Below are 272,874 nucleotides of genomic sequence, written 5' to 3' on the forward strand. Positions count from 1 at the left end.
ACCTCAGGCCAGACACATCAGCCAACTGAACCCTGATAAAAGTGATAATTAACTTCTTTCCTTGTCCCACCCTCTTGCTTTAGCTAATGGTCCTCCGTCATCTTCTGCCAATCACATTCCTCAGTGCACCAGAGGTCATTAGGAAGATATGCAGCAGCAGTGCATGTCTAACCACTTCCCATTAGCCAGAAGCACATGACACTAGTGCCAGCAGAACAGGGCGGTAGATTGGTCCTGCCAATACTTGCTGGATCAGACTGGTTTTGTGCAACCTGCCTGTCTATCCCTCTTCTCCTCAGCTGAACAGCAAGGCTACAGTCTATGAAGAGTCCCCTTTAAGAAGCAGGATGTCAGCCAGATGTTTTCCTTCTCCTACTCCATCAATCTCAGTCAATAACATGTGTATGTTGTTTATACTTGTGTATGTCATTTGCTGTACTCTACTTTGGATAAGAGGCAGACTATAAATATAGTTTAAAAAAAAACCAACAAAAACCCTAAGTGAACTTAGATCAGATATACTACCAGATCGACAAACTTAAAAGTGACAAATCCCCTGGACCGGATGAAATTCACCCGAGAGTCTTGAAGGAATTGAAGGTTGAAATCGGAGAGTTATTGCAAAAACTTGCAAACCTGTCAATCAGAACTGGTCAGATACCAGACGACTGGAGGAAAGCGAACGTCACGCCAATTTTCAAAACAGGATCGAGAGGAGAACCGGGCAACTATAGACCTGTGAGTCTTACGTCTGTTCCCGGCAAGATGATTGAATCACTGATCAAGGATAGCATAGTTCAGCACTTGGACACACACGACTTGATGAAACCCAGTCAACATGGATTCAGGAAAGGGAAATCGTGTTTGACGAATTTACTCCAATTCTTTGAGACCATGAACGAGCAAATTGATAGTGGAAAGCCGGTGGACATAATATACTTGGACTTCCAGAAAGCGTTTGACAAAGTTCCACACGAAAGACTTCTCAGGAAACTACAAAGCCATGGCATAGAGGGAGATATACAAAGATGGATAGGCAAATGGCTGGATAACAGGAAGCAGAGAGTGGGCATTAATGGGAAGTTCTCCGACTGGGAGAAAGTGACTAGTGGTGTATCCCAGGGCTCGGTACTTGGGCCGATCCTTTTTAATATTTATATCAATGACCTGGAAAACGGAACATCCAGTGAGATCATCAAGTTTGCAGACGACACAAAACTCTGCCGGGCAATCAGATCGCAGGAGGATAGTGAGGAACTCCAGAGAGATTTGTGTCGGTTAGAAAAATGGGCGGAGAAATGGCAGATGAAGTTCAACGTGGAGAAATGCAAGGTAATGCATTTAGGCAGTAAGAATAAGGAATATGAGTACAGAATGTCAGGTGCAACTCTGGGAAAAAGTGAACAAGAAAGGGACCTGGGTGTACTGATAGATAGGACCCTGAAGCCGTCGGCACAATGCGCGGCAGCGGCAAAGAAGGCAAATAGAATGTTGGGCACGATAAAGAAAGGAATCTCGAGTAGATCGGAGAAAGTTATAATGCCGCTTTATAGGGCAATGGTCAGACCCCACTTGGAATACTGCGTCCAACATTGGTCTCCCTACCTAAAGAAGGATATAAAACTGCTGGAGAGGGTGCAGAGACGAGCAACTAAACTAGTGAAGGGTATGGAGAAACTGGAATATGAGGATCGACTTAAAACACTGGGATTGTTCTCCCTTGAGAAAAGGAGACTGCGTGGGGATATGATCGAGACCTTCAAAATACTGAAAGGAATCGACAAAATAGAGCAGAGAAGATTATTTACATTGTCCAATTTGACACGGACAAGAGGACATGAAATGAAGCTAAGGGGGGACAAGTTCAGGACTAATATCAGGAAGTTCTGCTTCACACAGAGAGTGGTTGACATCTGGAATACTCTCCCAGGGGAGATTATTGCGGAATCGACAGTCCTAGGCTTCAAAAGCAAACTAGATGCATATCTCCTTGAGAGAGGCATATAAAGATATGGTTAGCTATAAAATAATAAGCCACACAAAATGATATTCAAAGTTTCAAATACCAGGAACTAAGTACTAATACTCTTCAATACAGGACAGTAGAAGAGACCTCAGTGTTTCTCAGGAATACCCTGTGAAACTGTCTATGGCAATAAATATATTGTCATAGAAAAATACATCCCTGGTCTCAACTATTTCCACTGCCTGATAAAACTTCCTTCTCACTTCTTATCACTCTTTTGTTATTCAAAATATTATCGAGGATAATCAAAATATAGAGAAGAGAAAGCACTTATCTTAATTGTTTCTTCTGGTATTCCTGAGAAACACTGAGGTCTCTTCTACTGTCCTGTATTGAAGAGTATTAGTACTTAATTCCTGGTATTTGAAACTTTGAATATCATTTTGTGTGGCTTATGACTTTTTGAAGATATTCAGCTTGTACTGAGATAGTAGTTTTGGCTATAAAATAAGCCAGGTGTATACCTGGCAGGGCCTCCGCATGTGCGGATCGCCGGACTTGATGGACCGAAGGTCTGATCCGGAGATGGCGCTTCTTATGTTCTTATGTTCTTAACCCCCAACAAAAACATTAACAGAGCCCTCTAATGATAAAGCCACTGCCTTCAATAAGATACTCATGTTTTCTGTGTGTTTCTCTTTTGATAATACCAGGTACCAAGGGAACACATTCTGATCTTTGTGCTCCATATTCTGTTTGTAGAAAGCATATCTGTAAACATATTATTGAAATAGTGAAATGATTGGGTAAAGGCTTTGCAGTCAGAGAAGGTACAAATCAGTCTTCTATTGTATCATCAGCTTTTAAGAGGTAGATGTGGAGAAGAAAAGGATTTAGTTGATTTGTGAATCCCCTTCTCAGAAATAAAAGATAAATGCACTTTTGGAGTTGGATGAAGAATGGCTAGAAACGTGGAGGTCTTCATTGTCTGAATTACAGAAGACAACGTGATCGTGTTTGATATGGAAGCCCTACCTCTATAACCTTCAGCTCTGTCACACAAGCCTACATTCAGCCACCAAAACCATCTGCTCAGCAAGATGGTCAATGCTATAATCAGCAACCCCAGCATCACCAATACTGGCAGCAACAAGATCACTGCCATTATCACCATTGCTACCAGCAACATGCTACCACCATCATCACCACACTGTTAGCAACAAGAGAACATAAGAACATAAGCAGTGCCTCTGCTGGGTCAGACCAAGGGTCCATCATGCCCAGCAGTTCACTCACGTGGTGGCCCTTCAGGTCCAGGACCTGTTAGTGACCCTCTATCTATACCCTTCTATCCCCTTTTCCTTCAGGAAATTGTCCAATCCCTTCTTGAACTCCAATACCGTTCCCTGTCCTATCAAGCCATCTGGAAGCACATTCCAGGTGTCCACCACCCATTGGGGGAAGAAGAACTTCCTAGCATTGGTTCTGAATCTGTCCCCTTTTAATTTTTCTGAATGCCGTCTCATTCTTGTAGTTTTCGAAAGCTTGAACAATCTGTCCCTGTCCACTTTCTGTATGCCCTTCATGATTTTGTAAGTCTCTATCATATCTCCTCTAAGTCTCTGCTTCTCCAGGGAAAAGAGCCCCAGTTTCTCCAATCTTCCAGCATATGAAAGGTTTTCCATACCTTTTATCTTTTATCTGAACCCTCTCGAGTATCGCCATATCCTTCTTTAGGTACGGCGACCAATATTGGATGCAGTACTCTAGATGCGGGCGTACCATCGCCCGATACAGCGGGAGGATAACTTCTTTCATTCTGGTTGTAATACCCTTCTTGATTATACCTAGCATTCTATTTGCTTTCTTGGCGGCCGCTGCGCTCTGTGCCGACGGCCTCATGGTCTTGTCCCTTTCTTGGGTACTCTCACTCAGTAACAGCCCTCCCATCATGTAGCTGTACCTCGGGTTTCTGTTCCCTACGTGTTTCTCTACATTAAACTTCATCTGCCATCTCGTTGCCCACTCCCCTAGCTTGTTCAGGTCCCTTTGTAAATCTTTGCAGTCCTCTTTAGTCCTAGCCCCATTAAATAGTTTGGTATCGTCTGCAAATTTTATTACTTCACACTTCATCCCTGTTTCCAAATCATCTCGTAACCCTCCTCCAGTCCAAGTAGTTGCCCTTCACTCCTACCTTCTGCACTGGGGTCCAGTCCTTCCGTCAAGTGTAGGTAGGTGCTGGGGATTCGCGCATGCGCACTCCTGCGGCCACAGACCTACTGATCACGGAACACGCAGATAGGACTGCGCATGCGCGGCTAGCGTTTTATTATATAGGATTATATATATATATAATTAGCTTGATAAAAACACCACTAAATAACACTATTCTTATTATAAGATCAAAAATCAAAAAAATAGTCAACAAAAGATAAACAGAAAAATGCTAAAAACCTTTAAGATGAAATAAATAAAGTACCTACAAAATTCATGAAAAGTGAATAAATAAGTGAATAAGCACAACCACAGTTCATAAGATGTAGGGTTACCATATGGCTCCAGAAAAAGAAGGACGGTTTGAGACATCCGGATTTTACTTCCATTGAAAGCAATGGAAGTAAAACCCGGATGTCTCAAATCTGTCCTCCTTTTTTTCTGGAGCCATATGGTAACCCTAGTGTGATCATTCATGAATTTGGTAGACTGGAACCAAGACTGGGAAAAGTACTGAATATGCTCTCCCATAAAGCAAGCTGGGCTACTATAGCAGTCACCAAGCCAGAGATGTAGGCCCTAAGCATAGCCAAAACATAACCACAACCAAGAAAGGTCTCCTGTGAAACAGAAGTTGATATATTTTTAAAACCTGGTTGCAGCAGGGATCTGAATCTTGTCTGCTCAGGGATGCTGGTTTCCCATAAAAGCACAGAAGGCAGGAGATGATACTTGTATAGGGGTCACATGTTGAATTTCCAATATGATATATGGGCCACTGTAGGCAAGGGAATTCCATACCTGTTTGTATATTAAGATCAGATAAGACAAGCACTAGCACAGTTGCCACAAGACAATATCAAAAAGTCTCTAGTTGGTGCTGATCATCTCTTGTGTCTGTTGAACCAGTTTGGGAGTGCAATAAACCCATACCTGGCGTATTTGTAAAGGTAGTGTAGATCCAAAAGGTGGATGGGACCCTACACAATCTGTGTTTCAGTATATATAGGTGCCTGACCCCTGAGGAAGACACCCACATATGCCAAAACACGGACCGTGTATAAACATAGAAACATGACGGTAGATAAAGGCCAAATGGCCCATCTAGTCTGCCCATCCACAGTAACCTTTCTCACTCAGAGATCCCAGGCCCTCATGAATTCAGACACAGTCTCTGTCTCCACCACCTCTTCTGGGAGACTGTTCCACGAATCTACCACCTTTTCCATATAAAAGTATTTCCTCAGATTACTTCATCCTATGCCCTCTCATTGCAGAGCTTCCTTTCAAATGAAAGAGACTCGACTCATGCAAATTTATATTACGTAGGTATTTAAATGTGTCTATCATATCTCCCCTCCCGCCTTTCCTCCAAAGTATACAGATTGAGATCTTTAAGTCTGTCCCCATACGCTTTATCACAAAGACCACACCATTTTAGTAGCCTTCCTCCGGACCGACTCCATCCTTTTTATATCTTTTTGAAGGTGCAGCCTCCAGAATTGTACACAATGTTCTAAATGTAGGGTCCCATCCATCTTTTGGATCTATGCTACCATTACAAATACACCAGGTTTGGGTTTATTGCACTTCCAAACTGGTTCGACAGACACAAAAGACACTGTTGTAAAGATCACACCAACTAGAGACTTTTTGATATTGTCTTGTGGCAATTGTGTTAGTGCTTGTCTTATCTTATTTTGATTTATATTATGTCATCTTTTATTTTAACAATATTTGTTCAAAATAAAACCTGCTATATATCCAGTTCATCTACTTCGCTCAATCCTGGACTGTTTGTGTACTGTTTGGGGGTTTCCCTTACTAAGTGAAGTACTGAGGTCTTTTATCGCTAGTTGTATATTAAGATCTCCAGATGGTTCCAGGCCAAAAGGATAGGCCTGTTTAGGGCTGTACTGAATATTTGTACTTGATTCGATTTGGCCCCAAATAATGTTCCCAATACATTATTCGTATTCGGCCGAATAGTGATTTAAATTTGAATATGAATATTCCGGGGTTCTACTGTGCTAAATCCTAATGAAATAAACATTTGATCTCTGAGTTCACGTTGCTTCATTTATTTTTGTGTTATGTTACAGCTAATGCCTATATTTGGTATTTGTATTCAGCCGAATAATATTTTTCATTATTCATATTAAGTCAAATAGTAAAATATGCTAGTTTTTACCTTCATCTATGGATACACACACATTTTTCACTGAAAAATTGAAATACCAAATGCATAAGTGAATGGAGCATAAAGCAGAATCACTTCCTGTGTTCATTCTGAGGTGAAGTTAACAAGAGGCTGGTTAACACAGTTCCTGTGTAGCTAGTAGGGAGGGAGTCTCACTCTTCCAAGCAGAGAAACACGTGTCATCTTCACCTGGGGACCAAGGTGAAGAGGGGAAAAGGGAGATGGGAGTCAAGTCATCCTATTCAAAATGTTCTGAAAAATGAAATGAGACATTTCAGTATACATTTAATATATTGTAATTAGAAACTGTGAAGTGTAGGTGATGTAAGCTGGAGGGCGGGGAGGGGGAGGCTTCTGAGATAGTGTCAAAACTGGAACAATGAGAGGGCTGATGTACCCTCTTGAGAACTGGGTACAAGATCTGGGCAATTAGGGGCTAATAGTCAGACCCTAGGAGTTAGCTGGGCCCACATATTCAATGCCGAGCCATTTCCAGTGACTGGCGTTGAATATCTGGTTTATTTTGGGCCTCTATAAACTTAGCTGGCTAAGCTGATATTCAGGCTGGCCGGCTAAGTTTATAGCGGCCAAAGATAAATTAGCTATTTATGCAGCACTTTAAATTGTGTGGATAGCCAGCTATGTCAAGCAATATAGCTGGCTAGCTATTTTCAGTGGCCATCTCATGCTGAATATTAGCACTTAGCCAGTTAAGGGCTCCTTTTACAAAGCTGCGGTAGAGAGATTTCTAATGTGGGTCGGCGAGGTAAATTCTCAGATACTCATAGGAAGTCTATAAGTGTCGGAGCATTTACCTCATCAACCTGTGATACAATCCTCTACCGCTGTTTTGTAAAAGCCAGCAGGAGTATTACTTAACTGGCCATGAGCTGATCCTAGCCGGTTAAATAATGCTGAATATTGGCTGTTCAATATATAGGTATAGCCAAATTCCTCTTAAACATTATGTGAACCTGAAATTGTGCATCCTATAGGGAAGGAGGATCATTGCTTGGGCACTGGGAAAGGTTTCTTTCTTACCTTTTATCTACTTAAGAACTGTTGTTCCCATGGCATTTTCTGTGTGGTTTCTCACTGTGCCAGTTTCCTACCCTCTTTCTTTCTCAGTGTCTGTGTGTTGTCTCTTCTCTTGAATACGCTGTCTTTCTCTACATTGAAACATGAAGACAGATCAGTGGCATAGCCAGATGGCCAATTTTAGGTGGGCCTGCATTCAAAGTGAGTGGACAAAAAAATTTCTCTCCGTCTTCTAATCTAATCTAGTATTTCTGAGTTGTACTATGCCTAAACAGGTTCAAGGTGACTTACAATATAAGGAATTACAGAATGTATATACTACATTATAGCAGTTTGAGGAGGGCATAGTTAAGAACGGAATAATGGTTCTATGACTGTACTGGTATTACACTTGAGTCAAGTATGGGATTTACTGACATTAGGTATTTCAAGTTAGTTGTTTATAGTGTGTATGCTTTCAAAGAAGAGAATTTTTAATTTTTTTCAGAATCTGTTGTAGAATGTTTCCATCCTGATGTCAATTGGGAGGTTGTTCCAGATCTTGGTGCCAAGGTAAGTAAAAAGCAAATTGAATGTGTGTTTTTATTTAACCCCTTTGAGATATGTAAGGAGTAGTTGAAGTGATTCTAGTTTTCTGGTTGATGTTGACCAGGAATTGATGAATACGTTTATAAGTAGTTCAGCGTTTTTTTGTATATAGAACTTAGAACATTATTCATGTTAGTTTGAAAGTGATACAAGTTTTGACAGGTAGCCAGTGTAAATTCTTATAGTAAGGTGAGACTGGGCCTCTTCTCCCTTGAAAAGAGGAGACTGCGAGGGGCATGATCGAAACATTCAGAATACTGAAGAGAATAGACTTAATAGAGAAAGCCAGACTGTTCACCCTCTCCAAGGTAGGGAGAACAAGAGGACACTCTCTAAAGTTGAAAGGGGATAGATTCCGTACAAACGTAAGGAAATTCTTCTTCACCCAGAGAGTGGTAGAAAACTGGAACGGTCTTCTGAAGTCTGTTATAGGGGAAAACACCCTCCAAGGTTTCAAGACAAAGTTGGACAAGTTCATGCTAAACTGGTGAGACTGGACTCATTTGGAGCACTGGTCTTGACCTTGGGGCCGCTGCGTGAGCAGACTGCTGGGCAGGATGGACCATTGGTCTGACCCAGCAGCGGCAATTCTTATGTTCTTATCTGTAATTTGTTCAGGAAAGTAGAGTTTAGACCCGCATAGAGAGAGTTGCAGTTGGGATATCATAAGCATTTGCATTAGTATGGCAAAGTGGCAGTCTTGAAAAAGGTTCTGATAAGTCTTAGTCTTCTCATATTGCAGAAGGTTTCTTCCTTAAGTTGGATACTTGAGATTCGTATGATAGGGATGAGTTGAATATGACTCTGAGAATCTTGGATGTTTTGTTGATATCTCGTTGGATCCTGAGTTTAGAGTTACAGTAGGAGGAACTGTGTGTACAGTGTTATGAAATCATAGAACTTTGGTTTTGTCTGCATTTAGTTTGTTTGTTGGATGCAGCCCAAGTCTGTATTTTGTCTGTTCCATTTAATATTATCAGTGTTGTATCATTTGAGTCACGATTAATTGGGATGAGTAGAAAAATGTCATCTGCTTATGAGAATATGCTTATGAAGAAGTTATAGAGGATTGGTGATAACAGTGATCCTTGTCTGTTTTGTAGGAAGTCTTTGAACCAGTTCAAGATGGTTCCTACAATGCCTATTTCATTGAGTTTGGCTAGTAATAGACGGTGGTCGACTGAGTCAAAGGCAGCGGATATGTCAAATTGAAAGAGGATTGCCTAGCAGCAGCGCTCAAGTGCTATGATTTGAACAGAATCCAAACTGAGTGGGATGGAGGCAAGAGTGTTCTTCAATGTAGGCGGAGAGGTTTTTTTCAGACGTGCATTTCAAGAAGTTTGGTTAGTATTGGGATTCTGGCTTTGGGTCTGTAATTCGAGAGATCTGCATTCTGGGCTTTGGGTGCTTTGGCTATCCCCACTCTCCACTCCTCTCCCAGCACCTTCCAACTTAAAATATATATACTTCTTATAACAAAGATCCCCAAAGTCTGTCAGCTGAAGATTTCTCCCAAAGGAAGCCAGAACTCCCATTTACTAAGCTTAGCAGATAGTAGTAATGTCCATGAGTCACCGATGCCGGCACCGCATGCATGCTTAGTTGTTGGTCTGTCATCTCTCTTTATCTCCCATGGAGCCAAGGTCCAACATATCTCTCTTTCTGCCCCATGCAGCATTTCTCTCTCTCTCTCATCTTTCTTCCAGTGTACATATTGAGATCTACAAGTCTTTCCCCATACGTTTTATGGTGGAGATTACTGATATGATTTAGTTCCCTGTGTCTTTCAATGTGTATGCTTTCTTGTGTCTCTCAGTATGTGTTATGGATTTGGGTTATGAATTTGATTTGATATACTGCCTTTCTGTGGTACAACCAAAGCAGTTTACATTTTTTTTAATATTCAGGTTAACATAAGAATAGCCTTACTGGGTCAGATCAATGGTCCATCAAGCCCAGAAGCCTGTTCTCACGGTGGCCAATCCAGGTCACTAGTACCTGGCCAAAACCCAATATTCCATGTTACCAATACAGGGCATGCAGTGGCTTCCCCCATGTCTTTCTCAATAACAGACTATGGGCTTTTCCTCCAGGAACTTGTCCAAACCTTTCTTAAAACCAGCTATGCTATCTGCTCTTACCACATCCTCTGGCAACGCGTTCCAGAGCTTAACTATTCTGTCTCTCAATGTGCGTGCATTCTCTGCAGAATTTTCTGTGCTGTCTCTCTTGTTACATTGGTAGTGATATGGCATTTTTCTTGTCGATGTCTGTGTGTTGGGGGAAGGGGCAAGGTGGAGAAGGTTCAGACAAAAGAATTAAAAAATGCAGACAGACATGGAGGTCTGACCCTGCAAGTTTTGTAGCCTACAGCTTATTAGCTGGGTGAATTTTTTTCAGCTAATGATAAATCCTGACCTGTTTAGGCTTCTCTAATCCTTTGTGACTCGCATTCCATCCAGAGGGATGATCTGCCGGCATGTTCTCAGTGTCCGTCTAATGAAGGGCTGCAGAGGAGATGTTCAGAGGCCAGGAATGGGGCTGGGTGGGAAAGGGAGGAGGGTAGTGAAGGAGACCTAACTGGAGTTTAAGTGTTGCATAGGAAGGAATGTGTGAATAAATGGATCAAACCAGTATGAAGCTCTCTGGTGTTTCTCCTGCTTAAGTCCCAATCAGATTAAAGTGTCATGGGAAAGAGCATCTGACAATTGATACATACTGTCTGTCGGCTCACTCATGCTTATCATCAGGTTTCCTTCTAGTGTATGAAGGAGCAAGAGGGATGAAATGAGAGGGCAGACATGAGACTTATGTTTATGGAACCCATTTCTACTTCAAGAAGAAAAGCTTTAGGTTATTAAAGGTCCCTTCTTCAGAGTTGCCTGGAGCAGTTCAGTTCCAAGAGAGAGACTTTTTGGTCAACTCTGCTTTTGAACATACATCCCCAAACAGGGCTGAATTTGTAACCTCTGATTCTACCTATTGAAATCAGTTCTTCAGATCCCATAACACATCGGGATAGATTTATCCTAAAACTGTGGCTGGCTCAAAATCTTCCTTCTAGATCTGGGTAATTTGGCAGTTTTACTTTCTGCCTTCCAGATCACATATTGCTTAGGATAAGCTGATACCACCACCATTTTCTGTCCCACTGCTTCTTGGACAATTACCTTTATCTTGTGAGGAGAACAGAAGACCAGTTCAGCTTCCAGAAGCTCTGGCTCAATCTCACCAAAGGTCAGGAAGGATCCATAGTCTAGACCAGGAGTAGGCAATTCCAGTCCTCCAGAGCCACAGGCAGGTCAGGTTTTCAAGATATCCACAATAAATATGCTTGAGCTAGATTTGCATCTCAAGGAGGCAGTGCATGCAAATCCATCTCATACATATTCATTGTGGATATCCTGAAAACATGACCTGCCTGTGGCTCTTGAGGACCAGAATTGCCTACCCCTGGTCTAGAACATCAAAGACCCAGGTAACAGACACCAAGCTGAACAGAACAACTCCTAAAAAATTAAAAGCTAATTATTTTCTAGCAAAGGGAGAGCCTATCCTTAGAACTTATCTCGGTTCTCTTCTTAAGTCATTTCTATAAATTGTGCCTAGCGGCTAGGCGCCACTTGGCACTGTTGTCAATCAGCCACTATGTACCACTTGTGGAATCGCATTTAACAGCGCCTAACTTGGCTTATATGCTGGTGGGTACTGGTACATTAGGCCAGGGTTTTCTCAACCTAATTCATGTTTCATGTTTATTAAATTTTGATATACAGCCTTATCATAAATCAAAGTGGTTTTTACATAGTTAATAAAAAAAATAAATAAAAGAAGGTAACAACAAAACAATACCAAAAGCAAAAGACATCATACCAACAGACAGACGTTGACAAACTGGAACAAAAGGAAATGTGGAGGAACTACACTATTTGGAAAGAAAAAAACAAAGAAAGGTAAAAAACGAAAGAAGGTTAAAATATAGTGCTCAACCAAATAGGCTGGCCTACCGTAGCCTTAAAACATCCTTAAAAGGACGATTATGATTCAAACGCATCTTTAAAGAGAAATGTTTTTAGACTGGATTTAAACTTATCAAGGACCATGATTTATCTTAAATGGCTTGGGGCAGCATTCCAAAGCAAGGGGGCTGTGACAGAAAAAATGCTGGTTCTCACGTGCCTAAGTGAGGGGATAGCAAGTAGATTATCCCAGGACAAGCAGGCAGCATATTCTCAACATGTGGGTGACGTCACCAACGGAGCCCCGCAGCGAACAGCCTCGCAAGCAGACTTGCTTGAAGATCTTTTAAGAGCTTTCGAGTGCTGCACCGCGCATGCGCGAGTGCCTTCCCGCCTGAGTTACGGCGCGCATCTCCTGTGAGGTACCTCGGTTCAACATTTTCCACGGAGCCGAGAAGTCTTCTTCACTTCAACCCTGCAGCTCTTCGTTGCCTTCTCGCACTGCGGCTTTGTTATTTTCTCTCAGTCGCTGTGCCCGCGTGTCTTCTATCTTTTTCATTTTTTAAAAAAAAGTTTTTATTTTGCCTTTTTTCGGCCGGCGGCCTTTGGGCCTAGGCCAGGCCACTGAACCTCGTTCCTTTGCCGGTCTCTCTCTTTTCTATGACCCGGCCTCATACCGGGTTCAAAAAGTGCAGCCAATGTGGCAGGGTCATTTCAGTCACCGACCCTCATCGTTGGTGTATTGTTTGCCTGGGTCCTGAACATTATCCCGACACTTGTTCGCACTGTGCTACCCTTCAACCTCGAGCCCTTCGCAGACGCTAAAATTCTTCAGCTATTTGGCACTATGGAGCAGTCTGCTGAGAGGGTCTCTATCTCAGTATCAGGGATGGCCTCGACTTCAAAGACCTCGATACCCGTGGTTGCCTCGCCCAAGGCCTTGACCTCAGCCTCGACAACTTTGGCCTCGAAGGCCTCGACTGCAGTCCCTCCTAAGTCTTCATCTGTGGGTAAGTCTCCTGTTTCTCCTTCAGGTACCCTTCCTAAGGAGCTTCTAGAGTCTCAGGCATCCCAGGCCGTGCCTACGGTCCTGCCAGCCTCTACGAGACCTCCAGCTAAGAGTGCCTCCAAACATAGGGAATACTCATCCTCGAGGTTGCCCTCTTTGGAGCGCACTGCAGCACCTTTGAGACCTGATCCTTTCGTCTCAGTGCCTATGTTCGAGGACATGTTGAAAGCCATTTTGACCACTCAGATTTCCTCGGTCATGGCTCAACTTCTCCCGGCCTTGACCCTGTTTCCTATGAGCCAGCCTGAGAATCTTGTTGAAGCACCTTGAGGCAAGCCTCGAAAGTCTCGTCGTTTATCATCCAGTGACTCTTCACCTCCTCCTGGGACAGTCTCCTGAACCTCGATCGAGGCATTACTCGAGGCATCTTACTTCCAAGCGGAGTCAGGAGTCTTCTCTCAAGCAAAAGGGCTCTCCTCTACTGAGTCTGCTATGCCTCGTTTATCAAAGGCTATTGAGACTCCTTCAAAAACTAAACATAAGTCTCGATCTCGCAAAGCTTCTACACTTGCTGCTTCACCTCGAAGCCAGCCAGATCGAAGACTCCTCCATCAAGACCGCCTCCAAGGGAGCTGCCTCGACCCACTCTGTTCCTCGGACCACGGGGACTACACCATCGAGACTTCTCAAGCGCAAACACACTCTGACTCCTCTTATCACAGGTAGTGGAGCTTCCTCGGTGACCATGGTGCTGGACTCTGAGCCTCCTTCTAAAATGTTTTTCATACAGATGGGGGGGGGGGATCAAAAAAATGATGAGCCCCGGGTGTCACATATGCTAGGTACGCCACTGGATTGATGTTTGGTTTATGGAAACTATTATAGTAACATAACATAGTAACATAGTAGATGACGGCAGATAAAGACCCGAATGGTCCATCCAGTCTGCCCAACCTGATTCAATTTAAATTTTTAAATTTTTTTTCTTCTTAGCTATTTCTGGGCAAGAATCCAAAGCTCTACCCGGTACTGTGTTTGGGTTCCTACTGCCGAAATCTCCGTTAAAACCTACTCCAGCCCATCTACACCCTCTCAGCCATTGAAGCCCTCCCCAGCCCATCCTCCACCAAATGGCCATATACAGTCACAGACTGTGCAAGTCTGCCCAGTACTGGCCTTAGTTCAATTTTTAATATTATTTTCTGATTCTAGATCCTCTGTGTTCATCCCACTCTTCTTTGAACTCAGTCACAGTTTCACTCTCCACCACCTCTCTCGGGAGCGCATTCCAGGCATCCACCACCCTCTCTGTAAAGTAGGATTTCCTAACATTGCCTTTGAATCTACCACCCTTCAACTTCAAATTATGTCCTCTGGTTTTACCATTTTCCTTTCTCTGGAAAAGATTATGTTCTACGTTAATACCCTTCAAGTATTTGAACGTCTGAATCATATCTCCCCTGTCTCTCCTTTCCTCTAGGGTATACATATTCAGGGCTTCCAGTCTCTCATACGTCTTCTGGCGCAAGCCTCCTATCATTTTCGTCGCCCTCCTCTGGACCGCTTCAAGTCTTCTTACGTCCTTCGCCAGATACGGTCTCCAAAACTGAACACAATACTCCAAGTGGGGCCTTACCAATGACCTGTACAGGGGCATCAACACCTTCTTCCTTCTACTGGCTACGCCTCTCTTTATACAGCCCAGCATCCTTCTGCAGCAGCCACTGCCTTGTCACACTCTTTTTTTACCTTTAGATCTTCGGACACTTTCACCCCAAGGTCCCTCTCCCCGTCCGTACATATCAGCTTCTCTCCTCCTAGCGTATATGGTTCCTTCCGATTATTAATCCCCAAATGCATTACTCTGCATTTCTTTGCATTGAATTTTAGTTGCCAGGCATTAGACCATTCCTCTAACTTTTGCAGATCCTTTTTCATATTTTCCACTCTCTCTGTGATGTCTACTCTGTTACAAATCTTGGTATCATCTGCAAAAAGGCACACTTTTCCTTCTAACCCTTCAGCAATGTCACTCACAAACATATTGAACAGGATTGGCCCTAGCACCGAACCCTGAGGCACGCTGGATCACTTGCTTAACTCTACATTAGAAATGTTTGGGAACGGATGTAGCGGTATATAAGAAATAAATTACATTGCATTATTATGGTATATTTTATTATCTATGCATGATTGTTTCCACTCTGGATAAGGGCGGGCTACAAATAATAAACTACAAAGTTTCAAATTTTATTAAAATTTGATTAAATGCTTATCAATAGTTCTAAACGATTTACAAGTTTAAAAAATAGGGGATACAATATTATCAATGAATAAAATTACATGTACAAAACAGAATAAAAAAAATAACTAACCAATAACAAAAAGAGAGGGAAGAGAGGAACTACAATTCGTAATAGGATAGAAAACTTGTAAGGTAATAACATCTGGAAGGGGGGAAAAAATAATAAAAAAGAAAGAGGGCTGATCCTGATTACGATTGCTGAGCAACTGACTTATTAGTCTCCAAAAGTATCTCTGAAGAGAAAGCTCTTCAGTGAACATTTAATTCTTTCTAATGAGGATTCCTCTTGTAAGTAAGTTCCAGATTTGAAGGGCTGTAACTGAAAAAGATGTCAGTGCATCTAGTTTCAAAGAGGGGATGGATAATAGGTGTTTTTAATTTATTTGGATTTATATAGTGAAATGAACATTAAATAAAACTTGTAAGACTCAAGTCATCCATATTTGCCTCTGCTCACTGGATTTCAAATCTGCTTCTTAATGATCCCCTCCAGCCTTTCAAAAGGTCAGGTTTGGGGGGTAACAAGGTCTTGCCAATCAACCCCCTTCTTATACTGCTTATTATATCACATCAATGCAGATATATTGCATGAATATTCATGAGTATTCCCTGATAGCCTGGGGTGGAGGCAGGTTCTGGAAGATGAAGTTTCATATTCTAGACTTTTCTGGCTACTTCTAGAGCAGAGGTGCCCAAAAGGTCGCTCGCAAAGGCAACGCGAGTCGATCGCGGAGCCCATCTCGGGTTGCCTTTACGTTCTCTTTTTCCCCGATGCCACAACATGCCAGCAGCGACTACAGAAGGGCAGGGCACACTAGCCTCCCCCCCCAATGTTAATTCTGACATCAGAGAAGAAGTTCCAGGCCAGCCAATCACTACCTGGCTGGCCCGGAACTTCCTCTCCTACATCAGAATAGACGTTGGGGGGTATAGCTGCTGGCCTGTTGTGGCATCAGGAAACAGGAAGAACTCTGCGGCAACAACGGCATAGGCCGTGGCTTGGGGGCCTGTTCCGAGATGTTGGCGGTGGCTTGGGGGCCTGTTCTGAGACATCGGTGGTGGCTTGGGGGCCTGTTTCCAGACGACAGCCCCGGCGGTGGCTTGGGGAAACAGAAAGACAGGAAGGCAGAACAGGGAGACAGAAAGACAGGGAGACAGAACAGGGAGACAGAAAGAAAAAAAGGAGGCAGGGAGACAGAAAGAAAGACAGACAGAGAAAGAAAAGGGGCAGGGAGACAGAAAGAAAGGGGAGGGGGCAGGGAGAGAGGAAGAAAAAGTTGAGTGAGGGAATGGAGTGTGTCGGGTGGCAGGGAGAGAAGAAGAAAAAAAGTTGGACTCATGGAAGGACAGAGATGTTGGTTGGGGAATGGAATGAGGTCTGGAGGAGACAAAGCATACAGGAGGCAGAAAGAAGGGAAGAAATATTGGATGCACACTCAGAAGAAGAAAGTGCAACCAGAGACTCATGAAATCACCAGACAACAAAGGTAGGAAAAATAATTTTATTTTCAATTTAGTGATCAAAATGTGTCTGTTTTGAGAATTTATATTTGCTGTCTATATTTTACACTATGGCCCCCTTTTACTAAACTGTAATAGCGGATTTTAGCGTAGGAAGCCTATGAGCGTCGAGAGCAGCGTGGAGCATTCAGCACAGCTCCCTGTGCTAAAAATCACTATTGCTGTTTAGTAAAAAGGGAGGGGGTATATTTATCTATTTTTGTATAGTTGTTACTGAGGTGACATTGCATATTTTAAAGTCATCTGCATTGACCTCTTTGACCCCCCCCCCCGAATATACATGATAATTAACATTTTCTCTGTGTACAGTGCACTTTGTGTGTTTTAAAATTTTATTGTTGGTAGATCATTTTGACTTAGTCGTTTTAAAAGTAGCTCGCAAGCCAAAAAAGTGTGGGCACCCCTGTGAAAATGGGAGTCAGGATGGACAGTGGGGAAAGCCGAGGAGGAGGAATTGGAGATTGGCATGGAATATAACTGATAAAATAAGACCACGGGAAAGCAGAAATGCAAATGTCTGAGTATTTATTGATACAAATGACCTTCAGAGGTTAAGCAACTACAACCACTAAGTTCTATACATTTTGTACAGCCTTCAAAATATAAATAAATATATTGAATTATTCAGAAATACTATTCTGTACATATTAATATTACATGTAAAAAGGAAAGTCATAAAAAAGGCTTATTAATATTCCAGCTGGATATATAAAAGCTATAAATAAAATAACATAAATAGATTTATATATTTATTTTGCCCTAAGAGCTGTACATATGAGGTAGAAAAATATTCTCTTGGGTTCATTTGCCCTTAAAGCATAAACATCTTGTATATAATGATACGGTTTTCAATCATATACTTACAGAATTTTTTTAAAAAAATCAGTTCCATTTTAATAAGAATTGTTGAAAGCATGTCACAAGACCTGACCCAAGCGCACAGGCTTGTACACAAGTTCTAGTGACTTTTGTCCCATCCAGAGCAATCCACCATGACATATGACCTAGCACTAACCAATCAGGTTCAAGGAAAGCCCTCTGGGAAATCTGGGAACATTTTTAAACTGCTTATTACTACAATAGCCAAATCAAATAGTAACAAGGTCACACCTCTTTTCCTATTTCACAAACCACTATAACTTTATTGGCCTGATTTATGGAAGATGTTTTGAGCACGCAGAGAAAGAAATGGGTGAGCCTACTTAAATTAGCTGGATACTCCAGCCATTCCCAACCCAGTCTCCAAGGCATACCTAGTCTCATCGGGTTTTCAGGATATCCACAATGAACATTCATGAGTTAGACTTGCATGCAATTGAGGCAGTGCATTGAAATCTATCTCATGTATATTCATTGTGGATATCCTGAAAACCTGACATGACTTGAGAATGGCTACTCCTTAAATCTATAGTTTTAACATCTAAATGTAAGAGACATTTGCGCACCATGGCCAAATTCTATATATGAAACACTTCAATAATCCCAGTTAAAATTGAGGTAAAAATTTTGTAGTGAATCTTCAGATGGCTAAAGAATAACGTGTTATCTATTAACTCCCAGTGAAGCCAAATTCTTCGTCAAGCTACATTTTATCTTCAGCCAAATAACTGCAATGTGCATTCACTGTGTAATATGCTGATCCATTTTAATTCATCAATCTTCCTTTTAACTTGTTTATGTTTTGTTTTGTTTTTTACTTATCTGAAATGCATCATTCATGGCCATCTCACCTGACAGGAATGCATGTTTCACAACTTTCATCAGGGGCAAGGCACCAATATTTTTACCCAAAGTAATTTCCCATTTCCACAATATTAAATGCATGGGCTACAGTGGAAATGGGAATTTATTGTGGTAAAATAATATTGATGCCTTGACTGATGAAAGTGGTGAAACGTGAATTCATGTCGGAAAAAAATTAAATATGAATAAACAAGCGAAACGGAAGATTGATGAATTAAAATAGATCAACATATTACACAGTGAATGCACATTGCATAGTTATCTGACTGAAGATAAAATTTGGATCGATAAATTTGGCTTTATTGGGAGTTAATGGAGAATGCATTACTCTTTAGCCATTTGAAGATCCATTACAAAATTTTACTTCAAACTTAACTGGGATTATTCACCGTATATACTTGAATATAAGGCGATCCGAATATAAGTCGAGACCCCCTTCCACCCCCCCAAAGGAGGAAAAATGGTTGACTCAAATATAAGTCGGGCAGCTTAATAATCAAGGGTCCTGCCCCGTCAGGCTCTGCACCCAGCCCCCTTCCTTCCTCCCCTCCCCTCCCCTGTCAGGCTCTGCACCCAGCACCCTTCCATCCTCCCCTCCCCTGTCAGGCTCTGCACTCTCCCTCCCAGGCTCTGCCCTCTGTCCTCTGTCCCCGCTCTCTGCCCTATCTTCCTACCTCTGCTGATCTGGTGGAGGTGCAGCGGGTCCTCTGCCGATCGTTGGTGGAGGTGCAGCGGACAGGAGCAAACTTTCTGAACTCCTGCCTCGTTGCTAACTGGCTGCATGGATCCACTTAGTCCATTTCAGCGACACGAGCAGCAGCATGATTTGGCGCTGCTTCTCAGCGCTGAGCAGCTTCCTTACTGGCTCCTTACTTGCTCCTACCCACTGTACCTCCACCAACGATCGGCAGAGGACCCGCTGCACCTCCACCAGATCGGCAGAGGTAGGGAGATAGGGCAGGGAGGAGGAGGGGTAGAGCATGGCTGCGGCAGCCTTAAAAAATTCTGGGAGGAGGCATTGACCCGAATAGAAATCAGGACCCCCATTTTTGGGCTAATTTTTTGGCCCCAAAATCCCAGTTTATATTCAAGTATATACGGAAAGTGTTTCATATTGTATTATTCCAGTTAAGTAGAACCAGTTAAGTACACACAATTTAATTGTTTAACAAGCCAATCGGTGCCAATAATTGACACCTAATAATTGATGCTAACAGGGACTAATTAGAAATCACATGCACAACTTTGTAGGCGCATTATATAAAATGGTGCACATCACTTCTAGTGTGTGAATCTCAAAAGGGGGCATGGCTAGGGGAGGAGCATGTGCGGATTGTGGACATTCTTAAAACTTAGGTGCACTGTTATAGAATGCGCCTGATCCACGCACAACTTAGGCACATGTATTTAGATCAGGTTTTCCTTGGCCTAAATGGTAAGCCATTTATGGCCACTAAGTGTGATTCTATATTTATTGGGAGCCTTTTATAGAATTGCACTAAGTGCCATTTTCATCATCACCAATTTTTTGCTGCCATATATAGAATTTGGCCCTAGCACTCGTGCATGAATATATTACTCAATGGTGTAGTAAGGGGGGGTGCAGACTGCCCCGGGCGCCAAGTCGGTGGGGGCACTGGCACCTCTCCACCCCGCCCTGCCACACCATGCCACCCTCGTGCCATCCCTCTCTCCCCACCCTGTACCTCCGTATTATCTTTGCTAGCATGAGCAACATCTCCCTATTGCTCACGCCAGCCTAGTTCCCCTCTGAATCACTTCCAGGTCACAAGGCTAGGAAGTAACATCAGAAGGAAATCCAATGATGGCATGAGGAGCATGCATGCAGAAGCCACTCGCGGTGGCAATGATTAAGAGGTATAGGGGGGAGGGAGAGCGCAAGTGTGGAATGGGGCAGGAAGGAGTGGGGGCATGGGGGAGCCTCCTACCCTTACTACACTACTGGTAATACACACATAAATGCTAATGTGTTCAGCAGAATTTTATGAGTGTGCAAGTTACATAGTACATAAATGCAAGAGGGTGTGCACAGGGGGAGGAGCATGGGTGGGGCTTAGATGTGTCAAACATTTACACACATAGGTTACAGAATACTCTCATTTACAAGCTAAAGTGCTACGTTTAGTCACATGTACATTTTTGTCTGCTCTTGACATGGCGTAAGGGGGCATATCTAAAGGTTAACAGGTAAATAATGCTAACTTACCCTACTGTTCTATAATGGAGTATGGGCACCCAGAGGTCATTATAGATTTCACACTTGTGTTGCATTGTGGTGCCTAAAGTTGGATGCATTTTATAGAATTGACTCTATAAAGTGTAAGGTGATTTGTTCAACAAGTGGTAGGATCTGAACCAGTGATGTAGTAAGGGTGAGCGGCGCCCAGGGCAATGGTGTCCTCCCCCCTGCCACGCGCATGCCCCCTTCCTTTTTCCCATACCTTTTTAACTTCTCTGGCATGAACAGCATGCCCACATCAGTGTCTGCTCGCCCTTTGATGTCACTTCCTAGGCACAGGTCCCGGAAGTGATGTCAGAGAGAATGCCGCTGCCGACAAGGGCAGTAACCTCATACCAAGGAAGCAAAAAAAGGTACGGGAGAAAGTAAGGGGTGCATGGCATGGAGAGGAGTGGGGAAACAGAGAGGAGGAGGGGTGCTGAGGAAGACCACCCCTGGGGCAGACTTTGATCCTTGTGTTTTAACCACATCTTCCACTGCCCCTGGCTAGGCCAGGCAGGAGAAAGCTCCAGTTGTTTCACCTTTGCTGGCGCTATTGTGTATATAATGGTAACAGTCATCCGCTTAATCTTCCAATATCACCTCAGCTCCTAGTAACAGTAAATGATGGTAAGCAAGAATCAGTTGGCCCAAACAATTGCCCTTGCCCACACTGCTCTAGTTAAATATATCTCCCAGACTGCTGCTGTATAAACTTGACCTGCAGCTGTGGTTGTGCCCTTTCTCTGCCCTTGCTAAACATACCTCCCACATGTCATCTAGACAGGTAGAGTATGACCCTCCTGCAGAACACCACAGCCTTCTCTTCTAGGTGCTTAGCCGGCAAAGTCAGCCTGCTGCTCACAAAGACAACCTGCCACTTCTCTCCCCACTGCATTCTGGGTGAAATCATTTCTTTTGGGGAGCCTGACAGAGCTGTACCACTCATCTGTGCTTTAAGGCTTTCTTGTCCCTCTCTTAAAGCCCTTAACATTTCCTCATTTGGACCAAAACTCCCTCATTTTTTTTCACCTTACCATGAAACCCCCCCTCTCCCCCAACACACACACGATCTATGTGATTTTTCTCAGTGCAGAAAGGTGAGCTGAACAGAAACAACGCTTTTTGTACCAGTTGAAAAAAACATTCTCAAAAAGGAAAGAAATTTAAACCAAACCTATTCCCAGATTCAGATTTGGAGAGTCAGATGGGCCATACTGGGATGGACTGGAGGTCTATCAACCCCAGTCTCCTGCTTCCAGCATTGGCCATCCCAGGTACCTAGCTAGATCCCAACTAGTAAAACAGATCTGAAGAATCACTTAGCTATGCAGCCTTCAGACACTTTGCTGCTGCTAACTGCGGCAAATGAGAAATTTGCATTTGATAATAACAGGCCTATTGAGAAATGCCCAGCATGAAAACCCACAAAAAAAAAAACCCACCAGTGCTTGAGAACTGCTTTTATTCCCAAGGCCTGTAGAAGCTTCATAGGTAACTGATGTGTTTATCCTTGATAAGAAGTTTCCAAGTAGGATATGATCCCAGAGCCACATCCTCCTCACAGGAGCCATTTGGCATCTTACAAACACTCTGTTGATTTCGGACCTTATTGCCCCCTCCTTAAAGCACCAATGGGTATTAAACCAACAAAATTACCTACCCCCCAATGTGCCCATTTCCTCTTCACTGAGCTTGCCTCTCTTTCACTCCTCATGTTGGCTCCAGGGTGTCCCAAAATGATTTAGATTTGTCTAGTCCTGGGCTCTGTGAGGTAGTCATGGTGGCAATGTGCTTGGTCAAGCTGAATCACTAACCCAGGCAGATCAACGGGAAAGAGCTGGCCAGAGTCAGCTCAACCATTAGGCAGGCTAGGTGGTTGCCTGAAATGGCAGCTTCTGAGGAGTGGCACAAAGCAACAGCAGGCAAAGCAAAAACAATCCCATGGAGTAAAACAGATTTTATGCTGCTTATTCTAGGAATAGGCAGTGGATTTTTCCATCTTATTAATGGCTTATGGATTTTTGTTTTAGTCTACAAAATCCTGAGTTGAGTAGAACGGGTACAAATGGATCAATTTTTTACTCCGTCAAAAATTACAAAGACTAGAGGACACTCGATGAAGTTACAGGGAAATACTTTTAAAACCGATAGGAGGAAATTTTTTTTCACTCAGAGAATCGTTAAGCTCTGTAACGCGTTGCCAGATGATGTGATAAGAGTGGATAGCTTAGCTGGTTTTAAGAAAGGTTTGGACAAGTTTCTGGAGGAAAAGTCCATCGCCTTTTATTGAGAAAGACATGGGGGAAGCCACTGCTTACCCTGGAATATTCCTATTCCTTGGGTTTTGGCCAGGTACTAGTGACCTGGATTGGCCACCGTGAGAATGGGCTACTGGGCTTGATCGACCATTGGTCCTATGTTCTTAAATTATCCAAGCCTGTACTTTTATCCAAAGGGCGGGTGACTGATTTTCAAAGAGCTTAATGCCGCCGTTTGGAAATTACCCCCATCATGTATGTGTGACATATATACACAAAACCAAATATTATACTAATCACAGCTATAAAATAAAAATAAAATATATTTAGTATGAAGTGCTCAGACCAATACTCTTTGATTCAGTGATCTTACCAAACTGGGGTATGTTAGAGACCATCATATCACTTCATTGTCCCTATGCCACCCTGCTCCAATCTTCTGATACACCAAACAGTATTAAACAAGTAAGTAAAAGTCACTTATCTTTGAGATGGATTCAATGGGATGGGCGTCAAGATCATAAACCTCCAGCTGCGTTGAGATTAAAGTGCTGTGTGCTACGAGTGCTCGCCTTTACCAACGTGAAAACTAAAATATGCCGTTACTGTGCCTGGCCCCCCGACTCGAGTTTCGGGTCCCTGTTAAAAACACAAATTTAATTAAAACCTAGCTAAAACCTAATTACTTGTATATGCGTACCTGAATCGATTCTTTTATCTACTATTATATATCTCTCATTTCCTTTATAACAAATCAAAATTCTAATCATAAATACCTGTTAGGCTTTCTATATCTGGGTTAACACCGAAAAAAGAGCACGCTGAGAGTATACCCAACTAAGGGCTTTATATATAGCGCTGTATGTTTGTATTAACACCCCCCCAACCACACTATCCAATGACCCGGAAATGATGTCAAAATGCTACCGACTAGAGGAATTCATTAGAAGTTTTGATACATATCGGACAATATGAAGGTGACATTACTAAACTTTTGCTGCAAAAGGAACAACGACTCGTTTATAATTGGAACACTTTATATCCTTATGGTTTAAACCAGGGGTGTCAAAGTCCCTCCTCGAGGGCCGCAATCCAGTCGGGTTTTCAGGATTTCCCCAATGAATATGCATGAGATCTATTAGCATACCATGAAAGCAGTGCATGCAGATAGATGCCATGCATATTCATTGGGGAAATCCTGAAAACCCGACTGGATTACGGCCCTCGAGGAGGGACTTTGACACCCCTGGACTGGAGGAATTCATTAGAAGTTTTGATACATATTGGACAATATGAAGGTGACATTACTAAACTTTTGCTGCAAAAGGAACAACGACTCGTTTATAATTGGAATACTTTATATCCTTATGGTTTAAATTCTGAAATTGAATGGTTAAACTTCTAATGAATTCCTCTAGTCGGTAGCATTTTGACATCATTTCCGGGTCATTGGATAGTGTGGTTGGGGGGGTGTTAATACAAACATACAGCGCTATATATAAAGCCCTTAGTTGGGTATACTCTCAGCGTGCTCTTTTTTCGGTGTTAACCCAGATATAGAAAGCCTAACAGGTATTTATGATTAGAATTTTGATTTGTTATAAAGGAAATGAGAGATATATAATAGTAGATAAAAGAATTGATTCAGGTACGCATATACAAGTAATTAGGTTTTAGCTAGGTTTTAATTAAATTTGTGTTTTTAACAGGGACCCGAAACTCGAGTCGGGGGGGCCAGGCACAGTAACGGCATATTTTAGTTTTCACGTTGGTAAAGGCGAGCACTCGTAGCACACAGCACTTTAATCTCAACGCAGCTGGAGGTTTATGATCTTGACGCCCATCCCATTGAATCCATCTCAAAGATAAGTGACTTTTACTCACTTGTTTAATACTGTTTGGTGTATCAGAAGATTGGAGCAGGGTGGCATAGGGACAATGAAGTGATATGATGGTCCCTAACATACCCCAGTTTGGTAAGATCACTGAATCAAAGGGTATTGGTCTGAGCACTTCATACTAAATATATTTTATTTTTATTTTATAGCTGTGATTAGTATAATATTTGATTAAATTTTCATCACAGAACAATATTGAATATCTCCCCAGTAGTTTGTGTAATATATACACAAAACAACATTTAATATTTAAAAGTATGGGAGATAATTCAATAACTTGGCAGCACAAAGGGGCGTGATAAGCAACAATTCAATAACAGTATTTAGGCACACTCAAGAGATCAGAGCATACTAGTGTGAACCCATAAGTGCCAAAAGTTAGGTGCGATCACTTATGCCAGATCAATGGCTGATGTACGCGGGCATGCCTGTTGTATCATGTAACGTGACAACTGATAGGATTCTAACAATTGGGCGTGTCGCTTGGTGCTACACCCATGGCTCACTCATGCTGTGCTTGTGTGTATGTCCCCTTGCAGTTATGCATTGTAGTATTTACATGCTACTTCATAAAATAGTGTATTTTTGCCAAACCGGGCAGTATTTACGCATGTGAGGCATCCATTTACAGAATTGCCTCTATGATGTCCAATTATACATGTTTACAGGATTGTTCTGGAAGGAATGGTGTTGCCATGATCATGATTGATTGATTTCAATATCAAAATGTTGAGGTGGAGGGGTGGGGGTGGATCACAGAGGCCTGTAAACTAATCAAGGGAGACACAAGACTGAGGTTTACCTAAAGCACTTACTATTCTTTCACCAGTCCTGGAAGTGGTGTCAGCAGTCTATATGGACCAAGGGAGACGGAGACAGCACCAGTAGCCAGTGTTCTCTCTAAGCCAGGGGTAGGGAACTTTGGTCCTCGAGAGCCGTATTCCAGTCGGGTTTTCAGGATTTCCCCAATGAATATGCATGAGATCTATTTGCATGCACTGCTTTCAATGCAGTTGCTATTCATTGGGGAAATCCTGAAAACCCGACTGGAATACAGTTCTCGAGGACCGGGATTCCCTACCCCTGATCTAAGCTGAGTGGGAGTCCTCCAACTGCATTGCTGCCGATGGAGGGCGGTGTTACCATATTGTGTTTTCAATCGCTAGGGACAGGCAGGTTCTCTGAAGTTCTGCTGAACTTGCTTGTCTCTTGCTATTGCAATTGTGATAGTGAAACAGCTACCCCCACTGGCAGGACTGCCGATGGAGGACTCCTGCTCAGCTTAGGTCCAAGAACAGTCAGTAGCCCCTGCAGGCTAAGGGAGGTGAAAGTGCCACTGATGATTTGTGTGGGACAATGAAAGTCACAGCAGTGGTAATGCCAGTGGCCTATGTGTTCCAAAGAAAAAGAGGAGGTCCCTGTTCCTCGTGGGCTATGCTCTACAGGAGAGTAGTTACTACCTGCTCCTGAAGGGCTTGGACACACTAAGAGAGGGTCTGCTAGGGAAAGAGAGGGGGGCGGTTACAAACTTTTCCCTTTTCCCCTCTCCCCGCTGATCTAGTACTTTGTGTTTCAGGAATTTATAGCTAGTCTTTGTATTGACCCCATGATTTGGCTGACACATTGTGAGTTGACTAACACAGGCAGAAAACCCACATTTGGGAGTTGACCAAAATAGCAGAAGGGAAGGTATGAGGTGATGGGGTATTCTTTGCAGCAGAGAGCACTTAACCACAGAAGCACGCTCTCCTAGTTCACCTTCAGGAGTTCAAGTTGTCAGGGAGAAATAGATAATGGTGGAGCAGAGAATGGAATGAGCCTCTGAATTCAGTTTTCAGCTGTGTGCATTTTGGATATATTGGGGTGATGAGAATAGTGACAGAGCACTCCAGCATCCAACCTCCCCCAGCACAAATAGCTGCTGAGGTCTTCTACTTAGGTGATTTCTTTTCTTAGCAATCAGCTTGGAAAATTAAAAAGAAGCTGAAGAGTCACTAGAAAATACCATTCTGTCATCGGAATCTCCAGTGAGCTGTTTAGAGAAAGGGCTGTGTAAAATCAAGACCAGAAGACAGAGGAATGGGTAAGGAGGAAAAAAGTTGAGGTTGTCCCTTTTCATACTTTGAAGGCGGAAAGTACTGATGCCTGTATGGAGAGTACTCCCACCACCTCTCTGACCTTCCCCCGGTACCACCTACTCCTCCCACACACACAAGACAGGAAGGCTTTTGCACCTGCAGCTCCCGTTCAATGTCTGCGCTTGTCCTGTAATAAGAACTCAGGGGACTAAGACTTTGGGCTTCCTCATCTTGCATCCACTGATGTCCAAGCAAGCACAAGTTTCAGTTGGAGAAGGGGGGAGAAAGGAATCAGTCTCAACAAAATAAAAGGAAACAGTTCCACAGTTGTCAAAACCCCAAAGTATAGAGATAATCCATCTCTTCCTCTGGAGAGGAGCTCACGCCAACATGGTTTGAGAAAAAGTGCATTTTCCATTAGCAATTTTGCCACCATCATCCTTGAAAACATTTGCTAAACTCTTCCAAAATGTTACTTTCACCAACAGAAAGACAGATCCCTCAGTTTCAAAATCCATGGAGGTGCTGACTGGTGGGGGGGGGAGGGGTAAAATTCTCCAGTTCTTTACTTCCTCCTATTCTTTCTTCTTTAGTCTTTGGGGGTGTTTTTGTTCACTGTACATCACTTCCTTTGACATTGGGTGTTGGCATTTACCGTTTGCAAGTATAGACTTCCTCTTCCTGCATGCACTGCTGACATTCCACGTGGCAGCACCATTGCACGTGACAATGACAAGAAAAAGTCACCATCCGGCTGCGAGTGTTGTGACCCCGCCCACAGCATATGCTGTCACAGTTGGTCTCCTTTGAGCATGACCTACCCACAGTGCCCAGTGAAAAATTGTTCTTCCGGCAGAAATCAGGCGAGTCTTCCATGTAAACCAGGTCAGTGCTGCGAGGCAAGCGGAGTAAGTGCCCATGAGCTGGGGGACCCATAAGTTCTGAATGCCCTGTAGCATCATTTGTGGCACTGAAGACTTTGACGGCATTGTCAAACTTATTTTTAAGCAATCTGCCTATCTCATGGAAGGGGGAGAGCTGCTTCCAGCATGTCCGCACGGCACAGGAACCTGAGACACCATGACACTTACATGTGGTCTTTAAGCCACTCTTCACTGCCTGAGGAAGAGAAAGGAGAAAACCACTGATTATTTTCCATAATAGTGAACTCACACTTCAGCTTAACAAGCTGACAGAACAAAGTCAGTTTCAAGGCACTAGAAGGATTCACGATTGTTCAGAAAGTTCTAATTAATGAATTTATCATGTCCATCCAAATAAACTCGGGGAGGTGCTGCCTTGATTTTCTCTCTAGAGCAATGGTTCTCAAACCTGTCCTAGAGGACTATCAGCCAGCTGAGTTTTCAGGATATCCCTAATGAATATTCAGTAGAGCGATTTGCATATAATGAAGGTGACAGGCATGCAAATCTGTCGCATTTTATTTTATTTATTTTCATTAAAAAAATTTCTTACTCGCTAACATCCTACAATTCTGAGAGTTAAGAACATAAGAAAAGCCCTCACCGGATCAGACCGAGGTCCATCCAGTCCGGTGATCCGCACACGCGGCGGCCCATTTAGGTACTCCTGATTGGAGACCCAGATATACCATAGCCCTCAATACAATTTGCAAGAAGGTGTGCATCCAACTTGCGCTTGAATCCCAGAACAGTAATCTCTGTCACAACATCCTCCGGGAGAGCATTCCAAATTCCCAGCACGCGCTGCGTAAAAAAGAACTTCCTGACATTCGTCCTGAACCTGCTGCCGCTCAGTTTCAGACTGTGACCTCTTGTCCGTGTCACATCCGAAAAAGTTAGCAATGCTTCTTCTTGGTCGATTTTATCAAATCCCTTTATTATTTTAAAAGTCTCTATTAAATCCCCTCTCAGTCTTCTCTGCTCGAAGAAGCACTCATAATTAAAATGGCAGACTATTATCAAACATACAAAAAATTGCCAAAGGGCTGTTGGATAAGATTTGCCTCTTTGCGGATGATACAAAAATCTGCAATAGAGTAGACACGGCGGAGGGTGTGAATAACATGAAGAAAGACCTGGCAAAGCTTGAAGAATGATCTGAAAATTGGCAGCTAAAATTTAATGCTAAGAAATGCAAGGTCATGCATTTGGGCTGCAAAAACCAGAGGGAACGGTACAATTTAGTGGATGAAGAACTTATGTGCACAACGGAAGAGGGGGGCTTGGGTGTAATTGTATGTGATGATCTTAAGGTGGCCAAACAGGTTGAAAAGGTGACGGCGAAAGCTAGAAGGATGCTAGGTTGCATAGGGAGAAGTATGGCCAGTAGGAAAAAGGAGGTATTGATGCCCCTGTATAAGACTCTGGTGAGACCTCATTTAGAATATTGTGTATAATTCTGGAGGCCGCACATTCAAAAAGATATAAAAAGGTTGGAGTTGGTCCAGAGGAAGGCTACTAAAATGGTGCATGGTCTTTGTCATAAGGTGTATACTTTGGAGGAAAGGTGGGAGAGGGGAGATATTTTTTTTATAATCAGGGCCGGATTAAAGGCTAGGCCCAGTAGGCACGTGCCTAGGGCCCGAAAATAACACTGCACGTGCCGCCTTCCCTTCACCTCTGAAACAGGACGTAACTTTCTGTTTCGAAGAAGGGAAGCTGCCACGCGCAGTTAGAGCCCCGCGACATGAGTTAAGTTTCTTTGCGTTGCGGGAGAGGGAGTAAAAAGGAGAAGCTGACCTTCAGGCAGTCGGGGGCCCCCCTGCCCTGTTTGCTTCTCCCCTAACGCCGGCCCTGGGCCCCCCTGAACCCAGGTAGACTCTTAACACTGCGCGCCGGCTTCCTTTCTCCTCCGAAACAGGAAGTTACATCATTCCTGTTTCGGAGGAGAAGGCAAGCCTGCACGTGCAGTTTAGATCCCCGCAGCCTGGGTTCAGTTTCTTACCAGTGAGAGGGCAGTAAGGGAAGCTGACCTTACCAGGCAGGCAGTCATGGGAGGGGAGAATGCTAATGCACCAAATGGTGGGGGGATGGGGAGAAAAATGCTGATGCAATCGGGGGGGATGCTGAGGCACCCAATGGGGGGGAAGGGGGAGAAAAAAATGCTTATGTATCCAATGGAGGTGGGGGGTTGAAATGCTGATGCACCCAATTGGGGAGAGCGAAGGAAGGAGGGAGAAGGAAGACCTGGAAAAGGAGAGGACAAGAAAGAGAGATGCCAAGACCATGGGCAGGAGGGGAAGGAAAGGAGATACCAGACCATGGAGGGAGAAGGAAGGGAAGGAGACAGATGCCAGACCAGAGGCAAAGAAAGAGGGAGGGAAAGAAAGGAAAGAGTGAAAATGCCAGATAATGGAGGAAGAGGGAGAGATAGAAGGGAAGGAGAGCAGAAAGATGTGAGGGCATGGGGGTAGGGAAGGGAGACTAAGGAGACAGATGCCAGACCAGAGGGAAAGGAAGGAGAGGAGATGTCAGAGCATGAAGGGGGAGGGAGAGATAGAAGAGAAGAAAAGGAGAGTGATGTCAGGCCATGGGGTTGAGTGAGAAGGAAGGAAAAGAGAAGAGAGAGATCCCAGAGCATAGGGGAAGGAGGTGGAGACAGAAAAATGGAGAGGGGGTGAAGCTGAAATTAATCATGTACAAAGGAGAGAAGGGGCACAGGACAGACAGTTTATTGAAGGGACATAGAAAGAGGGAAGATGCCATATGGAAAAGAGAGTGTGGGTGGACACTGGATGGAAAGGGCAGAGAGGGCAGTGGATGGAAGAGGCAAGACAGGGTGAACAGTATCTGGAAGAGGTAGAGAGAGTGGGACAGATATTGAATGTAAGTGTGGGGGAGGGGGGCAGACATTGAATGGAAGGCGGGTGAGGGGAACCGATACTGGAAGAAAGTGGGGAGGAGAAAGAAAAAAGGGCACATGCTGAATTGGGAGAAGAGGACAGAATTAGATACTGGAAGGGGTGAGGGAAAAGTGGCAAGGTAGACACAATGAAAGAGGGAAATTTAGGATTGAATAGTAAGAAAGAATTTAGACAGAGGCAGAAAATAAATTGAGAAAGAAGACCAGGAATGAACAGGAGGAAGGGAGTGGAGAGAGAGATGCCAGAGCAGTGGTGAGGGGGAGGAGACAGATACCAGACCTGCGAGAAGGAGGAAAGGAGGAAGGAGACAGATACCAAATCTGAGAGGAGAAGAGAGAGAGATGCTATAATCTGCTGGGAGGGAAAGAGAGAGAGATGGAAGGGAAGAAGACAGATGCCACCATGGGGAGAACGGAGAGAAGTAGATGGAAGGGAGAGGCAGACAGTTTCTGGAAGAGGCATAGAAAGAAAGCAAATGCCATATGGAACAGGTAGAGAGAGGGCAGACAGTGGATGGAAGGAAGAGAATGATGAGAAGATGAGGAAAGCAGAAACCAGACAACAAAGGTAAAAAAAAAATTATATTTTATTTATTTTTGCTGTAGGATAAAGTATTATTGTAGTTGCGTTGATAATTGTTTATTAGTAGAAAATGGAAATAAGGTGAATCTGTTTATTGGACTAATTTTAATACATTTTTTTACTAATTCAGAGATCATAATTCCTTTCCTCAGGTCAGGACGGGATACTGTAACAGCAGTATAGTTTACTGATCTGAAGAAAGAGGTTTTAACCTCTGAAAGCTAAGTAAGAAATGTATTAGTCCAATAAAATGATAAGCACTAAATTTTCTTCCCGTTATGCCCCATGTCTCCTACCCAAATGCAAAATATAAATTGGTGGGCTTCCCAAAGCTCTGCCAGCTGAAGATCTCTTCCTCTAGGATGTTTAGAGATGTTTGGAGATTGCATAGAAGAAAAACTGTACACTGGCACTGGCACTGGTATCTAATATAATAAAACCCTAAGCATGCATGCGCACTCTTACCTGCATGTCCCACCGGCAAGAGTGCACATGCGCGCTTCTACTCCCTCCCTCCAAGTTCGCTGCCATCATCGCCCCCCCCCCCCCCCCCCCCGTGCACCCTTTCCCGGCGCACACGAACCCCCATTGACCCTCCCAACACGAGATGCACAAACCTTCCGGCTCCACCAGCGGCCGCATAACACTAAAGATGCTGTTTCGCGGCCTTCCCATGCTCTGATTTCCTCTGCCGTGTCTCTGATGACATCATCAGAGACGCAGCAGAGGAAATCAGGTAGAAAAACTAATTTTATTTTCTGTTTTGTGATTACAATATGTCAGATTTGAAACGTATCCTGCCAGAGATGGTATTAGACTGCAAACGTGAGCTAGGATTTAACAGAGAGAGGAAAAGTTTTTTTTGTGTAACCCAAAACAGCGCCAGTGTGGTTAGGAGAAGGCAAAGGGGGTGAAGAGGCTATAAAATAAACCAACCAGGATGTTTGAAAAAAACAAAACAAAACCCAAAAAACCCACCCAATTGGGCAGGAAAATCAAATTGAATCGAAAAACCAATTCAATAGGATGAATCAAATCGAATTGAAATTTTTTTTACTGAATCGAGCAGCACTACTGCAGACCAAGTCTAGATCAGTGTGCCACCAATACTCTAAAGCAGTGATCCCCAACTCTGTCCTGGAGAACCACCAGTCAGTTAGGTTTTCAGGATAGCCCTAATGAATATGCATGAGTCAGATTTGCATGCCTTTCACCTCCATTATATGCAAATCTCTCTCATGCATATTCATTAGTATCATCTCAAAAACCCGACTGGCTGGTGGTCCTCTAGGACAGGGTTGGGGGACGACTGCTCTAAAGCAGTGTTTCTCAGCTCAGTCCTGGAGTACCCCCTTGCCAGTCAGGTTTTCAAGATATCCACAATGAATATGCAGAAACTTGATTTGCATACACTGCCTCTATTATATGCAAATTTATTTCATGGATATGCATTGTGGATATTCTTAAAACCTGACTGGCAAGGGGGGGGGGGAAGGGTACTCCAGGACCAAGTTGAGAAACATTGCTCTAAAGTACCATTGCCCCCTTTCTGACCCTGCTATCCAAGCCTCACCTTGATGCCCATTTTGGTGTTGTGGATGTCCACCTTGGCACGCAGGTCCTTGCCAATCTTCTTTTGCCCCAGGAAGTTCTTCAGGAATCTGGTACTGTACTTAAGGTTGTCTCCACACACACCCCACTGCCAGGCTTTCTGGTTTTCCAAGTCAGGAGAGTCATCACAGGTGCAGCGCTCCATGCGTCCACTGCTGCAGGCTTTAGCCAACGAGTGGGATAGTGCTGCTGATGATACAGCATACAGAAAGCCTGTCTCCTTAAAACCTGTGCAAGACATGAAGAAAATGGAAGTTAGGTCAGGTTCAAGAATTAAAAAGAAAAAACAACCTTTAATTTCAAAGCCATCTGGGATTTACAGGGTTTAAAAAAAGGTTAATGGCTACCCAACGTCAGTCCTTGAGGGCCACAATCCAGTCGGGTTTCCAGGATTTATCCAATGAATTTGCTTGAGATTATTTGCATGCACTGCTTCCACTGTATGCAAACAGATCTCATGCATATTCATTTGGGAAATCCTGAAAACCCAACCTGGCGAGGGCCGAAGTTGGGCACTCCTGGTTTAGATAATTTCCTAAAACTAAAGTCCATAAGCCATTATTAAGATGGATTTGGGGAAATCCACTGCTTATTCCTAGGATAAGCAGCATAAAATCTGTTTTACTCCTTGGGATTTTGCCAGGTATTTGTGACCTGAGTTGGGGCCAGATGCACTAAAGCCAGTGTTCGTCACTAAACCTGTTTTGACAGCTTTAGCGACCATTGCATTTGCTGACCTGATGCAGAAAACGGCTCACCGCCTGGTTTTCTGTATGATCGCTCATTACCCAATCCGACCATTCAAATAAGCTCATTAATATTAAAATGCCATGTAAACTAGTAGAGCGATTGATGCTCTAACATGTCTTCCTGATGCACAAAAAAAAAAAAGGTCGTTTTTAGCAATCCAAAAAAACAACTGGTCAAGACCAGTTGCTTACCTATCTTAACACAATCTCTGCCCCATTAGAAACCCCCCCCCCCTCACCGATGATGGCCCTCCTCGAAGAACCAGCACCGGGAACTGAACCTCCCTCTCCCATGCTAGTGAAAATGGCAGGAAGAATGCCCACTTCCTCTTGCCATGCTGACCCCAGCTCCCCTGTGCGAGAAAAAATGGCAGAAGGGATGCCCACTCCCTCCTGCCACAGAAGGCCCACTGTCGCACCATGTGCCCCCCCCCCCCCCGAAAAAACATCTCCTACCCTCTCCCTTTCCCCTTTGAAAAAAAGGCATGAGGGATGCCACTGGAGGTTCCCCGAACCTTTTCAGAGACGTTGGAGCAGGAGGGAATCTCAGTCTCTTTCCCTCCTCGGTACATCATGTGAAGGGCATATATAACACACACAGCATCTGTACCCATAAAAAGAAAGAAAGAAAAAAGGTTTCCTGTCCCAAACAGTGGCAGGAAGCTTTCCCTTGCATCTCAGCTGTTCAGGTTTCCCCTGCCGGTTCTGCGCATGTGTGAGAGTCACTCTCACAGTAATCAATCAGACGGCAGAGTGGGGGATTACGACGAACATCCGCCTAAATCATTTGCATGCAAACTTTTTAGTGCATCAATAGCTCTTTCTGAATCAGCCCAAAAATCGGATTGGAGCAGATGCACACGGTCTTACCGCTCCTCTTAGCGCATCTTTTTAATTTTCATGGAGCCTGTATAAATCTGGCAACACAGGAAACATTGCACCGGCAAACTAACATGGGGAATTCCTTGAAACAGCTTGAGGCGAAACATAGTCCTATGTCGGAAAATGTACCCCTCAGTCACGTTTTTGCACACAATTTAAGATAAGTAATTTATCTTTTAAAGTTCTCAAAATTAAATATCTCTAAATGAAAGAGCATTATGGAGCACTTTAATTAGAGACCAGTGATGATTTTGGGTGTGTATAGTCCGCATGTGCTGAAACCCCTATTACATGCAGCAACACCGCTGAGGTCTCAGAGAAGATACTTTAAGAGTACATTTAGGTATTGGTGAATGAAAGTGGTAAATACTGGAGCCAGCTGGCTATGTGTGTACCACTACACCGAAAACGATAAAAATTATATAAGAATTCAATTATTTATCAACTTAATTGAGAATCAATAAGAGATAAACTATATTTAAATTATAAATGAGTATTCAGTTTGTAACATCATTCAAACACAGCAGTGTTGTAAAGCAATGATGTCGTATCATTCCATCATTGCACCCTCCTGCCTACCTGCCTTGTATGTAATGAATTAAATAACTTAATATTAGTCCATTTAATCAACAGTTAAAGCGTATAATAAAGATGGTACTTAGCTTCAAGCATTGATCGTCAACGTCAGGATTCAGGTGTAAGGGAATACAAAATTTCCTTTTAAATCATTGTCGCTGGTTTGAAATCAGGTTCAAATAGTTCAGGTGTTCCTGTGATAATGTGTCCCCCCAAAAAAGAAAAAAAACCCACAATATCCAACGTGTGGTATCAAAAACCAAATCCACAATATAAAGTGTTGTCCAAAAAATGATGAAATTCCATTCCAAATAACTTGGTCTTCACCGTTACTTCCTCAGCACCGATCGTGTTTCACCTGGGTTGCTTCATCAGAAGGAAGGCAAAAAATGTGAAATAAAAATAATAATGAGAATATATATACCTACCACTAGTTTATATATTCTCATTATTATTTTTATTTCACATTGTTTGAATGATGTTACAAACTGAATACTCATTTATAATTTAAATATAGTTTATCTCTTATTGATTCTCAATTAAGTTGATAAATAATTGAATTCTTATATAATTTTTATCGTTCTCAGTGAATTCATAATAGATTTAGTTTTTCTCCCAACCTTTATATTTGTACCACTACACCACCGTGAGCTATCTGCCTCCTCTTCCCCAAGCCCACTGGAGAAACCTGCCAGCTTCTCTTGCACAGACCTCGTTTCAGCAGTTCAGTCCTGCCATCTAGGCTACAGTTCCACCGTTCATTCCGAAACTGATACTGGCATTCTAAGACACCCAAGTGAATGGCATCGCACAAGACCTCAGCGAGACCCGGCTCTTTCCTGCACAGCCTCTTCTGCTTGCGTGAAAGCGTCAGCCAATCGCACTGCTTCAGGTGGAGCTTGGCCGAGGTCATGCCCTGCCGTGGCACGGAGAGGTGTGTGAGAACTTCTCGACCAGTCAGGCTAAAGGCAAGAAGAAGAGAGGAAGACAGAACAAATTAGAGAGCTGAAAGTGAGGAGGAAAGGAATTTGGCTCCTCAGCATTTAAATCAGCAGGTCAGTAGAAAATTGCAGAGAAGATCCCAGACATCTAACTTGAGTAATGGAACTTGGAAACCCGTAAGCCATAAGACTGACTGGAATTGAGGTTTCGGCCTTTACTAATATCTACTTTCTATGGGCTAGGACAGAAACAAGAGTTCATATTACTCCTCATCAACTTCACATTTGTGAAAATTAGCCAGATGAAGCAGTTTGAGCTAAAGTAGAAGAGAGTAACTGGGGAATTTGTTAAACCATGCTTACAAGGAATACTAAAAAGCCTCATGTTGCTCTCCCTCATGCCCTTTCCTGACTTTGGAGGGTCTTAAGTGTTGGAAGCTAGGATTTTTAAGAGGGGGGTAGAAGTAGCCAGCAGTTTCTTGCTTTTCCTTTGGAATTCCTGTTCTCTATTGAGATTTTCATTCACAACCACCCAGGGATGTTTAGATAGTTCTCAGCTGAGGTCCACCCAAATGAGCTTCTTCTGGAACCCAACATAGCATATGCTGAGATTAAAGCTTTTCAGAGCAGAGAATGACACGGGGACAAATTTTTCCCCATTCCGTTCCCACAAGTTTTGTCCCTGCCCCATTCCTGTAAGCTCTGCCTTAACCACAGAAGCCTAGGACACTTATGATTTTAAAGGGTTTGAGGCTTGTACAGATGAGGACGGAGCTTGCAGGAATGGGGCAGGGACAGGAAAAGAACTTGCCAGGACGGGAAAATGAGTTCCTGCGGGGACGAAGAAAATTTTGTCCCTGTGTCATTCTCTATTTCAAAGGTACCTAGTTGTGGAATGCTTACCTTGAGAGGGGGGTCCTTGAGAGTTGGAGGTAGGAGGCCACTTGATGAATATATTGCTAAGTCTGGTGGAGGGCAACAGGAAACCACTGCACCAGATCTGTTTTCTTTCTCATATGTTTCTGTGTTGTGTTGGATGGGGATGGGAGAAGAGTTCAGGGGCTGTATCAGCTTGAGGAGTTCAATGTATAGAAAATACTTCAATGTACTGCGTACTCTTTCAAATAACTTGACCACCTAGGTTTTAGGTAATTTAAAATTTTATACAGTGTTGTTGATGTCATTTAATAAAAAAGCAGTTTCAATTACAAACTTTCAGAGGCAGAAATAGATAAAGAGAGAGAAAGAGATCTTGCCAGCCCTGTACAGTTCTTTCTGCAGTGTACACATTATGTATTCTACAGTTAACCTCTAATCACCATTCATCAGTTGATTATATCATTCTCATGCACATGAGTCTCCTCTCCCAGTGGCGGTACCCATCAAAGCAACATTCCAGTTAATCATTAAGGGAGGAGGCAGTTAGCTGGTAACTTTCCAACCTGTCCATTCCACTCCTAATGCAATTTCACCAGATCTGTACCTAGTTAAGAAATGTATAAGCAGTCCTCAGGTGACAGAAGTTCCTTTTTTCTAAAACTAAAGCTACTAGTTTGACTGGTGGGCTCAAATGTGGGCCTGGTTCTTAAGACAACATGCTACCTGCAAATAGCCTGATCAGGGGCAGAGCAGAAGAATTAATACAAACACATGGTTCTTACATCTCATCATCACCAAGAAAATTCTAGACAGTTCACGGTCTTATAAATTAATATGTTGAAGTTTGCATGTTTATTTTATAAGATGTTAATTGGACTTATTCCTATCTACCTCTCTAATCATTTTGTGTTCCCTACATACTATATTCTCATCCCAGACGGGGAATATCTTTATTCTCATTTCCAACATTAAAGGGATGTATTTCAAAGAGATTTCTGGGCAAAACTTTGTCTTATCAGGCTGGTGTTTGGAGTAAAACTATAAGTGGTTTATTTTTTAATTCAATCTCTTAACAAATGCTTAGAAGATCTGTGAAGACTTTTTTATATGATAAATTTGTATAACAAACTGTAGTTATTTGGTGGATACATTTCTGTACGTAATTTAGTTGCATCTGGCAGATCTTCTTGATGTAAACCGCTTTGAACTCTCAAGGTATAGCGAGTTATAAATAAATTTTTTTAATTGTTATTATTAAAAATCTCACAATACAATTAAAAAGACAATAAATATTTTTTAAATAGCCAGGCTTTCGATTGCTTACATAAACAAATATAACAGTACTCTAATGGAAAGCAGCTGCAAGAGAAACAAACCCTTTTCTCTGGGTCGATAGCAAAGGAATTGTTGAATACTCATAGAATGATAAATCAAGCTTGTTTGCATGAAGCAACCTGCCTAGTCTAACAGTAAATTGTAAACCCTGCAATTAACCCCAAAATTAATATCTACAGCAATATCATCTAATTCAGGCTGCAATGCAGTGCTGCTGTAGAGGGAGCTATTAAGAACTTAAGAATAGCTTTACTAGGCCAGACCAAAGGTCCATCAAGCCAAGTAGCCCGTTCTCACGGTGGCCAATCCAGGCCACTAGTACCTGGCCATAAGGGGACTTAGACGTTGGTTTTGATTATGCCCCTCCATGGCTCTAATATAAAAAAAATACTGACCCCTGACCCTGCACATACTGGGCTGTGATGGTACTAATTATATATGTATATTCTCTATCCACAGAAATCTCCCTTACCCAGCAACGGGTGCAGAGCAGAACTAAAACCCTTAGAACTCATCGTACTGAAAAAGTGTCTGACTCTGGCTTCGTTAACAGCAACATAAACTGTCTCTAGTACTAGGCATATTATGAAGTAATTAAAAAAAAAAAACTACATACAAAATCACTCAAACCAGAATTCACAAAATACCCAGAAAAAAAGCAGCTCCTTAAGTACAGACTAAATTACCACAAACTAAAAATAGAAATATAGGCCCCCTTTTATCGCCAGCCATGGAGGTATTAGCTTCAGTGTTCATATGAAATCTAAGAGCCTCGGAGCTTTTACTGAATCAGCTGTCAGAGGCGCACGTGGAAGATCATTCAGTCAGGGTAAATATTACTGCTTTCGTGGACCTCCCACTTTGAGCTTAGGCTCCCTCAAAACGAACATCTCCCCTGCTGTAGCTAATAGGGATCCACAAGCCTCTCCAACTGACGACCACCTCTTCTCCCTCCAACTTCCCAAGTTCTGCAGCTGGCAGTAATATTGCAGAGCTGCTGCCTTCCCTCATCCCTGTTTCCCCCCCCCCCCTGGCATTCATGCATGCATGAAAGCAGTGGCAGCTTGAGGATATTGCCATTGGCTGCAAAGCTTGGAGATTTTGGGTTGCCAGACTGGAGGAAGATGTCTTCAGTTGGCAGGTCTTGGGAATCCCCACTAGCTCAAGTATTTATAAATTGCACTCAGGCAGGGAGAAACTTTGATGCCCATCCACTAATTTTGGGCTCCAGTTCCTCTCCCAAATCAGCTGTATATGACTACGCCACTGAATTCAAAAATAATTGTGATGCACCTATCCCAAAGCTAACATATTCCAGTTAATAAATTCAAAATGAAACAATTTTTTCTACCTTGTTGTCTGGATATTTCTTTTTCCATCATCTTGGTCCCAGTTTCTCTTTTTGCTTTTTGTCTGTCTTCAACTAATTCTCTTTCCAGTGTCTGCTGTTCATTTTTTTTCTCCTCTTCTCTCTTGTTCCATTTCCTCCTTATGCCTGTCTCCAATGTATTGATTTTTCCCTTTCAGGTTTCTTAACTTTTTCTTTTCTTTTTTTGCCTCTGTCCACTCAAATCTTGCCTTTTTTCTCACCCTTCTTCTTTTTAAATGTTTAGCTACCTCTCAATTCTCCATCTTCTCTCATTTGCCACTTTTTTTGCCCACTCTTCCAGTCTCATTAGGTCCCTTTGTAGGTCTTCACAGTTTTCCGTGGTTCTAACCCTACCGCAGAGTTTGGTGTCATCAGCAAATTTAATAACCTCACATTTCGTCCCCATCTCCAGGTCGTTAATAAATATATTGAACAGGAGCGACCCCTGCGGAACTCCGCTCGTGACCCATTGCCAGTCTGAGTGATGGCCCTTTACTCCAACCCTCTGTTTCCTGCCTGCCAGCCAGTGTTTGATCCATCGGTGGACATCTTCTTGCACCCTGTGGCTCCACAGCTTCTTAAGTAGCCGTTCGTGAGGTACCTTGTCGAAGGTTTTTTGGAAATCAAGGTAAATGATGTCTATGGATTCCCCTTTATCCATCTGGCTATTTATTCCCTCAAAGAAGTACAGTAGGTTCGTGAGGCACGACCTTCCCTTGCAGAAGCCGTGCTGGCTTGCCTTCAGTTGACCATTGTTTTCTATGTGTTCGCAGATTGTGTCCTTAACCAGTGCTTCCATCATCTTTCCCGGGACCGAGGTCAAGCTCACCGGCCTGTAGTTTCCCGGGTCACCCCTTGATCTCTTCTTAAAGATGGGCGTGACGTTTGCTATTTTCCAGTCCTCTGGGATCTCCCCAGTTTTTAAGGATAGGTTACATATTTGTCGAAGTGTTTCCACTATTTCGTTTCTCAGTTCTTTTAGTACCCTTGGTTGGATGCCATCTGGACCAGGTGATTTGTCGCTCTTCAGTCTGTCTACCTGTTGGAGGACATCCTCTCGGCTTACCTCTAGTTGGACCAGCTTTTCATCATGGTCTCCGTTTATGATCTCCTCGGGTTCTGGGATATTGGATGTGTCCTCTCTCGTGAAGACTGACGAGAAGAACTTGTTTAGCTATCTCTTTTTCCTCCTTTACCACTCCATTCCTGTCTCCATCGTCCATCATCCAATGGTCCCACTTCCTCCTTGGCTGAAGAATGTTTTAAAGTTTCTTGCTTCCCCCGCCAGTTTTAGAGCACTGCAGGGTTTCTTCCAGCATGATAGGACTCTCCCTGTCACAATGTGCATCGAGCACACTCCCTTCACATTTGTCACAGGTTTGCCACACATAAAATTTGCATGCAGTTTGATTCTTGCATGTCCCAGTATTATACTCACAGAAAGTTTATGGTGATTATAAACCACCTTTTGCTTTAACATCAAAGCAGTTTACAAAAGTTAGACAAGGAAAAAAAATTGCCAGTTGTAAAAGGAGTAACACCTCAATCATCAAACACATTGACATTAACTGATCACATATAACATTCAAACCATCCATCCACTGCAACACTGATGGATCCCCCCTAGTTTTACATATCTGTGGGAAACACTTGGCCAAAAAGAAGCCACATGCTCAGACATCCACACCCAGTTCTACCATGAGCCTTTCTTCATCAGCCCACCCTGGAATCTTAAAAGTGGCAGAACTATGTTCCAACCTGTTTCCCCAGAAATTAACCCCCTGAAAATACCACAGTGCGCAAATAAACTGCAACATGACAGCCTCCTCTCAGAGGCGGTGTGCCAGACTGTTGGTGTCTGCACACAAGGCCAGCCCAACCACTGAGCAAATTAGGCACTTACCTAGGGAAGCAGCTTCTGGAGGCAGCAAAGAGCATGTGCCATAAAAACATAACAGTAATCTTGAGAGTCACACAAGCTCAAAGAACCATCAGTTCCAGGACAGTCCATAGCACCCCCACCCTGCCCACTATGTCACGGCCAAGAAGAGGAGACCATGGATGGGGACCAGTTTTGGTACCCACATCTCTTGGTGCCACATCACTCACACAGCCCTCGATATGGCCCTGCTCAGTGCCCACCTTTACCCGCAGGAAATTTTCAAATACTCATTTGCCTTTGAAAATGGCTATTGGAAATTTCCCCTCATTCCTCCAGATTCTATAAATGGTGCTCAAAGTTGCATGGGCAAATTTGGGCACATGTCCCATTTGTGCGTACAGTTCGAGTAACTAGTCAATAAGCACCAATACTAACTAATTGGCAACAATTTTGGTTTGTGTGGCACAGAGGTTAGAGCTACAGCCTCAGCATCCTGAAGTTGCGGATTCAAATCCCACGCTGCTCCTTGTGACCCTGGGCAAGTCACTTAATTCCCCCCCATTGCTCCTGGTACATTAGGTAGAGCGTGACCCTGCCAGGAACGATAGGGAAAAATATTTGAGTACCTGAATGTAAACCACTTAGGCTATAAGTGGTATATAAATACTAATTACATACAGTATGTATCTTGCCAGATACTATTCTTTAAAATGCACGCAACTGAAAAAGTGACATGTCTACAGATGTATGAGGATTTACACCAGCATGCAGTTGGTATAAACCCTTGTACTTTAAAATTGGGTGCAGATCCTGGCGCTATGCACTGTTCTATAAATGGCGCCCAATTCGGAGCGCCATTCATAGAATAGTGTGTAGCGTTCATTTTTTCAGTGCCCAAATTTAGTTTCATTTCCTGAATCTGGTCCATTATGTACAAAACAAAGTTTAATATTTAAAAGTATGATGTCCAAATATATGTTTCCATAGAATATGTTGTGATGATGATGATAATGATGATGATTCTTGAGTTAAATCATCAAAGTTGGAGGTGGGGGGGGAGAAGGGGAATGCTGCTAGGAATACAAAAGTTAATTGACAACAGTGGTGTAGTAAGGGTGACAAGTGCCCAGGGTGGTGGCGCCCCACTCCTGCCCCTTCCCCATACCTTTTTAACTTCGGCGCAAGCAGCGAAGTACCTGTTGCCTGCGTCAGCTTTGGAGCACCCTCTGACATCACTTTCTCCTGGAAGTGACATCAGAGAACGCACCAAAGCCGATGTGGGCAGCACGTTTGTTGCTGCTCATGCCAAAGTTAAAAAGGTACAGGGAAGGGGCACGGGTGCACACACGTGGCAGGGGGAGGAGTGGGAAGGGGAAGAGAGGAGGAGGGATGCCAGCGCCCAGAGCAGACTGCCCCCCCTCGCACCCCCCCTCTTACTACGCTACTGATTGACAAGGGGTGGAGAACTGAATGTTCACCTGAGCTGGGTCACTTAACCCTTCATTGCCCCAGGTACGAAATAAATATCTGTCTAAAACATGTAAACTATTTTGATTAGAACCACACATAAAAAGCAGTACTGTATATGTTTTTTTGCTATATTTTGTTTACTTTTCTTCCCCCTTCTCTTTCTTTCTATATCTTTGTTATGTAAGTAAATTATTTCATTGGTCTTTTCCACCAGGGTTTATTTAATTTTGCTCTTTCTTCCTTTCCTCTTGTGAGCTGACCTTTGCTACTGTGTATTTAAATATTTTGGTATGTTAATATGTTAATGAATGTTTAATATGGTGCTTTAGTTAGATTGTGAGCCTTTTTGGACAGATCAGGAAGATTTAAGCACCTAGTGTTAACCACCTTGATCCGACAATAATTGTTAGGAAAAGCAGTATATCAAATAAACTGAACATACATACATACTGTATATCAGATCCCAAGCTCTTTACCCTTGCTATTTGCACCATATCTCTCTGTATAGAAAGAACATCTGCACCTTATACAACTTCAACTTATTTCACCACTATCTAAGTACAGAAGAGATGGGCAGAGTACAGTCAACACATCCTGTTCTTATCTGTCTTTAATCACTTGATTGGAAATGAACAGAATGCCTGTTGGAGTCCTAGCTTTACATGTACTCAGATCAGGCTTATGTAGATAACTGTGGCTGGCACAAGTGTGCACTTCTGGAGGCACCTTGCAATCTGCACCTATTCCTGAGAGAGGTGAAGATTTAGTCATTCAAGTTTCAAGTTTCAAGTTTATTAGGATTTTATATACCGCCTATCAAGGTTATCTAAGCGGTTTTTACAATCAGGTACTCAAGCATTTTCCCTCTCTGTCCCGGTGGGCTCACAATCTATCTAACGTACCTGGGGCTATGGAGGATTAAGTGACTTGCCCAGGGTCACAAGGAGCAGCGCGGGGTTTGAACCCACAACCCCAGGGTGCTGAGGCTGTAGATCCAACCACTGCGCCACACACTCCTCATTTGTATCCTTGCAGGCTGGCTGGTACTGTATTCTTCCCTACACTGGTTCAAGGAGCTTGGGTAACCTTCCACACGAAGGATAAGAGGAGAAAGAGAATTAGAAAAGAAAAAAAGAATATAAAAAGAAAAAAGAGAATTAAAAAAAGAGATAAGACAACAGGAGCAAGAGAATTAAAAAAATAAAAGAGAGAGAGAGAAACTGAGGATGCAGAGGAAAAAGGATAGAGAAAAAGGGGTGAGGTAAGACACCCAGAAAAGCTAAAGAGAAAGAGATAAACACAAAGACACAAAAAAATGGTGAGATGTTTTAAAAACTAGAAGCAGAAAGATCAAGAAAGAAAAAAATGCAGGAGACAGAAAAATAGGAGGAGAAGGAAAGAGAATGCCTTTATTTCAAACTCAATTTCATGTCAAACATTAGAACTTTCTCTTGAGAGACTGCCTGCCTCTCTCACTTCTTTCCCGTCACCAATCAAGTTTGACGCTCTGCACCTCCTACACTTCCCAACTCACCATCTGCAAACTCCAGAGAACACCTGACCGCGTCAGCGTCTTTTGTTTTCATTCCACTATCATTTGAGATAGACTTCCTGACCAGAGACCATATTTATCTGAAGCACCAACCCCCAATTGCAACAGAGAGAGAGAGAAAGAGAAAAAAAAAAAGAGTTGTTCAAAGTAGGGCATGGATCTATAAGCAGTGGAACGGGAAGAGCGGGAAGACAGGCCCTACACAACATCATCAGCTGGGGAGATGGAGAACAGGGGCACAGATTGGTTTATTTGACCCTGCCAAGTAAAGACCTTTGACTGCTCCTGCATGGACCAGTAGGGCTGTAAATAGGAGCAGGGCAGAAGGCAATAGCAAAAAAATCTATATAAATGTATATAATCGGATGTATCTGTGTGTGTGTGTATATGTATGTTCCAGCATAACTCTGAAACGCATGGAGAGATTTCAACCAAACTTGGTAAACATATCGATTACTATCTGGGAAAAAATACTGTGGGGTGGGAAGGGAGTGATATGTAAAAATTATTGAAAACCACAGATGATTGGGATAAATATTCGGGAAACGTCGGGTAATCAGCTAGTAGGAGGATAAAATGAAAATGAACCACTGGGTTCCTGATTTCATGCTAGATTGGACCTGAGATATCTGGTCTCATTTCTATTACAAGTTCAATGCAAGTTCCAGGGCAATATTTCACTTCAGAGCCTGCCTGCTAAGCTATTAAAGTTCAAAGGAAGCCCCAGGGGCTAAGAAAAAGCAAAAACTGATTACTGTATTGACTGATGACATCACTAGCAACCCAAATGCCTCCCTTCTTGTAGCCGGCCAGATAATCAACTAACTGTAAACGCTTGAGAAAACAGCCACAGTAAAAGATATGTTTTATGCTAATCTGTGGTAACGTCGCTACTGTTTACTAATGTTCACTTAATCGGAGCCTAGCTCCATTTAAGTTCACCTGTAAGGGTAAAGCAAATAACTAATAATATTTTAAAAAAATGTAGTGAAACTTCCACAAATACTTTTCTTGCCTTTTCCCACGAGGAAAAATAACTAAACAAAACATAGGCTAAATATTGATTTTAGTTAAGAAAGCTATGGTCAATATCATGTGTAATAAAGAATGTGAACATATTTAATATCATGTTGTAATCGGCAATGTACACTTCCCAAATCAAATAATTATATGCAAACATTGCAGTGTGCTTTGCAGGTTTCTGGCATTTGACTACAGCTCAGCCCGAGTCTGATTTTACAACTCCAGAATGTCATAAACTTAGCAACACTATCAAAAAAATTCCATGCAGAGATTTATTTCCGAATGCAGATTTTGTAAACTCATTGTTTGCCTCTATGCCTCCCTCCCCCCCAAGAAAAAAATTATACAACCAGATTTTAAAATTCCAATCAGAAATTCTTTATCCCCCGTCTAGGGAAAATAAGAAAAAATATTTTTAAATAAGATTTTTTTTAATGTTTATATATATATATATATATATATATAAAGATTCCAGAACAATCTGTTCATTTAACAAGCAGTAGGAAGGATCCCATCGCACTATACAGAGGTCATTTTAAAAACATGAGCAAAGAAATGGAAGAGTTGGGGGGGGGGTAGGGAGCCCCCCTTTATAAAATACGTTTCTGAGTTTCAATACTGGTGAAAAAGGAAAGTCATCCAGTTTCTATTTTTAATTGCTGAATGCTACAAATTGAATTTTGTAAGAAAACCTTTGGAAGATAAGATAAGGTCTATCAATGCCAGGCCTTATATTAAATTCAAAAGGAATGCACATGTTTAATAAAATATAGCAGGTTCTTGTTGGTACAGTAATTCGAATTAGGTTTGCAAGGAGTAAAAATAGTATAGGACAAAGAACTAACAACTTATTATTTTACTGTGTTTTTTTTTGTTTTGTTTTGTTTTTTTGAAGGTGAGGGAATTCCGTTCCACTCACATGCTTTTAACAATGTCATTATTTCCTGTCAGGGCAATTTTATTGTACTATTTAAAGTGATAATACCGCACCTTTGCTATTTTTTAAACTGCGCAAAATCACAAAATTGATTTAATGTGGACTTAAAATCAACATAATACCCGAGAACGCGGTGGGAAATAACTTCACCACTAGCGCGTGACTAGCAATTCGGCTTCTGTTTTCTAGCCTTAGACTCAAAATGATGTTTTCTTCCTGTCCTTGTTTTTAAAATCATGAGTTTTTTCTTGGCTGGCAAAAGTTTTCTGGCCAACCTAGCACAGCCTGGAAAAGATACAAACTATCAAATCTTCACCTCTCCCAGGAACAGGTGCAGATTGCAAGGTGTTTCCAGAAGTTGTACCTCTGTCCAGCTGTGCCAGCCTCAGTTATCTACATCAGTCTGGGACTACAATAACATTCGTGGAAATTGCTCCTTGATCCACTGAGCTTTCTTTCCTGCAGGGGTGAAAGGGAAAGCTGCCTAGGCTTGCATACAGTTTTTCAGAGGTTTTCATCTTCCTCTCAAGTTATTGTCAATCCCCCCCCCCACCCCCCCGGGGCATTAAGAGAAAAAATTATTTTAGATTTTAAAACAAACAAAAAAAATTAAGGTGTAGATGAGAAGAAAAGTGAAAAAGCTCACATAGAAAATATTATATGGTTGCAATGAAAGCCGAGAGGACCTGGAAGGAATATAGATAGAAAACTGAATGAGAAAAAATGGAAAGAAAGAAAACGAGAAAGGTATAAAAAGAAGCACAGAGATTAAAGGGAAAAAAATAGAGACAAAAGGCATAAAAGAGAAGAAAAAGGAAAGGAGAAAAGAGACTGACCCGAAGTAAGCGGAGACCTGAAGGAGCAGGAGCGGTTGAAGCAGGCAGAGAACGACCGGGGCAGGGAGCTGCAGCCCAGAGCGCATGGTGCCGACCCGGCGCTGCTCCACATCTCGCTTCACCCTCCTCTGCCCTGAGAGCCGGCAGTCCCAGAACTCCGCCCCATCGGAGCAGGGTGGGGCAGGGGCGGGGCTTACAGCTCACCTGAGGTGCCCCCGGGGAGAGGGGAGGGGAGGGGCGCAGGTGAGGCTTTGCTCGGCAAGTTCAAGAGGTGCCCGGGGTGAAGAGCCCCCGTTCTAGCGCTCTGGGTCGGACTGTACAGTCCGGTGGAGATTAAAGCTGTAGATCGGGGGCGGGAGTTCATCATCAGCCGTTTTTGGTCTTTTAGCATCCAAAGTCTCTGAGACTTTCCGATCCAAACCGATTCAGATCTCCAGGCTTGAGTAGATGAAGGCAAGTGTTTTGCAGTGGGCTCCCTTTACTTGCAAGAGCACTGAGCAATTCCGACCTTCACTTGTACTAAGAGATCTAAAGATCACTGGTTCATGACCCCCGTGTGACCTGAGCCTCTCACTAGATCTATACTTGTAGAGCAAGGGGTTTCTCTCTTTCTTACCCGGTGCCCAAATCCTGTTTCCAGCCAGCTGCCTAAGAGGAGTTACTGAGCAGCTGCTACTTATCTAGACTGGTTTAGAAAAAAACAGGGGGCTGCTCTGACCCTGAGAAAATGCTGGCCATGGCCAGAAGCCACAAGATTGGCATGGAACAGCAAGGAAAGCAGAAGAGCAGAAAACCCAGCTAGATGTGTTCTTCCAAAACATCTGACCGACCAGCTTAAACCAAGGAAAGGAAAGCAGGGGTTAGTGGAAGTCTCGGTTCCACCTTTCACCATCAAATGTAGGGAAAATCTGTCCCCGACGCTGCAAAAATACCTCAGAGTGCTGACAAATCAAAGGCTTTCTGAGGGTGCTTGTTTTTGGGACTGGGTAAAACGCGGACCTTGCGGATCTTAACCGCACGCCCTTAAAAAATCTGCTCCTCTCAGGGGTGAGCAGGATCCTTGAGGTCCGCAGGAGTTAAAACAAGGAACCCACATCACGGCTGCTTTAGCTTCGCAGGTTTCGTGGGGCCTCCAGGTAGAAGGCATTTGGGACACAGGTGCAGAAAAGCTGGGCGCAACAAAAGGGAGAGCTAATCCAAACCACCAACAGAAAAGAAGCCAGCAGAAGTTAAAAAGCAGATCTCGCAGACCCCCCACAGAACTAAAAGCACATGGCCTTAAAATGAAAAGTGGCCTTGGCGAGGAGGTCCACAGGGATCCTCATTTTTTTTAAACTTCTGCAGACCTCAAAGATCCCGTTCACGTCACGGACCCTAGTGTTAACTCACGCGGACTTCATCGATCCTGCTTGGAGATTAAGATGAGGCTATGTGGAGTGAGCAGGATCGGTGAGGTCCGCAGGAGTTAAAACTAAGGTCTGTGGAGTGAATGGGATCCGTGAGGTCCACAGAAGTATAAAAAACAAAAAAGAGGATCTCATTCAGCGGACCCCATGGCTCGGCCGCTTCCTTTCCAAGGCCATGTGCTTTTACTTCTGTGGTGTCCGTGACATCCGCTTTTTAACTTCTGCCTTTGCTGGTTTCTTTTCTGTTGGTGGTTGGGCTTGCTGGTACTGAATGCTGGAGTCTCACCCTAGTTCTCCCTTGTGTTGTGCCCAAATGGGGTCTGGGTAAAACCAGGATTTGCAGGATCTCCAGGATCCTGGTCCACCTCCTCTTTTTTTTGATTGCCACAGCTGCTGCTATGCATTTACTGGAGTCCCCTCCAAGTCTTCTCCTTCTCTGCCGGTCCCGCCCCTTATGACATGCTCTTCTCTTCCCGTGTGGGCGGGACCGGCAGAGAAGACGTCAACGCGGGGACTCTCTTTACCTCCCGCCCTTTATGACCTGTTCTTCTCTTCCTGTGTGGGCGGACCAACAGAGAAGGAGAAGACATCAGTGCGGGGACTCCCTGCAGAATGACAACCAGAGGGGCAGTAAAAAATAGGCTATAACTTATCACACAAAAGAAGGGGGAAAAAAACACAATAACAGCAATACTTTGGATTTAGAATTTCAGTAACCTGGTCATTCTTATTGAAACGAATTATTGATTTATATATTCAATTTTTTTATACTGTTCACCCAGGGGAGCTCTGAATGGTTTACATGAATTTATTCAGGTAATGTAATGTAATGTAATGTAATTTATTTCTTATATACCGCTACATCCGTTAGGTTCTAAGCGGTTTACAGAGGTACTCAAGCATTTTTTCCTGCATGTCCTGGTGGGGCTCACAATCAATCTAATGTACCTGGGGCAAGGGGGGGGGAAGGTTTAAGAGACTAGCCAAGGGTCACAAGGAGCATGCTGAGGCTGTAGCTTTAACCACAGTGCCACACTCTCCCCTAGGCAAGTTAATGTTACTGTCTTTTAAACAGTGCAGCAGGATGTAGCTCCTCCTCCTTCCGTTAATATTTCTAAACCTGCAGCAGGAGAAGATCAACACCTTCTGGATGGACTAATGTGTGAGACTGTTGAAAAGGTGGAATCTGTCTTCTACCAAAAAATGCTTGTGTTCAAATTTAACATGACTCCAAGGTGCACTATAGATTATTGTCTTCTCTCCATGTTTCTTAGGCATGAGTTTTTCAACTTTAACCCAGAATGTAAATTAACTTCAGACATCCTGTAAAAGAAGTGCAAAACGCTTCTGCCTGCAGTTACACCAGCTGCAACATGGTTTTGCTTTTTGTGTGGTTTTGAGGGATACCTGAGTGTAAGGTTACCAGATGTCCAGATTCCCCCAGAAATGTTCTCTTTTTAAGGACGTCTGGAGATCCGGATGGCTTTTGAAAACACGGCAGGCAGCGGGGGGCAGGGTTAGGGTGGGATTGGTGGTGGGACTGAAACACGATGGGGCAGGGATGGGTGGAACTGGGCGGGTCTAGGGGGGTCCAGATTTCCAAATGCGTAATCTGATAACCCTACCTGAGTACACCCCAGCCCCCTCATTCTGGCTCTAGCAGTGCCACCTAGTCTCCTTTATATAGCATCAAGAATTGGTTGACAGAACTCCCTGGGAGTAAGAGCAGACTGGCCTCCTAAACATAGAGGGCAATGTGCACAGTACTCCATACCAGGATTCTGCAATTCTGACCCTAGGAAGGGCTATATCCAGTGGCGTACCTAGGGGGGGGCAGTCCGCCCCGGGTGCACGGGCACAGCTGGCCTGCCACAGGGGAAAGGCTGCCATTGCCGTGAAAGAAGCCGGTGCCAGTTCTCCCTCCCTCCGAATTCGCCCTGCTTCTTTCTCCATGGGCCGACCAACTTTAGCCATCCGACATCAATTCTGACGTCGGAGAGGACGTTCTGGGCCAGCCAATCGCTGCCTGGCTGGCCCGGAATGTCCTCCCCGACGTTAGAATTGACGTCGGACAGCCAGAGTTGGTTGACCTGCGGAAAACAAGCAGGGCGAATTCGGCGCCAGCCTGTTTCTGATGGCCAGTGGCAGCCTTTCCCCGGCAGTGGTGGCAGCATGGTGGTGATGGCGGTGGTGGCATGGGGAGGGCAGGGAGAAAGAAAGAAAGGGGGGAGACAGGGGGCCAGAAAGAAAGAAAGGGGGCAGGGTGAAAGAAAGAAAAAAAAATGGGGCATGGGGAGAGAGAGAGAAAGACAGACATACAGAAAGAAAGGGGGCATGGAGAGAGAAAGAAAGAAGGGGACAGGATGAAACGAAGAAAAAGTTGAGGGAGGGAATGAGGTCTGGAGGAGAGGAAACATACAGAAGGCTGAAAGAACGGAAGAAATATTGGATGCACAGTCAGAAGAATAAAGTGCAACCAGAGACTGATGAAATTACCAAACAAAGGTAGGAAAAATGATTTTATTTTAAATTTAGTGATCAAAATGTGTCCGTTTTGAGAATTTATATCTGCTGTCTATATTTTGCACTATGGCCCCCTTTTACTAAACCACAATAGCGGTTTTTAGCGCAGGGAGCCTATGAGCGTCGAGAGCAGCATGGAGCATTCAGCGCAGCTCCCTGCACTAAAAAAACGCTATCACGGTTTAGTAAAAAGGGAGGGAGTATATTTGTCTATTTTTGTATAGTTGTTACTGAGGTGACATTGCATAAAATCATCTGCCTTGACCTCTTTGAAAACCCGCGGAATATAAATGATAATTAACATTTTCTCTGCGTACAGTGTGCTTTGTGTGGGGAAAAGACGCTGATTTATAAATTGACAATTGTACAGAATATTGTTTCTTTTTATACTTGAATATAATAAGTTCAATATAAAACAATTCAAGGCTTGTGTGGATGGAATCAGGTGGTTTGTGGGGATGAGGACCGAGCTTACGGGGATTAGTCCAATAAAATGGTATTTTCTTATTTCTCATTATTTGTTTTATTTTTATTTGTTAATTTGTAAAGTGGTGATTGTTATGTATCAGTTTTTTCAAATTTACATCTACTGTCTTTATATTTTGCACAGTATTAGAGGACAGTATTGTTTTTGTGGTGTTGCATTGTATGCAGAGTCTGGTTTTTTGGCAGTTCAGTTTAACTTTTGTCTACATATTTCTATTTTTAGTTTGTGATTATTCCATATTGGGCAAGGATGTATCTGTCTGTGTGTATGAAAGGAACATGGCTTTCTGATAGCATCGACTGTACAGGATCAATTGACTGTGCAGGATCTGGTTTGTTTAGTTTTACAATGTATGTGTTGGTGTTCTAGTGCTCACTGCAGTGTTTAAGATGCTGCCTTTTCCTAGGTACACTCTTGTTGTGCGATATGTAGATTGTTACTAAAAATCATATTTTTCATATAGATGAGGGGGTGTCAAAAAATGATGGGCCCCGGATGTCACATATGCTAGGTACGCCATTGGCTACAGGGCCGCCATCAGGGCAGTACTACCAGTCCTGCATTCAGGGGCCCGGAGCTGACAGGGAGCCCGGGCTCCCCCAGGGTCGCAAGCATGGTCTCCTCTCCTTCTCCTTACCTGCCCTGCCGCAGCACACAGCCGAACGGAAGTCTTCCTGATGTCAGCGCTGACATCGGAGGGAGGGCTTAAGCAAAGCCCTCCCTTCCTCCGACGTCAGCGCTGACATCGGGAAGACTTCCGGTCGGGTGCTTGCGGCAGGGCAGGTAGGGAAAAGGCAGTCGTGTACCGAAGGGGGGGGACAGTCCGCCCCGGGTGCAGCCATGGGGCCCGGGGGGGAGTGTGCACAGCCGGTGAGGTCCCCTTAGCCTTGTGGCACATTTCCCGACCAACCAACAACAGGCCCGGCCAACAAACCTCCCTGCCCTGCAGCCGCGAATCTAAATTACCTTCTTACAGCAGCTTCAATACTCCAGCTGCTGTAAGAAGGTAATTTAGATTGCAGCTACAGGGCAGGGAGGTTTGTCCAACCGGGCCTGTTCTGTTGTTGGTCGGGTGGGGAAGCGCCACAAAGGTAAGGGGCAGGGAGGGAGAAAGGGAGGAAAGGTGGAGTGGAGAAGAAAAGACGCTTAAGGGAAATGGGTAAAACTGAGGGGGGAGAAGGCCGCTAAAAGCACTGGGGAAGACAAAGGGGTGGAGAAGGACCCTGAAAGGACATGGGGAAGACAAAGGGGTTGGGAAGGACGCTGAAAGCACATGGGGAAGACAGAGGGGAGAGAATGATGCTGAAAGGACATGGGGAAGACAGAGGAGGAGAAGGACGCTCAAAGAACATGGGGAAGACAGGGGGGAGAAGGACACTGAAAGCAAATGTGGAAGACAGAGGGGGGAGAAGGATGCTGACAGGACATGGGGAAGATGGGGGGGAGAAGGACGCTGAAAGGAAATGGGGAAGGGAGAGTGGGGAGAAGACACTGGCAGGGAAGAAGACAGAGATGCCAGACTATGGGGGGAGCAGAGGGAAGAAGATGGGTGCCAGACCAATTTGGGAGGGGGGAGAAAGGGAGAGGCACAGTAACAGAGCAAATGGAAGACGCAGAAAGAAGAGAGACAGTGGATGGAAGGAATTAAATGAGAACATGAGGAAAGCAAAAACCAGGCAACAAAGGTAGGAAAAAAATTCTATTTTTTTTTTTTTGCTTCAGGATAAAGTAGTATATTAGTTGTGTTGATAAAAATTTATAAACATTAGAGGCTCTGGTAGAAACCCGTTTACAAAGTATGTATTCTTCCCAATTAATATTTCCAAATTAATAGTCTTTTTGCTTATTTTTAAATGGGTTTCTACCAGAGCCTTTAATTCAGTAGCATAATTAAATGAAATAACTATTTCTGTAGTTTATAGGGACGGGCGGGGACGGAGGGGATTCCTCGCGGGGACGGGCGGGGACGGAGGGGATTCCTCGCGGGGATGGGTGGGAGTCCTCGTGGGGACGGGTGGGACTATGGCGGGGACGGGTGGGATTTCTGTCCCCGTGCAATTTAAACATGCACCTTTCTTCCTCCATCCCATGCACCTTTTTTTTTTTTTTTTATAAGATTTTCCATTTTAATACAAGCATTACATTATACAATGCAAAAGATCCAGAAAAAATATTTCAACAAAACTTATTTAGGAAAAACATTTATGTCTTATTTAGTCCACAATTTAAACCACGATTTAAAGATCAAGAAAGGAAATAAACTTCCAAAATATTAGTAACAAATCAACTAAACAAGGTCACGGCATTAGATTCCCAAGTTACAACCAGCTGGCAAGTCATACATTACTAGTCATGGTTACCATTTTCTCCTTTGATCCAATAAATTCCAAAAGTTGTTTGGGCTCGAAAAAAGAAAATTCTTATTTTGAAAAGATACATAACATTTTGCAGGAAATTTAACAAGAAAAGTAGCCCCCAGAGCCAGGGTCCTTGACCTCAAGGACAAGAACTCCTTCCTACGTCTCTGGGTTATCTGAGCTAAATCAGGAAAAACTCGAACATTAGAACCCAAAAACTTATCATTTATATGTCAAAAATACATACGAAGAATAAATTCCCTGTCACTCTCCAAGGCTAAAGTCAACAACATGGTAGTTCTTTGAGTGACAACCTCAAGGGAATTTTCCAGAAATGAAGACAGATTCAAGTCCACTACTTTATCCACTAGGGTTTCTATAGGTGTGGATTCCCCTTGTGTTGTTTTTAAATTCAAGTAGTAAGCTCTAACAATTGGAGGCAAATTTTCTGGTGGAATGGCTAAAGTCTCTCGAAAATATTTCCTAGCCATCTCAACTGGTGAAATAATAGGACACTTAGGAAAATTCAAAAATCTTAAATTATTTTTCCTCAGTTGGTTTTCGAAATTTTCCATCTTACGGGAAACATAAGATCTCTCTTTAACCAGTTCCACCTGAACCTTCTTTACTTCATTCAGATTATTTTCCTGTTTCTCCAACCTTTCATTAACCTTAGTAAGAAGCACCCCTTGTTGCTCCACTTTGGAGAAAACAGTTCCATAATCTGTTTTAATTGTAGATAAAGTCAATTTGAGATTGGAATCCATGACTGATATGGCCTGCCATAGCGCCTCCATATCTATCTTATCTGGTTTCTTCATCTCCCCAAAACTGATAGCATTCCCTCCCGAGGCACCTCTCACCTCTTCTTCCAAAGTGCAGGAAATTTCTTGATGGCTCCCATCTCCTCCTTCCATTGAAAGGCTTGATAGGGATGTCCCTCCAATGCTGGAGTCACTTTCTCCCTCTCGGGGCTGTCGTGCTCCAAGCAGTCCCTGCACTTGTGCACTTCCGGGCTGGGGAGGAACCAGCCTCTGGTCCGGACTCAAAGTAGTCCGACTCTCTGCGCTGAGGTTCGCCGAGAGATCCGGGTTCCCTCCCGAAGTAACTGGGGTCGCCTCACCCATGCGAGCAAAAGCGCTCGTTATGGTAGATTGAATCAGCCGTTGAAGGGGTTCAGCCGCCGGAGGAACTGCGCGGGCGACTCCCTTCCTCTTCCCCATAACACCACCGGGTAAGAGGCACCGACACAGATTCAAGTACAAACGAGCGGAGAGCTCGCTCAGGCGTCCGCTCCCGACGCCATCTTGATCGGAATCATATCTGAAGAATCTGTCCCTGTCTACCTTCTCTATGCCCTTCAGGATTTTGAAGGTTTCTATCATGTCTCCTCTAAGTCTCCGCTTTTCCAGGGAGAATAGCCCCAGCATTTCCAACCTGTCAGCGTATGAAAAGTTTTCCATACCTTTTATCAGTTTAGTTGCTCTTCTCTGGACTCCCTCAAGTACTGCCATGTCCTTCTTCTTAAGCTTGTGCGGATGGGATCAGATGGTTTGCGGGGACCAAGCTCGCAGAGACGGGGCGGAAATGGTTTTTAAAAAAATTTCAGTCTTAGTAGTTTGCCGGTCCACAAAATAATTATTTTATTTATGCCGGTCCACGGGTGTAAAAAGGTTGAAGAACACTGGTCTAATGCTTCAGGGCTACAGTCCATTTCATTCCCCTCAGAGATATCTCCCTCTACTTCCATAAGAGATTCCTCACTCTCTGAAGCTGGGTACAAGCTATCCTCTGGAGCAGCATTGGGCCAGCCCTGCTCATGGAGCTTTTCCCTCCCAATTAGCCTCTGCTTAAGAAGCAGAGTTTTGTCATTATGGGAGCACTGGGGAACAGGGAGTTTCTTAGCAGAAGGCAGTAAGATCAAGCTCCTAGCCTTCAGTTCCCTGTTCTGTGAGGAACCTCCTTTCCTCCAGGTTCCTGATTGTCTCTCTCTATTCTCAGCTGGCCTTGATTTATTCTTTTTTTTTTTTTTTTTTTTGTTCAAACATTTTTATTGAGTTTTTGAGGGTTACAGAAGTGAAGAACGAGAAAATAAGCAAAATTCAGGGTGTACATCACATCAAAATACTGACATGCAGTGCTATAGAAGAGGGTAATATAATAATGAACACATATATTTGTAACAATGCATATTCATAGCTAGGAGTCATGTCAAAGATAGGCAATATACAGATAGCCAGTAAAACAGGTCAATAAAGCTACAGAAATACAAAAGGTTATTCATCACAGTAATTAATAAAAGGCTTCCAGATAGTAAAAAATCTAGACAATGTGTTTGATCTTTCTGCAAATATACGTTCATATTTGTATAGAGCATTCCACCACATGTGAAAGTCAGCTCTAGAGAGATCCTTCCAGCAATATTGAAGCGCTAACGATATCATTATCGTAAGTAAGCGAGACACATCTTTATGTACAGGATCCGAGAGAGCTTGTGCCATTACAATAATAATAGGGAATGACAAAATATCAGTGAACCCCAATATATCACAAATAGTTGACCATACTTTGCTCCAAAAATCCTGCACAAGTGGGCAAGAGAAAAGCAGTTGCCTGATTGCATGACCAACAAAGAGAGGACATGTTAGGGTCTATTTTGTTAGACAGAACAGGAGTCCACACTGCTCTATGAAGAACGAAGAAAATAGATTGCAGTAGTGAGGCAGAGCGAATGGATTGGAAAAAAGTCATCCACAGACTTGTCCAATCTATAGCATCTGAAGGGAGATTGAGGTCATTTTGCCATTTCACTTCTAATTCCAGTGGCTCAGTAAATGTAGCCTTCTGCATCATTTTGTACCACATAGAAGCTTTGGTGTTCTCTATAAGTAAGGAACTTAGCAGTAAATGTAAACCAGGTTCAGCAGACCGACTGAGGACATTAGGCAATATATGTGTTATACAATGAGATAGTTGAGGCCATCTAAAATATTGGGAACTAGCCAAGCCCCAAGTATCCGATAAATCCAAAAAGGAGATCCAATCCTCTTTGTGTAAAAGATCCCACACTAGCCAGATACTGCTGTTTTGCCATTCACGCTATGTCACTCGAGCATCTGCAATTTTGAGCCTGTCATTATTCCAAAGAGGGATCAAGGAGTTGAGAAGGTAGAGTCTATGGCGTCAACAGCTGATTTATAAGCTAGGAGTATTTTATCCATCCTTTCTGATTTAGAGAGTGTAATACCAGCCAGGAACTGAAGTCGCTGTTTCCCATATAATTCACGCTCAAGGAAGAGCCAGGCAGGGGTGTCACGATTTTCCCCATCATAGTATCCTGCAGACCATTGTCTCAGGAGGAAGGCATGATGATGTTGCAGAAAACAAGAGAAATTCACCCCTCCCAAACTACGAGGTGCCTTCAATTTGGTCAGTGCGATACAGGCTTGCTTGTTTTTCCATAAGAATTTTGTAAGAAGAGAATCAACTTGTTTGTAGAAGGAAGGAGGCAAGTGAAAGGGTAACATGGATAATATGTAATTTATCTTGGGGGTTAGCATCATCTTAATAGTTTCAAGTCTTCCCCACCACATTAAAGATAAAGGGGACCATTTGGAGATCGATGTCTTTAAGATGTTTAACAGATGTTCTACATTAAGATAATAGTATCTTCAATGGTAGGTCCAAATAGAACCCCCAGATATTTCATGGAGGTAGTTACCCATTTCACTCCGTGTGTAGTTATTTCTGTTTCAGCCGCATCACCTCCGTTTTACACGTATTCAATTTGTACCCAAACACCTCCGCATAAGAATCAATGACAGAAAGGAGGTAAGGGAATGATGCTGGTGTGATGTACATCAAAATGACATCAGCATACGCCGACAGTTTAATTTCTTGGTTGTTGAGGTTAAAGCCAGAGATATTAGAAGTCAGACCCCACTTGGAATACTGCGTCCAACATTGGTCTCCCTACCTAAAGAAGGATATAAAACTGCTGGAGAGGGTGCAGAGACGAGCAACCAAACTAGTGAAGGGTATGGAGAAACTGGAATATGAGGATCGACTTAAAACACTGGGATTGTTCTCCCTTGAGAAAAGGAGACTGCGTGGGGATATGATCGAGACCTTCAAAATACTGAAAGGAATTGACAAAATAGAGCAGAGAAGATTATTTACAATGTCCAATTTGACACGGACAAGAGGACATGAAATGAAGCTAAGGGGGGGCAAGTTCAGGACTAATGTCAGGAAGTTCTGCTTCACACAGAGAGTGGTTGACATCTGGAATACTCTCCCAGGGGAGATTATTGCGGAATCGACAGTCCTAGGCTTCAAAAGCAAACTAGATGCATATCTCCTTGAGAGAGGCATATAAAGATATGGTTGGCTATAAAATGAGCCAGGTGAATACCTAGCAGGGCCTCCGCGTGTGCGGATCGCCGGACTTGATGGACCGAAGGTCTGATCCGGAGATGGCGCTTCTTATGTTCTTATGTTCTTATGCAGGATTAGGGGTTCCAGCGCAAGATTAAAAAGTAAAGGCGTAATGGGCAACCCTGCCTAGTTCCCCTAGTAGGCCGAAAAAATGAAGCGTGCCATTTATATATGTTCTGGTAGTAGGCATAGAATAGAGAACCTTAATTTTAGTGATGAAAGCATCTGAAAAACCATACCATTGCAATGCATAGAATAGAAAGGACCATTCTATTCGGTCGAAGGCTTTCTCAGCATCAAGCCCAACCGCTAGCAATTCTTGATCAAGTCTATGTGCCTGTGCAATGACATGGGAAAACGTTCGGGTGTTGTCACTGGAAAAGCGACCGTTTATAAAGCCACATTGATCCGGGGAAATAAGCTTGGTAATGACAGACTGCAACCGGTTGGATAATAGTTTAGCAAAAATTTTTGCGTCCACCTTTATTAAAGATATCGGTCTGTAGTTAGCAATATAGCGTGTATCTTTATCTGGTTTTGGTAAAACAATAATAGTAGCTTCGGTGAAAGAGCCAGATACCTCCCCAGATTCAATGAGATATTCAAGAAATGGCAAGTAAAATGGAATTAGGACATCTTGGAACTCCTTGTAAAACTTCACTGTCAGCCTGTCTAGTCCCGGTGATTTTTTAAGAGCCATAGAATATATAACCAAGGATATCTCGGCAGGTGTGATCGGTTCATCCAAGATGGCATTATCTGCCTCCTCCAAGGGAGGATGTGGGATATCATCTAGAAAAGCCGATATCAGATGCGGAGAGCAAAGTTCAGAAGTGTATAGTTGTCTGTAGAATTCCATAAATGCTTTGGGAAACGGCAGATGTCTTTGTGAGTTCTTCATCAGTGTCTAATTTTATGGAAGTAATGTGGGATTTTTCCTCACGTCTCTTAAGGAAGTTGGCCAGGAGATGACCACATTTATTATTCTCCGCAAAGTAGGATGCAGATTGTTGGAATATTGCATGTGAAGCTTTGTTGCTCAAAATAGAATTGTAGCGAAAGCGGGCTCTATTCAGGCGGAATAATAAGTTGATATCAGAAGGTGTTTGTTGATGTTGAGTCTCAAGCCATCTGATTTCTTCCTCTATGCACTGTTGATCTTCTTTCAATTTCTTATGTTTATTAGCTGTATAAGTGATGATGATTCCTCTGATAAATGCCTTAAATGCGTCCCAGCACATATCCAAGATGTTTGTTCAGGCGAATTAAATAGAAAATACTCTTGAATCTGAGATCTAAGGAAATCACAAAAGAACTTATTGTTAACACGCCATTGTCTTGGTATCATGGTAGGAGTGATGGCTGCATGATCCGAAACAGTTATCAGTAAGTTGTTCGTTTCCATATCGGAGGTACACAGGGAATCACTGGTAAGAAAAAAATCGATACGAGAATATGATGAATGTGGAGGAGAGTAGAAAGTAAATGCCTCCTCATCATTATGAGTGTGTCTCCAGATGTCAAGTAACTTGGCATTAATAATGAGATCCTGTAAGGCGTACCAAGATTTAGATTTTTTTGTATACGCAATTTGATTTTCTGTCTTTGACAGGGTTTAAGACCATGTTAAAGTCACCAGCCACAATGAGTTTCGATTTGGCATCTTCCATCAGTGACTCCGTTATGGTGTGGAAGAAATCGCCCAGATCTATATTCGGGCCATACAGATTAAACAAACAATACCTCTCACCTGCATGACAGTTGTAACTTTGACCCAACGGCCATTGAGGTCAGTGGAGGAAGATAGAATTGATATAGTGCTAGTATTCCTTATTAAAGTAATTACTCTACCCTTCCGGTCTACGGCAGGAGAAAAATTTGATGGCAAGGCCCAAGGCAGGTGAACCTTACCTGAAGCGGCATTATCTAAATAAGACTCATAGAAACATAGAACATAGAAACATAGAAAGATGATGGCAGAAAAGGGCTACAGCCCACCAAGTCTGCCCACTCTTCTGTCCCACCCCATCGAGTCCGAGTACTTGTATCATGCTGATGTCAGGCTTTTGATTATCCAGATAGTCCAAAATTTTCTTTAATTTGATTTCATTATTAAGACCTTTTGTATTCAATGAAATAATTATAAGAGACATAACAATGGTAAAGGATTCTCATGTGTGAATATGCAATTGTACGTGTTACCATACATAGAAAAATATTATAACAAAACATCTCACATGCTGACAGGTTGAAAAAGCTGGGGCTATTCTCCCTGGAAAAGCGGAGACTTAGAGGAGACATGATAGAAACCTTCAAAATCCTGAAGGGCATAGAAAAGGTAGACAGGGACAGATTCTTCACACTGTGGGGAACCACAGGTACAAGGGGGCACTCAGAGAAATTGAAAGGGGGCAGGTTTAGAACAAACGCTAGGAAGTTCTTTTTCACCCAGAGGGTGGTGGACACATGGAACGCGCTTCCGGAGGCCGTGATAGGCCAGAGCACGTTACAGGGCTTCAAAGAAGGTTTGGATAGGTTTCTAGAGGATAAGGGGATTGAGGGGTACAGATAGGAGTTGAGGTAGGTTATAGAAATAGTCAGGGACCATTACACAGGTGATGGACCTGGAGGGCACTGCGGGAGCGGACCGCTGGGCGGGATGGACCTCTGGTCTGACCCAGCAGAGACAAATTCTTATGTTCTTATGTTCTAGATCAGAAAACATATCAGATCATGAACAGAGAAAATACATTCCTCAGAAACAAGTAATATACCCCATGAATTAAGAAAAGTGACAATAAGGTCACAACATATCAACTGTGTGGGTGCGGCTAAGGAAGGCAGGACAGCAGTGAAGATCCCTAAACTCCCTCCTCAATAATCATAATACAACAGGCAAATAAATTAGATGGTATTACAGAACGCTGTAGCTGGACAAAGCAGAAATATGTCAAAAAGACAACAGAGACACATCACTATGACTTTAACATAGGCAGACCTAGCAGAACATATACTGATAAACCAGATAGCTTCAGATAAGATGCAGCTGCCATATAGACAGCAGGGCAAGCAATCAAACCTGATTGATTGGAGTTTGAGATTGCTGTTCAATAAAAGTAGCCAGCTCATCCGGATTGATGAAATCTTTGGTTATATTATTCAAAGTCACTCTCATACAGGCCGGGTATAGGATACCAAACCTTGCATTCAAGGATTTAAGCTGCGGCCTATATGAGAGGAGCTGTTTGCGGCAATGGGCCGTAGATTTACTTAAATCTGAGACAAACAATATGGTAGAACCCTCGTGCTTGATCGGGGCTCGAATCTTCGCACGCTGCATGATGTCTAAAACATGTTGGTATCGTAGAAGCTTGAGCACGACGGGTCTAGGATGTCGATCGCTAGCAGCACGAGAAGAAGGCACTCTATGTGCCCGCTCTATTTCGAATTCTTTGTGGAAAGTGATATCTAGCAGTTGTGGAATCAAAGCCTCAAGTTGTTTGATAAGGTCACGATCTCTCCCATTCTCTGGTAAACCCAGTATGCGGATGTTACATCGCCAAGATCTGTCGTTGCTGTCTTCAAGTTCCCTTTCCAACAGGGTAATACGATTTGTCTGCCTCCTTAATTCAGTCACCTGAGTCGTGGTCGCATCCATTTTGTTTTCCAGCGTGCCAACACGTGCCTGTAGCTGAGCAAAGTCCGCCGACATACTGGTTATTTTATCATTAATTTCATCGGTGCAGGCTTTCATGTCGGTGGCTAATTCCTTCAGCTCTCGAAGCTCCGCCAAAATCTCATGACTATTATCGCCAGCAGAAGTAGGAAGCGGCGCCTTTGATGGGGAGAGCAGTTCAGGCTTATGCCGTTTGCCCACTTTTTTATCTGACATCACTGCAGGTAAGCAAGGAAATCAACCTATGTACCTTCAGATAAGTACCGTATTTTCACATAGATAACGTGCACCCGTGTAAAACGCGCACACGGGTATAGCGCGCAAAAAACACATATTTATGTACATAAATTTTTATATACCGCACACACCCGTATACCGCGCATGCTGCCCGACTCTCCTTTCGCCCGCCCCGACTCTCCTCTGGAGACCCTGACTCTGTTTTCGCCCGCCCCGACTCTCCTTTCCTCCTTGAAGTCCTGTCCCTACCCTGAAAGCCTGATGCCCCCCCGACGTTCGATTCACCCCCCCCCGCAGGACCGCTCGCACCCCCACCCCGAAGGACCGCTCGCACGCACCCGCACCCCCACCCTGAAGGACCGCTCGCACCCCCACCCCGAAGGAGCGCTCGCACTCTCACCCCGAAGGACCGCTCGCACCCCCACCCGAAGAACCGCTCGCACCCCCACAGCCTCACCCCCCTCCCCCATGGAGAAGCTGTCTACCTTGTTTCCGGATGCCAGCGAGCCCAGCTGTTTCCTCTGCCGGCGGTCCCGCCCCTTCTCTGAGCCCTGCTGTGCTGCTTTTTCTTCCGGCGGTCCCGCCCTTTCTCTGACATCAGAGAAAGGGCAGGACCGCCTGAAGAGGAAGCAGCGCAGCACAGGGCTCTGAGAAGGGGCAGGACCGCCGGCAGAGGAAGCAGCTGGGCTGGCATCCGGAAACAAGGTAGACAGCTTCTCCATGGGGGAGGGGGGGAGGCTGTGGGGGTGCGAGCGGTCCTTCGGGTGGGGGTGCGAGCGGTCCTTCGGGGTGGGAGTGCGAGCGCTCCTTCCGGGTGATGAATCGGGCGTCGGGGGGGGGAAACTATGTAAAAAAAATTTTGTACAACGCGCAAGGGTATGCACGGTTTGTAAAAACCACGTATAACGCGCACGTTATATGCGAGAAAATACGGTATATTTACGTTGCGCCCCCGGCCTTGATTTATTCTGCTGGGGAACTTTCACTGGTCCTCTAGCTAGTTCTGCTTGTCAGCTCCACCCCTTTCCTTAACCCTTACTGTGTCAGATTGCCTGATCAGAGGTTTTATAAAAGGGATTATAGTGACTTGGAACAGGTATTCTGTTCTTCTCTGCCCTCCCTTCTCTATTCTGCCTTGCCTGTCTGATCTTAGCACTGGGAACTAGTGGCGTACCTAGCATCATTTTTTGGCACCCCCCTCCCCCCATCTGTACGAATAACATGCAGTGCCGTCCTATATTTAAGCTAAGTGCGCCTTTAAATTCCTTGCACTTCTGTTGCATTATTGGATGCTTTGTAAAAATATACACGAATATAACTTAAAGCTGAAACATGAACATAATTTAAGGCTTAAAAGTTACAAGCTATAAAAAGCTAAAAAAATTTCATGCCATAGGCCAATGATTGAGATCTTGACCGAATTATTATTCAGCAAGATTGGCTTGAATAATCAGTCTCTGAGGCTTGGCATTTACCTGTTCAGATACTAACTAACAGTATTTTTTCAGAAGTGATTGTGTTGTCTCCACAAATGCTAGGTACGCCACTGTATGGAACTATTGTTGGATACCTGGCAGACATTGCCCCTTTCTTTAATGGGTGGCATCTGCTTGGTCAAGCTGCTTATCTTTCCTAAATGGTTGTATTTGTTGCAAACTTTGCCGTTATGTTTACTCAAGAAAGATTTAAAGATCTTTTATAAAAAAATTACTCGTTTCTGTTGGGCTGCTAAGAAACCTAAATTAAAGTTGATATATTTGCTGGGTAATTGGAAAAGAGGGGGGCTGGGTTTACCGGATATGTGGATTTATAATTTTGCGTGTTTACTTCGTCATTTGGGTGATTGGGTAAATGTGACAAGCACTTCACTCCAGATGGAACAGGAGATTTTAGCTCCTTATGATATATTTGCGTTATTACATAGTACGCGGAATGCGTCACCATCTCTTATTTGTTCAAGTGTTGTATTTAATACTTTACAGACGGTATGGCGTTGGCTTGTGCAATTATTGGGAGGGAATCCAATGGTTACTGATCTCTTGCCTTTGCAGGGTAATCCGGCTTTTCTTCCGGGTAGAGACTCTAGGGAATATAGATTATGGGGTGCAAGAGGAATTTTAAGATTGGAACATATACTGGGAATTGAGGGGGAGCTATTGACTTGTACTGAATTGTTGGCTAAGGTGGGGGGAGACTTGAGGAGCGCAATTTGCATGTATACAAGTGGAACATTATGTGAGATCCCTTGACAGAGTACAGTTGAGTTTGCATTTAGGTGCTAGATTGAGAGAGTTGCTTGCTCAGGAGGAGGGGATGTCTCTTTCGGTGTCTTGTATTCATTCTATTTTGCAAAAATTGCAACCAGACAAGGACTATCAGAAAATTCGGGAGAAATGGGAGAAAGATTTACAGCTTAATTTAAGACATTGGGATGTTGCCCGTACTCTAAGAGCGACACCTGGGTTCATGGTTAAGAGAAACGTATTATAGGGTTACATTACGTGCCTATTACACACGAACACAATTGTTTTATAGTGGAGGTCTTCCTACACCTTTATGTCATAAATGTGGGAGGGAGGGTCATACATTAGGTCATGCATTTTGGTTTTGCCCCATAATTCAGCACTTTTGGAAGCGAATAATAAATTATATGTCAAAGATAATTGGAAGATCTTTGCGCTGTTCTTCTCTCTTTATTTTGGATTTGCCAGAAGCTTTTGGCCATTTGCCTAAAGGACATAAGGCGTTGTGTGGGAAAATGAGTCTCTTGGCTAGAAAATGTATGCTTCAATACTGGATGATCCCTGATCCTCCGAGGTTTTGGCATTGGCGGAACCAATTACATCAGTTGGCCATTTGGGAAACTAGAGATGCTGGAATTATAAGAAAGCGAAAGATGTTGTTTATACAAACCTGGGATTCATATTTGCAAGATTTGCATCCTAAGGGCCGTAGTGCGATTTTAAGTTGGGTCTCTTAGTGGGCTTTTATTTAGTTGAATGAAGAGAATATCATTGGGAAGAGTACTATTGGGTGGGGAGGGGTGGGTGTGGAGAGGGATGGTAGGTTCAAACACATAGTTACATATAGATAAAGTGGGAGTTTATTGACAGTGGAATTTGTCTTTTATTATGTATATTATATTATTATTATTGATGTGCTTTGATGTTGTATTTGTTGTATTTGATGATGTTTGCATCAATAAAAACTGTTTGAATCTAAAATGACCAAGTCAAAATGATCTACCAATATTAAAATAAAAAACACCCACAAAGCACACCGGACGCTGAGAAAATTCTGTGGTTTTTTCAAAGAGGTCAAGGCAGATGACTCTATGCACTGTCACCTCAGTAACAACCATACAAAAATAGACAAATATACCCCCCTCCCTTTTTACTAAACCACAATAGCAGTTTTTAGTGCAGGGAGCTGTGCTGAATGCCCAGGGCTGCTCTCGACGCTCATAGGCACCCTGCGCTAAAAAACGCTATTGTGGTTTAGTAAAAGGGGGGCTATAGTGCATAATATAGATACCAGATATAAATTCAGACACATTTTGATCACTAAATTGAAAATAAAATCATTTTTCCTACCTTTGTTGTCTGGTGATTTCATGAGTCTCTGGTTGCACTTTCTTCTTCTGACTGTGCATTGTCACAACCCCAGCCTTAAGGCTAAGCTGGTGCCAGGGAAATCTCCTCATAATCCAACCCTTACCCTGAAAAGGGCTAACCAGTGTGACAGCTTAAACTCAGACAGACAGATAGGGTCTGAGTTCCAATTGAACCACCAGGTTACAGAACTCTGGGGAGGGGAAGATGAGTGGGAGAACAGCCTGGAGCAGCAGGAGGTGCCTTACAGGAAAGGACAGCCTAAGAGGCAGGCTCAAAGCTCTGGTAATGCACAACTGCTGGGTCCAATTAAGGCCCAAAGGAAAACTCAGCAGAAGCAGCAGGTTGCTCTTCCCCCTCACAGGTTAGGGCTTGTCCAGCTCAGGGCTTTAGAAGCTGAGCTGAGAAAGAACAATTCAGTCTACCCTGAGTCAGCCCAGGAAGGAGGCTCGAGGGACTGGGCTCTTGAATCCCCACAGAATCAGGATATTGAAATCCTCGGGTAGGGATTGTGGGGCCAATTTTTGGCAAGTTTAAATATAGTGGATTCAGCTACTCCCCTCCCCCACCAGCTTGTTAAGTTGGCTGGGGAAGGCCTGTTAAAAACCGGGCCTATGCAACATGTTCTAAATTGTTTAAAACATAGTGAATAACCAATATAAAGACTGGGTAGTTTTTGTAGCCTTATTTTGCCCTTTTGACTGTGGGGCTGATAGGGCAATGCTACAATAGAACCATTTAGACACTTACCTGCAAGAAAGGTGAGGGCTGTGTTTTTGTAAGCCTGAATTTTTTTGTTCATATTTTGAGTGCAAAGCCTAAACTGTGGCAGTTTGCTATTTAGGAAATAAAGTTGGACTCAAGTTCTTTTGAAAAGCTTTATTGTTCCTGACATTTTTTTTTTATTATACTCATAAGAACCAGCAGGACCTTCAACTTCCTTTGAAGGCACGTCAAGTTCGGTCTTTGCTGAGCCCTGGTCGGTGGCCAGTTGTAAAACCCGGCACCGGCAGGCTCACAGCATCCAATCTTTCTTCCCTTCTTTCAGCCTGTATGCTTCCTCTCCTCCAGACCTCATTCCCTCCCCCAACTTTTTCTTCCTCTCTCCCTGCCTCCCTTTCTTTTTTTCTCTCTTCATGCCCCGTTTCTTTTTTTCTGTTTCCCTTCTGTCTCCCTGCCTGCCCTCCACCAAGCCACTGCTGCCACCATTGGGGAACAGGCCCCCAAGCCGCCGCTGCCACAGCCCCAAGCTCTCCCTGCTTCGGGCCGACTAGCATTCCTCTCCCCGACGTCAATTCTGCTGTCGGAGAGGAAGTTCTGCTGGTCCATAGGTGTCAAAAGGTTGAAGAACACTGGTGTAGACAGTATGTAGAGCGCTTCCTAAAACATATTGACCTGTGGGCAATTGCTTCATAAGTTTGACTGTGATAAAAATCAAAGTGGCCACTGTTGGAAACAGGATACTGGGTTTGATGACCTTCAGTCTGTCCCAGTATGGCAACTCATGTTTTTATTCACAACTCTGATGATTTTTTAGGGAAGAGGGTTCTTTTATGGCCCAAATAAAATGGCATGAAACTCTGGACATTTCCAGTTAATCCTCAATTTCCTGGTGTCTGTAAAACAATAAAGTCTAGAACTGAAAACCCTTTTCATGCTTAATAAACAGCTGTGTGATCTAAAAATTGAGGTGGTTCCTGTAGGTTCATGTAGTTCTCACTAATTACCACCAGAGGCTGATCTAGAGCAACATTAATATCTGTACTGGTAAAATCAAACATTTGCAGGTCTGAAAAGATGGATTCTTCTGCCGGTGGTCTTTTTCTTGCATTGCTTTAAAATGACACAAGGAAAGGTGCAGGAACAACTGTTGTAAACCTATAATGAAGCACAATCAGGAGCATTGGATGTGAAAGGGAACTATGCCGATAACATAGAGACAGGTATATCAACTTACAGCTGATTCAGGGCAGGGACATTAGGATTTCCTGTGTGAAAATATGTGAGGACATTCTTGGGGCTGAAGACATTCAAAATGAACAGCCATTTTTCCAAAATGAAACATTGCAGAGCAGAGAACAGCCTAGTGGTTAGTGCAATGGACTTTAAACCCAATGGGACTCAGGTACAAATCCCACTTTAATTCCCTTAGATGTGATTCTGAGCCCTCCAGGAACAAATAAAAGCCTACTGTACTTAAAGTTCACTTCCTCAATAGCTGTCATGCTTGCAGGTGTCTTATAAATTCAGGTACAATAGGTACTTCTATGTTACAGAAGGGCGCACATATTTGCACAGAAATAAGAGTTAAAGTGGGAGTTACACCTAGATCCTGTTGTTCAATGTCCACTATACTGACCACTAGGCTGCTCTTTACGAGGGGCCACTGAAAAGTTCTCAGCCCAACCAAGAAGAGAATGATGTGGAGCCATGGAACCTACAAGTTATTCCACACTTTTCATTTCAATGATATGAAATGAAACGAAAAAAGTGTCAAGAAAAGTGTGAAATAACAAGAGTATGAGGGCTGCTGAAAAGTTCTCAGCCTAACCAAGAAAAACAATGATGTGGAGTCATGAAACTTACAAGTTATTTCACCCTTTTCTTGACATTTTTCATTTCAGTGCATCTAGCAAATGGACATTGTGACATCACTAGTGAGGCTGACTCTTAGGCATTGGTGGAATGAGGCATTATGACATCACAATACGAGGGGCCCGCTGAAAACTTCTCAGCCTAACCAAGAAGAAAATGATGTGGAGCCATGAAACTTACAAGTTATTCCACACTTTTCTTGACACTTTTTTCGTTTCATTTCATATCATTGAAATGAAAAAGTGTGGAATAACTTGTAAGTTTCATGGCTCCACATCATTTTCTTCTTGGTTAGGCTGAGAAGTTTTCAGCGGGCCCCTCGTATTGTGATGTCATAATGCCTCATTCCACCAATGCCTAAGAGTCAGCCTCACTAGTGATGTCACAATGTCCATTTGCTAGATGCACTGAAATGAAAAATGTCAAGAAAAGGGTGAAATAACTTGTAAGTTTCATGACTCCACATCATTGTTTTTCTTGGTTAGGCTGAGAACTTTTCAGCAGCCCCTCATACTCTTGTTTGCTGCTTAGGAATGTCCATAATACCTTAGGGAAGGGGGGGGGGGGTGAGAAGGTATCAGTAACAAATGGGAGATGAAGGAGGGGTTCATGCTTTCATCCCTCCAGTGGTCAGGTGCTCAATTAGGGCACCTTTTTGTATGCTAGATGACATTGAAACAGGTCTAGATTAAAATGCCCTTCTACAGAAGAATTGCCGGATCTTTTCCAGATAAGCCCCGCCACTAATGGAAAAAGTGCACGCGCGGAAACTTAAGCCCCGCCACCTATTGCCAGTGTACGCAACCTTCACCTATTTACCATAAATGAACTTTCTGACGCTCGCGCACCCAATCTTGACCTATTTACCACAAATGAACTTTCTGACGCTCGCGCACCCAATCTTGACCTATTTACCACAAATGAACTTTCTGACGCTTTCGACTCAAACTTTTGTAACGTTTTTTGTCACGTAAAACCAGACATGAACTTTCTGACGCTTTCGACTCAAACTTTTGTAACGTTTTTTGTCACGTAAAACCAGACATGAACTTTCTGACGCTTTCGACTCAAACTTTTGTAACGTTTTTTGTCACGTAAAACCAGACATGAACTTTCTGACGCTTTCGACTCTCGTTCATGACTGATTGGTATAGATAGACCAGTGGTCTCAAATTCGCAGCCCGGGGGCCACATGCCAGGTACTATTTTGAGGCCCTCGGTATGTTTATCATAATCACAAAAGTAAAATAAAAACAGTTTCTTGATCATATGTCTCTTTAGCTATAAATGACAAATTATTATTATTTTTTAATTCTTTATTGATTTTCTAAACTTCAAAAGTGCAATACACTGCTCAGGCAATAGGCCGCCGCGGGAGCAGACCGCTGGGCGAGATGGACCTCTGCTCTGCCTCAGCAGAGGCAACTTCTTATGTTCTTATGATTTCCCTAAGTCATCTCAATAATGGTCTATGGACTTTTCTTTTAGGAAATTATCCAAACCTTTTTTAAACCCTACCAAGCTAACTTATTTCACCATATTCTCCGGCAACGAATTCCAGAGTTTAATTCTTTTTAGACGTGGACGTTTCTTCCCAGTTCATTTTCACTAATAGATGTCTTAATTTTAGTCCACTTTAGTCCTGCCCAAAATATACCTCCAATATGTCTCCATGCTATTTGGGCAAACTGCAGTGTAAAATGTTCAAATTCTGCCTTTTGAACATTACTTTTCTTCAGCATTTTGAGACATCCCTCTGCTTCAAAAATGAGCACCGAGGTATAAGAGAGTTGGCAAGAGAAGCAAAAATCAAAATTAAGATTCTAGGAATTTCAATAATGTGTGAGATTTTTCTCTCAATGTACACCTTTGACCCTCCTAAGAGTTGCATAATGTCTCCCTTCCACTGTAACAGAGCTGGACAGGCAGAGAAAGGGCAGGAAGAAGAGGAGACACAGCTCTGGAGATGCATTCAGCTGGATTTTCTATTGTTCCAGTACTGGGAATCAGTTTGATCTAGCTGAACTCATAAACCAATACCTTTCGAGGGAAGATGATGTTTGCTGTGAGTGTGTCAAACACAGAGAAAGGCTTTGTACAGGGTACTAGTTTTCCAAAGAGAGAGAGGAAAGAACTGGGTTTAAAAGTGAAATGAGAAATAAAGAGGCATTGGCTTCTCTGTTATTTTAGGCTCTGTCAAAACATTATGGTCCAAGGTACTGCTCCATCCCCCAAACTGCCAAGTTTCAGAAGGGATGCTTGAGAAGAGCTGAGCATAGCCTTCCATCCAGGCTTAAAGGCGGCTGTGAAGAGAGCAAAGCTGCCTGAAAACTTCTTTTGGTTTCCCTGGGAACAGGCCCTGCTGGAGTCCTTTTGCAAGCTGTTTTCTGAAAAAAAAATTTTTTTTTTTTTTAAAAATCATCATTTCTTATTAAAAGCTTTCCACTATTGTTTCTGCCTCTCACATCCGGAGCCACAAGAGCCAGCTCTGGGGGTGCCGAGCATCCCCAATATTGAACATGCTCCTTCATTGTGTCCAGGGAGGGGTGTGCTTGGCACCCACAATGGTTCCGAAAAGTTGACGCCTATGTCCAGAGTTCGTTCACAAGGCCTAATTATGAGACTTACACGTTCACACATGCAGCATTATCTACACTTCCACATGCTCAGAGTAACCAATTAGTCTGTCTTGGCTTTGAAGTCATAGAAGGTATCAGTCTAGCCCAGTGGTCTCAAACTCAAACCCTTTGCAGGGCCACATTTTGGATTTGTAGGTACTTGGAGGGCCTCAGAAAAAATGATTTATGTGTTATTAAAGAAATGACAATTTTGCAAGAGGTAAAACTCTTTATAGTTTATAAATCTTTCCTTTTGGCTAAGTCTTAATAATAATATTGTATAAGCTATAGAAATGAAAAAATGAATGCTGATAGTTTGGGGCACAGTAATTTATTTAAGCTGGTTTGGTGGCCGTTGACATCATATATTACCTCATTATAGTAGGTCTTTGATTATGAGTCAGTTTTGGGGGTTTTTGTACACATCCAGGAAAGGGGGGGCTATTTCTGTCCTAATTTGACTTTTGAGTATGTCCAACTGGGGTGGGAGGATATTTGTAATCTGAATAGGGTAAGGTTATTGGGATAGTCTATGTTTTTGTGTTTTATTGAATAATCATTGGGTGGGGGTGGGGAGAGAAAATGGTTGGTTATGCATATTTGTAAGTTGAATGTGCTTTTATTAACTTATTATATAATATAAATTTGTGTATTGCACTTTTGAAGTTTAGAAAATCAATAAAGAATTAAAAAATAATAATAATTTGTCATTTATAGCTAAAGAGACATATGATCAAGAAACTGTTTTTATTTTACTTTTGTGATTATGATAAACATACCGAGGGCCTCAAAATAGTACCTGGCATGTGGCCCCCGGGCTGCGAATTTGAGACCACTGGTCTATCTATACCAATCAGATTTCATGCTCTGGGATTCTATTTGGGACAAGATTTTAGATTTGAGTATAAATCCAGGTTCCTCTCAAACAACCTACTCCTCTATTCGCAAGGGTATTTTGTTAATTATTTCCTTCAGGCTTCATTGTTTATCTAATATAATAAAACCCTAAGTCGCGCATGCGCACTCCCACTGCATGCGCCAGTTTTCCGTGAGCTGTAGGGACCCGCAGGTAGGAGTGTGCATGCGCGCTTATGGTTCTGTTTTTCGTCCTGTTTTCGGGCTGGCCTGCTCCCTGCTCGGAAGTCCGACGCAGGCGGGGATCGTGAGAGGAGCAACCGCTGCGTCTTTCAACTAAAAAATACAATACAGCAAGGCGAGCAGGGAGCAGGCCAGACCGAAGCTCCGACTTGAACTGCCAGTTGGCCGGCTCCCTTGCCGGAGTTATTTTTCAGTTTAAAGGTGCCGCGGCGGCTCCTGTCACGAGCCGCACCTGCTTCCGAGAAGACTTCTAATGCAGGCAGGGATCGTTAGAGGAGCCGCCGCCGCGGCACCTTTAAACTGAAAAATAACTCCGGCAAGGGAGTCGGCCAGATCACCACGGCAGCCACTCCCCCCCTCCCGCCCTCTCTCTGTCTGCCAAAAAAAACCAAACCCAACAATCACTGGCATGTAGGGGGAAAAGGGAGGTTGCAACAACAAAAACTCCCGATGCCCGTGACTGTGACCCCCCCAAAGTAAACTCCCCTGGAGCAAGGGGGGAGAGGGAGATCATTCCCATCTGTCCGAAGAAGGAACCGGCAGGTTAGACGGTCAGCTGGGGGCAGGAGCAAGAGTGATGAGATGAGGGTGGAGGACAAGGAGGAGAATGATAGTTGGGTGGGGGCGGAAAGAGATGCCTGATTGGGAGTTGGGGCCTGGGTTGTTGAGGAGAAGAGAGACATGGGATAGCCACTAGAGAGAGAGGCTTTGTGCTGGTGAGAGAAGCAGGCATTTGGAGTGCAGGTAGGAGAGAGAGAGTGCATGGATGTAGTGGCCCACCACCACCTCAGCAAACAAGAGCTAAAGGAACCCCTCCCCTCCCCCGCCAGGAGTGTGCGGGCAACTGACCACAGCTGGATTGAGGAAAGGGCAAGGGATCCCTTAGCTGGCACCGCTGGAAGGCGGCTTCAGTGAGGGTCTGGGCAAGGAGAGCGACAGAAAAAAAAAAAGATAGAAGGAAAGAACTAAAGATAGACAGCGGGAGGGAGAAAGAAATAAAGAAAGATAGATAGACAGGGCAGGGAGAGAGACAGAAAGAAAAAAGATAGACGGGGCAGGGAGAGAGACAAAAAGAAAAGAAGAAAGAGACAGAGGAGCAGGAGAAAGACAGACAGACTTCTATTCTAGCACCCGTTAATGTAACGGGCTTAAACACTAGTTAGTAATAAAATGATTTTTCTGCGTTAAAACTGTAAACGCATCTTTATGATCAGGACATTTGTGTAACTGGTAGTGGGTAGGTATTAACATTTTTCTCTTACATGGGCAAGAGGTTACAGATTTCTTTTAATTACTACTCATTTAGAAAAGTAATGTGGTCTCTTGTCTCTGTTGTGTGGGACAGCACTGCCACCTTGTGGACAAATACGATTCTTAATCTGAAAGATTCCCCAATAAAGCTTGTTTTACATTATGATTTTATTTCTTTCCTCCCTACCCCTGGAAGAAGTAATGTATCTTGTATTTAGGAAGAATTTGGGAGAAAGGAGAAAATAGGGGGTGAATTTTTGAATCATTCCTGCGTCACGCAGTGAGGAAGGGGCAGGGAATACAATGGAACCAGAGACTTCCAGTTTGATGGTTTTATGTTTGGAGCCTGTTGAAGTAAGGTGGCTTTATAACAGGGTAACTGAAATGCGCATCTTGGCCTGGTATAAGGCAGCATTGATGCAAATACATATCATGCAGTTTTCATCATGGATATTCTGAAAGTCATACCTGGGGAGGGGAGGGAGGACAAACATTAGAGTTGTAACAGTTTACATTTATAAACTGAGGCCGATGAACTTTAGTTTGGCAAAGGAGATCGCATAAGTGAGCTTGAGACATTATCAAATCCAATAGCTGGATGATATCCTGAGCAGAGCAACAGTAGCTTCATTCAATTTAGTTCTAATGGTTCTGAAATGTTGACGCCTATGTCCAGAGTTCGTTCACAGACCTAATTATGGGACTTACGTGGTATATATATAGTACAGTATAGTATAGTACAGTGCATGGCACAGTAGTTACAGCTACAGCCTCAGCACCCTGAGGTTGTGGGTTCAAATCCTATGACCCTTGTGACCTTGGGCAAGTCACTCAATCCCCCCATTGCCCCAGATACATTAGATAGAGTGTGAGCCCACCAGGACAGAGTACCTGAATGTAAACCACTTAGACTATAAGTATATAAATGCTATAAGTATATATATGCTATAAATGTATATAAATGCTATAAGTATATAAATGCTTAAATAAATAAATAAAAAATGGGAAGACTAGACATTTGACTGGGGCCTCACAGACATTCCGATATTTACCATATCCAAAGATAATATTGCTAGTATCAATTTGCCCAGTTTATCTCCTGCATATTTACTATGTTTCCCAAAGACAGGAATAGCTATAGAGTCCTCAGGTCAAGTTTGGGAAGTCCTGCCTGTAACATCTAAAAATTGAGTGGGACCCTAGTAAGGAAGCTGTCCAATGCTGGTGTTCTGATAGCTAGCTAAGCCTAATAACAGAAGGCAAACCTATCCCTGCCCAGAAAACCATGGACTCAGAGACGGGTTTAGTGGCGCCCAGTACCCCTCAACAGAACCCACCAGAGATGTAAATAATTCTATTAAATTACAAAACTTTCTACCCAAAACAATTGAAGCTTATTTCTCAGGCCATGAATATGTTGCAGTCTGCAGACGTGAGTGAATCTGAAGAGGAAAGAAAAAGAAGAAAACCCCCACCCCTGTCAGAATCTTCAATGGCAGGACTAGTAATAATTTAAAAATGGTTTGAAGGTATGCTAGCTTTTTCTTTTTTTTTTTAAGCTTTCAGATACACACCAACAAAACACATAGTTGGGAGGGTTGGCAAGAAACTGGAGTAACTGACAGCTCAGAACTCTAAAATCATCCCCTACCTTAGGCCATGAGCTATGATTGGTCGCTGTTGACATCCCAAGGTTGACACTTTTAATATGAGCTTCCAGAAAATCTGTGAAGAGAGAGAAGACAACCTCCTACCCCCAACCACTACCCTCAGCACAAGAGCCCCCTCAGCCTTCCTACAATGTAGAAGGAAGAACTCTCAGCCCTTTAGGAAGCCAGAAAGTTACTCCTACCCCTACCAGCATTTTTTTCAGGTGTATGGGGGGAGGGGGGTTTCCCTTGCCTTTGTGTGTATATGCCCCTGAAGGGTTTTCAGCAGACACCTTGGAGCTCCCCGGACTAATGGATTTTTACTTTCTGCTGGGATTCCTCTTCTCCTGTGTAGTGAGCGGTAGGAAGGTTTTCGCCGGCTACCCGATCTGGTGGTAAGATTTATACTTATGTATTATAATTCCGTGTCTTTATGTTCCCAGCCCCCCCTCCCCTCCCCCCTTATTTTTCTCATTTGATCTGAAGGTATTAATTTTTTAATTTTTTTTTTTTTCTTCCTTCTCCCCTCCCCCCCCCTCCTTGTTTTGCCTTGCCCGGAGATTTCTGGGGTTTCCCGATTTCTGCCGTTTCTCTCAGTAGGTTTATAACGCCTGTAACAGTAAAAAAAAATCTCCCCTGTTATAGTGCAGCAGCCAGATTGGTTGTCGGGGGACTCTGTGGTTTTTTTGCCCCTCTGCAGTTTTATTACAGAAGTAGAACCAAAGAACCGAATCGAATTCAAGTGGGATATAGAGCAGGGAAATGGTTCTGTGGAGGCCACGTCTTTTGAGCTACCCTGGCAGGAATGAACCTCACTCCTAAGCGGGGTGTGTGGGATATGATCTGATACTTGCATGGTGCCGACCAGAGCTTCTTTCTGGAGTTCAGTGGATGTAATATAGTTAGGCAACCTACCCAGGTGTGCTTGAACACTCATTTTCATGAAATCTGTGGCCCCAACACCAGGGAAAATACTTCTGTGTCTTGCTGCAAAAGTTTCTTGGTCCCTGCCTGCATTTCTTTGCATTCCTTGTGAAATGCTTGTCATGTTGGGGGGGGGGGGGGTGCAACTTGCATTTTTAATATTCTGAAAGTCAGTAAAAATGGTCAATAATAATAATAATTTGGTTTATCTAGATGCTTGAATATATTATGATAATCCAAATCTGCATACATTTCAACCGATTAATCTGGCCCCTGTTTGAAAATGTGGGTCCTTCTACAAAGGCGTTCTAATGAATTTAGCATGTGCTAATACAATACAGTACAATACAATTTTATATACCGCAAATACCTCAATAAAGTTCATTGTGGTTAAAATAAAAGAATTGGAGATAATGTCCAGAATTACATTCTAAAAACAACACAAATTAAACAGATGAAATTACCCCTTTAACACATATTCATTAAGCAAATAAGTTTTCACAGACTTCTTAAAAATCTTATAATTACTCATTAGCATTATATGGTCCACAGTTTGGCAGCTTGGTAAGCATTAATGCAATCTGGCCTATCAGGTTCATATTGGCTGTGTATGGCATGTAGCATATTCTAATCATTAGTATCCGCTAAATCCATTAGAGCATTTTAGTAAAAGAACCCCTATGTGTTATGCAAGTTCACCTATATTTTATATCAATCCCTTTCCTTATTCCTAATTCCTCTTGCAGAAAAGTGATCCCACTTCCTCACTAGAAATTGGCTCCCCAAGGTCTTTGATTTTTCCAGAAGTGAAATAAATTGCATCCAGTATGTTTCAGTGTTTCCTCGAGGTTTGAACTGGTTGCAGTGGAAGTAGGAGAACCTTCAGTGTTAGATAATCCCAAGAAGAAAATCAACCGAAGAGCTCAATGTGCTTCCTAAATAATCCGGTTCTTAGTTGCAGCCCTGTCTTCCCCGTTTTTCCCTTTATCAACTGATGCCAAACTGACATTTTAGTCCCTGTCTTTTGGGGTTCAGTCCCTTTCACTTCTCTCAGTATTGTGGAGGTTTCTAGCCCATTGTTCATCATGGAAAATTTGATGAAAAGCTCTTGACAAAATATATTTCCGAGCAGTTTGAGCTGGAAGTGTTGATTTCTCTATACTCTTTTTTTTTTTTTTCAGATTCTCTGAGATTTTTTTTGACCCTTGAGTTTGTTGGATATCACAACTGCTGAATCCTCATCTTTCTCTTTCTAGGTTCCTATTTTCTCTGAAATAAGATGTTTCCTCCTGACTTGGGAAATGCAGTACAGCTCAGTATCTTTTTTGGTTTTTAAAATTTTTTTTTTTTTTTTGCAAAGTCCTTTAAGCCTTTAATTCAGGAGCAGAACTGGTCTTTCACTATGTTCACAGACTGGATGGGTTAGATGGCATTTTTCTGCCTCCACTTACTAAGTTACTACCAAAAGTTGTATGCCAAGACTGAAAGGGGGTTTGGGGGTACATGTTGGAGCTAAAGATGCTGACGGGTATATAATATTATAGGTTTATTTGTAGTCTATTTCCCAGTCTGATAACACAGCTATAGCAAGTGAGAGGGCTTGAATCTAATGATTATGGATGCATAGTAAATGATCTTACTCTGAGCAATACTATGAGTCGGATGACTAGCGCGTACTCGGGAGACCCTTGATACAGCGCCATTTGGCGCGAAACATGTCGGGTTAGACTCCCAGACGTTGGCTGATAAGAGCTACGTATTTACATCACCCTTATATAGAGCAAATCATTTTAAGAATGTATGAAGGATTTTTCACGGTTCTATAACACAAAAAATATGAGCAGCCGATGATGAAGTGCCACATAAATCTCCACGCAGTCATAAGATAGCACAGCGGTGGAGTGGTGGGGCTGAGGCATACTCATGAAAAACTAAAAACATTATCATGTGAAACGGTTTCATACTAGTCCAGCTTTGTGACATTTTCATTCATTTCTACATTTTGGGACTGGTATAAGCATTCACCATATTTGGGGAAGCTTATAGTAAATGACAGCAAATAGAGACCCGTATTTTATTTATGTTTTTATTTTCTACATGTCTATTCTGCACTATCCAAAGTTCTAGGTGGATTACAACAGACATACAGGGCATTAAATGAAACAAAAGACAATGAACAGTTAGAGAGAATTAACAAAAAACACTGAACCAAGACAGTGGGTCCGCTCATGAAGACCCCATAGTCTCGAAGGAAAAGAATAGTCTTGAGCTTCTTGAAAGATCCAATGCTGGACAATGTACGGAGAGTTGAAGGCATATGCATGCATCCAGAGTTGTATCTGTCACTCTATGCAGGTTATGCCTTTCTTTAGGTTTATCAATCAAAATGAAAAATCCAGAGGAAGACCACCTCAAAATCAAATTCTATAATAGTTCTTCACTAAGGGAGATACAAAATCCACTCACACAATTATTTCACTATAAATAATAATTTAGTGATTTGGAAGTCCTCAGTGTGAGTTGCAGAAGTCAGAAAAACACAAAGCATTCAATACTTATCTCATGCAAGAGCACAAGGCTCAAGGCAGCACACCATCACAGGATCTTCCTGAGTGCGTAATAATAATAGTGTCGAGTGTATACCCCCCTCAGATAATAACATAAACAAGTAAATAATCATGGAATGAGTGGAGACAGATTTCAAAAGTGCTACAACACTGCACAACCCCGCTAAGAGTACAAAAATAAAAAACTTGTCTTGCGCTGGAAAATCTAATCTAATCTAATCTAATCCTTAGGTTTGTATACCGCATCATCTCCATGTTCGTAGAGCTCGACGCAGTTTACAGTAGGAGAAATAGGAAGGAACTTCCGATAATCGCCAGGGTCCACTATAAATGCGCCTGTTTAACTTTCAAAATCCTATATGGTATCCTCCCTCCCTTTATCCCTCTTTCTTGGAATTCCTCAAACCCTAATACCACCAGATCCTCCCAGAAATTAAAACTATCCTTCCCCTCGCTAAAAGGCATTTCCCACACAGGAAAGCTAGGGACCTCCCTCCACTTCAAAATCACTGAGCTCTGGAACAACCTTACCTCCCCTCTTCGGAACGTGAGCTCCCTCCAAGTTTTCCGCAAACATCTGAAAACCTGGCTTTTCTCAAAAAATGTAAGTCTCCCTCCAACTTAGGAATCAAGGAAAATGTTACCATAAGTAAATTTGCAGCTCCCGGTTCTACTTGAAGAACTATTATAGAATGTCTTTAGGTTTAGTCAATCTCTGCACCAATGTCTTATATGTTCACGTGTTCAATCATACATTTTCAATAACACTTAGGATTTTTTTTAGATCTTCAGATCTCTATTGCTTTTCGGGCTTCAGCGGTGGCATTCAGAGCTCAATTGCTTTCATCGCTTGGAGATTTTACACACCCACCTCATCATCAGCCCTACAAACAATATACTTAATATACTTCATCTATTTCAAATACTGAATATTGTTTTAAATTGTACTTATCTTTAGACTGTATTTTTTTTTTTTAATTGTTTAGTCCAAAATTGCCAGAACATGTACATTATGTTTCGCCATCCAACGGCTTTTTAAGTCTTGGTTATCTGTAACTGGATTTATGACTGGTTTAGAGCAATGCACTCATATGAATATAACAGAAACTGATCCTCCCCTCCACACCCCACTCCTGTAAAACAAAAGTTCATGTGATGGTGTTCTTATAGTCAGAGGAGAGTTTCATTTGACCATGTAAATGTTTTGTCAATGTCGGAGAGGTGAAGTGACTTCTAGCAACCTTTCTTTGCCAGTGTCCCTTCGGGGTGGTTAGGGTGAGGGACTGGGAGAGAGATTTCTCCACAGCTGGTCTCATCAGTTCATATAGCAGTGGCTTCCAAACCTGTCCTGGGGGAACCCTAGTCAGGTTTTCTGGATATCTGCAATGAATAGTCATGCAATTGATTAGCATGAACTAATTCCAATGCATGCAAATTTCTCTCATGCATAGACATTCAGAAAACTTGCCTGGCTAGGCTTCCCCAGGACAGGTTTGAGAACCACTGATATACAGTATAATTATGTACCTTCTACATACAGTTAAGAACTAGGAAGTAACAACAGACAAACTTCACAATAAAAATGGTTTGTTTGTCTTGATTCGGGGGGGGGGGGGTAGGATGAGGGTTATTGTATTTTATAATGCTTAATAGAATTGCATTGTGCTCAATATTTTTCATTATGGATTGGAGTCACAAGAGTCAGGACTCTGCTCGTTGTGTTTGAACTTCTGTATTTTGGCATTGTTTCTCTTTTATTGTATCTGCTTCTGTTCCATCAATGCCACGTTCCCCACATCCAGGTTTCAGAGAGAGAGGGGAAGAGACCTAGCAGTTAGAGCAGGAGTTCTCAACCGAATGACATGGGGACAAATCTGTCCCCATTCCCGCAGGATCTGTCTCCATCCCTCTCCCATCTCCGTGAGTTCTATCCCTATTCCTTCCCCATCCCTGCAAGCTCTGACCTCATCTGCAACAAGCCTCAAACACTTTAAAATCATAAGTGTATTGAGGCTTGTGCAGATGAGGGCAGAGTTTGCAGGGATGGGACAGAGACAGGGGAAGAACTTGTCCCCATGTCATAGACTCACCCAGCCAGTCAGGTTTTCAGGATATCCACAATGAATGTGCATGAGACTGATATGAGTGCTCTACTTCCATGCAAATCTACAGAAAACCTCAACCAGACAATCTCCACACCAACTTGAGAAAAACATGGGACCAATTGTAATTCAATTGTCTGAACCATGGCTTGGTCCCAGATTTTTCTCAAGTTGGCATTGAGATTGATTGAGTGTTCTGTATCGTTTCACATGGGTTTATGAAGAACATAGTTGTATGCAGTATATAAATTTTTTAATAAAATAAATAACATATACTAAGATCATAATGAACCCTTGACGCAGGCAGTTTTGCCGAAACACGGCTCTGTCATGTTCTGTTTCCATCTGATGTATATGTTGGACTTCGATTAAAGTTTCATTACCAGCTTGACAATCCAGGTCATCTCTGCTCTTCTTTTTCTCCACTGGGATTTGGTGCAGAGTTGAGGGGATTTGCCCTTTTTTTTTTATAACCATGTATGTGAAGATATCCAGCCAAGGTGTTACACAGTTTGACATTTTGTTAACATAACAGTAGTGAAGTGATCAAACAGTATAAAAATAATCAATGAGGTAAACCTGAAGATGGTAAATTGAATCCTAGACATAGAAGTAACATGATGATATATATTTCAGATACAGTGTACCACCAAAAAGTATTCACTATAACTATCCAATTATCTGAGACTACTTAGAGCAAATTCCAAATACGGAGAAAAGACCTCAGTGTTCCCTGAGGATAAACTCGAGAAACTACTATGACAAATACTAAATTGTCATAGGAAGCACATCCTTGGTCATAGAAAAACTCTGTTAAAGTGTATATATTTCAGATATACACAATTATATCAAATACAATAAACCATAAACAGCATATAATAAAAATATGATAAATGGCAGCAGAATACAAACAATACATCAAAACAGGCAGCATGGAAAGCACATTCATATAATATATTTATTTATATACCACTTGTAGCCTAAGTGGTCTACAATCAGGTACTCAAGCATGGTGGGCTCATAATGTATCTAATGTACCTGGGGTGATGGAGGATTGAGTGATTTGCCCAGGGTCACAAGGAGCAGTGTGGGATTTGAATCCACAACCTCAGGGTGCTGAGGCTGTGGCTCTAACCTCTAGGCCACTCCTTCCCCCCATATGATGAACACCATGGCTGCACAGCACAAATGACACATCTGAGTAGACAATATCAGAGTAAGAAGACAAGAGAAAATGTTGCAAAAGTCTGTGTATAATTAAACTGGTAAGTTGGAGAGGAGATGACAAGCTTTGGATAGCAGCAGTTGGAGTTGTATGAAACAGTCCTGGCAATCACACTTTAAAAAGGAATTCTTTATGATTAATGTTATTCTGGCATTACCCTACCCTTAAGTAGGGTAATTTACAATTGATGACATATAGGTGGAATTCAGATTCTGCAGAAAGTAAAATTTACTTTGCTTCAGATGTAAAATTACTGTTCTTATTACTTCCCTCCACCAATAGTCATGCTCCCTCACCGGCCACTGGGATTAACTGGATTAATGGCTGCGGTCTTTGGCTGATACTGGTTGACTTGAGATGTTTCTTGCACTTGTGCCCTTTTCCTTTACTGCTCTTGTTGCTTGAAATGTCTTCCTTGCTGCCAAAGGCAGCAGGTTGGAACATTCTTTTCTGGAGTGCTGTCATGCATTATCAGATCTGCCTTGGGCCACAGGACAAGAACTTGAGAGGAAGGGAGTTGGAGGGATGAGTCTCTCTTTAGTAGAGAAACAACAACATTCCAGAGCCTGAAGTAATAACTGAGTTGAAAGCCTGCAAACAGGAGACAAATTGCATGGGAGGAAATGAGCTGCAGCAGACTACTCTGGAAGGCTCCTTGCATTCAGGCTTCCACAGGCCTCTAGTGCTCCTTCCACAGGCCTCTAGTGCTCATTCCACAGTGTTCCTTTTTAAAGCAGCTTATATGAGAAGCCAGAGGAAACTACTATATATCCTTCCCTCAGGAGCCAACAGCAAGATACATGAACTTCCAATCTTTGGTATGCCCTGAAGACATCCCAGTTTGTACAGAGACTGTTGCTCATTACTTTGCTAGTACAACCCATAAAAAGGTACGGAATATCTGGAGATGAAACCGGGAACGCTAGCAGGCCTAAGTACTAACACTTAAGATACTGAAATATTTTAAATGTGCAGGTGACTCCTCAGTGTGAGATTATGAGCCTTACAGAGCACCCAAAGTTAAACTCCATTGCTGTGGAACAGCTCCTTAACTCAATAAAGCTAGAATCCAGGGAAATGGAACTATATCCGTTTCCTAATCGCACGCCATCATTGATTACATTACATTACATTAGAGATTTCTATTCCGCCATTACCTTGCGGTTCAAGGCGGATTACAAAAGAGTTATATAAAGAGGGTTACAAAGTAAGATCACAGGTCATTTCTTGTGAAGGTAAAGAGTAGATCAGGTAGTATCGGAGAGTTAGGGAGAAGGTGCAGTAGACTGTATATATTCCAATAAAAGAAAGAAAGAAAAAAAAATAGATACCCCTCCTTATGTTTTTTTCCCTTTATTGTTCCCTTCTTTTCAAAATTATTAATTTTGTAACTTTACCCCTTCACTCCCTTCGTATTCAGTTTTGTCTGTTGGTCGGTTCGTCCAACCCTTTTTTTTTATTAGTTGCATTTTTAAATTGTATGTTGTATGCATATTTTGGATTTTAATGTAATTCGCTTAGTAAATTATGTATAAGCAATTCATCAAATTTCTAATAAACTTGAAACTTGATTCCATACAAACGTAAGGAAGTTCTTCTTCACCCAGAGAGTGGTAGAAAACTGGAACGCTCTCCCGGAGTCTGTTATAGGGGAAAACACCCTCCAGGGATTCAAGACAAAGTTGGACAAGTTCCTGCTACACTGGAACGTATGCAGGTGAGGCTGGACTCATTTAGAGCACTGGTCTTTGACCTGGGGGCCGCCGCGTGAGCGGACTGCCGGGCACGATGGACCACTTGTCTGACCCAGCAGTGGCAATTCTTATGTTCTTAAAACAATATCAGAATCTATGTTCCTTTATAAAATAGGCTAGTAAAATGAACTCGAACAGTGAGCAAATTCTCCTGCACGAATTTATACCCGCTTCAGTATGTAAATATGTACATACAGGCCCAGACTCTATAAACAATGCCTGGAATTAGGTGCCTAGCTGATCTAGGTGTTCAACTTATGTGAATTCTGTGCAGGAGCATTTAGCTGGGGCTAGTGCTCTTCTTAAGTACCAGACCTTAGCACATCTTTAGAGTCTCAGGTCTATTAATCACTGATACTTTATCAGGGGTGTCCACCCTGCGGCCCCATGAAGTATTTTATGCGGCCCCTGTCAAGGGTGATGCAGCGTTTTCCTCTGCTGCCCCCAGGTGTTTATCGTCTTGCCGGCTCCCTCCTCTGTCTTGCTGCAGCGTTTGCGCGTTTGTGTGACCCCCAGAAACATTTTTTCAGACAATGCAGCCCAGGGAAGCCAAAAGATTGGACACCCCTGCTTTAGATGTAATTTTCTGAGGCTGTCTGCATTGACATGCCCCAAAGTCAGATATAACTGATATGATTTCCCATAGGCCTTTGCAAGTTAAGGCTGCGCTGACATCTATAAATGGTGTCTAGCGGATGATTGACAATTGCATTCCTCAGCGCCTAGAACATAACATAACAATCCACTTATATACCACAACTACCTCACAGTTCGGTGCGGTTTACAGCGTGTAAAGGAGAAACTGCGCATTTGCAGAGAAATTACAATTCAACTATTTAGATAAGGTTTTAACAATGTCCTGAAATTTAAATAGGAATTTGATCTTGAGATCAAATTACTAAACTTCTTATCCCAAAGGGCTGCTTGATAAGCAAGAATTCTGTAGAAAAATTGCTTATAAAGACAGCCCTTTACTGAGGGGAAAACAAAAAACCTGTAATTGAATGCAAAGCGTCTTTTGTTAACAAATTTGAAATGATCAACAATATAGGTAAGTATTAAGCCGTACAGTGTCTTATAGCAAATACAACCAAATGTAAATAAGATTCTTCCTTCAATTTGCAACCAGTGTAACTTCTGGTAATAATCCGAAAACGTGATCAAATTTCTTCAGATTGAATATCAGTCTGACAGTGGTATTTTGGATAATTTGCAGCCCTTTTTTTGTGTTTTTTTTTTCAGTTCAAAATTTTTATTGAAGATTTAGGGATAATACAAACATTAACCAGAAATATCTGGGAAAGTACAGTCAGCGAAAAAAGTGAATGATAAAACCAATACACATTGCACTGTACAATTAGCCCATAACAATCAAACAATCTCAAGCGAAGTTACAGAGAGGAGGCTAAAATAGAATATGAGAGGAGAAGGAAAGGAAAATAAATGAAAGAAAAGGGATAGTTAGAGAAAGGGAAAGAGAGGCATCTGGCATCAGGAGTGATCAATTACTTAGAATGCATAAAACGATCCAAGAATTTCCACGGTGATGGTGGATAAAAGGATCTAAGAGACAATCTAGAAATGCAGCGTTTTTCAGAAGCATAAGATTCGTACTTATTATAAAGTCACAATGAATTCCACCAGAAAGTATAGTCCAATAGAGAGGCTGATTTCCAATTTTTAAGAATATGCATAATAGCTGTTAAAATCATTGCATCAATCAGTTTAGAAGGGCAATCTGAATGAGCAAAACAAGGGTGTTGAGAGCGGTTAATGAGCACATCAAAAGTTAAGTCGCAGGTGCAAGATGTGATATTTTGAATGGTGGCCCAGATGCGAGACCAGAATGGATGAATATCTTTACAATGAAATAGCATATGATCTAATGTACCATCCATTTCAAGACAATGCCAACATTTAGGATCTGAGTTTGGCCTTCCACATATGAAACAGAGTCCAGACAGCATGCCACATAACATAATACATGGATTGTGAGACTCTGGAAGACATCAAAGGTCTATTCGTCGCTGTCCATAGTAATTCTCAGTCAATATCTTGAACAGGTGTAGTAAGCATATGTTCCCAATGTTTCATGGACTGAGAGGTGAAAGTGTAATGATGATCTCTCAGGATATGATAAAAGGTAGATATCGCTTTGCCACCGGAAAGAGTTAGTGTACACCAACGTTGGACTGTGTTTACCGAGGCTTTGTCGTCAAAGTGTAAGGAAACTCCAGATAGTGCAGAAATCAGAAGAAGCCATTGAGGATGGCAATGCCCAGGTAGTGGATAAAGAGTACATAATGAGGAGAAGGGGATGATCGAGTCCGATGTTATCAACTGATCCACTGTCCAAATGCCGGCCTTTTGCCACTTTTTCCATGAGAAAGCTTTACCATTGTATTTAAACTTTGGATTATTCCATATCGACATACAGATTTATTTTATATAGAAATATCAGCCGCAGCATCCAGACGTCGTATAGCATGTTGAGTTGCACTCAGTAATGTGTATTCCCTCAATTGTCTAGGAATATTTAGCGTATTTAAAACATATAGAGGATATGGAGAACATATAAAATGTTCCATCTCAAGCCACGAGGGGGAGTCACATGAAAGTGTCTTCTTGAACCAATGAGCATCATATTTAGCCAAAGAGGCAATTTGATATAAGTGAAAATCAGGGAGGTTCATACACATACCCCATGGGTTTTAGAAGCAGTCAGTTTTGTGAGAGCTATGCGAGGTCTTTTGTTGTTCCAAATAAATCCTGAAAGTTTGCTATTAATCCATTGAAATAATGATTTGTTACATTGTGATGGAAGCATAGATAATATATATGCAATTTGAGAGGTCAAGGTCATTTTGATGGATACAATTCTTCCCCACCATGATAGAAAAAGGGGAGACCATTTAGAACTCTTTACCTTAGACACATTAAGATCCATGATAAGAGAAGGGTCTTTATGAATTAAGATACCCAAGTATTTGATGGCTTTAGTGGACCATTTAAACGGAAAGTGAGACAATTCTGAAGAAGTGATGTAATCATTTAATGGAAAGATTTCAGATTTTTCCCAATTGACTAAATAGCCCGAGAGCAAGGAGTATTCATTAACTATGTTAATATGAGCAGGAAGAGAGTTCAGAGGGTTTCAAATAAAAAGGAGTACGTTGTCGGCATAAGCAGTGAGTTTGATTTGTCTAGAAGTGGTAGTAAAACCTTGGACAAGGGAGCATTGACAGATTGCAGCTAGAAGAGGTTCGAGGGCAAGATTAAATAATAAAGGCAAAAGAGGACAGCCTTGACGTGTGCCTATATGTAGGGAAAATTTGTTAGAGAGGGAGTTATTGATCAGAATATGGGAAGAAGGTTGCCAGTATATTGTTTTGATTCACTTGGTAAAGTAGGATCCAAAGTTATACCAGTGAAGAACCCGTTGCAGGAATGGCCACTCTACTCGATCAAAGGCTTTTTCAGCATCAATGGCCAAACCCACAACAGGTGTGGCAGATGGAGTTAGGGGATGAAATAGTCACCTGAAAGAGCCGCAATACTCTGTAAATAGTGGTCAATGTGAAGGAACGATTACCCCATGCGTCTGTTCACCGTGCCTGTCAAGCTCCGCCACCAATTTGCAGCCCTTTTAATGTTGTTGTTACACAAGGCTAAGTAAATCAAGTTACAATAATCCAAGATACTTAGGACCAAAGATTGAACCAAAAGCCTGAATGCATTAAAAGTGAAATAGTTAGTCACCATTTATAGAATCAGGATCAAACTCTCTGTCTGTGCATGCATATTATACAGGGGGGGAGGAGGGGGGGCACGAAAACAACAATGAAGGAGACCAGATGGTGCTCAATCCTTTTATTTATAAAACAGACTCGACATGATCTTGTTTCGGCCTCAAAAGGCCTGCCTCAAGAGTTTAAAAATGAATAGTGTATTAAAATATACAATTACATCAGAAAACCTCCACATAGAACAAATAACACATATAAAATGAATCCATAACATGCAAATTTAAGTATATTAAATACATTCATAAATATCATAAAAACATCCTTATGTATTATAATGCTACAAATATAAATAAACTTCTTTAATTAAATAAATAAAACCACATCAAATAACTTTATTAAAAATAACACACTAAAAATAGAAAATAATAATAATGGTAATAAAAACACACAAATTATGCTATAATTCAAAAAAACAAAAAAAGAAGAGAAAGAAAGAAAAAAAGAGGAATTTACCTTGATATTGAATGATAAACCATCTATTATAATAAAACCCTAAGCGCGCATGCGCAGTCTTACCTGTGTGTTCCATTTTCCATGATCAGTAAGTCCCCGGCAGGTAGGAGTGCGCATGCATGCTTAGCTTTGCCAGTGGCCACCAGACAAATTGGAAAGCGCTGGCCTCCCTGCTCTCCACCTCACGCAGACCTCCATTCAGAAAAATGGCATTACCGGCCGAAGTTTATTTTTAAGTTTAAAGGTGCTGCGGCGGCTCCTCTCATGAGCCACATCTGCATCAGAGAAGGCTTCCAACGCAGGCGGCAATCGCGGCACCTTTAAACTTAAAAATAAACTTCGACCGGTAGTGCCATTTTTCCTGCTGTGCCCTCTCTTTCATGTGGAAATTTCTCCGGTTGAGGGCTCACTGGAGCTCGATATTGACATCAGTGTGTCTATTCTGGAGGAGGGGGATCTCCTTGACCACATGTCGCCGCACCTTTTCAAACCCTCCTCCCCCAGCACCACCGCCATCGTTGGTACCTTTTTTTTAACAGCCTGGTGGTCCAGCGGTATCCCTCCATCGCTAGACGGCTCTCGCTCAGGTCAGGAGCGAGGATGTAAGGAGCAAGCTTATGTGCTCCCGCTTGGGCCCGCTGCTTGTTCCTCACATCCGCACTCCTAATCTGAGTATGAGAGCCATCTAGCGATGACGGAAGAGATTTAAAAAGGTACGGGGTATTTTTTTATTTTTATTTTTTGGAACCAACTGCACTACCTCAGGAAATGTCGTCATATGGGAGGGGTATTTAATTCTCAGAATCAGTACGCCGCGGCTTGCTTTTCTAAGTCGGTTGGCGGTACGCTGTGCATGTCCACAAAATAAGTAAGTAATGTATTTGAATAGAGGGAGGGTTGGGTTTTCCAAAAAAATTTTTAGTTGGATTCCTCAGCCCTAATGGTTTTGTTTCTTGGTATTTCAGCTTCCCCATGTCGCCTTGACAAAGACACTCGAAACGCGTTGGCGTTCAGGGGAATGACTTCAAAGCTTAAAAGCTGAAAGCTAAGTAACTTTAATTAATAAGTTCAACATACATGAAATGATAAGATAATTATCACGGCAAGAATAAAGAATTTAGAAAAAACAGTAAAAAATAAGAAGTATGGAGGAGGAGGTACCGCGGGGCAAATGAAGAATCTCTCCCTTCAAACTAAGTTGTTTGTCGAGTTGTCTGATACCCCATACGGTCCTCAATAATATTATGCTTCAAGAGTATATGAACTAGATTGCTGTGACTCTGTGAATTATACGGTGTGTAAGATACTTGACATCATTACTATAAGGCTTTTTGATTGATTGATAGATCCATAAGAACATAAGAATTGCCGCTGCTGGGTCAGACCAGTGGTCCATCATGCCCAGCAGTCCGCTCACACGGCGGCCCTCTGGTCTAAGACCAGCGCCCTAACCGAGACTAGCCCTATCAGCGTATGTCCTTGTTCAGCAGGAACTTGTCTAACTTTGCCTTGAATCCCTGGAGGGTGTTTTCCCCTATAACAGCCTCTGGAAGAGCGTTCCAGTTTTCCACCACTCTCTGGGTGAAGAAGAACTTCCTTACGTTTGTACGAAATCTATCCCCTTTCAAATTTAGAGAGTGCCCTCTCGTTCTCTCTGCCTTGGAAAAGGTGAACAACCTGTCTTTATCTACTAAGTCTATTCCCTTCAAGATAATCATTTACATGCCAGTTTATGCATGTAGTAAATTTGGATTAGGGGCACTCTGTAGAGCTAAAGTGTCTCAATCATGCTTTGCAAGGCATCAAGTCTACAGTTGTGTGGGTCATTTATTTTCTGTAGCCTTTCAGTCAGGATCCTCCTGCTGAAAGTGCAAACTGCGAAAGTAGAACTTGTAAAATAAGGGCCAGAACAAATAATTAATACATCATTGACAACTCGGTTCAATATATGATCAATTTTCTGATACAGCTCACTCAAAAAAGCACCTTTCCTAGATATTACAAACTATTCAGGACATTATGAATAAAATCTAGGATACACAGCAAAAGGTGAAAATATTTTACATTTTTTGACATGTAACATTTTATTGATGTATTTCAAAGTCAATGACTAATCCCTCTCATGTTTGGGATCAAATAAAACAGTAAATTAGGAGTTTCCACAACTAATTCTCTCAGTGGGACTACCTCAGACTCTTTTAGCTTCTCCTAGACGTCAAAGACTAGAAGTCAAAGAGTCTAAGATTACATTAGGGAGTTTGGGAGGTAAGCGGTCATCTGGATGAGTAAGTTTCTCAAAAGATGAGGAACATGTGGCCTTAAGATCCAACCTAGATGCAGCCCTATACTCACTCAAAAATCTGGTAACTTAGGAAAGTAGATAACCATTCAACACTCTTTATAAATGTAGTTACCTCCCAGTGTTTTCCTGTTATTCAGGGCTGTGCGTGTGTTGTAAAAAGAGGTACCTAGACATCATGATTTTCCATCCCTGGCTGAATATCTGGATTAGGGGCACTTTAAAAAAAAATCCAAAATACCAACGCACAGTGGCTGTAACGTGTCTCTGACATGCCAAAGCATCTCAATCATGCTTTGTTAGGCATCAAGTCTACGGTTGTGTGGGTCATTTACTTTCTGTGGCCATTCAGTCAGGAGCCTCCTCCTGAAAGTGTAAAATGTGAAGGTTTACATTTATTAGGTCACCTATTTGTAAGAGCTTATTTCATAGCACCATAAAATGGCCCTCTACTTGGGATATTATTGGTAGGACAAAAATTTAGAACTAAGATTCAATGCCCCTGTGCCAATCCCCTGAGCCCTCCAGTTCTAGAGGTTCTAGAGCCCTTTGTTTCCCTGTGCCAATCTCCTGAATCATTCAGTCCTGTAAATTATATCCTTTATCTTCTCATAGAGGTGGTGGAGAGTAAAACTGTGACTGAGTTCAAAGAAGCGTGGGATGAACACAGAAGATTTAGAATCAGAAAATAATATTAAATATTGAACTAGGCCAGTTACTGGGCAGACTTGCACGGTCTGTGTTTGGTGGAGGATGGGCAGGGGAGGGCTTCAATGGCTGGGAGGGTGTAGATGGGCTGGAGTAAGTCTTAACAGAGATTTCGGCAGTTGGAACCCAAGCACAGTACCGGGTAAAGCTTTGGATTCTCGCCCAGAAATAGCTAAGAAGAAAAAAAAAAAAAAAAAATTTAAATTGAATCAGGTTGGGCAGACTGGATGGACCATTCGGGTCTTTATCTGCCGTCATCTACTATGTTACTATGTTACTATCCATTCCCTAAGCCCTCAAGTTTTAGAGGTGATAACATCCATCGCTCTGTGCCCACTTCCTGAGCCCTCCACATTTAGAGGTGATAGACTCAGTTTCCCCATTTCTATTTCTGCACAAGTGAAAGGCTTTGCATTTTCCAAATCTGAAGTAAAATGGGCATGTTATGTATTATCACTTTGTATCTTCCCATCTAGGTCCTTGGCACTAGGGCAGCAGTACAACTCACTGGCCTCTCGGCCTATCCTCTGTGGCTCCATTCCTGGGTTGGTCCCTAAGCAGCTCCGCTTTTGCCGGAACTACATTGAGATTATGCCCAGTGTGGCTGAAGGAGTGAAACTGGGTGTCCAAGAATGCAAGCACCAGTTCCGGGGTCGGAGATGGAACTGCACCACCATAGATGACAGCCTGGCAATCTTTGGGCCAGTTCTGGATAAAGGTAAGGGTAACCATCAGACCTGGATCTGGACTTTACGTACTTTTAAAATTCATTTAGGCATTCTTGGGGGTGTTTTTTAAAGTTTTGGGCAGGGCTAGATTCTGTTTTCAAGTAGTATTTTCCTTGCAAAAGCTACTCACAAACAAATCAGGCAAGTGTCAAAGTGGCAGTATGCACACACTTTCTGCAAGATCTGTAAGTAAAAAGTACCCATGGACTTTGCTACAGTAAAGACAGTTTGAAAGTTAACCCTCTACTCTAGGGAATAATTGTCAAATGGATTTTTGCAGTTAGATAGGTGTTAAATCTTTGTAAATTACCCTGGGTTCCCTGCAGGATTGGGATAAGAATATGACTGTTCTGGAAATGCAAGAATTAGAAGTTCATTTCCCAGCTCTTACACCTGCTTTATACCTTACAGTGTGGATTTTCAAGGACAAACTCGGCTTTAGGTTACTGGCTACTCTTGGCCCCTCAGATTTGTCTTCTTGTTGAGGTCAGATCTTCCAGAATTTTCTGCGTACAACGTTTCTGCTTCTTTTGCCATACAAAAAGATATAATTTGCTTCAAATTCAGTGGTGTAGCGGGGGTGAGCAATGTCCGGGGCAGTGACGCCCTTCTCCCGCCCCCCTCTCTGCCATGCGCACATGTCCCTTCCCCATACCTTTTTATCTTCGGCACGAGCAGCCGTGAACTCACTGCTCACGTCGGCTTCAGCGCTTTCTCTGATGTCATTTCCTAGGTGCGAGTCCCGGAAGTGACATCAGAAAGAGCGCCAAAGCTGACACAAGCAGCAAGTTCATGGCTGCTCATGCCAAAGTTAAAAAGGTACAGGGGTAAGGGAAGGGGCATGTGTGTGGCAAGGGGAGGCATGGGGAAGGGGGGGCCAGTACCCTGAGGAAGACTGTGCCCGGGACGGACTGCCCCTCCCGCCCCCCTCCTTACTACACCACTGTTCAGACTACTGTTTCTTTTTTTAAATCATCTTTATTAAAGAGTCAATGGAGAACAAGAACAATAACATAACAGAATACCCAGAGGGAGCAAATACAGCCAGGCAAACATCATAAAACAGAATATAAGCATTAATGAATCAAGGCACTCCTGGACAGACACCACCTGTCTGGTAAGAGCTACCTGCATAAGTAGAAACACAGAGTGCTAGGGAATGGATGTTTCATATACTCCCTCTTCCTGTTCAGTGGTTCATCCTGCTCCTATGAGCTTTCGGTTCAAATGGATCAAGTTCAGACTACTAGTGCCATGAATTTTCTTTAACAGCTATTTCTAAGACTCCACTCCTTTCTCTTTCCCACCCCCACTTCCACCCCATTCTCGAATTAGTACCTCTCAGCCATTGAACTCTCTCTACAATTAGAGAGAGTTCAATGGCTGAGAGGTACTAATTAGAGAATGACATGGGGATGGGTACCCATGGTTAACCATGGGGTGGGGATGGGGACAGAGTCTGCGGTGCAGAGATAGAAAATACGGGGATAGGGACAAAATTTGTCACTGTGTCATTCTCTAAAACAGTGTTCTTCAACCTCCGGTCCGTGGACTGGTGCCAGTCCGCAGAAATTTTCTGCCAGTCCACAGGGCCGGCACGTCCATCGGGCCCAAGACAGCGTTCTTCAGCCACCGGTCCACGGTGCGATAAACGCGGCAACTTCGGGCTGGCTACCTAAATGCTGCAGTGCACAAAGCCATGGGAAAAGGCTCCTACCTACATCCTGCGCCTGAACCAGAAGCCTTCTCTCTGACATCGCAACGTCAGAGGGAAGGCTTCCAGATGAAGCTTGGGATGTGCACGAGGAGCCGCTGCCCACAGCTTTGTGCAATGCAGAACTCAGGGAGCTGGCCTGAAGACGCCGTGCTGATTGCACTGTGGACCAGCCCAAAGATAACACTAGGGGGCAGGCCAGAAGGCAAGGCACATTGAGGGAGAGAGACAACAACGGTAGGGGAAATGTTTGTTTGTTTTTTATTTAGTGATTGATTTGTCTGTTCATGAAGAAATGCATTTGTTTCTTATCCTCTGGGGTTGTACTGCTTGCAGAGTCTTGCATCTTAGGGTTTGTTTGTAAATATTAGTACTTTCAGTTTTTGGTCCTGCATTTGCATGGGGGTTAGCTGTTTTCTGGTAGGAATGAATGTTGAAAAGCATACAGTATGCTTTGTGTATTTTAATTTTGTGGTTAACCATTATGTGTTGTTAATACAATTATATTGTGTGTGTGTATATATGAAAAATTAATGGAAAAAATTGTGTTACAATTAGTACTATTATGGGGGCGGGGTCTGGAACGGAGATTGAGTAGAGATGGGCACGACTTAGCCCAGTGATTTTTAACTGCCGGTCCGTGGACCGGTGCCAGTCCACAAAATAATTATTTTATTTCCACCGGTCCATAGGTGTCAAAAGGTTGAAGAACACTGCTCTAAAACTACTCATATCAATATGTGAAAACTTAACACATCTTAGACAATTGCCAACTGAATTTAATGATTAAACAAAAACTGCAGAAGCTGCTTTTGGATTTAAATGAACTACTGTTAAATTACATCATCTGATGTGGCAACAAGAGTTGTCTACCAATCAGACTCCAGTCTTCAACATCCTTCCATCATGTGCCCAGCTGCTTAAGCATCTTACTGTTACTGCAACAGATTCATCCATCATTGCTGGCATTAAGGATAATTTCCAACATTTTATAGACACATTTTCCTGTTCATCCCTACACAGTAGAGGTTCTCTTCTACACCAATGTCTAAAGGACAATCCAATTATCTTCCTAGATGATGTAGAAACATAGGCAACTGAATCTTTGGCTTGCACCAAAACCAGATTAAAATGGAAGGCTCTATTTGTTATTTTAGAAACAGTTGTACAGAATATTTTCCCTTTTTATTCTTTAATAAAAAGATTTAAATATAAAATTATAAGTGTTCAAGGCATAAGCAAATAAGTCCATGGGCAGTGGTGTAGTATGGGTGAGCAGCACCCGGGGTGGTGGTGCCCCTCCTCTGCCCTATTCCCCACACATACCCCTCTCCCTTTTCATGTACCTTTTAAACTTCTCTGATGTGATGGTGTTGGCTCTCTTTGACGTCACTTCATAGGTGTGGGTCTGGGAAGTGATGTCAGAGAGAGCACCAAAAAGGTACAGGGGAAGGCCTGGGACGCATGCGGCAAGGAGAGGAGCAGGAAACAAGCAGGCAGGCGAGAGAGTGAGTGAATGGAGGGGCAGAGAGAAGGAAGGGTGCCACTGTGCCCTTAAGAAGACTGTGCCCGGGACTACATTACTGTGGGTCGGGAATGGGAACAGAGCTCGCGGAGATAAGGTGGGGACAGAGCCTGTGGAGATGAGGCAGGGACGAGGACAAACTTTGTCCCTGTGTCATTCTCTAGTACTAATCTCAGGTTTCCTGCAGCACCTGCCAAATATGCACACTAAATTTGGCACAACTGGACTATTGTAACTCCATTTGAGCAAAGGAAATGAAAAAAGACTCCAGTTAATTCAAAATACCACCGCAAGATTGATCTTTGGTTTTAAAAAAAGTATGACCATGTGTTACTTCTGTTAAGGAGTTTACATTAGCTTCCTTTTTGATTGAGAGTTCAGTTTGAATGTACCTGCATAGTTTTTAAAATATTATGTGGTATTTTTGATTCATTGGTCCCTCCTGCTTTAAATTCTTCAAGATCCTCAAGTTGCAGAATTATCCATGTATTTAAACTTTCTTTTGCCACTGTAAAAGGTTCCAAATCTATCAGTAAAATTGTTCATTCCTTCCCCTATTTATCAACAGCAATTTGGAACGACCTACCTTCTCAAATTAGATCCTGTCTATTCTTTCAAGTTTTTTGAAAATCCTGAAAATGACTCTGCTTCAGCATTTTCTATCAGATGCGTTTCCATGAGGTCATTTCTTTGTATTACACTCCCCATTTGCGGTTTCATATAATCGCGATTTTTTTCTGGGGAGGGGGAAAATAAAAAAAGCAGTCTTAATTTTAAAATAACCCATATTTTTTTCCTCCCTGCCACCTTCCCGGCCTTACCTGGTGGTCTAGAGGGCTTTCGGGGCAGGAGCGATCTTCCTACGCTCCTGCCCCGTGCAGATCGCCATGAGGAAATGGCTGCTGTGAGTTCCCGTAGTCTCTCGAGACTACATCAGGAACTCCCTACAGCCATTTCCTCATGGCGATCTGCACGGGGCAGGAGCGTAGGAAGATCGCTCCTGCCTCGAAAGCCCTCTAGACCACCAGGTAAGGCCGGGAAGGCGGCAGGGAGGTGGGGGTGGGTCAGAGCCAGATAATCGCGGTTTTTCACCATTCGCGGTCTGGCTCTGCCCGTATCCCCCGTGAATGATGAGGGAGAAGTATAACTACAACTACTGTTAACCAAGTCGAGACTTATTTCTCAGGGATGACTCAGTATATAAGTCCAAGATTTAGTTTAGTTTAGTTTAAAGGTCTGGAGGGACTAAAAGGATAAAAATTAGCAAGTAGGACCTAATTTCTCCTTATATTAGTTTTGCTGTAACTCATATCAACTAATTATTATGTATGTTACCTTGTAACCAGTTCTGATCTCTCTGATATAAAAAGTTTTTTGATATAAAATGAATTAAATAAAATAAAGTCAACCAGATGGTGTTGCTGATGAGCAGTGGCCAAGACTGTCAACATTGCCTCTATAGTGTTTCTAGGCCCCTGCCAAAATCAAGCCCAAGTCTCTTACATGGGCAGTGTCCTCAGCCTTTATTCTACTTTTTAGGAGTAATTGTAACAGCATATGATATAATCCCTTCCCTTGTTTAAAAGCAAACTGAAAACCCACCTTTAGATATAGCCTTCAGTCCATAACCCTATTCCCCACTGCCCTTCAATCAAGCTTGCAGATTAACTGTTCCCCTTAACTGTATCTGTTTAGATTGTAAGCTCCGTTGAGCAGGAACTGTCTTCTTTGTGACTCTGTATGTCTGATAGTGCTATAGAAATAGTTAATAGTAGTAGTACCCTGTTTAACGGAAAATAAGACCTACCCCGCAAATAAGCCCTAGCATGATTTTCGGGGTAGGTCTTAATATTAGCGATGTCATCAGTGACACAGCACAGGGAAGATCCTGGCGGGAGAAGGCCACAAAGCAGCCTGTTTAGAGTGCTGCCAACGTTGCTGTTTGGAGGGAGGTATGTCGGTCTCACGGTGGGAGGGTCAGCGGTGTTCAGCTGCGCGAGGGGATGGGAGGGAGGGATTGAAGCTGTGCAAAGGTTCTGGTGCATGGGAAATGGGAGGGAGGGATAGAAAGATGCTGTGCAAGGGTTCTGCTGCACGGGGGGGAGTGTGGATGGGAGGAAGGGATAGAAAGATGCTTCAGAGGGAAGGCATAAGATGAGAAGGGAGGAAAGATGCTGCACATGTGGGGGAGAGAAATGAAAGAGGAAGAATTGGGGTGAAGGAGAGGAAGGGAGAGGATCATTTATTACCCTCCAGGTACTTTAGTTAGATTGTGAGCCTTCGGGACAGTAAGGGAATTTTTCAAGTACCTTTCTTATTTCTAATCTTAATGTATATTTTCTGTAAACCGCTTAGAACCTAACGGATGTAGCGGTATATAAGAAATAAATTACATTACATTACATCATTGTACATGAAAAAAATAAGATATTCACTGAAAATAAGCCCTAGTGCATTGTGTGGGCCCAAAATTAATATAAGACAGTGTCTTATTTCTGGGAAACACGGGAGTAGTAATAAGTTTGGTACTTGAATTCTAATGATTTAGTTTTTATGTAAATTCCTTATATTAGGGCAGAAGCAGAACTGCCAAATGACCCTGTTCCTAGAGGAAGGCTCTGGGGTATCCCTGTCACCAATATGATGGTCCCTGTAGTGCTGATTTCAAATTGAGAACCAATACATTAAAAAATATTTCAAGAAACAGTAGAAGTGGTGAAAGACCTCAGTCAGAAATCAGGTCCCAATGTTAACTGGGATGGAAGTGTATAAACTTGCTTGGCCATGTCAAAGCATCCTGTGCCTTGATGCTCACACAGGCTGCAGTGAGTGCCTGGAAAAGGCTGACATAGACCCTGGCAACTACAGTAGAGCTGATAAGGGGATGCCTCCCTAGTAGCCGAAGAGATTTAAAGAGAGAGAGTGAGAGATGGCAGACAAAATAAGCTTATTCTGATGAAAAGGAACTAAGCTTGTTCCCTGCTGTGAGGTAGGGCAAGCATAATCATCTCAGTGCCATAGGCATTTCAATCCAGTGCACCATTCACACGCCCTTTACCCATTCTCCTCCCAGAAAGAAAAAAACCTCCATCAATAGGGATTTCCCAGACTGGCCGGGCAGCCTGCAGGGTGAAAGCAGGACAGGGAAAAGGCTGCTCATTGCTATGATTAGTTTGGAATATCAGGTCTCTAGAGTGGCCCCAGGACACTTCCTGTATTATGTCAGTGATAAAGTGTGACACTAGGGAGACAAAGGCAGATTGAGAGGCCCAGCAGGTAACGGGGCCCGGCTGGGGACAGGGAAGGGCTCTAGCCTCCAACATTCTCAGGCCAACTAATCCCAAAGCCTACCCCTTACTCCTTCATTACACCACAGGCCAGAAGCCAGATCATCACTTCTCCTTCCACACTGGTGTCCAGAATAATGCATTCCTTCCATCCCCATGTGGGTGTATAGCTTTTTTTTTTCTCTCTCTCTCTTTTTTTTTACAAGTCATTACTCAAATACTGCTGTCAGTGGTTCTTAAAAGGATAGCTACAGGGTTTATATCTATTACCGTATTTGCCGGCGTATAAGACGACTTTTCAGTACCTTAAAATCCTCCCCAAAGTCGGGGGTCGTCTTATACGCCGGGTACTGTTTAGAGAGCTGCACGGGGATGCCCCTAGGGTCGCGGGGATCCCGTGGGGACGCCCCCTAGGGTCGCGGGGATCCCATGGGGACGCCTCCGAGGGTCGCGGGGCTCCTGCGGGGCTGGATGCTCAGTCTTCTGGATGTACGCGGCTCTTCTTCTCCCTACCTTCTCTGCTTGCAGCACAGAGCCGAACGGAAGTCTTCCCGACGTCAGCGCTGACGTCGGAGGGGAGGGAGGGCTTAAACAAAGCCCTCCCTCCCTCCGACGTCAGCGCTGACGTCGGGAAGACTTCCGTTCGGCTCTGTGCTGCAAGCAGAGAAGGTAGGGAGAAGGAGAGTAGCCTCGCGGTTCGAGTGGCTACCAAGAGAGAGGGGCGGCCGCCCCGCCCCGGTTGCAGCACAGCCGGCCAGGTTCCCTTACTTTTGTGGCACTTCCCCGACCGACCGATAACAGCCCGGGTCCGACAATCCTCCCTGCCCTGTAGCCGCGAATCTAAATTACTTTCTTACAGCAGCTGTAAGAAGGTAATTTAGATTCGCAGTTAAGGGCAGGGAGGTTTGTCGGACCCGGGCTGTTATCGGTCGGTCGGGGAAGTGCCACAAAAGTAAGGGGACCTGGCCGGCTGTGCTGCACCCGGGGCGGTAGAGAAGGTGTGCGGAAGAAGGGGTAGTCTTATACGGCGAGTATATAACAAAACTCTATATTTTAACTAAAAGTTGGGGGGGTCGTCTTATACGCCCAGTCGTCTTATACGCCGGCAAATACGGTACTTATATTCAGAACTGCCATCCACGGAAGAAGTGACACTGAATAAATACACTCAGTACTGGCTGCCACTGGCTCTTTGGATGTTAAGCTGCTATCCAAAAAGCAGTTAGGGCAGTTTTTTGCTGTCTGAAATGTATCAGTATAGCTATCCAGATAGTGGCTGGATATCACCAACTATAGCCATAAGGTTAGGTGATACACCCATACTCTGCCTAACTATTCAGTTTTAGGTGGTATGCCTAACTATCTATAGAGTTAGGTGGTATGCCCATGCTCCATCCTATCAGTGGTCTCAAACTCAAACCCTTTGCAGGGCCACATTTTGGATTTGTAGGTACTTAGAGGGCCTCAGAAAATAATAGTTAATGTCTTATTAAAGAAATGACAATTTTGCATGAGGTAAAACTCTTTATAGTTTATAAATCTTTCTTTTTGGCTAAGTCTTAATAATAATAATAATATTGTAATTTATAGCTAAAGAGACATATGATCAAGAAACTGTTTTATTTTATTTTTGTGATTATGATAAACATACAGAGGGCCTCAAAATAGTACCTGACGGGCTCTGCTCTAACTATCCTTAGGGTTAGGTGGTATGCCCACATTCTGTCTTCATTCTCTCAAATACTGCTGAAAATTCACAGATAGGAGCAATACTCTACAGATAAGTTCTTTTGAATATTCAGTCCTTTTTTTTTTTTTACAGAATTTGATTTCTATCGCATTTATGAATGAATATACAGAATGTTAGTCCAGAAGAAAATGTGTATGGTGTAGTGGTTAGAGCTACAGCTTTGGCACCCTGAGGTTGTGGGTTCAAATCCCACACTGCTTCTTGTGACCCTGGGCAAGTCACTTAATCCCCATTGCCCAAAGCACATTAGATAGAGTGGGAGCCCACTGGGACAGTTAGGGAAAATTGCTTGAGTACCTGAATAATTTGTAATCCGCATAGTGAAGCACACAAGGATATGTGGAATATAAATTATAGAAAATAATAAAAAATTTATAAAAATGGTGGGTTAGCAGAACCCATGCTGCATAATCCACAAATGTTGGCGAGCCAAGCATTAAGTGTGGTAATTCTATAAAGAGGTGCATACTTTAAGTTGTAAAGTGCATGCCCATTTTGGGGTATTTTAATCACTTAGACATGGATGAGGCAACATATGCACAAAAATAAGCCCTTACAGAATATGAGTAGCTGAAAAGTATGCATCCTGATCTGATGGGGTGAAGTCTGAGTGAAGCACACAAGTTTACTTATAGATCATAAAATACGTAATATAAATGTACATGAGTTGAGTCTCTTTCATTTGAAAGAAAACTCTGCAATGAGAGGGCATAGGATGAAGTTAAGAGGTGATAGGCTCCTGAGGAATCTGAGAAAATACTTTTTTATGGAAAGGGTGGTAGACGTGTGGAACAGTCTCCTGGAGGAAGAGGAAGACTGGGTCTGAGTTCATGAAGGCCTGGGATAGGCATGTGGGATCTCTCAGAGAGAGAAAGAGATAATGGTTACTGTGTATGGGCAGACTAGATGGGCCATTTGGCATTTATGTGCCATCATGTTTCTATGTTTCTATAATTTGTACATGTATTTGACAAATATTGGTGCCAAACTTTACACCTGTCCTTGGGCTGGTATAAATGTCTGTGCCTGTCCATGCCTGTCACTTTATAAAGAAAAGTAGACACCTTCTTACTAGTGGTATAGCTAGGACTCAGTGAGCCCTAGGTGGGAGGACCAAGATGCCCCACCCCAGGTCCAGCACCACCACCCCCGCGCTCAGCTACTTACCTGCCCTTTAGGTCCTCTATAGCTACAGCATCAAAGACAGTGCTAAAGGCTGCCTCTTTGGCTGGTGCCACATTTCCTCTGCCATGTCCCACCCACAGGAAGTTGCAGCAACGCAATAGGACATGGCAGAGAATAGGTCCAGCTGACCAGAGAGGTAGACTTTAGCACTGTCTTTGAGGGCCGCAATCCAGTCGGGTTTTCAAGATTTCCTCAATGAATATGCATTGAAAGCAGTGCATGCACATAGATCTCATGCAGATTCATTGGGGAAATCCTGAAAACCCAACTGGATTGCGACCCTCAAGGAGGGACTTTGAGACCCCTGGCATACAGTAACACTATTGTATCATCATCACATATCATTTATTAAAGCTTTCAGCCCCCAGGGAGTTAATGTTAAAACCCCATCTTTGTATGACGGAGCTTCTTTTCCAGCCACAAGGGAGTCAGCCTTCGTTCACGCCATTGCCTCAGCTGGAGTGGCTTTCGCAGTCATCAGATCCTGCACAGAAGGCACATCCACCATTTGCGGCTGCGACTCGCACCATAAAGGGCCCCCGGGGGAAGGCTGGAAATGGGGAGGCTGCAGTGAAGACGCTGAGTTTGGCATCCTCGTCTCCCGGGAGTTTGCTGATGCCCGTGAAAATCGGCCAGATGCCCGGTCTGCAATGAATCGCCACAACAATGAAGCAGGCAGAACAGTAAGTAGAGTGTTCTAACTCCACCCCTGCCCTGGTGTCCCTGTTTTACTCTGACCAGAAGGGACACAGAAGAAAGGGAAACATTAAAAGCTATCAAAATGTTGGGGTTTTTTAAACAAGTATCCCATACTTAAGCCAGAACATTTGTGTAGGTGCACAACATAGAAGCAAAAATAGAAAACAGGATGACCCAGGAGTTTGATATAGTCTCACAAGACATTATACAGAATGAGGATGGAGGTATTTAATGCTATACATTGTCCTCAACAATAGAATATATATATATATATATATATATATATATACAGTATATATATTTAATTTCTTTTATGAAAGTGGTGTAAATTCAAGTACAGTAGGTCCCAGAGGGTTCACAATCTTGAGTTTATATCTAAGGCAATAGAGGATTAAGTGACTTTCCCCAAATTACAAGGAGCTACATTGGGATTTGAACTCAACATGTCACTTTTGGAAAGCAAACCTCAAACCATTTACCACTACATGCAAGCTCTCTCAGCTGACAGTGAAGCTAGCCCATGTTGTGACATCCTGATGTATTATTAAAGCAAACTTCTAACTGGTTAGTCCCAGTGTACTCAATTTCAATATAGCAATTGACCAGTCATTCAATCTTCAAAATCAAAACAATCCATAATGATATAAATAAAGGTATAACATAGCACCTTCTTCTGCTATTGAGGTCTTCTCAACCGCGCAGAGTTTTGCCACGAGCTTCTTTACCAGGAGCTTTAGGGACCCCTGAGGAAGACAGTTTTGTCAAAACACAGACCATGTTAGGTCCATAGTCCCCAACTGTTTGGGTCCTAGATATTTCTTTCCATGGATTGAACTTTTAATAAAGCCTGTATCTTGATCATATTCTCCACAGTGTCTTTGGGTTTATCACGAAAAAGCCTTCAGAAGCGGCACTCTATTGTGTATCAAACACAAGATATTATAGAGTTTTACTCGCTGCTGCACTTCCTCATTGGCTATTCATTCAATTTCAATTAAACTTTTATTATATCCAAAATCTTCTCATATTTTCTATCACTTATTTAAATATCTTTCGTTTAATAGTGAATTACATGTCAAGTTATCCGTAACTCTGGTGAGGCGTATTGCCAGCTGTTATAGAAGGTGCTGTTACAGCTGGTGTGAGTCAGGCTATACGCCTCACCAGTTACGGATAAGTTGATATTTAATTCACTATTAAATGAAAGATATTTAAATAAGTGATAGAAAAGTTTAATTGAAATTGAATGAATAGTCAATGAGGAAGTACAGCGGCGAGTAAAACTCTATAATATCTTGTGTTTGATACACAATAGAGTGCCGCTTCTGAAGGCTTTTTCGTGATAAACCCAAAGACACTGTGGAGAATATGATCAAGATTCAGGCTTTATTAAAAGTTCAATCCATGGAAAGAAATATCTAGGACCCAAACAGTTGGGGACTATGGACCTAACACGGTCTGTGTTTTGACAAAACTGTCTTCCTCAGGGGTCCCTAAAGCTCCTGGTAAAGAAACTCGTGGCAAAACTCTGCACGGTTGAGAAGACCTCAATAACAGAAGAAGGTGCTATGTTATACCTTTATTTATATCATTATGGATTGTTTTGATTTTGAAGATTGAATGACTGGTCTATTGCTATATCGAAATTGAGTTATATGAACAAGACCTGTCTAAATTAAGTACGTCAGTTTAACAGATATTCCCAGTGTACAACATTCACAGAAGGATTTAGATGTACAGACCTACCTTTCTGTTGGACAAAGCACCGAATAAGATTTTTTTCACTCGTTTTCCAATATCCACTGCCCATTATTTCTAGCATTATTAACAATGCTGAACTGATTTTTATTTTTTTTTTTGGCAATCCTACTTTCTCACTCTAGTTACTGATTACTGTTAGATCACATCAACATAACCAGACACATGGTAAGAATAACACTCCTCATTCATTATCTTGTATGCCTGGAGTAGAGAAGAAATCAAAAGACAAGGTCATTGATATGCAAAGATTTGTAAAAGATATTTCAAGGTAACATAAAATTGGTTCAAGATTACTATTTGTGTCAGTAGTTAACCCTACATCAGTTTTCTCTTAATACAGAGTTACAGGTAGAGTCTCTAATGGCAATGCAGAGGTGATATTCCTACTTTTGTACATGTCTTCTTTGCTACATATATATGTTTTAACAATCATTCTGAACTTTATTAATGTATCCTCTTTTTTTAACTAGGGATCTGTGTGTTTTACAAATCTGGCAATGAAATGGATTGTCAGTTGTATTTGGATCATAAAATAAAAACCTAGAAAATGGTGAAGGGTAAAGCCTCTGGGCCCATCCAGTCTGCTCATTTTCATCTCAGGTTTTAGCTCTCACTTTCCCATCATTAAGAAACTTCTTTTTTTTTTTTTTTTCCAGTTCAATAATTTTTATTGAGTATTTTTAGAAAATACAGGAAGCAGTTCAAATACATAAAATCATAATAAAGCTTTCTGTATAAAGAACCTGCAAATCTATATTCAACTACCATCATTAGTCCACTGCCTGCACTAGGAAGCCGATGCACCCATTAAACTGTAGGGGTAATTTTATAAAGGATTTAAGACAGTGTTTATGTTCCCAAGACACTTATAAAATAGTCTGGAGTATATGCATGTAAAAAAGCAGGTACGCCAAAACATAGCACCTGCGTTTATGTAATACTAAATGTGTAGGCATTCCTAGGGGCAGAGAATAGGCATCTATGCACAGCTACCTTGCAGGTATAAATGTATGTACCATTTCCCCTAGTAGCTGAAGGGAGTTGCAGTAGGTATGCCCCTGGCCCTGGAAGATTTGTAATCTAAATTTGTACCTGAAGAAATGGAGGATCAAGTGATTTGGGATTGTAAGGCGCAAGACTGGGATTTGAACTGGATTTCCCTGGTTCTCATCTTAGCTTGCTACTCTAACCCTTAGGATACTCCTCCATGGGGGTAATGTTATAAAACATGTACAACATATTTATTTATACACACCTATGAGGGTGTTCAGTAATTTATCTGAGTATGAAAGAAAGTAACAAACATGTTGAAACAAGTCTGTGCATTACTGATACAGTTACAGCTCAGTGTGAGTCTAACATTCCAAGACACAGGATGTCAGGAGAGTCCTCATGCAAATCAAGAAAGAAACTGCTAGATTTGGATCACCATTCATGATAAAATTTCTTACAAAAGGGAAAAAAAACAAAGGAGATCCATGAATGCATGACTGCAGTTTATGGTGAGTCTGCCCCCATCCTCCTACAAAGTAAAATTTAGGAGCAAACAGTTTACATGGGGTAAAGTCCATTGAAGATGACCCTCACAATGGACAGCCTATGGAAGCAACTTACACAGATATGAGCAAGAAAGTTGAGGATTTCATTTTGTCAGACAGATGAATTAAGGTTTCCCGAATAGCTGGAGAAATGGGCATCTCAGCAGGTACAGTTTGGAAAATAATTCATGAAAAGGTGGGCATGTCCAAAGTTAGTGCAAGATGGGTTCCAAGAATGTTGACACCCTGTCAGAAGACCATGAGGCTCCAGTGCTGTCAGGAGAACTTGGAGATGCTTCGTAAAGACCAAGTAAATTTTTTTCATTATTTGATGACTGGATATGAGACTTGGGTCAATCACAAAGATCCCGAGTCCACAACAGAGTCAATGTAGTGGAAGCACAAGTCATCCCCCACCCCAAAATGTTCAAGACAGAAAAATCAGTAGGCAAAGCCATGGCAACTGTCTTCTGGGATGATGGACTTTGGCTTCTGGAGTTCATGCCATACAAGAAAATGATAACCGGGGAGAGTTATGCCAACATAATGATCACTTTGTGGGAGCCATCAAGAAGAGGAGGAAAACTCACAGCAGGTGTGCTGCTTCTTCATGAAGCACCACACCTGCACCAATGCATTTGTCACAACAATCACAGGATGCCATCCAAGAAAGTGGGTTTCAGCAGCTGAACCATCCACCCACAGTCCTGATCTGGCTCCCTTGGATTATTTCCTGTTTTGAGTTTTGAAGAAATCTCTGTGGGCAGCAGTTTTCAAGTGAGAATTCTTTTCAAATGGGTTAAAGTCAATGCAGGAAAAATGAATGAAGTGTATGGAGATATCTGGAGACCATACCAAAAAATAAAATAATTTTTTTTTTAAACTCTTTTCTTTCCTACTGGAGTAGGTAAATTATTGAACACCCCTCATATGATCAAATGTTGCTTATTGACAATAATAGCTTCAAGGCCAAATTTATGACTGACCTTTTCAATAGTAGCTCTAGCATGAACTTGCAAATAAAAAAAAGTATTATTTTTGATACACAGTACACTATAGAACAGAAACAAAATGCAAAGTAGAGGCTTTTTTTTTTTTTTTTTAAATTAGAGCCGATGCTTTCAGACAGCAAACCTGTAAAAACTGCACAATCAAGGAGCAGTGACAGCTCAATGATTGCTTTGTAAAAATTAGACATTTATCACACAAGCGTCACTTAATCGTCAGTATCTCTTGCAATTGTGATGTTTAATTGCCTGAACCATGTATTGCTTCCATTTTTATGCACACAGACTATCCTTGATCACATGCATCTGAAGTGCAAGTGCCACGGGCTCTCAGGAAGCTGTGAAGTGAAAACATGCTGGTGGACTCAGCCTGACTTTCGAGCCATCGGTGACTATCTAAAGGACAAATATGACAGTGCCTCAGAAATGGTGGTAGAGAAACATCGGGAGTCGCGAGGGTGGGTGGAAACCCTGCGCGCCAAGTATGCCCTCTTTAAGCCTCCAACAGAGCGAGACCTAGTCTATTATGAGAACTCTCCTAACTTCTGTGAGCCTAACCCAGAAACTGGCTCGTTTGGAACCAAGGACAGGACCTGTAACGTCACCTCCCATGGAATAGATGGGTGCGACTTGCTCTGCTGTGGGAGGGGCCATAACACTAGGACAGAGAAGCGGAAAGAGAAATGCCACTGCATCTTTCACTGGTGCTGCTATGTAAGCTGTCAGGAGTGTGTCCGGGTCTATGATGTTCACACCTGCAAATGAAAAGTGGTAGGTCATAGCCGAATCCGTCTTTTCTGCTTTACATATAAAAACATTCACCAAAGGCAAATTTCAAAATCAGTAAGCTATTTCAGTAAAATATAATTCCCCAATGAAAAAAGTGGCTTCATTCACTGTTTCATTCATTGATTCTACTGTGAATACTTTTCACGTCCTTAATATTTCACTAGAATCCCCATTATAAATAACTGGACTTCACAATGTTTTACTTGTTAAATGATATAGTTTCTAGGGAAACTATCAGCAACTCAGAGGTGTTTGCCACCTTTATTTCCCCAACGTTCCAATGGCCGATATTTTGCAAATTATAGATCACATACTATACGTCATCCAAAGGTGTTCAATAGCCACAGACACAAGGAAGCAATGCCCAAATTCTCAAGCTGAATGTGTAAAACACCTGTGATCCAGTGTGGATTTTCTCTTAACATTTTTATTTTATTATTATGTTAATTTAATTTGTTGTTCAAACTGTTCCTATATTGAGAAAGTTATGTTACTATTGATCACTCTCAGTGGCTGACTTGTATTTTTCCCTCCTCCCAGAAGCCAAACGTACGTGAAAATAAAGTCTTCAAACAAGTCACCACATTCCCACCAGAAGCTGAACCCTCACAGCTGAGCTCTTGATACCATAAAGAAAACAGCAAGTGTGAATTCAACAACCATAGTGAATTACCTGGCTCTTGCCTGCTGAAATCCTTTTCAACATGGCCACCCTCTTCTTGCATTCTGTTTATCTTTTTAACTAAATGAGCAGTTTTAAAATGGACTGAGAGAGAAGCAATGCTCATATGAGGCATCACTCGCACATGCCCAGAGAGCTTTCTAGACATTTCTGAGCTCTGTGGGAATAAATCAGACCAGGTACCATGAGAGATGCCACCTATGCATGGCTGTTTTATATCTTGGATGTCCATGAGGAACTTGAGGGTGTATGTGGTAGGAATAGGAATATGACTAGGACACATTTATAGATATCTGAAAAATGTTCTATACCTAGATTCTTTTTGGTAAAAGTCATTTCAGCCATTTGACCTTAATTCTACCACTAGGGCTTCGTGCATGGTTTCTGGTCAAGCCAAAAACATTAGCATATACAACATTACATGCTGCCAGGACAGAAAAGCCTGGGATAGGAAAAATACAGAGCCATCTTGTCCAGTTTTGGCTTCTTATTTTAGTTCAGGCAGCTGTGAAGATTTACTCTTCACTCTTTGTCAACACACAGCTTTATCCACCAGAAGGTACAAGTAAGGAATTAGAAAGCTGGAAGAACCACCAGAACTGGTTCCTCAGTCATGGACCATTACAAGACCACTTGCAAATTGTTCTGGATAGAAGACAGAGGTGACTGTGAGAACAATGAGGCAACTCTGTATTTATATGAGTGATCTTATGGTGCTGAAGAATGGCATACATGAATGACATATATTTAGCAGAAGGGAAAAATACCAAGATAGATTTATTATTCTCTATGTTTTGCCAAGATTAGTTGTTCATTTACATGGGGTAATAACAAGAATACATTCCCATCCTTGTCATAAGATTAAAATGAAATTATATAGGGCTTGTGAGCTAGTCAATGCTAGTTTAAACATGCTTCTGCTATCTGTTGCATATGCTTGAGGCAGATATTTTCAAAGGTAGAAGTGAATAAGGCTTAAGTCAGCAGACCACTTTCCCATCTAAGCGGACAGACATGTCACCAAAGTTTTGCTGTGTAAGTAACATCCTACTGCAACCTGAAGTATATTCACAGAGAAGAGAGTGCAAGTCCTTGAGGAACAAGAGAGTCCAAAATCCACTGATTTCTTTTTGGGGTCTTACTGTATATTTGTGGCCCAGACTGGCCACTGTTGAAGACAGGATGCTGGGCTCAATGGACCTTGGCCTGACTCCACATGATTTTTCTTATGTTTATATGTTTTTCTTGATGCAAAGCTGTTAACTTCAACTTAGGGAGTATTTAAGGCACTAACTTTCTGATATCCTTTGCTTCCCTTGAAACACTGATAAGTAGTATTACAAGTTTACTAAATTGTTTTTAACTGTAACCACAAAAACCCTCCAACCGGCCTACTGTATCCAAAGCTTTGTGCACATATGGTAGACACTTCAAGCTTTCTGGAGTTTGTTTTTTTAAATGTTATATTCAGAAAATGGTCTTTTATAAATATTATTTATTATATAATGTATATACCTTTATGAGGTAACTAAGATTATATATTTTATGAATATATATTATATATTTGGAGAAAATATATTTTATCTAGTATTGTATCTGCCATTAAAAAGAATGTATGCCTAATTTTGTGTTAAAATAAACAAAACTGAAATGTAGATACATGATTTTAATTTTTGTTTGGCAGTTTCCTCCTCTTGCTTCCAGAGCTTTCATAAGTTTCCCCCTTTATTTTTAGAATTACTACTCCTGTACCTTCTCTTCCTCCAATCTCAGTCATAGCAGTCCTTGGTTAAGACCCATAGAATAGGTTCACCATACACCCTGAGCCTAGTTATTGCATGCTGTCACTATATAAATGCCTCAGCCCCATCACTCCACCGCTGTAAATGATTTCATACTGCGGGAAGCATAGTGTGATGCTTCATCATTGGCTGTCTATTTCAACCCTTATTTTATAATTTTTAGTTTTTTATTTAATTTTTTAATTTCTAAATTATTAAATACTTTTTTTTAAAACTCTTGCATGTATTATCATTTCAAACTTTTAGTTTGTAGTAATACTTATCTCAGCCAAACCTGGAGAGTCAGACCCGACATGTTTCGCACAAAATCAGTGCTTTATCAAGGGTCTCCCTAAAAAATACAGAAACGAAGCTATAAACATACAGTTGTGCCTAGCCCCCTCCCTGAACAAGTTTGTACAATTGTAATATCGTATAAGAAATCCAGCTTACCAAGGTCGCCGCCGTCATCCGACTTAATGTGAGCAAAAGATGGCGCCGGCGTCCTTCTTACCCGATTTAAATCCTCCCTCTCGAATCAAAAAGTCCCCGCCCCCTTGCAGCTCATTGGTCAAAATTCGTTCATTCATTACATCACAGATCCCCATTCAATCCTGCTGTTCAACCCGTGGGGTTCGATAGTGTCCACCTTAAAAATGTGCCTCTACTCACTCTCATTTAACTGACTATGATCAACCTCACCGTCTGTACCCATAATCTTACTAATAACATGCCATCTCAGATCATCTATAGTGTGCTTGTGCTTAAGCCAATGTTCTACTAAGGGAGCCTGAGCCACCTTATTCAATATGCGGGACTTGTGTTCTGTAAGCCGTGTCTTTATTTTCTGATTAGTGCGACCTATGTAGATAAGGTTGCAGGGACAGGTTATCGCATAAACGACTCCCTGTGAGTTACAGTCTGTGTTGCCTCTAGATCTCAAGACCAATTCCCTGCCTGGAACCTGCTAGCTATCACCTTGAATGGCGGATGGACACCACTGGCATCTACCACAAATCCCGTGGTGTCCCCCCACCACTCTGTGTCTTGTCCCATACCTTTGGAAATTACATCGTTGTCTTAGTGACCTCCCCCGAGAGTATGCTACCAAAGGGAAACTTTCCAAAGGTTTGTGTGTTTGGACAATGTGCCAGTGTCTCCTTAGCATGCCTACCATAGCTGTCATTGCCTTAGAAAAAGGCAAGACACATGTCAATTGGTTGCTATCTCTCTGAGGGGAATCTTTTGGTTCCTGCAAAAGAAGATCTCTTTGGGCGTATTTTCCCCTTATATATGCTTGTTTAATTCTACACAGGTCGCACTAATCAGAAAATAAAGACACGGCTTACAGAACACAAGTCCCGCATATTGAATAAGGTGGCTCAGGCTCCCTTAGTAGAACATTGGCTTAAGCACAAGCACACTATAAATGATCTGAGATGGCATGTTATTAGTAAGATTATGGGTACAGATGGTGAGGTTGATCATAGACAGTTAAATGAGAGTGAGCAGAGGCACATTTTTAAGGTGGACACTATCGAACCCCGCGGGTTGAACAGCGGGATTGAATGGGGATCTGTGATGTAATGAATGAACAAATTTTGACCAATGAGCTGCAAGGGGGTGGGGACTTTTTGATTCGAGAGGGAGGATTTAAATCGGGTACGAGGATGCTGGCGCCATCTTTTGCTCACATTAAGATTGGAGTCGGATGACGGCGGCGACCTTGGTAAGCTGGATTTCTTATACGATATTACAATTGTACAAACTTGTTTATAGCTTTGTTTCTGTATTTTTTAGGGAGACCCTTGATAAAGCACTGATTTTGTGCGAAACATGTCAGGTCTGACTCCCCAGGTTTGGTTGAGATAAGTATTACTACAAACTAAAAGTTTGAAATGGTAATACATGCAAGAGTTTTAAAAAAAAGTATTTAATAATTTAGAAATTAAAAAATTAAATAAAAAACTAAAAATTATAAAATAAGGGTTGAAATAGACAGCCAATGATGAAGCACCACACTATGCTTCCCGCAGTATGAAATCATTTACAGCGGTGGAGTGGTGGGGCTGAGACGTCTGTTTAATGGTTATAAGACACAATAAATGTAAATAGAATCCAGACCACCTATATATTCGAAATTATATTGATGATTTGAAGGCTGGATTAGAGATTACACTAATACAACTGGCCACTTGGTTACTAGTCACTATATAAATGGCAGATTCCTTCCAAGTAAAAATAAATAAATAACAAAATAAAAGGAAAGAAGAGAGACAAGGTCTCCCAACTGTGAAGAAATGCTCCATGGAAAACAGTGGATGGATAAAAATAGAAATGAGCCCCAAAATATCCTTATATACATATACACAACATCAGACAAGAGAGGTGTTCCTGGTTAATGTCTCAGAAGGTATTCTCATAAAACCTGGATATAAGCAAGAAAGGGGAAAATGAAAACTTATTCAAAACAAAACTTGATAATCAAATTTATTTTAAATTGAAAACCCTAATCTAACATGAAACATGAAAACAAACCAGAAAAAAGTTCCAAAAAAAAAGAATGGAGCTGACTTTCTACAAACACAAGGGTTCAGGATTCTGAAAAACACACCTTAGCCTTGCATAGCAGCCAAAAACATATTCACAGCCTAATTCATATGCGTATTTACCTAAAGAGGACAATCTCAGCTGGAAAAGACTGGATGGTCCAATTCCATCTTTATTTACATCATTACCATTTGCTGTGTTAATGTACTTAGTAAGAAAGCCTCAGATTGTGATGCAATAGAAGCATACAATTAATTCAGAGGAGGAGGAGGACGGCAGCTAAATACAGCCTCTGGTGAAGAAACCTCCAGGGTATTATTGATATTAGGTATTTCCCAAACTGAAATACCCTATATGAGGCTGGATTAGTCTGTTATAACAGTTTTCTTTTCATTTATACAATATTTCTGTAATTATTTTTTAAATAACTCCCCTTCACAAAATCAAACGTTTTGCCAAAAGATGACCATGTTTAATTTTTGTTTCTGATAAAATCTTTCTCCCTCTTAAGGTCTGTAAAACTACAGCATGGATGTGGTCCACCTGAATTAAACCATGCATTTCATAAGGAACTCTTTCAAACCAGGACCTATACACCTGTGTATTCATTTCCTCTTCTTGCTCTCTTAACACTGTAAACAACTTTGATATTGTTATATCAAGATCAATACATATACACAAAGAAAAAGCAATAGCTCAAAAAAACCCAGCATTTTTACAAGATTCTATATTTTTATTTAATCACTGTTTTCAATCGAGGCACTCCCTCTCTGACACTAAATGCTGTCTATGCCCCTGACTAGCCAGTCATCCAATCCAGATATTATACAAGGCAGTACACAGTGGACAATGACATGAGTACAAATTTTTCCCCATGAGTTCTTTTCCTGTCCCTGCCCCGTTCCTGCAAGCTCCGTCCTCATCTGCACAAGCCTCAAACACTTTGAAATCATAAGTGTCCTAGGCGGTCGAGGTGGAAGAGGATATCTTTCTTCTCAGGGGACCCTCGACCACAAGAGGACATCCGCTCAAACTCAGGGGAGGGAAGTTTCGTGGAGACGCCAGGAAGTACTTCTTCACGGAGAGAGTGATCGAGCATTGGAACAAGCTTCCAGTGCAGGTGGTCGAGGCACACAGCATCCCAGACTTCAAGAACAAATGGGATACCCATGTGGGATCCCTACGGGGTCATGCCAAGGGATAGGGTCACTAGGACTTGAATGAGTGGGTCAGTAGAGTGACAGTATAATTACAATTATACTTAAGGGGTCAGAAGACTTAAGAGGGTGGGTAAATGGTGTGGGCAGACTTGATGGGCTATATGGCCCTTATCTGCCGTCATCTTTCTATGTTTCTATATTTCTAGGCTTGTGCGGTTAAGGCAGAGCTTACAGGAATGGGGCAGGGGCAGGACAGGGAAATGGAGTTTCTGCGGGGACAGAGACAAATTTGTCCTTGTGTCATTCTCTAGTACACAGCACAATTAAGTTATATGCTGGGATAGCCTTTATGGTGTCTTGTAGACTTCTTCGGTTCAGCCCACTTGCAGGGTTATTTTAAAGTCATTGGGAAGGAGCGACTAGACACAAGACTATTAGTGAAAATTAAAACCAAGTTTCGTCACTGACTTATGGAGGGTGCCTTAATTTTAGCAAGTCTATGGACAATTTCTTGATCCAGCCTCCTATAAATGGGTTTGCTTTACAGGTCCACCAAAATGTGCTAATTAATCTTTTAAAAGAACACAAGTAAATATCTCCAATGAATATTAATTTTAATTATTCTGAAAACTAGATGCATGATGAGTCTTGAGATCTGAATTTGGGAGAACCTGGGTTTGTAGTTAAAACTACAGCATTGTTAACATAAGAACATAAGAACATAAGAACATAAGAAATGCCATCTCCGGATCAGACCTTCGGTCCATCAAGTCCGGCGATCCGCACACGCGGAGGCCCTGCCAGGTGTACACCTGTTGTAATTTATAGTCCACCATATCCTTACATGCCTCTCTTAAGGAGATATGCATCTAGTTTGTTCTTGAAGCCTAGGACGGTCGATTCCGCAATAATCTCATCTGGGAGGGCATTCCAGGTGTCAACCACTCTCTGAGTGAAGCAGAACTTCCTGACATTAGTCCTGAACCTGTCCCCCCTTAGCTTCATTACATGTCCTCTAGTCCGTGTCAAATTGGACAATGTAAATAATCTTCTCTGCTCTATTTTGTCGATTCCTTTCAGTATTTTGAAGGTCTCGATCATATCCCCACGCAGTCTCCTTTTATCAAGGGAGAATAATCCTAGTGTTATAAGTCTGTCCTGAAGTTACTCCCCCATCATTTTAACATCCAATAGCAGTTCCCTATTTCTGTCATTCCTCATCACACCCTAAATAGTTATATCTTCTAACATTTCCAGCTCAAGTGTTGGGGTTTAAGAAAGCTCACGAGTCGCCAAACTTGTTCCAAGAACCTGTACCTTTTTATTGCATTCACCCATATAGAATATTTATAATCATCTCAGTAATAGCTTTGGACAATAACACAATAGAAATGTTTACATCACTGATTTCATTCAAGACGTAAGTTAATACAATGGTTTGCGGGTATTGCACCAATAGAGAAGAATGGAGAGAATTTTTCCAGATTATAAACAAAGGTGTGGAAAATAGCCTAGGGTCAGGTTACACAGAATTATCACACTAGTCATAAAAAATAGGAAAACAATTAAATGGATAAATTTCACAATTTGTTTTACCCTACTTGACAACATCTCTCCAACCTATAGGGGAAGGCCAGGTGACACGAGAACCCTTGCTGTCCAACAGCTAGTGACCGTCAATTCATGCTGATCTGGTCCCAGCAGAAGTTACTGCAGCAGTTTTCTTCCCTAACACAATCATTACTAGAAAGCATAGTAGCAGGGGTTCTCCGAGGACAGAAGGTAGATATTCTCACATAAGGGCATCATCCAAGTGTACTGTCACTTTAAAACTTTAGCACTGTCCATACAATGTGTGCTCCTTCCCACCTATGTCAGCCACAGGACCTTCAATTCCATCCAAAAGATAAGAAGCCAGCTAGGGGAGGTGGGCGGGTTGTATGAATATCTGCCTGCTGTCCTTGGAGAACACCTGCTATAGGTGAATAACTATGTTTTCTCCAAGGACAAGCAGGCATATGGGACTTCCAAGCTGCTAGACTCATACCTCTAGGAAGAGGATTAAATATAACTGTCATGAGGCTGGTGAAATCACCGAAGAGAAAATACATTTTTGAGAACTGCCTGACCAAACTGACTGTCTCATCTAGAAAGCTGATGTAAGCAGTAATGAGAAGTAAATGCGTGGACTGAGGACTAAGTAGTTGCTTTGCAGATAGCTTGAATGGTAGTAGAGCACAAATGGGCAATAGAAGTTGCCAGAGCTCTTAAGAGCAGTGACATGGCCATGTAGCATCAGCCCAGCCTGAGAATATGCAAAGGCTATGCAGTCTGCTAGCCAGCATGAAATGGTTCTTTTGATAAGTAGAACTCGCAAGTCTACTATGGTCAAAGGAGATAAACAGTTGTGATATAGTCCTGCGTGGTTTGGTTTGAGAGAAGGCTCAGGAAGTATGCCTGGATGTAGAGGCACGAGGTGAATGACATCGAGAAGTCTGATGTTGAGGCATGGAAGATAGTTAGACGTCAATGTGTTGAATCACAAAATTGTGATGAACAATGACATCGAGGATGTGAAGGCTGAAAAGCAGCATCTGGCTGAAGTATGTCATGCTGGGCTGAAACCGAGGCATGCTGCGTTGAGGAAGGCAGAACTTTAGTAGAGAATGATGCGGGGACAAATTTGTCTCCATCCCTGTAGGAACTCAATTTCACTGTCCCGTCCCCATTCCTGTAAACTCTGCCTTAACAAAACAAGCCTCAGACACTTATGATTTTAAAGTGTTTGAGGCTTGTGCAAATGAGGACGGAGCTTGTAGGGATGGGGCAGGGGCAGGAAAAGAACTTGCAGGGATGGGAAAATGAGTCCTGGTGGGGACGGGGAAAAATTTGTCCCTGTGACATTCTCTAGACTGTAGCAACAATGTCAATTCCTGCTGCAATATGACTTTAATTAGGTCCTGCAGGGAAGGTGCCAGTACCAATGTAGTCAAAGGTACAGTCAGCTCAGACTGACATGGAGGTGTTGGGACTTAGATGCAGGATGATGCCTAGTTGGAGAAAGCATCTGTAGCGATGGAGATCGCTCCAACCGTTGATGCTTCTGAGTTGAAGATGGTGAAGAGGTGTAAGTTCTTTTTGAAGGTGAATGTCGACACTTCTTAGATTTTTTTCTGGAGGTCCTCCGAGGTCCGACGTATAGAAGAACAACAATCGGAACCTCTTCTGGAAAGAATCGGCAGTTGAATGGATGCCAGTGTCAACACTGGTGGAGGAGGTGCTTGGGCTGGTAACAGGTAGAGGTAAATCCAAATAGTTTCTCAAATCGGATTTGACAAGCCTTAAGAGCCCTTTTTTGCATACGACTACAGAGGTTACAAGAAATGACCAAGACATTGCACACACTAGTTGCGTGGGTCTGAGCCTGAAGTGGTCCTGTTACATCGAGGAACACTTCTTGAATCCAGGGTGCCAGGGACATCAATGGGAAGACCGCCAACACTAAATCAAAGGACTCAATCATAGGGGAGGTCGAGTGGAATAGTATCTGAAAAGGATACTATTCCACTCCCGATTGTGTTAGAGGCAGAAAACCGTTCAAAGGACCAAAAAAAAGAAAAAACACAGAAATTAAAAGAATATCAAATGTAATAAAATTAAAATTTATGAAAAAAAAAAAACCACCTGTGCAGGAAGGCACCTAAAGTGAAAAAATTTACCGTACACAGGAATGTTCAAAAAATAGCTTTCTTGCTCCATAGAAAAAGAACTGAAGGTCCAGTGAGAAAATATCAGGCAGGAAGGCTAAACTTTTAAAGTGACAGTACACTTTGGTATATGTCCATGCTGGCTTCCGTGGACATTGCCCATATGTGAGAATATACTGCTTGCTTGTCCTCAGAGAATATTATTTCTGGTGAAACTCTAAGTTGTGTCTCAATGTGCAACACTAAAGCCGAGTCATAGCATATGCGTGCACGCAAAGTCTGGGTGACTCTCTGCAATGAACCAACTGAGAAGCAGAGTATTCCAAACCTGTGTGTTAGATGCCAACCTGGACCACTACACAAGGCCAGGACATTTTAGATAGTAGATCCTCCCTATAGGATGGGGAAGGAGAAAATGGTTGCATGCACGACACACCTCATTACAACATGAGCTGGAAAAGGTTGAGAGGAAGGAAAGACACATCTTGGTACACAGCAGCTAGGGACATGCCAGAAAGCTGTTTCAGCTAGGAATTTATTTTGGGCATTTCAGCAGAATGAAAAAAAATTGGCTCCACCTTGTGCCTAATGGGCAATTAACTGTGCCAGGTTTTAAAACTACAGTAAGCTGTGAGCTTTATTAAAATATCTATCAGCAGCAAAAAAGTGGATTGCTACGGTGAAACCCTGCAAAACAATCAAAACAGTCAGGCAGAACAGTTTCCTTGAATTTTCCAGTTATTCTCTAGTTTACTCAGTCCTATGGCCAAGAATAAATCCCGCTTTCAAATATGCATCACATACAGCAGTCAGCTATTATAAATTTACAATATGAGACCTAAAAGGTTTCAAGTCTCCAAAGTGGCTTCTTCTTTTGTATTATTTGTTGTTGCCTAGGGCAGCTGAGCATGCACATTAATGGAGGCAGTCCTCATACTCGAGGCCAGACTGCAACCAGTGACTGGTAGAGTTGGGATTTCAGCATCCAAGTCCCAGCTGTGTGTCATCCTGAGCAGGCAGCAACCCTGTTTCCTCAAACAGATCACCTAACGGATACAAACAGTAGTATTCCTTCCCCTTTCTGCAAAGAGGGATCTGCAGTTTTCAAATTAGTTAAAGTGACAATTCAAATAGCTGGACTACTAAATATTATCCAGAATAGGAAAACTGTTTTATCTTCTGTGCTGGCTGAACCTGACCCTCTTAACTAAGCAGGATGTGACCTGTCAGCTTAGTTTGGGAAACCATTCTCCCAGGTAGACATAGTCCAATAAAGCCAAAGACCACACACTTAGGTTCTCACTCCATTTCTTGATTTTGGGCAAAAGTTCTGCAGAGAAAGATCCTGAATGCTTTGAAAACTGAAGTCAGGAACAGATCGCATTACAGTATATCCCGAACTGAACTGAACAAAGGGAAGGAATGATGGCTTTGGTGAGTCAGGCTGCTCAGTGGCAAGGTACTAATGGAACCAGTAGAAGCTTAACACTCCTGCGACTGTCTTTTCTCAAGTTTGGAGTGCTTCAATTGTGCTGCAGGTGTCCCTATAAAATGATTACAAAAAAATACTTCCAATGTAGCAAAGAAAACTGAAAATTGGAAAGCTAGTATATTGAATATGTTGAAGACACAAAGCACTTTTGGAACATGCTTCACACCTTCCTGGTCTCTCTCCCATGCACTGAACCAAAGTTGGATGACAATTCAGGGCACACGTTTGCCTAGACAAAAATGCACACACAGGGAGACTGTCTGCCACAGAACACCAGAATATTTAAGACACATAGAACTGGGGAAAAGGGAAAGGATAACTGCAGAAGACATGCAGAAGTTTTGAGTGCTTGCTGAAAAAAAGATTAGCAGGGTTTCGTGCTTTTTTTTTTTTTTTTTGCTCAGTGCAGCCAGATCCCACCGTTTTGGACCTTCATCTTGGTAATGTCCCATCTGACAGCCATCTGTCTTAGGAAGCCGGTTCATTTCAATCATACTCATGTCTATCTCTGGTAATGCAGCAGCCAAAAAACAAAATAAAAGGAAAAAGGACACAGAATTCATAAGTAAAAGGTGAATCCCCCTTCTAATAAAATCATTTAAGCTTTCATATTTTTTGTCCCAGTAGGTTTTAGCGCTTCTTAGAGGGTTCATTATTCTATAGCTCTGCAATCTAATGGTCTACTTAAGTATGTAAAAAACAAAAGGAATTGACCCCAAAATATCCGCAAAGAAGAAAATCCAGAGAAAACCAAAAAAAACTCTGTGGAGTGACGATGTTCCTAAATGGACTTTATTTGAAAGTATCAAAGTTCCAAAGGTACACTAAAATCATCCACATAAAATAATTCCATCCACATAAAAGTAAATCATCCACATAAGAGCCTTAAAGGACCTAGTCCGCTAGGGATACAGGACCCAACACGGTCCGCGTTTCGACAAAAAGTCTTCTTCAGGGGTCCCTGGGGGTCCTATAAAGGTGAGTACGTGGGAAACAATTGTGTGGTGAACCGGAAGTGATTTACTTTTATGTGGATGGAATTATTTTATGTGGATGATTTTAGTGTACCTTTGGAACTTTGATACTTTCAAATAAAGTCCATTTAGGAACATCATCACTCCACAGAGTTTTTTTGGTTTTCTCTGCTTAAGTATGTAACAAGTCCTCATGAAGCAGAGTGGTAGGGCCAGCTTCTATTGTACTACTGAGCTACCTCAAATTCAACTCTGTAGAGACCTATTTTCTAGAGGAAGTTGCCTACACTTTTGGCACTTTTTTGGGGTGTGACAGTCTTCTGCCTCTCTCATACTATCAGCCATTTCTACTAGTGATTGGGGAGAGGGTTCTCAAGGTCACATTTGTGACTACTTTTTCCATTCCTTTTAAGCCCAATCTCTTCTAGATCAATAGAAAAACACCTCAGCTGCCTCTGAAACCCAGCACAAACAAGTGCTCTTAAATCTACCAGCATGTGTTATTATTGCATGACAGATGGAACTTGCACTAGGTACTGAATACTGTTTGCACAGAATCCCCAACCCCCTCTTGGCCCAAAAGCAGAAGTCCAAGTTAAGGAATCTAAGCTGGTCTTTTGCACAGAATTGTACTCTCAGCTACTAGACCACCAAGCTCACTCTTTTAGGGATTTTGGATTAATATTCTAAATATTTCTACTTACGCTCCCTCATCTCTCAGGAGTGCTAGGAACTTGCTTACACGATACTCTTGGTCCATCTAGAAAATGGCAGGAAAAATTTTTTTACATTTTCACACAAGAAATACCAAATAATCCACAATAATTAGGCTAGGCTTTAAAATTAGAATCTGAACAGATATGTTCAAACCTGAAAACACAAAAATGGCAAAAAGTTCATGTAATTTTTCAAATATAAAGAAGGCAAAAAAATGTCCATGCAATTTTTCATTATTGCACACGCACTAGAAAGCTGTACAGGTTAATTTAAATAAATTGGTCTTCAGAATAGTATAAACCCAAAACAAAGGAGAGTAAATAATATCCCAAATAAAAACTACTCTTGAGATGAGGACAAGGTAATAAATATTTATTCTGATCTAGTTTTATATTCCTTCAAAGCCTTATCAGTTCAAGGTGAATTACGGTACAAGTTAGATCCATTTATCTAGGATCAATAATTATAGTAATAAAATGTATAAAAATTATCATGCATTATTAGACAAGCCAACTTTAAAAAACAAAAAAGATTAACCTCTTCCAGAATTCTAAATTTGCTAAATCTTAAAGAAGTAGATAATGAGCTCCAAAATGCCACCATCTGATATAATAAAGAGGTGGAAAACTATCTTATTGATTTCAATTTATGAACCATTGGAAAGTGCAGAAAAAGTATGACAGGTATTTTTAGAACCATGAAGTAAAGTAATAAGTCTAGATTGATAAGATGAAGCACCCACCATTAATATTTTAAAACATGGGGTTATTCCAACTTTGAACTGAATTCGTGCTTCCGCTGGAAGCTTTCAGTCACATGTTTTTCCAGGCCAAACATTAAACGGACAGTTGTGCTCTGAACTAACTGCAGTTGATAAAAAAGGGATTTAGAATATCCAAGCTAAACAATAATCCAATCTCGATAGTATCAGAGATTGTACAAAAGGCCTAAAAGCAGGAGAATTAAAGTATTTCTGCAGTGCTTTAACCCCCGCGATAGCGATTATTAGTGCAGGGAGCCGCACTGAATGCTTTGCGCTGCTCCTGATGCTAATAGGAACTCTATGAGCATCGGGAGCAGAATGCTCCATTCAGGGCAGCTTCCTGCGCTAATAACTGCTTTCGCGGTTTAGGAAAATGGAGGTAAGTTTCTTAAAAGGGTCTAAACGTATTTATCCATAGTTAGCTATCAAATTTCACTCCCAAAATTTTAGAGTATATCCAAATTAAATTGGTCAGATCCAACCGCAATGGTCTGATGAAACCTAGGATCATTTAAAGATCCAATCCACAAAAACTTTTTTTTCCCTATGTAACTTTAGCTTCCAGAGGGATTTTCTCCCTATGTAAATTTAAGCATTAACCCTTTCAGGACCATAAGGATCGTAGGCCAATTTTTGTGGTTTTGATGACATTTTTATGGTAAAAAGGGCTTGCAGATGCCAAAAAATTGATTTTTTTTGTGAAATATCATTATTTTTTTTTAAAAAAAATCAAACTTCTGGCTTATGGACAGTGTGGCAAGTGAATCTTCTCGTCAATCTGGCAACGACGCTAATGAATGATTGTCGGAACCAATTTGTTTACATAAAGGCAGTATCATATGGAATCCGTACATATCAAATTTAGAACTGTAGACTATCCCAATCAAAATTTATAGGATTTTAAAGTTATGGGACAAATATGTCCCTTGGTCCTGAAAGGGTTAACCCAACCCAGGTCCAAAGTAACTAGATAGACCCCAAGTAGTAAAACAGATTTTATGCTGCTTATCCTAGGAATAAGCAGTGGATTTCTCTAAGCCATCTCAATAATGGCCTATGGACCTCTTTTAGGAAATTATCCAAGCCTTTTTTAAACCCGCCAAGCTGATTTCACCACATTCTCCAGAAATTAATTCCAGAGTTTAATTACATGTTATGTGAAGAAATTTTCTTCAGTTTGTTTTCAATCTACTACTTAGTAGCTTCATTGCATGGCCCTAGTCCTAGTATTTTGGGAAATAGTGAACCAGCATTTCATATTTACTCCACGCAGTATTTTATAGACCACTGCTATTTCAACCCTGAGCCATCTCTTCAACTTCTCATTCTGCCTGTATCTCCCTTCATACCCTATTGGACGAGATAGCCCTCCTTTCCACTACTCCAGCTCCCACTACCAAACGCTTGGTTCAGATCTGAACTGCAGTTATTCAGGCGCCATCTATGTGCTGCACAGCATACATGAAGATATCATTGGACATTCTCATCCTGTTTGCTCTACAAAGTACAAAACGTTGATCCAGTTAGCCAACCACATTCTCAAAGCATGAAATACCTCTACTTTGTACTCTATCCTTAAATATCTCACCACCATCATTCACCCTGCAGATACTAAAATTTTAGTTTCAGTGCAAGACCTAACAACATCGTTTCTCACAAAATTTCTTCATTTTATGCTACCACACACATCTAGTACTTACTCAATAGAAACAATATCTACTTCTATGACAAACACAATAGCCACATTTAACCTCACATCTCTCTCAAAGTTAGCCAGTTGCAGGGCCGGATTTTCCTATAGGCTAACTAGGCTTCAGCCTAGGGCCTCAAGATCAAGAGGGGCCTACCTTCAAATTGTTAGCAAAATTAAAATTACACTATTCTAAAAACAGTGAACACTAAAACACTGAACTGAAAATAAGGAGAAATTCTACACATATAACTAATAAACAAACATAAAAATGTATTGGTTAAGATCAACGCGTTTGGCTCATTGGGTCTGTTCCTTTGTATATACTAGATTGCACCAAAGTATAGTTCATACGTTCACTGATTGCTATGGCAAATATTGACGTGCCTTATGCTACTAAGCTCTGGTTTGTTCTTGCATAAATAAAGTGCAGATTGGTGTAGATTGGAACAGACAAACAAACAGACCTATTGATATCCCGACGTTCGGTTATATTCGTGTTACTTCGATAATATGAAACACGTGTTAATTTTATTTTATTGCGTACACGATCATTTGATTCTCGCCTTTTGAGTTCAGTAGGTTCAATACTTTAGTGAAATGTTTATAGACTATTGAAAAATTTTTTTGTGACAATATCTTCATTTCGCGGAATTCTAAGTAAGTTCTTAACATATGTTTTAATTTGCATATTTTAAAATGTATATTACGTGCTTTATTTTATATTTTCATGATTATATCATAAATAATAAAATCCCAGAACACGCATGCGCTGTTGAAATATCGTGAGTCCTGGTGGCGTGAGGTGTGCTTCTGTGTCACTCCTCACGGCGCCTGCGCCAGCGACTCATCAAAATTCAGCCGGGGGTGGGGAATCTGAATTGCACACGTGCTCCAGCTCCGGATCGGATCCTGCTGCTCCTCTCTCCCCCCCCCCCCACCCCCACCCCTTTCCTAGCTCCGGAGGGGAATCGGTCTCAGCCCCGGGTGATGTATTTTATAATCTCTCATGTAATTTACAAACTTAAAAATAGGAGGTGAAAGGACCTCATAAGTGGAATAGCCTAGGGCCTCTTTTCATCTAAATCTGGCCCTGGCCAGTTGTCTCAAACATGAGGTCCTCATCTGCTCCCCATGACCCTATCCCTGCTCCTATTCTCAAATGCTTTTTCACGTTATTTGGCCTATACATCAATTCCATGATCACAACTAGCTTAATTCAAAGACTAGTCTGTCTAGCTGTAACTCCACAATAATTTGAAGCTAAAATACTATAAACTTATTGCTCTAATCCAGTGGTTCCCAACCCTGTCCTAGAGGACCACCAGGCCAATCGGGTTTTCAGGATTGCCCTAATGAATATGCATGGAGCAGATCTGCCTATCTGTCACTTCCATTATATGCAAATCTCTCTCATGCACATTCATTAGGACTAGCCTGAAAACTCGATTGGCCTGGCGGTCCTCCAGGACAGGGTTGGGAACCACTGCTCTAATCATCATCCAATTGCTAATATTTCATTCCAAAATCGCAGAACAGATCATCTTCTCCTGCCTCTCAGATTTCATGGAGAAAACAAACACTCTTTACCCAAATCTGACAGGGTTTAGACCAGGGATGGGCAACTCCGGTCTTCGAGGGCCGGAATCCAGTTGGGTTTTCAGGATTCCCCCAATGAATATGCATGAGATCTATTTGCATGCACTGCTTTCAATGCATATTCATTGGGGAAATCCACAGTCAGTGGCTCCTACGCATGTCCCGCGCCTCATCTGAAAGCCTTCCCTCTGACATTGCAACGTCAGAGAAAAGGCTTCCGGTTCAGGCGCAGGACATGCGTAAGAGCCACTGACCGTGGCTTTGTGCACTGAAACAGTGAGGAAGAGAGAGCTGGTTCGAAGATAACGCCACATCGATCGCACCGTGGACCGGCGGTTGAAAAACATTGTTTTGGGCCTGATGCACATGCTGGCCCTGTGGACAGGCACAGGTCCATGGACCGGTGGTTGAAGAACACTGGGTTAAAGTATGTGTGGTGGCAGTGGCAGTTTGGGAAGGACCATCCTACATAACTGTGGGCCCACCCAAAATAACAGATCTGGCTATGCTACTGAGTTATACTATTTGCATACTCACTTATCTCTAGTATGTACTACAGGGAAGGACTAATTATGTCTTTAGAGCTTTAAAGATTTGCTGATTACATTGGCATATTGCAAGCAAGATCACTTGACCTAATGGTAAAGTCTGTTTTACTGAAAGTCCTCCCTTTCACTTAAAATATTTAGGGCTCCTTTTACTAAGCTGCGCTAGCATTTTTTAGCACGCACTGCAGATTATCACACGCTCACCCTGCACTATGCGTAAAAACTAATGCCAGTCAATGGAGGTGTCAGCGTCTAGCACACGCGCTAAAACCGCTAGCACAAGTAAAAGGAGCCCTTAATCTCTTGACCTCATCTCAGGGAATAGTTTTTACTTGGGTTATATAAATTGCTGTCATTCTGAAAGCAACAAATAAAAGGCAACACCCTTTTCATCAGACTAAATTAATACATTTTTGATTAGCTTTCAGAAGCTCCATCATTCTATTTGGATCTGAGGAAGGGATTGCAACTTCCAATAGCTAGTCAAGAACTGTATTACGCTAATCCAATTAAAAGGTATCGCCTTAAGTTTTTAAAAAAAAATAAATTAATCTTTATTTGTGCAAATTCAAAGGACTAACACTGCAACCATGCGACTTCCTTTTCATTAGTGCAGGATATTTTACACATTTTTTTTGTAATATCTAAAAATTGAACAGATGCCAAAACCTGGTTCATGTCAAGTTCTATTCATTCTGTTTTCTTTTCTTTCAATTTATTTTTGATTCGCCTTTAATATTATTACTACAAACATTTTAGGTTGCTGGGCTTGAGATTAAAACAATTGATCATGTGATTTCCCTTTCTGGGTGACACCATTTTGTCTAGATTTCAGGAACAGAGCAAACCTGCCTAATACGAAAGCAGCAAACAGCACTTCCCAGGGCCACACGGAGATCAGCGTTGCACGGAGACAGCTCGCGGCTCCCAGGAAGTATCCCCTGATGAAGGCGTCTGCTGATCCTTGTTGGGACATTTTAATAATAAAGGTCTCATTTTGGTTGATTAAGACATCTCCCTTGCCTTTATTTTCCTTTGTTTACTGCCTATATTTCAGGACCGTACTATCCTTTTTACACCTATGTGACATGTTTCTCTGTTTTTCTGCCTAATTATACAAGCAACACAGCCCTGCACAGCAAGTCTGATCATTCTGTATTCTCTGGGGCTGTGTCAGAAGGCTGGATTCAGCCCAGACTGATGTAGGCTAATGCCCCTTCAAAGCATACTTCTGATAGAGAGGAACAAAAGCTAGAACTAGTTTTTGCACAGATAAATATTTAAAATTTATATCCCATTCTATCCCAATCCTAGATGTGTAACAATAAAAACATACATAAAATTCAAATAAAACAAATCAATAGACAAAACAAACATACAATAAAAATATCTCCATAAAAAAAAAAAAACATTCCTCTGGTCAAATTAATCCTTGTCTCATATATTTATATAGTCATCCAAATAAGGTTCATCATCCTACACAACAAGTGAGTTACAGAAAATAATAAAATAAATAATAGAAATGGGATTGATTGGGTGTTTTCTAGTTTGATAGTTACTCTCTAGAAAACTAGCACACTCCTTAAGAGATGTTATGATAAAAGATTGGTATACCTGGGTCCTTTCATTTTACACCTTCCTGTTTCCCTAACAGAAGGCTATGCAACATCCTAATGAACTGATGCCAAAGACAGATCAGAGGTTAAACTTCTTTATCTCCCGCTGGCTATTTCATCCTAGACACTAATTACCTGTTAAATTATAAGTTTGTCAGGATTCCTTTTACAATGCTCACACACATCTGGATTTAAAGAAAAAAAGACGAAGCTAAAAGTGAAAATGCACTTAGAAGAGCAGCATATGCATTTGCTGCAAGTGACAAGCTATGGGTAACCTTATTTTCGGCTGCTATTTCTATTTTTAAGAAGAAAACAATCATTTATGTGCTTTACCATATCATTTCATCCTTTCGGAGGAATCAAAGTCTGATATAGACTTCCCAACAGTAACACACACACACATTTAACTGGGATTTGAGTATGAAAAGGTAAGAAGAAAACAAGCTATATATATTTTCATGCTTTGTTTGACAATTGATTCCTATCTTAAACTCCCCAAGGTGAGAGGGGAAACATACAATCCCCCCCCACCTTCTACCTCCTACCCCATAAAATTGGCTAGGCCTCTGCAGTCACTCAGCTTTGGCAGGTCCATGCCCATAAAACAGATGTAATACGTGTGTGTAATGGCTGAATAACTTGCCTGTAGCTATGGAATTAAAAAATTGAGAGAGTGTTAGAGAGAAGTAATCCAGATAAATGCCTTTATTCCCTCAGGTGACATCTAGTTGGAGCAAAGCCTCAATATTGTGCAAGTTTTAACAGAATTATGAATGGTGTTAAAGGGTGGCAAACCTGAAGTCATAATGCCACTCTACAGAACCATGGTGAGACCTCACCTGGAATACTGTGTACAATTCTGGAGGCCACATTACCGTAAAGATGTGCTTCGGGCTGAGTCGGTCCAGCGGATGGCCACTAGGATGGTCTCCGGACTCAAGGGTCTCTCATACGAAGAAAGACTGGGCAAGTTGCAGCTCTACACTCTAGAGGAGCGTAGGGAAAGGGGTGACATGATTGAGACGTTTAAGTACATCATAGGTCGTGTCGAAGTGGAAAACGACTTATTCTTTCCCAAGGGACCCTCGGTCACAAGGGGGCACCCGCTCAAACTCAGAGGAGGGAAATTTAATGGCGACACCAGGAAGTATTTTTTCACAGAAAGGGTGGTAGATCATTGGAACAGACTTCCAGTGCAGGTGGTCGAGGCCACCAACGTGCTCGACTTTAAGAATAAATGGGACATCCACGTGGGATCCCTACGAGAGTTAAGAAACTAAGTCATCAGCATTCAGACCTAATGGGGTGGGTAAGTGGGGTGGGCAGACTTGATGGGCTGTGGCCCTTTTCTGCCGTCATCTTTCTATGTTTCTATGTTCACTCTTCCAGTTGCTGAGCCTGCAGTGCAGCCCAAGTTCAGGTGACACAAAAGTAGGCTGCACAGTACCGACCCCTCTGACAACCCTTTATGGTGACCAAGTTAGCATTTTTTTGAATTTTGTGATGCAACAGATGAGAGTAATCTGACAGACTGCTTATCTTTCAGAGGTTGAAATTTAAACTTGCTTCCTCCTTGAGTCCTCCCAGACCAGTCCAGATGAGTGGATTATTTACCCCTACCAGCAGATAGAGATAGAGGGGGGGAAAAGCCTCAGAACTAACTTCATGCTCCTTATAGCTGGGGCTGATGCTGCTTTCAGCTTCTCAGTATCCTATGTCAAAGACAAGACAACCAAAGATATTTCTATATTTCAGGTCTCCAATTCACCATCAAAGCCAGACCTGATGCAATCAAAAAGCTTCACTTCAGGGTCACTATTCCAGGAATGAAATACATCATATGCCAAGGGTACAACTAGACCAACGGCCTTCAGAATAGACAACATATTCACTGTTAGTTTTCTCAATTTGTCAGTCTAAGAACCTTGCTTACCATGGCTCCTACAGGTAGATTTTAGCTCAAGAAAAGAAATTGAATAGTTAAGTTTAAATTCCCCTTCTCTTATCCATGCAAAGACCAGTCCAGAATAATGGGACATACCCAAGCTCTACCTAGATTGAGTGGGAGGAAGCCACAATAGTTCTCAGGATTTCTACATCTAAAGTGTAGACTCTTCAAGATCAAGCTTATGTTCTTATGTACACAGTAAAAAACTAAAATTAAGAAAATAATTCTATCTTAAAATATCTTAATCTACCTCCAAAAAGGTAGAAGAGAGAACATTGGCAATGCTCTCTAGAAAAGAGTCAAAAGGACAACTGCTGTTTGGACTGAAAATGAGGTTGAGACTTTTGTTGTTTTGTACAGGAATGTTGACTAGCAGGCTTAGAGGATGATGAAGATGGCTGACTTTAACAGTCTTTTGTTCATGATATGGGCCTAAAGATGTAAAGTGCCTGTGCACTTGGTGGTGTTCATACCGGGTTCCGTGGATGACATCACCTATATGGAGCAGAGCATCTTGTAGAAAATGAAAACAGCTGAAGAGTTTGAGACTAGAGAATGACACGGGGACAATTTTTTCCCGTCCCTGCGGGAACTCATTTTCCCATCCTGGCATCTTTTCCTGTGCCTGCCCCAATTCTGCAAGCTTGTCATCTGCACAAACCTCAAACACTTTAAAATCCTAAGAGTTCGAGGCTTGTGTGGTTAAGGCAGAACTAACAGGAATGAGGTATGGAGAGTTACAAAACTTGTGGGGACAGGACGGGGAAATTGAGTTCCTGGGGGGACAGGGAAAAATTTGTCCCTGTGTCATTCTCTATTTGAGACTTAGACAAAGTTGACATGGTGTCTGTGTGTTTTTTAATTTTATCAGCCACTTCTTCAGTCATGTCTCCAAACAGATCACCCTTGCAAGGAAATTCTGAAAGGCGCTTCTGGACTGTTTGCACAATTCACTCATTTCTGATTATTTATTGTATATTCATTTATTTATTGGTTTAGTCTTTCAAGGGTTATGTGTTTGTTATGTCCTCATTCATCCTTTCTCCTGAGGGCTAAGTCTGCAATTGTTCTCTTATAATTATAATCATTTGGTTTATGGGGGGTGACTATGGACTACATGATGTATGAGGCATTTCTCATCTAAGACACATGTCTGGTGCCAGTCACCTTTGAGATTTTGCCTGAGCCAGAGGTTCCCAGATTATCTACGGTGGGCTCATACTGATGTCCTTGTCACTACCCCAATATACATATATACATACATATATATATACTTCCAGAGAACAATTATTTTGTCAGACTTTCGCTCAGGTTTAAGGAGGTTTAGCCAATTCTTTCAGCAGTATCAAAAAAGTATAACAATATGATATGACAAAACATGAGAGTGAGGATTGGGTATAGAACTACAAAATCTTGACAGGACAAGGGAGGGGGAAATCACACAAAGAGGGGTTATTTGTGTCTGCAGTGCCTAAGAATAAGTGTTCTTAAATAGGAATATTTTTAAGCTACTAAAACAATCAAAAAAACCTACTAAGATCTTTATAAAAGTGAAACCAAGATGATCCAATGTGCAAAACACCCTCCAGGGATTCAAGACAAAGTTAGACAAGTTCCTGCTGAACAAGAACGGGCGCTGGTAGGGCTAGTCTTGGTTAGAGTGCTGGTCTTTGACCAGAGGGCTGACGCATGAGTGGACTGCTGGGCATGATGGACCCAGCAGCGGCAATTCTTTTGTTCTTATGCATACACAACATTTTATACACTTAAAAATCCAGGTTTGGGGGGGGGATAAGGAAGACATCTGTTGGATTCCAAGGAAAAAAGTTGGATTCCAAGGAAAAAAGTAAACTGAGATGGCTCTATGCAGAAAATTGAATGGCATACCACTCTAGAAAGCTCTTAGACCTTAGTTAACAGAAGACAGCTTGCTTATCATTTTATATTGAGGAACCATCCCACCTTGTGTTGTGTGAGGCATGAGCTTTTACCTGTAGAGACATCTCAATGAGCATCAACAGCTTCTTGATGCCTATCCAGACTTTCTTCGCTTTGACGTGTTGAGCAATGATTGAGCGTTCCTTATCTTTGAAGTTACCCAGAAGCTGGAAGAAGAGCAAAGGACAACACTGTTTGCTTATGCCAGCCCAAAAGAAAGCATACAAGCAGTTAAGTAGGATATTTATCTACCTTGATTTTACCTCCCCTCAGTCTTTTTGATGGATTACCCTATGTTTATTAAATATAAGCACTCTCTCAAAAATATCTCCATTAAATGCAATAAGAGTAAGTGCTCTGTGGATCAATGCACATATTTTACCCTTACATGGGGTTGTCAATTTTTAAACTGTCCATTTCCATAGATAAAACACTGTATCACCCATGGGAGTTTCTTTGAAAATTGCTCCTCTTATGACAACTCCTGATGACTCAAAGGACAAAAAGAAGTCAAATATCTACATTGTGCCAGATGACACAACCAGATGCTTTGCACTACACTATTTGTTATACTCCTTTGTCCTTGGAAGATATCCAAAATACATAACACAAAAGTCATCAGAAATAAGTTCCACACTGCTAAGTAACCCTATTGAGCTTACCTCTAAGGCTTCCATAAGCTGCTCCCCTGAGGTGATGTTGGGCACATGAATGGTGGTGCTAAAAGCATCTAGCATTTCCATCTCATGTAGAACATCTTTGCGGCTAGTAGTCCCAATAATCAAAAGTTTACGTCCCTGAAGAAAAAGAATCAATGAACAGGGGTGCCTTCACGAGCATGTATATTACATTGTCAGTAATGTAAAGATATGGAAATCTTAAGTAAAAGTTATCTTCTTTTGATAAATTTCTGGGCTTCCAAAGCAAAACAGATTTCCATCTAATCCAGGGGTGTCCAATGTCGGTCCTCGAGGGCCGCAATCCAGTCGGGTTTTCAGGATTTCCCCAATGAATATGCATGAGATCTATGTGCATCCACTGCTTTCAATGCATATTCATTAGGGAAATCCTGAAAACCCGACTGGACTGCGGCCCTCGAGGACCGACATTGGACACCCCTGATCTAATCTGCATGATCTGAGCCACATCTAGGAAGATGTGTGTCTTCTGCCCATAAAAGACAGTATCCTTTTGAATAATAAATGTTTTAAATCATTGTTTTATCCCTTTCTTTGGAGAATGTGTAATCCCTAGTGTTAATATCAACTGAGGAAGATTTTTTTAAAAATTGTTAGATTCATAGAAATAAAGAATCAAGCCTTGTCTGCCTCATTCTACCAGCATATCCAACTAGGTACATAATAAAAAAAAATAGCAAATTAGGTTTAGAGAATTTTAGCACCTCTTTATAATACTTAACTAACAAAATCTTAGCAGACTGCAACATTGTCTGAGGAAAATTCAAAAATGAGGTTCTGTGCTCTCTAGCTTTTCCACTTTAAAATGAGTGGACAGGTTGTTCCTCGATTGCAGTGGACCCTACAGATGTAGTGTCGAGATCTGAGGTTCAAGAAGTTGAAACGTCTTGTCAAATTGTAGAATGTTTTATCCATCTCTTCTAACTTCGTTAAAGTCTTTTGGGAAAACTAGAATAGCTGAGCCAAGGTACCCTTAATCATCTTGCAAACCTGGTGATGCTCCAACCTAGTCCACCACAAATTTCAATACCACTACAGTCCCTCCTCCAAATGACGGATTCCTTTGACTAGACACCTCAGCTTCCACCTGGGCTCTCTTTTCCAAGATGTGATCGAAATGAAACCAAAAGAGGTTTTAGGAGCTGAAGGAGGATTATTTTGGCTGAATTAAGAACCACTATCAGATAAACTCAAATTAGGAAGAGGAACAGAAGTAGCCCCCACCACAGCATGATTATCCATTGGACCCTTAATTGTGATGTAAAAGGTTGTCATTCCTTTAGTATTAGCTTTCTTCTTACTCACAGTAAAACAAAATACTATATAACACTCAGTTAATCAGGTCTTCTGGATCAATCACCATGAAAGAAGCTCTTCTAATACACTACAGTGCTCCTACAATGCTCTAAGGGGCTTGCAAGGGGCCTAGTATATCCCCTCTGTGTACATTCCTGTGGTCACAAACTGCAGGGCAGGCCCCAAAGATGCAGGTGATAACATCATTGTAGGGCGACCCACTCCAAACATGAACTGCAGTTTCAAAGTTGACAACCATGATGCACATTTGCCCTCCACGCCAACACCATCAGGTACCATGCTCCTCCCTTTCAAACATATTTTTAACATTTTTATAACAGAAATAAAAAAATGTCAAATCCACAATAAATAGCAAATTAACTCTCAATTAATTATAATTTTCTTCCATTATCAGATTTTTAAAAATCAGAACACTGCAAAGCGTAAAGAGGGCAGGACCTACTGCAAGTCTAGACTCCAACCTACGGGAGGTAAATACATCCAGCAGATAAGATAATATAATAAAACAGACTGCTGTTTATATGTGAATTATCAGTCAGCTTTTCCAAAAAAGAGGCATCATACTAAAGAGTTAAAAAATTAAATTGTGAAACTGTATATTGCCAGAATTAGGAACAGTGACTTTGTAATAACACTGACCAATAATATTGCCAGTCTTATTTAATCAAACTTCCATTATATCCTTTCTATGCATGAAGAAGCAGTTTTATACCAACTTAATCCATGGCCTCTCTGGTGAATATGCAGACCTCAATCATCATCTTTACAAATTTTCTTTTGGACATAGTGGACCATCCAACTACTAAAAAGGGAACAACAATCAACTTGCTTTAAAAGGGGCCACTGAAAAGTTCTCAACCTCAGTTTTCCACTTTTTTCATTCCATATTTTTCTGACAGAACGAAAAAAGTAGAAAATCACTGGACTGAGTGTATAGCCCTCAATGGAGACTGTCCCAACATATTTGGTTGGTCTGAGAACATAAAAATAGCCTTACTGGGTCAGACCAATGGTCTTTCAAGCCAAGAAACCCATTCTCATGCAGGGCAAGAAGTGGTTTCTCCCACGTCTTTCTCAATAACAACGGACTTTTCCTCCAGGAACTTGTCTAAACTTTTCTTAAAACCAGCTACGCTATCTGCTCTTACCACAACCTCTAGTAATACATTCCAGAGTTTAACTATTCTCTGAGTGAAAAAAAATTTCCTCCTATTGGTTTTAAAAATATTTCCCTGTAACTTCATCAAATGTCTTTGTAATTTTTGACAGAGTAAAAAATCGATCCACTTGTACTCATTCTACTCCACTCTGGATTTTGTAGACTTCAAACATATCTCCCCTCAGCCGTTTCTTTTCCAAGCTGAAGAGCTCTAACCTTTTTAGTCTTTCCTCATATGAGAGGAGTTCCATCCCCTTTACCATCTTGGTCACTCTTCTTTGAACATTTTCTAGTGCCACTGTATCTTTCTTGAGATAAGGAAATCAGAATTGAATGCAATACTCCAGATGAGGTCGCACCATGGTGCGATACAGGGGCATTATAACATTCTTAGTCTTGTTAACCATCCCTTTTTTAAAAATTTCTTTATTCATTTTTAAACTTACATCAAGTGTACAGTAAATATCAACCAAATATAATACATCACTTGAAAAATCTTCAATATCATACACCAAGAAGATTTAACCCCCACCCCACCATCCCTTTTTTAATAATTCCTAGCATCCTGTTTGCTTTTTTGGCCACTGCCACACATTGGACAGAAGGCTTCATCGTATTGTCTACGATGCAGCCCCTCATACACCACTGAAGTGCAACCAGGAAATAAGAACTTTCAAGCATTATCAATATGGTCAAAACTGAACTACCTTGAAAACTATTGGAGTGGTATACATTAAGTACAGTTCGTATTTCTTTGTCCCTGGAGAACTCATTCTAGGTTTGTACCTGAGTCAAAAGAGGGTTAAGGCACTTGCCTAGGATCACAAGGAGATGCAGTAGGATTTGTACTGGGCCACAGATTTACAGTAAAATTGTTTCAAATCATGAGGTCTTAATCACGTTCTCTATAAGTTGTAAGTTATTGATTCTATAGCTTTGTGTTTTGACCCTGTAGAATGTTATTGACTCTGTATCGTGCGTGTATCTCTGTTCCTGAAAACTTTGTGTATGTATTCTTATAACCTGTTCTGGGCTCCTGGGGAGGATGGGCTATAAAAATGAATAAATAAATAAAAGGTTAAAAAAATGTAAAAATAGTAAGTGTTGAATGGTCTCTTTGCGAATTGTGTTGAACAAATTGCATTTGGGTCTCTAAAATGTTATTCACAGTGGATTAGTGATCTGAAAAATGTTCTGTTGTTAAGTTACTGTACTCATATATACTAATTAAAAATACATCCTCAAATTAAAAAGAAAAGAAAAGATTTAACCATTTATTTTTGTCCGAAGGATGTCAAAGTCAATATTAGTCTTATACCGTTTTCTGATAGTGGTAGCTATTCTATAGTGATTACAACAAAGAACAAACAACAAAGGGCAGCAGAAAGAAAAATTCCCAGATTCAGCCTGAAAGAGCAGTATACCACAATGCTAAAAGGAAATGTGCCTCACTTGTCTTCCGTTCCTGGACCTTTTCTTTTTCAGCAGCATTGTGGCTATTAATGGTCTAATCCCAGCAGGATGGCTGTATATAGTATCTTTCAACCTGTGGACTGGTTGTCAGTCTTTCCATGAGGCGCAGCAGGGAGGCAGAGGTGGCAGTCTTGTGTGTACGATAGTAAGAGTGACCCCTCCCAAAGCCTAGTGAGACTCTGCATGTAGATGAAGCAGACTTCTCGGATTTATGGGCTGCGGCTGTCCAGTTCTCAGAAAAGTCTTTTTCTTTGCCTAGGCTCCCTGCCATGCTGTCCCTTTTTAGTTTTTCTTTCCTCTTACTTCCAATTCTAATACTATCTATAACTAAACACAAGAACCCTTTATAGAAAACAATAATTAAGAAGCTATTGTCATTTTTTAATCTTCTATTTTGTTTGCCTGTTTTCTATTTTTTTTTTTTTAAGATGTCAAGGAAGAAGAGCAGCAATTTTTCAGGAAGAGATTAAGAGAGCAAATTTGGATCATTGGATTAAAACAGGAAAGCACATATGAAGGGGAACTAGAAAGAGAAAGGTTTTAAATGATTAAGGGAAACAGTGAGATTATCAAAAGTAAATTTTTAATTTAAATTGACATTACTGTTTTTGAGATATGTTAACACATTTTAACATAGTAGATGACAACCTCAAACCTCTAGTTTTAGTGTTTCCCTGTCCTTGGATAAGATCTATTTGAATATTAATATCTTTTCAGTATAGAACAGAAGAGCAATGACAAGATGCTGGCAAAATGAGCAGAGCAGAAAGGAAGGGAGAACATATGTAAATCAAGAATTTGGGCCCTTCTCTATGGCACTACTGCCTGCACGGGGTAGTGTGCGCTTCCAAAGGAGGTAATAGGACAGAGTACAACACTGGGTTTTAAAAAGGGACTGGATGACTTCCTGGAAGCGAAGGGAATTGCAGGGTATAGATAGAAGGTTACTCTACAGGACAAAATCGAAAAGTGTATGTGAGTTTTAGGGTAGGAGCACTATCAGGTCCTGGACCTGAGGGGCCGCCACGTGAGCGGACTGCCGGGCACGATGGACCTCCGGTCTGACCCGACAGAGGCAAGTCTTATGTTCTTATGTGTGTTTACACAATGTCATTGACACTATTATTGCACCTTAAAAGAAAAATGTTTTATTAGTCAAATTCTGGAGATACAGCCTTTTTTTTCAGAGCTCTTACCTTACAAACACACCTACCACTCAGGCAGTAAAATGCCCAAAGCTGCTCACCTGCAACAGATATATCTGAAGATGGAAGTTCACAACACACATGGATGTCGTCATCTAACATTAAGGCATTTTCTAGGACTTTCTAGGAAGACTCTGAATTACCCTTTTGTGCATGCACAAGAGTCTCCTTGTTCCTAAATCTGAACAGCATGCTTCAGTTTGGTGCTTAAGCTAATTAACAACTCCAGAAAGGGAAGGAGGGATGTTTTATATTACCTGGCAATATGTTGTCTTCAGAAAAGACAGACTATAAGACAAGTAGAAGGGGTTCTTAACCAGTGATTCCTACATCATTCCTACACAACCATCTCTCTTTCCCGCTCATTGACACACCCACACCCAATTCCCCTTTCTATTCCCTCCCCCACCTCAGCATCTTTTTCCCTCCCTTCTGAGCCTTATGATGGTAGGGAAAAAGATGGTTTAGAATTTTTAAACTTAATTATTGGTCCAAAGGATCCTGAACATATAAAAAGAAGTATGGATGAGTCTATATCACTAAAAGAATTAGAAACAGCGTTGGAGTCTCTTAGAGTTGGATCCACTCTTGGTGGTAATGGATTTACTGTAGAATTTTATAAATCATTTCAAAACTCCCTGTTACCTCATTTGCTAAATTTATATCAGACCCAATTAAATAAGGGTTGCATTACAGGTACTATGGCTGAATCATTAACAATTGTTTTGCCAAAGCCAAACAGAGATCCTATTTTGGTTTCAAACTACAGACCTATATCGTTGATAAATGTTGATGGAAAACTTCTGGCTAAGATATTGGCTTTAAGATTAGCCAAGGCTCTTCCTTTTATTATTGATATGCACCAAATAGGATTGTTGCTAAGAGACATTCTTCTAATAATACCAGATTGGCGTTTCATATGTTAAATTTAACCAAGGATACGGCGGATCCGACTTTTTCTCTATCTCTTGATGCAGAGAAAGCTTTTGATCGAGTCGAATGGACTTTCATGTATCAGGCATTAGATTGGTTTGGTATAGGTTCAGGATTTATTCAAATGATTCAAGCAGTGTATAGCTCCCCTTCTGCAAGATTATATATTAATAATAGTTTATCCGATTGTTTCAACTTGTGGAGAGGGGTTAGACAAGGCTGTCCGTTATCTCCTTTGCTTTTTGGTATTGTATTAGAACCTCTGTTATTAGCTATTCAACAGGCAAAGGAGGTATTCTCTATTCTGATAGGGAATATAAAATTTCAGCGTATGCAGATGATATTCTGCTCTATTTGAGAAATCCAGGAATCACCATTCCATGTTTGTTAGAGTTGATTGATACATTTGGAAAATTTTCAGGGTATAAAATTAATTGGAGCAAATCAGAAATTCTTCCTCTCAATGTGCATTGTACTAAAGGGCTGTTTGATTCTTTCTCGTTTATATGGAAAGAAGATGGTTTAAAATATTTAGGTATTATGATTAAAAAAACTCTTGAAGACACATTGAAAGAGAATGAAAAACTTTTATTAAAAAAAGTAACAGAAATGTGTGAGCAATGGAATCCTTTACATCTTTCTTGGTGGGGAAGGGTTCAAACGATTAAAATGATGATTTTGCCTTTAGTTTGTTTTCAAATGAGTATGATACCAATTTTTTTTCAGGGGTCCTTTTATAAAAAGTTAAATGGTATTCTTACAAAATTTGTCTGGCTGGGTAAAAGGCCTAGAATTGCTTTAGTATCTCTACAAAAGCCAATTGAGGAGGGTGGGGTAAATTTTCCAAATTTTTATAGGTATCATCAAGCCTATATTTTTCGTCAGGGTATGTATTGCTTTGCTTTGTTTTGCAAAAAGGAAATTATAATAAGTTTATAAAGATTTGGGGACCACTGGCAAATTACTGTAATGAGTAGACATCATTTTCTCACTGACAATATTTTTTCTTTTTGGGGGGAGGGATTGGGTAAGAATCAGTATTGTATAATTAATATATGAATTTTATATGATATGTTCCTTTAAATTAATTGAGAAGGGGTGGGTGGAAAGGGATTTACATTTTTTATCTATGTATGATGATAAGAGAAAGTATTTTCAAGTGTTTCTGTAAATGTTTGTTAAGGAAGTAATCTTGTACACTTGTGTAAGTTTTAAAAATGAATTAAGAAGTTTAAAAAAAAATGAGTTTTACCTCATGCAAAATTGTCATTTCTTTAATAAGACATTAACTATTTTTTCTGAGGCCCTCCAAGTACCTACAAATCCAAAATGTGGCCCTGCAAAGGGTTTGAGTTTGAGACCACTGATATATAGGAAAAGAAAGCGGCAATACATCCATATTGAGCAGATCTGGATTCAATCAAATCTCCACATGGCTTTGTTTAACTTGGTGAATGCTGATTCAGGACTTGTAACATTATCAGTTATATTACAAAGAATGGTATGTAGCATAGAATATTAGGAAACTGTAATAATTCTGGGAAAAACTGGTAAGATGAGGCAAAGCTCAGTATAAAAAGGTTATTTTCTGCCTTTTTAATGGCTATATTAGACTTAGAGATAAAATAAGATTTATTTGAGGTTATAGTTATCTGATGAAGGCAGAGGCATGGCAGAATTAGGCAGCTGAAATAATATCTGTTTCTGTCTTACTGTCACTTATGTGTTGTCAGCTGACTCTTACCTGCGGGGGTGCCTTTTTCAGTAACACGAGAAGTGCCTGTAACACCAGATTAGAAAAACGAGGTCCGATAGGAACATAATCTAGGAAACAAGAATCACTTTATCTTTCAGTGCTTCATAGCTCATGTTGAGCATTAAGAAGAAATAGTTTCAAACAAAGCAGGTGCCCAAAGCACCATGCAAATGCTTCCAAACTTTGGGAGAGGCAGTTCTACAGTTTGAAAGTTTATGCTTCCTGACCTTCCTCTTGTGTCACTCAACTCACCTAAAAGTCGCTCGATGTCATCCACCACAACACAGCTGAGTTGGGATTTGTATGCATCATCAAAGATCTAGAAAAAAGCAAGGAGTAAGAGTCATGAAAAACACTGGACAATGACCACTTAACTTTGACAGAGCTGGTTAGTTCAGGCAATTCTGGTTGTTTTCACATGAAAGGAAGTGGAAATGTGATTAGAAACTAGTTCAATAAAAGAGTGAGAAGGAGAGATGGATCAGAGAATTATAAAGGAACAAGAAACAAACACATACAGAGAAAGTAAGTGGAAAATTACATATAAACAAAGTAAAAGGAAGATAGACATAGACAAGAAACTAGCCAAAGCAAGAAAGAGAGGCAATATCCATGCTTGTATATTAAGAGGGTAATATCCAGCTGCTGACTGCTGCGAGCAGAGCCAAGCACAGGTATTTAATGCTGGGCCATGTCCAGACTCCAAGAATCAAGTATCCGAATACGTGCAGTCACCTGGAAGTTAACCAGGCTCCAGCCGATATTCAGACCATTGCCTGGCTAGATAGACTGATAAAGTTAAAGTTACGACATTAAAAAGGCTATTCTATCTGTTTAATCAAAAGGTTAGTGGTGCTATTCAGTCTGCTAACCGGTTAAGTACTGGCTCCGTCAAGACTCCACCAACAGACCACCTCTGCACTAACCAAACAGCGTAAGGCACTCTTCAGCGGCACTCTCCAGTTAAATGCCAATGAATATCAGTGAATTGGGAGGCTAAAGCAATTTGGCTCTCCTGCCCAATTAAATCACCAAATACTGACCTCCTAAGAACAAAAGAGCTACTCTATTGAGCCACACCCAGTGTCCATCGAGCTTAGTATCCTATTTCCAACAGTGGCCAGTCCAGTTCATAAGTATGTGGCAGAGTTCCAAAAAGTAGCAAGATTCCAAGCTACTCAATCCCAATAAAAAGCTATAGCTTTCTTCAGGTCTATCTTAATGGTTTATGGACTTTGTTGAAAGTATGTTTAAAGCCAGCTATATTAATTACTTTTACCACTTGCAACACAAGAGACTTTATTGCTGCTCCCAAGTTCTCTGCAGCAGCACTTGGATCTTTTGCTCAGCGGGCAGGCATTGAGTGAGACGGACCCCGGACGTCATTGGGTCCGTCTCCAACCTCTCAAATTGAAGCCGCTGCCGAGGTTGCCCATTCCGCACAGAATTACTTACAAAATTGCCATTCTCTCTTTCAAAGCTCAAAAAACTAAAGACCCTGAATTTATCCACAAGCATCTTATCCCACATGATCCGCTTAGAACACTCAGATCCATCACTCAACATCTTCTTCATGTTCCCTCAGTACCCGTAGGGCTACCTCATTTGCTGTTACTGCTCTTACAATCTGGAATTCCCTCCCAACCCACATAAGGGCAGAAAGTAATCTAGAAAAATTCAAGGGAAATTTAAAATGCTTTCTTTTTAAAGATGCTTATCAAAGCTGATCTGATCCACTTAGCATTCTGTTCTATTTAAACTCTAATCTCTCCCCATCCCCTCGGCTCTTACCTTTAATGTGTTCTTTTCTCTAAATATTGTAGTTCTCCCCTCTCTCCTTTTGTTTCATTGTACGCTATGTCTGTTTGATTTGTTATAGAGTCTGTTTTACTTGCATCGTTTTAGTTTGTCTCTTGATGGTTTCCCCCATTTTTAATGTAAAATGCTTAGAAGTTATGATTAGCGTTTTATCAAAAATTTGAAGAAACTTGGTGGTCCCAGGACCTGGGGGTCACAATCACAGAGGAAGATATTCTTAAATATCTTTGGGAAACGTATAGTCAGAAATTGCCTATTCTTTTGTGGGAAATTGGCTTTAAAATGATTATGTGGCTCCCCTATATATCCCCTATGAATGCTCAACGTATTGGTCTGCAATCTGACTCTTATTGCCCAAAATGTAAGCAGGAGGGGGCCTCCTTAGGACATATGTTCTACTCCTGCTGATCTATCCAGATTTTCTGGAGGAGGGTCTTGGTGCAATATCTTCCTCTTATGGCACGCTCGATGTATTATGTCGCCATGATTACTATTTTCTAATTGCCCTTTCTTGACTCTAGTACTGAAGGGTTTGAGAGGATTTATGAAACAAACATTTCTCTTGGGCAAGAAAATTATCTTGCTGAAGTGGATGGATCTGGAACCTCCCTCATTGGAACATTGGAGAGCGGCCATGATCCAACTTCTGCAAATGGAGAAGCAGATGTTGCATAACATGGATTCTCAGGAGGGTAAGTCTCTACAAGTCACTTAGGAGCCTTTTTGGAACTCTTTGTCTACCACGGCTCGTAGTCACCTTTTGAATCTGTAATCTCTTGGTTTGTAGTTCCCAACAGACATTCTATGCATTTTTCAATTTCTGGGGGGAGAAAATGAAAACTTCTTGCCAAGTCTATATTTTGGTTGACATGGTGTGCTTTTGCCCTGTTTCGCTGCCTGTAACTTTACCTGTTTTCTTGCATTTAATAAATGAATATTAAAAAAAAAGAAAGGAGAAATATGGTGTGCTCAGTACTCCAAAATACAGGTCATGAAAGGGTCAAATCAATATGAAGAGGAACCATCACAGACAGCACTACCAATGTTCCTTCAACTAGTACAATATTAAAATATTGGCATGTCCTGGGAGTACATCCTTCCTTGGCTCAATCTCCTAGATTTGCATAGACTAGGAATTATAGTTTGGGAGAAATGCTAAAGGCTCCAAAAAGATTAGAGGACCCCCAACCTGGGCATTTCATCTGTAATCGGTGTGCCTACTGTAAATATGCCATCCAAACTTCAGCTATCAGGATTCTGAAAGGCATAAAATAGTATCAGCTATGTCAACATATAGATTATAATTTAAAAGGGGTGGTATACTGTGTTATGTAATGTAATTTATTTCTTATATACCGCTAAACTCCGTTAGGATTCTAAGCGGTTTACAGAAAAAAACAGACATTAGGGTGCATTAAAATTATAAGTAAAATATAAGTAAAATAGGTACTTAGATATTCCCTTACTGTCCCGAAGGCTCACAATCTAACTAAAGTACCTAGAAAAATGACAATTAGTAGAGTAATGAAAAAATTATATATTATATAGGACAGACTAGTCATCCAATTAAAATAAGTATAGCTGAACACTTGAGCACCATCCAGACCCAGAAAATGGAAGCTCCCCTTAAGAATCATTGGTTGCAACAGAAACATCTGGTGAACCAGTTAAAGTTTATTGTCTTGGTTCAATTGCAGGCACAATCAGGGAATATTTTTCAATAACTGCTGCCTAGGGAGCAGAGATTAATCTGTGAATGGGGCACGATAGAGTCCTGGGGATTAAATCATGAGATTGATTGGCCTATGGTGTAGAAGAGGTGGGGCTTGTGGTCGGGGCTTCATTCAGTTAGCAAGTAGTTCCTAGTTAGTATAAGTTCTGCAATCTTATTGGTCAATTTGATTTAGTAGTGGCGTTCCTTGTGTAGCGCTATTTTGTGCGGAGAAGTGCAGAGTTCCAGCTGGTAGGTCACCGGTCAATGTGTTTATATGTTTTCATTGTGATATACATATATATTTTTATAATGCAGCTTCTTTATTTTTATAATGAAGCTTTTGCAATTTACTTTTTGCAAAATAGTTTTGAGGTATGATGTGTTTTGTGCAGTATGAAGATTCCCTCAGAGAAGATTGGTTCCAAGTTTTATTAAAAATTTGATAAAATGCTTATAAGTATTTCTAAGAGATCTACATTAAAAATTGGAAAATAAAAAACAGACAGAATTGAGACAAATACTCACTCACTAGAAATAAAGGAAAGGGGGTTTGAACTACATTTTTGATAGAAAAGTAACACGAAAGGTAAAAACATATAGGGAAGTTACCCTTCTCCCGACGAAGCCAAGGGGAAATTCAGCCAGAGTTGAGGAGCACCTGTGATTTGAATATGCTAACATCGTGGAGAGTGTTGCTTATTGAGGAAGATACTCCGCTACAGGTTTTAAAGTTTGTTGTTTTTGATTTGGACATTTTGATATTAGCACTTTTTTGTGTGTTTTTTGGGGGACTTAAAACACGATTGGATTCGAGGGGATGAAGAGTCGTGAAGGGTCGTTAATTTGACAGATGTGTAAGTGAACAGTTTCATCATCTGAATGAGGAGTGTTACTACCATCCAAGACAAGTCCTTCAACCAAAGATAAGTACTTGTGCTAAATTATTTCAAATTTTTTTTCTCTGTTGCTCTGTTGGAAGAAACATTGTAGCAAGTATTTGTAATTACACTAGTTGAAGGAACATTGGTAGCGCTGTGATTGTTCCTCTTCAAATTGGTTTTACCCTTTCATGACCTGTATGTTGGCATAACGGTAGATTTTTGAATTATAAACGTTAGACTTAATTGATTAAAAATTGTTTTAACATCTACTAACAAAAGGGTTAAGCTTTAAATTGAGCTGTTGCCAAGTAGTCAGAGTTATTTGCTTCCTATATGACGCACTGAGGGCGGTGCTCTCTTCAGACAGCTTTCCTGAGGCGAGTCCCTCTCTTCGTTATTTGAAACTATACTAGCCTAAAAGTAAGTAAGAATATGGTAAAGAAATTGTCTCTAAACATTAGGTATTTGTTCAGTAATGACTTTTTTCTCATTTTAGAATACTGCGCCCTGAAGCAGAGATTTTGCATCGAAACATGCATGTTGGCGGCGATGCCTTCTAACAGTTAAGCTATATGCTACATGCAGACATCCAGATAAGTTCTTTTAAAAAAATGTTCAAATTAAGATATAAATACTGTATATAAAAAGTTTGTGAAAACAGTTGAATAAGCCAATGAGGAAGCATAGTGGCAATTTAACTCCTTAAGAGTTAATTTGCCACTATGCTTGTGTACTTAGGAGTGCCGCTTCTGAAGGCTTTAAAACTAAGAAGATCTATTTGTGTTTATTTGATATGAGACACATGCAAAGTACTACTGAATATCGAGAAGTTGTCTTACAAGTAATGCTTTGGTTTGATGAGTGGTGGAAGAATACTTAATTAAGATCAACTGAGCATACCATATTTCTACACGACATATTGATTACATAATAAGGGAGGTTATCTTCATTTATAATGTTTTAAATAAGTAGTCTGCATTATCTGTTTTGAGAGACATAGATCACAGACAGAAATGACAAGTATATATATATACACATGCTGTCCAAGATAGCAAACCAAGTTACCTTTTTGATAGCCTGACACTTGGCCGTTTCTGAAAACCCTATCATCTTTTCAGGTGAACAGATCTTGATGAAAGGAAAGTTGGATTCCTCAGAAATTTTTGCTGCCAGGGCAGTCTTGCCACTATGTGGGGGACCTGAATAAAGGGAATGAAAGGATACAAATCAGAAGATCTGAATATGCACCACATTTCAGCCTTCCCTCTCTATGGCTGCTTATCACATGCCAGGGCCTTTGCATTTTATGTTCAGTATTCAGAGCAGCCGACTAATACATTCAACCATCTAGAGAGAATATATGCTGCTCCTAGCCATACCCTCCTCTTACCCTCTAAGAGTACACTGACAAGTGGTGTGCGGTCACTGTTTTTGGTCTGCTGTACCAGCAATTCTCCATCATCCAGGACTCGCGTCACAGGATCGCCCCACTTGATGATGCCATTCATGATGTAACATGCATAGTCCTCTTGATTGGTACCGAATGCCTGTATATGAGGACAGAAAGCAAACACGTGAAATCTAAAGACATCCTGACTCACATGCCAGATCCCTGCTTTTTTCTCTCTTCATATCAAGTGACACTAAGAACATGGGCATTAGCGGGATATCAAGTGATCAATAAACAAACAAAAACAAAAGAGAATTCTATCAGGCCATATCCACCTATTAGCACATGCTGCTTTAATTAAAAGTAACAGTTTAATTAAGAGAAGAGTTTCCTGATGGTACTATGAATTCTGCTTTAGTTTAATATTTGCATATAACAGGCTGTAGTTGGGGGAAGTACCTTGTCCTTTAATAACCTATGATAATACGCCATTAGCTTTGGTCCCTTTGCAAAGAATAAAAACTGAAGACTTGGTTTTACACACATTGGAAGTGAGAATTACAGTGCAGACCAGAGTTATTAAAAGGCACCTCTATTGTAAGACCTTATAGCGCTCTATACTGAAGGTGTTTTAAAAGGAAAGCTGACCCTTATGATATCGACATCTTGGATATAAGAACTTGAAGACCTATCTACATAAATCAACATAGAACTATGTATTTCAAAAAAGCCAATATTTACATTAAATACAGTTTTAGCAATTTGGTGTTTGTTTTTTTTAATGCTAGCCATGGCATTTAAGTTAAGAATGTATTTCAGTGCTGCTGTTCAGTGTTTTTTCCTGTCCTTAAATTATCCAGATACTGGATTAAAGTCACTGCTATCTGGATAATTTAAAGCAATGCTCACACCTTGCCATAATAATATCCAACGGTACTATCAAAGTTAATGCCTCGGAAAACCCAACAGATTGGGCCACCCAATGGCACATTCTTAGATATCAGGCTCTGTTATCTAGATAAGTGCTTTTCAATAGCAGCACATTGATTTCATGTACAAAATGTTGGTATATCAGACTGAACGCTGTAATGAAACAGGTAGCATCCCTCTGTCTTTTTAGAACACACACAAATAATGGATTCACTCACAGGCTTAATATCATTTTCTAAAGAAGCAAAGAAGTCTCCTCTTGTCACTTGCAGTCGCTCTGCTTTCTCCATGTCCACCTCAACTGTGTTACTGGCCTGAAAAAGAACAACAAATTAGATTTCATATTATTTGGCTGTTTGACCCCAGGCAATCTGCCCAACTATTCCCACTCACATTTCTGAGACTACTTGTGGGATGCTCTCCTTTCCAAAAAGTGATTTCCTTCCACAACACTCTCTTCAATCTTCCTTAAGAAGCTGGAGACTTGCATCCCCATCAATTAGTAAAGTCAACGCAAACTGTGAGAGCCAGCTGTAACCATTCACACCTTTCTATGTAGTCCAGTCACTGCCCCAGGCACCGTCTTAGCACTCTGCAAGTGAAGTCACATGCCTGGCATCCAACACTATCCATTTCTCAAGAGGAAAACAAGGACTAGGGTCTTGTGTTAAAAGCCTTATTTTTAGTTCAAGCTAAAGTGCAGGCCTAAACTTTTTCATAAAGACAAAAGTTTCAAATAAAAAATGGCAGAATCTGGTAAAGTCAGATATGGTATATGACTAATCACCCCAATTTTACTTGGTAGTTAGAGGTAAGAAAGGAAGATGTGGGGGGAGCGGGACCACAGTCTCTGTCCCTCCCCATCTCATCTTCCAAGGTCAGTCAATATATTTACCCAGTTTCAGAATATGTCACTGCATAATGACACTGACCCTCACACATCGTCTCATAATATTCAAAGCATGTTTGCTAACTGATCTTGCCACTGGTGCTGTTCTAGTTCCTACTTCCACTACCTACATGCTCAATACTAACAGAAAGCATAGATTGCTTCGTTCTTTTAAACCAAAAGAATCTGTAAATATTTTTATTCTGTATAGGTTACTTTCTATTACATCAGGCAAACAGCTCTGAAAAATGCCTTATCACAACATGCTAGTCACCCAAATATCCTGTATCTCTGCATTACTGTGGTTTGTGTCTATGGCTTATAAGACTCATCACTTTAACACAGTTTACAGTTTATTTATTTCTTAATATACCATTAATCACAAGAAATTTCTAGGCACTTTACAATTTCTCAGACCATACTAAATTTTAAAGTTGGTTAAATAAAATAATACAGTTCTAAAGGACAGAGGCTACAGCTGTATGTGTTTTGGAAGCAAAAATATCAATATGGATGACTGGACTCCACAGAAAGATGTTGACTTGGGGGACTTATGATTACTAACATCATATTTACTATCTGAAAGCTATTTTAAAATTTCAGTGTTGATCAATCTATAAATATAATGAAAGGTTGCCACTCTCTGGACTGTAGCATATAGATGTATGGATATGAGGAAAGTGTTGGTTACTTCCTCAGTCCTACAGACCCCACACATTGATAAGATGCACTGATTAACTTAATAGGCAGATTTCCTGACATATAATATAAAAACCATTCTGGATCAAACCAAGGTCTATTGAGGAAAGCATCCAGTCTTCAACAATGGTCAGTGTGAGTCATAAGTACCCAGCAGATCCCAAAAAGCAGATCTAGTGTTATTCCTCATGGAACTCCTCTTGTATGAGGAAAGACTAAAAAGGTTAGAGCTCTTCAGCTTGGAAAAGAGATGGCTGAGGGGAGATATGATTGAAGTCTACAAAATCCCGAGTGGAGTAGAACGGGTACAAGTGGATCGATTCTTCACTCCGTCAAAAATTACGAAGACTAGGGGACACTCGATGAAGTTACAGGCAAATACTTTTAAAAGCAATCGAAGGAAATATTTTTTCACTCAGAGAATATTTAAGCTTTGGAACGCGTTGCCAGAGGTTGTGGTAAGAGCGGATAGTGTAGCTGGTTTTAAGAATAGTTTGGACAAGTTCCTGGAGGAAAAGTCCATAGACTGTTATTGAGAAAGACATGGGGGAAGCCACTGCTTGCCCTGGATTGGTAGCATGGAACGTTGCTACTCTTTGGGTTTTTGCCAGGTGCTAGTGACCTGGATTGGCCACCGCGAGAACGGGCTACTGGGCTTGAAGGACCCAGTAAGGCTATTTTTATGTTCTTAAGTCTACCTGCCTAATAATATTTTATGGCTTTTTTTTTTTTTTTTTATCAAGGAACTTATCCAAACCTCTTTTGAACCCTGTTATGTTGGTTGCCTTAACCACTTCCTCCAGCAACAGATTACACAGCTTAATTCTGTAAATTTCTATGTTTTGTTTTCAGTCAGCTGGTCATTAGTTTCATGGAGTATCCTCTGGGTTTCTGTGTTTGAGAAGTTAAATAACCATTCCCTGTTTAACCATTCCACCCCACTCAATGTTATAAACGTCTATCAAACGCCTCTCAAAGTAAGAAAGCTAAATGGTCATATACCATGTGTACAGCTGTGTGTTTCAAGCAGATTTACTTAATCCTCCCTCATTCACAAACACACTGGAAAAATGATTAGTTATTTTAAAATTTATTGCACCAGCACTGTAGGGAGGAGAGGGGAAAATTTTATCTATACTAAATTAGCCTACACTATAATACAGTCCTCTATCACAGAGTGGCAGTCAGAGGCTATTCAATTATACAGGAGGTATATAGAGAGGATTAGGTGAGGCCAAAGGCTCAAAATAAAAACAAAACTAAATCCACTTAGGTTCCACACAGTTCTGTTATCCACTTGGCACATTCCAGGACTGAAAGGTCAGAATATACATCTTTAAATTAATTTTGAAAAATCTCATCCACTGCACCATTTATTTGCTACCTTCACATCAATCACTCACAACGGGCAGAGGGAAAAGATGAGTCTTTCAGCTTACACCTGTAAGAGCTAATAACTCTGCATTTCAACACTATCAAATATCAGCTGCTGCCTTTATATTTCATTAATCTCATAACCTTTGCAACCTGACATTTCACAGTCCTTATCATCCTCTCTCTCTTGCTAAAGAGAACAGTGCTCTTTTTTTATTTATCATCAGATTATGCAATAACCAACAAAAATACAAATCCCACACATGACATATTGTAGTTCTTTCATATATGGCTACAACAAGCACTAGTAAGTAGACCACAGACCACAATACAAGGAAACCCCCTCCCCATCCTCACTCCCCCCATCACTCCCTCCAGCTGTTCCACAAACACCGAAAAAGAGGATGAGGACAATGCAAGTTCTAGACTGGGCAGGAGAATTTGAATCTCAACAAACAGTTCTGAGAGGTGTCCATTCAAGCAAAATAACTTTCCCAAGTCCTGCGAAAGTGTGAGTCTATTTCTTTTCAAGGCAGTGAGTTTAATTTTATTTATTTTAAAAATTTATCTCACGCCTATTACTATCACAGACATAAGCGTCACTTTTTTTCAACACAATAGTCGCCCCAGAAATATCGAATTTTTTTCACACAGATGTGATTACAAGGTAGGTTATCTGTGACCACCTGGTGAACTAATTTCCACTTATGGGATATCAGAGATAGCGGGCCTATGTTAAGTAAACAACAGCCAATAGTCTTGGTGAGTGGTTCTCTCAAGATATCATGATCTGGTTCCAAAAAAGTTGGCCTTTAGGACAAAACCACCAAATAAGCATAAAGGTACTCTGTGTCCCTGCACAGTGCTCGTAAAGAACTATGCACACATTTGCATACATTTTGAATATCAAACCACTACAAACAGAGGCCCTTGTTTACTAAGCTGTGTTAATATTTTACTCACAATTGAATTAGGCACACAGGGGGCAATCCTCTAAAGCAGGGGTGTCGAAGTCGGTCCTCGAGGGCCACAATCCAGTCGGGTTTTCAAGATTTCCCCAATGAATATGCATGAGATCTATGTGCATGCACTGCTTTCAATGCATATTCATTGGGGAAATCCTGAAAACCCGACTGGATTGCGGCCCTCAAGGACCGACTTCGACACCTGTGCTCTAAAGTGTGCCCAAAATCTGTGTGCTAAGATAGTAATTTACGTGGCATCTAAGTATCCAGATTCTGTTACAGAACAGAACCTAAATTGACAACTGGGCACCAACACTTACATGTATAAGGCAGATGTAAATATGAGCACATAAAGGTTGGCACCTAGGCATTTAACTTACACTATTGCCTATATGCACACTCGTTTCGCAGTTAATGCTAACACACTTAGGCCTAGATTTTCAAAAAAATGCATAAAAAACCAATGGGCTGCTGTTGCAGCTGTTATAGTAGCGATTTTTAAAAAGCGAGTCATTCTCCAAAAAAACACTCATGCAAATGAGGTTGGTGGAGAGTAGCGAGGACTCGCTAAATTAGTAAGTGCCCATCGCTAGTTATAAAGATGGACACATGCAAAGAATAAACGAAAAAAAAAACCCTCCACAACAGCAGGAGAAGTGCCCAAAATCTCCCACCGCCAACCAACACCCAACCTCCCTTCGGCAGCAGGAGAGTTGCCCACACCATTGCTATCAATAAAAAACATAGGTTAAAAATAATTAAAAAGTAAAAACGCCATCGTAACTATCAGCATTCTTGTTTATCAAATAAGTAAGTTTTTAATAATTTCCTAAATGTAAAGTAAGAGTTGGCTTGAGCTATCAACGGGCCCATCCAGGAGATCATCTTCCCTGCCCGATACTCCAATGTCCTGTCCAAAAAAGTCTTGCAAGAACAGGCCCTTGGGGTAAGGAAGATAAACATTTATTGAATAAAACTATTTCAAGTAAGATACCTGATAAGAGGGTAATAATTCAAAAAGTGCCTTATAACAAATATACCCAAACTTGAAAAACACTCTGGCCCCAAATGGCAGCCAGTGCAGTCTAGCATAAAAAGGACTAACATGATCATATTCTTTAAGACCAAAAATCAAGCGGACCGCAGCATTCTGATCTAATCGGAGTCTTATTACAGTATTTTTTGGTAACCCTAAATAAACAATATTACAATAATCTAAGGTAGATAATACAGTAGACTGGACCAGCAACCGAAAGGACTCCGGAACATAAGAATAGCCACACTGGGTCAGACCAATGGTCCATCAAGCTCAGTAGCCTGTTCCCAAGGTGGCCAATCCAGGTCACCAGTACCTGGCCAAAACCCAAGGTGTATCAATATTCCATGCTACCAATACACGGCAACAGTGGCTTCCCCCGTGTCTTTCTCAATAACAGACTATGGACTTTTCCTCCAGGAACTTGTCCAAACCTTTCTTAGAACCAGCTATGCTATCCGCTCTTACCACATCCTCTGGCAACGCGTTCCAGAGCTTAACTATTCTCTGAGTGAAAAAAAATTTCCTCCAATTGGTTTTAAAAGTATGTTCCCTAGTCTTTGTAATTTTTGACGGAGTGAAAAATCGATCCACTTGTACCCGTTCTACTCCACTCAGGATTTTGTAGACTTCAAACGTATCTCTCCTCAAGTCGTCTCTTTTCCAAGCTGGAGAATCCTAACCGCTTTAGTCTTTCCTCATACGAGGAGTTCCATTCCCTTTACCATCTTGGTCACTCTTCTTTGAACATTTTCTAGTGCCACTATATCTTTCTTGAGATAAGGAGATCAGAATTGAACGCAATACTCCAGATGAGGTCGCACCATGAAGCGATACAGGGGCATTATAACATTCTTAGTCTTGTTAACCATCCCATTTTTAATAATTCCTAGCATCCTATTTGCTCTTTTGGCCAATGCCGCACATTGGGCATTAGATTTCATCGTATAGTCTACGATGACACCCAGATCCTTTTCTTGGGTGCTAATCCCCAAGGTGGGCCCTAACATCCGGTAACTGTGATTCGGGTTATTCTTCCCAATGTGCATCACTTTGTATTTGTCCACATTAAATTTCATCTGCCATTTTGGACGCCCAGTCTTCCAATTTCCTACGATCTGCCTGCAATTTTTCACAATCCGCATGTGCTTTAACAACTTTGAACAGTTTAGTGTCATCTGCAAATTTAATCACTTCACTCGTCGTTCCAATTTCCAGATCATTTATAAATAAGTTAAATAGCACCGGTCCCAGTACAGACCCCTGCAGCACTCCACTGTTTACTCTCCTCCATTGAAAAAAATGACCATTTAACCCTACCCTCTGCTTTTTATCTGATAATCAATTCCTAATCCACAACTGAACTTTGCCACCTATCCCACGACACTTTAATTTTCTCAGGAGCCTCTGGTAAGGAACTTTATCAAAAGCTTTCTGAAAATCTAGATACACTATATTAATCGGCTCACCTTTATCCACATTTTATTCACACTTTCAAAGAAGTCAAGTAAATTGGTGAGGCAAGATCTCCCTTGGCTGAACCCACGCTGACTCCGTCTCATTAAATCTCATCAATATCTCAGTGTTTGTCTACGTGTTCCACAATTTTATTTTTTATAATCGTTTCTACCATTTTACCCAGCACCAAAGTGAGGCTTACCGGTCTGTAATTTTCCAGATCTCCCCTGGAGCCCTTTTTAAAAATCAGCATAACATTGGCCACCCTCCATTCTTCAGGTACTACAGATGATTTTAGTGACAGGTTACAGATCACTAACAGCAGGTCAGCAATTTCATTTTGAGTTCTTTTAATACCCTGGGAATTATACCATCCGGTCCTGGCGATTTATCACTTTTTAACTTGTCGATTTTGGCTTAGTACATCTTCCAGATTCACCGAGATTTCTTTCAGTTCCTCCACATCATCATCCTTGAAAACCATTTACATCTTCTTCCGTAAAGACCGAAGCAAAAAATTCATTAACTCTTTCCACTATGGCCTTATCCTCCCTGAGCGCCCCTTTCGCTCCTTGATCATCCAACGGTCCCACAGATTCCCTCACAGGTTTTCTGTTTCTGATGTACCTAAAAAAACTGCTATGAGTTTTTGCCTCTTTTGCAAGTTTCTCTTGCAAGTATCTACCTGTTTGTCTCCCCCTTTTTTAATATGAATTGCGTTTTAATATGATTTGCGTTTTATCAAAATTTTGAATAAACTTGAAACTTGATAGTCTTTCTTAGCTGTCTTTATCAATACTTTGCATCTAACTTGCTAGTGATTGTGTTTCTTCTTATTTTCTTCATTTAGATCTTTTTTCCATTCTTTAAAGGATTTTTTTTTTGCTCCAATAGCCTCTTTCACTTCACCTTTTAACCACGCTGGCTCTCGTTTCCTCTTCTTTCCACTTTTGCTGATACGTGGAATACATCTGGTCTGGGCTTCCCATTTACATCTTTATACAGTACATAAAGTTGCAAAGGGTAAAAGGCTAGGCAATTGCTAGATTGGCTCAAGTAACATTTGTCTTTAAAGAATGAGAAGACAGTATTTAAACATGGGAAGAGAAAGGTCATGGTACCTCCACCTAGGCAACAATAACTAGAACCCCAAAGGGTATCAAAACTTCAATGAAAGACTAAGGAATGTCAGGCATGTCAGCAAAGTCATTTACTTTTTTATTTCCAACTTCCACCATTTTGGTCAGAATATGAATCTTGACCAGGCCAAATTCAGCATTAGTTTACAAGCATATTGCAAAGATCTACCAGCACTCTTGAATACCTGCCCTACAAACAAAACAGTACCCACATAATTGGGAAGGGAGTAAATTAAGCAGACAACTGACCTTTATGTGTCGATTCATAGCAGTGGATTGAGCAGCTCGCACCAGTCCTTCCAGTTCAGCACCACTGAAGTTCTTGGTTTCCTGAGCCAGTTCAGGAACATCCACATCAGAAGAAAGTAAATTGTGCTCCCTCATTCTTGCTGTATGAATATGAAGAATCTGAATACGGCCTTTCTCATCCGGTAAACCTGGGCATGAAAAAAAATTACTGCAATCAAGGAGACACACAAAAAAGTTGTTAATTTAAAAAAAAGTCTACTGTTGAACACTAGGCTCCTCTAATATCATTGTCTTTTAGCTCATGTCTGCTGGAGATCTTCTCCCAAATAAGTACCAGCATCCTGTAGGATGAGTACAAGCTTCAACCTTTCATTCTCTATTGACATAAAAATCTTTCATGGACCCTAAATTCATTACCTCAGACTAATATATAAAATCTCATCATGATCATTATTGCCAAATGCACAGTCCCAGCAAGAGGCTAAGGGCTAGGTGAGTACAGTCACTGAACAATCCTCCAACTCCCAAAGACAGTTCATCCAGATCACTGGTAAGCCACAAGGGTGTTGTGTGTTTATTCTTGTACTCAGGATAAGGAGAAATTAGGCTTTTACCTGCTAATTCTTTGTCTTTTAGTCCCTCCAGACCGGCACAGAACGGATGAGTTTATGCTCCTCTGCCAGTAACTGGAGACTGAGACATTGACTTTTGGCTGCTGGCTCTACAGTTCCATCTACAATTGGTCTGGTGAATAGCCAAGCAGAAACTAACTAGGCTAAAAAACACCAAAACAAACCAACTCCACACTCACATGGAGAAGACAAAGAAATTGTCCAGATTGGACCAGGAAACACTGTTGGATACTGATTAGAACAAGAACCTTCCTCAAAACGTCCTCATAGTTCGCCAGCTAGACCAAATGCTGCTGCTCTTATTATTCTCCCCAAAAACCAAGATAAAAAGGTAGCGCAGAAAACACCGTACTCCTCGTGAAAACAACACCAAACAACATGACAGGGTGGGGTCTGTGCTGGTCTGGAGGGACTAAAAGAAAGAAAGTTAGCAGGTAAAAACCTAAATTTCTCCTTCTTTAGCATCCTTCCAGACTGGCACAGAATGGGTGGGACATACCAAAGTAGTACCCATCATGGGTGGGACCCCACTGCAGCAGAAAAGGAATCTCCAGCGCCCACGGAAGACAAAACCATATCCCCCTGACCGCCGGCGGTTGAGGAAACCGTGGCAAGGGTGGCAGGGGAAGCCCAGGCTTCTCCCGCGCTCCCCACTGACGATAGGTGCATGCGCAAAGATGAACCCTGCATGCCAGTACCTGAAGCTGATGCCGGTTCCCCCTCGAAGTGGCTGGAACACTTTGCGCACACGCCAGCCACATCCACTGCTCAGCGTGCACATAAAGCACAGTTACTTACCGTAACAGGTGTTATCCAGGGACAGCAGGCAGATATTCTTAACACATGGGTGACGTCACCGACGGAGCCCTCGGTACGGACCTTTTAACTAGAAGTTTCTAGTTGGCCGCACCGCGCGTGCGCGAGTGCCTTCCCGCCCGACGGAGGAGTGCGTGGTCCCCAGTTAGGATAAGCCAGCTAAGAAGCCAACCCGGGGAGGTGGGTGGGACTTAAGAATATCTGCCTGCTGTCCCTGGATAACACCTGTTACGGTAAGTAACTGTGCTTTATCCCAGGACAAGCAGGCAGCATATTCTTAACACATGGGTGACCTCCAAGCTAACAAAGAGGGAGGAGGGATGGTTGGCCATTAGGAAAATAAATTCTGTAACACAGATTGGCCGAAGTGTCCATCCCGTCTGGAGAACGCATCCAGACAGTAGTGAGTAGTGAACGTGTGAACTGAGGACCAAGTGGCCGCCTTGCAGATTTCCTCGATGGGCGTGGAACGGAGGAAAGCCACAGAAGCAGCCATAGCTCGGACTCTGTGGGCCGTGACAGATCCTTCCAGAGAGAGACCGGCCCGAGCATAACAGAAGGCAATACAGGCAGCAAGCCAATTTGAAAGTGTCCGTTTGGAGACAGGACGGCCCAAACGGTTGGGATCGAAAGACAAAAAGAGCTGAGGGGATGTTCGGTGAGCTCTGGTACGATCAAGGTAGTAAGCAAGGGCACGCTTACAATCCAGCGTGTGCAACGCCTGTTCTCCAGGATGCGAGTGAGGCTTAGGGAAGAAGACGGGAAGCACAATGGACTGGTTGAGGTGAAAAGCTGAGACCACCTTGGGAAGGAATTTAGGGTGGGTACGCAGAACAACCTTGTCATGGTGAAAAACAGTGAACGGTGGGTCGGCAACCAGTGCATGCAGTTCGCTAACCCTCCTGGCAGAGGTGATGGCAATTAGGAAAAGCACCTTCCAGGTAAGAAGCCTGAATGAAGCTGTGGCAAGAGGCTCAAACGGAGGTTTCATGAGAGCAGAGAGAACCACATTCAGGTCCCAGACGACGGGAGGAGGCTTGAGAGGCGGTTTGATGTTGAAGAGCCCTCTCATAAATCTTGAAACCAGAGGATGAGCCGTGAGGGGTTTTCCGAGAATAGGCTCGTGAAACGCAGTGATGGCACTGAGGTGGACTCTGATGGAGGTGGTTTTGAGGCCAGCGTTGGACAGCGAGAGCAAATATTCCAAGACAGTTTCCACCGCCAAAGAGGTGGGTTCTTGATGATGCCGGAGACACCACGAGGAGAATCTGGTCCACTTCTGATGGTAACATTGGAGAGTGGCCGGTTTCCTGGAGGCGTCCAAAATGAGGCGGACCGGTTGAGATAGATTCTCCGGAGAGGTCAGCCCGAGAGAAACCAAGCTGTCAGGTGGAGGGAAGACAGGTTGGGATGTAGTAGAGACTGATTCTGCTGTGTAAGTAGAGTAGGAAACACAGGAAGAGGAATGGGCTCCCTGGAGCTGAGTTGAAGCAGAAGGGAGAACCAGTGTTGACGAGGCCACCGAGGGGCGATGAGGATCATGGTGGCATTGTCCTTGCGGAGTTTGGACAAGGTCCGCAACATCAAAGGAAGTGGAGGGAAGGCATAGAGGAACCGATCCCTCCAGTTGAGCAGGAATGCATCCGGGGCCAGACGGTGAGGAGAGAAGAGTCTGGAACAGAATTGGGGCAGCTGATGGTTGTGAGGTGCTGCGAAGAGGTCCACCTGCGGAGTGCCCCATCGAGCAAAGATGGAGAGTAGAGTCGGAGGGTCCAACGTCCACTCGTGAGGTTGAAGGATGCGGCTGAGATTGTCGGCCAGAGAGTTCTGTTCGCCCTGGATATAGACCGCCCTGAGAAAGAGATTGCGGTCCGTGGCCCAGGTCCAGATGCGCAGAGCCTCCAGACAAAGGGGGCGAGATCCGGTGCCGCCTTGCTTGTTTATGTAGTACATGGCGACTTGATTGTCTGTGCATAGGAGGAGGACTTGAGGACAGAGAAGATGTTGGAAAGCCTTGAGGGCGTAGAACATGGCTCTGAGTTCCAGGAAATTGATGTGATGACGACGCTCCTGTGGGGTCCAAAGTCCCTGGGTGCGTAGATCTCCCAGGTGAGCTCCCCACGCGTAGGGGGACGCATCTGTGGTGATGATCATAGAGTGGGGGGGCAGATGGAAAAGAAGACCCCTGGAAAGATTTGAGGAGTTCAACCACCATTGGAGAGATTGCTGAAGAGATGATGTCACAGAGATGGGATGAGAAAGAAGATCCGTAGTCTGTGACCACTGGTTGGCGAGCGTCCACTGAGGTGTACGAAGGTGGAGACGAGCCAGAGGAAGGACATGCACTGTCGAGGCCATGTGACCCAGGAGGACCATCATCTGTCGAGCAGGAATGGAGGGATGCATGAGTACCTGACGGCAGAGATGGAGCAGGGTCTGCTTGCGATCGGAGGGGAGAAAAGCCCTCATTAGCGTGGTGTCCAGAACTGCTCCAATGAATTGAAGTCGCTGGGTGGGAAGCAGATGCGACTTGGGGTAGTTGATCTCGAACCCCAGGAGGTGGAGGAGAGAGATGGTGTGATGAGTAGCCTGTAGCACAAGTGGAGACGTAGGTGCTTTCACCAACCAATCGTCCAAATAGGGGAACACCTGGAGGTTGTGAGACCTGAGGAAGGCCGCTACCACTATAAGGCACTTGGTGAAGACCCTGGGTGAGGAGGCGAGGCCGAACGGTAGCACCTTGTACTGATAGTGGTGGTGCAGTACCTGGAACCGCAGGTAGCGGCGAGAATGTTGATTGATGGAGATGTGAGTGTAGGCCTCTTTGAGGTCCAGGGAACATAGCCAGTCGTGTTGAGAAAGAAGAGGGTAGAGCGTGGCAAGGGAGAGCATTCTGAACTTCTCCTTGACCAGACACTTGTTGAGGTCCCTGAGATCGAGAATGGGACGGAGGTCTCCCGTCTTTTTGGGTACCAGGAAGTAGCGGGAGTAGAATCCCTGCCCCCTTTGATCTGGAGGTACTTCTTCGATGGCATTGAGAAGGAGGAGGGATTGAACCTCCCTCAGGAGGAGGGGGGTTTGAGATGAGTTTGAAGCAGACTCTACGGGAAGGTTGTCCGGAGGCAGAGTCTGGAAGTTGAGAGAGTAGCCGTGGCGGATGATGTTGAGGACCCACTGGTCCGACGTGATGACTTCCCAACGGCTTGAGAAAATGGTGAGACGACCCCCGATAGGCTGTGGAAGAGGCAGCGAGGGTGGATGACTGGCTATGCCCTGGAGAGAAGAGTCAAAAGGGCTGAGATTGTTTAGCAGGCTGAGGAGGCTTGGAGGGTTGAGTGGCCTGAGACCGAGCCTGGGCATGGTGCTGCTGTTGACGGGGTCGCCGAGATTGTTGGGGAGGCGGATTGAGTGGCCTGGCTGAGAACCTCCGCTGGTAAGATGATTGAGGCCGATAGGGTCGAGCAGGCGGAGCCTTCTTTTTCGGCTTGATCAGGGTGTCCCACCTGGTCTCATGGGCAGAGAGTTTCTGGGTGGTGGAATCCAGTGACTCTCCAAAAAGCTCATCCCCGAGACAGGGGGCGTTGGCCAGGCGGTCCTGGTGGTTGATGTCCAGGTCGGAGACTCTGAGCCAGGCCAAGCGACGCATGGCTACAGCCATGGCAGAGGCCCGAGAGGTGAGCTCGAAGGAGTCGTATATCGAGCGGACCATATACTTGCGCATTTGGAGAAGGCCAGATATGTGCTGCTGGAATAGCGGGACCTTGCGCTCAGGTAGGTACTTCTGGAGGGCAGACAGCTGTTGGACCAAGTGTTTGAGATAAAAGGAAAAATGGAAGGAATAGTTGTTTGCCCTGTTGGCAAGCATGGCATTTTGGTAAAGTCTCTTGCCAAACTTGTCCATGGTCTTACCTTCTCTGCCAGGAGGGGTAGAGGCATAGACACTGGAGCCCTGAGTCTTTTTTAAGGTGGATTCCACCAGAAGGGACTCATGGGGCAATTGAGATTTGTCGAATCCTGGAATAGGGATGACACGGTAAAGGTTGTCCAGTTTACGGGGAGCTCCCGGTACCGTGAGGGGATTTTCCAAGTTTTTGTAAAATGTCTCCCGTAAGATGTCATGTACGGGAAGCTTGAGGAACTCTTTAGGAGGTTGCTCAAAGTCTAAGGCTTCTAAAAAGGCTTGGGACTTTTTGGAGTCAGATTCAAGGGGAAGTGACAGAGCAGCAGACATTTCCCTCAGAAATTTAGAAAAAGAGGATTGCTCAGGTTTAGAGGTGGCATCAGGTGCCGATGGTTCCTCATCAGATGAGGAGGGATCCTCCTCGGTACCGAGAGGAGTCTCCTCCCATAAATCAGGATCCCTGACTTCTGGTGCATGTCGGGACACCGGGGTGGAGGGTGCGGTGTGGCGAGTCTTGGACAAAGATTTACCAGAGCGCACCGAAACGGTACCAGGGGAGGACGATCGGCGTCGTTCTCGGTCCCGAGAAGAGTGCCGTACCGCCTGGTGCCGAGTAGGATCCACTGTGGGTTGAGAATGAACCACAGGATCATCAGGAAGTTGTTGGGCCGAAAGGATCGGCATCGAGGTGTTTACCGGTACCGAAGGAGTGGACACCGGGGGCTCGGTGCGGGGCTCGGGCCGGTCTGGTACCGGAAGGAGCGGTGCCAGGATAGAGGGTAGCAGTTGTTCAAGTTGTTTCTTCAACTGCTCCTGAAGCTGAGTTTGTAGAATGGCCGAGATACGGTCATCTAGGGGTGGCATCGGAACCGCTTTCTTTTTCTTCGGTTCCTTGGATGCCGCTCCACGCCCCGGCGATGAGGAGGCCGATGACGAGGCACTCACCGTTATCGGGGCGGAGCGTTTACGGGACCGGTGCGATGCCGGTATGGACGGTGTCGTCACCGTAGCTGGAGGGCGCTCGAGGGAAGAGGAAGGCTTCTTAGCCGGCTTACCTGGCGCCAGTGGCGCCGATGCGGGATCGGTCGGTGTCGAGCTTGACGGTGCCGATTTCTGCGGTACCGCCGTTGAAGGTGATGAATCCATCGCCGACTCGGAGCCGAAGAGAAGGGTTTGCTGGATTCTTCGGTTTTTAAGAGTACGTTTTTGTAAAGTGGCACAGCGGGTGCAGGAATCTGCCCGATGCTCCGGACCCAGGCACTGCAAACACCAATTGTGTGGGTCAGAAACGGAGATCGGGCGTGCACACCGCTGGCACTTCTTAAAACCGACCTGCGGGGGCATGAAGGGGAAGATAGCCTCCGCAAAATCGAAGTCCGAGGCCTGTATAATGGCAACAGGCCCCGCCGGGGCAAAAACGAAAGAAACAAGAAAAATCAAAGTTTTTTTTTTTTTTTTTTTTTGCAATTCAAAGAAAAAGGAAACCCGAAGGTAGAGGAAGAAAAATTTAGAACAAAAGCGCGAGCGGGAAGGCAAAAAGTGATTTCAACGGCCGTTGAAAAAATACACGCGTCTTCTTCGCTCCGCGGAAACGAAGAAACTGGGGACCACGCACTCCTCCGTCGGGCGGGAAGGCACTCGCGCACGCGCGGTGCGGCCAACTAGAAACTTCTAGTTAAAAGGTCCGTACCGAGGGCTCCGTCGGTGACGTCACCCATGTGTTAAGAATATGCTGCCTGCTTGTCCTGGGATAAAATGCACTTCTGCTATTTAAAAGTGCTCTTATCGTACGTGCAGGAAACCTACGCACAAAAAAACCCATATAATAACGGCTCTCTCAGGCCCTTTATTTTCTCTTGTTTGTGGTATTTTTTTCTTTTTAACTCATAGCCCACAGCTGCAAGAACGAAAGAGCAGACCCCACTGGCTCTTTAAACTGTAGTCTGTGCCTAAAGGGGGGCCAGGCGTACAGCTGAGGCTCCTCTACAGAAATAAAACTGGGGAGGTGGGGGAAATGGGGGGAGGGACTAAACCCTTTTGAGTGTGACACCTCCAAGATTGGAAGGACCCCCCCGAGAGGGTCTCCCAAGCTCTGTTCAGACAGCAAAAAGGGACAAGAGAAAGGTTACTAATCAGTTCCAACAGATCCTAATTAACCAAAAGAAAGACTGCACAAACTTATCACTCCACCTGCTGGAGACTGAGAACAGACTGATTGTAGATGGGACTGCACAGCTCACTTGTATTGCAGCCAAAAGTCAATATCTCAGTAAACCTATCCATTGTGTGCCAGTCTGGAGAGACGCTAAAGAAAAGGATGATTGCAGTTATTATTTAGCAGTATTTACCTATCTGAAAAAAAAGTGGTTGATTCACTTACCAATTTCCATCTTCACTTCCAATCTACCAGGGCGCAGCAGGGCCTCGTCTATAAGATCTGGCCTGTTTGTCATGCCTGTATACAGAATAAATTTTATAAAGCTTGATAATATCAACTGCAAACTATAGATACTCAACTCCAAGTACGATATTCTCTAAAGAAAATTACTTATGGAATACTCATCTTGTATATCAGTGAAAAAGCAAAATCCATAAGGCATAGGCTTCCTTTAGATTTCTCAAACATATTTTCTCTCCCTTCTACTCTACTTATGGCACTTTTATCTCATCTGTACTTTATTGTAATAGCATGTAATCTTCTCCTAACACAGTGACTCCACATTTCGCTATCTGTCTAACATTTTAGATGCAAGTAAAACAGAGCAGCATGCCAGTTCAGCATGCCAAGTTTTAAATTGGCTTGCTGCTCTGAGCTTGAGACTTTGGTGTTAAATATCACCAGTGTGGGCTCTCCATACTATTAGTAGTGAGATGGTATAACTTATAAATTGAATGTGTAAACTCACTGACAAAGATATAATTGCCCTAGAAGCAGGCAACTACATGTTAGGTTGATGGACATTTGTCAAGAAAGTCTGGACCACATTACCAACTAAAGACCACCTTTTTATATCTTTATTTCTAAAAAAAATTTTGGTTTGGCCAACTGGCTTTGTGATGCTTTATTTTCTTCTTCTGTATTGTGTTACAGTCGGATGTTGCCTTTTTGGTTTGTTTGTTTGACAATCTAAGAACATGCTTTTTTCATACCAATCACTAAGATGTTGTTCAATTGCTCCACGCCATCTATTTTTGAGAGCAGCTGGTTAACAACAGTGTCATGGACGCCAGTGCTGCCTGCCATACTTCCTCTCTGCTTGCAGATTGCATCGATCTCATCAAAGATGATGATGTGTAGTCCACTGTTGGCGCCCAGCTAATGGGGGGGAAAAAAATTAAGATTATGGCAGCATCTAAACTCATCTGTTTACATGTCTGTCAATGTATTTCATTTCTTTCAGTTTTCTCTTTTAGGACTAAAAGCTGCATAATGTTAAATGTGGTGATCTATATCCCCTCCAAACCTAGCAGAGACCCTAGATATATTTACATTCTGGATTTTAAGAAGTTTTCTAAGTTTAAGTTTATTAGGATTTTATATACCGCCTATCAAGGTTTATCTAAGCGGTTTTACAATCAGGTACTCAAGCATTTTCCCTCTCTGTCCCGGTGGGCTCACAATCTATCTAACGTACCTGGGGCTATGGAGGACTGAGTGACTTGCCCAGGGTCACAAGGAGCAGTGCGGGGTTTGAACCCACAACCCCAGGGTGCTGAGGCTGTAGCTTCAACCACCACGCCACACACTCCTCTGCACAAGAGACGTAAGTTATGCAATGTACTGGAACAATAATGTAAAATAACATAAAGTAACTCTACGTAAAGTCTTGTAAAGTTATGTAAGATAAATTATGTAAGATAAATTATGTAAACTTAATGCAAGTTATGCAAGCACGGTAAGGATAATGTAAAGTAACACAAAGTAACTCCACGTAAAGTTATGTAAAGTTATGTACAAAAAGTTATGTAAAGTTAGGTATGCAAAGTTTGTAAAGTTATACAAATAATTGTATTGTCATCGCCTGGAAATGACCAGCCATCTTCTAATGTAATCCGCTTAGAACCGCAAGGCACAAGCGGAATAGAAATCACTAATGTAATGTAATGTAATGTAATGTAATCATGATTTACTGGCTAATTTTTACTGACTTATGCAGTAAAAATACCACTCATCATATTTTTTTTTAAATTTAAGCTGTTCTGTGAGACTTGCCTCATTAGAAGAGTGTCCACCCAATAGACTGAATTTGAAATGGGAAAACTAAATATGGGAAGCAGTTGGAAAAACTGTGATTTAATATAAATGAGGCATGGATTCCAGTTTATTTTGGAAGTTGTATTTTCAAATGCCTTGAAGAGGCGCACCTTAAGAGACAGATGATGCAGTACAGACAAAGTGAATATTGTCCAAGAATAGACATAAGGTATGCAAATGGTCAGTAATATGAAGACTTATCTTCCAATGGCTTTTCATCAAAACCACAACCAATATAAATTTTGTCTTCACAGGTGTATTAGAGCAAAGAACAGCAGCAACTCATTGGTGAACGTGGAAGGGCTAAAAGTGGAAACCTAGAGGCTGATTTCACACATCACATCAGCAGGGTTCTGTTTAGTTGTTGGGTTCTGGATGATCACATTTGCGAGTTTTGGTTTTTTTGTTTTGCTTTTTTCCAATTCAGCACCAGTGCAGTGCATGTGAACATGTAGAGAGTGTGCCTGAATTTGTAACTACATTAAAAGACAATTCCACCGATAAGTATTTAGCAGTTGAACTTTTGAATCATACAAATTAAACATATCAGCTTTAAAATTGTTGCTTTTGAAAATGGATTTAGCAGCTGCTCTGCATTGTTTTAAGCTCTGATGGAAGGGAAGATTAGGTTCTTACTTCGATAATCTTCTTTTTGTAGAAAGGCATACGAGTCTTGAACAATTGGATTTTATCCTCCATTGGTCGCGAGACCCTGCAGACGGCATCAATCACATTATTTTCTCGGCTCCACTTCCTTCCTCAGTGGGCTGTGCCCTGCTCCTCAGTTTGTACTAGAGAATGACATGGGAAAATTTTTTCCCTGTTCCCATGGGAACTCATTTTCCCATCCCTACAAATTTTTTTCCTGCCCCTGCCCCATTCATGCAAGATCCATCCTCATCTGCACAAGTCTCAAACACTTTAAAATCATAAGTGTTCAAGGCTTGTACAGTTAAGGCAAAGCTTATAGGAATGAGGCAGAGACAAGGACAAAACTTGCGGGAATGGGATGGGGAAATTGTGTTCCTGTGGGGACGGGACAAAGCTTTCACATAGGCTGCAACCATCAACAGTTTCTTAGACCTAAGGAGAATAGCTATGATCATCTCGGACTATCCTCTGTGCGCTAAGGCTGTGCGCTCAAGAGCCATACTTTAAGCCCAAAACGTTTCAGATCCTCCAGGGCAACAGGACCCTGTGAGAGAAGAACCCTGTGGATGAACTGGCACTTGAGACCCTTGTCTCTTTGTAGCTGAACCAGATCTGCATACCATGGGTGACAAAGGCCAATCCAGAGCCACCAAAATTAGCAACTCTGGATGAGTCACTATTTGGCAAATGACTCTGCCTATCATAAGCCATGGTGGAAATATGTACAACAGACTCGTCTCTGGCCATGGCTGGACCAGGGCAGCCATGCCGGCGCTTCTGTGCTCAAATCTTCAGCTGCAAAACCGAGAGACTTTTTTGTTGGTTGCCATTGCCATAAGGTAGAACGTTGTCCACTCCCAATGTCTTACTACCCCTTTTTTTAGGGACAGAGACTATTCTCACAGGTCCAGGGACTGGCAGCTGAGAAAGTTGACTTGGACATTGTCCACTTCTGTTACATGTACTACAGAGAGCCTGCAGGTGGACTTCTGCCCAGCGAAACAGTAGGGCCTCTAGCTTCAACAGAGCACTCTTGGTGCCCACCTGTCTGCTGACATATGCTACCACCATGGCAAAAAGACCCTGACTGCTTTGCCCTTGAGGGTATTCTGCAATGACCGCAACACTACCTGAATGGCTCACAGTTCTAGCCTGTTAATTAACTATTTCCTCTGGAAATGTGACCTTCATCCCTGAACAGGATGCTCCTTGCAGTGACCCCCCTCCCAGTCATAAAGGATGGTATCCATGATCAATATTACCCAGGGATGCAGATAAGAACGCCAGCTGAAGCCACCACTGTAGACTGCGACATGCTTCCACTGTCCATGGCAATGGAGTCTAGAAATAGTCCATCTGCGGGACCATGTAGAGAGTCCTGTAGTGGACACAGGTGGGCTTTCACCCATGGGACAACCTCTATGGTGGCTACCATAGATCTCAGCACCCAGAGGTAGTACCTCGCTTTTGCCAGTCTGAAGGGTAATGTTAAGAATTGGAAATGCCTCTTTAATACATGGAATTTCAAGTACTTCCTGTGATCTGGGAAAATGGCAATATGCAATTAAGTCTCTATAAAATCCAGAGGCCAGAAATTCCCTTAGTGTTACCAAGGAAATGACTGACTGCATGGTCTTTATGTGGTATTCAGTGCCACATTGACCGACTTTAGATTCAAGATCGGTCTCCAGACTTCCGAGTCTCTTTTGGGCATGATGAATTAGATAGAGTATCTGCCCAAGTCTAATTCTGTTGCTGGAATGAGCTCTACTGATCAGATTTCTGTGAGCTGCTTAACTGCCACTCACACTTTGATTGTTTTCTCCAGGCAATCTGCAAACAAGTCCCACAGGATACAAAAGAACTCGAGCTTGTAACCCTCTCGAATGACCCCCAAGACCTAGTGGTCTGAGCAAATCCTTACCTAGCCCTCTCAATGAGACTACAACCTCCCGCCTTACTGTAAATGCACAAACTGGAGGCTGCAGCTGGGCAGGAACCAGAAAAATGTGGCCATTGAGTCTGTGTTGAGAACCTGGATACACCTCTGTGCAGAGGCAAGGCCTGTGTACTGGCAAGGCCTTCAAGAGTCACAAAAATTACAGAGAGTCAACTCTCTAGGGGTGCACAGCCTACTCACTGGCAATGACCTGTTATATTGGCCTAAGATCATCCAATCCCTTGCTGAAGAGCATTTGACCCTTAAATGGTAGTCTACTCAAAGTGGCCTTGGAAGCCAAATCTCCTGTACACTGCTTTATCCAAAGCATTCTGCAGGCAGATATGTAATAAGCAGACATTTTGCTCATAACCCTGAACACACCAAAGAGCATCTGCTACATAATCTAATCCCGTATGTATCAACTGGGGGTAAGTATCATTGTCCATGACCGAGGACCATCATAATCTAGTATGGCATACACGTGTGAAGGACGCCCTTGCCTTCAGTTCTAATGCCAAGGCATCAAACTGCCTTTTAGGACTAAATCTAGTCTGCAATCCTGCACATCCTTTAAAATCACTCCTCCCTCACCAGGCTGAGATGTATGCTTGGTGCCTGAGCTACCAGCAAATACACCTTAGGTGACACTAACAGTTGCTGAAATTCCAGAGCCATCAGGTACAGCTTGGCCATTGTCTTGGCCACCTTTAAGGGCCCTCTGGGGCATCCCACTGCTCTGAGAGCATGATTGTTATATCTGAATGTGAGATAAAGCATGCCATCTGAGCCTTGGACCATCTCATAAAAGAGCTTTGAGAAGTAGAGGGCTGCGATGAATCTAACTTCAACTCCTGCAGCACCTCCACTGTGATCTCTGTCAAGGCCACTGGTTTAAACAGTTAGCGGACTGTCAGCTTCTCTCCCTGGTCCAGGGTTGCAATGGACTCCTGACCAGCTGTCCCAGCCTGAGACCCTGTATCCTCTGACACCGAGGATGCACTGTGGGAAAGCAAAGATATAGATTCTGAGCCCCAATCTTCTCAATCCGGGGTGAAACCCTGAACAGGAAGCCTTAATGACCCCTGCAAGGCCTTTGGTTCCCCATGGGCTTAGCAGCGTTACTGTGATAGCGCTTCACAGTAGACGCCAGGTTACTAATCAAGAGCTCTGGGAGGTTCTTCTGACCTACCTACCAAGCTATCTGCATCTCCATTGCTCTAGAGCTCTCACCCACCCTCCTGTAGTTCATGGAATACAGACATTCCTCAGCTGGCCATCCACCACAAATCTGGCATGATTTTAAGCAAAATCGAGGGGTACTGAGACAGGGGCACTAATGCTATTCATTTAAAATTGGAAAATTCAAGATGACTGCTACAGCAGCGAAATCATGCCCAAGGAGCTAAATCAATGTTCAAAAAAAGGGGTTTTGGAGGTGGAGGACCTGAATCCTGGCCCCAGAAAACCCCCTAAAACCCAATTTTCAGACCCTTCCCTCCCCCCAATTTTCCCCATAGGCTTCTATAGCCTGTATTCACTGTGCCTGCACTGGTGCTGGGAGATGCTCAGCTTCAAGGAAAGCTATGATAGAGAGAAGACTCTGCCTCAGGCAAGCATGCACAAAGTTCAGATGCCTGCTTCTTCAGGCTGCCAGTTGAACCGAAGTCTAGACCAAACCTCAGAAAGGATCCCTCTCAACAACAGGGGGAGAAGAAATGCAGCTGCAGCTGCTAGAGCCATGAGGACTAATTTGGGGCCATGGATGTACATTGGAAAAATTCTTAAGGTAAAATGTTGCATATTTATGTTTATATTATGGTCATTTGTTGGTTTGTTTGTGTTGAGTTGTTTGGAAATGAGTGCTCCGTATACCTGTTTCCAGCAATGATAATTTATACCTCCCAACGACGATCAAGTCGAAACTCAGCTTGAGTTAGGAGGCAGGAGACAACAGGTAGTAGCGGACATTTGTATGGAAGTGTGTCGCAGTGGTTAAAGTGTATGGAAGTGTGTCGCAGTGGTTAAAAGCTACAGCCTCAGCACCCTGAGGTTGTGGGTTAAAACCCACACTGCTCCTTGTAACCCTGGGCAAGTCACTTAATCCCCCCTATTGCCCCAGGTACATTAGATAGATTGCGAGCCCACCAGGACAGAGAGGGAAAAAAATGCTTGAGTACCTGAATAAATTCATGTAAATCGTTCTCAGCTCCCCTGGGAGAACAGTATAGAAAATTGAATGAATAAATAAATATGGAGGCCTTTATAAGGCAGCTTTTAATTGACGCTGTGCAATATCACTGAGTCTTTATTTTGTACTGGGTCACGGCCGTGCCGAAGAAGAATTAAAACTTTGAAGAATATGAACTATGTGATTTAAATGAAGTCCTTCACTGGTTATCATTACAAGATTCACACGGTCCACTGAGCACTTAGTTGAATTGTAAAGTCAGCATGTGAAAACTATTGTGTGATTATAAGTTATCAAATGTTATTAGGCTGAATAATTTTAAAATGAAATGTTTTCAATAAAGAAATGAATTAAAGAGTAATTAGAGGGTATTATTTGTATGTGTGTAGTATCATCTTTAAAAAGGCCATGAAGTATGCACATATGAATGCAGGTTCATCTTTCGTGACTCCATTGACAACATGGTTGTTTCCCTTTGGGAAGGAGCTTGTCAAAATGTAAACAATATATAATGCTTTAAAAATAAAACCTTCACTTTTCTGCAGGATGAGTTGCCAAACTATTAGCAGGGTGTGCTTCTGAAATCCCAAAAAGTACAATTCAAGGCTTTTTGTTGCTGCTGATATATTAAAAAGAAAGGAAGGATTTTAGTATTCACACATCCACACACAATATACATATATATATATATTACCCTCCTCTGCTCTTCTTCTGCGTCAGCAAAGAGTTTTCGGATGTTGGCCTCCGACTCGCCCACATATTTGTTCAGTATTTCAGGGCCATTGACAACCTTTGGCTCCCGGGCATTCAACATTTTGCCAATCTGCCTAGCCATGAGTGTTTTGCCACAGCCAGGTGGGCCAAATAAGAGGATTCCTTTTACATGCTTGCAGCCTAAAGTACAGAGGAACAGAGAGAACAAGAATCATAAAATTGAAAGCATCCCGACATCCTCCCTGAACAGAGCTAGAGATTTCTCACACATCTTTTCATCTAACCGATGTTGTGGGAAAGAAATGAATTGTTTGCAGGTTTTTAAACCTTTTCCTACACCAAGACAAAATTTCCAAAAGATGGAGGGTGTTAATAAGATTTTCAGGACTACATCTGAGGAAGGGCTTTACGTAGTCTCAAATGCCCATGAAGATCACCATTATTTGGATAATTTTTATGGTAACTGAATAAAAAATTTCACAGCTCAAGAAGAATTATAGATCTTTGCAGTTAGTTTCACGGTAACTCACAGCAAGCATGAACATTCATAATGCTCTGTGTTCTATATTTGATATCTAATATTTATTGTGAATTTATGTTTTAATGATATATAGTAATTACTGTAGCAACTTTACCTCTCTCATTTGCATGAGAAAAATACTTATTTGCAATAGACAAATTCATATTTTAAGTTAAAGAACAGTGGATTTCTTCAAAGAAAGACCGGGACTGTTAAGCATCTGGGCCAATCAGAGCCTTAGGCCCCTCCCCAGTGCATCCCAGGATGCACCGGGCAGGGAAAGGCCCGCCATTTTGAAGAGGCAGGCCTGCTGGCCGGAGGAAATAGGCATCCCTCCAGCCAGCCTTTGTAAACAAGATAAAGGGGGAGCGGGGGGTCGTCGGAGGCACGACAGCGGTGGCAGAAGGGATAGGCCACTGCTGGGAGGCTGTGTAGGTTGTCATGGGGGGGTTGCTTGGTGGTAAGAGGGAGTGGAGGCATCTCTCTTTCTGCCGAGGGGGGAGGTTGCTCAATTTCGGCTGTGACAGGGAGTGGTCATCCCTCCTGCCAATCTTCGATTTTTTTTTGTGTGTGTGTGCGTTTATTCTGCGCATGTGCTGATCACTATCACCAGCAATAGGCACATGCAAATTTAGCGACCATCCATGACTTTCCATGAATCTCATTTGCATGTGTGGTTTTTTAAAGAATGATTCACCTTTTTGAAATCGTTACAGTAGTAAATGCAACAGCGGCCTGTCGGTTTTACATCAAACATTTGAGAATCTTCCCCTCAGAGCCATGCTTGTCTCTTCATGGATACAGACATTGCTGATGTTCAAAGACTAAGTGTGCCATAAATTTACATGTTTAAAGAAGATCACTGGTGATGTTTTGGAAGAATTCCAAATGATATGTGGGTATCTATTGTTCATAATGAGAAAGTTTCTGAACCAGGTGAATTAGAATGACATATAAAAGTTATAGCTGATGAAAATCCTACTACACAGCATAGAGCTTTGGAAAATCCTTCGACCAAATTTGTCTAGAGTTCTAAACTCTCATCAAGGTGGGTTACTGGCATAAGTCCCTGTATAAAGGTGTCTAATTTACATGGTGCTGCTGGGATTAAAAGTGGTGTTTCCCAGTTCTTAAACATTACTTCTTTCATTAGATTATGAAATGGTAGTCTTAAGCAATCCTTTGATCATTGTTTGTATTCCAAAACATCCATCAAATCAGCTCTAGGTTCTGCTTCAGATTTCATTTTAATGGGGAGAGCATAACCTATCTGCCTGATAAAAGTTGTGGAGATGGATCTAATGGAATTCCATATGAGTCCTCTGCAGAAGGGTCTGGATAGCTCAAAGAAGAGTGTTGTGACTGGTCAGAGTCATATTCTTCCATGTCATGTCTAAGAGATGGTGAATGCCTAAAAGGACATCAAGGCGATTGTCAAGGAATGATCCAGGAAGTGTGATGTGGAGAACATCAACTGAATCAAAGGGGAGATTGCTCCCTGGAGGCTCGACAAGATGACTGTCAATGTTGAGTTGATGTATATCTGGAACGAGAAGAAGTATGCTGTCTGGAAGACCAGTGTCCTTTCGAGGTCAAGCGTCGAAGCAAAGTCTGAGACTGAGCCCTCAATGACTGCTGAGGGTGTTGCTCAAATTGGGCTATAACATAGGTTGCATGGGAGCTGGAACCTGCACCATGTGCGACTTCAGCATCACAGACAATTCTCTTTGGTCCTGTAAGGACAGTGCTGGTACCAATGGTATAGTCAGTACACAGGGCACAGACAGTAGCTGGTGTCGAGGAGTTTGTGACCTTAATATCAAGGCATGACTCTGGGAGAAAACCAGTTGTAGACATGGTGATCGAGCCTCAGTATGTCTATGCTTTGCATTCGTCAATGGTATAGACGTTTTGGATGACTCATGGGCCTGCTTGGAAGGGCAAGGATATTTATGCTTCTTAGCCTTTTTACAAAGTTTTCCTGATGAAGGCAAAGATGAAACAGTGGTTGTTTGAGGCATCAATGCTCTTGGTATTGATGTCAAAGGTGGTCATGAGCATTGGCACTGGAGTCAGCAGACATGATTGATGTTACCAGTGTCCTAAAAAATGTTTCATATTAAGCTTGTTTGGCTTTCAGCAACCTTTTCTGAAGTTTAGAATAAAGGATGCAGGAAATATTGTGGTGTTCTAGACCTAGGTACCGTACATACCAATTATGTGGGTCAGTTGTTGATACACTGAGTACACTGCTTAAAGCTGCTTGGAACCTTGGACATGGAGGGAAAAACCGCCAATGCAAGATCAAAAGGCTCAATGGTCAGGAAGGTCAAGTAAAAGTTACCTTGAAAATAGATCAGCGCCCCAACCCAAAAACAGGCTGAGAAGAGCCCGAAGGCCCCCCAAACAAAAATAAGAGAAAAAATGAAAAAATAAACCATCAAGAACAAATAAAAGAAAATACAATAAAAGGTAAAATTATTAAGAAAAATATAACATGAAGGGAAAAGTTTTAAAAGTTTGACATGCTTGGAGAGACTCCAAGAAACACAGTTTCTAATTTTCACAGTAAACAATTCATTTCCCGCAAGCCAATGTCGAGCAAGAAGACACCAGTGCAAATGCAGTACATGCAGTCTCGAGACTTTGAAAATTTTTTTAAGGTTGCAATACACTTTAAAACTACTCGTAACAGACTCAGTGGATGACATCACCCACATGTGAGAATATGCTGCCTGCTTGTCCTGAGATAAATGAAATTTTACTTCTTACTATTTATTTTTAGTTTATAGCATTCAGCAAACATGATTGTAGCAACAGTCATATATCTTTTCTTGCGAGGCAGGCTGAGTGAAAGCAATGGGCAGTAAATGCCAACAGTCAAGACAGGGTTGGGTTTGATTAAAATACAGCTGGAGTCAAGACATTCGGGATTAATTTACTGCTTCATCACAGATGCACCTGTTTTAGACAACTTTCACTAGAATACATATTTGTCATGCCATATTTCAGGAGCAACAGATAAGGGAGAGAAATATTAAAACTGCAGTTGAGGAATACTAAGAATGTGGCCGTTCTGAGATGATGTTATGGAGGAAATAAATGTGACTTTTGGTTATCTAGAAATACACAAGTATTCAGAGATGGATTTCCCAACAGGTGGGCTTGGCAAGTTGCTCTGCCACTAGTGGTCTGCTCCAACAGCTACCTCTGGTTTCAGAGGTGGACTCCAAAAGGCAGCCCTGTCTGAGAAGCCTTGCGGTGATCGGAGGGAACTGTGTGAAGGTGGTCCTGATCCGTCGTACAGCTGATGGCTGTCTAAGTGTTTATGATCCTGCCTGTCTGCGATTCTATTCTGCATCGAGGTCAGACAGCCCTGATGGCCTGCAGAGGAGTTTTGTCCTCCCTACACCACCACGTTGACTGACTGGACTTTATTTATTATTTCACTTGTTTTTACTTTAGTTTGTTTTATTACTGTTGGGATTTATTTAATCTTTCTTATTCCAGCTTTATTTTCTATTCTTATTTTATTTTGCTAGATATGTACATATTTATAATACTGTTCATTTTTCTCTATTTCCCTAGGCACTTTAGCTTAGAAATGTGAGCCCCTCTGGGACAGAGAGGGAAGTTGTTAGGATTTTTTTCTTCTTAATGTGCCTTAAGTTGATGCAACTTAAATAAATTGTAATCCACTCAGAACTGTAGATGTAGCTGAATATAAATATTATAAATAAATAAAATGTGCAAAATAATATAATAAGCACTTAAAATGACATACCCAGACAGTGGACACACGATAGTAAATAATACAAAAGTGGATGATGAAAATATCAATAAGAACAAACCTTTGAAATAAGAATAAACAATCATGAGAAATATGAATAGAAATAAATAGTAAAAAAAAAAAATAGGGCCCTATAAAGATGTACTGAACTCCACATACCATGGTGTCTAAAAACGTAACAAGATTGGAAACAAAGCTGAATGTGATGGATGAGAAAGTAATGTTTAATGCATATGAAGATCTTATATGTTGATGTAAACCATGTATGCGTTAAACATGACACATATTTAATACCCATTTGTATCGATAGAAATTAAGAACAGGTTAATCTGAGCCAACTGCTCAAATAGATGGCTTAATTCTCGCAACTCCAACATACAGTTCACCATCAATTTTTCCTCCCAGAGTATTCATTATTTAGATATTCAGATTACATATGATAACAACATGTTTATTACTAAAACATTTGAAAAACCAATGGCAAAACACACATTTCTAGAATATTCTAGTTGTCATCCTAAATATCTTAAAAATGGTCTGCCATTTTCTCAAATGCTCAGATTCAGACGCAATTGTACTCAATTGACAGAGTTCAAAACACAAGCAAAACTTCTTAGTAATAAGTTAAAACAAAGAGGACATCCCAAACGCATTATCAAGAATGCGTATAGGAGTGCAAAATTCAACAACAGAGAGCTGTTGTTGGCAGATTATAAGCAAACTAGTCTTTAAGCCCGTTACATTAACGGGTGCTAGAATGTGTGTGTGTGTGTGTGTGTGTTTCTTTCTTTCTCTCTCTCTCTCCTTAGCCTGTTTCTGTATTTCTTTCTTTCTGTCTTTCTTTTTTCTCGGCTGTCCACCACCACCACCACTTGCCTGCACCCATGTCCATTCTCCCTTCCTTTTTCTTCCCCTGTGTCCACCACCACCCCTTCACTGGTCCCCTTATCCAGCAGCAGCCCTTCTCCCTTTGTTTTAATTCCCCCCCCTGTCCAGCAGCACCTCTTTCCTGCTCCCCCTGTCCAGCAGTAGGCCTCCCTTCCTTTTTTTGCCCCCCCCGTCCATCAGCACCTCTTCCCCTGTCCAGCAGTACCTCTTTTCTGTTCCCCCTGTCCAGCAGTAGGCCTCCCTTCCTTTTTTTGCCCCCCCGTCCATCAGCACCTCTTTTCTGTTCCCCCTGCCAAGCAATAGGCCTCCCTTCCTTTTTTTGCCTCCCCCATCCATAAGCACCTCTTCCCCTATCCAGCAGTACCTCTTTTCTGTTCCCCCTGTCCAGCAGGCCTCCCTTCCTTCCCCCCCCCTGTCCATCAGCACCTCTTCCCCTGTCCAGCAGTACCTCTTTTCTGTTCCCCCTGTCCAGCAGTAGGCCTCCCTTCCTTTTTTGTCCCCCCCCCCATCCATCAGCACCTCTTCCCATGTCCAGCAGCAACCCTTACCTCCACCGACATCTGCCTAAAGCCGCCGCGGCCTGCAGGCACCGACAGCCTCTACGGCCTGCTCCCACTCCCTCCTCGCCGTCGCTTGCCGTGCCGTCCCCCCCCCCCCCGGGAAGCTTCGTTTCCAGCTTCGGCAGCCTCCTGTTTGCGGGCCAACCGCCCGCCCGTGTTTCAATTGAAAGCTGACGCCGCAGCTCCTCTCTTGATCCCCGCCTGGTGCGGTTCGAGAGAGGAGCCGCGGCGGGCGGGTGAGGAGGGTGAGAAGATCCTGGCAGGTGCGCCTGTGCCCCCCTCCCCCTCTGAATCAGCGGCAGACTCTGGCGGTGAGTGACGGCGAGGGGAGAGTGTCTCCTTGTTCTGGTCTGCCTCCGTGTTCGAAAATCGAATTTGGCACGGAGGCACACCTCACGCCACCAGGAATCACGCTCTTTGAAAAGCGCATGCGCGCTTAGCCTTTTATTATTATTGATTCCTTCCATGCAATCTGACAATATGATTACATGTGTTTTACAGCATTCTACATTGAGTTTTGAAATCACCAAAATTATTAAACATCGTTGGGATGTAATTCAATCTCTTCCCGCTTTTCAGCAAACTAAACTTAGATTTGCATTTTCCAGGGGAAAAAATCTTAAAGAGTTTTTGAATCGAGGGAACAATCAAAGAACATCTTCTCAACTATTACCAATGGGCCACTATAAGTGTGGCCACTGCTCTTTCTGCGAGTTTTCCTTACAGATCAAAGAATTCACTAATCACATTGATCAAAAAGGGTACAAGCTAAAGAATTTCAGTACCTGTCAAACTGATCATGTAGTGTATGTTATCGTGTGTTCATGCCCTAAGATTTATGTGGGCATGACAACAAGACCTTTTAAAACACATCTTGCAGAACACAAATCTAACATTAAAAGAGCCATTACTAAAGAACCATTTGTACAACACTGCATTGATGCCTCACATATATTCAATAATCTCAAGGGATTTATTATTGATGTAATAAAGAAGAATGATAGGGGAGGAGATAGGATTTTAGCTCTTATACATAGGGAATCCTATTGGATTTTCACTTTACAAACTTTGTTCCCGAAGGGACTTAATGATAAGATTGACTGGACAGTTTACTATTAAAAGCTACTGAAGAAATCTGTAGGTTTTTGAATATTTTAAAAAAGGAATGCCATCATTATTTTCTATAGATAGGAATCAATAGGATTCAAAGAACGCAATGATTAAGATTACAAGGTATATCAGTATATCAATGACAACTGGGTTACGTCTTTTACATCATGACGTAACTCAATTTGATTGGTCCTTTAAATTGTTCGGTGTTCTCAGCTGACGGCGCCGTCTTGAGAGAAACATTTTGAGCTAAGGGAAAGTTTTGTTTCGTAAGATGCTGTTTTTCTTAAGCACTTTGATTAAGGTTGCTTTAGGTTATAAAAGAATAATGTTGAAGAAACTAATTACTCTTTTAATGTTTAGGCACTGTCCCAGTATGACGAAGCCGGTAAAGGTGAAACGGCAGCCCCGTCAGGGTTCAACTGCAGTGCTGTTGAATACAGCTAATAGGATAAGTGCTGTTTGAAAATTTATGCACTATCGTTTTTGATTTTTCTATATATTTAAAATAATTAAAAAAATTATAAATATTTATGAAGTTCGAGCCAATGATTGAGATTCTGACCTGATAACATATCTAGCAGTATACTGCTTGAATTTAAGGTCTCTGAGGCTTGTCTTCGTATAGCTATTTATTCACTAAGGTGCTAGTCCAGAGGTGATTTTTGGCTTAGCCTAAGCTACCTCAGCCAATCAGGGCCTTAGGCCCCTCCCAGTATATCCCAGCCACAGGGAGGCTGTTATCCAAGCCAGCCTGAAGAAAGGCAAGAATCAGCAAGATTGGAGCTGAATAAGGGTCTACCTGGTTCTGGGCACACCAAAGCTGGGCTTCCACACCTGCGCTTGACCCTTGATTAACAGAATATATGACTATCTCAGGGACAGCCCTGAGCTCCGGAGAAAACTATGCAGGCTGGCTAATAGGTACCCAGTGGGATTGGCCTGTCAGCTACAGACCGAAGTCTGTGAATTCTCAATCAGGCAGAGCTTTAAAATCACTTGAAGCATCAATCTACCCGAAAAAGGGACAAAATACATCGAATTAAAAATAATACAATGGAGATAGCAGAACAAACACATCTGCAATCATGCGTGTAGAAAGAAAAAACTGAGGGTGGAGCTAGAGTCCAGTGAAATACAATAGAGGCAGTGAAAAATCCAGTGGATTCCTTTTGCAGCATGCAGCTAAAGGGAAATAACCCTTTTGTCTAGAGTGTCTCACCTATTGAACTAGAATATCAATTATGCATTTTTCATGAAATATATACATTCATACCATGAAACATATTTGTATAAGCCTCCTTCAATATAACTGAAAACACTTTTTTTTTAAAGTCAAGTAGCATTTAACTACCCTAAAGCTCCATCAGTTTTAAATTATGTATGAGAATCAAGACAGAAGAGAAAAACTAAAATCAGCAGCAATATGCCTGGGGGGGGGGGGGGGTCAGCTCTAATAGTTGTGAATAGTCCGTTGCAGTGGCTCTTCTGCTTATCCTCTCTGTTACCACAGGGATCCATTAGGATTTTTCTTCATCAAAGGGACAGATCTAGTGTATTTGAACAGTGAAGATCAGGTTTAGAGGATTCCAAGAACAAGAAGCAACTCGGATCCATTTCTAATAAATTATATGGAAAGTGAATAGATGACTCACTGACATTTCAGAACTAAGAGCAAGTTATGACTAATATAAAAATAGGGGTGGAGTGAGATGAAAAATAGAGAAGTACCTGAAATTTGAAAAATAAAGCTTGCTGACAGGTTTCCTTTAGCCTCAAGACTCATTTGCAGAGTTTTGCTAAAAGTCTTAACTGATTAAAATTTTTTGCTTACAATTTGAATTTCCTTTGCAAAATGGTTTGTGTAAATGAACGAGATTGGTCCGTGTGGAATATATAGACCCAGGTTCAAAACTCACTGCTGCTCCTTGTGATCTTGGTCAAATTAGAGAATGACACAGGGACTATTTACCACGGTAAACCGCAGTTCACCGCAGAAATGGAGACATTTGCAACTGGTTTACCGCAGGAATGGGGACAAGACCTTTTACCGCCCCATGGGAGCGGTGAAAAGTTTTACTGCTGTGGTAAAAAAACTGCGCCCATGTCAGACTTGGCATCTTCTCCCCAGCTCCTCTTGCGCCTATTTTACCTTCAGGAGGCAGCCATGCCATGATGAAGACAGAAGGAACCTAAAACCAAAGCCTTAGACAAATGTGATTTGAAGAATAAAATTACCAGACAACAAAAAGAAAAAAAATAAATTTATTTTATATTTTGTAATTAGAATATTTCAGATTTGAAAATGTATCCTGCTAGAGCTGGTATTAGACATAACTGGGGACTGCAAAGTCCAGGCTGTGCTTCTTTAGCTTCCAGCTGGCTTAGGGCTCTCTCTCTCACCAGGGGGCAGTTGCCCTAGTTACACTCCCCTAACATTATTCTTGCCATGTGTGACTAAAGTATTCTGTTAGCTTAATGTTTCTATGTAGCATTCTGTAGTAATTTGGTTTGTTCAGTTTTCACAATAGTGAAAGGGATATTTGTGAAAGGGAGGGGAGATGAGTTTTGTTGAATCTTGCTCTGTTTTATTTGTGTTTATAAAATGACAATTGTCAGAGGAGAAGCTTTCACCCACACAGTGACTGCAGGGCGGCACAGGCAGGCTTCGCTGACATCAGTTTTTTTTCTAAAGCGTCGCGAAGGTAAGGGGGAGAGAGAGAGATAGATTTGGCCAGAGTGAGGGAAGGGGCCACGCGCGCGATCGGCGACTGCGCGCTTTCCCTCCCTTAAGTTTCTTTACGCCACAAAGGTAAGGGGGGAGGGAGGGAGATTCTCAGGGTTGTGAGGTGGCGAGAGGGAAGGGTGGATGCTGCAGGGACAGGGCGGTGAAGGGGACAGCGGGTTCAGCGACAGGGCAGTGAAGGGGACGGTGGGGACGGGGCCAGATTTTTTTCCCCGTGCCATTCTCTAGGTCAAACCACTTAGTTATCAAGTCTTAACAAACAACAAACACTGCCTTAGGTATAAAATTAAATTGTAAGCCCTCTGGGAACAGGGTAATACCTAGTGTATCTGGATGTAACTCAAATGCAATAAAAATTAAAAAATTAAAAAAAGAGTCAATTTCTACTATTATCAGGACTTCTAGATCAGGAATTCTGTTGCCTAGAGCAGTGTTTTTCAACCTTTTTTGGGCAAAGGCACACTTGTTTCATGAAAAAAATCACGAGGCACACCACCATTAGAAAATGTTAAAAAATTTAACTCTGTGCCTATATTGACCATATATAAAGTAATTCTCTTGAATAGGAATCAAATAAACACAAAGAAAGTATTTTATAATTACTTTATTATGAAATATTAAGTAAACAGAATAGTGAAAAATTATAAAATACTTTATTCAGTGCGAAACCTGGGCCTATTTGGCTGAACACAAAGCTGATATTCTGGCTGGAATCGGGGGAAAAATGGGGGTCTCAACTTATATTCAGATCGACTTATATTCAAGTATATATGGTAGTTTTTATTCGTTTCTTCTTCCCCATTTTTGTTGATGAGTCATGTAAAGTGTCTCCTTTTATTATTTCTACTATTGTAATGGAGAAACTTTCACATGTGACTTAGACTCAGACAAATCTGTTTTCACCCACTGAAACCTAAAGGGTCTAAAGATCTTAAGATTCCTTTGCAGAATTGGTTACTGTGTCTAATTGTGATCCAATACAAATGGATTGCAATACACCACATAATTGTGTGCATGCTTTTTTCCATAAAAGGCCTTATTTGGCACCTTGACTCATACTGGCATACCATTAGGTAAAGGTGCTGTTTTGAACCAAGAGCCCTAAGGGTTTTTTTTTGTTGTTGTTGGTGATTTGTTTGGTTTTGGGGAGGGGGGGCGTTATTGATTTTTGAGTTTGTTTTACATATACCACCAAATGCACATTTTCCTCCCATGCCCTCTGTACATGTTTCAGTAAGTCTTTTGTAAAATACAGTGCATTTTTAGTGTCCATACTGGATGTCTCTTTCCAGACCAAGATAACTATTTTATATGCAATTTTATTTTATCATTAATTATGGGGTCCTTATACTAAGGCGCGCTAGCCATTTTAGTGCATGCTAAATATTAGCGCACACGAAACGCTAACGCCTCCATTATATCCTATCCTAAGGTGTTATATTCTAAGGCGTTTAGTGCGCCTTAGTAAAAGGACCACTATATGCATTACTCATAGCAGTATAGAATAAAACTAAAATTATTAAATAAATTACAGAAAGCATAACAAACTTTAATCAATATAACATCTAAGGGCCCCTTTTACAAGTCACGGTAGCAATTCTCCTGGTAGCAAATGCACTGAAGTCCATAGGAATTGAATGAGCTTTGGTGCATTTGCTGCAAGAGACTCGCTACTGTAGCTTGGTAAAAAGAAGCCCTAAATCCACAATTTCATTTCTTTCTTTTTCCCAATGAGGAGAGCAAAGAGATATTAGATTTGCTAATTTGCTTTCCTTTAGTCCCTTCAGCTCAGCCCAGACAGCATTTTTTTTTTTATCAGTAAACAGATTGAGAACTAACTATTGACATAATCTAGAACTGTTCTGTGCAGCCCTCAGAGAATCAGTATTTTCCTAACAAAGCAGATGAATAATTCCCAAGCTTCTCTCTCAGTGTTCTGCTCTTGTCCATTCATTTTGTATTGCTTGCCCTTACTTGCAATTATTTTAAAACAAAAATTGTCACAAATACTAACCAAACCAGACCATTCACCATGACCTCAACACTAATGAAATGTGCGACATTAATAGTGAGAATATATGGTTTGCCAACATGGGATAATCCCCAGCCCATCTCCTATAGGATTACAATTCATAGACCACTACCGCAATCAAAATCTACTTACTGAAAAGTGCATAAACAAAAGAAGGAGCAAACGAAATATGAAAAAAAGAAAATCAATTAAACCACACTTTTGCCAAAAGGGTAGTAGATGCCAGGTACAGACTTCCCATGGAGTTCATGCGTTTCTCCTAACACAGCAAAATTCAAGCATACATGGAATAAACCTAATGGAATCTTGGTGGCAGAAGGCTCATAAATAACAGGATCTGAAAGAGCACAGTAGGTAGATACAAATGACTGAACTGGATGGACTAAAAGGTCTTTAGTTGCTGTTGTCTTCCTTGCTTCTATAAACTCCACTGAACCCTGATGAGATAGAAAATTGGCTCTATTTTTGTGTTATGTCCATTTTGATATGGTTATGTAGATGTTTTATTAATTTGGCACAGTACAGGTTTTTCAATTCACAAATTCAGTTGAGAGACAGGACTCAAATGATAAAGTTTATACTGTCATTTGGTTTTCCTATAGTAGCAAAATTTTTCTGAAACACAAACTGATTTCTAGAGAGATAAAAATGCAATAGCAGGCTCCAACCAGTGATTAATGCTCATGAACATAATTGGATTTAAAAAAAAATCAAACTTTGAACCAGTGATACTGGAGGAGTCAAAAATATAGAAATCTGACAATATCAGAAGGGTTTGGGTCGCTTCAGAGACCATAACAGGAGTCTCAAGAAATACATAGGGTTACTGTGCAGATCTTTCATAGCAGTTTCTCACAGCTTCTTGGAAGTAAAATCTAGTAAACATCCTGTGTGTTGTAGAGATGTTTGGGTTTTCTCTGGGAAAAAGTACATGTCTCTAACCCAGATAGAAACCTTTTGCAGTCCGTGGTAATTCATAAATCAATCATATGCAAAACAGAAAGCACTAAATGAAAGGAATACAACTGGATTTTGGAAAGTTATCTTCATGGACAGAATATTATAACAAGAATTCTTGGAAATGAAATCCAATGTATTGATGAATATCTATTTGAAATACTCACCCATTTGCTCTACAATCTCAGGTGGAAAAACTCGAGAGGCAAATGCACGTCGGAAAATGTCAGAGAATTCCTTATCCAGACCACCAATCCCCATCTTCTCAAAGTTCCAGTCAGGATTGATGATAGACTGGCGGCCCTGCTTGGTCTTAGATTTACCTAGGAAAATCAGATTCACTTATTAAAATGTGACAGAACACTTTCAGACTCCCTCCTTACCTTAGATATACCCTCTTCACTTGAGAAGAAAAAGTCTGCCTCTTATCTACACAATTCCCAAAGACTTCAAAGCACCCCTTATTCATATCACATTTACTCATTTAGAACTTGAAATATAATATTTCAAAAAATATCACCTCAGCAGTAACTCGGACTGAACCAAATACTTGATCACCCACCAAGGCAAACAGAACTTGGAAACATGAAAGGAGGCAATGAGGACTTCAGAAAGGGAGATGTCTGCATGTTGTTCCACAGCTCCTGCTGACTAATGCATTCTAAGATGCTAAAACATACAACATATGTCCAAAAGCACTAAGAATATATAGAAGAAGGGGGAAGAGGAAGGGGGAGCAATGGACTCTCACTTTGGAAAAAAAATGGACTGGTGTGCAAGTCAGCCAAGGCAGGAAATGTGCAACTAAAATGTGGTATCTATCTATTAATGCCTGAAAAGTGTTCATTTTATCAGCCTAATAGTTTAAATTAACCTCTTAATATACTTGCTCAGATCTCAGAGGGCTCTGTGCATTCAGTAGTTGCCATTATTTAATATAATTTGACTAAAGTACTCTTGAAAATCTGATCTCTTCTTATCTCAATATCTGCTGCCCTCTTTGAGTCATACTTGGCATTACTGCCAACTACCTGGATAAGCTGGCTTTTACTAAAAAGGGCATTACAATGGGTTCAGACACTGCAGCAATAGAAGAAATAATAGCCAACATGTTTACAAGAAAATTATATTTTAAATGATACAATATAACATTTATTATTGTACTTCCATATAGTACAATAAACCAAAGAAACAAATCAACAAATACAGTATATGTAGCTTTACATAAAATGAAATATTAGGTTCTAGCCTCGATAATCTTATTTCTGTTAATATACACAAGATTCTGAATGACAGGCATAATGAATCTGTAGTAGCGAACTATTGCAGAAGGCTGTCAATCATGTCTTTCCGCTACTCCCTCTTCACCAGTGGAGTATAGTGCCCTTTTCAGTGTGTACCAAAGCAATCGAACTTCATTGTAACAGAAGAAAAGAGAAGGAGGGCATGGGGAACTTCCCTGCAGATATCATACATTTCTGTTCTGCTTTCTAAAATGGGGGGTGGGGGATGAGAGAGGAAAAATATTAACATAAACTTGCAACTTAGGTATAACAAGGAACCAATCTGCTGCATGCAACTAGCACTAGCCCAAAAATGATCAATAAACACGTTACTTTTCTTCTGAATCTCTTCAAACACGTTCATCCAACTGACAGGAGAAAGACTCCACAGAAGTGTCCGAAGCAGAAAGCAGGCAAATTGAAACCTCACAGGGTGGGTCATACAGAATCCTGTATATATTAACAGAAAGAAGATTATTCAGGTAAGAACCTAATCCTTCATTCTGTTACATAACACAGGATTCTGTACAATAGACGACATACCAGAGCAGTGTCAGACATCTAGGGAGGGACAGATGAGCCTGCCCGTAGGACTGAGGAACCAAAAATGACATTCTTTCGAGCCGCAACGTTCACTCTATAAAACTGCTATAATGACTGCTCTAAAAATCTCTTTGGGAGGAACAGCCTGGGATGCCATCCACAAATAGACCACACCTCTAATCAAATGAGCCTTAAGGGAAATAGGCAGATGTTTGCCCCAGCTAATGTACACCGATGAAATTGCCATATGTATCCATCTGGTGAGAGAGACCTTGGAAACTGGTCTGCCTTATCTTGACTGACTGGATAGCATAAAAAGATGGTTTACTGGATCGGTTAAGACCTGCACATTACAGGTAAGGTCTTCTCATGGTTTACACCAGTTCCTGTTCTAGTTCTTGTCAACTCCTACCTGATGCCTCACAGGGTTCCATCCTTTGTAACATTTTTCTTGCTCCATTAATTTTACTTTTACAGGCTCTGGGATTCACTTTCTTCATTTACGCTGATGATATTCAGGTACTGCATCCTTTTAACTTTAATGATTTCAATGACTATTCCTCAATTTCTCAAAAACTGGATAAGGTATTCGAATGGTTGACCATTAACAGACTCAAAATCAATTCTCAGAAAACCTCAACTATGGTATTTTCGTCGCTTAAACACACACAAACTGTTTCATGTCCTAGTTTCTGTTTCAGGATGTCCTTTGATATAGTCATCATCTATTAAAATTCTTGGTGTCACCCTCAATACTTCATTATCATTTCACTCACATTATCTCCAACATAGTTTCTTCATCTTTTCTATGGCTTCCTCAACTCCGCTCAGTTAAGTCTCTCCTAAACTGAAACTCTTTACAAATTCTCTTACATTTACTTGTCATTTCTAGATTGGACTATTATAACTCATTACTAATCAGACTTCCACAATACCAGTTGCGCCGACTCCAGTTTGTGCAAAACACCGCACTTAGGCTCACTCAAAATTCGACCATAACACTCCTCTTCTCAAATCTGAACATATGTTCCCAATCTCATTTACGATATCTTTCAAATATAATACTCTCACCTTCCAGATTCGTCCCTTATTTCTGTCTAGTCATTTGACTCCTTATTCTCCTCAGAGGAATCTTCGTTCCTCGAACTAGTATTTTTTGTCTATTCCATCCTTTCGACAGATGTTTCTGGATATACATAAAGATTCTAGTTTTTCTGTAATGGCACCTACACTCTGGAATTATCTTCTGTTTTATCTGCGTTCTGAAAAATCCTATCAGGCATTTAAGTCTCAAATGAAAGCTTACTACTTCAAGATGGCATTTGATCCTGATTCGATAATCTTTTCTACCTTACAGTCATCTGACTTGGCTCTTGATATCCAACCTTAATTTACGTCCCTTTTTGTTCCATTCTTATTTGTTTTTACCTTAAGACTTTGTAAACTTTCCCACACTTGTTGCCTATTTGTGTCATATCTTTGCTAACCTGTCTCTGTTTATTCCTCGTTTGTTTTGATTTTTAATTATTCCCCATTGATTTTATATTATGTAAAACCACTTTGATTTGACTTTTTTGTCAGTATATCAAATAAAATAACTGTAACTGTTAACTGTTCACGTGAAAGGCTGACACTACCTTTGGAAGAAAGGGATGGGACTGTACACAGTATAATCCCAGCTTTGGAGAACCGGAAGAATGGCTCCCTGCAGAAGAGAGCCTGCAACTTCAAGATCTGCCTTGCTGAGATGGTTGAATGCTTTTTCAGCATCTAGGGCTAACGCCAGCAGAGGGGAGTTGCTATTATTTGCATGATGAATTACATTTGCAAACATACGTGCATTGTCATTGGACAATCGCCCCGCCATGAAATCATTTTGCTCAATACCAATCAATTTGGGTAATATAGTCTGAAGACGGGTAGCAACTATTTTTGCATAAATTTTTGCATCAACATTTATAAGTGATAATAGCCGATAATTAGAAATGAAGAGAGGGTTCTTGTCTGGTTTAGGCAAAACTATGATACTAGCTTCTGTGAAGGTACCATGAACTTGATCCGAGAGTATAAAGTAGTTGTAAATCTCTAGTAGTTGCGGAATCAGTAGGTTTTGAAAAGCGGAGTAAAATTCAGAGGTAAGCCCATCAGGGCCTGGTGTTTTCCTCTTTGCCATTTTCTGCAATACTAATCGAATTTTTCCGTCAGTAAGTTTCGAGGATAGGATATCATTGTTTTCCTCCATGAGAGTGGGATGTGGCACATCTGATAAAAAAGTTGAATTGTCCAGAGTAGAGATCTCTGAAGTGTAGTTTCTCATAAAACTGTTGGAAGGATTGAGCAATTTTACCAAGATTTGATGTTGTTTGATCATCAGACTCTGTGATCGATGATATAGTGAGCCTTTCTTCCTGTATTTTCAAATATCGTGCTAGCGCACTACCCGCTTTATTGTTATCACAGTAATAATTAGCTTTTTGCATAAAGATCGCATTGCCTGCTTGACTGCTAAGTAACAGGTTATAGTCCAGTCTGGCCTGATGTAACTTCTTTAAGACAACAGTGTCAGCAGGGTTGGACTGATGGCAGGTCTCCAGGTCTTTTATAGATATTTCACTGTCCACTAGTAATTTTTTCAATTCTTTCTTTTTACGTCACTGGTATGATATGATAACACCTCTGATATAGGCCTTGAAAGCATCCCATAAAGTCGGCCAACCAGTGTCTTCAGGTTTGTTGAATGTATAATATTCGTTAATCGCTGAGCGGATAGTATCCACAAATTTCAGATCTTGTAAGAGTAAGTTGTTGAACCTCCATGTTGTACCTTTCCTGGATAACGTAGACCTATCGAAAGAAAGTAAGCTCAATGGAAGCATGATCCGACACTGAGATTTAATTTATTGCGGAATGTGACAGGTCATTAATGAGATTGTTGCTTACTAAGAAAAAGTCAATTCTGGAGTAAGAATTATGTGGAGCAGAATAGAAAGAGAATTGTTTATCACTTCCATGCATCAATCTCCAGGCATCAACCAGTTTTAGTTGTATGATTAGATTGTGTAAGCTTTTCCAAGCATTAGTAGGCTTATGTTGAACTTGTGATTTTCTATCATTGACTGGATCAAGTACCAGATTGAAGTCTCCCACCAATATCTGAGCTTGTGATATGTCTTCCAATAGGGCAGCTAACAGGTTATTGAAGAACTCTGGTTTGTCTTGATTCGAGGCATAAATATTGACCAAGGTCAATGCTGTTTGATTATACAACAAACTGAGTTTAATCCAACGACCATCTGTGTCCGTAGAATGGGAAAGTAATTTGATGTTATCATATTTTCTGATGAGAATGGCTGTTCCATTCTTCTTCTGCAGTGCAGGTGAAGCAATAACCAGTAAGGACCATTTTGTATTAAGTTTAGCTGATTCCACCATAGACAGATGAGTTTCCTGGAAACAAACTGTGGCAGGGGATTTCTTTGAAAACGTAATCCAGGATCTTTTTGCGTTTTATAGGATTGTTAAATCCCTTGACATTTAAAGATATTATTTTCACCATATATAAGAACATAAGAACATAAGAAGTTGCCTCCGCTGAGGAAGACCATAGGTCCATCCTGCTCAGCGGTCCGCTCCCGCGGCGGCCCATCAGGCCCATTGACTGAGCAATGGTCTATACCTATCTATACCCCCCAATCCCTTTTTCTTCTAGGAATCTATCCAAACCTTCTTTGAAACCATTTAGTGTTTTCTTGTCTACAACAGCCTCTGGGAGCGCGTTCCATGTATCCACCACCCTCTGAGTGAAAAAGTACTTCCTAGCGTTTGTTCTAAACCTGTCCCCTTTCAATTTCCCCCAATGCCCCCTTGTGCTTGTGGTGCCCCTTAATTTGAAAAATCTGTCCCTGTCTACTTTTTCTATGCCCTTCAGGATCTTGAAGGTTTCTATCATGTCTCCTCTAAGTCTTCGCTTCTCCAGGGAGAAAAGTCCCAACTGCTTCAATCTGTCGGTATATGGGAGATTTTCCATTCCCCTTATCAGTTTGGTTGCTCTTCTTTGTACTCCCTCAAGTACCGCCATGTCTTTCTTGAGGTACGGCGACCAGTACTGGACACAGTACTCCAGATGCGGCCGTACCATTGCACGATACAGCGGCATGATAACTTCCTTCGTCCTGGTTGTAATACCCTTCTTAATGATACCCAGCATTCTGTTTGCTTTCCTAGAGGCTGTGGCGCATTGCGCCGATGCCTTCAGTGTTGCGTCTACCATCACTCCCAGGTCTCTCTCCAGGTTACTAACCCCTAGTGGTGTTCTGAAATAATATGCAAGAGCTATTGTTGACAATTTAAGAGACACTGCTTGGTTACAGAACAACAAAAAGTAGTAGACAATATTTTGAGAGAATAACATGACATACAGATGAACCATAAAGCTGTTCAGTCTAAGAGAAGACTGAAAACAGAAAAACCCCACGGGAAGAGAGTGCATAAGGACAGCATATCATAGTTCCGGTAACATATAGAACATAGCATTACATCATCAGGTACAATAGACTCTACCAAAACGCCTCTTAAATTAAAATATAATTCCACTGAATATTTTCATTAACAATTGAAAAAGTATAAGACAAAAGTGATTTAAAGGCAAAAACATAACAGATAATTCACACATCCTCCAAACTAAAGGAGGACAAAGCCATCGCTGATAAACTGAACACATTTTTTGCGTCTGTGTTTACCAAAGAGGATATACACAACATACCGGAACCCAACAGACTATATGTTGGAGCTGAAGACGAGAAACTGACAAGGATGACGGTCAGTCTAGAAGAAGTATGCAGGCAGATTGATAGGCTTAAGAGCGATAAATCCCCCGGACCGGATGGCATCCATCCTAGGGTCATTAAGGAACTGAAAGGGACAATAGCTGAACTACTTCAACTAATAGCCAACCTGTCGATCAAATCGGGAAAGATTCCGGAAGACTGGAAGGTGGCGAATGTTACGCCAATCTTCAAAAAAGGTTCAAGGGGAGATCCGGGAAACTACAGACCGGTGAGTCTGACCTCGGTACCGGGAAAGATGGTAGAGGCGCTGATAAAAGACCGCATCATTGATCACCCAGACGGACACAATCTGATGAGGACCAGTCAGCACGGCTTCAGCAAAGGACGATCTTGCTTGACAAACCTGCTGCACTTCTTCGAGGGAGTCAACAGGCAGATAGACAAGGGTGACCCAGTCGACATTATATATCTGGATTTTCAGAAGGCATTCGACAAGGTTCCGCATGAACGACTTCTTCAGAAAATTGAGAGCCATGGAATAGAGGGTGAACTACTCACGTGGATTAGAAACTGGCTAACAGATAGGAAACAGAGAGTGGGGGTAAATGGACAATACTCTGACTGGAAGAACGTCACCAGTGGGGTGCCGCAGGGCTCGGTGCTTGGACCCATGCTCTTCAACATATTCATAAATGATCTGGAAATAGGTACGATGAGTGAGGTGATTAAATTTGCGGACGATACGAAGTTATTCAGAGTAGTGAAGACACAGGGGGACTGTGAAGATCTGCAACACGACATAAATGGGCAACAACATGGCAAATGAGGTTCAACGTGGATAAGTGTAAAGTAATGCATGTTGGTATCAAAAATCCCATGCACGAATACAGGATGTCCGGGGCGGTACTTGGGGAGACCACCCAGGAAAGGGACTTGGGAGTACTGATTGACAAGTCAATGAAGCCATCTGCACAATGTTCGGCCCCTCAGCTTTTAAGGAGGAGCTCCAGTGGATGATGTCAGGGGTGGGCGTAGCTACCTCTCGCCGATGCCCCTTGCTCTCTCCTACCTTCTGTTGCTCATTCTTCTCCTCTCCTGTTCTCTGCTTTGCTTTTCTCTCCTTCTGCTTTTCCTGCCTCCTGCTTGCCTGCCCAAGCAGAGTGATTACATTGTAGAGAAAAAGGTAGAATAGTAAATCTAACAAGATAAATATAAATTACTATATCAGGCAGGAGAAAAGAACATAAGAATTGCCGCTGCTGGGTTAGACCTATGGTCCATCGTGCCCAGCAGTCCGCTCATGCGGCAGCCCTCTGATCAAAGACCAGCACCCTAACTGAGAATAGCCCTACCTGCGTATGTTCCGGTTCAGCAGGAACTTGAATCCCTGGAGGGTGTTTTCCCCTATGACAGACTCTGGAAGAGCGTTCCTGTTTTCATAGGGGAAAACACCCTCCAGGGATTCAAGACAAAGTTAGACAAGTTTCTGCAATAGAAAAAATAAAATAAGACAAACCCAGCAAAATAAAACCTACATAAGACAAACTCAGCAAAATAAAAACTAAATAAGGTATGAATAGTCAGAGGGAGAAATTGCAGTTAGTGGGAGACGCTCGTTTGCAGATTATGGAAGGTATCACATAGAGTTCCACAGTGTAGATGAAATAGAATTGATTTCAATAGTTTTTGGAAGGAGAAGTAGGATGTTTCCTTGAGGAAGCCGTGTTGCTTGGAGTTCCAAAGGTTAGGATCTGCATATGAGAAAGCTCTCTTTCTAGTTGTTTGTATTTTATTCATCTTGATTCAGGGACTTCAAATCGATCGTGATGTAATGATCTCAGAGTTCTATTAGGTTGATATCTTGCCAGTTTCTTGTACAGGTCCCAAATAACTTTTTTTCTTTTTTTACTAAGAGGCAAATGCTGGTAACAAAGACAGTCAAGGATGGGGAGAGGAGCAGAGACAGTGACCCAGTATTCACCAGATATAACTCCTAGGGAGGGAAAACTGCCCCTCTCCGCTTAACTGGGTATAGTAACTGGACCAGGAGCACAGCCAACAACCAGAATAAGCAGAGAAGCTGCAAAGCACATCTACCACCTTCTGGAGGATAAAAGAATACTAAATGAGAGAAGCTTTTCAGTGAGCTTATACAGCACTTCTCAATTCTGCATCCTCTATCCCCACCTGCTGGTTTGCTGGTTACAACATCTTATCCATTCTGGAATAGTTAGAATGTGAAAAGGAAATGTATTTATGGTTATGTTTTAATAAAGCATGATAAATCGCAGTGACAAGACAATGCGTATATATATATGCCATGCATAGACATTCCTAAGGACACAGTTTGGGTGGAGCAGAAACAGAGCTGCAATGTATGCACATATTTTATTTTAAAAAATCTTAAATATACACAGATAACATGCACACTCATAAACTGCTTCAAAGCTGGTGTAAATGTGTGCACCAACATTTGTACAGCACTATAAAATAGGCTTAAAATAAGCACCTTTTAGGACTGCTCATATAAAATCAGGCCCTTGCTAGACCCTGCCATGTCTGGTTAAAATGTTCCCCAATTAAATGTTCCTCTGCTTTACTCAATCTAGATAGCCTCCAAGTAGAGCACTCATTACTGATAAATGCCTTGCACATGGGAAATTATTTTATTAAAAACTTTTTATACCGTATAACAGCCTAAAAAAGGATCCATGCAGTGTACAATATATAATATACATGCATTAAGAAAGGAATTCCATTTAAAATGGGATATAAAAGAATAAGAGCAAAAGTTTAAAAAAAAATTTTTTTTCCTAAAATACTACTGCTACTAAATATATCTAACTTACCTATTAGATTAAGGGAAGAATTATCTGCTTTTTCAAACACAACATGGCTGTTCCCAACCACCAAGCCAACATCAATCTGTAAAACAGAGCCAAAGACAAGCATTACAAAATACTGTTTTTTAATGCTTTGTTACTACAAATTATTCTGCGGCATGGAGCATACATAACATAACCATTTATTTTCTTTTCCTCAAAATGGGACAGGACCCCAGATCCCTCCCACGGTACTTTTTTAAAATCCTGGCAGCTGCCTCCTATCCTGATGCCTTCTGGCAGCGGCAGAGTGGCGCACAAGGCAGGCGCAAGCTTTTTGCGCACCTGTTTGGTCCCGCACCACTGTCGTGAGAACTGACGGTAGCCATTCAGTGAGCGGCGCAGGACCAGGCAGGCACGCTGCTCTGCCGCTGTCGGAAGATATCAGGACAGGAGGCAGCCGACATGATTAAAAAAAAAAAAGGTACTGTGGGGGGACTGTTCACTTCGGTACTTGTTTCTTCAGTGGCCCCTAAAAACTGGACATTTCGGCATCCCGAAGCTGTGCTTGGGGACAACGGGACAGCCTAGCTAAAAACGGGATGGTCCCATTCAAAACGGGACGCATAGTCATGTTAAGCATACACAAATTCTTTAGGATAGGAAGAAGTTTTAAAACCAATGGAGATTACTGTCAATAGACTTTACCTAGGTTTTCCATATGAAATTTATTTTCTAGAGTCTCTAATTTGTCTTGTCTCATGGAGACGGGAGCGTTGTCTTACAACTATTGCATAGTGCTGTGTATATGTACTATCATTACAGAAATAAGCAGTACTAGGTCTGTAGATGATGTGCACATGGAAGGGCTGAAGTTATGAGAAGATAAAGTCTGAATGTGTACCTTCTGTCTCTTGCCTGTGGATGGCTCTCCCCTTAGAATGCTGGGATCCATGGCTTCGATGTCCTTCACTAGCAGGCCAAAAAGTTTTTCATTGAAGCTAAAGACAAGCTGCAAAATGGGGAGAAAATGAAATAGAGGACACAAATAAAATTTTGTTTTTATCTCTGCCAGCAGCTACTGGCAGGGCATAGATATATTACAGTACTAGATAAGCAAATACAAACAGTCAACTAAAGAAATCCTAAAGGTCCCAGCAAAGCACAGATATGGCATTTTCTTTGAAAAAGTCAATAATGTTGAACGTGAAAAGAAAGTGAAAGAACAATAGACCAACTGGTGATAACCTATAGGCTTCACTAGTGTTCTAACATTACAAAGTTAAGTTTGGGAATAAGATACCATTCTCTGTCCTCTGATGGCAAACAAAAGGTATGTAATAGCTGTGATGAGAACAGACTGCATGGACTTTGGTGTGCCTGGGTGATTCTCAGTGGATGCTATGCTGAATTTTAAAAAACTGGATTTGGCTCACACCTTTCTCAGTAGTTCAAGGTGAAACATTCAGGTGCAATAGGTATTAGTATAACCCTAAGGCACTGATTGGCTGAGGCGCCTCGGGCTCCTCCCTGGGAGGAGCCTGAGGTGTCTCAGCCAATCAATGCCTTATGCCCCTCCCTGTGCATCAGATGGGTGGCAGCCAGAGGAGGAGGGTCAACCTGGGGTGGGCCGGTCGTGGATGAGGCGGGGGGGGGGGGCGGTCGGGCAGGGCCGGTGTGTCGGGCCAGTGGGTGGGGCTAGTGTAGGTTCCAGCATTTGTTTACAGACATTTCAAAATAAGAGGTAATTTTGAATCTTTTAACCGATTATTCTTTACTTGAAGGCAACTGGACTACTTTGGCTTTATTGCAACATTTCTACTAGAGAATGACACGGGGACAAATTTGTCCCTGTCCCATTCCTGTAAGCTCAGCCTTAACTGCACAAGCCTCAAACATTTATGATTTTAAGTGTTTGAGGCTTGTGCAGATGAGAACAGAGCTTGCAGGAATGGAGCAGGGACAGGCAAAGAAATTGCCGGGATGAGAAAATTAGTTCTCGTGGGGACGGGGAAAAATTTATCCCTGTGTCATTCTCTAATTTCTACCAAGATGCTCTAACTTCCCTCTTTTATAATTTCAAAGACACATCATTTCAAATCACACATTCCATATAACTGTTGTCTTTTCCCCGTCTTTTCTTTTTATATATTCTGAGGTCTCACTGAGTTTTTCAACCATATTCTGTAAAATTGTGTATTGGCACTTTTTTGTCTAGCTCTTAACTCTGTTGTGATTTGAACCTTAGTTATCTATCCAGCTCAAAACTTGCTTCCAATATTATGCCTTATCTACCATTTCTGTTGTTCACATTACTACTCCCTGCTTTGTCTGCTGCTGCAGTTTTTCACTTCACCTGTTGGCCCACCGAGAAGCCTTGGTTGTTAAATTGTTGAATAAATTCTCCTGCCATCTTGTCTGTGTCATATGGATTGGAGTCCACATTCTTCTTCTGCAGGAAGTCTACCTCAATTGTCATAGTGCCAATGCACTGCTTGGTCTTGTCAAAACTATATGTGCATACTGTAAAAAGAACAGAGACAAGCAGTTTTTAGCATAACATTAACTAGCAAAGAACACCTCAAGTCCTAATATTTAAAATGTTTATCACTGCAGTTCCAACATGTCACAAATGGCTACTTGCTAAGACTAGTTCTAACGGCAGATAGCCGCGAGAACTTGAGGTCCGTAGTCTCTATACATATAAATATATTCAAGCACCAAAAAGGTTTTTATAACTACAAAAAATAATCAGGACTAGCTTATTCAAGCATAAGCCTGTTATTATAAACACCTTTACTGAATATGTACAGTCCTCATTGTATCTTCGCTGTAAATGTACAGTCTCTTACACTGTAAACCGCTCTGAACTGTTTGTGGTACTGCGGTATACAAAATAAAGTTATTATTATTATTAGGATTGTTGGTGGAAAACACTTGTATTGAACGCACTTACTTTTTCCAAGCTCTTAAATATTTCATGTGGAAAACATAGAATATCTATGTTTTCCTGTAACTGCAGCATTTTGTACAGATGATGACTGCTGCTAACCAAAGGGAGGAGAGTAAGAAAGCTTGGGAGGACTGCCTTTTATTGGATGGAGAGAACAGCCCACAACTTTTTTTAATAAATTAGTTATGGCTAGTAACTTAGCTTTTGACTCAAATTCATGGGCTTGCCAATGGATTGTGCAACTGAGGCTCAATCTTCGGCAGGATATTTCACCAGGTGTTAAAAGGATATTTCAGCCTAGACCAGGGGTAGGCAATTCTGGTCCTCGAGAGCCGGAGCCAGGTCAGGTTTTCAGGATATCCATAATAAATATGCATGAGATAGATTTGCATCTCAAGGAGGCAGTGCATGCAAATCCATCTCATACATATTCATTGTGGATATCCTGAAAACCTGACCTGGCTCCGGCTCTCGAGGACCGGAATTGCCTACCCCTGGCCTAGACGAAAAATATGTTGCCAGAACAATACAAGTTTCTGATTACAGGACTTAAGGAGGGTGTAGTGCAGGGGTGGGTAACTCCGGTCCTCGAGGGCCGGAATCCAGTCGGGTTTTCAGGATTTCCACAATGAATATGCATGAGATCTATTTGCATGCACTGCTTTCAATGCATATTCATTGGGGAAATCCTGAAAACCCGACTTGATTCCGGCCCTCGAGGACCGGAGTTGCCCACCCCTGGTGTAGTGCCTATTAAATGGAAACATTCTATCATTCATCCTATATTAAAGACTTTTTAACTTTGATACTCTTAGGCCCAATTGTAGGCAGCTGAAGGCATCCTACAGCTGTCTAATCAGCCAATCGGGACACGTCATAGAACTTACTCCCCTGCTTATTGGAGTTCTTGTTTTTGTATATTATTTGACTGCATTGATTTTTACAATAAATCGTTTGGATTTGAAAAACTATAACAGAGCATTGGTGGTTATTCCTGTGATGGGCTTCAGCAGCCAGCTCTTCATGTGATACTGGGCAGACTGGATGGACCACACAGGTCTTTATCTGCCGTCATCTACTATGTTACTTAAGCTTATGAGCTTGATTTGTCCTTGCCATTTTCAGGGCACAGATCATAGAAGTCTGCCCAGCATTGGACGTGTTCTCTAGCTACTAAAGCCATCATCAAAGCTCCAGCCCATCATCCACTCCAACCCATCATCAGGGCACAGACTGTAGAAGTCTATTCAGTACTAGCTTTGCTTCTCAATTACTGGTGATGCCATCTAATCACCACCAAGCTTGTTTGGTTCCATTATGTCTTTCTCATCTCTCGATTAGACTACAAATGACAAACCTGCATATACACAGTGTTCTCAAACACAAATCTTAAACACCTACAACAGTTGCAAAATATAGCTATTAGAATTCTGAGACACTCAAAAATTGATCATGCTACTCCTTTAGTCATAAGATTTCATTGGTTGCCTATTCCTAAGCCATCTCAATAATGGCTTATAGACTTTTGTTTTAGGAAATTATCCAAAACCTCAGAGTTTTTAAAACCCTGCTATGTTACCTGCTTTCACACCATTCTCCAGCAACAAATTTCAGAGTTTAATAATAACTTTATTTTTTTTTTTTTTAATCATATGTTGATTGAAGAAATATTTTTTCTGGTTTGTTTTAGGTCTACCACTTAGTAACTTTATTGCATGCCCCCCAGTTCTCACACTTTTGGAAAGAGTAAACAAGCAATTCACATTCACTATTCCAGATGAAATTTAATGTGGACAAATGCAAAGTGGTGCACATTGGGAAGATTAACCTGAATCACAGTTACCGGATGCTAGGGTCCACCTTAGGAATTAGCACCCAAAAAAGGATCTGGGTGTCATCATAGACAAATACGATGAAATCTTCCACCCAATGTGCGGCAGCGGCCAAAAAAGCAAATAGGATGCTAGGAATTATTAAAAAAGGGATGGTTTACAAGACTAAGAATGTTATAATGCCCCTGTATCGCTCCTTGGTGCGACCTCATCTGGAGTATTGCATTCAATTCTGGTCTCCTTATCTCAAGAAAGGCTTAGTGGCACTAGAAAAGGTTCAAAGAAGAGAGACTAATATGGTAAAGGGGAGACTAATATGGTAAAGGGGATGGAACTCCTCTCGTATGAGGAAAGACTAAAATGGTTAGGGCTCTTCAGCTTAGAAAAGAGACGGCTAAGGGGAGATATGATTGAAGTCTACAAAATCCTGAGTGGAGTAGAACGGGTACAAGTGGATTGATTTTTCACTTCGTCAAAAATTGCAAAGACTAGGGGACACTCGAAGTTACAGAGAAATACTTTTAAAACCAATTGGAGGAAATTTTTTTTTCACTCAGAGAATAGTTAAACTCTGGAACGCGTTGCCAGAGGATGTGGTAAGAGCGGATAGCATAGCTGGTTTTAAGAAAGGTTTGGACAAGTTCCTGGAGGAAAAGTCCATAGTCTGTTATTGAGAAAGACACGGGGGAAGCCACTGCTTGCTCTGTATCGGTAGCATGGAATATTGCTACACCTTGGGTTTTGGCCAGGTAGAAGTGACCTGGATTGGCCACAGTGAGAACGGGCTACTGGGCTTGATGGACCATTGGTCATAAGACCATTGGTCTTATGTTCTTATGAATTAGCAAACAGACAGGAAAGCAGAAAACTTGAAAGAGAAACTGGAACGAACATAATGGAAAAATAAAATGTCCAGACATTCTAATTTTGAGTATTTTAAATGGAAAATGGATAATTTAGCAAAAATATTGTTTTGACAAATACACTTGCAGGATTTGTTAGTTGTTTTACAGAATTTTAAATTTTTGGGGGGGACAGAATTCTGGCAGGAGTAACGGGAAAGATTCCATACAAATGTAAGGAAGTTCTTCTTCACCCAGAGAGTGGTAGAAAACTGGAATGCTCTTCCGGAGGCTGTTATAGGGGAAAACACCCTCCAGGGATTTAAGACAGAATGTATGCAGGTAAGGCTAGTCTCAATTAGGGCACTGGTCTTTGACCAAAGGGCCATTGCAGGAGCTGACTGCTGGGAATAAGACAGATGCCAGACTATGGGGGAGTAGAGGGAAGAAGATGGGTGCCAGACCAATTGTGTGTGGGGGGGGGGGGGGAGGCACAGTAACAGAGCAAATGGAAGACGCAGAGAGAAGAAACACAGTGGATGGAAGGAATTGAATGAGAAGATGAGGAAAGCAGAAACCAGATAACAAAGGTAGAAAAAAATTCTATTTATTTTCTTTTTCTCTTTTTTTTTTTTGCTTTAGGATAAAGTAGTATATTAGTTGTGTTGATAAAAATTTATAAACAAAGCCCCGCCAGCTGAACATCTCTTTCTCTAGTTCAGCAGCCAGAACTTTGATTTATAAGGAAGGAATAAGCTAAATATTGAAGTACTGAGGCTTTTATGGATGCTGCGGGGGCGGTGAATTGGATGGCAATGTTGGTGACGGGGCGGTGAAGGGGATGGCGGTGACGGGGCAGTGAAGGGAATGGTGGTGACGGGGCGGTGAAGGGGACGGTGGGCCAGGGACGGGGCAGTGACAGGGACAGATTTTTCCCCGTGTCATTCTCTAATTTTAGCATGGCTGGTAGGCAAATACTGGTTTGTCTTAGAAACACAGAAACATGACAGCAGATAAAGGCCAAATGGCCCATTTAGTCTGCCCATCCACAGTAACCATTATCTCTTTCTCTCCCTGAGAGATCCCACATGCCTATCCCAGGCCCTCTTGAATTCAGAAACAGTCTCTGTTTCCATCACCTCTTATTCTGTTTACTGCTGCAGATTAGCACCTAGATAGGGCTAGCATTAGCAATGCCATAGGCTGGAAAATGAACATGTCAGAGCTATTATACTGTGTCAGTATTCAGGGGAAATAAAACTCTAAAAGCATATAGCAAAGATTCTCTCAGTGGACAAAGCTCTTCCTGTCCATGTGATAAAGCAATGTAAGTAAATTTTCATACCCTGGCACTCATCCCTATGTTTAGAACAATGAGACTTACAGAATTATGATACACTGCATTGCAGTCTCAGTGGCGGATGGCCAGTTAGGCGCTTTGCTCTTCTGAATGAGCTGTAAGAAAGCTGCATGTATGGGATCAGCCCCTGCACTATCAAATTAGCATGCAAGTCACAGATTTGTGCTGCAGTTTATAAAAATTAGCTTTTCTGTTCGTGTAAGCCTAAAACAATCATGCAACAGATGGGTACTTTGGCTACTGTCACTGCTGTAAAGAAAATTAAGAAAGCAGAAAGGAAAAACTAGTTTAGTACAACTCTAACAAAAGTTACAAAGATTAGCACCAACCTTCTCAAGGGATAATTATGAATACTATACAAACCAACAAGGTTTAAATTTTTAAACTTTTTATATATCAGTTTAGAATTTTAACATGACAGTATATGAAGAAAATATCATAATAGAATACAAGAACATATATAGAGTATATATATATATACACCAATCCACCACACAAACTACAAGAAGAAGACCAGCTAACCCTTGCAAGACCAAAACACAAGTGCACCAAAGATCACTCATCTACCCGAAAATAACTCAGATCACACAAACAGTCTACACCACTCTCACTTGTGCATATGAGAACATCAGAGCCATAGGCCCCAAGACATAACACATAAAAAACTGGATAGAAGAAGAAAACATAGATTTCCTTTTCCTCACAGAAACTTGGCTTACTTCAGATTCAGACCCCAGAATAACGGAAGTCTGCCCAAAGGGATACAAAATAATAGTGGTCTGCAAAGAAAACAAAAGAGGAGGAGGAATCGCCATCATAGCCAAAACCACCTTAGACCTAAAAATACAAGACAAAACAACTACCCCATACATAGATCTACTAGCCTGTCAACTCTCAAGCACATCACTTAAAGGAACACTAACATGCATGCTTTGCTATATAACTTCAAGAAACTGGAACACAGCAAAACCAAAATTCGAAGATTTCATTTACCAAATTCACTAATGACAACCTACAACTTACTTCTAGGAGACCTCAATCTCCACCTCAAAAACCAATCCCACAAACAAGTTGAAAACTTACTAGCATACCTCGAGGCCCTAACATACAAGATACTAGACCCTCAAACCACACATGAAAAAGGTCACCAATTCGACATTGCAGCCTACATGTCCCAACAGCCCACTCAACCAGAAATCTACACATCAAACGGATACTGGTACCGATCCCTATACCATTATACATACTCCTTCAAAATCAACTGGACCAAAAACAAAAGCAAACCAATTACACAAAAAATAACTTACAACTCACGCCCATACATCGACCCCACCAAATTCTGGACAAAGACAGACACCATAATCCAAGTCTACAACCCCAAAGACTTCATCCCACAATGGAGCATTTTAAGTACAGCAACCCTAGATGAGCTAGCCCCAGAACAATCCAAAACAAGAATACATAGAAAATCTGACAAATGCCTAATCTCTCCTGCCGCAATCGCGATCCCCACCCTCAAATGGTCACTTACAGGCAGGAGGGATCCCAAGCCCTCCTGCCGACACCCCCACCCCAAATGGCCACAATCACGGCAGGAGGAATCCCAATCCATCCCATGTGCCTAAGGCCCCGTCCACAGGCTCGCTGGGCCAGAAAGTTAAAAAAAGTTGCTTCTCTAGACACATGCGCAGACCATCAACAGATGGTTTGCGCATGCGTCGGGATCACTCTCTAGCGATCCATGTGGTCGGGGACGCGTGCCAATGATCGGCCCCATTTGCATGCAGGCCTTTTGTGAATTTGTCGGCCTGCATGCAATCGGGCACGGATCAGACACGGAATCGGGGGTTAGTGAATATAGCCCTTGGTTCCTAATCATGAATGAAGTGAACTCACTAAGTGTTGAAGGGGTTACTGTTTGCTAATTGTGCATGGATATCTTGGTACAGGTGTGGAGTTCTCAGCTAGCTGAGCACAGGGATCCTGTGGATTTAGGGCCCATTATTACAGGATTCTAAAAGGAGTAGTGGTGCAATTCCCTGACAAAGATGTGAATAAAGGCACATGGTGAAGGAACTCAGTTCAAATGAGCTAGAAATCACTCAACCAATATTGGCCTTTTTTTCACAGCTTTAAGAAAAAAAAAAAAAAGCTGTAACAATGAACTGAGTGTGCCACAGGCAAAGAATGGGAGTCTTTCTTTTTTTTTCAATTCCATCTGAAAAAAATAATAGGCAGTGCTGCTCAAGGTTCTATTTCCAGTACCTTGGACAGCGACTATGGTAGCTCTCTGCACTCTGGCCATGTGTCATGGGTAAATCAAGGATAAGCACTTACTAAGGAAGATGATACATCAACAGAGATTCATAATCCTATAATCTGATCAGAGATCCTGTTCAAAATGTGCTACAATTAGGCCAGTCTATGCCTAAGATGTAGTAACTAACTAATCTGTTAAAGTCAAATTACATTTTAAGCAAATAACCCCCCAAAAAGAGCAAAATCTTCAAAAATCTCACGTAAAATAAGCTTTTCTAAAACTTGTTGTGACCTATTTCCCCTAATTCTTCAATTTAGCACTTTTCTGCAGATGTATTTGCTTTTAGTCTAGTGGTTTGAGTAATGGGCTGAGAACTAGGGAAACCCAGCTCAAATCCCAGTGACTCCTTATGATTTTAGGAAAATCACATAATCCTCCATTGCCTCAGGTACAAACTTGGATTGTAAGCCCTCCAAAAAACAGAAAAATACTTGTTGTTCCTAAATATAACTCACCTTCAGCTACACCTGTAAAAGGTATGAGCTAAATGCAAAATCCCTTCCCCTGTATAGTTTCATTCAGCAAACTACTTTTAGTTCACTCTTCTAACTGGGTTTAATTTTAGTGGAAATGGAAGCACTCTGCATTTTCTTAGGAAGCAAACAAACTTTAGTTAAATGTATTTTATTCAAAGGTAAGAAACAACAAGAAATATAAATATCAACAGTTTTTTTTTCTTTGTTTTATACAAAACAACCCTATAAAGAAGAAAACAGCAGCATAGGCTATCATATAAAAATAGCCCACGTATAAAAGGCCGCAGATAATCCAGCAAGAAAAAGCAGAATCCAAGCAACTCACTTGTAAGATAAACCTATTCTCCCTCGCCATAGCCCCTAAACCTTCCCCCCCCATCCAAGAGAGAACTCTCCCGATACTGTGCTAATAATGCAAAATACCAACTCTACAGGAGGTCTGGACTCTTATAACCTCCCTTAAGAGGTGCTGAGAGAACAACCCTTCTACCCTTGTAGCACCCCTCCCTGGAATGGTCCTACAACCTCTCCACACGGAAAAGGGGGAACCCCTCCACCACCACACACACACTCATAAAGATAAGGTATTAAGGACAGAACTTGTAGCCTTGGGTGATAAAGTCTGCATCTATTGGGTAATATGGACTGTGGAAGCCATGTGGAATATGCATAAGCGGAATCCCAGAGGGCCAGCTATAAAACAACGTGGACTCAGAACAAGGTGTTATAAATGAATTTAAGATATAAAAACCAGATAAACCATGTGAGAATCTCTCGCAATGAACCCCATTGAAGGAACTACAAATAGGGTGAAATGTACACTAGGATATTTCCTACAGAAATACAGAAGCATGATGGTAAAAAGAAGTTGACAGACGAACCACTCTGCAGCAGTATGCTGTTCATTAATGAAGAGTGTGCACCATGTACTGAAAGTGCCACAGGCATTAAAGATTGAATGCCTGAGAAGGAGATGCGTTCAGAAATGACAACCTGCATCACCCATGAAGCCATGCATCAAATACTTAGCATTCTCCACTGCGATGCATCTGCGTCAACATGGTAGAAACATCGGTTACAGAAAGGCATGCATCAATCTGAGTCGATGCTAATATGCCACCGATGGAAGTAGATATCGATATCTATTAGTTCTGGCAAGTCCCAGTCGCTGGAAGTCTGACTCCAGACCTATTCAAAGTCAGAAATATAAGAAAAACTTTGTTATTAAGCAATAGTAGTTATCGTCTTCTAATTTGTAGCCCAGGAGTCAGATACAGTCTAGAGAGGATGAGCCGAGGTAGAGTAGAAACATAGCCGAAAATCCATCGATGATCACAGCAGGAAGGAAGGATGGAAATTTGTGTGAAGGCCGCTGAACTTCATACAAAGTTCATTCCCGTGTTATGAGACGTAGGTTTCACCAACGTGGGTTATTCTAAACAGTTGGTGAAACATGGATATCTGAGGGCTAAATATGCCCAAAGGGAGCTCCTGATGCGTTACAATCCAGAAAATTCATTGGGGGAAGTTGTAGTTTTTGTCCAGAAATATTCCATTCTCTCATCTGATATTAACCAAGCTATTTTTAAACATTGGCAAGTAGCTCAGTTAGCCAATAAGAATGCAGATGACAAACCCATGGTAGCATATCGTCAGGCAAAAAAATCTAGGTGAATTGCTCCAAAAAAGAACATCTAATAATCGAATAGGCACAATAGGGGGAAGACACACTACATGTGGTAACTGCTAATGCCCGTACTCCATGACAGGGAGTAGTTGGGAGGACCCTGTTAACGGGAAAAGTACACAAATCTAGATTTAACACCAACAGGAATGTTAGATAGATTGTGAGCCCTCCAGGACAGATAGGGAAAAATGCTTGAGTACCTGATTGTAAACTGCTTAGATAACCTTGATAGGCGGTATATAAAATCCTAATTTTAAAAAAAAAACCAAAAAACTGTAATTCTACTCATGTAGTGTATTCTTTTTTGTGTGTATATCTATGCACTAATATGTTATTGATTGAGTTGCTCTTGTATTGATATTACTGTCTGCCAAGTTTAAATAAAGAGTTGCAAGAAAAGTAACAAAACATATAAACCTTGGAGCTAGTATGAGAAGTTGTGACCATCATTTTAGATTTTAAGTTATGACAGCATAAGTAATCTGCTTACCTTCTACATCTTGTCCAATGGAGAGTCCAGCCCATTTTCGCTGTAAAAAAATAAATGAAAGTAAAACACCATCTAAAATCAAAATAGCTTACTATACAAGATGCCCAGCCAAATCAAAGAGACCTGTAAACTATGGGATCTTAAAAATTAGTTCCATCTCATAAATAAGTCAGTCACATGTTACAAAATCACTGAAGGTGAGCAATGCTGTGAACATGGTATAGTTTAATGTGAAAAGAAAATGATTCAATGATGCTAGGAGTAGACAACTATCTACCACCATTGAACCACTATTGAGCCAATAATGGTTGGCAAGTCTTACTATGCACAGAATTGAAAATGGAAGAGTGAAAGACATATCACTGGACTAATAAAAAACAAAGAAGAGGTACTTAGAAACTAGGACAAGAACAATGTAAGATGTGGCAGATAAGAATGGAGATAAATGACAGTTTGCAAGCTATCAATGAGGATATTTTACAAACATCTTGAATGCCATCAGTGTACCAACAGTGCTACTTTAATTTTGAAAGTCTGGTGGGAATGAAAAAAATAACCATTAAAAGTATACTTGAGAAATCTACAGAATAAATGCTTTTTTTAATCTAGGGGCGCTAATTTTATGACAAGTAAACAAGGCAGTAAAGGCAACCAGATGCATATATTCTAACTAGAGAATGACACGGTGGCGGTTTACCCGCAGCCACCGCATTTTAGCCGCGGGTCACCCGCCGAAAACGGGGAAGAAAACTAGCAGTCACTGCGGCGACGGGGACAAGGCCATTCACCGCCCGCGGGGCGGTGAATGGTCTTGTCCCCCGCAGTGAAGCATGAAGGATCGCGCGGTCCCCGCAGCTCACACCCGCCCGCCCAATCGATTCCAGTGTCCAGCCAGCTCTCTCCCCTCTCCTCACCCCAGTCCGCAGATCCTCCTCCTCAGCGACCCGCACGCTACCAGAGAGCCGCGCACACCCGCCGCTGCTCAGCCTCGATCTTCTGCTCTGACGCAACCGGAAACAGGAAGTTGCAGCAGAGCAGAAGATCGAACACTGAGCAGCCGCGCGTGTGCGGCTCCCTAGGAAAGCGCGCAGGTTGCCGAAAAAGAAAACCCACAAACCAAGGTGAGGAGAAGGGAGAGAGCCGGCCAAACACCAGGATCGACCGGGCAGGCAGGTAGTGGCCGCGGGGACCGTGCGATCGCTAGTGTTCCCGGCTCAAATTGGAAGGAGGGAGTGAAAGGAAAAAGGCTTATATGGATGCAGCGGGGACGGTGACGGGGCGGTGAATGGGATGGCAGTGGCGGTGACGGGGCGGTGAAAGGGATGGCGGTGACGGTGACGGGGCGGTGAAGGGATTGGCGGTGACGGGGCGGTGCAGAGGATGGTGGGCCGGTGACGGGGCGGTGACGGGGACAGATTTTTTCCCCGTGTCATTCTCTAATTCTAACACTCTTATAAAAACAATATTTTTATACCTATGTTCCTTTAGATCAATATGTTTATTAATTTTGCAAAAGAAGAAAGAACACTCAATATGCATGAGTACATGGTGGTCAACAGAATACATGAATACCAACAGTCTCCCAAACTTCACCACATCACGAAACTCCCACCCTCCCCCACCCCAGCCCCATCCCAGTCCCAATCCCGATACAACATGAAACACTCAATTCCAGAATATGCTACAGAATAAAAATCAGATATTAAGCAAATGACTACGAGCTATGTGTGTTAAAGTGAGCCAAAAGGGTTCCCAACAAAAACTAAAAGTTCGTCCCAATTCTGTGTCCAAAGAAGAAAATTGTAAACGTTCCATAGAGGCCTGTTGCAGCATCAGAGTACGCCAATGAGAGAGCGTGGGGGAATCCGAGAAAATCCAACAGTGCAGAATCACCTTTTTCCCCCAACAACACTGAGCGCGCCAAAAAACTCCTGAACCCCTTTGGAGAGGGGAGCGGAAGATGGTCCAAGGTGAACAACATTACAGGACTGAGGACAAAATTGTATTTCCACATAGTCTGGATATGTCGATGAATCTGCTGCCAAAAGGTTTGTACTCTCGAACAAGACCAAAACTGATGTCCAAGAGTAGACGGAGAGTAGGAACATTTGAGGCATTGTGCAGAGGCACACATCTTTGCCCGGAATAAATATGGAGACCTATATAGACAAAGCAAAAATGTGTAGTTCATTTCGATCAGTGGCACACTGGGTGTCATATGAGCCATCTTAGGGATCCCTCTCTTAATCATTTGCGCAGTAACTGTACAGGGAAGGTCCAAAGACCATTTTGCAGCATATGTCTCATATGGAAGTTCACCCAAGCATTCTTGAAGGTGACGATGATGGAATCTCAAAGGAATCAATTCCTGAGCAGATAAACTCAAAGCCTCAGAGATGGTTTCCATTCGCCGATCAGTAAGGGCATCCCGTGGTAAGGAATGAACATAAGAAGAGAGCTGACGGTACGAAAGCCAGTCTCTCTCCATCCAGCCATGTTCCCTTTTAAGGTCATCAAACGATTTCAAAGACCCAGAAGAGTGTACCATTTGAAAGACATATTGATTAGCAGTGGCAGTCCATACACTGGAGGATACTGGGGCCAAGCCAGTTGCAAAGTCCCCATTACCCCGCAATGGTAAATAAGGGGTCACCTGAGATGGTATGTGAAGTTGCTGACACAAGTTTCCAGAAGCGTCTCAGGGGAAACAAGAAAATGTCCCGTGCTGAAGAAGTCTTCGGAGGCAGGTGCTGTACGTGAAGCAAGTAACTAAAATGAAATGGAGCACAAAGTAAAAGTTCCCGTCGAGAAGCTGAAAAGTAGCTTGTCCCCCGAAACCAATCATTTAAATGTCTCATCTGGCACGCCTGGGATAACAAGCGAAGGTTGCGCAATTCCAAGCCTCCAAGGTTCCGAGGCCGTGCCAGGTGAGTTAGAGACAAATATTTTTGTAAATACTTTCCAATGAGCTTATCATGTTTAGCAGATAATAAAACTGGTAACATCTGAAACACATAGAGCCACTAAGGCACCAATACCATATTATACAATGCTATTTTTCCCATTAAAGAGAGTGGATATACCCTCCAGGTCTCCAGTTTTTGTTGTGTGAAACGAACAAGAGGGTCTACATTTAAAGCATAAAGTGCAGAGAGGTCAGGGGAGATAATTATTCCCAAGTAAGTAAGAGTTCCCGGAACCCATGTAAGAGGGAATGGTCCCTGCCACTGAGTCTGAACTGCAGGAGATAAAGGCAATACCATAGATTTTTGCTTATTGAGTACCAGGCCCGAATACATACTAAACTCATCTAACAAGTCCAACGTTCTAGGAAGGGATAGGTCTGGATTTCCCAGGGTCAACAAAAGGCCAAGACCCGTAATTGCGAGTCTCCCTCCGGCAACTCCTGCAGTTCATCATCCTGCAAAATCGTGCGAAGGAAGGGGTCTAAGTACAAAAGAAATAGAAGAGGGGACAGCGGACTACCCTGTATAGTGCCCCGGGCTATCTGGAAGACCGATGAACGGGCACCATTCACTAAAATACTAGCTGTATGGTCTGTATATAGCAAGCGGACCATCTCTAAGAACCAACCCTCAAACCCCATATAAGAGAGAACCCAAAAAAGGTAAGTCCAGTTCACCTGGTCGAAGGCCTTGGCTGCATCTAATCCGACTAATATGCCCCGGATACCAGCATCCTTCGACCTCTGCATTGCAGTAAGTAGTCTGCGCATGTTCAGCACTGAGTGACGATGGGGTACAAATCCAACTTGTTCAGGAAGTATCAGTGTAGGCAATAGCTTTGCCAAGCGATTTGCTAAAATTTTATCCAGAATTTTGATATCAACACTGAGTAAAGAAATCGGCCAGTAAGATTCAATTTCCGTTTCAGGTTGTCCCGGTTTAGGTATTAAAGTTATAAATGCTTGATTAGCTCCCAAAGGGAACTTCTCCACTGCAAGAGCCGCCAAATAGTAAGCTTCTAAAGGCTGCATATGGAGACAAAAAGTGATTTGTAAAATTCGGGAGAAAATCCATCTGGACCCAGAGAAGTGTCGCTTTTAAGCTGCTTAACCGCCACTTGCAGTTCCTTGCCCTGTATGGGGCAATTCAAGTAGAGGCGGTCTGGAGCAGATAAACGGGGAACCCCTGCATCAGCCAGATAGTCCGCAAACTCTGATCCCCCCTGTGGATCCACCGATGCATAAAATTCTTTATAGTATGTTAAAAAACTTTCGGTGATATCAGCAGTGGAAGTCACCACCCCCGAGGGAAGTATTAAACGAGGGATGTAACGAGGAGGGCGCCGGGGTCTCGTCAAGTTCGCCAATAACTGCCCCGCCTTATTCCCAAATTTGTAATAGTGAAATCTAGAGTAATGAAGATATTTCTGAGTGCGTTCATGTAATAGTGTATTCAGAGCTACCTGTGCCGCCACCATAGCTTCCCAGGATTGAGGAGAGGGATGGGCAAGATGTACTCGTTTCAACTTTTTATATTCCCGCTCTAAGTTTAAAAGTCCCCAGGAAAGACGTTTACTCTGGGCAATAACATAAGATATTATGTCTCCCCGCAGTACCGATTTGGCTGCTTCCCAAAACAAAAGAGGGGTGTCCTGATGCTGGGAATTAAAAGCCACATAGTCTTCCCATTTTTGAGTCAGATATTTAAGAAAACCAGGATTAGTGGCTAAATACGATGGAAATTTCCAAGTCCCCCCAGTAGAAACAGCATCGCCCCGTAAAATGTCAACCCAGATAGGACAATGATCTGACACAGAGAGAGGTCCTACCACAGAAGAATGGACCTGAGATAAATAAGTGGCCGAAGTCAGAATATAGTCAATTCTAGAGAAAGTATTATGGGCCCGTGACTGATGTGTAAAGTCCCTCTCAGCAGGAAGGAGCAGGCGCCAAGGATCAATAAGGTCCAAAGTGTCACATAGAAAGGGAATACTCCTATTTGTACTAAAGGTCTGAGAGTAACCCGGGCCTGTTCTATCTAAAACTGGGTCTGAGACTTGGTTAAAGTCTCCCAACATAATCAAGGGGTTATTTGGATCCCGTAGGCTTAAACTAGCCAAAGAAGTGAAAAAAGCATGCTCATATTGGTTAGGTGCATATACAACCAATAAATTAAAGATGTGTCCAGACATAGTTACCCTAAACAATAAGGTTCTCCCCAAGGAGTCACTATAAAGTTGTTCAATCTTACCCGGGAACCCCCTGTGTACCAAAAGAACAACACCCGCCTTCTTATTCGGGGAAGAAGCATAAAACACCTGACCTTCCCATCCTCTCAGCAGCTTGGCATGTTCTGCATCTGTCAATCTGGTCTCCTGCAGACATGCCAAGTCAGCTCTATGATGTTGGAGACGTTGAAATATTTTACTGCGCTTTACAGGAGATGTAATGCCCCATACATTCCAGGACAATATACGAAAGGTCTTATCACTCAGTGAAGGAGAGGAACAAATGTACTCGCCCAATCCCTCGAAGGTTCTCTTCCAGGCTCCCAGCCAGGCCTAAGAGAACAGAATAATCTACACACAGAGTAACACATTGGAAAATCACTAAATACACTGGAATGGAGAAAACAAAAATCCTCACAATATCCCTCTCTCCCCATACCCCAAAACCTCCCCCCCTCACAACTTCCCCAAACTCCCCCTCACTCCCTCCCCAACCCCCCAACCAAGTGCATGGCTTGCCAAGAACCCTCTGGGCCCTAGGAAAGCGAATCACGACACTGACGCCTTCAGTGCCCTGTCCTCAAATATGAGTAATGTTACATGTCTTGAGAAAGTTGTATAAAAAAAGATAACAAAATCAAATCCACCACCATTACCAGAAAGGTCACAGTCATACGGAAGGAATCAAGTGGGGAGTGAAGAAGACTCCAGGCGATTCACAAAATCACCCGCTAGTTCCACTGAGTCAAACACATGCCACTTTCCATTGTGTTGTATTTTCAAAATGTCCGGGTAAATAAACATGAAACGATTCTTCTTCTCCACTAGTTTAGCACAGAGGGGATGAAACACTTTACGCCGTTCTGCAAGCGCAGCAGAGTAATCTTGACCAATTCTCACTGGTATAGTCTCGTAGACCAGCGATTCCCGTTTAGCGCTGTAGGCCCAAAGTATTTCCACCTTATGGCGATAATTGTGGAGTTTGCCTATGATCACTCTGGGGCGCTGATCTTCCCCAGTACAAGAGCCTACCTGATGCACCCGTTCAAACCGGGCCGGTCCCAAAGAAGTCGGCAACTCACTAGCCAGCCACGACTCCACCACAGCGAGTAGCACCGAATCAGCAATGGTTTCAGGGAATCCAATAAACCGCAGGTTACCGTGGCGCAATCGGTTTTCCAAATCTTCTAATTTATCTTGGCAGGTGCGCAGTTGTGATGTAAGCGTGGCCACCTTGGACTCCATCGCAGTCTGTCTTTCTATCTTTCTGTCTCTCACCTTGGCCGCTCTCTGTTTTTCTTTCTTTCTGTCTCTCTCTCTCTCTCTCTCCTTGACCACTGTCTGTCTGTCTATATTTCTTTCTGTCTCTCTCCTTGGCCACTGTCTGTGAATATTTCTTTCTTTCTTTTTGTCTCTCTCCTTGGCCGCTGCCTATCTTTTTTTCTGTCTCTCTCTCTCCTTGGCCGCTGTCTGTCTGTGTATATTTCTTCCTTTCTGTCTCTCTCCTTGGCCACTGTCTGTCTATATTTCTTTCTTTCTTTCTGTCTCTCTCCTTGGCCGATCTCTGTCTTTCTTTCTTTCTCTCTCTCTCTCTCCTTGGCCGCTGTCTGTGAATATTTCTGTATATCTTTCAGTCTCTCTCCTTGGCCGCAGTCTGTCTCTTTCTTTCCTTCTGTTTCTCTCCTTGGCCGCTGTCTATCTTTCTTTCAGTCTCTCTCCCTCCTTGGCCGCTGTCTGTCTATTTCTTTCTGTCTCTTTCCTTGGCCGCTGTTTGTCTTTCTTTCTGTCTATCTCCTTGGCCGGTCTGTCTTTCTTTCTGTCTTTTCTCTCCTTGGCCGCTGTCTGTCTTTCTTACTGTCTCTCTCTCTCCTTGGCCACTGTCTGTCTGTCTTTCTGTCTCTCTCTCTCCTTAGCCGCTGTCTGTTTTTCTGTCTCTCTCCTTAGCCACTGTGTCTTTCTTTCTCTACATCTCTCTCTCCTTGGCCGCCGTCTGTCTGTCTGTCTTTCTTTCTGTCTCTCTCTCTCTCCTTGGCCGCTGTCTGTCTTTCTTTCTTTCTGTCTCTCTCTCTCTCTCTCTCCTTGGCTACTGTCTGTCTGTCTTTGTTTCTGTCTCTTTCTCTCCTTGTCCGCTGTCTGTCTGTCTGTATTTCTTTGTCTTTCTCTCCTTAGCCACTGTCTGTATGTCTGTATTTCTTTCTGTCTCTCTCCTTGGCCGCAGTCTGTCTGTCTTTCTTTCTTTTTCTCACTTTCTCTCCTTGGCCGCTGTCTTTCTTTCTGTCTCTCTCTCTCTTTCTCTCCTTGGCCGCTGTCTGTCTGTCTTTCTGTCTCTCTCTCTCTCTCTCCTTGGCCGCTGTCTGTCTGTCTTTCTTTCTGTCTCTCTCTCTCTCTCTCCTTGGCTGGTGTCTGTCTGTATTTCTTTGTCTCTCTCTCCTTAGCCGTTGTCTGTATGTCTGTATTTCTTTCCATCTCTCTCTCTCTCTCTCTCTCCTTGGCCACTGTCTGTATGTCTTTCTTTCTTTCTCTCTCTCCTTGGCCACTGTCTGACTGTCTTTCTTTCTTTCTGTCTTTTTCTCTCCTTAGCCGCTGTCTGTCTTTCTTTCTGTCTCTTTCTCTCTCTCTCTCCTTGGCCGCTGTCTGTCTAGCTTTCTTTCTGTCTCTCTCTCTCTCCTTGGCCGCTGTCTGTCTTTCTTTCTATCGATCTCTCTTTCTCCTTGGCCGCTGTCTATCTGTCTTTCTTTCTATCTCTCCTTGGCCACTGTCTGTCTGTCTTTCTTTCTGTCTCTCTTTCTCCTTGGCAGCAGTCTGTCTGTCTTTCTGTTTGTCTCTCTCCCTAGCCCCCTTTGTCTGTCTGTCTCTCTCCACAAATTGTTAAAATTGGTTTTTAAAAAATATAAGCTAAAGTCATCTCTGTTTCGTCATTTCTATGAGGTATTTCTAATGTTTTTTTAAAAAAATAAAACAGGTAATTGGTGTATCTTTGGATCACATCTTAAAGACGCCTTTCAACCCTAGGCCAGAGACTGCAATTGCCATAATCAAAGCATAGGAATGCCCTCCTCCTCCCCCCACGGTTACAGGCAGAACTGCACCTATGATAAGAAGGTGACTGACAGCCCCACTTGAGCGATCAGGGAAGCGAGCTCCGAAAAGCTGGAGCCTTGCAGCAAGGACGGCGGAACTGCATGCCCGGGCTAGCTGCACGTGGTGGCTCAGCTGCAGTAGCCGACTCTTGCGAGTATCACAGTAGCCGCGTACTCGGGGAGGGGGGGCACGTGGGCTCATTAACAGGGGAGCCCGGGCTGTGGAACGCGAGGAATGCACAGCATATAGGGAACCACAATTAAAGCGATCTTCTCACGCCCTTAAATGTGCGATGCAGAGATGTTAGATAGAGTGAGTGCGGGAGGGGGGAGTCGCTGCCGTGGTCACCACCTCCACATGGGCAGAAGGAGCCAGCATTGCCGAGGGAGGGCGACAGGGAAATCGCCGCTGGCTCCTTCTACTGCTCATACGGGGCTACAGATACAGGGATCACGGAGTTTGAAGTGCACATGCGCGTTAAGGGTTTTATTATGATAGATACCCCCATGCAATCTTATAGCAGGAGAAATGGCTACTGCAACATTATTCCTCTAAGTGTCCAAGCTCAGAACACTGTAATGGGCTCTAGAAAGTGTGGTCCCTGGCTGAGGGCCCTCATGACAAATTGTTTATTGTTCATTGTGAGCTTCTGTACCGCTACCAATGACTGGGGAGTCAATTCAGAGTGGTATGCATGAGCTTCTATAAAAAGGTATTATTATACAGAGTTACAAAGAGCTTTTGTGAGGTATTACACTATATGGGCTCTATACAGAGTTACAGGGGCTTCTGTAGCAGTGTTACAATACAGAGTTATTAAGACCGGCATAATTATGGCATAATCAATCATCCTACTTATGCTATCAGCACATCGATCATCCTCCTGATTTGAATATGTTCATACCAAATCAATCATCCTACACATTTAATATTAGGCTTACTATTGCAGCTAAGGACACTATATTTACACACCTCCTAAGGCGTTTGGCCTATTCAACTAAATATAGTCTATATACATATATCTATATCATGTTTTATGTTTATCTTTGAAGTACTATATTCCTCAGATTCTAGTTTTCTGGGCTCAGCCCTTGGTTTATTATCCTTTTGTGTTCTTCCTATCGAGTTCCTGATTTGGGGAGGAGGGGGTTGGGGGAGAGGGAACTAGCCAACTGTCTCCTTTATGTCGTTTTATTTCGCTAAGTAGAAGACAGAAGGAAGAGAAGGTTAGACCTGCAAAAAAACCAAGAAGTAGTTATTTAAGTTTCATGATGCTGTATCTCCAATAGATGCTGCTTTCACCTGAGCTAGAAGCCCAAAGAAACACGTAGAAATTAGGGAGACAAAAAAAAACCCAACTGCTCAAAATGTATCATGGTATCCCAAATAGCTGTTAGGATACAGCAGCTACAGAGGAAGGGAGAAAACATTTAAATTGATGTAAGAAACAGCTGAGTGGAAATATTTTATACTATTTTCCTGTGATCCAGAAACAAATGTAATACAATACCTGAGGCAAGCTGAAGGCAATAGTACCAGGAAGCACAGAGTGATGCGTCTTCAAAGTGAAGATATATCTGTGGTTCGGGGAGGTTCTGACATTTACATGACTGCAGAAAATGTAAAAAACAAAAAAAAACAAGAGATGTGGTTACAATGTTTTAGTTTAAATCTGCTTTTATTAAATGTGAAATAACAGCTGTAGATCAACCAAAACATGGGAAACAATATCAAAGCTTACATATCAAGAAGAGTGATCATAATATTAACAATACATTACATTACATTAGTGATTTCTATTCCGCTTGTGCCTTGCGGTTCTAAGCGGATTACAAGTTAGAAGACTGGACATTTCCAGGAGTATTACAGTACATAGAATCAAGAATGTATCACTAAGGGCTCCTTTTACTAAGCTGTGATAATGGTTTTAGCGCGCGCAGAATTGCCGCGCACACTAGATGCTAACGACAGCATTGAGCTGGCGTTAGTTCGAGTCGCGTAGCACGGGTTTAGTGCGTGCTAAAATTCTGCGCACGCTAAAAACACTATCGCAGCTTAATAAAAGGAGCCCTAAGTTTTACCCCTCCCATCCCCCCACCCGCCTTCCTAATTATCTTAAGATGTACCTACCTACTGTACTTCAACAATCTTATAACAAAGAATGAAAACCTCCTCTATACCCTATCCCAGGTAACAGAACCAGTATCATAGGGAGCCTCCTAGAGAAGAATTCCCATGAAGTGGAAGTTTCTTTTTTTTTTTGTATAATCATCTTTATTGGGTAAGGCAAGATAACAGCATAAGCATCAAACAATCAATAATGCAATGTACAAGTGGCATGAAAATCAGGCAAATATCAAAATATGCAAACGTAACAATCTGATAAGTGGCCGTAGCGCTGTCACCCTGGACACCCATATTTTTGTAATAGAAAACTCTAACTTTGACACTTAGGAAAGAACCCTCTAACACACCCCCAAGCATACCAGCACCCTCCATTCAAAACACACTCAAACACCCAAGAGCACTTTTTTGGATACTATAATATTGCGTCACCAAAGCCAAAAGGTATGACAGTTTTTGTCACACGGGTGCTGCTCCTGGGCAAGAAAGCCATCTTGACAAACTGGCTGTCCAGGGACTCGCCCTCTTGCAGTCAATGGAGACCGCTGATGATAGTGCATGCCTCCTTAGAACGGAGAAAAGTTGGTGATCTTGAAATGGGACCTGGCCGTCGTTTTTGTCAGACTTGGGAGCGTTTCTGGATGGATCTTACTCCTCATGCTCACAGTAGATTACTGAATTTCAAGATCATTCACGGAACCCTGCCTCCTCTTCTCCCACTGTCTTTCAACTCCTCCAGTCCCGACTCCTCCAGAACTGCCCAAAGGCTTAAACTAGCCTTCCCCTCTCCACGCAGCATCCACTATTCAGGCAAACTGGGAAAATCCCTTCTCTTCAAAATCACAGGTCTTTGGAACGACCTCACCACCCCGCTGCGGAACCTGAGCTCCCTTCAGTTATTCCGCAAACAACTGAAAACCTGGCTTTTCAGCAAATTGTAGCTCTATCCTTCCCCCCTTTCTCTCCCCACTTCTACACATAAGTTCATGTAATCCTTTTTCTTCTTCTCTACCCACTATTTTAAGTTCTTGTAAACCGTGTCGAGCTCCATACTCATGGAGATGATGCGGTATATAAACTTAAGGTTTAGATTAGATTAGATTAGATCTTGATCACATGTTACTTTGTGTGCTCTTGGACCATCATCTCTATATAGGACTTGGGGGAGGGGTGGGGGGGAACAGAGGGTGGGGGGGGATTGTTTTGTGCACATATGTGAGAACACTGTTTGAATTTTCTGTTTGTTTTTCTGGCACTTTATTGAAAAACTTTAATAAATATATTTAAACAAAAAAACTATTTTTGGTATAAATCAAAAGCCTATAACTGATGATTTTTGTTTATTTATTTGCATTTATATCCCTTCCTCCCAGAAGAGCTCAGAACGGGTTACAAGTTTACATACATTAAAAAAAATCCTAACATTATCTTCCTTTTCTTGGTTGAAACATGCAACACCATCGGCCTCTTTTACAAAGCCGTGCTAGCGGCTGCCTTGCAGCAACAGCCCCGAAGCCCTTTCAATCTCTATGGGCTTCAGGGCAGTTAGCGCAGCACAGCACAGTTTTGTAAAAGAGGCCGCATGTTTGCTTAATTTATTTAGCAGAATTATTTTGCCTCTATTGGTGGTTATTTAAATTACCCATTATTAGTGTTCATTCTGGCCTGGAAGACATAGTCCTACTAGTATTCTCTTTTCCTTCCTACATGGAATTTCTATCCATAACAGTTCCATGTTACCATCTGTTTCTTGTCAAATTTTTATTCTGTTAGACTCAAGTTCCTCTTCAACATATAGCACCACCCCTCTCCAATTTAATCCATTCTATCATTGTAATTTAAATTTGTACCCTGGTATCACAGTGTCCCATTGATTAGCCTTCTTCCACCAGCTCTCAGATTCCATCCAGAACGAGCTCATGTTTTGCATAGAGATTCTACAATTTGGTCATCAATTTTGGACCACAACCACATTAGAAACAGATTCATTTACTAATCATAACTACTCCAAAGACTAGAGCAAACCTATAGATGCACAAGACAATGAACTGCTGCTCAGTTGCACTCTTCACTTAATTGTACACCAAAATCTATTTGATAGGACCCTATATTTCTATGCGGATTAAAAAAATCTCCAAATGGTTCTGATATTCCAACTATCTGTCTTTAACAACAGTTTGGTTACGTAAAAACATAGAAGCAGAATATGATGGTAGATGTCCTTCCTTTTGAAATTTCATATTCATTAGTTGACTTCTTACTTTACCATCACTTTCTTGCAACCAAGGATCCCTGTACTTATTTCAGGCTTTCCTGAATTATGTTATTGTTGATGCCTATATTAGGAAGCTGAACCATGTATCTACTACCTTTTCCATGAGAAAATGTTTTCTCATGTTTCCTTATGTTAAATACTTGCAAGATACCTGATATAAATAAACAAATCTTACATATTATATCAAAGCCCTCATCAACATAGCTAAATCAGAACAGTGGTCTGCAACCATCTTAATGCACAATTCACTGTGTTTCAATAAACAATTCTACAATAATCGCCTTCTGTCAGCCATTATAAACTACATGCAAAGAAATCTGCTAATTAATGCATTGCATTTCAGCAGGTGTCAATAGTAGAGGTCATAGGAACCATTTTCTTAAAATGATTGAGGGTGCTAAGCCAATAGAAATTATCCTTCCCTGGACACAGTTAAGGAGTTTTCTCAGTATTCGAAGTGCTCAGGCACCCACAGCACTCAGAGCTAGCATCAATGACAGCGGTACTACTCCATCACATGTTCACTTTTATTCTCATAGCATCTTCCCTTCTCTTCCAACTTAGCAGCACTACAGCATAATACTCAAGGTGAGTCTTGGCTTCAGTAAACCATCCTAAAGTCAATTCAGGCTTTATGTCAGCTAGGTCTACAAAACAAACTATCTAAAATGTTTGCAGACCACACCCATAAAGCAAGTTGAGTTTTTTCTTTTACAAATTTTATTAACAATTTGCCCTCCAAAAAATGAATATACTCACTGGCCTGACTGGAAATCCTTTTCATTTACCACAGCACAATTGCTAAGTGAGAGTTCATCTGTAGGACATCTAGCTGCTTGCATAGACTGTTAAAAGAGAAAAAAATGTGAAAAACTAGTCAATGGTCAAGAAAAAAAATCTACAAGGATATTGTTTGCAAGTGGAAAAGACAAAGAAATGAAGAGGAGTCACTTCCTAAAAGCTAAGAGTAATCATTACACAAGAAAAGTTTGTTAATATGGAAAAATAACTTTTCTTTTAACTTTATTTTGATTCAAAATTATTACATTTTAAACAAGAACATCAACTTGAATATTGATTGGGATTACAGTATAAGAATATGGAAGGTCTAAGCACGGCCAAAACTAAATTATAAGAAATCAAATATTTAAAAAAAGTATTATTAATGAATCATCAGGACATAATAGAAATTAGAGACACAGCTTCCAATAGTTGGTTCATTAAAATGTAGGTATTGTCACTGCAGCAATGGTCGCTCCCCCCACCCCTTCTCTGGCCACAACAAATTGCAAAAACGGGGATCAAAAAACAAAAAATGTTTTCCTTCTATTGAAACACAGCACTTAGCAGGAAACTTTAAGACAAAAGAACCATCCAAAGCTAAGACTCTCAGTCTATAGGCCAAAAAAATCTTTAAGTATTTGCGGAAAATCAAATCTCTATCAAACTCTAAAGCACAGGAGTCAAAGTCGGTCCTCGAGGGCCGGAATCCAGTCGGGTTTTCAGGATTTCCCCAATGAATATGCATGAGATCTATGTGCATGCACTGCTTTCAATGCATATTCATTGGGGAAATCCTGAAAACCCGACTGGATTACGGCCCTCGAGGAGGGACTTTGACACCCCTGCTCTAAAGCAAATGAAACAATAAGCGTACATCTTTTGGTTATTACTTCAAGGGAACTTTCAAAAAAATTTGTTAAGTTCAGTCCATCTGCATCTGTTCCTGGTGGGTCCATAGAGTAGTGCTATCTCGCTTCTTCTCAGAACTCTAACAATAGGTGGTAAACACTCTTCTGGAATTAGCAAGGACTCTCTCAGATATTTCCAGACCATCTCCAAATCAGGAATCAATGGAGACTTAGGAAAATTCAAGAATCTTAAATTGTTTCTCCTCTGTTTCCATAAGCTCTAATTTTCTATAAATAAAAGATCTCTCTAACAGTCTCCAATTCCAATGATTTAAGGGCTAGATTCACAAAGCAAACCGATCGTGTACCAATCAGTTTGCAACCCCTTTACTATCAAATTTCCCTCCATCCCAATTCACTTACCTCTCCTGCGATCCGCTTCGAATCCGTGCATGCAAATGAGGTGAAACGCATGCAAAGTAGGCTGGGACGCAATTCACAACACCAAATTTCAGATCCGACTGGGCTGGCCAATCACCTGAAGAAGCAACTGCTGGGGACCAGTTGAAAACATCTTTCCGACTCTCCAGCCCTGCTCTCTGCACGTCCTGCTCTCTTCTCCTGCCCGCTCTGCCCCAAGCTTGTCTCCTAACTGCCGCCCCGATGCTCTTCTCCTGTCCGCTCTGCCCCGATGAAAAAAGCAAAAAATTTAAAAAAGTTGCGGCCCCGAAAACCTTCTGCAGCCCCAACTCTCCCAGACTCTCCCACTGCCCCGAACGCCTGCCTGCCTGCCCCGAACAACAGCCTGCCCCGACTCCCACCGTTCCCCGCAGTACAAGCCCATGGTTTTAACCCTTGGGCTTTTAAGCAGGTTAAAACCACGGGCTTCTAACATTAAAAAAAGAAAAAAAAATCTAAGCCGGGCCCGGAGGTCTAGTGCATGCGCAGATCATCTACAGATGGTCTGTGCATTAACAGTGATCCGTGCCTACAGATGGGAGCGTTCCTCCGATCACCCTCATCTGCATATTTACTTGTTGGGAATTCGTCAGACCTGCCCAGATCGGGTCCGATCGGGCAGGTTAGTGAATCTGGCCCTAAGTGAATTGATCTGTTCATCGTGTTGTTGTATTTTGTCACTCTGTTCTCTTAATTTTATTCCATGTTCATTTACCTGAGAGTTGATAGTAGCACAATCTGAATGTAGGACTGAAACTGCCTTTTTAAGGTTGTAGGCCATTTTTACAATAGCCCCCCACAGAGCGTCTAAACTGACTATTGGAGGCTTAATTAACTCTCCAAACTACTGAATATTGTGAGCTGAAATTAAGTTCTTACCAGTCTCTGTGTTGGATGCCATCGAAGTAGCTACAGTGGGAGCTTCACTCTCCATCAACTCAGCTCCCACTGCACCTCCAGGGCTCTCAAGCTGGACCTCTCAGCAGGTAAGCTGGAAAGCCTCTCCCTCTACAGAGCGTTCTCGCCCAGGTTGAAGAGGAGCCTGTACTTCAATCAGGTTCAAAGAAGCCCGATCACTGCTAAGGTTCGCAATGATGTCCAGCATTACTCCCAAAGCTGGTACATCTCTTTCTGATGACGCATCACTTCAGCACCCAGCGTAGTTTGGATCAGATTCCTGAAGCTCGCAGCTGCGGAAGGATTTGGCCTTGTACCTCCCTTCCTGTTACCCATTAAGCACAGCGAAACAAGCGGCAAAAAGCTGTTATCCAAACTGACTAAGGACAAGCACAGTTGAGAAGACATTCAGCCCTGCTCCTCAAATAAAAAAACGCAGCCGGCAACAGGAGAAGAAGGGATAAGTCAAAAGATGCTGGCTTGGAGCTCACCGTCAGACGTCCGACTCAATCGCCATCTTGGATCTCCGAAAAAGCACAGTTACTTACCGTAACAGGGACAGCAGGCAGCTATTCTCAACATGTGGGTGATGTCATCCACAGAGCCCCGATGCAGACAGCTTCGCAAGCTGATTTGCTTGCAGAACTTAGAAAGTTTGCGACTGCTGCACCACGCATGTGCGAGTGCCTTCCCGCCCACGCAAGGACGTGTGTCTCCTTAGTTCAGATAGCTAGCAGAGAAGCCAACAAGGGGAAGTGGATGGGTTGTGAGAATATCTGCCTGCTGTCCCTTGATAACACCTGTTACGGTAAGTAACTGTGCTTTATTCCAGGACAAGCAGGCAGCCTATTCTCAACATGTGGGTGACCTCCAAGCTAACCAGAATGGGATGGTGGGAGTGTTAGCAATTCAGGAGAATAAATTTTGTAATACTTCCTGGCCGAAATGGCCATCCTGTCTGGAAAAAGCATCCAGACAATAATAAGAGGTGAAAGTATGATCCGAGGACCAAGTGGCAGCTTTGCAGATTTCCTCAATAAGAGTAGATCTAAGGAAAGCTACTGATGTCACCATCACTCTGACTCGACTCTGTAGATGCAGTCCAGCCTGAGCATAGCAGAAAGAGATGCAAGGCGCTAACCAGTTGGAGATGGTACCAGTTGGAAATTGGATGTCCCAACTTGTTTGGATCGCAGGAGATAAAAAGTTGAGGAGCAGATCTATGTGGTTGAGTGTGTTGCAAGTAGAAAGCCAAAGCATGCTTACAGTCCAGAGTATGAAGAGCTGTTTCTCCGGGATGAGAATGAGGCTTTGGGAAAACAATGGAAGTGGTTGACATGAAATTCTGAAACTACTTTAGGTAAGAATTTAGGATGAGTACAGAGGACCACCTTGTTATGATGGAATACTGTGAAAGGTGGGTCCACTACTAAAGCTTGTAGCTCGCAGACCCTGTGAGCAGATGTAACAGCAATAAGAAAAACCACTTTCCAAGTAAGATATTTAAGATGAGCCGAATCCATTGGTTCAAAAGAAGGCTTCATCAATTGAGCAAGAACAACATTGAGATCCCAAACCACTGTAGGAGGTTTGAGAGGTGGCTTGACATTGAAAAGACCTTTCAGAAATCTGGAAACCACAGGATGAGCAGAAAGGGGTTTCCCTTCGATAGGCTGATGAAAAGCAGCAATTGCACTGAGGTGGACTCGGATTGATGTGAATTTAAGGCCTGATTGAGATAAATGCAACAGGTAATCCAAAACTAAAGACAAGGAGGTAGATTGAGGCTCCTTGTGATGAATGGTGTACCAAGCAGAAAATCTAGTCCATTTCTGATTGTAGCATTGTCTAATGGTAGGCTTTCTGGAAGCCTCTAAAATGTCCTTTACAGATTAAAAAAACTGTAGAATGGCAGTTAGGTTGAGAGGTACCAAGCTGTCAGGTGTAGATAATGCAGATTGGGATGAAGTAGAGACCCCTGACTCTGTGTCACCAGAGAAGGAAAAATTGGTAGAAGTAGAGGCTTCCTGATGCTGAGTTGAAGTAGAAGGGAGTACCAAGGTTGTCTGGGCCACCGAGGAGCTATCAGAATCATGGTTTGGTTTGACAAGAGTCTTGAGAATCAGAGGAAATGGAGGGAATGCATAGAGAAACTGATTCATCAATTCCAGAAGGAAAGCATCTGCCTCGAGGCGATGAGAAGAGTATATACTGGTGCAGAACTGAGGTAGTTTGTTGTTGAGGGGAGATGCAAATAGATCTATCTGTGGAGTTCCCCACTGAGAAGAAATGTGATGAAGAGGCGAGGAATTGAGGTTGCAGAAGCCGACTCAATTTGTCCGCCAGACAGTTTTTCTCTCCTTGAATGTAGACTGCTTTCAGGAAGGTGTTGTAATTGATTGCTCAGTCCCACACCTTTTGAGCTTCCTGACAAAGAAGGAGAAATCCTGTTCCTCCCTGCTTCTTGATGTAGTACATGGCGACTTGGTTGTCTGTCCGAATGAGAACTACCTGGTCGTGAAGAAGATGCTGAAAAGTTTTGAGAGCATTTAAGATCACTCCGAGTTCCAACTGATTGATGTGACACTGATGATCCATGCTGGACCAATGGCCTTGAGTACAGAGACCATCAAGATGAGCCCCCCCCCCCAAGTGCAGGTCGAGGAATCTGTCATGAGGACCTTCTGTGAGGGGGTGTTTGAAACAGTAAACCTCTGGAAAGATTGGAAGAGAGCATCCACCAGTGGAGAGACTGTCTCAACGAAGGAATTACTGTAATATGTTGAGAGAATGGATTGCAAGCCTGCACCCACTGAGATGCCAGGGTCCACTGAGGAATTCTGAGGTGAAGTCTGGCAAAAGGAGTCACGTGAACGGTCGAGGCCATTTGACCTAATAGAACCATCATGTGTCTTGCTGAAATTGTAGCCAAGGAAGACACTTTGTGGCAGAGATGAATGTATCCTGATGTTGTTGAGGAAGGAATGCTCTGAGTCGGACAGTGTCCAGGATAGCTCCAATGAACTGTAAAGTCTGAGAGGGCTGCAGTTGGGATTTCGGAAAGTTGATTTTGAACCCCAAGCTTTGTAGGAACCACATACTCCGTAGGGTCGCTACTATAACCCCTTGAGATATTGAATCCTTGATGAGCCAGTCGTCCAAGTACGGGAACACTTGGAGCCCATGGTTCCGCAGAGCTGCTGCTACTATAACTAGGCACTTGGTGAACACTCTTGGAGATGAAGCCAGGCCGTAAGTTAGCACTCTATATTGGAAATACAGAGTTCCCACCCGAAATCTGAGGAACTGTCGAGAGGCTGAATGAATGGGAATATGAGTGTAAGCCTCTTTGAGATCTAGAGAACATAACCAATTGTTCTGATCTAGAAGGTGGTATAATGATGCCAGAGACAGCATCCGATATTTCTCTCTGTCAAGAAATTAGTTGGAGGATCTGAGATCCAAAATGGGTCGCAGATCGCCCATTTTCTTTGGAACAAGGAAGTAACGGGAGTAAAAAACCCTGCTCTGCTATTCCGAGGAACTTCCTCAATGGCACAGAGAAGGAGCAGAGCTTAAGCTTCCTGAAGAAGAAGGGTGGTCTGGGATGGATTGGAAGGATACTCTCTTTGAGGCAGATCTGGAGGAACCTGAATGAAATGAAGAGTATCCTTCCCTGATGATGGACAGCACCCAGAAGTCTGATATGATGATCTCCCAGCATTGGTAAAAATGATGGAGACGACCTCCAATGGGAAGGGGAGAGGACAGAGGCAGAATGATAGAGGTTATGCTCTGTATTAGATGGTCAAAAAGGTTGAGAGGCCTTAGGAGCAGCAGGAGTCTGAGGTTTCTGCTGCCTCTGTTGCTGTTGTTGTTTCTTAGGAGGCGCTCTGGTATAAGGAGCTGCCCTCTATGGGAAACGCCGCCGCTGATAAGATGGCAGAGGCCTGAAGCCCCCAGAGGTGGAAGGTTTAGGCTTAGGACGAATGATGGAAGCAAATGACTTCTCATGTTCAGGCAACTTCTTAGTGGCCTCTTTGATGGAGTCATCAAACAAGTCATTGCCTTGACAAGGAATGCTGGCAGGCCATCCTGTAGATTAGGGTTCATGTCAACAGTGAGAAGCCAGGCAAGCGGGCGCAAGGCCACTGAGAAGGCGGTGACCCTCGAGGAAAGCTCCAATGCATCATAGGAAGATTGAAGGAGATGCATGTGGAGTTGATTCAGAGTAGTAATGATATTCTGAAAACCTGTAAGATGGTGTTGAGGAACATACTTGAAATATGCAGGCAGTGTGTCAACCAAATGATTGAAATAAGAAATGAAGATGAAATTGTAATTCAGAACCCTAGTTGCCTTCAGAGAATTCTGATACAAACGGCGACCAAACTTGTCCAAGGTCCTGCCTTCTCTTCCAGGAGGGACAGTGGTATAAACCTTGGAAGGATTGTTCAATTTCAGAGAGGACTCCATAAGAAGGAGAGACAGATGGCTTAGCGAAAGACCTGTGAGAAGCAAGTTACAGTAATCTAGGCGAGAAGTGACGACAGCTTGGATGAGGGTCTTGGCAGAATATTCAGAAAGGAAAGTCCGGATTTTAGTGATGTTATATAGAAAGAAGCAAAAAGTTTTGGTGATCTGTTGGATATACAAAGAGAAGGAAAGAAATGAGTAAAAAATGACCACAAGTCTGTGAACCGATGAGAGACAAAAAATGAAAGCGTTATCTACCGAAAGAGAAAATGAAGAAAGGGGATAGGTAGGTTTAGAAGGAAAGATAAGGAGTTCAGTCTTGTCCATGTTTAATTTTAGATGGCAGCAAGACATCCAGGTAGCAATGTCAGCCAGGCAGGCTGAAACTCGGGCCTAGATTCTCATCGAAATTTCAGGTGGACAGTGGTAAATTTGCACGTTGTTAACATATAAATGGTACTGGGAAGCCCTGTGAGGAGATTAGAGCACCACAGGAGTACATATAGATGGAGAAAAGAGGTCCCAGGACAGAGCCCCAAGGTACACTGATCGATAGTGGAATGGCAGTGGAAGAGGATCCTCCAGAGCATACTCTAAGATGTGATGGGAAAGACAGGAGGAAAACCATGAGAACAGAGCCCCTGGAATCCAAGAGAGGACAGCGTATTGATGAGTAGGTGGTGATCTACAGTGTTGAACGCAGGTCGTTTTGAGACTTTAGTTTCTGTAGAATGGAGAGAGCGAAAGGCCAATTGGAGCTGGTCGAGAACAGCTCAAGACAAAAGAAAGTCAAGACAACAGTGGTGAAAAGCATGTTCAAGTAACTTGGATAAGAAGGGGTTCCAGATGACTCAAAAAAACCTTTTACCCACCCTCCTGCCCCCTCCGCGTACCTTTAAAATTCCCAGTGGTCCAATGGTGGGCCAGGACAGAAGGGATCCCTCCTGCCTCCTGTCCCAGCCGAGTGTGACTTCCTTTATCTCCTTCCTGCTTCTCTCGTGCACCTTTTACAATCCCCGGTGGTCCAGCGGTAAACCAGAGCAGGAACAGCCTTCCCGTGCTCCTGCCCCGTGGAGAGCTGCTTGCAATTGATGGCAGGGGCATAGGAAGGCCTGTTATGGCAGGGAGGGAGGGGCACTGGGTGCATATTCTGGCAGGGCATAGGAGGGAGTGGGGCTGGGTGCAGAGCCGGCAGGGCAGGAAGGGAGGGAGGGAGGGAGGGAGGACAGGGTGTATGTGCTGTTTTTCTCTAAAACCTAAATACACCTTTGTGAACCTGACTAAAGGCATCCACTTGCAGCATCAGAAGTCTAAATAAATATTTATGGTACTTAGACCTGGGTAAACGGCTTTGAAATTTTATAAACTGATGTTTCAGTTTAGGTGCCCCAATACCATACACTTAATGTCAATTCCACGTGCTATGCTCCGTGATGTTCACTCCACTTATTAAATTTGAGAATGCTAAGCTATGTGTTATGGCCTCGCTGTTAGATTACCTACATTCATTATTTAGCCAGGATACAAATGCTCTTATTCTCCAGCTTGATTTGAGCAGTGCTTTTGATTTGATTGATCACAGTATTCTGTTAGACTGTCTCGAATTCATTGGAATTTCAGAAAACGTCTCGAATTGGTTTTGCGGTTTCTTGGGTAAAAGATCGTATCAGGTGTGCAAGGACGATATTTTATAATTTTATTGGGTAAACGCCTGTGGGGTTCCGCAGGGTTCTCCCCTTTTCCCTACTTTGTTTAATATTTATCTTGTTTCTCTGGGAAATTTATTACAAAGTTTAAAGCTTAAATTCTATATCTATGCAGACAATATTACTATAGTCATCCCACTTACTTATCTATTATTGGAATTTACAAACTTTCTTGCAACTATCATAAACCAGATTGAGCTTTGGATGACTGCTTTCAAATTGAAATTGAATAAGGAAAAAACTAAATTCTTTCTGGCAACACCTAATGATAAGCTCAGAGAAACAATGATATGTGTGAATGGGTTGGATTACAAAATAGAACAATCCATTAAAATATTAGGGGTAACGCTGGATAAACACACCGATTTACTTATTAAGAAATGTTTTTCAATGCTCTGGAAGCTTCGTACCATCAAGAAATATTTTGATGAAGCCTCTTTTCGGCTGTTGGTGCAATCTTTCATCTTAAGTTTACTGGACTACTGTAATATTGTATATGTAGGGTCTTATTTGAAAATTCTTAAGAGATTAAGGGTAGTCCAGAACACTGCTGTTCGCCTCATCTTTGGGTTAAAAAAATGGGAGCATATCACTCTTTTCTATCACAAACTGCACTGGCTACCGGTGGAATCTAGAGTATTGTTTAAATTTTCTTGTATTTGTTACAAAGTAGCATTTGGTCTGTCACCAGGTTATTTCCTCTCGCATTTTCTTGGAGTCATTTTAATAAAAATACACGGAGAGTGCAGCTATTTACTTATCCTTCTATAAAATGTTGCCGCTACAAGAGGTTTCTTGAGAAAACTTTCTCTTTTCAGGCCGCTTAAATGAATATATGGCTCGGAAAAATGATGTTAGAAGCTTCTTCTTATTTAGATTTTAGGAAATTACTAAAGACTCAATTATTAAAAGGCTGACATCGTAATGGCTTTACATTTTCTCCTATTTTCAACCATGCTCGCATTTTATTCCTTATGCTTTTTACTTACATGGTTTTACATTTTTATCTTGATTAATTTTACTGAAATGTATGCACTGCCTTTTATGGTATTATATTGAGATTTTTTATTGAAAATGTATGCATGTACTGCTTTTTTCATGCTGTGAGCCGCTTAGAACCTCCCCGGTATGGTGGCATATAAATAAATAATAATAATCTCAACAGGAGGTAATAAAGTTCCAGCCACAGCCAGAATCCAGGAGCTAGTTGAATAGCGACTTCCACCTGCTTGGAGATAGAGAATACTGATGAGACAGGAGGAGTGCCAGCAAATAAGTACACCTGTTAATCAGTTTCTCTATCTCCACCTGCTGGTAGAAGTGAGCTATCCCATTGGTCTCTGGATTCATCTGCTGCTTTGCTAAGGAAGTGTAGATTATGCTGTCAAGACTAATACTGGAGGTAGTGTGCCATCTGATGATCCTTTTAACATAAATTGAGAAGCTAGCATAAGATGTCAGCATCGGTGTCCATATTTAGGCACCCTCTTATGCAATATCAATGACAGGTGTAATCTGAAGCATCTAAGTATGGCAAATAACGCACATAAGGTATACAGTAGTATTCTATAAGCTATTTGCATAACAGAGGCATTCCCATTGACCACCATGCTCCACCCCAAAACATATGCCCCCTTGCAGTTAGGTACTACCTTACAGAATAGGGCCTGGGCACATAAGTGCTTGTCAATTAATGGCGTCTTTGATGCGCAGTGGCACATAGGCACCAGCTTACAGAACTACCCCATTAATGCTTACACTAGCATTTCAACCACCAGTATTAGTTCCAACAGGCATAATCTACACTTTATCCTACCACATAGCCTCTCGCCTAAGCATTCTCAAATTTAATAAGCGAGGTGAGCATGTGAAGTATGGCTCATGGAATTCTTTCTAAATCCCTCTGCACTTGTGAATCTGTCTTTGATCTCTAACTTGAGGGGAAGAGAGGAAGCAAGAGATGGGACAATCTGAATACAGCAATAGTCAAACATTATACTGGTTTGTAAAGAACAGGATACCAAGTATGATAATATAACAAACCATTAGATATTACAAGAAGAAGATTTCAAAAGATAGATTTTACAGTTTAACCACAACATGTATTAGTTAGAAATCATTATGAAAGCTGTACGATTCAGTCTGTACATTTCACAGTAGAATTTACAACAAGGAAAATGACATACTGTACATCCGAATCACTGATACAGACAGCCCCTTAGGGATAAGAGTGAGCAGCACCAAGGAAAGCATGAAGAGCATCCTCATGTAATTATTTATATTCCTCTATGTGTTTGGCTCTAGGCTAACCATATGGCTCCAGAAAACAAAGAAAGTACCGTATATACTCAAATATAAGATGATCCAAATATAAGTCTAGGTAACTTTTTTCCCCAAAAAGTAGGGGGGGGGGAAAAAAAGGTTGACTCGAATATAAGCCGGGTTAATTTTTATACTCATGTGCCCTGCCCGGATCTGCATCTACCCCCTCACTCCCTGCCAGGCTCTACACCCAGCCCTGCCTCACTCCCTGCCCTACCAGGCTCTCCACCCTGTCCCCCCTCCCTCCCTGCTAGGCTTCCCCCACCTCGCTGCCCTGTCACCCCCCTCTTCCAATGTCCTGCAGGCCTCCACCAAGCCTGCCGTATGACCTGGTGATCTAGTGTTAGGCCAGGATAAGAGGGATCCCTCCCATCTCCTGTCCCAGCGAACTATGACAATTTATTTTAGCTCGCTGCCGCCTCCCCCCTGTGTACCTTTTTGAATCCCTGCTGGTCCGGCGGAGTACCGAGCAGGAGCGAGCTTTCCACACTCCTGCCCCACTTAAGTCCACTTAGGCACCGCTAGGTGTGATTCTATAAATGGTGCCAATTTTTGAATTGACAACCACACTGAGCAGTGCTGTTCATAGAATCTGGTCCTAAGCTCTTGCCCAGAGGCGAGTTTGGGCCATATGTTGTGGTCTTGTCCCTCGATTGAGGTTTTTTGGGACTGCATCTTCACTTTCATTGAATGTATTTGGCAGATAAAATTATGTCGTTCTCCCTTGTTACTTTTTGGTATTCTTCCTAGATACCATCCGCGGGGCACTTCTACTTTTCTTAAATGGACATTGGCGATTGCATTGAAGTGTATCCTCCTGCGATGGTTGGATGCAGAAGCTCCTGATATCTCCTTGTGGAGGACACGTGTGATTTCCTTTCTGATGTGGGAACGCAGGGACATTGTGGAGTTTTCTTCCTCCAAGGGGCGTTTCTTTCATAAAGTGTGGGAGCCCTTTTGGAACACCATGACTCTTCTAGCGTGAAGTCGACTTTTAAATTCTTACTATTTTTCATTTTGTTAGTCTTTTGGTTGGCTGTTTGGAGAATGACCTAGGTTGGGAGGGATGGGGATGGGGGGAGGTAGGGGGGATTGTTGTTTCTTCTTGTTACAAATATTTGAAGTGTTTGAATTGTCCTTGTTTTATTGACCTTAATAAAAATCATTTGAACATAGAATCTAGTCCTAAATGATTTCACTCCCATATCCATGGTTTCCCATTACTGCACAGTTAGTGTGGTTTCCTTCGTCTTCCCGTTTCGCATGTCAGTCTCTACTAAAAGCTTCTTGCAAAGGCTAAGAAAATAGGTAATTTTTCTCCCAGTAAGACAAAAGGATTATTGATTCTACTAATATATGCCTTTTTAGTATCCATATTCCTTATTGTTCCTTATAGTCATCGATATCCCATTAGTCACCAGTATCCCAACATTAGTCACCAGTATCCTAACATTAGTCACCGGTATCCCACATTAATCACTGGTATCCCAACATTAGTCACCGGTATCCCACATTAGTCATCGATATCCCATTAGTCACCAGTATCCCAACATTAGTCATAAAGCTAAAGAAAGAACGGGACAGTTAAGTGCCACAGATGCTAGTACAGTGCATTAGAACACACACTGAAAAGGAGAAGTGTTGCTCTGGAGCTAAGATTTTCAGCACAGTTACAGTAGCATAGCAACAGTACCTTTTATCCTAAGAGATTCCATAGTGGAAAGGGAAATTAATAGCACCATCAGGAAAGGCTGAAACTGTGATAGATAAAGGTTAATTTCCACTCTCAGGTCAGCAAATGAAAGAACCCATCTGTGAAATGGCACAAGAAGGTTACAGAAGAACCATCCAAATATAGCTGGGACACACTTTGCGAGTGAACAAAAGGTTTATTTCCACACACTCTTGAGCTTGTTTCTGCTCAAGTTCAGATAGCAATAATACATTCAAGAAACCAAAACCCAAACTGTTCTGTGTTATAAACAAAATACTCCTATGCTCATTTGTCTAGCAGCTGCCACCCCCCAAAAACAGGGTTAGCAAAATTATTTCTAGTACCTAGGTCTGGCCCTAGCCAGGCTACAGAATAAAGTTCACACTTCAAGAAATTAGTGGCTTACCTTAGCCTGGTAATATGTGAAACATTTTATAACACCCCCTTTTCCTACCTTCCTCTGGGATCTTTTTCCCTCTAGCTCTTCCTTTTATATTTCCTGAGATTTGCTTCCTGGTCTCCTCTTCTTCTCCCTACCCCTGCCACCTCCTCCCCCCCCCCCACACACACACTTTAAGGAAGAAGTACAATTATTAAGGTGTCTGAATCTGAAGGGAAATGTCCAGAAGAGGGAAAGGCAGGGTTCTCTCTCCCCATCACATGAGTTCTTAAGGGGGCACCGAGTCTGTGGGGAAGTTTCCCAATAGAAGAGATACAGAGTTCTATATACTCCCTCCCTCACACCATCTCTAGGGAAAGTGATCATACCATATGGCACAATGGCAGGATTATGGCACACCTCGTAAAATGCAGAATGCAAATAACCTACGTTCATCCAATGGTGAAGGATCCCAAATTAGGCTACTTGGCAGTTATCAAACTTGCATTCAATTGTCAATCTTCTGTTCATATCAAAATTGATGGGAAGGTTTGTACTTGGCTAACTTGAAGATTTTTATGGACAAGACAAGCACGAAAACAGCCCTCCTTGGACTTACAGTACTTCTTCTGGTTTTTAACATTTAGATCAGGACAATACTGTGATTCTTATTTCTCTAGATCTCTTGTCTACTTTTGACCTGGTTGACTATAATCACCTCCTAATAAAGCACAGTTACTGTATTTGCCAGCGTATAGGACTCACCGGCATATAAGACGCACCCCCTTTTTTAAACCCGTTTTTAAGAAAAAAAAATACTTATGCGCATGTACAGTGCCCCCTCTCCTGTCAGGCTCTGCACCCAGCCTCCTCACTACCAAGGCACTGCTCAAAGCACCCTTTCCTCCCACGCTTTCCATCCTTTCCCCCCCTCCCTGCACTGTCCGTCTGTCCATCCATCCATCATACCCCCTTTGCCACTGGATACCCTGGTGGTCCAGGGATGTACTGGGCAGAGGCGAGCTTTTCGCGTTCCTACCCCACTGCTAACCCGGTCAGTCGATTGCTGCCGTGGCTGCCCCAAGTTCTGACTTCTTGACTGGCTCCGCAAATTCTCGCGCTCCTGTTCGAAGCAGGAGCGCGAGAATTTGCGGAGCTAGTCAAGAAGCCTCTCAGCGACAAGCAGGAGCACCAAAGCGTGTTCCTGCTCGGTGCCGCTCAGCAGATGAAGAAGCCAGAACTCGAGACAGCCACAGCAGCGATCGACTAATCAGGTTAGCAGTGGGGAAGGAGCACAGAACGCTTGTTCCTGCCCGCTGCACCTCTGGACCACCAAGGACTCCAACGGCAGAGGAGGTAGGACTGACAGGGTGCAGAGCTCATAATTTACGTAGATTATCAGTGTATAAGACGCCCCCCTTATTTTAAGTTTATTTTGAGGGAGAAAAAGTGTGTCCTATACACCGGCAAAAAACATTAACAGGTGTTATCCAGGGACAGCAGGCAGATATTCTCACATGTGGGTGACGTCATCCATGGAGCCCCAGTACGGACACTTTTAAAGTGCATCGCCACTTTAAGAAACTTAGAAAGGTCACGATAGCCCACACCATGCATGTGCGAGTGCCTTCCTGCCCAATGTAGGCGCACAGCTCCTCAGTTCAGAAAGCCAGCTAAGAAACCAACCAGGGGAGGTGGGTGGGTTGTGAGAATATCTGCCTGTTGTCCCTAGATAACACCTGTTATGGTAAGTAACTGTGCTTTATCCCAGGACAAGCAGGTGGCATATTCTCACATGTGGGTGACTTCCAAGCTAACAAGAATGGGATGGTGGGAGTGTTGGCCTTTAGGAAAATAAATATTGTAATACAGATTGGCAAAAGTGCCCATCCTGTCTGGAGAAAGACTCCAGACAATAATGAGAAGTGAATGTATGAACTGATGACAGGTGGTAGCTTTACAGATTTCCTCAATGGGAGCAGATCGAAGGAAAGCTACAGAAGCCGCCATAGCTCTGATTTTGTGGGCTGTGACACGACTCTCCAGTGTCAGTCCAATCTGAGCATAACAGAATGAGATACAGGCAGCCAGCCAGGAAATAATTCTCTTGGAAAGAGGGTGCACCAACTTGTTCGGATCAAATGAGACAAAAAGTTGAGAAGTGCGATGAGACTTTGTCCTGTCGATGTAATAGGCCAAAGCACACTTACAGTCCAGAGTGTGCAAAGCAGTTTCTCCTGCATGAGAATGAGACTTAGGAAAAAAACACTGGCAGAACAATCGACTGATTGATATGAAACTCCGCGACAACTTTCAGTAGAAACTTTGGATGCATGAATAGAACCACTTTATCACGGTGAAAAACTGTGAAGGATGGATCTGCCACCAACAGTTGTAACTCATTGACCCTCCTGGCAGAGGTGAGAGCAATAAGGAAGACAACTTTCCATGTGAGAAACTTGAGATGAGCTGTGGCCATTGGTTCAAATGGTGGCTTCATCAAGGTAGATAGTATCACATTAAGGCCCCAGACAACAGGCGGAGGCTTGAGAGGTGATTTAACTTTGAAAAGTCCTTTCATGAATCTGGAGACCAGAGGATGAGCAGTGAGAGGCTTTCCCTCAACTGGTATGTAAAAAGCTGTAATAGCGCTGAGATGGAGTCTGATAGAAGGAGATTTGAGACCAGAGTCAGACAAATGAAGAAGATAATCCAACACCAAATCCACTGATAAGGAAGTTGGATCGTAATGAAGAAGACACCAGGAGGAAAACCTAGTCCACTTTTGTTGGTAACATTGTTGGGTGGCTGGTTTCCTTGAGGTGTCACTAATATGTCGAACAGGCTGAGAGAGATGCAAGTCAGAAGTATTCAGCCCAAGAGAAACCAAGCTGTCAGGTGCAGTGATTGCAGGTTGGGATGTAGAAGTGATCCTTGATGCTGAGTAAGCAGAGTAGGAAAAACTGGAAGAGGTATGGGCTCCCTGGAGCTGAGTTGAAGTAGAAGGGAGAACCAATGTTGCCTGGGCCACCGAGGAGCAATGAGAATAATGATGGCCACCTCTCGTTTAAGTTTGAACAGAGTCTTTAACATGAGAGGAATTGGAGGGAATGTTGATATGTGGTATATGAAGATCTTGCGCCTTGGTGACTGTGTCCTTAAAAAGGGACCAAGCTTGCTCTAGCGTTTTTACAGTGCTTATCCTCTTAAACTAAACTAAACCTTAAGTTTGTATACCGCATCATCTCCACAGAAGTGGAGCTCGACACGGTTTACAGGAATTAATAAAGAAAGGAACTCCAATGGAAAGAAGAAGGGCTTAGTAAAAAGGAAAGAAAGAGGGGACTTAGTATAGTGGAGAGGGAGGGAGTAGTTACATTTTAGAGAAAAGCCAAGTTTTCAAATGTTTTCTGAAGCGTTGGAGGGAGGTCGAACTCCGAAGAGGGGCAGTAAAGCTGTTCCACAGCTCAGTGATCCTGAAGAGGAGGGATGTTCCAAGTTTGCCTGTATGGGATATGCCTTTTAAAGAGGGGAAGGGTAGTTTGAATTTTTGAGTGGATCTGGTGGAGTTAGGATTCGAGGAGAGCCAAGAAAGTGGAAAAAGGGGAGGAAGGATGCCGTGAAGAGACTTGAAGGCTAGACAGGCGCATTTGTAGTTAACCCTGAGGATAACTGGGAGCCAGTGAAGCTTAGACAGCAGTGGGGAGACGTGGTCGAATTTGCTTTTTGCGAAGATTAGTTTAGCCGCGGTATTCTGAATCCGCTGCAGTCTGAGAAGACTTTTCTTTGTTAGGCTTAAGTAGATGGAGTTGCAGTAATCCAGTCTGGATAGAATAATGGATTGGACGAGGACAGCAAAGTGTTGTTGGTGGAAGCAGGATCTGACTTTCCTTAACATGTGAAGGTTGAAAAAGCATTTTTTTTACTAAGGAGTTGAGGTGATCGTTGAAGGACAGTGTAGAGTCAATGATGATTCCCAGAACTTTGTTTGAGTGCTCAAGCTGCAGTTTGGTGCCAGAGGATAGTGGGATGAGGGTGGGCAGCTGATCTAATTTTGGGCCGAGCCAAAGTAGTTTTGTTTTGGTCTCATTTAGTTTCATTTGAACGGTGAGAGCCCAGGATTGGAGATTCGTTATACAAGAAGAGATGTTATCAGAGAGGTTGGTGAGGTTAGAGTCAGCCTCGAGGAGGACGAGGATGTCGTCGGCGTAGGTGTAAAGTGTCTCCAAGGGGAATAGTTGGAGGAGTTTCAGGGAGGACATATAAACATTAAAAAGAATCGGGGATAAAGGTGAACCCTGAGGAACTCCGCAAATCGGTTTCCAAGGGGAGGATGAGGTGCCATTCATGTTAACGAAGTAAGAGCAGGAATGTAAGAATTTTGAGAACCAATCTAAGACTGTGGAGTTTATGCCAATTTCAGAAAGTTGGAGGATTAGAATGTCATGATGGACAATGTCAAAAGCTGCAGAAAGGTCAAATTGAAGAAGGACAGCGAACTTGTTGCAAGAGTGAAGTTGTTGGACTTTTGAAATTAAAGAGGCCAAAAGGGATTCGGTGCTGAAGTTGGGTCTGAAGACATGTTGGTAGGGTAGGAGAATGGAGAATCTCTCAAGATAGGATGAGAGTTGGGTGAATATGATGGACTCTAGCATCTTGGTAAGGAGAGGAATGTTGGTTATTGGGCGATTGCTGGATGGTGTGGAGGAGTTTAGATTAGCTTTTTTCAATAGAGGGGATAAGGCAATGTGTCCCATTTCTGCAGAAAATAGGCCTGAGAGTAGGGCGGAATTTATAAGTTTGGTGAGAGATGAGATGGCTTGTGTGGGAATATTCTCGTATAAATAGGAGGGGAAAGGATCCAAGGTACAGTTGCAGAATTTTAACTTGAGGCAGAGTTTGGAGACCTGGGAATCGGAAACGAGTTCGAAAGCATAAAAATTTATATGTATACTGCAATACTTTCCAATTCTATGCGGTTCACATTTCAAAGAGACTTAACAATTTCAGCAAAAATATATACTGTAACTTATAATTACAAAAATTTATCATATAAGTAAGTTTTCAACAATTTCCTAAAGTGTTGATAGGATGCAAAATTAACTATTAAATTATTAAACTCTTTCTCTTATCGCTGCTTGAAATGAGAATAATCTCTGAAAGTATTTTTTGTACCAACAGTCCTTGACTGAAGGAAAGGCAAAAAATGCAAGACAGCGTTGTGAATGTCTAGAATTGGCAAATATAAAATGATCCATAAGATAATCTGCTATAAGGCCATGTAATACTTTATAGCACATGGATCCAAATTTAAAAGAATCACTCTAGCTTCAATTGGAAGACAGTGCAACTTGTGATATTAAGGTGTTACGTGATCAGACTTTCTTAAATTGAAAATTAATCTTACAGCAGTATTTTTGAATGATACGCTGCCTATAAAGATTTTTTTGAAGACCTGCATAATAAATGATGTTACAATAACCCAGAGTACTGAGCATCAAAGACTGCACTAATAGTCTAAAAGGGGAAGTATCAAAATATGATCTGATCGAACATAATTTCCACAATGAGTAGAAACTTTTTCAAACCAAGAAGTTGGTATGAGTTTTCATTGATAGGTCTTGGTCTAAGATGACCCCTAAAATGTTAATTGTGGAATTAATCAGATATGAAGTTCCCTTTAGATCTAAACTCTGTTCTACCTTCTTCTTGCTAGGGGTAAACAAGAAGAATTTTGTTTTGTCTGTGTTGAGTTTCAATTTTAACTCATCCATCCATTGCTCTTTAGTGGAAATTACAGTCGATATTAACTGTATAGTTTGAGATAGAAAGAATGGACTAGGAATCACAACAGTTATCATCTGCATAACTATAAATTTTGACGTCCAGACTGGACAGTCTGATTCCTAAAGAAGCCAAGTAAATATTGAAAAGTAAAGGAGAAAACGGGTCCCCTGGGGAATTCCACAGGGATTGCTCTATTTACCAGAAAGGATATTGTTAAAACGCACCTGATAAATACGTGGAGTCAAAAAAAACCTGAAACAGTAATACCTATGGCATCCAGACAGCTAAGTAGTTTTTTATGATCCACCAAATCAAATGTGCTACTCAGATTGAATTGCATTATCAGAGCCCTGATACCTATGCTAAATAAATTGTGCAAGTAATCCAGAAGGGAGACAAGAACTGTCTCAGTACTATATTGTGAATGAAGTCCCAATTGAGACATATGTAAAAGAGAATGTTGCTCCAAATAATCTAAAAGCTGGAAATAGACCAAGCCCTCCATTATCTTGATGCTATAGTTAGAAGGTGAAGAATTCTTCTGAATTAAGAGCTGTATGTTAAATAATTGTAAATAAAATTTGAACTTTACATACTAGCAGGGCAGGGTTAAACCTTTGGTAGCACCTAGGCCAGGAGCAACGAGGGCCGCAATCCAGTCGGATTTTTAGGATTTCCCCAATGAATATGCATGGGATCCATTTGCATAAAATGGGAGGCAGTGCATGCAAATAGATCTCATGCATATTCATTGGGGAAATCCTAAAAACAAGACTGGATTGCAGTCCTTGTTGCCCACCCCTGTCCTATGCAAACAAGTTTGTTGACCCCATTCTATTCTTAGGTCTTTATAAATGGTAAATTTAGATGTTTTATTTTCTAGTTATTTGTTTGGGGGAGTGAGGGTACAAAATAATTGGGGTTTGTTGGTGTTTTTTGTGCACAGGTACTTTGTTTGGTACCTTTTCTGGTGGAATGGAAAATATGAATGTGTGAAACTTAGGTGTTGTCAATGAGATTATACACAAAAACAAGTGGAAGATACAACACAAGTTGGGAGGGAGAAAGTACTAAGGGAAGCAACATTTTTCAGTGTTTATCCAATAAATATCTATTTTAATTTTGTACAAGGGGATATATTATCAATGTTTAGGACATACAACCTGAAATCAGAAGCTCTAATCATAATATAAATACATTTTAAAACTCTAACAAACAGGGACCTATTCTAACGAGAGAAAAACCAGAAGAAGGAGGAGGAGGAAGAAGCAGTTAAGAAGCACTGCTTGCTGACCCCAACTGCAGAACAATCTACATGAACTAGTGCTGCCCAATTCACAATTCAAATCAATTCACCAATTCACTTTGGGCGAATCGATTTAAAAACAAAAACAAACAAACAAAAAAGTCAGTCTCCCAATTCGGTGACTGACCCTCCCTCCTCACCCCCTAAAGCAGGATCAGCAGCGCTGCCTCTTGCTGACTGGCCACTGCCACTCCTGCTTTAGAGGATCAGGGGGGACGGTCAGTTGGGAAGTACTGCGGTGTCCAGCTTCCCCCCTGGCCTCCCGTGCATCCATTTACCTAATATCAGCAGTGGAGCAGGCTACAGAGAGGATCACCGGTACTTTAGCGATCCTTGCAGGTTGCCATAGGCCTCTGGAGCTGTCTGCCCTCTGCCACAATCCTGCCTCTGACGTCAGAGGAGGGGGCGGGACCGTGGCAGAGGGAAGACAGCTCCAGAGGCCTATGGCAACCTGCAAGGATCACTAAAATACAGGCGATCCTCTCTGCAGGCTGCTCCGCTGTTGGCATTAGATAAATAGATGTGCAGGTCAGGGGGGAACACGCAGGCCTTCGGGGGAACAGGCTTTCAAGAGGGACAGGCCTTCAGGGGTGGGGGACAGGCCTTCGGGGGGGTAGTGCAAGCCTTCATGGGGGAAAGGCCTTCAGGGGGGTGGTACAGGCCTTCAGGGGTGGAGTGCAGGCCTTCAGGGGTGGGGAGCCCTGGTGTAGAAGTACATGGAGGGAGGGAGGAAAGGGGGGGTTCAAAGAGACATGCATATGCCGGACTTTGGGGGAAGAGATAGTGGGTCTAAAAACAGAGGAGAGGGAGAGAGATGGTGGAAAATGGGATTTAGGGAGGGAAGGAACAGAAAGGGAGAGAATTTGGACACAAGGGATGGTGTGGAAGGGGATAGAGATACTGGATAAGAGGGTAGTTGGGAAGAGATGGTGGACTCTGGGGTGGTGGGGAAGAGAAAGGGAGAGATGAAGGATGAAAGGGTAGTTGAGAAAAGGTTGATCTGGGGATGGAGATGAAAAAAAATGAAAGATGCCAGACCTCGGGGAGGGCAGGGAAACAGAAGGGGAGGACAGAAACGGAATATGGATGGTTAGAAGGGAGAAAGAAGAAAACGAAAAATGGGCAGGAAACCTTGGCAAGTGAGCTATCAGAAGACAACCAGAGCCTGGGACCAAAATGATTTGAATAATGATCAGACAACAAAAGGTAGAAAAAATAATTTTATTTTCTATTTTGTGATTACAGTGTCAGATTTGAAATGTGTATCCTGCCAGAGGTGGTGTTAGACCGCAAACGTGAGCTAGGATTTAAGAAAGAGAGGAAAAGTCTTTTTTGTTTGTTTACACCACAGCGCCAGTGTGGGTAGGAGAGGGCAAAGGGGGGTGAAGAGGCTATAAAATAAACCCACCAGGATGTTTAAAAACAAAACACTTGGGCAGGAAAATCAAATTGAAAAAAATCAATTCAATAGGCTGAATCGAATCAAAAATTTTTTTCCTGAATTGGGCAGCACTAACACTGTTAGCTCAGGCCTTCTTTTGGCCCACTCTTCTTTACCAGGATAAAAATCTGCTTTGGGAACCATTGACTTAGCACATTATAGAAAGCCCTCTCAACACTTGAATTCTAGGCATATTCCTAGTTTGCCTATACTTTAATTCTGACGTATGTACCTAACAAGCCAAAAGCTAGAATGGCCACTGTACAGGCAGCTATGCAATAATTTATGCAAGATATTACAGAGGCTGATTCGTCCTGCCTTGCCTTACAACAGTCCAGAGTGGTCAAAAGACAAAAAGTGTAAGAATGTGGGAGTGACAGGCAGAATCAGAATGGGATGCAAGATAGTTAATGAAGAGAAAGAGTTGGAGTTATAAGATTTGAAACAGGAAATCCACAAAGTGAACTACTGGGGGGCATCTGAAACGCACTCCCATGTTACAGAATTGTTCTTAGGAAAGAATATATCAGATATAGACAGCATTTGTTTACAATACTTTAGAGTACCTTAAAAAAAAAAAGTATCTGATTATTATTCAATATACTGTAAACTGCTTTGGGTGAATCCCTTCATGAAAAGGCAGTCAAAAATTCCCAATAATAATAAATGTGAATTCTGTCAAGAATGTGTTTTGTCTTGCTTATTTTATTTGAATTTATGTTTTCATTGCATCTTATTTGATACTCTCATATCTCACATTCTGTTTTTATCCTAAAACGTTCTGCACGATGATCATTTCCTCACTTCCCCCAGTATTCATATGGGTGGAACAATATTAGCCTGTTTTGTATCTCGATTATCTACATTTTTAAGTGCTTCTAGAATATGATTACCCTCAGTTACTAGGAAACAAAGGTTATTTAAATACATCCTGTTATGGGTTGGCACTCTTGTGTGCTTTAGTAGTGAATCTGGGCCAATGAAATAATGCAGCTCCTCCAGTTAAAAAACTAATATTAAGTATATTATGACTCTTATGGGTTTAAAAAAAATAATAATAAATAAATCTAGTATTATTTTGGCCTCATAATAGTTTCTGTAGCACATTATGCATTATAATCTGATCTGATCTGAAAAACAATCTTTTTAAAAGATGTTACATGCATCTGCATGTTTTTCTCACATATCTGCTGCCCCAGCTCAGCCTAGGATCCTTTATTATGCCACAAATAGTTTTGGAAGGGGCTAGGCTGAAATAGCTTTATCTGCAGTATTGCCTAGTCACTGCAGTTTCACTCCGACCAGCATAATAAATCTAATGAATGATTCATAAGACTTCTATGAAATGCCATTATGGGTCAAAGCAAATGTCCCATTGAAACTAGCATCCTGTCTCCAACAGTGGCCAACCTGGATCACTTGGCAGCATCAGTAGACTGAGGTGATGATCCCCATCTCTACCTGGCTAATTGTTAAGACTCTGGTTTCTTTTTCTCTTTTGACAAATATCCTAGCTTAGCGTCTGAGCTATGAGCAGAGGATGTCCTGTTCTTGGCCTTATGGTTCAGGCTGAAAATCTGAATAGGATGGGGAGGCAGGAGGCTTAATTGCTCGGCCCTGATTCCATTAGTAGTGTATACCTATTGGAGTGGAGGAGTAGCCTAATGGATAATATAGTGGCCTGAAAACCAGGGGTTTGATTCCAACTGTATATCCATGTGATACTGGATAAATCATTTAATCCTCCTTTGCCCCAGGTACAAAATAAGTATATAGATACAATGTAGCAATTTTAGATACTTGATGACCTTTACTAGAGTCATTTCCATACTACCCCTATTTAGAAAGGTAAAATAAAGGGGTTCACTAAAAGAAAGCATCACTTAAATATTACATGCTAATCCTAATCACCTAATTCATAAGAAATAGCATCAAATTATCTATAAATGCATCAAAGCACCATTTTGAGTGGAATAACTAAGCATACTGGATAGGCAAATTAGTATTTCTTTGTTGTCATTGATTATATCATTTGGATTTAGTTCATTCCTTTATTAAGACTAGCTTCCCTGAATTGCCAAAAACATACATACAGCAATGCATTGACTTGCCAAAGTAAAACTAAACCACTTAAAAAAAGGATTTAACAAGAAAATAAGAGCTCAGAAATAATTCCATCAAATAAAGAAAACCATTATACAAAACACTGGAAAAAAACAGTGGCCAATAAAGACCTATACAGTCTACCCAGACATTTTATCATGTAATTTTGAACAACTCAAATCAAATTGTTACGATTGGACAGCAGAAAAATAAAAGGAGCAGTCTGGCAGCTCAACTGAAGTTTTATTAAAAGGTTAAAAAAAATAAAATAAAATAAAGATGGTTCATGGTACATATATCCAGATTTCAACAATTTTTGTAAAGACAGCCCAACATGTTTCAGCACTCATAGCATATGCATCAGGGCAAATTGGATAGTAATATATCAGGCTTTTGGAAGGAACCACCTGACAGAGAGCCCTTAAATAATACTGCAATGAAACTGCAAAGCAGCTTTTCCAGCTTGTACCAATGTGCCCAAGTGATGGTCGTTTGATATTATTTGACCATCTTTTCTAGTTATAGGTGTGTTCTAATGCAAATTAGATGCATTACTGTAATATCAATGTTAAGTAATTTTCTATAGACCAAAGAATTTGGGTTATTGTGCTATCCTAAAACAAATTCCTAAAATACAGATTATAATTAGGGCTTCTGATTTTAGGTTTTAACTGAAGCACCAATACCTTTGAAGCAAAAAAATTAAAACAAGTGTTTATTGAATAAACTTCCTCTATTACTCTTTCCTCTCCAATGGCTTATCCTATATCTTCTAGTCAATTTTTGTGCTTTTCCTGCACTGACTCCTAAATAGCATATACACCAATAGTACCTATGGAACAATACCCCTCTAAAAGCCTCAAAGAAACTTATCAGCTGAAAAACACTCCTAAGAACCTAAGAATAGAAGCCCTATTTATATTTGTAAGGTATATCCATGCAATTGTAAGAAAGCAAAAGCCCTACATTAGGGAATCCTGAAATGATGTATCCTGATCATCCATATTACATAAATGATAGCTAACGTCAAGTTAAGAAAAGCAATAGCTAGGGACTGCAATCCGACGAGTCTACAGCAGTGGCAGCATCAATATAGTCTCTGCTCTGGACCAAGGAAAATCCCCCTAATCTGAAGCTGATTGCAGAATCCTGCTTCTCCCCCTTCTCAATATATCCTCAAATTGTTCACGTTTTCCCTATCCCAGAACTAACCAGAAAGTCAAGCCCTATCCCATGCATCTCGTTAATCAGACCGACAGCTGGTTTTCTCTATCCATACAATAAATAAACGTTATGGGTTTTCTAGCCCTCTGCGAATGAGAAAGGAGAACAAGACCCTTAGTTTCCAAAAGATCGGGGGCTCTCAATCGGCGACTTGACAGCAAAGGAGTGGGTGCAAAAACGAATGCAAGCACAGCAAAGCTATCACTGTTTACCCTTTTTATGAAATAATACGATATCACTCATCAAAAGGGTCACGACATAAGGGACTGAGGAGAAGTACAGACCAGATGCTCCATAACATCATCATTTTATAATTATTAGCAACACACTGGCTCCTGCAAGGCCACAAGGTTTTCCTGAATGACACTAGGCAACATTTAAAGCCTTCGAGAGGAGAATGAGAGTAACTGCAGAACCTAAGCGCTGGGAAGCAGAGAGGAAATGTCTGCAACAAATACGCTCGTGACAGGGTACAGTCACCCCCATAAGGCTTCTTTTTTTATATCTAGACACTGTAGCCGTGAATTTCTTTTTCAATCTGATTTCTCCACACTTTACCCAGAGGCAAGATTCGGGACTCATATGCCAGGGAGAAGAACATCAGAAGGGTTGCAAATCCATCAGTCATTCACTCACTCACCCGTCCCGCCATCTTTCCGCCCAGCGTCCAGCCAGTCGGCGGCAGCCGCTCCAAACGACAACGAATGCAAGACCGAGAAAGGAAAGCATGAGCGCGCGCCGGGAGCGCAACCCTGCCTCCCAGTGGGGAGCGCCGCCGCCTTCCAACCAATCAGTTGAAAGCAAGGGGCGGAACCCAGAGAAGAGTGACACCCGGGGAAAAAAAAACCGCAACTCCGCCCCTCCCCCACAGCAAAAATACATTGACTATAAGACAGAGTTGACGTAGTGGGTTCCACGCGGCAGTGACGCCAGTACGTTTTGTGAGGAACTAAACACCGGAAGCGGAAGTTGAGGGAAATAGTGCAGAGCAGCAGACGTGGGAACTGTCTGCGGAAGGACAGCCAAAGGGGCATTTAAAATAGGGTGTAGCAACACTTTGGATTTTAAAAAAGGTGATTTTTAGTAAGCTGGTTAAACTTATTTAAACTGATTGCTAGGCAAGTGAATGTTACTGTCTTTTAAACAGTGCAGCAGAATGTAACTGCTCCTCCGCCTCCTTTTTCTTTCTAAACCTGCAGCAGGAGATTAGCACATTTTAGCTGGATTAATGTGCGAGACTGTTCAAAAAGTGTAACCTTTGAACACAGCAAGAAACTGCATGTGTTCAAAGGTTACAGGGCTCCAAATAACACTATAGATCAGTGTTCTTCAACCGTTTTGACACCTATGGACCTGGCAGAAATAAAAGAATTATTTTGTGGACCAGCAGTTGAAGAATACTGGGCTAAGTTGTGGGCCAGACCCCGCCCATCTTCACCCCAACCCTGCCCCCATAATAGTACTAATTGTAGCACCATTTTTTCCATTCATTTTTCTTATATACACACACACAATATAATCTTATTAACAACACATTATGGTTAACCACAAAATTAAACTATACAAAACACACTGCTTCTCAAAATTAATTCCTACCAGAACACAGATAACCCCTATGCAAATACGTGACCAAAAACTAGGAGCTCCTTTTACTAAGCTGCGATAGCGTTTTTAGCGCATGCAGGATTTTAGCATGCGCTAAACCCGCGCTACGCAGCTAGAACTAACGCCAGCTCAATGCTGGCATTAAGGTCTAGCGCGCGCTAAGACCACTATTGCAGCTTAGTAAAATGAGCCCTAAAAGTACTAATATATACAAACAAACCCTAAGATGCAAAACTCATGCCTGCAGTACAACCCCAGAGAAAAAGAAACAAATGCATTTCTTCCTGAACAGTGCAAAATACAAACTGCAGATGTAAATTCTCAAAATTGAAGCAATTCAATCATTAAATTCAAAAGTAAAATCATTCTCCCTAACTTTGTTGTCTCCCTCCTTCCATGCTGTGCTGTATCTTCTGGCCATTTTACTTCAGACTCTCGACTCCTCCAATCTTGTCAGCCACCAAATGGTTAAACAAAATGGATCACCCTATCCAACTAATCACCCCTTCTTCGTTACCTCCCATACTAAATGCCTCTGCTCTGCCTTATCGAACACCGCAGTATGTATCACCGCCGTATGTAACACTATTGTATGAACTCCGCTATATATATGTAACTTACAGCAAATGTAACTTCTCTGCAATTTGTAACCTAGCTGAAAAATAACTTCACCGTAAATGTAGCGTCGCTGAAAATGTAAATGTTGCTATGCCAAAAAAAAAAAAAAGTAACTTCACTGTAAATGTACAGTCTCTTCATCTGTTAACCGCATAGAACTTCCATGGTAATGCGATATACAAAAATAAAGTTATTATTATTATTATTTATGCTGCCCCTAGTGTTATCTTTGGGCCGGCTCCCTCTTCCTCACTGACGCAGTGCACAAATCCACAAACAGTGGCTCCTCGCGCCTTATCTGGAAGCCTTCCCTCTGATGTTATGACATCAGAGAAAAGGCTTCCGGTTCAGGCCCAGGACGCGCATAGGAGCACTGCATTACTGAGGAAGAGGGAGCTGGCCCGAAGATTATGCCACATCGATTGCACCGCAGACCTGCGATTGAAGGAAATTTCTGCAGACCGGCGGTTGAAGAACATTGCTATAGATTATTGCCCTTGCCCCATGTTCCTTGGAAGAGAGCTTTTCACACCTTAACAGAAAAGTCTAATCCAAAGTGTGAATTAACTTCTGTCATCCTGTAAAAGAAGTGCAGTAGCCCTTCTGGAGCTTTGAGGGTTAGATGTGTGTCCCACCTCCCCCCCCTTTCTGGCTATAGAATAAACTTATTATTATTATTGCTAGATGTTGAAGAGCTCGCTGCCAAAGCCCTTCACAGGCTGACTCCAAAAACCATGCAGACGTGCAATGTATTACCCAAAATCAGACAATATTTTATTTAAGCAGAATATAAAAATGTAACAGTAAACGCATGTTAAAAATATATTGTCTCAATTGTAATGCATTGGAAAGATCATTAGAAAAATCATACAGATAGATGCCAAGGCAAAAATATCTAGCTGTAAGTAATCATCTCTAGTTAAACAAAGGCCTGCATTGATTTTTATAACCTTCTCTCAAGGTTACACCTTCCACTCTTGTGCCAATCAAGGCTCATCTTATCATATTGCAAATTTGCTCCTATCTGCCATATCCTATCATTTCCCGGTTGAAAAGGATTTAGGTCCCAATTCCTGCCCCATACTTTCTCTGTCTCTGTCATTTGAAAGTCAGGTACCTGGGGACACATCTTAAAGACCAGAAATCGTCTTCCAAAACATGTCCAAAGTTTATTATGAGTTTCACATCTTTTATACGAATCAGGTTTGCCAGCATGTGTCAGCATGTGACGTAAATACAAACCATATATGGAAGGTCACATGAAACTTTAAACACATCAGCATTTTTTCTATCTGGAGATTGAAGTCCACAGAGGGTCAGAAAAAGCCTTAACCAGCAGAGACCCTAATCTAAATCTGTCTGTAAATACGGCTTAACAAAACAATTGAATTCACTTTACAACATCTCTGTTTAAACATTCCTGTCCTTATACCGTCTTCAAAGAAGGGAAAGATAAACAGGGCCTACCTTTGCATCTTTAAACAACATATGCCTAAGGACACTTACTAAAGTTCTGATACGTGTCCGTTCAATTCCCCTCTTACGTCATGTAAATGACGTCATAAATACACAGCATGAGCTGGAAGGGAGTGATACTCTAGATATGTCTCTCAAGGAGGGGTTTTTTAGGAGCTGTAATACGAATAACACAGTACATGAGCAGTCAAGATAAGAGTGCAAATAATAAGAGATTATAAAGGTCTTTTACCCAACCCTGCATTCAACTAAAGTGTTGATCCCAAGAATTAGATAAATCAGAGTTACATTTGAACTCAGCAAAGAGGTCTGCTAATTTCTGAATGTCCATAGGAGGACCTATATTGTCAGAAAGAAAAGTACAACAGCATAAAATACTGAGGAGAATTTAACAGAATTCTCAGCTAGAATCATATCTAGGGCCATATGATTTTGAGAACCATCTGAGAAGTGGAGCCTAATTGATCAGTAATACCTTGCAAGGCGTCCCTAGAATAGTTCACAAAGCGTTGCTGATTATAATAATTTTAACTAATCCGATCAACATTCTTATTAATAGTAATAAAGGGAATAAGGGACTCAAACCCAGCCTTAACCTGAGCTCGGGCCTTAAATTCATCTGGGACCCCTCTTGGGACCCCTATAGCATCTATGTATACATGCGATCAGATTTATATCAAGACAAATAAAAGGAAAAACCATGTGAATAGGAAGGATGCCTTTCAGAAAGAATATGCAGAAGCATAGTAACCTTAACTAAAGTGCACTGGCCTATCCACTGGCTGGGTAGCTTAACAGGGAGCCAAAAGTCTCCATAAAGCCAGTAAATATCAAATCTGATGCAGCAACAATGGGGCATACCTATGAGCCAAGACAGAACAATAACCTGGGGGTAAATTACCTACAAAACTACCCTGTGTCAGATTAGAAACATGACATGTGTAATTGCCCTTATAGATAGTAACGGCAATATCAAGCTTTTGCTGTCCTGGCAACAAAGGGTATTTAGAACACTGCAGTGCACAAAGAGGATAGGTAAAATTAGAGGAGATACTGGTAAATAACCCAAAAAGGCATGGTTGGATACCAGGAGGGAGGTCCAGAGGTACGGTTCCTAGATGGGGTCTAGCTTGAGCACATATGTAACAATTACTCTTATTATGTTGATCAGCAGTGAATTTCATCCATTCTAACCAAAGGTTAGGTTCTGAAAACCCTACCTTAACAGCCAAAATATCTTCAAAAGTGGGATTGGCAATAGCCATCATGTCAGTAAGTTTATTGAATGTAGGGGCCAGTGGGTTAGTATTTTTTGGGGCCCCCACAAAATGGCGGGAGAAGATGAGTGGAGGTAGATAGATCCCGTAAGAAAACTGATGGGTCGGATAGCTAGACCCACCCTTAAACCACATGTCCATAATGTACATACCTTCATCAGTAGGTCTAGGGTTGTCAATAGTAAGAGAAAGCTTAATAATTTGTGCAGGAACACTTTTCCTATAACAGTGTCCAACCTTATGAAGGGTCATACAAGTAAGCAGTGATTTACCATTTTGGTCCACTGTTTTTCAGGGTATTTTCTAGTTTATAAGCCCAGTCAGTATCAATATTCCACCCTACCACTCCCCAGAATGCACACTTAACCCCCAACGTGAGTCAGTAACATATATATATATATGTCTTTAGTTTTAGGAATCTCTGAGGACCAATGGCACAGCCTTGGGATATCAATTGATGAACAGTCCGCAATGTCACAATACTCAAAGAGCTAGCAGCTGGTATCCAGGGTTTCCCCTCTTTGCACCAAAGTCCGTCCAAAAGGGCGGCTTTGGGCACCTGCCAAACGCCAGGCATCAAATTCAGAGGAAGCTGTGAAAAAAGAGAGGAAGAGAATCCTGTTCACCCGTGAGACCCAAAAGCCCATTTAAAAGAAGGGCTTGAACATCGTGAAAAGTGTGAAGGGTAATGAGGTGACCAAGGGTCAAAGAAGTAACCATCTCTACCACCATAGCACAAGCAGCCAGGGCTTTCTTGAACAGGAGTGACTATAAAAAAAGGCAACAGAGCGTAACTTACCGCCATGTTCTCCCTTCATGGTGTTACAATAGTCCCAAACAAAGAGATAAAACATGTGGGCATAAGCAGGAAAACCCAAACTTGAGCTAGAAACCAAAGCACATCTTAAATGTCCAACATTTTATAAGTCCATCTGATAAGAGCAGTCATTTCAGAAACCAGGGTCTGTCTCAAAATCTGGTCATAGAAGGAACAAGCAGAGATCCATTGGCGGCAGTGACCAATCATAGCAAGAAAAGTAAGCATGTCTTTCTTGGTAGCTGGGCGGGGCAGACCCAGAATAGCAGCAATGCAGAAAGTGCAGATTTTCCTCTGACCATGAGACAGGACAAAACCCAGGTATTTCACTTCAGATGTACACCAGTGCAGTTTATTTCATGACACCTTGTGACCACACACAGACAATCATTATAAAAGGTGCAAACTATCAGCCTGACAGGTCTCCTGAATTATGGAACACAAAAAGTTGTACAAAATGAGAATAGGACCATGAGGGGCAGTGCATGACTGTAGAATAGCCCGAAGGACATTCCACACTAGGTATACTGTTGCTTAAGGGTGAAGGCAGCCTCACCAAAGGGACTAAAAATAAAACATTCTTTAGGACAATGACAGAAAAAAAATCATTGGCTGCCGATGGAATGGTGGAAGAAACATAAGTGCAATGAGAATTACCAAAACACTAACAGCCCTAAAATCTAGGATGAAACGGGGAATGCCATCAGTTTTGACAACAAGAGCGATGGGCGTATTATAAGAAGAGATGGTGGTTTTGATAATGCCGGAGAAAAGTCAAGAGACAAGCAGTGGAATCTCACCTTACTGCTTGATAAAACCAAGAATGAGTAACTTCAAAGAAGCACTATAGGGGGTCAGTGGAAGCCCAAACAGAGAAGTCTGGGGGAAGGGACAAAAACATTCATGCACAGACCCTGATAATGAAAGCAAAGAACAGATTAGCTTTGCTCTGCACAAGAAAGAAAACCTTTAAAACGGAATTTTTTCTTTTTCTTGTTTCTTTTTGTTTATGATCCAGCACAGAACACAAAGGAGAAGAAACGCACAAAATTAGTCAGGATCAAAAGGAAGACAAGAAATAGTGCTTGTGTACAAACTACAAGGGAAAGATCTTAGACTGATTCAAACAGCGCTTTCAATTCATTCCACATAACAGCATGTCCTACCTCAGTATTAAACATTGGTGACACAGAAAGATGTGAGCTGAAGGAAAAAATGTCATACACACACACAGCCGTACAAGTCTCATTTGTCTAGGAGTAACCTAAGTGCCTTATGACTCATTACAAAGCCAATATAACAATGCAAAAATATTCGCTTATCTTACCTTATAAGCGAGGTACAGTAATAAGAGACAATAAAATCTTATACTCTATAAAAGTTTTAACCTTACAAATGACAGAGTGGGCAGGGGGGTTCTATAAATAATTTCATTCTTCCCGAAAGAATGGCAGCTGCTTATATATTCATGAGGGGCGCTTACCGAAAGTACCCCGAGATTTTTCCCAAAAAAACTCCATAATAGAACCCAAAGCTTGAACTTAAAATAAAGGGTGGGTACAGGTCACCACTACCCAGTGAGTATTAAAGAACAGAAAAAATTCAGAAATACTCACAAAATATTGGTGATATCATCTGCCCATCGCGGACGTGCCCCCAACTGAAAAGGATTTAGGTCCCAATTCCTGCCCCATACTTTCTCTGTCTCTGTCATTTGAAAGTCAGGTACCTGGGGACACATCTTAAAGACCAGAAATCGTCTTCCAAAACATGTCCAAAGTTTATTATGAGTTTCACATCTTTTATACGAATCAGGTTTGCCAGCATGTGTCAGCATGTGACGTAAATACAAACCATATATGGAAGGTCACATGAAACTTTAAACACATCAGCATTTTTTCTATCTGGAGATTGAAGTCCACAGAGGGTCAGAAAAAGCCTTAACCAGCAGAGACCCTAATCTAAATCTGTCTGTAAATACGGCTTAACAAAACAATTGAATTCACTTTACAACATCTCTGTTTAAACATTCCTGTCCTTATACCGTCTTCAAAGAAGGGAAAGATAAACAGGGCCTACCTTTGCATCTTTAAACAACATATGCCTAAGGACACTTACTAAAGTTCTGATACGTGTCCGTTCACCGGTAACCATAGCTGCGCTTATCCAGTCCTGTGACACCTGCACTATTTGTACACTGTAATTCGCTGATTGTACAGCTCTCTTCACTGTGAACCGCCTAGAAGTCGCAAGATTATGGCGTTATAGAAAAATAAAGTTGTTATTATTATTATTATTACACAATTCCACACTTTTCCTGTATTTCTGTCTTTCCTTATTTGGCCAGGGTCCATCTTAGGTAAAGAGTTCAGTACATTCCTAAGACCTGATGCCTATATCTTTATATACAGGCTTGTTTCTGTGCTTCTCTGTACCAGGAAACATATATCTTCTTGCTCACATGATCCAAGTTCAAATACATGACAGGCTGTAGGGATGAAACACAGCACACACCGGATTTGAGTTGGGAGGAGGCGTTGCCTGAGGCTAGCTCTGAGCCCTTTTATTATGCTTCTATGCTCATGACATCAAAATACCTCCCTTGATTACATATCTAATGATTGGTGGATACAAAGTTACATGCTTTTACATTGTGATCACCCTTAATTCTGCACGTAGACAATGCCTGTGTTTCTGCACATAGTCAATGCCTGTTTGCTGATGTCTTTTCCATATAAGGACTACTTAAATAAGATAAGGGTTAATTTGTGACAAGAAAGGGGGAGAGGGAATGAGTCAGCATTCTTTCACAGGGGCTAGAAATGTCAATGTGCTGAACATTACCCTGCTTCAGAATGGCATCCCTACATTTCCCCTTACATTACTATTTTTAAGAGCCTTATAGAGGTAAGGCAAATCTGATCGGGATAATTTGCGATATCGACCATGACATGGACTTATGCATAAAGCAAACAAAGAAGGCAGGCGTTGAACAAAACAACAGAGAGCAATCAAGAGACCGATCCCAATGAATAGATACTGCAAAATGACCCGGATCCATTGGCCAGATTGTAGCCAGGACCATAAAGCTTTCCACCACTCTGGTAAAATATCTTGACGCATATTAGAGGCCAGATCATGCAGTTGCTGAATTTGTTCTTTTATACTGTTGCTGTTATCAGTTAGATTGAAACAGCACATATTTTTAATGGTTTTGCAACCGTGATGGCTGCTCTGTTGTCTAACATAGCTGTATGTATTTCATCTTGTTCTTGATTTAACAAGCTAAGTGCATGTGAGGTATGATTGATGTTTTTTGCCAATGCACAAGCCAATCGAGCTAAAGTTTTATGATTATATAATGCTAACCCAGGTACTCCAACTAAAGAAACTGCCAAAGAGACATATTCAGCTTTTGATAGCAAGTCAACATTACTATCACACTGGTCATTTAAGACATAACTATCAGAGGTTATAGAGACAGAGCATTTTTCTTTACTAATCCTGGGATTAATCAATTGCTTTTAATTTACCAAGGCTGCTACTAATCTACTAAGGCAGCATTGTGTGTTGTGTGATAAATTAGCTGGAATATAATTCCATGTTCGCTTTCCACATGTACAAAACCATCCTAAAGGAAGGACAAGGTGAGCATTGATATATGAAATATTTACAAAATGTGAACAGTTCCATAAAGCTAGTTCACTATTAATGCAATTCTAGTACATTTTTTTTTTACCCTAGCACATGACAGATTTTTATGATTTGCTACAATGGGGATATAAATGGCCATGGCATCCCAGGGTAATTTTCGGGCTACTTTTCCCCATGACGTAAACATGGTATATAATACTTCATCTTCAGTCATAAAATTAGTTAGTTGGGAAATATTTCCTATTCCCCCTGGCGCTTTACATACTGGAATTAAACAAGAACCTAACAAAGTGTGTGCATCAATGCTCTGTTGTAAGCAGAAATTGTTGTTTCCTGAGATATCTGCTATTTTTTCTCAAATGTTATATTGTATTCTTTGCTCCCATGATTCCCCAGCAGAAGGAAAAGGAAGACTAAGAAAAGTTAACAAGCAGATAACAATCATTAAAGAGTTATAAGTTAATTGTGCAAAAATAGCAGCAGTAAAGTTTTCAGGTGTCATTTCTTTCTAAGTTTGTTTCAATGTGAGAACGGCTTGATCACTTAAGCTTTTAATATGTCCCTAAGTCACAGGAGCAGTCTTGGAATAACGCTTTCTTTTCCGGTTGTTTTGCTGGAGTATGGGAATTTGTTGTGGTCGTCATAAGATAAAATCAAATTCAGGAATGGGTTCTGCAGATGCTGATACCACGACATTTTCTTCTTCTGTAGTTTCTTGGATAGGAACAGGAGGTGTATCAGCAGCTGCTCGTGCAGGTCGGACGTGTCTACTAGGCACCCAGACAGGACCTGTAGGAGTTAAAACAGCAGCATAACCCCGTCCCCAGGTTATCAAGGGAGCAGGACCATGCCAGACAGGATTAGGCGACAGTTTATATTTCACCAAAGGTTGTGGTAATTTAACTGCCACTTGATGATGTTTATCATGTGCAGAGTACTCTGAAAAATAGTTCAAATGGTTAATAGTGAATAGAACAATGGATGAAGACATTTGAACCTGTCTCAAATTAGGAACAGCATATTTCACTGGTTTCTGTTTTAATAAATATGATTCTTTTTTGACATCGAAATAAAAGTTTCAGAAATCATATTTTTGTTTACATTAATTTCTAAATATGCATAAACCTGTTATTACATATCCAATACTCTTTTTGTCATTCTCAAAAAGGTGAAATCAAACAGCTTGTCTGTGTTAAAGTCAGCCTGCATTTCTCTTCAGCATCTGCTGATAAATTCATTTCCCTGTCAGCACAGAAGAAGTAGTAGAGAAAGTTGCTTAGCTTAAAGGTCAGAGAGGTTAAATCACAAATTTCAGAATTTCCTTAGGTTTAAATTATATAAAATGTTTGAAATTAAGTACAACCCATTCTCTCACATATCATTCATAGCATCCATCATTCATTTGGGGCCCCATTCACACACAACACGGTATATTGCATTCATATTTAATACAAGAAAGCTTTCTCTGTTATACCCCATATTGGGATATGAAATCTAATATGCTCCACCTAACCAGCTCAAGCACATCTGTTATCAATTAGACCATGAGGCTCAAAGCGGGAAAACTGAACAAAGACAGACAGAAAATCACTGACACAAAATGGAGTCACTGACTCAAGATGGAGACCTTAATACCTCTAAAAGTATGTTACGCATTACCTGATTTCCTCTATGGTCTGGCTTAATAGCAAAGTACATACAGAGAATATTATTATGCTTTTCCTTAATATTAATCAGTAGTGTGTTTTTCTGGTCTTGGCTACATCCTTATTCAGATTTTCATGTGCCCACTTTTCCATACGTTTCTATTGGGTGTGGCCTTAACTTTCATATGTACTTCTAACTAGTTTACTCAGAACCATATGAAAAGTAGGTGTTTCTGTAGGAAAAATCTACAAAATACTGCACACTATCCTTTCCATAGCGCCCCCTACAGCCCACGAGTGCCACTGTTCACCGGGCGACCAGAGAAAGCTGTCAAGTTCTGCACGATGTTGGCAAGGCTCTTAGACATTCAAGCCATAGAGCCTGTGCCTCTCAAAGAATAGGGCTTTGGCAAACACTCTGTATACTTCATAGTGCCCAAGAAAGACATATGACTGGAGACCAATCCTAACATAGTAACATAGTAACATAGTAGATGACGGCAGATAAAGACCCGAATGGTCCATCCAGTCTGCCCAACCTGATTCAATTTAAATATTTTTTTTTTTTTTTTTTTTTTCTTCTTAGCTATTTCTGGGCGAGAATCCAAAGCTTTACCCGGTACTGTGCTTGGGTTCCAACTGCCGAAATCTCTGTTAAGACTTACTCCAGCCCATCTACACCCTCCCAGCCATTGAAGCCCTCCCCTGCCCATCCTCCTCCAAACGGCCATGCACAGACACAGACCGTACAAGTCTGCCCAGTAACTGGCCTAGTTCAATCTTTAATATTATTTTCTGATTCTAAATCTTCTGTGTTCATCCTGGATCTGAAGTCTGTCAAAGCAGCACTAAACAAATACATGACAGGTCTGTATTCTTCCAGCAAAACCTTGATGTCCAACAGGGCCTCAGCCTGCTTCTTTGATAAATGAAACTTAAGCAGGTTGAAAATGAAATGCAGGGTAGGCCTGCATATAAAGTCTTGACATCAGTTAGTTAATAAGAATTCCACTTCATGAAGGACAGTTTGCCAGTGAACATACCTGGAATTAAGAGACTGGAGGATTTTATAAAGAGCCTGAAAACATTTTTATTACAAAAAGCCTTTGGGATATAAGATATGGTCCCTGACATTATTTTTTATTTTTTTCACTTTTCTATACCGTTCGCCCAGGAGAGCTCAGAATGGTTTACATGAGTTTATTCAGGTACTCAAGCATTTTTCCCTATCTGTCCCGACAGGCTCACAATCTATCCAATGTACCCGGGGAAGTCTGACAAGGATGGCAAAATAGAGTTTACAAAGCATGGTAAAAATATAATAGGACAAAACATAGTATGGTGAGACATAGCATGGCAAGCATAGTTCAGCAAAACATAGCATGATAAACATAGTATTACAGAGCATGGCTAGCATAGTATGACAAGACTAGCAAAATGGTTAGACAAGCATGCATGATGAAACATAGCATAGAAGACAAGGAATGGCAACATTATGTGGCAACCATGGTAAGAGAGATTGTAGCAGGACTAACATAGTGCGGCAGGACTAATACAGTATGGCAGTAAAGTTTGGTAAATATGATGTTTAGTAAAGTATAGTAGGATAAGGATGGTGAAAAGCATGACAACATGACATGATGTTCGTAAAACGCCTGTATCTGAATACATGGCAATATTTGTCTTGTGATAGCTTTAGTTCTCTGTTAATAATTTTGTATGTTACTAATTTTATGAGTGCTTCTTTTGTAATCTGCCAAGATTGGTAGATAATGTGGAATAATTTTTTTTTTAATAAAATAAATGGGGAAAGGAACAAAGAGAATTATTTATTGGGCATGGGATTGGGAGAGAAGAGAGAACGAATTGCTGGTCATTGAAGAATATTGATTTGGTTTATCTTATGCCTTTAAGTGCTTGAGTGAGGTATACTGAAAATAAGTGCTTGAATGTGATTTTCTGTATTCTTATTGGGGGGGGGTTCCTTTTTAAGGGAGATTTTTGCTCTAAGACTTCATATGAGATTTCTGCTCTCACTCTGTTTTTGTATACACCTGAAAAATTATTCAGGGCCAGATTCTACAAAAGCCGCCCTACCACTACCTAACTAAATTGGTTTAATTGATTTTAAGTGGCATGATAACTGGTTGCACCATTAAAACCTAATTAAACCCTCAGTTAAAAAAAAAAAAAAAAAAATAGCCGCTGCTGTGTGGCCTCCAGGACTAGCGCCTAGGTCCCTGGTGACTAGCAGCGCATACTGACGATGAAGCCTGGAAGTAGGCATGGTTAGGGGAGATGCTGGACTTTGGCGACATTATGCGCCACTGGCTGCGATTCAGGAAGGACCCAGGGTGCCAGAAATGTAGGTCTGTAAAACCCTGGCCTACATTTTTAGCACCTAGGGTTCTTGAGAGCTGCAATTCTGGAAGAGGTACCTATTGGTGCCTGCTGCGGCAGGCGCTACTTATGGAATCAGGGCCTCTGCTTAGGAGGAATACGGTAGGTACATAAAGGCCCTGATTCGATAAGGTCTGCCTAAAGTTAGATGCTGATATAGGCACTGATTCTGTAAAACTTAGGCATCCATTATAGGATCACACTTAGCATCACCTAAGCATGCTTAGGTGTCACTCAGCATCCTAACATTTAGGCTTCCCCAATTTATGCCAGGGTTTTTTCTATGCCTAAAGTTAGATGCCGATATCAGAGCCTAACAGCACCTAATTCACAAAGAGGGGCCTAACTCGAAAACACGCCCATGATCTGCCCCTAACCATGCCTACTTTAGGTGCTTTGGGCTAGGGACCTACTTTTGATAGAATCAAGTTTTTCGAGGTAAACATAGAAACATGATGGCAGATAAAGGCCAAATGGCCCATCTAGTCTGCCCATTGTCACGCAGCCGGTACCGGGTCCTGAGGCGAATACTGGCCTGAGTGCAATCACTGATTCTGGCGTACCCTCAAAAGATGAAAGCCCTGCTGGGAAAATAATGTTCTTAGAAAATTATAGTCAGAATGGCAAAAGTTCCCCAAACAAAATAAGGCTACAGTCCAGCCCCTGTTCAAATAAAGAAGGCTTTATTTGGTAATTAAGCCAATGTTCAAATATGTATCCAAAATAAGGGGAAAAAACCCAAACAGTTCACCTGTTCTGGCCTAGTAGCCCTGCAGTCCTTCTGGCTGCCAGGTCAGCACATGGCTGGCCACACCCTTGCCTCAGGGTAAGTCCAAGAATTCCCTTACTGGCTTCTTTCAAGTAAAAAAAAACATCCAAAATTGGTAAGTATTCCACAGTCCATGAAATCACAAACTTGTCCCTGCAAAGCTCACTGTGCCTGCCTAAATATAGCCAGGCTTCCCCTACCAACCCTAGTAAGTTGGTGGGGGTGGGAAATTGCTGAATCCACTATCAAAACAGCCTTGTAGGCCCCGCAATCCCAACCCTTTGGATCTTGTGTGGATTCTGCCCCAAAATCCCCACTGTAGCAATCGGGAGTAGGAAGAGGTAGCCCACCAACGAAGTAAGCGTTTCAAGGAGGGAGGCACCGCAATGTGCTGGGAAGCAGGATCCCGATCCTGCCACCACTGAGATGCCCGGGTCCAGTGGGGGACATGAAGATGAAACCAGGCAAACGGCGGGACATGAACCGTGGAGACCCATGGTCCCAAAAGGATCATCATCTGCTTGGCCGAGACCGAAGACCGCTAAGACACCAGCTGACTCAGGCGCAGATGGGCGGCCTGCTGAGGCAGAGGCAGACCGAGGACAGAGGGGCCACCTTCCGGCATACATGAACAAGGGCCTCCCCCTGAGGCCGAGACAAGAAGGAGCGCAGACAAACTGGGTTCAGGTCCGCCCCGACGGACTCCCGAGACTAGGGCGGACAGAGGCGCTGAACTGCTCCCGGAGGGCCAGGACCAGACGCAGATGGGATGATGGGAACACCCAACCGACAGAGGCGAGGCTATACCCCCGTGCGTAGACACGAAGGAGACCCCCCCCCGAAGGGAGGGGAGAAATCCCTAGAAGGAGAGCAGTCCGGAGGCTATTCTAGAATAGTCAAAAGACAACCAGGAGTCGCCGAAGCCGGCGGCTGGACCGTAACCCTGCGCTGCTGCAGCTATTGCGGCCGCTGCGAAGGAGACCGAGAGAACACAGGAAAGGTATCCGGAGGGCACCTCCGGAGAGGGAGTCCAAACCGCCAAGGTAGAAGGGATTCAGCTGAAGGCGCACCAGATAGGCAAAGGACCGGTCGTGTTCTGAGAGGCGGTTAGTGGCCGCCGCAAGAGAGACCTCAAGAAGCGCAGTACCCACGCAAGTAAGAGTGATGAGACGATCCTGGAGGTTCGGATCCCCAGCCACACTCTGTGCCAAGCGAGATGACGCATGGTGGGAGCAATAGAGCCGGAGCTGGGAGAGAGTCTCCTCCAGGAGACCAAACTCTGTACTACGAGATTCCGGCCCGTCTGCCCGGAAGGAACCAAAGAGAAAGCGGGGAACCCTCGAATCCCCGACAGGAGCCGGAGACGTCGAGGCACAGAGCCAGGCGACGTTGAGGCACAAAACCGCAGTTGAGGCACAAGGCCACAGTCAACCAAGGGGCACAAAGCAGCAGAAGACGTCGAGCCACGAAGCCTCGGTTGACGACGAGGCACAGAGCTCCAGCCGTCGACTGAGGCCGGCCTCAGTCGACGTCGAGGCACAAGCCTCGGTCGACGCGGAGCACACGGCCGCAGCCGACGTCAGAGGAACAAAGCATCAGTCGACGTCGAGGCACCAAGCCTCAGTCGACATCGAGGCACAAAGCCTCAGTCGACGTCGAGGCACAAAGCCGCAGTCGATGCCGAGGCCCAAGGCCTCAGGTGACGTCGAGGCACCAAGCCTCAGTTGACATCGAGGCACCAAGCCTCAGAAGATGTCGAGGCACCAAGCCTCAGTCGACATCGAGGCACAAAGCCTCAGAAGACGTCGAGGCACAAAGCCTCAGAAGACGTCGAGGCACAAAGCCTCAGTCAACGTCGAGGCACAAAGCCTCAGTCGACGTTGAGTCACAAAGCCTTAGTCGACGTCGAGGCACAAATCCCCAGACGACGTCGAGGCACAAAACCCCAGACGACGTCGAGGCGCAAAGCTTCAGTCGACGTCGAGGAGCAAACCTCAGTCGACGGCGAGGCGCAAAGCCTCAGTCGACGGCGAGGCGCAAAGCCTCAGTCGACAGCGAGGCGCAAAGCCTCAGCCGACATCGAGGCGCAAAACCGAGGCCGATGTCGAGGCGCAAAGCCCCAGTCGACATCGAGGCACAAGGCCTCAGTTGACGTCGAAGCACAAGGCCTCAGTCGACGTCGAGGCACACTGAAGTCCGTCGAGAGTCGGAAGTTGGCACCGTACCAATGAAACTGGTAATGAAGGTGCAGCAGTGTGCTCCATAGAGGGCAACATCGAGGATGAGTATTCCCATGAAAGGAGGCACACTTCGAAGGTCTCGTAGAGGCTGGCACGATTGCACTCGATGCCTGGAATGCCTGAGACTCAGCCGGTGGCGTTACCGAGGTAACGCACCTAAAAAGAAAGAAGAGAGAGACTTACCCAACCCGGGATCGATGCTACATCAGCCCGATTCCAATGAAGGAAAAAGGGTCCCGGCCATTCTACTCACACGAGGTAAGCCCAGAGAGAGGCCAGGGAAGAAGAAAACACAGCCGCAGCCAAACGAGGCCTAGCAGCAAGGCTGAGGCCCAAGAAGGGTCTGCCGGTGGAAAACCAGCAGAACCAATTTTTTTTTTAAACAAAATACACGATCAAAATAAAGAAGCTGCGGTGCTAGAAAGGTACTTAGAAGAACGCAGAGAAGAGAGACGGCTTTCTGGCTCCCCAGAAAACTAAGAACTGAAGACCACGAGGAGGGGATGCGCCCTCTAGTGGAGCAGGAAGGCACACACACACACACACACACACATGCGTGGTGCAGCACCAGCAAACTTGAAATTTTCAATCAAGTTTGCTTGAAAAGCTGTCCGCTTCGGGTCTCCGTGGATGACATCACCCAAATGTAGAGAATATGCTGCCTGCTTGTCCTGGGATAAATACATTATAGGCAGAAATTGCAAGGAGAAAAACATCTCAGTGCTTCAGAGCAAATTGCATGAGTGCTAAAGCTCTGCTGAATCATTGATCTTAAAAAAGAAAGACTTCTTGTATAATCCCACTCTATTCCTGAAAAAGTTGGTAGTCGATACCATATCGCGAGTTCTCCTGTAGGAAGCCTCATTAGCATAACTATTTGTTCCTCCTCTCTTACCTCTAGACTGACAGTAGGAGCAAGTCTTTTCTGTTCATGTTAATTTTTCTTTGACTTCAATATTTTCCCTGCTTCGTGTACTTTCATACTGCAGAGGTTTCCCATGGGGACAGCTCTGAATGCGGTAAATCGCAGACTTTACTTGTAAAGTCTACTTTCAGGGGGTTGGCTGCTCATCGGGGCGTTCCTCGCCCTCGGGCCGCCCAAGGTCTAAGCGCCGATCGAAGCGTCCTTCGACCTCACCTCGGCGCTTGTCGAAGCGTGCCCGGGACTCGCCCCCAAGGTGGGGTCGTTCCCCAGCTGCCCCCGCTGTTGGGGCTCTTCAAGTTTCTGAGCTGTCTCTCTCTAACCCTCAGCTGCTCTTATCGCCTCCTTGGCTGGGGGCCCGGGGCCGGACCCCCTTGCTTTCAAAGGGTTCCCCGGGCGGGTTCGGGGTCACATCTCTGAGGCGTCGGAGAGCTTCGGTGCTGCCAACCCCTCGGTCTTCCCCGCGGGGGTCCTCGGGGCACTGTCGGTCCTCGACACCGGCGCGTTGTTTTGGCGCTGCATTTTGGGGCTCAGAGCAGGAGGTTGGGCTTGAGCCTCGCTACTCTTGCGAGGCGTCGCCCTCCTTTTCGGCTCGTTCGGTCACTCCTCCGGACGACCGGGCCGAGGCTTGCCCTTCTTCATTCTCGAGGTTCATTCAGGATATGGGTCGAGCGCTCAATTTGGTCCTCCAATCAGACTCCAAGTACCCGAAGAAGTTTTTGGAAGAAATGGACTTGCCTTCTTCGCCCCGGGAGTCCCTTCGGCTCCCCTCGAACCCGGTGCTCCGTCAGGCTTTTCTTAGAAACTTGGAGACCCCATATGCGGTGACTGCCGTCCCGTCTAAAATGGAGTCCAAATACCGGATGGTGCCGTGTCTGGGGTTTGAGCGAGCTCAGTTGTCTCACCAGTCGCTTCTGGTGGAGTCCTCTCTTAAAAAATCTCATCCCTCCCGGGTTTCTGCTGCGGTCCCGCTGGGACACGAAGGCAGGATGATGGATAAGTTTGGGAGGCGACTGTACCAGAATTCAATGATGGTCAATCGAGTCTTGAATTATGCGTTTACTTTTACCTCATATCTCAAGTTCTTGGTCAAATCCCTGCCTGCTTTCCAGGGTGCTTTGCCGGTCTCTCGCCGGGCAGAGTTTGGGCAGCTGGTTGAGTCCCTCTCTCAACTTCGTCTGTACCTCTTTCATGCGGTTTTTGACGCTTTTGAGCTCACCTCACGGGTATCCACCTTCGCTGTCGCCATGCGCCGGCTGGCATGGCTCAGGATCGTGGATATGGATCCTAACCTCCAGGATTGCCTCGCCAACCTCCCCTGTGTGGGCTCAGAGCTCTTTGATGACTCCATTGAGGCGGCCATGAAGCGCTTCTCGGAGCATGAGAGGTCTTTCGCTTCCCTGGTGTGACCCAAGGCGAAGCCGCCCCCCCCCCCCAAGACCTATCGGGCTCCGCCCAGGAGATATCCGCAGAAGTCGACTCCGGCCTTTTCGAGGCTGCCTTCTCGACGTCCGCATCAGCAGCCCTGGGCGCAGCCGAAGCCTCAGACGCCTGCTGCATCTAAGCCCGCGCCATCCTTTTGATGGTCTGGGCGGGTGGGGGCGGGCCCCCTCCGCGCTACCGCCGGCCCCTCTTCCCATCGGGGGCTGCCTGCGTGCCTTTTACCCAAGCTGGCAAGGCATCACCTCGGATGCTTGGGTCCTCAACGTCGTGGCAAACGGCTACTCCCTGAACTTCTGGGAGTTGCCTCCCGACAGTCCGCCAGGCACATGTCCTTCCAACTGGGCACAGTTGGGTCTGCTGTTGTCGGAGGCCCAGGCTCTTCTGCGCCTTCGGGCCGTGGAAGTTGTTCCCCCTTGCCAGCGGGGCCGGGGGTTCTATTCCAGGTACTTTTTGGTTCCCAAAAAGCCCAGGGACCTCCGTCCGATCCTGGATCTTTGACGTCTCAACCGGTATCTGGTTCGGGAGAAGTTCAGGATGCTCTCCCTTCCGGTTCTGTATCCCCTGCTCGACGAGGGGGACTGGATGTGCTCCCTCGATCTGAAGGAGGCTTACACCCATGTCCCGGTGCATCCTGCCTCTCGCCGGTTCCTGCGCTTTCAGGTGGGGGAATTGTACCTTCAGTACCGGGTCCTCCCATTTGGGCTGGCTTCGTCCCCCTGAGTCTTCACGAAGTGTCTCGTGGTTGTCGCGGCGGCCCTGCGGTCCCAGGGCCTTCAGGTCTTTCCTTACCTCGACAACTGGTTGATCAAGGCGCCGTCGAGGGAGGGGGTTATTGCAGCGACCCGACAGACTATTACCTATCTTCAGTGTCTGGGGTTCGAGATGAACTTTCCCAAGTCCCAGCTGTGCCCCTCGCAGTCTCTGCAATTCATCGGAGCCGTGCTGTACACGGTTCAACAGGGAGTTGTGTGATGTCTTGGCGGAACCGCTATCCGCACTCTTCAATCTCTCCCTTAGTACAGGTGACGTCCCGTTGGACTGGAAAATGGCTAACGTCATTCCACTTCATAAGAAAGGCTCCAAGATGGAAACAGCAAACTACAGACCGGTGAGTCTCACATCAATAGTGAGCAAACTAATGGAAACTCTAATCAAATGCCAATTGGATACGATCATGAACGAGGAGAATCTACGTGATCCCCGTCAACATGGATTTACTAAGGGGAGATCCTGCCAATCCAACCTGATCGGCTTCTTTGACTGGGTGACGAGAAAGCTGGATGTTGGGGAGTCCCTGGACATCGTATACCTGGACTTCAGCAAAGCATTCGATAGCGTACCACACCGCAGGTTGCTGAGCAAAATGAGTTCTATAGGATTGGGCGACACGCTGACGAAATGGATTGGGAACTGGCTTGAGGGTAGGCTTCAGAGGGTAATGGTGAATGGCACCCCCTCCAAAACGACGGAGGTGATCAGTGGAGTGCCACAGGGCTCCGTCCTGGGCCCGATCCTGTTCAACATCTACATAAGAGACTTGGCAGAAGGTCTCCGAGGTAAAATAACACTATTCGCTGATGACGCCAAACTAAGCAATGTAGTGGCCAAGAGTACAACAGACAAAAACTCAATGCCCGACAACATGATGCACGACCTACTACTACTGGAGCGCTGGTCTAGGTCCTGGCAACTCAGCTTCAATGCCAAAAAATGCAAAGTCATGCACCTGGGCAGCCATAATCCATGCAAGACTTACACCCTAAATGGCGAGATCCTAACAAGAACTGAAGCAGAGCGTGACCTAGGGGTGATCGTCAGTGAGGACATGAAGGCTGCCAATCAAGTGGAGCAAGCTTCCTCCAAAGCAAGGCAAATCATAGGTTGCATACGCAGGAGTTTCGTCAGCCGTAAGCCTGAAGTCATTATGCCATTGTATAGATCCATGGTGAGACCACACCTGGAGTACTGTGTGCAATTTTGGAGGCCGCATTACCGAAAAGATGTGCTGAGACTAGAGTCGGTGCAGAGAATGGCAACCCGGATGATCGCTGGTCTCAAGGATCTCCCTTACGAGGAAAGGCTGGATAAGTTACAGCTCTACTCACTCGAGGAACGCAGAGAGAGGGGAGACATGATCGAGACGTTCAAGTATCTCACGGGTCGCATCGAAGTGGAAGAAGATATCTTCCTTCTCATGGGTCCCACGGCAACCAGGGGGCACCCGTGGAAAATCAGGGGAGGGAAACTGCACAGTGACACCAGGAAATTCTTTTTCACTGAGAGTGGTTGACCGCTGGAATAATCTTCCACTTCAGGTCACTGAGGCCAGCAGCGTGCCTGATTTTAAGGCCAAATGGGATAGATACGTGGGATCTATTCACTGAGTTAGGTGGGGAAGGGTCATTGCGGTGGGCAGACTGGATGGGCCGTGGCCCTTATCTGCCGTCTATTTCTATGTTTCTATGTTACCTCCGACTCGGCGGGAGGCTCTTGTCAGACAGTGTGAGCGGCTTTCCCTGTGGTCCCGGGTCTCGGCCAAGCAGATGATGGTCCTCTTGGGTCACATGGCCTCCACCGTCCATGTCACGCCGTTTGCCCGGTTGCACCTTCGGGTTCCTCAGTGGACCTTGTCGTCCCAGTGGAGATAGGATCGGGACCTGACTTCCCGTCTCATTGTGGTGACTCCTTCTTTGCGGCGCTCGCTCCATTGGTGGACCGACTCTTCAAATCTTTCCAGGGGTTTGTTCTTTCTCGCTCCTCCGCATCGCTCTTTCTCGCTCCTTCTCCACCACGGACTCTTCGGAGTATGCGTGGGGGGCTCACCTCGACGGTCTTCGGACCCAGGGCCCTTGGGATCGCCGCTGTCACATCAGCCTACTGGAGCTTCGGGCCATTTACTTGGCAGTAGTCGCTTTTTGTCATCTGCTTCGGGACCAGGTGGACCTCGTCCATACGGACAATCAGGTGGCGATGTATTACGTCAACAAACAGGAATGCACGGGGTCCCTGTCTCTTTGCAGGGAGGCCCTTCGCCTTTGGGATTGGGCGTTTCACCACATCTTCCTTCATGCGGTTTACATTCAGGGAGAACGCAACTGTCTGGCGGACAAGCTGAGTCGCCTCCTGCAGCCGCACGAATGGTCTCTTCATTCTCAGACGTTACTTCAGGTGTTCGAGCACTGGGGGACTCCTCAGATAGATCTGTTTGCTTCTCCTCTCAATCACAAGTTGCCTCGCTTCTGTTCCCGGAAATACTCTCCGGATCGTCTCGAGGTGGATGCCTTCCTCCTGGCTTGGGAGGGGAAGTTCCTCTATGCGTTCCCGCCTTTTCCTCTAATTGAGAAAGACATGGGGAAACATAAGAACATAAAAATTGCCGCTGCTGGGTCAGGCCAGTGGTCCATCCTGCCCAGTAGTCCGCTCACACAGCGGCCCCCAGGTCAGTACTCTAAATGAGTCCAGCCTCACCTGCATACGTCCCAGTTTAGCAGGAACTTGTCCAGCTTAGTCTTGAAACCCTGGAGAGTGCTTTCCCCTACAACAGACTCCGGAAGAGCGTTCCAGCTCTCCACCACTCTCTGGGTGAAAAAGAACTTCCTTACATTTGTACATATCCCCTTTCAACTTTAGAGAGTGCCCTCTCGTTCTCCCTACTTTGGAGAGTGTGAACAGTCTGTCTTTATATACTAAGTCTATTCCCTTCAGTATTTTGAATGTTTCGATCATGTCTCCTCTCAGTCTTCTCTTTTCAAGGGAGAAGAGGCCCAGTTTCTCCAATCTCTCACTGTACGGCTACTCCTCCAGCCCCTTAATCATTTTAGTCGCTCTTCTCTGGACCCTTTCAAGTAGTACCATGTCCTTCTTCATGTACGGTGACCAGTGCTGAACGCACCATGGCCCGGTAGAGCGGCATGATAACCTTCTCCAATCTGTTTGTGATCCCCTTCTTTATCATTCCTAGCATTCTCTTCGCCCTTTTTGCCGCCGCAGCACATTGTGCCACTGCTTGCCCTGTATTGGTACACATTAAACAGAAACACTCTTGTAAATCAATTAAAATTGAACAAAACTTATACAACTGATAGTGAATCAAAAGTGCTCAGAGATATGGAGGTGATAACAGGGCGGACCCACCTCGCCGCCCAATCATCGCTTAATTCAAAGCACCAGTAGCCCTGTAAATTCTCTTTTGGTTCCCTGAGGCAGGAGCGAAACATGTCTATGTCACGTCGGAACCTGCAAGCTCGAGATAAGTTTGCTGTTTCAGACTGTTGATTTTGTTATTTTTTACAAAGTTTGGTAGCTGAGTGCACCCGAAGTATTTATATATATTCAACATCTGTTTACAACTGGTGCTTTGAATTAAGCGATGATTGGGCGGTGAGGTGGTAGTGTTTAGTCCGCCCTGTTATCACCTCCATATCTCTGAGCACTTTTGATTCACTATTAGTTGTATAAGTTTTGTTCAACTTTAATTGATTTACAAGAGTGTTTCTGTTTAATGTGTGCCACTGCCATTTGATCACTCTACTCTCAATTTTTTGAGAGTATTTTGCCCTTTACGTTTATTTGCCCTGTATTGGTAGCATGGAATATTGATACAGCTTGGGTTTTGGCCAGGTACTAGTTATCTGGATTGGCTACTGTGAGAACGGGTTACTGGGCTTGATGGACCATGGGTTGAGGTGGCACTCTAGGGGGTGCTATGGAATAGATAATGAATAAGATGCGTTTGTGGAGTATTTTGTGGAGTTTTTCTACAAAAACGCCTGCTTTTCGTATGGTTCTGGGTAACTCTAGTTAGATATAAGCATATCTGTTAGTTAAGGCCACGCCCAATAGAAGCGTACAAAAAGTTGGTGAATAAAAATCTGAATATGGATGTAGCCAAGGCCAGAAAAACACACTACAGATTAATAAGGAAAAGAATAATAATAATATTTTTTTTATGTACTTCGCTATTAAGCCAGACCATAGAGGAAATCAGGATATACATGATACATAGAAAAATATTAAGAACTCCATCTTGAGGTAGTGACTCCATTTTGTGTTAGTGATTTTCTCTCTGTCTGTCTTTGTTCAGTTATTCCCGCCTTGAGCCTCGTGGGTCTAATTGATACCAGATGGGCTTGAGCTGGGTATACTGGGCATAGAAGAAAAGCTTTCATGCCTTAAGTATGAATGAAATATATTGTGTGGATCTGTGGATGAAAGGGGCCCCAAATGAATGATGGATGTATGAAAGATATGTGAAAGAATGGTGTGTACTTAATTTCCAATATTTTATATAGTTTAAAGATGCAAGAAACTCTAAGGAGAAATCCTGAGGCAACATCTAGAAATAGTTAGAATCAGAAACGCTGTACTAGTCTCCAGTATAGGAAGGCTTCTGTGTATGTGTCAGTGAAACTTGAAACTGTCAGTTTTTGCAAAGCTCAGAGCAGGAGAGGGAATAGTCCCCCTCCTTTCTATGGTGCTGATAGAGACAATAATTTTTCAGAAGTTTGGGATTTAAAGTTTCTTTGGATATGTAATAATGTATATTCAAAGATGAATGTAAACAAAAATATGATTTCTGGAACTTTTATTTCATGTTATAAGGAAGTTCTTTGCCCAAATTTAAGGACAGCCTCTGTTAATGAATTGGCTGACAATTAATGATGTCATGCAGGACAAAAGGTACATATTGGGGAGCAACAAATTATCGAGTTGAGATCTTTGTCAGAATGCCAGTGTTTGGCGTCTGTAAAGATTTCCCAGATAACACAACCAACCTTTTGAGATCCATTATGGCAATTAATAAACGGAAATAACTATTTTAATAAAATTTGTGTCTATAATCCTATAGAAGATGAGCATGGACACCATAAGTAATATGCATATTTAATTTGTAAGATAATAGCGAAATGTTGGAGGCAATGATAGAAAAAGAAAAGGGAAAAAACAAAAACAAAAAAAAGTAACATGTAATAAAATGTAAATATGTAATGAAAGTATAAATATTTAAGGAGAGGGGTTTTGAGGTTATAATATGTAAAATCTGTATGTTAATGAAACCCCCCCAGAAAAGACAGAAGAAAAAAAGAAAAAACTAAAAACCCAGTGGAGAGTGGATCCTGTTTTTGCTGTGATCTAAATTGCTTCTCCTCTGTGTAAACGAAAAAGAACACAAACAAACTGCAAGTGGCATCTTTTAAATCTGGTTTTCCTTGGTTGAGCTGGGCTGAGCTGAATGTCTGAATTAAGTTACGGAATCTGGAAAAAAAATATTGTAGCTGTGGTATTTTTTTTAACCATTCTCTCTTCTTTGTGGTGTTTCTAAGCTGTCTCTCTGAACTAATTCGTACTTTTCTTCTCTGTGAAAAAGTCAAAAAGTCATGGATACCCTTTCTAAGAGGTTTCCCTCACTCTGTTCAGTCTTCTTTGTCTGAAGGGGTGGGCGTGCCTATTCACCTCCTCCTCCTTCTCCCCTTAATGCCTTCCACAATGCCTATCACGTGAGCTGGAAGGCGGGCTTTTTGAAAGCCTCCCCTTTTTTTCTCTAGGAGAAAGAGGGGAGGGAGTGGGGGACTAGAGCAGCATGGCTTTTCCATTGTTTCAGAGCTACAGCCTTTTCAGCAGGTATCAGCCTTAAAATAAGTTTAAAATGTAATAGTTTGCAATGAAATCAAGAATGTGAGAATATACAGAGGGGCTCATATAGCCTCTCTGGTTAGATTTTAGGTTTGCATGGCTGAGTTAGAACAAAGGATTATTTTTTTAGAAGTCTCGGAGCAAGTCTGTTTGCATATTAAAAGGTTTTATTGAGAACTGGTAGTTTTAGTAAGGCATGAGAATTTAATTTTATGCATGTAGTTTAAATTTATTTCCGATGCTGAATATATTGCTTTAAGTTAAAAGGGGACAAGCACTTGGCATGCTCTGATTAAACTTGTAATTCAGTACACTGAAGCCAGACTGTAGAGTCTTGCATAGCTAAGTGATCCCTGCTGTGTTTAGCTTTGTGCGAGCCATGTGGATAGGTTTGCATCCCAGAAAGAACAAAGAGAGAATTTTGAGTACTAGAGCTGTTGAATTGCTAGCTTTGGAGGAAAAGTACGGAGAGAATAGGGGTCAGGAAATTGGTTAGAACTGGCTACAGGTTTATTGCAAGTTATGCTTGGAATGAGTACATTTCCCTTGTCCTTTATTTTTTAAAGTTATAAGAGGGGACAGCAAACATCTGGTTGAGTTTGTAAATGTGTTAAAGGAAAGGAAACAGAATGGGTCTAGAGAGAATGAGGAAAGTGTTTTTCAGACAAATAAAAGATTATGAAGATGAGATTGGTGGTTTAATATTTGTCAAATAAGCAAGGCACCAGAGTTGGATAGTAAGTATGGTGGATTTTTGTAGTAAGTGAATGAAAGGGAAAAAAAGTTTGAATAGTTAGATGGTTTAACACTGAACTGTTAATTGTACAGAACAGTATGTGTTTTTGGCTGTTTAAAGCAGGAAGTAGAACGTACCAGCATATGGAAGAAAGTTTTGTGAGACATGTCAAGGAAGGATGTGTTATGGAATGTATTTAGCAGTGTAAGAATACTTTTGTGAAAAGAAAAAGATTGATTCCAAAGGCCAGATACCATGCTTAAAAGAGAGATGCAAGGAAAAAAAATCCCTGCCTTTGTATTTCTATCCCAGGGTTCAAATTAGTTTGAATATGAATTTTTGTGCCCCTGCATGTTTTATAAAGCACTTTTAAAATTGTGTATTGCGTGAATGTATGATCAGGGATTAATCACATTTTAAATATACTTTTAAAGTAAACTGGGAAGTTTAAAGTAAAAGACTAACAAAGATAGAGGTTAAGTACCCATATTTTTCTGAAAATTGAAATATATGATGAACAAGAGCTTGATAACATTGATAAAGGATGGATTGAGAATAATTCTTTTGTGTTAGCAGAAAGTTTAATTGTGTCCTGTAGATAGTGGGTCTGCATTTTAAATTTTCCTATGGCCATTTTTGGCATTACAGGACTCTCTGTGTTTTGTGTTTCAGTTACGAGACCTCGTCTGAGTCTTTTTCAACCGCTGTTGCTTTCGAAAGTTCAGCTCAGAGGCTGTGACTCTCTGCTGCAGGGGCTAGTCCTGTTTGCAGAGGGGGGGGGGCACCACATTTTTCTTTGTTCTCTCTTAATGAGCATGTGCTTTCCTTGCAGTGCCTACACCGACTGCCAGTACCACTTTCCACCACTAGAGCTGCATTTGGAGGACGCAGAGAATCCAAGCCTGAGTTTCAGAGGGAATTTTAACTTTTCTTTGTTCACTACTGATCATGTGTTTATTTTTCAGCAGTAGCTGCTTGTATTACTTAGGCTCCCCCCACAGGCTGCATGCCCCAAGGACAGAGAAAGAAGGCACCCATATACTCCCAGCATCTAGTAGCAGTTCCGTATTTACAGAGAAGACAAGCTTGAATAACAGACAAGATTATCTTCAAAATGTTTCAGCATGGACTCTAAAGTTCTTAAGCAGTTTCATTTAAATTAATTCAGAGACTCTGACCTTACAAGTTGCTAAAATATTTGCAAAGACATTCTGGACTCATAAGATTTTGGGGAAAAAACAGACTTTATCTTAAACCACTTTACTTTAAATCACTTCATTTGAATTAGGCTTCCGAACTTTAATTATGCTTTTGCATAATCCAATAGGCTTATTATGACATCGTGTTAGCAACTGTATTTACTTTGTCATTGTCATCATGCATTGTTCTCAGGAAAATACTTTTTGTTTATCCTGTATTTTAAATTTTACTTCATATTACTGTATTCTATGTACTGTGACAGGTTCTAAGCTTGTCACACATTGCAACAATGTCTCTTATTGGGTTTAACTGCTGACATTACCAGTTCTTTTAATGATTTTAATTTAAATTTGAGAAATAAGTTCTTGCACCACACACAGAAAAAGAAAAATCATATCTTCTATGTACTCACTAAGTGCATTATCTGCACATGGGTTAAATTTACATATTAGGCATATATTTGGTTTTTTTTAGTACTTTGCATTATTTTACACCTTATTGATTTAATTCTAGATTACTATGCCGAGCACTTCTGAGCATAGGGACCAAGTCTAAGTTAGGTAATACTGAGGTTCTCCTATTTTAGGGAAATCTAGGGATTTAGATATGTTTAATATATATCTAAGGTTCTATCTTTCTCTTAGCTATACTTTCTTTACATTTTCCTGTTCTCTACTCTCCCAACTTACCAAACTTCTCCTCCCCAAAAATCTACCCATGCAGCTTTCATACCACCCCAAAACCTACCTTCTGCAACTCTTCTCTACTCCCAAACTACCTCCTGCATGCTGCTCCTATGCCCAAAATCTACCCCTGAAAACTGCCCCCCTCCCACAACTACTACAATGTAACACTAGTTCTTTGCTCTAAAACATTACTATCACATCTTCAACTAGTTCAACTGATACAGCGGTAAAACTCATCTGTATTATGGAAACTGGAACACCCACAGCTTTACTATATGAAACTATATTAGCTGCCCATAATTGCAAGGATCAGGTTTAAATTAGGCATCACTGACTTTACGATCCTAAGAGGGAATGCCTCTGCCTACCTAACAAGAGTTGGCCACCCTATTCCATGATGCTTCCAACAGATATTCCACCAGAAATCTTTTCCACTTAAAATCTCAGCATGCAACAATAAAAAGTCTACCAGGCAAATTACCTTATTTATCCAATATCAATTAGCAAAATGCTAGAACCAACTACCACTTACACTATGATCTTGTGACCACTATCTCAGGTTCAGAAAACTTTTAAAAGCAATTCTATACCAAGACAGGGAGCCAGCCCAGAAGTAACTGAATGGCAATTGTAAAAGCTCATTGCTAAACTGTCAAAGCAACTCCTGGGCCAAAACAAAGAACCAACGATGACCTACTAGTACTTGTAACTATGTATGACCTACTTGTACTTGTAACTATGTATGAATTTGTAACTACAACCTAATTGTACTGATCTACCTATACTAGCAACTATATTAAATGTCTGTGTCAAACTGCCCATTGTAACTTCCTGGGTAACTGACCCAACTTCTTGTGATGTAATCCGAGCTTGAACTTGATAGGTAAAGGCAGAATAGAAAACTTAATTAACATAACATCTGCTCTGTTGCCTTGCCTTGGAAGGTAGGGATTTTTTTTTCTTCACAGTAAAGTTGGATCTGGAGTTTTTCTCTGGATCCAGCTTTGTTAAGAATCAATTGGCCTTGGACTGTTCAGAGGCAGGCCAAGACAGGAGGATCAGGAGAACACCTCCAGATCCAGCATTTATATTACTATTAATCATTTCTGTAGTGCTGAAAGGCGTATGCAGTGCTGTACATTTAACATGGCATAAACAGCCCCTGCTCAGAAGAGCTTACAACCTAATTTGGACAGACAAAACATCCCAACATTTTAAAATAAAGAAGAAAATAAGCAAGCAAGAAGATAAATAAATGGAGGCAGGGGCATGGTAGGGTTACCAGAGACCCAAATATAGAGACCCAAATAATCAGGACTACTCAAATCAAGTCACTTCACAACCAATCAAGATGACCTTTATTCTATGCAATCACTGTGGTGCTTTAATTCCAAGACATACTATTTAGAGGCTTAAGGCTTGCCCCATCTGTCTTCAACTTGCTAGTATTAAGGAGGAGCTCTGCAAACTTAAACAGGAATTGAATACAATTAAAGCAGCTTCCATCACTCCACAAAATCATACCAACTTACCACCTCTACCTCAAAGAATAAAACAGCCCAGGAATAAATGGGTCACAGTAGGCTCAGGAAGACTGCGACATGTAACACAGAAACATCCACCTTCACTAATATTACCTCTACAGAATTCCTTCGCTCCACTAGTGCACTGCGATACTCAAGAAAACAGAAGGGAGGTGGGACTGGAACCAATGAAGGTAACTCAAGAGAACAAGTGCACCCTAAGCACAAATAAAAAAAGCCAAAAACAGAAAACTATTACTGTTGGGGGATTCCATCATCAGAGGCATTAACTAAACTAAACTAAACCTTGGGTTTATATACTGCATCTTCTCTACAACATGAAGCTCGGCACGGTTTACAGGAGTTGGGATAGAATGGAACTCCAATGGAATTATAGAAGTAAGTATAAAGAGAGGTTAGAGGGCTTAGTGAACCAGAGAGAGAAAGAAAAGTTACAATTTAGAGAATAGCCAAGTTTTCAGATGCTTACGGAATAGTTGAAGGGAGCTCAAGTTATGAAGTGGGGAGGTGAGATTATTCCAGAGCTCAGTGATTCTGAAGGGGAGGGAAGACCCTAGTTTACCAACATGGGATATGCCTTTTAAAGAGGGGAAAGATAATTTTAGTTTTTGGGGGAATCTGGTGGAATTTGGATTTGAGGAATTCCAGGATAATGGAATAAAAGGAGGAAGGATGCCGTGTAGGATCTTGAAGGTTAGGTAGGCACATTTAAAGTGGACCCTGGAGATTACAGGAAGCCAGTGGAGCTTGGACAGGAGTGGTGAGACATGGTCATATTTACTTTTTCAGAAGATAAGCTTAGCCGCGGTATTCTGGATTAGTTGGAGTCAATGGAAGCTTTTCTTTGTTAGGCTTAACACAAGGCGAGGAGACCAAAATAGTGAAATATCTTCCAGGATCCTCAGCTACCAGGAGTTCCAGGCAAATACAGACTATAATTAAGGAAGAAACTAAGGATTTTAACACTGATGTTGTTATCCATCTGGGAACAAATGACTTGGCCAACAACTCCACACTTGTAGCACAGAAAGCTTTTCGGGAGCTTGGTGAGGGCGTGAAACCTTTTGTAAAGACTTTAGCTTTTTCTGAAATACATATGGAAAGGGAGAGCAAAGAGTGAAAAACACAGAGGACTTTAATAGATGTCTCAAAGCCTGGTGTCATCAAGAAGGCTTCAGGTACATGGAAGGACAAGAAACTATACTGCACTGATGGGCTACATATTACTACAGCAGGAAAAAGAAACCTTGCAGAAAAAATTTAGACAATATTTTTCTAGGCATTTAAACTAGAAGGTGGGGGTGATGTATGTACGAAGGACAATTATAGAGACCAGCCCCGGCAAAAGAAAAGATGTGATAGTAGTAAAGACTGCAACATAAACAATATCAGCAACTCATTTCTTAGTATTGCAACGGAAAGTGAAACGAAACAAAAATCCATATGAAAAAGGAGATTATCGCTGGAAAGCAATGACCACAAATGCTCGCAGTCTAAGCAACAAAGTTCATGATCTGCAAGCCCTGATGTTAGAGGCAGATCTAGATATTGTCGCTATCACAGAGACATGGTTCAGTGAATCACATGGATGGGATGCAAACATACTGGGATATAATCTTTTTAGGAAGGACAGAGATGGTCTCTATGTAAAGATCAATATCCAAGCGACCGAAATGCAAGGTACCTGGGGAGAGGAAGAAGCGATATGGATTGCTCTGAAAAGAGAAGATGGAACTTCTATCTACGTGGGTGTAGTCTACAGACCTCTGACTCAATCGCAGCAAATTGATAAGGATCTGATTGTGGATATCCAAAAGTTTGGAAGGAAAGAGGAGGTTCTGCTGTTGGGAGATTTCAACCTGCCGGATGCGAACTGGAATGTTCCGTCTGCGGAATCGGAAAGAAGTAGGGAGATTGTGGATGCCTTTCAAGAGACTCTGCTCAGACAAATGGTGACGGAACCCACAAGGGAAAAAGCGATATTGGATCTGGTCCTCACAAATGGAGAGAGTATCTCTAATGTTCGAGTGGGTGCTCACCTGGGAAGTAGCGATCATCAAACAGTTTGGTTTGATATAACGGCTAAAGTGGAGAACGGCCGCACGATACTTAAAGTCCTAGATTTCAAATGTACGGACTTTAATGCAATGGGAGAGTACATGAAGAAAGAGCTGTTAGGATGGGAGGACATAAGAGAAGTGGAAAGACAGTGGTCTAAGCTGAAAGGAGCGATAAAAATGGCTACGGACCTTTATGTGAAGAAAATCAATAAAAACAAGAGAAAAAGGAAGCCAATATGGTTCTCCAACCTAGTGGCTGAGAAAATAAAGGCGAAAGAGTTGGCGTTCGTGAAATATAAAAAAACCCAAGAAGAGGAGAGCAGAAAGGACTACAGGGTGAAACTGAAAGAAGCCAAGAGAGATACGTCTGGCGAAAGCACAGGCGGAAGAACAAATGGCTAAAAATGTAAAAAAGGGAGACAAAAA

General features: G+C 42.2%; 3 protein-coding genes across 4 annotated transcripts; 1 reads left to right on the plus strand and 2 right to left on the minus strand.

Moving 5' to 3' along the window:
• Positions 1–27,002: 27,002 nt before the first annotated feature.
• On the minus strand, positions 27,003–66,325 carry WNT9B (Wnt family member 9B). The gene is made up of 4 exons (XM_033919172.1): positions 66,207–66,325; positions 35,978–36,228; positions 33,022–33,287; positions 27,003–28,138 (listed from the first exon to the last, which is right to left on the minus strand). The coding sequence occupies exons 1-4, from the start codon at positions 66,314–66,316 to the stop codon at positions 27,671–27,673; spliced, it is 1,095 nt and encodes a 364-aa protein (XP_033775063.1). The 5' UTR covers positions 66,317–66,325; the 3' UTR covers positions 27,003–27,670.
• Positions 66,326–75,568: 9,243 nt separating this feature from the next.
• Positions 75,569–109,412, plus strand: WNT3 (Wnt family member 3). Its single transcript, XM_033918144.1, has 5 exons — positions 75,569–75,830; positions 91,750–91,991; positions 101,880–102,145; positions 106,753–107,238; positions 107,797–109,412. Exons 1-4 carry the CDS (start codon positions 75,664–75,666, stop codon positions 107,230–107,232), a joined length of 1,155 nt encoding a protein of 384 aa, XP_033774035.1. The 5' UTR covers positions 75,569–75,663; the 3' UTR covers positions 107,233–107,238; positions 107,797–109,412.
• NSF (N-ethylmaleimide sensitive factor, vesicle fusing ATPase) lies at positions 106,515–241,541 on the minus strand. Of its 2 annotated transcripts, XM_033918142.1 has the most exons (21): positions 241,363–241,541; positions 216,037–216,122; positions 212,389–212,488; positions 202,605–202,644; positions 193,001–193,167; positions 191,549–191,656; positions 190,672–190,747; positions 181,377–181,532; positions 168,587–168,786; positions 162,007–162,172; positions 161,237–161,311; positions 153,508–153,695; positions 145,917–146,012; positions 144,769–144,925; positions 144,444–144,577; positions 139,218–139,284; positions 138,954–139,033; positions 131,087–131,221; positions 130,478–130,591; positions 120,307–120,362; positions 114,727–119,136 (listed from the first exon to the last, which is right to left on the minus strand). In XM_033918142.1, the coding sequence occupies exons 1-21, from the start codon at positions 241,372–241,374 to the stop codon at positions 119,115–119,117; spliced, it is 2,235 nt and encodes a 744-aa protein (XP_033774033.1). In that variant the 5' UTR covers positions 241,375–241,541; the 3' UTR covers positions 114,727–119,114. The 2 variants fall into 2 exon arrangements, with proteins under 2 accessions (XP_033774034.1, XP_033774033.1); XM_033918143.1 differs by lacking the exons at positions 114,727–119,136; positions 120,307–120,362 and adding an exon at positions 106,515–107,222.
• Positions 241,542–272,874: the final 31,333 nt, after the last annotated feature.

Source organism: Geotrypetes seraphini, chromosome 13 (genome assembly GCF_902459505.1).
Source record: "Geotrypetes seraphini chromosome 13, aGeoSer1.1, whole genome shotgun sequence".
Classification (NCBI taxonomy): Eukaryota; Metazoa; Chordata; class Amphibia; order Gymnophiona; family Dermophiidae; genus Geotrypetes; species Geotrypetes seraphini.

Coding starts and splice junctions, on each gene's coding strand:
- WNT3 (XM_033918144.1), top strand. CDS start 75,664: ATGGGGGGAGGGGGGTTTCCCTTGCCTTTGTGTGTATATGCCCCTGAA. Junction 75,831..91,749: donor GCCGGCTACCCGATCTGGTG/GTAAGATTTATA, acceptor CTTCCCATCTAG/GTCCTTGGCACTAGGGCAGC. Junction 91,992..101,879: donor TGGGCCAGTTCTGGATAAAG/GTAAGGGTAACC, acceptor CTTCTTTTCCAG/CCACAAGGGAGTCAGCCTTC.
- WNT9B (XM_033919172.1), bottom strand. CDS start 66,316: ATGAGGAGATTTCCCTGGCACCAGCTTAGCCTTAAGGCTGGGGTTGTG. Junction 36,229..66,206: donor GAAATCACCAGACAACAAAG/GTAGGAAAAATG, acceptor TCTTGCCTTTAG/CCTGACTGGTCGAGAAGTTC. Junction 28,139..33,021: donor ACACCAAAATGGGCATCAAG/GTGAGGCTTGGA, acceptor TCTCTTCCTCAG/GCAGTGAAGAGTGGCTTAAA.
- NSF (XM_033918142.1), bottom strand. Junction 168,787..181,376: donor TGAGATTGTAGAGCAAATGG/GTGAGTATTTCA, acceptor TCTGTACTTTAG/GCTGCAAGCATGTAAAAGGA. Junction 144,926..145,916: donor TAGAAAATGATATTAAGCCT/GTGAGTGAATCC, acceptor CCTCATATACAG/GCATTCGGTACCAATCAAGA.